Source organism: Phyllobates terribilis, unplaced genomic scaffold, assembly GCF_046119375.1.
Source record: "Phyllobates terribilis strain yellow unplaced genomic scaffold, ASM4611937v1 Scaffold_2__4_contigs__length_985480577, whole genome shotgun sequence".
NCBI lineage: Eukaryota > Metazoa > Chordata > Amphibia > Anura > Dendrobatidae > Phyllobates > Phyllobates terribilis.
In genome coordinates this window covers 797,106,683-797,395,040 of record NW_027362762.1, presented here as the reverse complement: position 1 = coordinate 797,395,040, position 288,358 = coordinate 797,106,683, and the positions used below count along the sequence as shown (strand labels likewise).

Sequence of the window (288,358 nt, the reverse complement as noted above, 5' to 3'; positions counted from 1 at the left end):
AGCAGCAGCTAGAGAAGATGGGGCACTGGTGACAGGTAATCAGGGTACAGGGGTACATGGGGTGCAGGCTGTATATGTGGGGGTGCAGGCTGTATATGAGGGTAAAGGCGGTATATGGGGGTGCAGCCGGCATATTGGAGGTACATGGGGTCCTGGCTGTATCTGGGGGGTGCAGGCTGTATATGGGGGTACATGGGGTGCAGGCTGTATATGTGGGGGTGCAGGTTGTATATGAGGGGTAAAGGCGGTATATGGGGATGCAGCCTGTATATTGGAGGTACATGGGGTCCTAGCTGTATCTGGGGGGTGCAGGCTGTATATGAAGGTACATGGTGTGCAGACTGTATATGGAGGGAAGTGCAAGCTGTATATGGATGGTGCAGGCTGTATATGGATGGTACAGGCTGTATATCAGCATACATGGAGTGCTGGCTGTATATTGGGGTACAGGCTGTATATGAAGGAGGGCGGGCTGTATATGGGGGTACATAGTTTTCAGGCTGTATATAGGGATGCAGGCTGTATAGGGGAGGCAGATATGGTGCTAGCTGTATATTGGAGGTACATGGAGTTCAGGCTGTACATGGATGGAGATGCAGGCTGTATATGGGGGGGTACATGGGGTGTGGTGGCGCGCGCCCTAAGCATGGTGCCCGGGAAGCTGCGCGCAGCAGCAGCATTGGAGCTTGAGGACGCCGGACTGGGACCGCGGCGGTGAGGGAAACGACGTCTCTGCCCGATAGGAGGCAGAGACGCCGACGCTACAGTACCCCCCCCCCCTTTACGCCCCCTCTTCTTTAGACCCGCAAGAAATTTTTCAAGAAGACGAGGGGCATGAATGTTCTCCCTGGGCTCCCAAGATCTCAACTCAGGACCAAACCCCTTCCATTCCACAAGAAAGAAAGTCTTTCCTCTTACCCTCTTGATGGCCAAAATGTTCTCTACCTCAAAGACGTCCTCAGCGGAGACTGGGGCTGGAGTGGTACCTGGATTTTCAAAGAAAGAATTAAGGACAAACGGTTTGAGGAGAGACACGTGAATGGAGTAGGGGATACGTAAGGAGGCCGGGAGTTTCAGCTTGTAAGCCACAGGATTTATTTGGCTCAAAATCTTGAACGGACCATTGAACCGCGGACCCAACTTGTATGATGGTATCTTGAGACGGACATATTTGGAGGAAAGCCAGACCTTGTTTCCCGGACGGAATTGAGGCGGATCCAGAGGTCTCTTATCAGCATGCTTCTTCATCTGCCCTCCTTCAGTCCTCCGAGCGGATCTAGTGTCTTCCCAAATCGCAGAAAATTCACTGACGAGAGACTCCGCAGCAGGATTGTCCACTGTAGAGACGGGAAACGGAATCCGGGGGTATTGACCGTAGACCACAAAAAACTGAGACTTAGCAGAAGACTCACTCACATGGTTGTTATAGGAAAACTCGGCCCAGGGCAGGAGCTCAACCCAATCGCTATGGTGAGCGTTGACAAAGTGCCGAAGAAAACTGGTAAGGATCTGATTGATACGTTTCACTTGACCATTGGACAGAGGATGATAGGCAGAAGAGAAATCCAAAGAGACATCCAGCAGCTTGCACGTGGCTTTTCAAAAGCGAGAAGTGAACTGAACTCCTTGGTCCGAGACAATGTGGAGGGGTAAGCCGTGGAGACGGAAGATGTGAGGGATGAAGTCCTTAGCCAGCACAGGTGCAGACAGAAGACCAGGCAGAGGGATGAAGTGAGCTATCTTGGAGAAGCGGTCAGCGACCACCCAAATGACAGTACAACCGGCCGATACAGGAAGATCTGTGATGAAATCCATTGCAATACGTTGCCACGGAGCGGAAGGCTCAGGAAGAGGAAGGAGACGACCGGCTGGAAGGTGCCTAGGTATCTTGTTTCGGGCACAAGTGGAACAAGCCGCGACAAAATCTGCAACATCCTTGTGCAGGGTGGGCCACCAATAGTGCCGGGCAATGAGCAGAAGTGTCTTCCTCTGGCCGGCATGGCCAGCCAGTTTGGCCTCAATGGCCTCAGAGTAAGACCCTCTTCCGATCCTGAGCCGCTACAAAGGCCTTACCAGGAGGTAGACGAGACAGGTCAAACGGAGCAACAGTCATTATTCTGGAGGGGTCAGTGATGTGTAGAGGCTCCTCCTCCAGGTCGGAATACAGAAAAGAGCGGGATAGAGCGTCGGCTTTAATGTTCTTGTCTGCCGGGTGGCAATGGAGATTGAAGCAGAATCGAGCAATGAACAAAGACCATGTGGCCTGACGCGGGTTTAGTCTTTGAGCGGTCTGCAAATACGCGAGGTTTTTATGATCAGTGTAGATGACCACCTTATGCAGAGCCCCCTCAAGCGAGTAGCGCCACTCCGCCAACGCTAATTTGATGGCCAGCAGTTCTCGATCTCCTATGGAGTAATTGCGCTCGGCTGGAGAGAAGAGTTTAGAGAAGAAGCCGCAGGTCACCATTCGCCCGGACGAGGATTTCTAGGTGATCACTGCTCCAGCTCCGGAGGAAGAGGCATCAACCTCCAGGAAGAACTGTTTATTGCCATCCGGATGGTGTAGCACAGGAGCGGAGGAGAAGATTTGCTTAAGAGAGATAAAGGCATTCTCTGCCTCGGGAGACCACTCCCTGGGATTTTCTCCCTTACGGGTAAGAGCAGAGATAGCAGCTGTCCGGGAGGAGAAATGAGGAATGAAGAGGCGTTAATAGTTAGCGAATCCCAGAAACCGCTGAATAGCCTTCAACCCCTCAGGTCGGGGCCACTTTAAGACGGCAGACACCTTCTCGGGATCCTTCCGCAGTCCAGTCTCCGAGATGATATATCCCAGAAATGGTAGGGAGGTCTGCTCAAGGAGGCATTTCTCGTACTTGGCGTACAGGCGATTCCTCCGGAGCCTCAGCAGATCCTGACGAACATCCATCCGGTGAGAGGGCAGATCAGGGCGGAACACCAAGATATCGTCCAGGTATACCACCACGCAGGAATACAGGAGATCTCGGAAGATGTCGTAAACTAATTCCTGGAAGACGGCCGGAGCATTACAGAGACCAAAGGGCATCACGCGGTATTCGTAGTAACCATCCCGAGTGTTGAATGCCATCTTCCACTCGTCTCCCTGGCGAATCTGGACCAAATTGTACGCCCCACGAAGATCGACCTTAGTGAAGATCTTAGCGCCTTTTAGTCGGTCAAACAGCTCCAAGATGAGAGGCAGGGGGTACTTATTTTTGATGGTGATCTGCTTTAGGCCCCTATAGTTGATACAAGGACGAAGAGAGCCGTCTTTCTTTTGGACAAAAAAGAATCCTGCTCCAGCCGGAGAGGTGGATTTCTGGATAAATCCCCTAGCAAGATTTTCTTCAATATATGCAGACATGGCACGCGTCTCGGCCAGCGACAAGGGGTAGATTCGCCCGCGAGGAGGTGAAGCACCAGGTATTAGGTCGATGGGGCAATTATACGGCCTATGAGGTGGTAGAGTTTCTGTCTCCTTTTTATCAAAGACGTCCGCATAGGACCAGTAGGGTGCCGGTAGGCCAGGTAGGGTAGCCGGAGTAGACGGGGGTCGAGCAGGATGAACCAGAACCAGACAGGTCTTATGGCATTCCTGACCCCAACGGAGCACCTCTCCCGAGCTCCAATTCAGGACAGGCTTGTGTCTCTGTAACCAAGGCAGGCCAAGCAAGATGGGATAAGAGAGACCGGACAGTACGTAAAAGGAGATTTTCTCCGAATGCAGCATTCCCATCTGAAGGGTTACCGGCTCAGTGTCCAACAAGATGGTTTCAGGGAGAAGCTTTCCATCCACAGAGGAAACCGCTAAAGGATCCGCCAGACGTATGGTAGGAATCTGAAAACGCTCCTCAACGGCCTGTTGGATGAGATTCCCAGTGGCTCCGGAATCCAGATGGGCAGTCTCGAAGAAGCGGGTCTGACCACTGGTAACGGAAACGGACAGAGTCAAGGGAGGAGAGCAAGAACTCTTGCCTAGGACGACCTCTCCAAGCTGTCCTAGACACTGGAGTTTCCTGGTCTCACCAGGCAAGAGCGGATCTGATGCTCTATATTGCCACAATAAAAGCAACTCCCCTCGGCGTGATGGGTCTCCTGGCGAGCGTGACCATCTTGACTTGGTCAATTTGCATCGGCACTGGAGAAGACACCCTGGGGAGTGCAGGTAGCGAGACTGTACTTTGGAGGATGGGAGCGAGGTGCGGAGGTTTCCTCTCACGGGTCATCTCCTTAGTGCGTTCCAGTAAACGGATGTCAATCCGGGTAGCTAATGACACCAGGTCATCCAGGGAGGGACGTATGTCACGACCGACTAGCTCATCCTGGATCCATCTGGAAAGGCCCTCCCAAAAGGTGGACACCAGGGCCTCATTGTTCCAGGCAAGTTCAGATGCGAGGGTTCGGAAACGTACAGCATACTGGCCCACAGTGAGACTCCCTTGGCGGAGTCGGAGAAGTGAGGAGGCAGTAGAAGATTTTCGTCCGGACTCATCGAACACCTTCCGGAAGGCCGCGAAGAAAGCCTGAAGATCGGAGATCAGAGGATCCTCTCTCTCCCACAGAGGGTTAAGCCACGTCAATGCCTCTCCGGTGAGGTGAGACAAGATGAACGCCACCCTGGCCCAGTCGGAGGTGAACTGGTGTGCCAGGAGTTCAAAGTGCAGCATGCACTGATTTATGAAGCCCCGACATAGGACAGGGTCACCACCAAAACGTGGAGGCGCAGAAAGCCGGGGTCCAAAGCCGGATGCCACAGTGCCACTGGGTTGAGGTGCCGCCGCTTGGTTGCTTGGTTAGAGGCGGACACAGTCGGGGTGGACAGCGCGTCCAAGCGGGAGTTGACTGTCCGCAGATAGGACAGGATAGTATCCTGTTGGGATCTCTCGCGAGAGACCTCTTGGTACAGGTCTGAGAGCGAAGGAGCCTGGGAGCCACTGGGTTTCATGGCCTGTGCAAACTGTTACGGATCCGGGTGGTGGAACCTCTGTGCTGGGATGCAAGGAGGGACCAGAGAGGCGTAACTAAGTGCCTACTTGGACCGACCCTGGTCACACGACGGCTTAGTCGACTCCTTGAACCAAGGAGGGACCGGGCATGTGAACCAGGTTCCACTCTGGGACCGACCTTGTGTAAGAGCAGGCGACTCCAACTGGTCAGATGGCTGAAGCTGACAGGTACAGCGGATGAACACGGCCAGTAGCCTGATGGGTGATTCGGGTAGGCAAGCAGGCGGGCACGGCAGGTAACCTGACAGGTGATCCGGGTAGACAGGCTGGCGGGCACGGCTGGTAGACAGGCTGGCCGGCACGGCTGGAAGACAGGCTGGCGGGCATGGCTGATAGACTGGCGGGCTCTGGATTCTGAGGGCTGAGGAGAGTGTTAGCACACAAACAACAACCTTGCACAGGCACCTCCATATTGGAGGAGGTGCTTTAAATAGGAGTGGTCCTCGAGCCACTGGCCGGGGACTCTTTAGGACAGCGCGCGGCCCCTTTAAGAGGGAGGGAGTGCGCGCGCGCCCTAAGCACAATGCCCGGGAAGGTGCGCACAGCAGCAGCCGGAGGACGCCGAACCGGGACCGCGGCAGTGATGGGAACGGCGTCTCGGCCCGGCTGAAGGCAGAGACGCCGACGCTACATTGGTTGGTGACACTTCTAGACCCACGCTACAAGGAGAACTTTCTGTCTCTTATTCCTGCGCAATACAGGCCTAATAAAATGGGGCAAAAATTCCCATCTGAAAACGCTGACGGCAGAGGTTGCAGTTCGTTGGACAACAAAGGACTACAGGTGAGAGAGACACAAATGCAATCCAACAGAGGCAGGGGGACACTGTCAAAGTTCTGGGACAGTTTTCTCAGACCCTCCCATCGCACAGGCCCTGAGGCATAGGGGACTCTCCCAAGGAGGGAAAAGTTTCAGAAAATGCTGAGGGAGTACCTTGCCGACCGTACCAATGTCCTCCGTGATTCCTCTGTGCCTTATAATTATTAGGTATAAAAGTTAGACACATAGCATGAACTGGCTCTCTATGCCTTGGAGGTCCTGGCCTGCCCTGCTGCTAGCGTTTTGTCAGAGCGGATTTTTAGTGCCGCTGGTGAAATTATAACCGATAGGCGCATCCGCCTGTCAACTGAAAATGCTGATAGGCACCGAATGATAGCAGCGTAACAAACTCAAATACAGTGTCTTTTTTTTGGGAGGTCTAACTCTATTCCCATGCACCTCTGTCTTCACACCCAGACATGGGTATATGCTTCCTGATTTTGTCTATTTGCTCTTGTCCCCCTCCTCCGCATCCTCATCCTCCACTACCATATCATCAACATATGTACCATATCACCATATCTACGTCTCTTGCAGGGAGTATTGGAGTTCCTCAAAATTTTTGGCCGCCATTGCTTCACTGCATAGGCAAGCAATATGGGAGACACACTTCCTAATAATGGGAACATTGTTTTTAGGAGGTCCTCCGACCTCTACGTCTCTTGCAAGGGGCATTGGAGTTCCTCAAAATTTTTGGCAGCCGTTGCTTCACTGCATAGACAAACAGTATGGGAGACCCTCTCCTTTTTAACGGGAACATGTCATACTCGTTACTGTGGCCCAGCTCTAAGTGTCTTTAAATTGTTAGTGGGGTTTTTCCTAAATTTTGGCAGCCGTTTGACTCACTGCATACCCTATAACTGTATAGCAGTCCCTCTCCTTTCTAATGGGAACATGTCGTTATTGAAAGCAATGCAAAAGTGCAAAAACGCATCAAAAACGCTACGTGTGAACATAGCCCAAGGTGTGGAGGAGCATTTTTGTTTTTGGTTATTTATTTTGCCTTATATACAAGTCATTACCCTGGAAAGGATGTTCCTTAACATATTTTCCAGGAAAATCCATTTTGGTTTCATTTTCGTATGTTTTATTGTGCGTCCGTAAAAGTGGCGTAATACCTCTGACAACATTGCTGAAAGCATTGATGTCAGAGTCAGAAATGCTTCCAGGGGTCTTCCCCATGCTGTTCCCATGTCAGTTGAGCACTGTTCCCATCTATCTGGGCAATTTTTAGGCCCTCTGCTGACCGCCGGGGGGAGCCGCCATAAAAATGCTCGAGTTTCCCATAGACTTACATTGGGCTCATTACTTGGACCGAGCACTTGAGTATTCCAATTTGCTCAACTCGAACAATGAGTACCCAAGCATTTTAGCACTCGCTCATCACTAGCCGTAAACCTTTGCTACGCGGTTAGTAATGGGGGCGCCTTTTAGACTCCTCTCCATTACTAACCTGGGCTTCACGTCAGCCGCCAATACAAGGTTGACGTGAACCCCAACCCTATTACCCCACTCGCCACCACTACACGGTGGTGGGAAGACCGAGGCTATGCGCCAGATTTGGCACATCTTATGAATGCGCCGTTTCTGGGTCTGCTGAGGGCTGATGTTATTAGCCTCGAAAGGGGCCAGGCTCCATGGCCCCTTCCCTGGCTATTAATATCAGCTCACAGCTGTCGATTTAGCTTTTGCTGGTTAGATTTCATAGGGGGACCCTACGTCAATTTTTTTCTGGGGTTCCCCTGTAATTTAGCCAGTAAAGGCTAAGCAAACAGCTGGATGCAACCATCCAGCCTGTCATCCTGCAGAGACACTGACGAGCGCAATCATGCTTATGCTCCTCAGTGACTCGCTGTGACGGCATTAAGATGACGGCACCTCATTGACATCAGCGCGAGTGTGGGAAAGTTCTCACAAAGGTGTTTTTAGCTGTCTGTTTTGGTTCATTATCCTATTGTAAGACCCAGGACCTGCGACTGAGACCAAGCTTTCTGACACTGGGCAGCACATTTCTCTCTAGAATCCCTTGATATTCTTGAGATTTCATTGTACCCTGCACAGATTCAAGACACCCTGTGCCAGATGCAGCAAAGCAGCCCCAGAACATAACAGAGCCTCCTCCATGTATCACAGTAGGGACAGTGTTCTTTTCTTGATATGCTTCATTTTCCCGTCTGTGAACATAGAGCTGATGTGCCTTGCCAAAAACTTCCATTTTTGTCTCATCTGTCCAAAGGACATTGTCCCAGAAGCTTTGTGGCTTGTCAACATGTAGCTTAGCACATTCCATTCTGGCTTTTTTATGACTTTTTTTCCAACACTGGTGTTCTCCTTGGTCGTCTCTCATGAAGTCCACTTTGGATCAAACAACGACGGATGGTGCGATCTGACACTGATGTTCCTTGAGCTTGAAGTTCACCTTTAATCTCTTTAGAAGCTATCCTGGGCTCTTTTGTTACCATTCGTATTATCCGTCTCTTTGATTTGTCATCAATATTCCTCCTGCGGCCATGTCCAGGGAGGTTGGCTACAGTCCCATGGATCTTAAATTTCTGAATAATATGTGCAACTGTAGTCACAGGAATATCAAGCTGCTTGGAGATGGTCTTATAACCTTTACCTTTAACATGCTTGTCTATAATTTTCTTTCTAATCTCCTGAGACGACTCTTTCCTTTGCTTCTTCTGGTCCATGTTGAGTGTGGTACACACCATGTCACCAAACGGCACAGTGAGTATCTGTAGCCCTATATACAAGCCCACTGACTGATTACAAGATTATAGACACCTGTGATGCTAATTAGTGGACACAACTTGATTTAATGTGTCACCCTGGCCTGGATACCACAATTATAATAAAGCTGTGTCTGAGAGCAGGGGGGAGGTTCTCTGGTCAGGGAAACATTAGCATGCAATACCTCCTGTCTCAGGCCAGTAGGGGGAGCAGGCTGCCCCTATAAAAGCTGGAGCTGGAGGCAGGGTTAGGGAGAACTGGACGACCTGTCTCAGGATTGAGAGGTGTCCCAGAACAGAGAGGGACAGTTGTATTGCACCCTAAGAGGACGTGTGGCAGTAGGAGAGCCACAAGCCAGGGACAAGAGGTGAAGAGCGCCTGTCCTGGCAGATAAAGAACCTAATTTACCAGACTTTGGTGTCTGAGGCTGTGAGGATTCCACGTCCTACAGCAGATAACCAGTCCGCAGGGGACTGTACGTTCCTTGGCCTAAGAAGCCCGGAGGCTCCGCCACAGCAGAAGGGACCAGCAGTGCCGTACCAGGCCGGGAGTAGAAAGAAACCCACATTGCAAACCATACGGGCGAGAGGACACGGTGAGCTCGGGACCGTGGGCTGTTACCCTACCAGGAGAAGATAGCCAAAAGGAGCGCAGAGAGCACGGTAGGCCTACACCCTCATCCTGACCAGGGCCAATTTCCCAATTGATCTCAGACATCCAGGTCCCCTCCTAGCCGGGACCGTTTGTGGGTCAGTTCACCTGTTCTAGTAAAGACCCTGGACTGCAACCTGTTGTCTGTGTGCTCCTTGCTCCTCCAGCACTAACGGTACTGGGACGCCCTACACCATCACCCCCATCTTCCATTATACTGCCCTGGGGCCGCACTCTTCCCGTGGGGAGTCACACTATCCCAGCTGCATACATCATCAGCCCCAGCGGTCTACCTGGCAGCGGCGGTCCGCACTGACCGCAATCCACGGGTGGCGTAGTCGGACACACCAACAGCGCGTCGCAGACTCCCACTGGTCTGACCAACCTGAGCCACGGAACCGGGTAGCCACTACTACCCCCATCGTTCCCCTATTGCCCGGATCCGAGTGCCCCACGGCCCAGGGGGCGAGTCATTAACATGTTCCTTTTGTCACATTATTTTCAGGGGTACCATCATTTCTGTCTAGTCCTATTTCATGAGTTTAATTTTATAGAAAAAAATCTGTGGAAACAGGGTTGAAAAGCAATGACTGACTTTCATTTGTTCATTTCCATATTTTTTTTAATTTATTATTACTTTTGTCAGATTCAAGTTTTCTGTGACCATTGTGGGTTTTTCTTTCATTAAACGAGGGGTACCAACAATTTTGACCACATGTGTATAAGGAATCAATTAAAGGGTTAACCTCCCCTGTCTTGAGTAAATATATTTTATTACCCCAGAACTGTGATAAGGGGCTGTTTAGTGACAAGAGAGCAGCACATCTTCAAAGTGCAGGACACCATAGGACCCAGGAAACTACAGAGGGATCTGTGTCAACAGCATTCTGGGAAAATTGTTTAACAGCATCATTAATAAAAGGATCACGACCTTCCCCACCCAACATGATATCTGTTATGTTCTGCTACCAGAGCTAAGGAAAGAGAGGAGATCTGTCCCTACGATAGAACTCAGCTGAATCCCTACGATGTAACAGGGAACCTGATCCTGCGATCAGACCTGCTAAAGTCCTAAGCTAGTCTGTACGGAGACCTATAGATGTGGGGAAGGAATCCCTACAAGTACTAAGGACTGGGAGGAAAATGGGACACCTCCTAACAGAAATAGTAGCAGACAGACGAACAAACAAAATATATAGAACATAGAGGTCCGTAGACCAAGCAAACTAACAGAGTTAGATACAGAGCACAGGCTAGCTAGAAAGTAGTTATACAATGAAGTCCAGCAAAGCCAGAAGGGCGGAGCAGGATTAAATAGGCCAACAAGGTCATGTGACCAGCAAAGGAAAAAACCTAAGAGCAAGGTTCTAACAATATCATCAGCAGAAGCCAAGCTGGGTTCATGCCGAACCACCGCACCACTGATCACATCTACACCCTGCAGAGCCTCATCAAGACCCATGTCCACAGCAAAAAAAACAAGGTAAAATATTTGCATGTTTTGTGGACTTCAAGAATGCCTTTGACTCAGTGTGGCATCCTGGCCTGTTTCTGCAACTCCTAGAGAGCGGAATAGGCGGCAGAACCCATGACTTCATCAAGAGCTCATACACTGAGAGCCATTGCAGCGTGAAGGTGAATGGGAAAAGGACAGCTTTCTTCAGACAGGGCCATGCTGTCTGCGCCCAATCCTATTCAACATCTACATAAATGGACTGGCTGCAGCTCTGGAATCCTCCTCTGCGCCAGGCCTCAGTCTGCACGACCAAAAGGTTAAGTTCTTGCTGTACGCAGATGACCTCCTGCTACCCCAACCGAGAGAGGCCTCCAAGATAGCCTGGCAGTGCTGGAAACATTCAGCACCACATGGGCGCTGCCCATCAACAAAAGAAGACCAAAGTCATGGTGTTTCAGAGAAGGAACCAGAACAAATCCCCCACTCCCTCCCTCACATTAAATGGCTTAACGCTGGAGAAGAGCAGCAGTTATACCTACCTCGGTCTGGAGCTAAGCCAAACCGGGAGCCTCAAGCAGGCAGCAGAAGCCCTGAAAAGAAAAGCGTGCAGAACCTTCTACGCCATCAGAAGACAACTATACCACCTTAAACCACCGGTGAGAGTCTGGCTCAAAATATTTGACAGCGTCATCACCTCTCTACTGCTGTACAGCAGCGAAGTATGGGGCCCAGAGACCTACCCAGACCAGACAAAGTGGGATCTCAGCCCAACTGAAGTCTTCCACCAGGAGTTCTGCAAATATATCCTCCAAGTCCATTGCAGCACCCGAAACATAGCCTGTAGGGCTGAGCTGGGCCGATTCCCCATTTGGCTCACTATACACAAGAGGGCGCTCTCACTCCAGATACAGAGCAGCAACCCCAGCTCCTACCATCATAAAGCCCTGCTGAGTCAGAGCCCAGATCAAACAAGGAACCCCGGCAGCCAGTCCAGCGAAAGTCAGCAACTCACCCTGACAAAAGGCCAAATAAAAGGCACCTCAGAGAGCTGCAAGAAGCTACACATAAAGGGATGTAAAAGTGAACTAGAGAAAGCCCAGAAACTCACCATCTACCGGGCACTGCAGAGGGAGTACACTTTGGTCCCATATCTGGAGAGGTTACACCACCCCAAAGACAGGCAGACCCTGAGTCTGTACAGACTGAGTGCCCACAGCCTAGAGGTGGAAGCAGGGCGGCACCGACAGACATACAAGCCGCGGGAGAACAGACTGCCAGCACGGGGCCCTGGAGGATGAGGGGCAATTCCTGCTGCACTGCAACAAATACTCAGCAGTAATGGTCTCCCATTTCCAGAGACTCTCCACTTACATCCCGGACTTCCCATTCATGGATGAGGAAAGGAAACTCTGCATCCTACTGGGGAAAGAGGAATCAACGGTGGAGATCGCCACCCAATATGTCACCACATGTCATAAACTGAGAGGAACATAAGACTCCCGAATGGTCTATTACTGCCCAAATTGAGCCCCCCCAACATCCCATCCCCACAAGCCCCCTCCCCTGTAACACTTATTTTTTCTTGCTTTGGCAACACTAATTGTATTTTGGTCCTGCCAATAAAGCCTATTTGTATGGTACTGTATATCCCCAAAGACAGAAAAAAAAAACTCAACTCACCGACCGGAATGTGGGAGGGTTGGGAGTCTGTATTCTTAGCAGACCAACACAAAAGTGGGAATTACTGCCTGGTCCTGAGTCCTTGGAAGCTGACAGTCTCAGCCGGCTGTTGCTGGGCTGGCTGTGCGCAGCTTGTTTTGATGCTAACTGACGGTGTCAGTGTGGCCACTGGTGTTTCCTTCCTCCTTCAGATCATGAATGTGAATAGGAGGAAAAGGAAGTTACATGGGGAATCGGGCGGAGGCAGGACACAGTGTTGGAGTTGATCCCTGTGCAGCAGCAGCGCAAAGATCTAAATAATAAATCATTGGATGGACTTGTGCAGTGCTTCTCTAGGGAGACTGAGCGGCCCACTGAAGGTACTGGCCCATCTGGCATTTGCCAGAATTGCCAGATGTATTGACTGTTTTGAACCCACAGCCTTTTGTGACATGCAGAAGTAGTACTTTTGCTTCAAAAGCATCCAGCAACTATTAGAAGTAACACAAGCACAGGAGACAGGAAGTGTTGTGCTCCAGAAGCATCCAGCAACTAGAGGGGTTAACACAGTCACAGGAGACAGGGAGTGTTTAGCAGAGCCCCGAGGGGATTGTGGGGGAAGTTGTTTTCTCTTCGGCATCAGCCAAACAGTAAGGTGATGTGTTATTTGTATCTGACAGAAGGTAACTGAACAGGATTCAGATCAGAAGAGAAACTAAACACAGGTCAGAAAAACTCCCTGAACTAACAGTGAAGAGTATTATCGGGCAGGAAGATGAGGACTGGAAGGAATTGTGTCACAGGGATCATCTTCATCAACCCCCCCCCCCCCTCCTCCATCTCCATGCAGGATAAAGAATTGCTGTGTACTATTGAGTCCTTGTTAAAGAAAAGCCTGTGGTTGTGTAAGCGTAGAAGTGTGCTGCTAAGAGATCTAATCTGTGCTGAATTATGCTACTGAAGAGAGTGACGTTACTGTGCCTGCTTTAATAGACTGTACTGTAATGAAGATTGTTGCTGTAATATTCCTGAATTATACTGGCTGTGCTTCAGATTAAATTCCACTGTTAAACTGTTGAAAAAGACTCTTGTCAGATGTGTCTGGTCAGCAATTGAATCTATTGTGTGCCTGAGAGAAGCTGCAGCCTATGGTCGCCCTGAGTAACGGTGCCCCCAGGTTTCCAAAGAATTCATGAAACCCGTCTCGCCCCTATCTAAACTTAGTCGGCGTGCGTGTAACATTGGTGGCCCATACGGGGAGTACTGAGCGGGAATTAGCGTGTAGAGGGAGAAGAGGAAAAGTGTCTGGAAAAACACAGCAGCATAGCACCTCAACTCAACTCTGCTACACCAGTTAAAGGGGACCAGCCCTAAAGAAAACTCACTTTCAACAATGAATGTGGAAATACAAATGGACAGAATTAGTGAGCTGTTTCTTCAGTTAACCTATGAAGAACTGAGAACTGTAGCAAAACATATAAAGATGTCAGAAGAACATATTTCGAAAGCACACAACCGCAGGCAACTGTTAGCTGTCATTAATGCAAAAATGGATGAGCTGGGGAAGAAAGAAGCTGAAGATGTCATGGGCACGTTCCTCCAGGAGCCAACACAGTTTCTAACCAGGTTGAAGTTGGAGGATGGAGGGGCGGCACCAATTACCAAAAGCGGGAATCTCCGTCCGCAGACAGAACTACAGGAATTGAAAGAACAATTCAAATACCTAACAACAGCCCTGCAGGAATCGACCAAAACCTCTGAACGGGTGACAGACTCAGACAGGACCTTTAACCTGCTCCGGTTAGATAAGTCAGGAAGACAGTCCTCTCTAACACCACAAATCACCATAAGGAAAGAATTCAAGATCCTGGGACAGATTTGAGAGTGTGAACAGAGAGAGAAACTGTCTTATATGAACTTGTTGCACCAGATCGATGCAGGCTTACAGAAAGGCTACCAGCCAGATGAGATCGTTGAGGGGGTGGTGAAAGCGATTAGCCCAAGACTGAACCCCCATAGTATGCTAGAAAGGAAGAGTCAATTGACCTTGCAACAGCTGAAGATAATTTTAAAAGGGCACTATAAAGAAGAGAGTACTTTGGAATTGTTCCACCGACTCATTAACCTCTCACAGAAAAATAATGAATCACCCCAAAGTTTCTTGTTCAGAGCAATTGAACTGAAGGATAGACTGTTTGCATCCAGAGATGTAGAAGCGGAGGAGAAGTTTGATGCTGTACTAGTCAAGAAGAAGTTCTTGAGATCATTGGGAACGGAGTTAATCAGCAAAGACATCAAGTTGCAGCTGAAACAGTACCTAGAAGATCCTGGCATTCTGGACAAAGTCCTAATTGAAAAAATTAATGAGGCAGCTAGTTTGGAGTCAGAGAGCGAACAAAAGTTAAAGAAAGGCTCTGCTGCTAAAATCACCAAAATTAGTCAGCTGAAGTTGGAGACCCCCAGTGGCCAGTCTGAAGATCATCATGGAGACCCTCCAGTGCCACCTCCAATAGGGAACCTTAAATCACCTACAAAGGAGAGGACTGCCAGGTCTGACTGGAAGGAAGTAATAGGAGAACTGCGAGCCGAGTTGATTGAGGTGAAAAAGTTGATTTGTTGCATGCCAGAACCTGTATCCCTCAGACCTAGGAATGGGTTCCAAAACAGAATACACCCGGCTTGTGAAGCGTGCCGTTCATCAAATCAGAGTACGGTGTGTGTCCACTGTCTAAGATGTGGTGAGGAAGGACATTATGCCAAGGAATGCCAATGGTCACGTTTGTTTGGTTTAAAAAACAGGAGGTTGTCAGTGCGGGGCAACTGGTAACCACGACACGGAGGAGGCCCCAGAAGCAAATCCAAATCTCACCAAACCCTAGAACGGCGCATGAGGTAAAACGGGTGCGTCAGTACTATCCCCAAGTGTGTTTCCGTCTACAACAGCTGCAAGAGAGACAAGGGAATTAGTTACTTAATGCCCAGTGTGGGTGTCAAACGCTGTACTCCTGGGAGGAGGATTCCTCGGTCAGTAAAGAGAGCCTCATCAGCCTAATCGATGAAAATGATGGACTCCTGGTAAAAGCACTGTGGGACACAGGAGCCCAAGCGAGCCTTTTAAATGAAGAATGGAGAAGGCGCTACCTGCCACATACCTGCCTTCGGTCGCTAAAAGAACTCTTAGGACCAGTGGAACTAAATGGTAAAGCAGTCAACCAGACTGAAATCCCTTTCATAGGCTGGGTGGAAGTGACTTTCCAACTGAGGGCTACGAAGAACAGCAACACCATTGAGCTTTTGGTACCTTCTCTCGTGACCAGAACGTGGCAGAGGATCCTATCCTGGGTTACAATGTAATCAGTGAGGTCATCACGAAACACAAGGCAGGGACGCTGGTGGTGGATGCAATTGCCACATCGCTTGCCATACCCAACGCCGTGGCGGAAAATGTGATTCATAGAGTAAAGAAAGCACAGAATACGATGGACCTAAAAGAAGTCAAGGTAGGCTGGCGCCCAACAATCATCTCTGCAAGCCAAATGGTGGGGGTGAGGTGTGGAGTCTGGGTAAAACCGGGAAGAAAAGTCCAGAAGAGACTGTTCGTACCAAAAGACTCCTCAGAACTTCGGAAGGCCTAGTTCAAGGTGAGACTGTGCTTGCAAATCCTACTGGTGAGTTTGCTCGAGTAACAGTACCGGTGATGAATACTACGAAAAATGAAATTAGACTGGATCCAAAGACTGTGTTAGGTCACATCGACACCGTTAAAACGGTATATCCAGCCGGCGTGAGACCCGCCCAAGGGTCTACCGTGAATTCAGTCTCCCAACCAAGGAACAGGAGTTACCCAGGGGAGTAAATTGCACGACCCACCTCAGGGTCCTGGAATCCCCCAGTACGCCTGGAACACTTGTGTGTTGAAGATCGAGCGGTAGCAAAACAGATGCTGAGAGAAGAGTGTCATGCATTCTCCTAAGATGACTTTGATATAGGCTGTATCCCGTCGTTGCAGTTGAAAATAAATTTGAAAGACAGAACCCCAGTAACCAGAAGTTACATGTCTGTACTGAAACCATTACACCGTGAAGTGAAAGAGTATTTACAAGATCTAAGAGGTTGGATCCAAAAGTCGAAGTTGTCTTATTCCTCTCCTATTGCTTGTGTTAGGAAGAAGAACGGTATGTTGAGACTCTGCTGTGATTACCGGGAACTAAACCGAAAGTCAGTACCTGATCGGCACCTGATACCAAAGATTGAAGATATGCTGGATAGCCTATCAGGAAGTACCTGTTTCTCTGTCCTCGATCAGGGTAAAGCATACCATCAAGGGTTTGTTGAAGAATCCAGTAGACCTTTGACAGCATTCGTCACACCGTGGGGGTTATATGAGTGGATCCGCATACCGTTTGGGCTCAGCTCCGCCCCAGCAGAATTCCAGAGGAGCATGGAGACATGTTTAGAAGGATTGAGGGAAGATATCTGCCTGCCGTACTTGGATGACAATGTGGTACACAGCAAAACCTTCCGGGCGCATGTTGAACACGTGAAGTCCGATTTCTAGGGAAAATTGTGTCCGGAGAAGGATATACTGCGGACCCAGCAGAAATCGCTCCAGTACTGGTCTTAAAAGACAAGCGGTCCTGTGCTGTCGGGGAGTTGAGGCAGATATTAGGATTCCTCTCCTACTATCGTACTTACGTTAGGATTGCCGCCCCCACTATACCTCCTCTTGGGGGGGACGACAGAGTTAACAACACCCACGGAGAAAAAGAAGAACGTGGATAGGACAGGGCTTAAAATAAACAACGCCTTTTCGTCCCAACAGCCCATTCTCTGGACAGCAGACCACCAGAAGGTATTGGAAGAACTAGTAGACTACCTGGTAAAAGCACCCATCTTGGGATATCCTGATTTCAACTTGCCGTTTGTTCTTCATTGTGACGCTTCTCAAGTTGGACTGGGAGCTGCCCTGTATCAGCATCAAGATGGAAAATTGAGAGTCATTGGTTACAGCTCTAGAACATTGACAGACGCCGAGAAGAATTACCATCTACATTCTGGAAAATTGGAGTTCCTGGCATTGAAATGGGCTATCTGTGAACGATTTAGAGATTATCTCTACTACAGCAAAGAGTTTGAGGTATACACTGACAACAACCCTTTGACCTATGTCCTCACTACAGCCAAACTGAATGCAATGGGTCAGAGGTGGGTCGCTGAATTAGCTGACTTCAATTGCAGCATCAAGTACAGGCCAGGAAAATGCAATGCGGATGCTGATGGATTGTCGAGAATGCCACTAGAGCCTGTGGAGTTCATGCAAGAATTCTCGGAGGAAGTCAGTCTGGAAGCAATTGAGAGCACTAACCAAGAAGTACAAGCTTATCAAGAGGAAGACACATCATTGTGGTGTCCGTTGACAGAAGAAACCACCATAAAAGCAAGAGAACAAGATCACCCCCGGTCCATTTAACAACTACCAAAATGAAAAATCCGTAGAGCACAACAGGAAGATCAGATAATTGTTAGAATACTACTTTATGTGGACCAAAATCGGTTTCCAAGTAAACGGGAGAGAGACAATGAGTCACCAGCAGTATCTGTTTTAGTTAAAGAATGGATGAAGCTCTACCTCGGTGAAGATGGTATCCTGTATCGTAAAGGAGGACAAAACCGGCAGTTGATACTACCCAGAGTATTCCGTAGGTTGGTCTTCAAAGAACTCCATGAAAACATGGGACACCTGGGAGTGGAAAGGACAACAAATTTGATCCGTGAACGTTTCTTCTGGCCGTAAATGCAGAGAGATATTAAGAGGTACGTGACCAGGGAGTGTGGGTGTCTGAAAGAAAAACGTCCCAACACATAAACCCGGGCACCTATGGTCTCAATAGACCTTCTACATCTCAAGACATGCAAGGGTGGTTACGAATACATCTTGGTGGTGATGGATCATTTTACTCGATTTGCTCAAGCATATGCCACCACCAATAAAGCGGGTCAAACAGTGGCAGAGAAGATTTTCAATGATTTTGCTTTGAGGTTTGGGTTCCCTACAAGGTTACACCATGACCAAGGAAGAGAATTTGAGAACCAGCTCTTTGCCAAGCTAGGAAAGTACTGTAGAATTCAGAGATCCCACACCACGCCCTATCACCCAGAGGGTAATGGACAAGTGGAACGTTTTAACCGGGCATTATTGACGATGTTGCGCACTTTAACAGCTGATGAGAAGCAAGACTGGAAGAGTTCTCTGTTAAAAGTGGTACATGCCTATAACTGTACATAGAACGATGCAACGGGTTACTCACCCTTCTTCCTATTGAATGGACGATCGCCTAGACTGCCAGTCGACATCATGTTCGATACTCCAGTGCCAGAGACTTACAGAACGTATCCGGAGTACGTTCAAAATGGAAGGAATGGATGGCAGAGGCATACAACATAGCGTCCAAAGTGGTTAGGCAAGGACAAGGAGTACTATGATCGAAAATGCTATGGAGCAGAATTGGCACCGGGAAGCCAGGTGCTAGTCAAGAATGTACATGAGAAAGGCGGTCCAGGAAAACTTTGTTCGTACTGGGAAGACAAGGTATATGTGGTTGTAAGGAGGAAAGCCGATAACAGCCCAGTGTATGAAATCCGATTGGAAACGGAAGATAAGAAAACCAGAATAGTCCATCGGAATTTACTACTACCCTGTGATTATCTCCCACCACAACAAGACTTCCCAGAAGTAGACCGACATCGTCCGAGACCGACTAAGGGACCACCACAGACTGAAGCTCCGGAGGTGGATAGTGACCTTGAAAGTTCCGATGAAGAACACACCGTTGTATTTCCCGGACCGGCAAGGAGAGGGATGTACCATCCGCAGGAGAGTGAACTAAGTCCCGAGGCTCCAGAGTTTGTACCGAGGAGTTCAAATGAAGTCCAATTCAGATCTGATGATCGAACACCGATCCCTGAAGAGACCGATCGACACTCAGGAGGAGCGGAATTACCAGACCGTGCAGAAACAGGCGATTCAGGAGAAGTACAGGAACTTACAGAGGCAGCTCCAAGAGCATCTGAGGAAGCACGGGAAATGAGTGCGGCGGAAGAAACTCCTGTAATCGAAGAACCCGTGGTATCTGAGGAACAACCAACCAGGAGGATGTCGACTTGAGAAGTGAGGAGGCCCGTGATGCTGACGTATGAGACACTTGGTGAACCGAGTCAAGTGCCAAGGACTGTCGACTGGAAACAGGTATCAGCCTATGGACCAGGTAAGCCCACTGGAGTGGTATTCACCACCGAGAGGTAGTATGGAAGATGTTGCCTGGTGGAAAGACTTGTTTTCATGCTTTGATCTTCCTTAAAAGACTTTGTAGAAACAAAGCCTAGTGAGAGAGAGCTGGTTGAAGACTTACGAAAAGCTCCAGCTGGAGAGATGCTGATTGTTTTAATTGTGTTAACTGTTTATTTCTTACAGGCATCCCACAAGAAAAAGGTCGTAAAAATAGTTTATCAGTGTTTATGAACGTTATACCAATTTGGCAATGCCAATTTGTATATAAAGTTATTCAACTTTCACCACTGTCTCAGAATTGGTCAGATTGACCAATTAAGACGAATATCGAGGACGACATTCAAAAAGGAGGGAAGAGTGTGACATGCAGAAGTAGTACTGTTGCTTCAAAAGCATCCAGCAACTATTAGAAGTAACATAAGCACAGGAGACAGGAAGTGGTGTGCTTCAGAAGCATCCATCAACTAGAGGGGTTAACACAGTCACAAGAGACGGGGAGCACCAGGGGGATTGTGGAAAAGTTGTTTACTGTCTGGCTGAAGCCGAAGAGAAAGGTGGTGTGTTATTTGTATCTGACAGAAGGCAACTGAACAGGATTCAAATCAGGAGAGAAACTAAACACAGGTCAGATAAACTCCCTGAACTAACAGTGCAGAGTATTATCGGGCAGGAAGATGACGACTGCAAGGAATTGTGTCACAGGGATCATCTTCATCAAACCCTCCCCCCGTCCATCTCCATGCAGGATAAAGAATGCTGTGTACTATTGAGTCCTTGTTAAAGAAAAGCCCGTGGTTGTGTAAGCAAAGAAGTGTGCTGCTAAGAGATCTAATCGGTGAAGAATTATGCTACTGAAGAGACTGACATTACTGTGCCTGCTTTAATAGACTGTACTGTAATGAAGATTGTTACTGTAATATCCTTGAATTACACTGGCTGTGCTTCAGATTAAATTCCACTGTTAAACTGTTGAAAAAGACTCTTGTCAGATGTGTCTGGTCAGCAATTGAATCTATCATGTGCCTGAGAGAAGCTGAAGCCTATGGTCGCCCTGAGTAACGGTACACCCAGGATTCCAAAGAATTCATAAAACACGTCTCGCCACTGTCTAAACTTAGTCGGCGTGCGTGTAACATTTTTCAAAGTATTTTTTAACATTAGACTTTGAAAATAAAAAAATCCATTGTGTTCTAATAGAATGGTTGATTTAGCCACAATTTTCATTTTCACAAGGGGTAATAGGAGACATTGCATAACAAATTATGTGGTACTATTTTCCTGAGTATGGCAATACCCCATATGTGGTTGTAGACTATTGTTTGGGCACACAGCGTGGCTAAGAAGGGAAGGAGCGCTATTTGGCTTTTGAAGTGCAGAATTTGCTGGGCTGGTTTGTAGTCACCATATAGCATTTATGCAGCTTCTGAGGTATTATTGCAGCTGAAGTCTCCAAAATTACCTCTTCTTGGAAAATACAATCCTCAAAACATTTATCTAATGGTATAGTGGTATTTTCCACAAATTATTGGACATGGATTGGATATTTCAGTGATAAATGCAATTTTCTCCATAAATATGCTATTTCTGAGCTCAATATGTTCTGCCCAGGTTGTCCCACTGTGTAAGGACAGTTAGCGAATTATAATGCTCTGTTAGGCCCCCTTCACACGTCCGCTTAAATATATGTACGCATGAGACCGTCTGTTTTTACTATCCTTTTGGTTTTCTGTTGGCCATTCTTGTGTACGTGTGTATCATCTGTGTGCTATCCATGTGTACTATCCGTGTGCCGTCCATGTGACATGTACTGGAATAAAATGCATTTAAGAAATTACTGATTTTTATGTGTTAAACATGTGCCAAAGTAATTGATAGATAAATAGATAACAAGACAGATATATAGGAGATATATAATTTTTGTCTTGCAAGTGGAGCTTATTGTACAGCTTTATATTAACCTAATATGTAAATTAATAAATCAAATGACTTGGTATCCTCCCCATTTTTGGTAACCAGCAAAGGTAAAGCAGAAAGCTGTGCGAAGATATTATTAGGTTGGGAAGATCCATAGTTTTGTGCCCTTCCCAGCCTAAAAATATCAGCCAGCAGCCAGCCAAGAAGTGGAACCTCACATGAGATGCTCCAATTCTGGCGCTTCGTCTTGGCTCTTCCTGTTGCCCTGGTGCTTTGGCAATCGGTGTAATGGTGTTTGGGGTTGATGTCCGCTGTGAAGTGTCCAGAAACACAGCTGACATCAAGCCCTGGTGTTAGTAATGGAGAGGTGTCTATCAGACACCCCCATTACTAACCCAGGAAAGAAAGGAAAAACACAAAAAAATACTTTATTGAAATAAACACTCCCCGACACTTTCCCTGGTTCACCACTTTGTTAAAAAAAAAAAAAATCCCACGCAGGTCCAGCGTAGTCCACTGAATCCAGTAGAGTCTGCTATGAAAGCAGAAAGGTGGCACTCACCATAAGCTTGCAAAAATGACAATCTTTATTTGGATAAAGACATTGGAGAGCGGCGGTGAGCAGAGGAGTGTGGGGTAGTACGAGGCTGCACTACAGCCGTTTCGCGCTGGAATGCGCTTTTACACATGTGGACCCGTAGAAGCGCATTCCAATGTGGAATGGACATAGTCCAGCTTCATATTTCCCCGCACTCCTCTGCTCACCGCCGCTCCCTGATGTCTTTATCCAAATAAAGATTGTCGTTTTTGCAAGCCTATGGGGAGTGCCACCTTTCTTCTATTTTCTTATTGCATAGTATTGAACTCTTTGGTGTAGCACCGTGGACCACTTGGAGCAGCAGTGGAACGAGGAGAAGAGGTGAGTATTGTGTTTATTTATTTTTTTGCTGGGAGGGGGTGGGCAGTATACTACATACTCTGCCTATTTCGGGGGGGGGGGGGGACACGTACTACAGACTCTGCCTATGGTGGAGGACGGGGGGAGCATTATACTATACACTCTGCCTATGCTGGGGATGGGGGAGGGCATTATACTACATACTCTGCCTTTTGGGTGGGGGGGGGACACATCATACTGCAGACTCTGCCTATAGGGAGGACGGGGGGAGCATTATACTACATTCTCTGCCTATTGGGGGGGGCACATCATACTGCAGACTCTGCCTATGAGTGGGCATTATAGTGCAGACTCTGCCTATGGGGGGGGGAGACATTATACTACATACTCTGCCTATTGGGGGGAGACATTATACTACCGACTCTGCCTATGAGGGGGGACACATTATACTACATACTCTGCCTATGGGGGGGAGACATTATATTGTGGACCCTGCCTATGGGGGGGAGACATTGTACTACATACTCTGCCTATGGAGGGGAGACATTATATTGCGGACTCTGCCTATGGGGGGTAGACATTATACTACGGACCCTGCTTATTAAGGGGGGGGGGAGACATTATACTACATACTCTGTCTATGAGGGGGGAGACATTATACTACATACTCTGCCTATGAGGGGGCTGACATTATACTACAGACTCTGCCTATGGGGGGGGGACATTATACTACATACTCTGCCTATGAGGGGGGGCATTATACTACAGACTCTGCCTATGAGGGGGGGAGACATTATACTACAGACTCTGCCTATGAGGGGAGGGGTACATTATACTACAGACTCTACCTATGAGGGGAAGGGTACATTATACTACAGACTCTGCCTATGAGGGGGGAGGGCATTATACTACGGACCCTGCCTATGAGGGGGGGAGACATTATACTCCATACTCTGCCTATGAAGGGGCTGAGACATTATACTACATACTCTGCCTATGAGGAGGCAGACATTATACTAGAGACTCTGCCTATGGGGGGAGACATTATACTACATACTCTGTCTATGAGGGGGGGGCATTTTACTACAGACTGTGCCTGTGGGGGGGAGAGACATTATACTACAAACTCTGCCTATGAGGGGGGAGACATTATACTACAGACTCTGCCTATGAGGGGAGGGGTACATTATACTACGGACCCTGCCTATGAGGGGGGGGGGGACATTATACTCCATACTCTGCCTATGAGGGGGGGAAACATTATACTGCATGCTCTGCCTATGAAGGGGGAGAGACATTATACTGCATGCTCTGCCTATGAAGGGGGAGAGACATTATACTACATACTCTGCCTATGAAGGGGGAGAGACATTATACTACATACTCTGCCTATGAGGAGGAAGCGGACATTATACTACAGACTCTGCCTATGGGGGAGGGGTACATTATACTACAGACTCTGCCTATGAGGGGAGGGGTACATTATACTACAGACTCTGCCTATGAGGGGAGGGGTACATTATACTACAGACTCTGCCTACGAGGGGAGGCGTACATTATACTACAGACTCTGCCTATGAGGGGGGGGGGACATTATACTACAGACTCTGCCTATGAGGGGAGGGGTACATTATACTACAGACTCTGCCTACGAGGGGAGGCGTACATTATACTACAGACTCTGCCTATGAGGGGAGGGGTACATTATACTACAGACTCTGCCTATGAGGGGAGGGGTACATTATACTACAGACTCTGCCTATGAGGGGAGGGGTACATTATACTACAGACTCTGCCTACGAGGGGAGGCGTACATTATACTACAGACTCTGCCTATGAGGGGGGGGGGACATTATACTACAGACTCTGCCTATGGGAAGGAGGAACATTATACTACAGACTCTGCCTATGGGAAGAGGGGAGCATTATACTACATACTATGCCCATGGGGGGGGACATTATACTACAGTTTCTGCCTATGGGGGGAGACATTATACTATATGTAGGCTATTTATACAGTGTGGGGATTACAGTTAGGGTTATACAGTGTGTGAGATAATGTGGGGTCTTTGTATGATGGCCCTCACACTGTACAAAGACCCCACATTATCTCCCACATTGTATGATGGCCCCCACACTATATAAAGACCACGCATTATCTCCCACACTGTATGATGGCCCCCACACTGTACCAAGACCCCACATTATCTCCCACACTGTATGATGGCCCTCACACTGTACAGTGTGGGAGATAATGTGGGGTCTTTGTAAAGTGTGAGGGCCATCATACAGTGTGGGAGATAATGTGGGGTATTTGCACAATGTGGGGGCCATCATACAGTGTGGGAGATAATGTGGGATCTTTGCACAGTGTGGAGGCCATCATATAATGTGGGAGATAATGTGGGGTCTTTGCACAGTGGGGGGACCATCATACAGTGTTGGAGCCATCAGTTTGGAGGCTACTAAGAGGTCAGCATACTGTGTGGGGGGTACTATACAGTGAGGGAGCATCATACTGTGTATAGGTGAGCTGTACATGTTGGGAGGGAGGGGGGGAGACTCAGGATGTTATTAAACCTTAATTGGGCACTTATCGTTATAGGGGAACTCAGGTTATTGTGACTGTCAGAGGGGCACACAGAGGGCACTATTACTTTCTAGGGAGCAAAATGTGGTCACTGTGTTCTAGGACACTTGCACACGGCATTACTATGTTCTAGAGGTTTGTTTTACCATCTAGAGGGCGCACAGCAAGTGCAGTAATAGGGACACATACAGCAACAGAGGCTCAGTATTGGGGTATCAGCAGGATGAGGAGTTTGTGCAGGTTGGGAATAGATGGGGACGGTGCCTGAAATGTAAGGAGTCAAATGTGTCTTTGTTGTGATCTCTACAGACCTGAGACTGAGTCCTGGCTGCAGACGTTGTTGTGTCGGTCTGGGCCAGATGGAAAAGACGGGAAAAGTGAACAATTTAATCAGAAAGAACATCAGTTGTAAGGTACTATATATAACTGTGCTGTGATCTCTTATATCTTCTGCAGGACTGGCATCTATCAATATATGTCACCATATGATGGTAATATCAGTGCTGGTCTTTGTATAGAGATTATTTTCAGTAACAACGCTGTCATCTGCTGAGGTTCTCCTACATCCACTATCTGGGTGCGCCACCATAGCTATACTTAGGGTTACCTGGCTAGGGGCCCACTCAGAAGTTTCGCCCCCCCACCCTGAACCAAAACCCTACCTACGCCTCTGTACCTTTGTGAACCCTGTTATGCGCTTCGCAGAAGCCTGTAAGACCAGCACCAAACCAGCAAAGGCGCAGCCACAGACGCTCTTGGCACAAGCTGTCCAGCTAGGCGAGCCCTTGAGGGCCAGGAATTCTCTTCTCCCAGTAAATGTAAGGGGGACTTTGGCAGAGCCCTTCCCAGGCCCACTGTTGCCGGACAGCTGGCGTCTGGTGACACAGCTGGTGCCTAGTCAAGGATCAGGTGAGTACCTCTGCAAGAACCCCAGGAAGTTAAACCAGAAGAGAAAATTAGAAAACCCCTGAAAAGATAGCAAAACCTAATGCTATCACCACTCACCACCAAGCACATAGGGAACTGCAAACTGCAATAGACAGCAAAGGACAGAGCGCGCAGCACAACAGCGTCCCGTTCTCTCACACATCCTACATCACCAGGACGCAATGCTTCATAAGATTGGAACGGTTTCCCTGCACGCGTAGTAGCTCTGCCTCCTGGGTCAGGTCAATGGCGGCGCCTGCTACCAGAGTAGCATAACACCGGACCTGCTCCATTCCCAAGTGGAAGCACAGAGCCACGATTCGTAACAAACTCGACCTTCCTTGTATAGAAAAACAATCCAGCTTCTCTTACCCACTGAACACTAAAAATAAACAGCATGTTGATAACACCTGCTTACTGTCCATTTTTTTTCATGTCATATTGGCCTAAATGGGTGATTTTGATCCACAAATCAGATCAAAATCTGGGGGCAGGTCCAAACCGTAGAGATGTGCCAAAGGCAGCAGGTGTCAGCTGTAACATACCGCTGACATGTTGCAATGGCTGGGATCACTAATACCAACTATTTAACCCCATTCCTATATACTGCAGTCAATAGCGATTTTGACATCTCGGTGATTGATAGGGAGTGGGCTCCCATCTATACCCTTTCGGCAACCTTGCTGATTATATGTATGTAATTTACTTTTGAATATGTCATTATTTGTTCAGGGTACTCTTTTTTTTTTTTTATTTGGTTTGTCGGCACACCTACAATGCAATCGTGGATGCAGATGGTTGCCACCTACGGAAGCCTGTTGGAACCTATTAGTGATTTAAGAAACAGAAACACTGCGGATTCCTGTTGAGAAATCTGCGTGTAAAAACCCCACCAAATACAGTTAGGTCCATATATATTTGGACAGAGACAACATTTTTCTAATTTTGGTTCTAGACATTACCACAATGAATTTTAAACAAAACAATTCAGATGCAGTTGAAGTTCAGACTTTCAGCTTTCATTTGAGGGTATCCACATTAAAATTGGATGAAGGGTTTAGGAGTTTCAACTCCTTAACATGTGCCACCCTGTTTTTAAAGGGACCAAAAGTAATTGGACAGATGAAATAATTGTAAATAAAATGTTCATTTCTAGTACTTGGTTGAAAACCCTTTGTTGGTAATGACTGCCTGAAGTCTTGAACTCATGGACATCACCAGACGCTGTGTTTCCTCCTTTTTGATGCTCTGCAAGGCCTTCACTGTGGTGATTTTCAGTTGCTGTTTGTTTGTGGGCCTTTCTGTCTGAAGTTTAGTCTTTAACAAGTGAAATGCATGCTCAATTGGGTTGAGATCAGGTGACTGACTTGGCCATTCAAGAATATTCCACTTCTTTGCTTTAATAAACTCCTGGGTTGCTTTGGCCTTATGTTTTGGGTCATTGTCCATCTGTAGTATGAAACGACGACCAATCAGTTTGGCTGCATTTGGCTGGATCTGAGCACACAGTATGGCTCTGAATACATCAGAATTCATTCGGCTGCTTCTTTTCTGTGTCACATCATCAATAAACACTAGTGACCCAGTGCCACTGGCAGCCATGCATGGCCAAGCCATCACACTGCCTCCGCCATGTGTTACAGATGATGTGGTATGCTTTGGATCATGAGCTATACCATGCCTTCGCCATACTTTTCTCTTTCCATCATTCTGGTAGAGGTTGATCTTGGTTTCATCTGTCCAAAGAATGTTCTTCCAGAACTGTGCTGGCTTTTTTAGATGTTTTTTTAGCAAAGTCCAGTCTAGCCTTTTTATTCTTGATGCTTATGAGTGGCTTGCACCGTGCAGTGAACCCTCTGTATTTACTTTCATGCAGTCTTCTCTTTATGGTAGATTTGGATATTGATACACCTACCTCCTGGAGAGTGTTGTTCACTTGGTTGGCTGTTGTGAAGGGGTTTCTCTTCACCATGGAGATTATTCTGCGATCATCCACCACTGTTGTCTTCCGTGGGCGCCCAGGTCTTTTTGCATTGATGAGTTCACCAGTGCTTTCTTTCTTTCTCAGGATTTACCAAACTGTAGATTTTGCCACTCCTAATATTGTAGCAATTTCTCGGATGGGTTTTTTCTATTTTTGCAGCTTAAGGATGGCTTGTTTCACCTGCATGGAGAGCTCCTTTGACCGCATGTTTACTTCACACCAAAACCTTCCAAATGCAAGCACCACGCCTCAAATCAACTCCAGGCCTTTATCTGCTTAATTGAGAATGACATAACGAAGGGATTGCCCACACCTGTCCATGAAATAGCCTTGGAGTCAATTGTCCAATTACTTTTGGTCCCTTTAAAAACAGGGTGGCACATGTTAAGGAGCTGAAACTCCTAAACCCTTCATCCAATTTTAATGTGGTTACCCTCAAATGAAAGCTGAAAGTCTGAACTTCAAAGGCATCTGAATTGTTTTGTTTAAAATTCATTGTGGTAATGTCTAGAACCAAAATTAGAAAAATGTTGTCTCTGTCCAAATATATATGGACCTAACTGTATATGGCTTGTGAACCTAGCCTAAATGTGCAAATCACGTAGTGGGACTACTTAAAAAAAATGTTTGCACCTTTTTCCTTTTAAAGACCTTTATTGTAAAAAAAATAAATAAATAAATCTAAGTACATATTTGGTAGTGCCCCGTTTGTAACAACCTGAACTACAAAAGTATGTCATTTATCTTAGTGACACTGAAATCGTAGTGACATATTGCAATACTGGATTTAATGATTTGCTGCGTTGTGAACTGCGATACAGAGTTGCAAATGTTTTCAAATATGTTGGACTTTCTGTGGTGGCTCACAAGTCGTTCGTGACACACTAGCCATAGTTTTCTATTACAAGACAAACACAACATGCAACTTGTCAGTGACTTGTCTGCAACTTGGCTGTTTTATTTACTGCAAATTCAGAGCTCTAAAATAGTCGCAATAGCATATCACAGACAAGTTGCACAGATATTTTTGTTGGGCAACTCTTATGAGCATTCCGCCCATGTAGCCCTAACCTAAAATGAATATGCTACTTTGTAAAGTGTTTTTATTGTGCAAACATAATAACTCATAAATAAAACTATATAGATTGGCCATTTGACTGACCACAGAATAAAGTTAATATGTCGCTTATACCACATAAGTAACGCTGTAAAAAAGCATTGACCCTAGTTTGAGAAAAATTTGAATTTTCACTTTTTGGTTTAAGGCCATGCTAAATGGTCACTACACTACTTGATACAAGCATTCAAATGTGTAGTCTCCAAAATGGTATGTCCAGCCAAAAGATTAGAGGCACATACAGTGGGGAAAATAAGTATTTGATACACTGCTGATTTTGCAAGTTTTCCTACCTACAAAGAATGGAGAGGTCTGTCATTTTTATCATAGGGACACTTCACCTGTGAAAGACACAAATCTTAAAAAAAAATCCAGAAAATCACATTATATGATTTTTAAATATTTAAATTGCATTTTATTGCATGAAATAAGTATTTGATCACCTAACAACCAGCAAGAATTCTGGCTCTCACAGATCTGTTAGTTTTTTCCTTAAGAAGCCCTCCTTTTCTGTACTCATTACCTGTATTAATTGCACCTGTTTGAACTTTTTACCTGTATAAAAGACACTTGTCCACACGCTCAATCAATCACACGCTAACCTCCCCACCATGGCCAAGACCAAAGAGCTGTCTAAGGACATCAGGTACAAAATTGTAGATCTGCACAAGGCTGGGATGGACTACAGGAAAATAGGCAAGCGGCTTGGTGAGATGGCAACAACCGTTGGCGCAATTCTTAGAAATTGGAAGAAACACAAGATGACTGTCAATCTTCCTCGGTCTGGGGCTCCATGCAAAATCTCGCCTCGTGGGGTAAGGATGATTCTGACAAAGGTCATGAATGAGCCCAGAACTACACGGGAGGACCTGGTTCATGACATGAAGAGAGCTGGGACCACAGTCTCAAACATTACCGTTAGTAACACACTACGCTGTCATGGATTATAATCCTGCAGGGCACGCAATGTCCCTCTGCTCATGCCAGCACATGCCCAGGCCCGTTTGAAGTTCACCAATTACCATCTGGATGATCCAGAGGAGGCATGGGAGAAGATCATGTGGTCAGATAAGACCAAAATAGAACTTTTTGGTATCAATCCAACTCGCCGTGTTTGGAGGAAGAAGAAGTATGACTACATCCCCAGGAACACCTTCCCAACCGTGAAGCATGGTGGGGGAAACATCATACTTGGGGGGTGCTTTTCTGCAAAGGGAACAAAATAACTTCACCATATTGGAGGGAGGATGGGTGGGGTCATGTATCGCAAGATTTTGGCCAACAACCTCCTTCCATTAGTAAGAGCATTGAAAATGGGTCGTGGCTGGGTTTTTCAGCATGACAATGAACCAAAACACACAGCCAGGGCAACTAAGGAGTGGCTCTGTAAGAAGTATTTCAAGGTGCTGGAGTGGCCTAGCCAGTCTCCAGACCTGTACCCAATAGAAAATCTTCAGAGGGAGCTGAAACTCAATGTTGCCCAGCGACAGCCCCGAAACCTGAAAGATCTAGAGATCTGTATGGAGGAGTGGGCCAAAATCCCTGCTGCAATGTGTGCAAACTTGGTCAAGAACTACAGGAAACATCTGACCTCTGTAACTGCAAATAAAGGTTTCTGTACAAAATATTAAGTTCTGTTTTTCTATTGTATCAAATACTTATTTCATGCAATAAAATGCAAATTAATTATGTAAAAATCATACAATGTGATTTTCTGGATTTGTTTTTAAGATTCTGTCTTGCACAGTTGAACTGTACCTACGATAAAAATTACAGACCTCTCCATTCTTTGTAGGTGGGAAAACTTGCAAAATCGGCAGTGTAACAAATATTTATTTTCTCCACTGTATAGTGAGTTTCTAAAACTTATAAGGCTTCCTTCACATGTACGTGTTTCCAGTACGTGTAGCATCCGCTGTCAAATGTACCGGAGACATGTATCCACACGTACCTAATGAATCCTATGGTGATCTTCACATGTCCGTGTTTTCACACAAACAGACTGAACCCACAGTGGTACACCCCTATGACTAGAATTCGAACACTGCTGAGGGGGAATAAAGTTAATTTCGTCCCAGCAGTGGGGATTTAAGTGCAGGCGTCGGGCAGGTTCACACACTATTACCTGCAGATGAATCCCATATCTGCAGGTTAATAGTGTTTTTCAGGTGGCAGGTTCCCTTTAATACTTTCTATGGGACAATATTATTTCATTTTTTGGAGAAGACTGTAATCATAGGAATAAGGTTGTGAATAGGTGGGGCCGATGCTGGAAATGTGAGAAATCAGATGTGACTTTCTTATAAACACTGCAGATACAAGTCGTGACTGGAAGATGTCGTCATCTCAGCCTGGACCAGATGGGAAAAACAAGAAAAGTGACCGATCTCAATCAGAAAGAACAGCTGTAAGTGACTACATTTTATATACATGGACAGTAATCACTGATGTGTTCTGTAGAACTGGTATCTACCACTATATGGTGGTAATATCAGTCTTTTTAATAGCGTTTTTTTTTCCCCTTATTTAAAAGTTTAATGTATTTCAGTCATTACACAATAATCAAAGGTCTGTGTGGAGAAAAAAAGGCACAGAATTTCAAGAAAAGAATATCTCGCCAACCATTAACCCCTTTACCCCCCAAGCCTGTTTTCACCTTCATGACAAGGCCAAATTTTATAATTCTGACCACTGTCACTTTATGAGGTAATAACTCTGGAACATTTCAACGGATCCCCCTGATTCTGAGATTGTTTTTTTGTGACATATTGTACTTCATGATAGTGGTAAAATTTCTTTGCTATAACTTGCATTTATTTGTGAAAAAAAACACGAAAATTTGGAGAAAATTTGGAAAAGTTTTATGCCCTTAAATCAGAGTTATGTCACACAAAAAAGTTCATAAATAACATGTCCTACATGACTACTTTACATCACTGCAAATTTTTGAAACATCATTTTTTTTTAGGAAGTTATAACAGTTAGGCTGAGTGCACATGACGCGGTTCTAATGTGTTTCTGCGGCGGTTTTTCCGCCGCGGAAACGCATTAAAACTGCTTCTTAAAAGGTCTGCCATGTATAGCAATGACAATCCGCATGTGCTGTGCACATGATGCGGAAATTTCCGCTCCTAATTATCATTGCGGCAAAAACCGCAGCATAACCAATTCACACGCGATTCCGCGGCAAATTTGCGCCCATTGACTTGCATTGAATCGCAGCAAACCCACATGTATAATATCTATACATTCGGATTTGCTGTGTTTCAATGAAAATCAATAGGCAAAATCGCGCCTGAATCGCACTGCGGCTGGTACCCGGGTTGGGAGAGGAGGCTGCTACTCCTGTCATCCGACCGCTGCTCTGGCTGATAACAGCGAGAGCAGCATGGATGGGAGGAGCAGCAGTCTGCTCTTCCCAGCCCGCGTCCCTGCTTTAGTAAAAAAAAAAGAATAAAAAAGTAAAAAGAAAAAACCTTCATACTCACCTGTCCAGTGGCCCAGGGTGTCCTCCTGGTCCCCGGCGGCGATCCTCTCTTGTCGGCGGCTAGCGGTACACTGCAGGGTGCGGGCTCGCGCCCCGTAGTTTACTGCCAGGACCTGCGGTGAAGTCACTGATCACCTGATGTTCACGTGACCATCAGGTGATCGGTGACGTCAGCAGTCAGCCATCGGTGACCATCAGCGGATTGCTGACGGCGGTAATCAGCTGGTCAGGTCTCAAGAATGTTCCCATGGTGTCTATCTCACCAGCTAATCTTAAGCTGATGGACCCCAGTGACCTCCTGCAGCCTGTATACTGACAGGGGGAAATCAGTGATTTCTGATGTCACAGCTGTAGAATTAACCCTGATCGTTGTGGGACACGTGGCGTTACGTGGACTGCGTCGTTGACAGCGGACAGGCGAGGGATACGGTTGTTTGTTATTTTACTATTTTTTCAGGAGATCGAGGGCTTCGTGGAGGCATGCAATGCAAAAATTAAAAAACATGTGTTTTTTATTTCATTAAAATACAGGGTGGGCCATTTATATGGATGCACCTAAATAAAATGGGAATGGTTGGTGATATCAACTTCCTGTTTGTGGCACATTAGTATATGGGAGGGGGAAAACTTTTCCAGATGGGTGGTGACCATGGCGGCCATTTTGAAGTCGGCCATTTTGGATCCAACTTAATTTTTTTCAATGGGAAGAGGGACACATCAAACTTATTGAGAATTTCATAAGAAAAACAATGGTGTGCTTGGTTTTAATGTAACTTTATTCTTTCATGAGTTATTTACAAGTTTATAACCACTTATAAAATGTGTTCAAAGTGCTGCCCATTGTGTTGGATTGTCAATGCAACCCTCTTCTCCCACTCTTGACACACTGATAGCAACACTGCAGAAGAAATGCTAGCACAGTCTTCCAGTATCTGTGGTTTCAGATGCTGCACATCCATTCCCATTTTATTTAGGTGTATCCATATAAATGGCCCACCCTGTATATACGTACATATACACAGGTCCTTTACAGGTACTTTATTCTGGCCGTGTATCCATATAAATGGCCCACCCTGTATATACGTACATATACACAGGTCCTTTACAGGTACTTTATTCTGGCCTTGTTTTTATTAAAAAAGCGCCGACCATTTTACTACGCGGTTAGTAATGGGGGCATCTTATAGACGCCCTCCATTACTAACCTGGGCTTCATGTCAGCCGCCAATACAAGGTTGACGTGAACCCCAACCCCATTACTCCACTCGCCACCGCTACAGGGCAGTGGGAAGAGCAGAGGCTAAGCGCCAGATTTGGCGCATCTTATGGATGCGCCATTTCTGGGTCTGCTGAGGAGTGATATTAATAGCCGCAGAGGGGGCTAGAATCCATGGCCCCTTCCCTGGCTATTAATATCAGCCCGCAGCTGTCTAGTTAAGCCTTTGCTGGTTAGATTTTATAGGGGGACCCCACATCAATTTTTTTTTCTGGGGTCCCCCTGTAATCTAGCCAGTAAAGACTAAACAAACAGCTGTGGGCTGATATCAATAGCCAGGGAACATTGTTGGATAATGGCCCCTTCTGCAGCTACTAATATCAGCCCCCAGCGGTCGGCTTTCCCTCTGCTGGTTATAAAATGACGTGGGAGCCCACACCATTTTTTTTTAAATTTTAGGCTCTGTGCCCATAATTCAGACGTAGCACCGCTTTGGACGCTAATTTTTGCTGCTTCCAAAACGTTGCGTTCTATTGAACACAGGGAAATCCACATGTGTTCACTGAACCATGCGTATTTACCGCATTCAATACATTCTAGTGGTCAAATTTCTGTTGCTGAGACTAGTGACTCCACCAGAGAAATTGACATGCTGCGGTCCTGAAAGACGTGCCACGTGTCAGTGTCCACAGGTGATTCGCAGCCTCTGATGCACGCATAGTGGACATGGTATTTCTAGAGATCCCATCCATTATGCTGTAACATCTGGATGCTGTGGTTTTGACGCTGTATAAACACGTAGCGTCAAACCTGCAGCGGCACCTGACCGTGGCCACGCACCCAAACTCACCCGCAGTGTATCAATTTCTGTAGCGGACACGCCAGTCTCCACTGCAGATTTTGACCGATTGAAGTGTCATTATATGCGGTGGATTCACTTGTACCGACAACAAAAGTGCGGCATTAGAACACCGCGTTTTGGATGCAAGATAAATACACGCAGTGCATGACCAAAATATCTTCTGCATCTGCAGTGCTGACAGCCTGTATAGCACAGGGATGGTGCTGCATTCCTGTGCTATACAGGCGATCAGAATAAAATAAAGTGAAAGTCCCATAGTGGGACAAAGAATAAAAGTAAAAAAAAGTGTCAGACAGTGAAAAAATAAAATAAAAAATAAATTGTAAAAATATTTAAAAAAAATTATCCACCAAAAATAAAAATATAATTTACCCATCAACAAATATTATTATGAAAAAAGAAACAAAAAAAAACAAAAGTACACATATTTGGTATTGCCACGTCCGGAACGACCTGACCTATAAAACTGTCCCACTAGTTAACCCCTTTAGTGAACACGGTAAAAAAAAAAAAAAAAAAAGCACAAAACAATGCTTTATCATCATACCGCCAAACAAAAAATGGAATAACACGCGATCAAAAAGACAAATATAAATAAAAATGTTACCGCTGAAAACGTCATCTTGTCCTGCGAAAAACAAGCCACCATACAGCTCCATCAGCCGAAAAATAAAAAAGTTATAGCTCTCAGAATAAAGCGATGCAAAAAATATTTTTTTCCATAAAATAGCTTTTATTGTGTAAAAGCGCCAAAACATAGAAAAACAATATAAATGTGGTACTGCTGTAAACGTACTGACCCGAAGAATAAAGCTACCTTATAAATTTTACCACACGTGGAACAGCATAAAATTTTTAAAAAAAAAAACAATTCCTGAATTCAGGAATTGTTTGTTTTTGTTTATTCTGCCTCCCAAAAATCGAAATAGAAAGCGATCAAAAAATGTCACGTGCCTGAAAATGGCACCAATAAAAACGTGAATTCATCCCGCAAAAAACAAGCCGTCACATGACTCTGTTGGCCAAAATCTGGAAAAATGATAGCTCTGGCGATGCAAAAACTAGATTTTACAAAAAAAAATGCGTCTTTTAGTGTGTGACAGCTGTCAATTATAAAAACCCGATATGATTCTGGTATCGCTGTAATTGCACCGACCCGAAGAATAAAGTTGTCTAATCACTTATACCACATGAGGAACGGCGTAAAAAATAAACTCTCGGGTTAGGGTTGTGCAAGGGTTAGGGTTGGAATTAGGGTTAGGGTTGGGCTAGGGATAGGTTTGGGGTTAGGGTTGGGCTAGGGTTAGGGCTGGGGTTAGGCTAGGGCTAGGGTTAGGGTTGGGATTTTTTTCAAAAGTAAAAAAAAAAAAGATGACGATATGGCAACTAGTGTTGAGCGCAAGTGCTCGCTATTTGAGTATGCATCGGGTGCTCGCGTATGCACTGAGTATCGCGGGTGCTCGAGTGACATGCTCGAGTCTCCGACCCATATGCTTCACGGCCAAAAAAACCTTGCGGGGATTGCCTGCCATGCACGAGCGATCCCCGCATGTTTTTTTTGGGTGTCTAATAACCGTGAAACATGCGGGCAGGGTCTCGAGCAAGTCACTCGAGCACCCACGATACATGGTGCATACCTGAGTACCCGATGCAAACTCAAGTAGCGAGCACTTGCGCTCAAGACTAATCACAACTTATTCAATATGATGACCTAATGTTATCAAATTCTGTGTTGTACCTCCGGGTTCAAAATGTTCACTATACCCCTTGATAAAATCTTTGAGGGGTGTAATTTCCAAAATGGGGTCACTTGTGGGGGGTTTACACTATTTAGGCACATCAGGGGCTCTCCAAACGCGACATGGCGCCCGCTCTTGATTCCAGCCAATTTTGCTTTCAATTGCTAAATTTTCAAAATTTTTGCCAAATTTCCGTTTTGTTCACAAATAAACGCAAATGATATCGAAGAAATTTTACCGCAATCATGAATTACAATATGTCACGAAAAAAACAGTCTCAGAATCAGGGGGATCCGTTGAAGCGTTCCAGAGTAATTACCTCATAAAGTGACACGCCAGAATTGTAAAAATTGGCCTGGTCATTAACGTGCAAACCACCTTGGGTTGTGAAGAGGTTAATGACCAGGGACCATGTTTACCTAATGGCACCTTCCCAGGCTAAAAAAAAAACAGCTCACAGCAGTCGCATAAATTACATGAATAGAAATGCTAATGAAGATTGGGTGAATGGGACTAGCTGACACCATGTGCTTTTGTTTGGTGATTTCAAGGTGTCAATCAGACCTTTTCATGACCAAACTAAGTAAAGAAAAACACAGACACAGTGTAAACACTTTATTTGAAATACAACAGACCCATTCTTTAATCATTTAAATGAACCAATATACTCACCCCAGTTCTTATGGTAATTCATTAAGCACATTAAGCAGTGTCCCACCAAATAACTTTATTTAGCTCCAAAAAGCATTCATTGATGCTCAAAAACGCTTCAAAAAATGCATGTAAATCTGCCTGCTTTTTTTGCCAGGGAGAGGCAAAAACACTCAGGAAATTTCTGCTTCAAATCCTGAACTTGTGCACATACCCTTAAAATTTGACCATCAAATTCTCATTTTTCTAACAAAATTTACAAATCTATTTTTTTTAGGGCCCACATCACATTTCAAGTGACTTTGAGGGGTTTATATAGCAGAATATACCCAGAAGTGACAACATTCTAAAAACTGCACCCCTCAAGGTGCTGAAAACCAGATTCAAGAGGATTATTAACCCTTCAGGTGCATCACAGGAATTAATGGAATGTGTAAGGAAAAAAATAAACATTTAATTTTTTTTTACAAAATGTTACTTTAGACCCATTTTTTTTTACTTTCGCAAGGTTAACAGGAGAAAATGGACCCCGAAATTTGTTATGCAATTTCTCCTGAGCACGCCAATACCCAATATGTGGGGGAAAACCTCTGGGAAAGAGCTCCATTTGACTTTTTGAATGTAAAATTTGCTAGAATAATTAGCGTGCACCATGTCACCTAGGTGGTCACCTTGCTACACTCATCAGGAGAGCTTTAACCACTTCGCGCCAGAGCCTGTTTTTGCCTTCGTGACAGGGCCAATTTTTTCAATTTTGACCACTGTCACTTTATGAAGTAATTACTCTGGAACGCTTCAACGGATTTCCCTGTTTCTGAGATTGTTTTTTCGTGACATATCATACTTCATGATAGTGATAAAATTTCTTCGATATCACTTGCGTTTATTTGTGAAAAAATCGGAAATTTGGCGAAAATTTTGAAAATTTTGCAATTTTCAAACTTTGAAATGTCATGCCCTTAAATCAGAGAGATATATCACACAAAATAGTTAATAAATAACATTTTCCACATGTCTCCTTTACATCAGCACAATTTTGGAACCAAAATTTTTTTTTGTTAGGAAGCTATAAGGGTTAAAAGTTGACCAGCGATTTCTCATTTTTCCAACAAAATTTACAAAAAAAATTTTTTTAGGGACCACATCTTATTTGAAGTGACTTTGTGTGGCCTTTATGACAGAAAATACCCCAAAGTGACACAATTCTAAAAACTGCACCCCTCAAGGTGCTCAAAACCACATTCAAGAAGTTTATTAATCCTTCAGGTGTTTCACGGGAATTTTTGGAATGTGGAAGAAAACAATGAACATTTAACTTTTTTCACAAAAATGTTACTTTAGACCCATTTTTTTATTTTCACAAGGGTAACAGGAAAAAATGGAATATACAATTTGTAGTGCAATTTCTCATGAGTGCGCTGATACCCCATATGTGAGGGAAAACCACTGTTTGGGCGCACTGCAAGGTTCGGAAGGGAAGGAGCGCCATTAGACTTTTTGAATGTAAAATTTGTTTGAATAATTAGCAGACGCCATGTTGCGTTTGGAGAGCTCCTAATGTGCCTAAACAGTGGAACCCCCCCACAAGTGACACCATTTTGGAAACTAGACCCCTTAGGGAACTTATCTAGATGTGTGGTGAGCATCTTGAACCCCAAGGTGCTTCACAGAAGTTTATAATATTGAGCAGTAAAAATTAAATTTTCACATTTTTCTCACAAAAACGTTTTTCATCCCTTAATTTTGCATTATCATAAGGGTAATAGGATAAATTGCACCATGAAATTTGTTGTGCAATTTCTCCTGAACACGCCGATACCCCATATGTGGAGGCAAACCACTGTTTGGGCGCACGGCAGGGTTTGGAAGGGAAGGAGCGCCATTTGACTTTTTGAATGTAAAATTTGCTTGAATAATTAGCGGACGCCATGTTGCATTTGGGGAGCCCCTGATGTGCCTAAACAGTGGAAACCCCCCACAAGTGACACCATTTTTGAAACTAGACCCCTTAGGGAACTTATCTAGATGTGTGGTGAGCACCTTGCACCCCCAGGTGCTTCACAGAAGTTTATAATATTGAGCCGTAAAAATAAAATTTTCACATTTTTCCCACAAAAAATGTTTTTCCTCCACTAATTTTGCATTATCATAAGGGTAACAGGAGAAATTGCACCATGAAATTTTCTGTGCAATTTCTCCTGAGTATGCCGATACCCCATATGTGGGGGAAAACAACTATTTGGGTACACTGCAGGGTTTGGAAGGGAAGGAGCGCCATTTGACTTTTTGAATGTAAAATTTGTTTGAATAATTAGCAGACGCCATGTTGCATTTGGGGAGCCCCTAATGTGCCTAAACAGTGGAAACCCCCCACAAGTGACACCATTTTGGAAACTAGACCCCTTAGGGAACTTATCTAGATGTGTGGTGAGCACCTTGTATCCCCAGGTGCTTCACAGAAGTTTATAATATTGAGCCGTAAAAATAAAATTTTCACATTTTTCCCACAAAAACGTTTTTTCAGCCCCTAATTTTGCATTATCATAAGGATAACAGGAGAAATTGCACCATGAAATTTGTTGTGCAATTTCTCCTGAGTACGCCGATACCCCATATGTGGGGGAAAACTACTGATTTGGTGTACGGCAGGGTTCGGAAGAGAAAGGAGCGCTATGTTGGCTGGGATAGGTTGCAGACACCATGTCACATTTGAAGAGTCGCTGACATGCAGAAACCCCCACAAGTGACCCCATTTTGTAAACTAAACCTCTCAAGGAATTCATCTAGGGAAGTAGTGAGTATTTTTTAATTTTTAAATTTATACCATTGGGCAGTGAAAAAAACATAATTATATTTTTACCACAAAAAAATGTTTTACCCTCAGATTTTACATTTTCACACAGGGCAATGGGTAAAAATGGTGCCGAAATGTGTCACACAATTTCTTCTAAAAGTGGCAATACCCCATATGTGGCTGTATCGTATCGCTTAGCCATACGGCGAGCTCGGGGAGGGATGGAGCGCTGTTTGACAATTGGAGAACAAATTATTGTAGAATAGGCATTTGGATTTGGGAGCACAAAATTTTCTGAATTTCTTTTGGGGGGCAAGGGCCATTTCGCTTTTCCAGAGCCTTTATGCTACCAGTAACTTGGAATATTTTTAACAGATGACGGACCGGAGTGGGGACCTGAGTGGGGACTAGCTTTTTTTGAGGACTGAGTTGAAGCTTTTATTGGGAACATTTTACGTAACATTTATCTGGAGCTCTAGGCTGAGCACTTACATCGGGGTTTCCATCTAAATTTCCAAGTGATGTAATTCAGATGAAACCCCTGCGGGATCCATTCACTGTAATGAGGCAGCAGAGTTACTCTGTACTCCGTCTAGCCTCTGTTTAGCGGTGTCCTTTTTTTCAGAAGTGCACAAAACTGTGGCCAACCGCACTTTTATGCACGCCTATAAAAACTGACACCGTGGGATCACAGTCCAGATGGCATCCACAGTGGCCTATATCTGCCTCATTACAGGGAATCTTCCGTCATGGGTTCCGTCTGAATCACGTATTTCAGAGATTTACACGGAAACTCTGGTGTAAGTGCTCAGCGCAGAGCGCAGGATAAATGTGAGCAGAGCCTTACTGCGATCTTTGGGAGACATAATAAACAAATCAGTAGCAGGTGAAGAATTGGTTTTATTTATTTTTTACGCCGTTCCTCGTGCGGTATAAGTGATGAGATTACTTTATTCTTCGGGTCGGTGCGATTACAGTGATACCAGATTTATATCGGGTTTTTATGACTGACAGCTGTCACACACTAAGAGATGCTTTTTTTTGCAAAATCTAGCTTTTGCATCGCCATATTTTGAGAGCTATAATTTTTCCAGATTTCGGCCGACAGAGTCATGTGACGGCTTGTTTTTTGCGGGATGAGTTGACATTTTTATTGCTACCATTTTTGGGTACGTGACATTTTTTTGATCGCTTTCTATTCTGTTTTTTGGGAGGTAAAATTAACAAAAACCAACAATTCAGGAATTGTTTTTTGAGTTTTTTTTATATGCCGTTCTGCGTGTGGTTAAAGTGATAAGGCAGCATTATTCTTCGGGTCAGTACTTTTACAGCGATACTACACTTATTGTATATTTTTTTTATGTTTTGGCGCTTTTACACAATAAAACAATTTTATAGAAAAAATATTTTTTTTGCATCGCTTTATTCTGAGAGCTATAACTTTTTTTTTTTCGGCTGATGGAGCTGTATGGCGGCTTTTTTTTTGCAGAACAAGATGACGTTTTCAGTGGTACCATTTTTCTTTCCATTTTGCTTTTTGATCGCATTTTTTTCCACTTTGTGTTTGGCGATATGATGAAAAAGCATAGTTTTTGCTCCGTTTTTTATTTATTTTTATTACGGTGTGCACAGAAGGAGCTAATTAGTGTGACAGTTTTATAGATCGGATTGTTTTGGACGTGGCGATACCAAATATGTGTATTTTTTTTTGTTTTTGCATAAATATACGGATTTATTGGTTTAATATTTTATTTATTTTTATTTATTTTGTGATTTATTTTTAACAGTTTGAAAACATTTTTTAGACTTTTTTTTAACATTTTTACTTAGTCCCTGTATGGGACATTAATTTTTATTTTTCTAATCACTGATCTCATGCAATGTAATAGACATGTATTACATTGGATGAGATCTTTGCTTGTCTCCTGTTGGACTCAGCTGCAGGCAGAACTCAGCAGGAGACCATATATGGCAGATCTGGAGGCGGTCATGTGACCTCAAGCTGCCATAACAACAGCAGGTCCTGGAAGATATCAGGGGGCCGTCGAAGAGGTAAGTGGACGACCCCCTCTCCTCTCACTATCTTCTATATGCCGCGATCACTATAGATCGCGGCATATAGAAGATAGCAAAGGGTTAACATCATTGGGACCTGATCCAATCAGGTCCCGATGATGTCCCCTGTCAGAGCTATCGCTCTGCACTGGAACCGCAGCGCTTGCAGGACCCTGGGGGTGCTGAGCGCTGCGGGACCACCCACCTTTTTTAAACATCGGCGCTGCACAGAGCCCAGGCAGCGCCGACGTTTATGTACAGTGGGCGGTCCTGAACCGGTTAAACTAGCACATTATGGGAAGGGAAGTAAACGGCCAGGGAATGCCATACGGTGAACAAATAATGTTGAGAGCTATTAGAAGTGGAAAGGAAGAAAAAAAGACAATAAAAATCTGAAAAATAAAAATATTGAAGAACGAGAAACCGATCACAAATGAGGATGTTTCTATACAAATGCACAGAGCATGGGCAACAAACGAGAATTGGAGCTACTAACGCAGGAAAAAAAATATAATGTCATTGACATCACTGAAACTTGGTGGGACAATACACATGATTGGAATATAAGACTAGAAGGATACAACTTATTTGCAAGAAACAGACTTAATAAGGGGTGAGGAGGTGTCACATTGTATGTCAGAAAAGCATATATCTCCACAGAGAATGAAGCTTAAGAGACTGGGAGTTCTGTGGAAACTGTTTGGGTAAGAATACAAGGAGAGAACAACGGAAAGGACACCATTATAGGCATTTACTATAGGCCACCTGGGTAAGCTGAAGACATGGATGAACTCTTTATGCATCAGATGGCCAAGTTATCAAAAAAACATGATGTAGTGATCATGGGAGATTTCAACTATCCAGACATTTGTTGAGAATCTCTCTCAGGCGAAAGTAACAGGTCCCGCAAATTCTTATCCTCTCTTGCTGACAACTTTATCTTCCAAAAGGTAGAAGAGAGAACAAGGGGATCTGCTACCTTGGATCTAATCCTCCTAAACAGGGAGGAAATGGTTGAGGTTAAGGGTGGCTGGTACCCTAGGAGGCAGCAATCATGCTATCATTGAATTTTGGATAACTAGAGGAGGAAGACCTGTGAAGAGTCAGACTTTAAGGTTGGACCATAGAAAGGCAGATTTTAAGGGACTCAGAAAGAGGATGGGAGGGATCCAATGGCTGGATGTCCTTAAGGACAAAAATGTCCAGGAAGGATGGGAAATTTTTGAAAAATTAGATTCTCAAAGCACAATCGTTAACAATCCCTAAAAGAGGGAAGAATAGGAAGCATTTAAGGAAACCAGGATGGATGAACACTGAACTAAAAAGGAAGAAATTAATGTTTATCAAATGGAAAGAGGGAGGCATATCTAAAGAAGAACATAATGCTGTCTACAGAACCTGTAGGGCACATATCAGATTAGCTAAAGCTGATAATGAATTAAGGCTTGCAAGACATGTCAAAAGCAATAAGAAAGGATTTTAGGGGTATGTCAAAAGTAAAAGAAAAAACAAAGATGCTATAAGATTTTTACAGGATGAAAATGGTAAAAAATGATGCTACGAAGACCGAAGTTTTAAATTTCTATTTTGCATCTATTTTCTCTCAGAAAGTAAATGTAACATCAATTGATCTTTACTGTACTACTGAAGGAATAGAATAATCCACACTTTCTATAATCAGAAAGATAGTGGGGGAATACTTAGCTAACATAAATAAATTCAAGTCTCCAGGTCCAGATGAATTACATCCTAGGCTACTGAAGGAGATAGCAGAGGAAATTATTGATCCACTCTCCATAATCTTTGAAAATTCTTGAAGAACAGAAGTCCCAGAAAACTGGAGAAGAGCGAATGTTGTCCCCATCTTCAAAAAAGTGGAAGAAGGTGGACCCGGGGAACTATAGGCCTGTGAGCCAACATGTACGAAAGTACCTTTATGAGAATGAAGTGATTAACCAGAGTCAATATGGGTTTGTAACAAATAAGTCATGTCAGACTAACTTAATTTCCTTCTATGACAGAATCACAGACTGGGTGGATTAGGGAAACGCAGTAGATATAGTAAATCTGTCACGGGTGTGTCAGATGTGACAGACAATCGCTCTGCAGCAGGCTGCAGAAGGTCACTTTGTTTGGCATTGCAGATGCCTTCTTAAATCCTCACTTTAGGACCCAGCGGCTACCTCCCTCCTGCTCTGATTGACAACCTGGTCTAGGTGTTTAAATACTGTTTGCTGCAGGGAGGCGCTGGTGATATTCACTTATTCCCTTGTGAAGGCTTGGAGCTATAGCAGTCGGCTTATTTCCTCTCTGGTGCTTTGGAGGATGTTTGGTGTAATCTCTCTGGAGTCTGCTCAAGCTAGGTTTCTCCCCCTGTGTTTCTATCTTTATCTTTAGTTTATAGTGGGGACTGACCAGTGCTCATCCCCTCCCTTTCCCTATCCAGGGCCTAGCTCTAGGGATTTACAGGGCTTAGGTTTCCTGTTCAGCGATTGGTGTGGAACCAATATAGAGACGGTATGGGAGGCAGGGTGATATTAGATCAGCCTAGGGGTCTTTCCCTAGTGTCTGGGCTACCTGCCCCTCATCCCTTAGTGTTGCAGTTAGTCTTTCCTACACTGTGCATGACATTATCACAGGCCGTGCATATTTAGAGAAAAAAAACGTGGTTTTGTGGGGATGTGGTTGAACACGTATCTGCTTGTAGTATTTGCAAAAGTTCTAAAGTATCGCATACCCGTCCGTCTGGTACACTTCTTCCGCTGCCTATTCCTAGCAAGCCATGGACACACTTGTCCATGGATTTTATTACTGACCTACCGGTATCTGCAGACAAAACTGAGGTTTTGGTGGTTGTTCAGTAACATGGTTCACTTCGTCGCATTACCGGCACTTCCAAATGCCAAGACTCTTGCCCAGGTGTTTATAAATGAGGTTGTGAAGCTTCACGGGGTTCCCTCCAATGTGGTGTCAGATCAGGGGACCCAGTTTGTTTCCAAATTCTGGAAAGCATTCTGTTCTCGACTGGGGGTGCAGCTGTTCTTTTCTTCTGCCTTTCATCCTCAGTCAAATGGACAGACTGAGCGCGTTAATTAGAATTTGGAGACTTACCTCAGGTGTTTTGTCTCCGAAAATCAGGAGCATTGGGCATCCTACCTACCGCTGGCAGAATTTGCTATTAATAATCATCGTGAAGAATCTACTGGCAGGTCACCGTTCTTTGGTGCATACGGTTACCATCCACAGTTTGGTACTTTTAATGGGGGAGGGGCTTCAGGAGTTCCTGAGGAGGAACATTTTGCTTTGTCGCTCTCCTCTGTGTGGCAGGGGGTTCTGAGTAATTTGAAGATCATGGGAGACAGGTAAAAACGTATTGCTGGCAGAAAATGCTTGCCAGATCTGAACCTGAATGTGAATGACTTTGTGTGGTTGTCTACCAGGAATATGAAGTTGAAAGTCCCTCTTGGAAGCTGGGACCTACATTTATTGGTCCCTATAAAATAACCGCCATCATAAACCCAACAGCGCTTTGTCTTGAACTACTTCAGGCCCTTAAGATCCACAATGTCTTTCACAGGTCTATACTCAAGAAATGTGTGGAGCCTCGAGTCCTCACCCCTACCGCCGCCCCCAAAAATAGTTTATAGAAATCTGGAGTTTCAGATTTTGAGGATTATAGATTGTCGTCTCCTACGTCGTTCCCTACAATACTTGGTGCACTGGAAGGGTTATAGTCTAGAGGAGAGGATGTGGGTTTCAGCATCAGAGGTGAATGCTCCAAGGCTGGTTCGTTCATTCCACACCTGTTATCCTGAGAAACCTGGTCCTGAGTGTCTGGAGGCTACTCGTAGAAGGGGAGGGGTACTGTCATGGGTGTGTCAGATGTGACAGACCGTCGATCTGCAGCTGGCTGCAGAACGTCACTTTGTTTGGCATTGCAGATGGCTTCTTAAATCCGTCTCACTTTAGGACCAAGCGACTACCTCCCTCCTGCCCTAATTGACACCCTGGTCTTGGTGTTTAAATACTTTCAGTTTGCTGCAGGGAGGCACCGGTGATATTCACTTATTCCCTTGTGAAGGCTTGGAGCTATAGCAGTCGGCTTACTTCTTCTCTGGTGCTTTGGAGCACGTTTGGTGTAATCTCTCTGGAATCTGCTCAAGCTAAGTTTCTCCTCCAGTGTTTATCTCCCTTGTTGTCTAGTTTATAGTGGGGACTGACCAATGCTCATCCCCTCCCTTTCCCTATTCAGGGCCTAGCTCTAAGGATTTACAGGGCTTAGGTTTCCTGTTCGGCGATTGGTGTGGAACTAATATTGGGACGGTAAGTGAGGCAGAGTGATATTAGATCAGCCTAGGGGTCTCCACTCCCCCTTTAGCTAGTGTCTGGGCTCCCTTCCCATCATCCCTTTGTGTTGCACTTATTCTTTCCTACACTGTGCCTGACAATATCTTGACTTCAGCAAAACATTTGACAAAGTATCTCATACCATCCTTATTGAAAATATGACCAACTATGGAATGGACAAGGCAACTGTTAGGTGGATCCATAACTGGCTTTGTGATTGGACCCAAAGAGTGGTCATAAATGGTTGCACATCCAGTTGGAAGAATGTCTCAAGTGGGGTACCACAAGGCTCTGTCTTGGGCCCTGTGTTGTTCAACATCATCATCATCAACATTATCACTGATTTAGATGAACGAGTTGAAGGTAAACAAATTAAATTTGCTGATGACACAAAGCTAGGAGGGATAGCTAATACTAAAGAAGAGAACAGAGAGGATTCAAAAAGATCTAAACAAGCTGGAACTGTGGCCAGCAACTAACAGAATGGTTTTTAACAGGGAGAAATTCAAAGTCCTACAACTGGGCAAGAAAAATGTAAAAAGCATATACAGAATGGGATGAATAGGGCTAAGCAACAGCACCTGTGAAAAAGACAGCAAAAAAAAAAGCCAATACAATTCTGGGTTCAATTAACAGAAGCATAGAGTCTAGATCCTGTGAAGTAAATATCCCCCTCTACTCCTCTTTGGTCAGGCTTCATCTGGAATACAGTTCTTGGCACCACATTTTAAAAAAGACATGAAGAAACTGGAGCAAGTTCAGGGAAAAGTGACCACAATGGTGACCAGTCTACCAACAATGTCCTATCAGGAACAGTTAGAAGATTTGGAAATGTTTAGTTTGCAAAAGAGAAGACAGAGGAGACTTAATAGCTGTTTACAAATATCTCAAGGGCTGTCAGACTGGAGAGGGATCAGCTTTATTCTCATTTGTACAAAGAAAGACTATAAGCAATGGGATGAAACTGAATGGGAGAAGATACAGATTAGATATTAGAAAAAACTTTTTGACAGTGCGGATGATTAATGAGTGGAACAGGCGGCCACGAGAGGTGGTGAGTTCTCCTTCAATGGAATTGTTCACACAGAGGCTGGACAGACATCTGTCTGAGATGATTTAGTGAATCCTGCATTGAGCAGGGGGTTGGACCAGGTGACCTTGGAGGTCCCTTCCAACTCTACCTTTCTATGATTCTATGTCGCGTTTGGAGAGCCCCTGATGTGCCTCATGGAATGGAAAAACCCCAGAAGGGACCCCATTTTGGAAACTAGACCCCTCAATGAATTTATCTAGATACGTAGTGAGCACCTTGAACCCACAGGTACTTCATAGAATTTTACAATATTGATCTGTGAAAATGAAAAAATATTTTTCCAACAAAAAGTTGTTTTATTCCCAAATGTTTTCATGAGGATAGCAGAAGAAAATGGACTCCAAAATTTGTTGGCAATTTCCCCTGACTACACCGATACTCCATATGTGCTCGAAAACTACTTTTGAGGCATAGTGCACAGCTCTGAAGGGAAGAAGGGCCATATTGGAGTTCAGATTTTGGACTGGTTTGAGGGTGCCATGTCACATTGGCAGAGCCCGTAAGGTGCTAGAACAGAAGAATCCCCCATAAGAGACCACATTTTACAAACTACACCTCTCAATGCATTCATCTAGAGGTGCAGTGGTCATATTGACACCACAGTTGTGTCACAAAATTTTGTACCATTGATCAGTGAAGAAAAAAATAACTACATTTTTACCACCAAAATTTTGTTTTGGCCCCAGATTTTACATTTTCACACTGGGAAATTGGTAAAAATGGCACCAAAATTTGTTACACAATTTCTGCTGAATGTAGAAATACCCTATATGTGGCTGTACAGTACTGATTAGCCACACGATGAGACTCGGGAGGGACAGAACGCTATTTGCCTTCTGGAGCGCAGATTTTTCTAGAATAGTTTGCAGGCTCCACAAACAGAGCCCCTAAGTGTTAGAAGAGCAGAATCCCACCTCAAGTGACCCCATTTTGGAAACTTTCACGCCTTTGGGAATTTATCTACAGGTGTAGTGACGATTTTGACTCCTTGGGTGTTTTCCAGAAACAAGCAGCAGCGAATGTTGCTGAGTGAAAATTGCCGTTGTAGTGACCAGTACGTTGTGCCCAGCTCATGCTTCTGGAGACATGCACCTGTAAATTAGGTGGGCTCTCATCGCTACAGAACTGCCAAACATGTGGACGCTAACTGAGGTTTAGACACTCTGGGGATCAGAAGGGAGGTGGGCATTTGGATTTGGGAGCGCAGAATTTGCTGGATTTCTTTTGAGGGACGAAGGAGCCATTTAGCTTTTCCAGAGCCTTTGTGCTACCAGTAACGTGGAAGGCCCTATATTTCCCATAACAAATGATGGACCTGAGTGGGGGCTTTTATGGTGGATTAAGCTGAAGCTTTTACTGGGAACATTTTACATAACATTTTGGATTACCGTATATACTCGAGTATAAGCCGACCCGAATATAAGCCGAGGCACCTAATTTTACCACAAAAAATGGGAAAACTTATTGACTCGGGTATAAGCCTGGTATGCATGGCTGCCTCATCCCCAATCCTGGTATGCATGGCCCCTTCATCCCCAATCCTGGTATTCATGGCACCCTCATCCCCAATCCTGGTATGCATGACCCCCCCCATCCCCAATCCTGGTATGCATGCCCCCTCATCTCCAATCCTGGTATGCATGGCCCCCTCATCCCCAATCCTGGTATGCATTGCCCCCTCATCCCCAATCCTGGTATGCATGGCCCCCATCACTGCACACATGAAAAAAATAAATACTTATACTCCCCTTCCTTCCCACTGCTACAGCACTGCGTCCTGTTCTGCCAGCAGCAGCTCACCCCAGCATCTGAGCAGTACTCTTTGGTCTTGCCCATGTTGTAGAGGTTAGAGTCTGACTGATTAATTGAGTCTGTGGACAGGAGTCTGTTATACAGATGACTATGTAAGACTGCTGTCTTTAATACAGGTAATGAGTTGATTAGGAGCGTCTAACTGGTCTGTAGGGGATCAAATACTTATTTCTCACTGCAAAATGCAAATAAATTTAGAATTTATACAATTTCTTGATTTTTGGGGGGGGGGGGGATATTCTATCTCTCAATGTTAAAATTAACCTACCCTTAAAATTATAGACTGTTCATGTTTTTGTCAGTGGGCAAACTTACAAAAACAGCAAGGGATCAAATAATTATTTCCTTCACTATATATGGTACATTTATCCTGCTCTCTACGCTTGGCACTTATATCGGGGTTTCCATCTAAACCTCCAAGTGACATGATTCAGATGAGATCCCCAAGGGATCCATTCACTATAATGAGGCAGCAGAGTTACTCTGGACTCCGTCTGGCCTCTGTTCAGCGGCGTTCTTTTTTTTCCATAGGTGCACAAAACTGTGGCCAACGTATTTCAGAGATTTACACATAAACCTTGGTGTAAGCGCTCAGCGCAGAATAAATGTGAGCCGAGCCTTACTGCGATCTTTGGGAGGCAGAATGAACAAATCAACAGCAGTAGTAGAATTGTTTTTTTTTATTTTTGACGCCATTCCTCCTGCAGTATAAGTGATTAGATGACTTTATTATTCAGGTTGGTGCCATTACAGCGGTACCAGATTTAAATCGGGTTTTTATGTTTGGCTGCTGTCACACTAAAAGACGCTTTTTTTTTGAGAGTTATAATTTTGGCTGACAGAGTCATGTGAGGGCTTGTTTTTTTGTGGGGCAAGTTGACTATTTTATTGGTACCACTGTTGGGCACATGATATTTTTTTATCACTTTCTATTCCGATTTTTGGGAGGCAGAATGAACAAAAACAAGCAATTCAGGAATTGTTTATTTTGTTTTTATGTCGGTCTGCGTTTGGTAAAATTGATAAGCAGCTTTATTCTTCGGGTCAGTACGATTACAGATGTACAACACATATCTTTTTTTATGTTTTGGCGCTTTTAATAGAAAAAATAATTATTTTTGCATCGCTTTATTCTGAGAGCTATAACTTTTTTTTTTCCGCTGATGGAACTGTATCGCGGCTTGTTTTTTGACGGACAAGATGGCGTTTTCAGCTGTACCAATTTTATTTACATTAGTCATCTTGATTGTCTTTTATTCTACTTTTTGTTCGGCGGTTTGATTATAAAAAACGTGGCTAAAACGATGCTTTATTTATTTTTTATGGTGTCCACTAAAGGGGTTAACTAGGGGAACAGTTTTATAGGTTGGGTTGTTCGGGACTCGGCGATACCAAATATGTGTACTTTTTTTATTTTTCTCATAAAAATATTTATTTATGGGTAATATATATATAATATATGTGTGTGTGTGTGTATATATATATAAATGCACTGCTCAAAAAAGTAAAGGGAACACTCAAATAAATAACACGTCCTATATCTGAATGAATTAAATATTCTCATTGAATACTTTGTTCTGTACAAAGTTGAATGTGCTGACAACAAAATCACACAAAAATCATCAATGGAAATAAAATTTATTAACCAATGGAGGCCTGGATTTGGAGTCACCCCCAAAATTAAAGTGGAAAACACACTACAGGCTGATCCAACTTTGATGTAATGTCCTTAAAACAAGTCAAAATGAGGCTCAGTATTGTGTGTGGCCTCCACGTGCCTGTATGACCTCCCTACAACACCTGGGCATGCTCCTGATGAGATTGCGGATGGTCTCCTGTGGGATCTCCTCCCAGACCTGGATTAAAGCATTCGTCCTACTCCTGGACAGTCTGTGGTGCAACGTTGGTGGATGGAGCGAGACCTGATGTCCCAGATGTGCTCAATCGGATTCAGGTCTGGGGAACGGGTGGGCCAGTCCATAGCTTCAATGCCTACATCTTGCAGGAACTGCTGACACACTCCAGCCACATGAGGTCTGGCATTGTCCTGTATTAGGAGGAACCCAGGGCCAACCGCACCAGCATATGGTCTCACAAGGGGTCTGAGGATCTCATCTCGGTACCTAATGGCAGTCAGGCTACCTCTGGCGAGCACATGGAGGGTGTGCCTCTGTCACGTCTGTCACATGTGCTCAGTGTGAACCTCCTTTCATCTGTCAAGAGCACAGGGCGCCAGTGGCGACTTTGCCAATCCTGGTGTTCTGTGGCAAATGTCAAGCGTCCTGCACAGTGTTGGGCTGTGAGCACAACCCGCAACTGTGGAGGTGGGGCCCTCATACCACCCTCATGGAGTCAGTTTCTAACCGTTTGTGCAGACACATGCACATTTGTGGCCTGCTGGAGGTCATTTTGTAGGGCTCTGGCAGTGCTCCTACTGTTCCTCCTTGCACAAAGGCGGAGGTCGCGGTCCTGCTGCTCGGTTGTTGCCCTCCTACGGCCCCCTCCACATCTCCTGGTGTACTGGCCTTATCTCCTGGTAGTGCCTCCAGCCTCTGGACACTACACTGACAGACACAGCAAGCCTTCTTGCCACAGCTCGCATTGATGTGCCATCCTGGATGAGCTGTACTACCCGAGCAACTTCTTTGGGTTGTAGAGTCCGTCTCATGCTACCACGAGTGTGAAAGCACAACCAACATTCAAAAGTGACCAAAACATCAGCCAGAAAGCATTGGTACTGAGATGTGGTCTGTGGTCCCCACCTGCAGAACCTCCTTTATTGAGGGTGTCTTGATAATTGCCAATAATTTCCATCTATTGTCTAATCCATTTGCACAACAGCATGTGAAATTGATTGTCAATCAGCGTGGCTTCCTAAGTGGACAGTTTGATTTCATAGAAGTTTGATTTACTTGGAGTTATATTCTGTTGTTTAAGGGTTCCCTTTATTTTTTTGAGCAGTGAATGTTTGTGTATACATATGTATATATATGTGTGTGTGTATATATATATATATATATATATATATATATATATATATATATATATATATATATACACTGTGTGGATATGTATGTATATATATACAGTCATATGAAAAAGTTTGGGCACCCCTATTAATCTTAAGCTTAATATTCTATAAAAATTGGTGTTTTTGCAACAGCTATTTCAGTTTGATATATGTAATAACTGTTGGATACAGTAATGTTTCTGCCTTGAAATGAGGTTCATTGTACTAACAGAAAATGTGCAATCTGCATTCAAACAAAATTTGACAGGTGCATAAGTATGGGCACCTCACCAGAAAAGTGACATTGATAGTCAGTAGATCCTCCTTTTGCAAAAATAACAGCCTCTAGTCGCTTCCTGTAGCTTTTAATGAGTTCCTGGATCCTGGATGAAGGGATTATTGACCATTCCTCTTTACAAAACAATTCCAGTTCAGTTAAGTTTGATGGTCGCCGAGCATGGACAGCCCTCTTCAAATGATCCCACAGATGTTCAATGATATTCAGGTCTGGGGACTGGGATGGCCATTCCAGAACATTGTAGTTGTTCCTCTGCATGAATGCCTGAGTAGATTTGGAGCGGTGTTTTGGATCATTGTCTTGCTGAAAGATCCATCCACTTTGTAACTTCAACTTTATCACTGATTCTTGAACACTATTGTCAAGAATCTGCTGATACTGAGTGGAATCCATGCGTCCCTCAACTTTAACAAGATTCCCAGTGCCAGCATTGACCACACAGCCCCAAAGCATGATGGAACATCCACCAAATTTTACTGTGGGTAGCAAGTGTTTTTCTTGGAATGCTGTGTTTTTTTGCCACCATGCATAACGCCTTTTTGTATGACCAAATAACTCAATCTTGATTTCATCAGTCCACAGGACCTTCTTCCAAAAAGAAATTGGCTTCTCCAAATGTGCTTTTGCATACCTCAGCCAACTCTGTTTGTGGCGTGCTTGCAGAAACGGCTTCTTTCGCATCACTCTCCCATACAGCTTCTCCTTGTGCAAAGTGCCTTGTATAGTTGACCGATGCACAGTGACACCATCTGCAGCAAGTTGATGCTGCAGCTCTCTGGAGGTGGTCTGAGGATTGTCCTTGACTGATCTCACCATTCTTCTTCTCTGCCTTTCTGATGTTTTTCTAGGCCTGCCACTTCTGGCCTTAACAAGAACTGTCCCTGTGTTCTTCCATTTCCTTACTATGTTCCTCACAGTGGAAACTGACAGGTTAAATCTCTGAGACAGCTTTTTGTATGCTTCCCCTGAACAACTATGTTGAATAATCTTTGTTTTCAGATCATTTGACAGTTGTTTTGAGGAGCACATGATGCCACTCTTCAGAGGAGATTCAAACAGGAGAACAACTTGCAAGTGGCCACTTTAAGTAGCTTTTCTCATGATTGCATACACCTGGCTATAAAGTTCAAAGCTCCATGAGGTTACAAAACCAAAAAAAGTGCTTTAGTAAGTCAGTAAAAAGTAGGTAGGAGTATTTAAAACAAGAAAATGATAAGGGTGCCCATACTTATGCACCTTTCAAATTTTGTTTGAATGCAGATTGCACATTTTCTGTTAGTACAATAAACCTCATTTCAAGGCAGAAACATTACTGTGTCCAACAGTTATTACATATATCAAACTGAAATAGCTGTTGCAAAAACACCAATTTTTATAAAACATTAAGCTTAAGATTAATAGGGGTGCCCAAACTTTTTCATATGACTGTATGTATATATATATGTATGTATATATATGTGTATATATATATGTGTATATGTACAGTACAGACCACCTCTTGAAGCTCATCAAGAGAATGCCAAGAGTGTGAGAAGCAGTCATCAAAGCAAAAGGTGGCTACTTTGAAGAACCTAGAATATAAGACATATTTTCAGTTGTTTCACACTTTTTTGTTAAGTATATAATTCCACATGTGTTAATTCATAGTTTTGAAGTTTTGATGCCTTCAGTGTGAATGTACAATTTTCATAGTCATGAAAATACAGAAAAATCTTTAAATGAGAAGGTGTGTCCAAACTTTTGGTCTGTACTGTATGTTAAAGAACAGCAGCAGAACGGGGGACAGATATACCAGGATGAGCCCAGATGGGAGACATATTCAGTACAGACCAAAAGTTTGGACACACCTTCTCATTTAAAGATTTTTCTGTATTTTCATGACTATGAAAATTGTACATTCACACTGAAGGCATCAAAACTATGAATTAACACATGTGGAATTATATACTTAACAAAAAAGTGTAAAACAACTGAAAATATGTCTTATATTCTAGGTTCTTCAAAGTAGCCACCTTTTGCTTTGATGACTGCTTTGCACACTCTTGGCATTCTCTTGATGAGCTTCAAGAGGTAGTCACCGGAAATGGTTTTCACTTCACAGGTGTGCCCTGTCAGGTTTAATAAGTGGGATTTCTTGCCTTATAAATGGGGTTGGGACCATCAGTTGTGTTGTGCAGAAGTCAGATGGATACACAGCTGATAGTCCTACTGAATATACTGTTAGAATTTGTATTATGGCAAGAAAAAAGCAGCTAAGTAAAGAAAAACGAGTGGCCATCATTACTTTAAAAAATGAAGGTCAGTCAGTCCGAAAAATTGGGCAAACTTTGAAAGTGTCCCCAAATGCAGTTGCAAAAACCATCAAGCGCTACAAAGAAACTAGCTCACATGAGGACCGCCCCAGGAAAGGAAACCAAGAGTCACCTCTGCTTCTGAGGATAAGTTTATCCGAGTCACCAGCCTCAGAAATCGCAGGTTAACAGCAGCTCAGATTAGAGACCAGGTCAATGCCACACAGAGTTCTAGCAGCAGACACATCTCTTCAACAACTGTTAAGAGGAGACTTTGTGCAGCAGGCCTTCATGGTAAAATAGCTGCTAGGAAACCACTGCTAAGGACAGGCAACAAGCAGAAGAGACAAGTTTGGGCTAAAGAATACAAGGAATGGACATTAGACCAGTGAAAATCTGTGTTTTGGTCTGATGAGTCCAAATTTGAGATCTTTGGTTCCAACCACCGTGTCTTTGTGCGACGCAGAAAAGGTGAACGGATGGACTCTACATGCCTGGTTCCCACCGTGAAGCATGGAGGAGGAGGTGTGATGGTGTGGGGGTGCCTTGCTGGTGACACTGTTGGGGATTTATTCAAAATTGAAGGCATACTGAACCAGCATGGCTACCACAGCATCTTGCAGCGGCATGCTATTCCATCCGGTTTGCGTTTAGTTGGACCATCATTTATTTTTCAACAGGGCAATGACCCCAAACACACCTCCAGGCTGTGTAAGGGCTATTTGACCAAGAAGGAAAGTGATGGGGTGCTACGCCAGATGACCTGGCCTCCACAGTCACCAGACCTGAACCCAATCGAGATGGTTTGGGGTGACCTGGACCGCAGAGTGAAGGCAAAAGGGCCAACAAGTGCTAAGCATCTCTGGGAACTCCTTCAAGATTGTTGGAAGACCATTTCCGGTGACTACCTCTTGAAGCTCATCAAGAGAATGCCAAGAGTGTGCAAAGCAGTCATCAAAGTAAAAGGTGGCTACTTTGAAGAACCTAGAATATAAGACATATTTTCAGTTGTTTCACACTTTTTTGTTAAGTATATAATTCCACATGTGTTAATTCATAGTTTTGATGCCTTCAGTGTGAATGTACAATTTTCATAGTCATGAAAATACAGAAAAATCTTTAAATGAGAAGGTGTGTCCAAACTTTTGGTCTGTACTGTATACCAGGATGTGCCCAGAATGGGGCATATATATACCAGGATGGGGTACATACAGTGGCTTGTGAAAGTGTTCACTCCCTCCTTGGCTTTTTACCCATTTTGTTACATTACAACCTGTGTTTAAATATTTTTGTAATCCGATTTCTGTGTGATGCATCAGCACTAAAAATTCTAAGTTGGTGAAGTCTAAGTTGGTCAAGTGAGAAAAATATAGGCATAAATTAAATGTATGTGATCAAATAACTAAAAATTGGCATGTGCATATGTATTCACCACTTTTGCTATGAAGCCCCTAAAAATTTCTGGAAGCAATTACCTTCATAAGTCACGTGCTTAATGAAAGGAAGTCCACCTGTGTGCCATCTAAGTGTCCCATGGTCTGTCAGTATATGCACACCTTTTCTGAAAGCCCACAGAGGTTGCAACACCATTAAGCAAGAGGCACCACTAACCAAACAACACCATGAAGACCAAGGAGATCTCCAAACAAGTCAGGGACAAAGTTATTGAGAAGTACAAGTCAGGGTTTGGTTATAAAAAAAAAATATATATCCCAATCAAATCCATTATCATCAAATAGAAAGATCATGGTACCACAACAAACCGGCCAAGAGGGGGTCGCACACCAAAACTCTCAGTCCGGGCAAGGAGGGCATTAATCAGAGAGGCAGAACAGAGACCAAAGGTAACCCTGAAGGAGCTACACAATTGCCAAGCAGAGACTGAAGTATCTGTCCTTACAACCGCAATAAGCCATAAACTCCATAGAGTTGGCCTTAATAGAAGAGTGGGCAGAAAAAAAGTCTTTACTTACACACAAATTGTAAGGCTCTTTTTGAGTTTGCCAAAAGACCTGTGGGGGACTACCCAAATGTATGTAGGAAGGTGATGCGGTCAGATGAGACCAAAATGGTACTTTTTTCACCATCACAGTAAATGATACGTATAGCGCCAAACCAACACAGCTCATCACTCCAAGTACACCATCCCCACAGTGAAACATGGTGGTGGTAGTATCATGGTGTGGGGATGTTTTTCAGCAACAGGGACAATAGTGAGAGTTGAGGGGAAGATGCATGGGGTGAAATACAGAAATATTCTTGAGCCACACCTGTTTCAGTTTGTCAGTGATTTGAGACGGGGATGGAGGTTCACCTTCCAACAAGACAATGATCCAAACCATACTGCTAAAGCAACACTCGAGTGGTTTATGAGGAAATGTGTAAATGTTTTGGCGTGGCCTAGTCAAAGCTCAGACCTTAATCCAATTGAGAATCTGTCGCCAGACTTGAAGATTGCCGCTCACTAGAGGAAACCTTCTAACTTGAAGTAGCTGGGGCAGTTTTACCTTGAGGAATGGGCAAAAATCCCAGTGGCAAGATGTGGAAAGCTCATAGAGAATTATCCAAAGCGACTTGCAGCTGTATTTGCCACAAAAGGAGGCTCTACAAAGTACTGACTTTATGGGGGTGAACAGTTATGCACACTGAAGTTTTCAGTTATTTTGTCATATTTGCAGTTTGCTTCACAATAAAAAGAAAACCAAATGTTCACCGTTGTAGGCATGTTCTTTACAAGAACTGATGCAAACCCTCAAAAACACCAGTGAAATTCCAGGTTGTGAAGTAGCAAAACACATAAAAAAAATGCTAAGGGGGATGAATACTGTCGTAAACCACTGTAAGGCAGTAGCCAAAAGTGTTGGACCCCTTGAAATTGTTCCAGAAAATGAAGTATTTCTCCCAGAAAATTATCGCAATTACACATGTTTTGTTATATACATGTTTATTTTGTTCGTGAGTATTGGATCAACACAAAAAAAACTGAAAAAAAAGGCAAATTGGACATAATCTTGCACAAACCCCCCAAAATGGGTCGGACAAAATTGTTGGCACTCTTGACCTAATATTTGGTTGCACACCCATTGGAATAAATAACTGCAGTCAATCACTTCCTATAACCATCAACAAGCTTCTTACACCTCTCCACTGGAATTTTGGACCACTCTTCTTTTGCTCCAAGTTTTGCAGCAATTTTAAGATCTCTCCACAGGTGTTCAATGGGATTTATATCCGGACTCATTGATGGCCACTTCATAACTCTCCAGCACTTTTTCAGACCATTTCTGGGTGCTTCTTGAAGTATGTTTGGGGTCATTGTCCTGCTGGAAGACCCATGACTCAAACCCAGATTCCTGACACTGGGCACTACATTGTGACCCAAAATCCTTAGGGAATATTCACATTTCATGATGCCTTGCACACAGTCAAGGCACCCAGTGCTAGAGGCAGCAAAACAACCCCAAAACATCTTTGAACCTCTACCATATTTGACTGTAGGTATTGTGTTATTTTCTTTGTCGGCCTCATTCGGTTTTTGGTAAACAGTAGAATGATGTGCTTTACTAAAAAGCTCTACCTTGGTCTCATCTTTCAACAAGACGCTTTACCAGAAGGATTTTGGAAAACTGCAGTCTAGCTTTTTATGTCTGTGTCAGCAGTGGGGTCCTCCTGGGTCTCCTCCTATAGCGTTTCATTTAATTCAAATGTCCAAGGATAGTTTGCGATAACACTGATGGACTCTAAGCCTGCAGGCAGGGCTGTGGAGTCTCTAAGCCAAATCTCCGACTCCTCAATTCCCATGACACCGACTCCACAACTCAGACTCCCTCATACATGGCTCATGTTTAAGTGATAAATTTACTGTAGCACAGATTATTCTCAGCTAAAAGTCTAGACCCTTAGATCAGGAATAGGACAGACATTTATAGGATATTTCATAACTTTCCCAAGTTCTTTTGAAAAAACATTCCCCACAAACTGCATTGAATTACTGTACCCAATTTATTATATACTTTAGGAGTTGGTCCATTTTATACCGATTCCGACTCCACCAAAATGGGCTCTGACTCCATGACTCTGACCCCACATCCCTGACTGCAGGACAGCTTGAATTTCCTTGGAACTTGATTGGGTCTGCTTATCCACCATCTGGACCAGTGGCGTACCGCCAATGGCGGCAGGCCACACGACTGCTATGGAGCCCGTGAGCCGGGGGGCCCCATAGCAATCGCCTGCACCGTGTACCTGAATCGGGGTTCCCGCCACCCTTGCATCGGGCCCCCCTGCTCCTGCCCCCCTGATCCGCCGACGCTGCAGGCTGCAACTAGATTGCCGGGACTTCCTCAGACATAGCTGGGCGCTATGCGGCTGTGTATGGTAGTAATGACACGCAGGGGCGACACTGCACCTTTAATTGTGCTTGTATGTCGCCCCTGTCGCGTCATTACTAGCAGACACAGCCACACACAGCGCGGCTATGTCTGGGGAAGTGCCGGCAGACAAGCTGCAGCGCCGGAGTGAGGTCCTGGCTGTACAGATGCTGGGGGAACGGCCCGGACCCAGACGGTGAGGGGACCCCCCTCATGGTCCAGGGGACCCGGCGGTGAGGAGGCCCCCCTGATGGTCCAGAGCCCCGACAGCGAACGAGCCCCCCTGATGGTCCAGGCCCTTTGTCTGTGATGGCCATCAGACATGCCGGCGGCCCTGCACAGCTGAACGGGAGACAAGCCGGGGGCCGGTAAGTGAGGCTTGTCGCCAGATTCCCCAATCCCCATTTTAAATATATTTATAATGTGTCTTGTGTGTGTGCATGACTGTGTATATATATTTATGTCTGTTTTATGTGTTTTTAAGAATGTGTTCAAATATGTATGTCTGTATGTGTACATATTTGTGTATGTGTTTGTGTGTGTGCATGTCTGCGTACTGTGTGTGCACGTGCATATCTGCATACTGTGTGTATGATCGCATGTCTGTGTACTGTGTATGTGATTGCATGTCTGTGTACCGTGTGTGTGTGATCGCATGTCCGCATACCGTGTGTGATCGCATGTCTGCATATTGCGTGTGTGTGATAGCATGTCTGCGTACCGTTTGTGTGTGATCACGTCTGCCTACCGTGTGTGATCACATGTCTGCGTAGCGTGTGTGTGATGGCATGTCTGCATACCGTGTGTGTGTGATCGCATGTCTGCGTACCGTGTGTGATCACATGTCTGTGTACCATGTGTGATCGCATGTCTGCATACTGTCTGTGTGATCGCATGTCTCCGTACTGTGTGTGTGATCGCATGTCTGCATAGCGTGTGTGTGTGCCTGTCTGCGTACTGTGTGTGATCGCATGTCTGCGTACTGTGTGATCGCATGTCTGCGTGCTGTGTGTGATCGCATGTCTGCGTACCGTGTGTGATCGCATGTCTGCGTACCGTGTGTGTGTGATCGCACATCTGAGTACCGTGTGTGCGCATGTCTGCATACTGTGTGCGCGCGTATGTCTGCATACTGTGTGTGCGTGCATGTCTGCATACTTTGTGTGTGCGTGCATATCTTCATACGGTGTGTGTGCATGTGCATGTCTGCGTACTGTGTGTGTGCACGCGCATGTCTGCGTATTGTGTGTGTGTGCGTGCATGTCTGCGTACTGTGTGTGCATGTTTGCATATGTGAAGGACGAGGGGACAGCCTGGGCCCTGTGTACTATACAAATATTTCTCTGCCGTATCTGTGCATCATGAATGGTGGTATGTGCTAACGGGTCCCACTGAGACTTTCGCCCGGGGCCCACGAAAACCTGCAGCCAGCCCTGGTTGAAATCAATGATGGAGGAGGGAGCATCATGTGACACTCCCTTTCCCATCATTTCTCCTCTGTGTCTGATGCAGTGGCATGATGATGCACCACGCTGTGTCAGACAGTGGAGCTGGGAGCTGCTGAGGTGATGAGAGAGACACGCTGCAGACACTGAAGCAGCGGGGAACGAGGAGCGGTAAGTATGTATTTAATTATTTTTTAAATCAGTGAGTACTGATAATACTGGAGGACTGGGGCTTCATTTTACCCTATGGTGGGGGCCGCATTTTACCCTATGGGGGGCTGCATTATACTGCGTACAGGACCATGGGATGCATTATACTGTGTTGCGGACCATGGGGAGTGCATTATGATGTGTGGAGGACCATGGGGAGTGAATTAAACTGCGTGGAGGACCATGGGGAGTGTATTATACTATGTGGAGGACCATGGGGAGTGCATTATACTGTGTGGAGGACTATGGGGGGTGCATTATACTGTGTGGAGGACCATGACGAGTGCAGTATACTATGTGGAGGACCATAGGGAGTGCATTATACTGTGTGGAGGACCATAGGGAGGTCATTATACTGCATGGAGGACCATGGGGAGTGCATTATACTGTGTGGAGGACCATGGGGAGTGTCTTATACTGTGTGGAGGACCATGGCGAGTGTCTTATACTGTGTGGAGGACCATGGCGAGTGTCTTATACTGTGTGGAGGACCATGGCGAGTGTCTTATACTGTGTGGTAGACCATGGCGAGTGTCTTATACTGTGTGGAGGACCATGGCGAGTGTCTTATACTGTGTGGTGGACCATGGCGTGTTCATTATACTGTGTGGAGGACCATGGCGAGTGTCTTATACTGTGTGGAGGACCATGTTGAGTGTCTTATACTGTGTGGAAGACCGTGGCGAGTGTCTTATACTGTGTGGAGGACCATGGCGAGTGCATTATACTCTGTGGAGTGTGGAAAGGTGTGGGGCCCTTATACTGTATGTAGGGCCATTATACTGTATGGAGGGCTGTGTGGGGGTCACAGTTGGGGGATTATACTATGTTGGGGTCACGATACTTTGCCTTGGGAGTTGAGGTGAGGTAAAGTACGGTCATTATACTGAGCATGTGGAGGAATTCACCATGGGGATATTATACTGTGTTTGGGGGGGCACTTTTGTTGGCATCATACTTTATGGGGGCAATGAAAAAGGAATCTAGGACTTAGCAGGAGGAAAATTACTATGTAAAGGCTGGAAAGTTGTAAGATATGCTCTTCTGTGACCCCGACAATTATTCACATTTTTTTTTTTTTGGGGGGGGGGGGGCGAATTAGAACTTCTGCTATGGGGCCCCATGATTCCTATATATGCCCCTGATCCGGACTCTCCTGCGTTGCAACCTTTCAGCAATTTTTCTCTGCTGTCCACGTCTGGGGCGGTTAGCTACAGTGCCATGGGTTGTAAACTTCTTGATTATGTTGTGCACCGTGGACAAACAAACATCAAAATCTCTGGAGATGCACTTGTAACCTTGAGATTGTTGATAAAATATACATGCTCAATAGTGAGTGTTGTGGAGTCCGGAAGTCAGGGAAATTGAGGAGTCGGAGGTTTGGTTTAACGACTCCACAGCCCTGCATGGCACTGTAGCTAATCTGTGGACATTTGAATTAAATGCTATGGCAGGAGAGCCAGGAGGACCCCACTGCTGACACAGATACATAAATAGGCTAGATTGCAGTTTGCCAAAATGCACTTGAGGAAGCCAAAATCCTTCTGGTAAAGAGTCTTGTGGACAGATGAGACCAAGGTAGAGCTTTTTGGTAAAGCACATCATTTTACTATTTACCAAAAACTAAATAAGACCAACAAAGAAAAGAACACAGTACCTACAGTCAAATATGGCGGAGGTTCAAAGATGTTTTTGGGTTGTTTTGCTGCCTCTGGCACTGGGTGCCTTGACTGTCTGCAAGGCATCATGAAATCTGAAGATTACCACAGGATTTTGGGTGGCAAAGTAGTGCTCAGTGTCAGATCAGAAGGCTAGGTTTGCATAGTTCTGAAGTGGCCAGCAATGAGTCCGGAGAAGGCAAGCTTCAAATATGAGAGACCTAGAGCACTTTGCTAAAGAAGAGTGGTCCAAAATTCCAGTTGAGAGGTGTAAGAAGCTTGTTGATGGTTATAGGAAGTGATTGATTGCGGTTATTTATTCCAAAGCATGTGCAACCAAATGTTAAGTTGAGAGTGCCAACAATTTTGTTCGGCCCATTTTTGGGGTTTTGTGTGAAATGATATCCAATTTGCCTTTTTTTTTCTCTTTTTTTTGTGTTGTTCCAATACACACAAAGGAAATAAACATGTATCACAAAACAAGTGTAAGGCTATGTGCCCACAATGCAGAAATGCTCCGGATTTTTTCCTGAGCGTTTCTGCATCTCCCTGGTAGAAAAAACGCATGTGGATTGTACATGCGGATTGTACATGCGGATTGTACATGCGTTTTTCCTGCCAGGGACAAGCGGAAATGAAGCGTTTTTGCACGCATTTCCACATGCGGGTTGTCAAGCGATTTTAGCATCACTTGGAAAGTGCTTGATAACTTGGTCACACTATATAAATCCATGCAACCGGCATGGATTTATATAGTGTGACCATAAAAGAATGGCAAAAAATAAATATTATACTTACCTTTTGATGGCCCCCGGTATCCTTATCCGATGCGCCTTGGCTTGCCGGCAGCTCGCGGTGGACTAAAAGGACCTGCCATGATGTCACATGACTAAATGACGTCATGGCAGGCTCTTTTTAGACCATGGCGAGCTGCCGGCAATCCAGGACGCATCGCTAAGGACACCGGGAGCCATAAGAAGGTGAGTATAATGTATATATTTTTTTAATTCTTTTTTTTTTTTTACAGGTACCATGGTACCCGGGTCCGGAGGAGAGTCTCCTCTTCTCCAAACCCGGGTACCATCCGCAAATTGAAACGCATGGTATCCGCATCTGCAGATGCAGTGATGCAGATTCCATGCAGTCCAATGCAAGTCAATGGTGGCGAAAACGCCGCGATTCCGCAAAATAATTCGTAGTGCTGCGGATTATTCCGCAGTGATAATCCGCAGCGGAAATTTCCGCAGCATGTGCACAGCACATGTGGATTATCATTGGGGAACATGGCAGACCTTCTACCAAGCGTTTTTTAAGCGTTTCTGCAGCGGAATTGCCGCTGCGGAAACGCTTAAAAAACGCATAGTGGGCACGCAGCCTAATTGCAATAATTTTCTGGAACAATTTCAAGGGTGCCCCAACACTTTCTGTATATCACGATGGGTTGAAATGGGAGACATATATACCAGGAAGGGGCCCAGGATAAGTGTCAGGATGTATCAGGATGGGGGTCATATATACCAGGAAGAGGCCCAGCTATATCTTTATGGGCGACATATTTGCCAGCAGGGCTGTAGAGTCTGAGTCGGTGTCCATTTTGTTGGAGTCGGTATAAAATGGACCGACTCCAACTCCTAAAATATATAATAAATTGGGTACAGTAGTTCAATGCAGTTTGTGGGGAATATTTTTTCAGAAGAATTTGGGAAAGTTATGAAATATCCCATAAATGTCTGTCCTATTCCTGATCTAAGGGTCTAGACTTTTAGCTGAGATGAATCTGTGGTACAGTAAATTTATCACTTAAACATGAGCCATGTATGAGGGAGTCGGAGTCATGCAGTCGGAGTTGGTGTCATGGAAATTGAGGAGTTGGAGGTTTGGCTTACTGACACCACAGCCCTGTAATAATACCAGGCAGGGGCCCAGGATGGGGGACATTAGTATGTAATAGGGAGGGGTGGGGGCAGCACGTATGTCCTTATAGGATTTAGAATGCTACAAAGTCCCATACACCTGACCAATATGTAGGGGTGGGGGCCCAGGTCCAAATTTTGCAGCAGAGCCCATCAGACCCTAGCTACATCACTGGCAATGTCCCTGATGTGCATTTATCTTAATATATTGCAGATCTTCTGCTTAGACGGTCCACAAAGAATTGTTACATGTGGGCATATGACTAAGAAGCACATACCTACCAGCAGTGTAAGGCTGTGTGCCCACGATGCGGATTTAATGCATTTCCGCTGCGGAAACGGATTAAAATCGCTTTTTAAGAGGTCTGGGATGTATCCCAATGATAATCCTCATGCACTGTGCACATGCTGCGGAAATTTCAGCTGTGGATTATCATTGTGGAAAAATCCACAGCACAACCAATTTGGGCGCGATTTTGCGGCGAAATCGTGCCCATTGACTTGCACTGAATCGCATAATATCCGCATGAGTACATGTACACATGCGGATGTTATGCGATTCAATGCACGGATGTACCCGGGTCTGGAGAAGAGGAGACGCTCATCTGACCCAGGTACCATAGTACCTGTAAGTAAAAAGAGAATTATAAAGTGAAAAATTATTCATACTCCCCTCTCCAGTGGCCCCGGTCTCCTCCCGGCCGCGTCCCACGGTGTACTGGCAGGACCTGCGGTGACTTAATTTAGTCAGCCATCACCTGACGTCAGCGGTCGCATGAACATTAGCTGACTAAATGACGTCACCGCGGGTCCTGCCAGTACACCACGGGCCACCGAGGAGAGAGGACACGGCCAGGAGACCGGGGGGCTGCCGGAGAGGTGACTGAATATTTTTTTTATTTTTAACTTTATAATTATTTTTTTTTAGGCTATGTGCCCACGATGCAGAAATGAAGCAGAAAATTTCTGCAGCGTTTCTGCATCTCCCTTGCCAGAAAAAACGCATGCAGATTGTGCATGTGTTTTTCCTGCAGAATACATGCGGATTCACATGTGTTAACACATGTGGACTGACCAGCACTTTCCAGGCGATAGCATCACTTGGAAAGTGCATGACAACTAGGTCACACTGTATAAATCCATGCAAACGGCATATATAGTGTGACCGTAAGAATAAAAAAATAAAGCTATACTTACTCCTGATCCCCCGCCGCGTGCTGTCGCGCTCGTCCTGGCTTCTTCCTGGTTGCCGGGCTCTCGCGAGACAGCCTGCGGTCACATGACCGTGACGTCATCTCAGGTCCTGGAAGGTAAGCGCTGCAGGGGCCGCCGGACAGGTGAATATAAACTTTATTTATTATTTTATTCTTTTTTTTACAGGTACAATGGTACCCAGGTCTGGATGAGAGTCTTCTCTCCTCCAGAACTGGGTACCATCCGCACATTGAAACGCATATAATCCGCGTGTACAAATGTACAGACACGCATTCTATGCGTCTCAATGCAAGTCAATGGCGGCAATTCCGCTGCGCTTCCGCAAAATTAATGAACATGCTGCGGATTTATGAGCGCTGCTGAAACGCTGCGGAAAAATCCACAGCATGTGCATTGACATTGCGGAATGCCATTGGGGACCATGGGGGACGGATTACCAAGCGTTTTTTATGCGTTTCCTCTGAGGAAATGCATGAAAAATGCATCGTGGGCACGCAGCCTTACTTTAGGTACAGCATTTAATAGTAGAAATTTCCTCTAAGTTGGTCACACAATATAAATCCATGCCAGTTGCTTGTCAAGCCCTTTTCCAAGTGATGCTCAAAATCGCTTGGAAAAACGCGGAAAAAAGTTTTTTTCTGCCAAGGAGATGCAGAAATGCTCAGGAAATTTCTGCTTCATTTCTGCATGTGGGCATATAGCCTAAAGCAGGGGTCTCAAACACGCGGCCCCTCCGGCTGCTTCTTGCGGCCCGCAGGCACAGACCCCGTAACGATCGCGGCTGCTGGAGAGAGCCGCGATCGTTACGGGGTCTGTGCCTGCGGGCCACAGGTGCAGAAAGGACGCCAAGGGAACGGAGGACAGGTGAGAATTTTTTTTTTCTCTGTCATGTGAAATACAGAACAGGGGATCTGTGCTCAATATGGTGGAGGGGGACTGTGCGCAGTATGGGAGGACAGGGACCCTGAGGGCAGTATGGGGGGACAGCGACCCTGAGCGCAGTATGGGGGAACGAGGACCCTGAGCGCAGTATGGGGGAACGAGGACCCTGAGCGCAGTATGGGGGGACGAGGACCCTGAGCGCAGTATGGGGGGGGACGAGGACCCTGTACGCAGTATGGGGGGACGAGGACCCTGTGCGCAGTATGGGGGGACGAGGACCCTGTGCGCAGTATGGGGGGACGAGGACCCTGTGCGCAGTATGGGGGGACGGGGACCCTGTGCGCAGTATGGGGGGGGACGGGGACCCTGTGTGCAGTATGGGGGGGGACCGGGACCCTGTGTGCAGTATGGGGGGACCGGGACCCTGTGCGCAGTATGGGGGGGGGGCGGGGATCCTGTGCGCAGTATGGGGGGGGACGGACCCTGTGCGCAGTATGGGGGGGGACCCTGTGCGCAGTATGGGGGGGGGACCCTGTGCGCAGTATGGGGGGGGGGACCCTGTGCGCAGTATGGGGGGGGACATGTCAGCAAAATAAGGACCGGGATGGGGGACCATGTCTGCAATATGGGGGACCTGGATGGGAGACCATGTCTGCAATATGGGGGACCATGTCTGCAATATGGGGGGACCTGGATGGGGGACCATGTCTGCAATATGGGGGGACCTGGATGGGAGACCATGTCTGCAATATGGGGGACCTGGATGGGAGACTATGTCTGAAATATGGGGGACCTGGATGGGAGACCATGTCTGCAATATGGGGGACCATGTCTGCAATATGGGGGACCTGGATGGGAGACCATGTCTGCAATACGGGGGACCTGGATGGGAGACCATGTCTGCAATATGGCGAATCTGGATGAGAGACCATGTCTGCAAGATGAGGACTAGTTCAAAAGGTGTATAGAAAATAAAATGGTATCACTAAAAATGTCACTTTGTTATGCAAATAATGCGGGACCCTGTGGGCAGTATGGGGGGGACGGGGACCCTGTGCGCAGTATGGGGTGGGGACCCTGTGCGCAGTATGGGGGGGACATGTCAGCAAAATAAGGACCGGGATGGTGGACCATGTCTGCAATATGGGGGACCTGGATGGGAGACCATGTCTGCAATATGGGGACCATGTCTGTAATATGGGGGGACCTGGATGGGAGACCATGTCTGCAATATGGGGGACCTGGATGGGAGACCATGTCTGAAATATGGGGGACCTGACCTGGATACCATGTCTGCAATATGGGGGACCTGGATGGGAGACCATGTCTGCAATATGGCGAATCTGGATGGGAGACCATGTCTGCAATATGGCGAATCTGGATGGGAGACCATGTCTGCAATATGGGGGACCTGGATGGGAGACCATGTCTGCAATATGAAGGCCCTGGATGGGAGACCATGTCTGCAATATGAAGGCCCTGGATGGGAGACCATGTCTGCAATATGGCGAATCTGGATGAGAGACCATGTCTGCAAGATGAGGACCAGTTCAAAAGGTGTATAGAAAATAAAATGGTATCACTAAAAATGTCACTTTGCCATGCAAATAATGTGGCCCCCCAAATTAAATGTTTTTCCGTGTGCGGCCTATATGCCCAGCTGAGTTTGAGACCCCTGGCCTAAAGCATGAGGGGCAGACTAGCACCTGCTCCCATGAGACAGTGCAGCTGAGATGAAGTCTCCAGGCACGGGTAGCGGTATAATGAGCTGGACATGGTGTGCAGAGCATAGGTAGCACATGCCAGCACACAGCCAGTGCGGTGATGGAGTAGGTGGCACACAGCGGTGCGGTGCATGCAGAGTGCCGGCCAGGCAGCAGCGTGAGGATGAGTGCGGGGCTGAGCTCAGCTTCCACTTCCGGGGGAGGACACCACAGCCGGAGCCGTAGTACTGTAGCAGCAGCAGCAGCGGATCGCATGGGGTGAAGGGAAGGAGACCGCGTCCTGTGTGTACAGCCCGGGCCGCGCTGCAGCCGCTTCTCCGCTCCGGTAAGTCTCATTGTCACACGTGGGGCGGGGGGGTGTACGTGTGTCATCACTGTGTACTTTATAGCAGGCGGATGACTTATCTGTGGGATCCCCCTCCCCGGGCAGCGATGTCACATGCGGCCACATTCCCTGCAGGTCCCGCTGCAGCAGATGGCAATGGTGGCGGCTGGAGGTGCGGAGCCTCCAGGCCCCTTGTTATTCCCCCTGTAATCCTCTCCTCGTGCTGCTCTGTTATTCCGTCCTTTGTAATCCCCTCCTCCGCTGGGGGGCGCTTTTCTGCTCATTGCTGGGGAGGCCATTCTGTTTGGAATAATACAATGCAGTGGCCTGTAGGACAGTGCTCTCCTATGGTTACACAACTACTCCTCTCAGCGTGTCTGGGGCGTGCTGGGAGTAGTAGTCCCTTAGACCTGATTGAAGACCACTGCAGTGCTGAGTATTGATTAGAGTGTTTGGGTGTCAGATGTGAATGGGATTCATTGCTTTTGCAGGAAAAGTCCATGTTTGGTGTCATGACATTTAATGACATTTTGCGGTGTCCTTGCTTCCTCCATGTGATCAGGTTTCTCCTTCCATCTGGCTGATGTTTATTTTCTCTGTCGGTGACTTGACGTAAATTTCTGACGTATTTCAGCTCATGTCATTCTGTTTAAAGGGGAACTCAATCCTTTGGTTTATATTCCCTGGATCGAAGAATAAATGGCTGGTCATTCAGCACCAGTTTCCATTAGTTTGGCTCATCCTTCGCCTATGGCCAAAACGTCAGAGCTCCAGTATCCGAACTCTGCGTCGTATCAAAGGGCTCTCCTCTACCAATCAGTGCCCAGCGCAGACGACCGTATAGTTTCTCATCCGAGAGAATCGGGCCGATTATGCAAATTACAATCTGATCAGACCGTGATCCCATTCTCTCAAATGAGGAGAAGATGTTGACAGAAATTTTTCCATTGCGTCAGTCAATAGAAATCGAACTGCACTCAGATGTCATCCAAGTGCAGTCTGATGTTTTCCATGGCGGAGTGCGATCTGAATATCTGCTCAAACTCAGACATGCTGCAATTTTTTTTTTCTTGGACCAGCTCTGTCCCAGAAAATAATCCCCCCCATAGCATAACATTGATCCAACAAAACGAGGGATAGCACTCTTCAGAGTATTTTCACGGTCATTTGCACAAGCCCTAAGAATTAGGTGATCAAATGATGAATGATGGGAAAACATCTGGAAACCCTAAATCCTGCCCACCAGGGCGAACTGAAAAGAAAGTAAAACAGACGAACACACAGAAAATTGACTTTAGAGAACGTACAAATAAAAAGATGTATATGGCGCAAGAGAAGACAAAAGGTGTGGAGGCAATGGTGGGTGGTGTCTCTGTGTTCAGCACATGCAGCAAACTCTAGAGAGCCCCTTCCTCATAGTTCGGGCTTTGCATGCTCCACAGCTTTTCTCATAACTTGCTCACCAAGCGTGTATGTAGTGAGCAATGAGCTGGGGAGCAGGATGGACACATGGCCACAGCCAGGCACAAGGATCCATCTAGGAACTCTACAAGATTGTGTAATGGGACACGGCAGACGTCAGCCTCATTTACATTTCAAAAATGTATATTTTAGCATATTCCCTATTGGGATCGGACCTGTGACCCACATTAGAGAGCTGCTGCTGATGGGGAAATACAGCACAAGGCTACGTTCCCACCTGAAACTCTGGGTGAGTTCTTGACTGCAGGTTTTCTGCTCCTATTATTTAAATTAGGTTACTTGCGTTTTTTCATTGCATTTTTGATGCTTCGTTTTGTCTTTTTGGTGTGTAATGCTTTAAATAAAGCTGCTTTGTTTTTGGCTTTGACAAAACTCTGATATACTTAGGTGTAGATTATATTTGTTTTTGGTGCATTTCCACCGTGGAAATACACTAACAACGCACGTGCATTTTTTTTTTACCTGCGGATTTTCCTCATTTAATGCAAGTCTATGGGAAAACTCCGCACATAAAACTCAGCTCATCCGCAAGAGAAATTGACATGTTGGAGATTTGAAACAAACAAACACTGCAGGTCAGTTTACGCTGAGTGAAAGAAGCACAGTGGATATGAGATATATATAAGGCCTCTTTCACAAGTCAGTATCTCCAGTACGAATGGTGACAGTTTCCACATGTACCGGAGACACTGACATGCAGACCTATTCAAATGAATGGGTCTGTGTATATCTCAATGTGTTTTTGCCGACCCCGTGCCCGTGTGCTCCACACGGAGACAAGTCAGTTTTTTTGCGAACACACGGTCCACAAAACGTCATCCTTGTGTCATTCGTGTGACATGTACCGGCGCCTGGGAATCGCACTGTTCCCAAGTGCCGGTGCTGAACACTGCCCTCATCGTGGTTCCCTGCCTGCTCTGTGATCAGCACCAGCAGGGACCATGATAAGGGTAGTAGTAGTGTACTCTGTGAGCGGCTCATTCTCCCCGGCTTCTCTGCTGCAGCAGTCACATGGATGACAGCGGGGGACACCTAGGAGAGGTGAGTATAAGGATTTTATTATTTTATTCTTCATTTTAGAGGTGGAGACACTGAGGGTACACTTTTAGTACCCTCATCATTGTCCCTGCTGGTGCTGATCACAGCGCCGGCAGGGAACCATGATGTGGGCAGTGTTCAGCACCGGTGCCTGGGAACAGCGCTACCTGTAGCGCTGATTCCCAGGCGCCCGTCCGTGTGATCCAGATGCAGCACACGGATGCCACACATAACGGACACACAGGGCACGGATTTCTCCGGTGTATAGTTTTTTCCGGTACTGGAAATATCAAGACGTGTGAAACCGGCCTAAATCCCATCCAGTTTGCTGGAACTGTAAGACACTGCAGCAAAAAAAACGCATCAAAAGCTCATTGTGAGAATGTAGCCTTACATAGCAGCCCTTCAAATGTAATATACATTGTATGGAAATACAGGGATTTCCTTGACAAAAATCAACTTTCCTGGGAGCCATACCTAGCCAATCGTATCTGCAGTTGCCCTCTAAAAGGGGTTGTCTCTAATTAGACATCCCATTAAAGGAACCTGTCATTTGACTAATTACGGGCAGCATGAATCCGAGCCAGGCACGACTGCAGCCGGGTATGTTTTACTCTGAAACGCCACAGCATAGTTTGAAACGCCGGGGACATCATCGGACTAGTCAGGTCTCTTCATTTTGTCCTCGGCCAACTTCAGTTGATTTATCTCTTGCTACCAGTCTCATTACATCCTAGTCAAGTTTCTTGATTCTCATTCCATCATGACCGTCATGACGGATTGTGACTGTCTGTCCAGAAAATGAAATAATTTACAGGAAAGCAACGTTTCAGTATATGCTTTTAATTAGAAAAAATATAATTGCTACATCACCTTAAGTCCAGATTTAAAGTTTGTATCCACTTTTTTGCATTGTGGAAAGCCAGAAAGTGTTTGGGTTTATCCGCTTTTTAATTAATGTATTACTCCATAGGCTTATGTGTAAAGTTACCAGTCAGCCTTACTTACGGACCACTGCTCCAGGGCCGCCTCTCTTCCTATGCACAACATATGACTGCTGCAGCCAGTCACTGGGGCTCAGCGCTGATGCCAAGGCAGACTGCACCAGACTGCTGAGCAGAATGATTGGCTGCAGCAGTCATGTTCTGTAGTCGTGATGTCAACAAAAACCTGTCAGTCATGTTAAGAAAGAGCGAGCTGGAGCGGCAGTAAGAGAGTAAGGCTGAATTTCTTCTTTTTTAAGAGAGCAAGCATGAGAAGTATTGACATTTATCAGTGGACAACCCCTTGAAGGTAAGTTACATGAGCTGAAACCACATGACTCGCTAGATTAAGTCCGCAGCACTTATTATGAGGCATCGGTGAGTAAGCTGCAGGGCGCTGTAGTCTTGTGGCATTGGATAGGATCTACAAAAGCTGCAATTTAAAGCTATAAAGCGGACTATGCCTGCCATACCTCTGTGGTCACACTTATCATTTGGCGAGGAATTGTCATCCACAGTGACGTCTTGTGCCTCATACAACGCTAAGCACTGCTGGAGACAATGATGTTTATCCAAAGTGGCGTCATGGTCTTCTGTGGTCAAAAACTAATATGCACACCTTCCAAAATGTAAATCCTGGTGGGTGGCTTAAACCTATCTTCTTCTACCCTGGAACACTTCCAAAAACGTCTTGGGGTCCATGCCCACGATGCGTTTTTCAAGCATTTTTGCACCGTAAACGCTTGGTAAGCCTTCTCCCATGGTCCCCTATGTAATTCCGCAATTGCAATGCTCATGCTGCGGAATTTTCCGCAGCGTTTTTGATGTGCGGAAAATTCCGCAGCATGTCCATTATTTGTGCATTTACGCATTCGGAATTGCCATCTACAGTGCATTGGAAAAACGCAAGGCAATTCCGCATGTGAAAAACGCGCGAAAAACACATGTCAAATTCCGCACGCGTTTTTCCGGGCAACGACATGCAGAAATGAAGCGGAAATCTTCCGCTTCATTTCTGCATCGTGGGCACATAGCCTTAGGGATGCTCACATTCGCACATGCCCCTCTCCTGGTGAGGTCAGTTTCGAGGGGTGGTTACAGGGTATGATTATGGGCAGCACATCTTTTGTTTTTTTTCTCTTCTACAAGAAGTCCTATAAACCACTTGGCAATAAGGATGAAAGAAACCCTGTAGTTCCTTTATACTGGAAATAGCATCATAAGTTCATGCAGTGAATGTGAGTGACAGTACAAGATCTCTACAAGGGTGTGTGGACTCTTTCACCCAGTTGAAGCATGTTTTGGATAATCAATGACACAAGTATTTTGGGCGGTTACTTTGCAAATATTGTGGCCATAAAGTGATTCGGCATTTCACTGGTTTAACACATTTGGAATCTGAACAGCCAAACAGATGTTAGCTTGAATTTTCTACTATATATACAGTACAGACCAAAAGTTTGGACACACCTTCTCATTTAAAGATTTTTCTGTATTTTCATGACTATGAAAATTGTACATTCACACTGAAGGCATCAAAACTATGAATTACCAAATGTGGAATTATATACTTAACAAAAAAGTGTGAAACAACTGAAAATATGTCTTCTATTCTAGGTTCTTCAAAGTAGCCACCTTTTGCTTTGATGACTGCTTTGCACACTCTTGGCATTCTCTTCATGAGCTTCAAGAGGTAGTCACCGGAAATGGTTTTCACTTTACAGGTGTGCCCTGTCAGGTTTAATAAGTGGGATTTCTTGCCTTATAAATGGGGTTGGGACCATCAGTTGTGTTGTGCAGAAGTCTGGTGGATACACAGCTGATAGTCCTACTGAATAGACTGTTAGAATTTGTATTATGGCAAGAAAAAAGCAGCTAAGTAAAGAAAAACGAGTGGCCATCATTACTTTAAGAAATGAAGGTCAGTCAGTGTGAAAAATCATGGTAAAATAGCTGCTAAGGACAGGCAACAAGCAGAAGAGACTTGTTTGGGCTGAAGAACACAAGGAATGGACATTGGACATTAGATCAGTGGAAATCTGTGCTTTGGTCTGATGAGACCAAATTTGAGATCTTTGGTTCCAACCACCGTGTCTTTGTGCGACGCAGAAAAGGTGAACGGATGGACTCTGCATACCTGGTTCCCACCGTGAAGCATGGTGGAGCAGGTGTGATGGTGTGGGGGTGCTTTGCTGGTGACACTGTTGGGGATTTATTCAAAATTGAAGGCATACTGAACCAGCATGGCTACCACAGCATCTTGCAGCGGCATGCAATTCCATCCGGTTTGCGTTTAGTTGGACCATCATTTAGTTTTCAAAAGGACAATGACCCCAAACACACCTCCAGGCTGTGTAAGGGCTATTTGACCAAGAATGAGAGTGATGGGGTGCTACGCCAGATGACCTGGCCTCCACAGTCACCAGACCTGAACCCAATCGAGATGGTTTGGGGTGAGCTGGACCGCAGAGTGAAGGCAAAAGGGCCAACAAGTGCTAAGCTACTCTGGGAACTCCTTCAAGATTGTTGGAAGGCCATTTCCGGTGACTTCCTCTTGAAGCTCATCAAGAGAATGCCAAGAGTGTGCAAAGCAGTCATCAAAGCAAAAGGTGGCTACTCTGAAGAACCTAGAATATAAGACATATTTTCAGTTGTTTCACACTTTTTTGTTAAGTATATAGTTCCACATGTGTTAATTCATAGTTTTGATGCCTTCAGTGTGAATGTACAATTTTCATAGTCATGAAAATACAGAAAAATCTTTAAATGAGAAGGTGTGTCCAAACTTTTGAATTAAAGTGGAAAAACACACTACAGGCTGATCCAACTTTGATGTAATGTCCTTAAAACAAGTCAAAATGAGGCTCAGTATTGTGTGTGGCCTCCCCGTGCCTGTATGAACTCCCTACAATGCCTGGGCATGCTCCTGATGAGGTTGCGGATGGTCTCCTGTGGGATCTCCTCCCAGACCTGGACTAAAACACCCACCAACTCCTGGACAGTCTGTGGTGCAACGTGACGTTGGTGGATGGAGCGAGACATGTCCCAGATGTGCTCAATCGGATTCAGGTCTGGGGAACGGGCGGACCAGTCCATAGCTTCAATGCCTTCATCTTGCAGGAACTGCTGACACACTCCAGCCACATGAGGTCTGACATTGTCCTGCATTAGGAGGTACCCAGGGCCAACTGCACCAGCATATGGTCTCACAAGGGGTCTGAGGATCTCATCTCGGTACCTAATGGCAGTCAGGCTACCTTTGGCGAGCACATGGAGGGCTGTGCGGCCCTCCAAAGATATTCCACCCACACCATTACTAACCCTCTGCCAAACCGGTCATGCTGAAGGATGTTGCAGGCAGCAGATCGCTCTCCACGGCGTCTCCAGACTCTGTCACGTCTGTCACATGTGCTCAGTGTGAACCTGCTTTCATCTGTGAAGAGCACAGGGCGCCAGTGGCGACTTTGTCAATCCTGGTGTTCTGTGGCAAATGCCAAGTGTCCTGCACTGTGTTGGGCTGTGAGCACAACCTCCATCTGTAGACGTCGGGCCCTCATACCACCCTCATGGAGTCGGTTTCTAACCGTTTGTGCAGACACATGCTCATTTGTGGCCTACTGGATGTCATTCTGCAGGGCTCTGGCAGTGCTCCTCCTTTTCCTCCTTGCACAAAGGCGGAGGTAGCGGTCCTGCTGCTGGGTTGTTGCCCTCCTACAGCACCCTCCACGTCTCCTGGTGTACTGGCCTGTCTCCTGGTAGCGCCTCCAGCCTCTGGACACTACGCTGACAGACACCGCAAACCTTCTTGCCACAGCTCGCATTGATGTGCCATCCTGGATGAGCTGCACTACCTGAGAAACTTCTGTGGTTTCTAGAGTCCGTCTCATGCTACTACGAGTGTGAAAGCACTACCAAAACATCAGCCAGAAACCATTGGTACTGAGATGTGGTCTGTGGTCCCCTCCTTTATTGAGTGTGTCTTGATAATTGCCAATAATTTCCATCTATTGTCTATTCCATTTGCACAGCAGCATGTGAAATTGATTGTCAATCAGTGTTGCTTCCTAAGTGGACAGTTTGATTTCACAGAAGTTTGATTCAGGGTATGTGCCCACGATGCTTTTTTTCAAGCGTTTTTGCTGCGGAAATTTCCGCAGCGTAAACTTTTGGGAAACGCATGGTAAGCCTTCTGCCATGGTCCCCTTTGCAATTCCGCACTTTCAATGCCGATGCTGCGGATTTTTCCGCAGCGTTTATGCTGCGCTCAAAAATCTGCAGCATGTCCATTAATTTTGCGGAAGCGCTGCGTTTTTGCCGCCATTGACTTGCATTAGAACGCGCCAATTCCGCAAGACTGCATCTGTACTTGCGTAATTGGTGCGTTCTAATGTGCGGATGGTACCCGAGTGTGGAAAAGAGAAGACTCTCCTCCACACCCAGGTACCATAGAAACTGTAAAAAAAAAGAATAAAATAAAAAATAAAGATTATATTCACCTTCCAACGGCCCCTGGTCTCCTTCCCTGTGCTTGCCAGCAGACTGAAGGACCTGCGCTGACGTCACAGTCATGTGACGGCAGGTCTTTCAGTGCAGTGTCCCGCGATCAGCTAGCAACCAGGAAGGAGCGCAGCAACACACGCCGGGCCATCGGAAGGTAAGTATCAAGGTTTATTTTTTTATTTTTAACCATTTTAAAGGTCACACTATATAAATCCATGCTGTTTGCGCATGTATTACGCAGGAAAAACAAATGTACAATCTGCATGCGTTTTTTCTGCCAGGGAGATGCAGAAATTTTCTGCTTCATTTCTGCATCGTGGGCACATAGCCTTACTTGGAGTTATATTCTGTTGTTTAAGTGTTCCCTTTATTTTTTTGAGCAGTGTATATATTTTTCTGGTTAGCCAATAAAAGTATCACTCTGAGAATACTTTTGTCATTTTTGGGCATAAAAGTATTTACAGTCAAGTATCAAGAAACTTTTCTGTTTGAAAGCTGCAGTTTGGGTGTCATTTACGTTCCAATGGGATAATGATCCCAAGCATACTTAATAGTCCCAACAAAGTTTGGTTTCAGAAGAATTTCTGGAAGATTCTGTAGGGACCATCACAGTCGCCTGACTTGAACCTTATAGAAAATCTTTAAGGTGAATTTTAAGAAGGCAGTTGCTGCATGCAGTCCAGAGAAAATGTGTGAGTTGGAGGAAATTGACCATGTGGAACGGGCTAAGCGTCCTGTCTGGCTATGCATCATGTTTACAGCAGATTATAGCAACCAATAGTGTTTTTCTAAGTACTAAAGACGCTTATCATGAAGGAGTTGAATAATTCTGCGACTACAGTAGTTATTTAAAGTGCAATTTTGTGTTGAATTGGGAGAAACCACTTGTTATATTAGTTGGGTTGAGCATTAGAATTTGTTCTTGTTTGATTGTTTTATTGCAAACATAAGAAAGTTTATACATTTTATTAGTAAACCTAATTGGTAAAGGGAGTTGGATAATTCTAATTGCAACTGTAAATATTAAACCTATGTTCATGTTTGTGATGTACGGTACATTTATTGTGCACATTGTGAAAGTTACCAAAGTAAATGTTAAACCGGTTCGCAAAGGCCAAAATAATGTCCTCTATGTTGGCATACCACTAAAAAAATAAGACGTATTGAGTAGCATAGTAGTGGAACTTTTCCTGTGCTTTCACCCCTCTTTCCCAAACGCAGCCAATCACAGCTCTGCATCTGATCTATCAGTCCCAGACTCTTCTGAGCTGTGATTGGCAGCAAAGTGAGTGAGAATCCTGAAGTCTCATGCCCACATTGCTTATTTGTGACTTGCAGATTTAAATCTACAGAAGGTCAATTCTTTCAGCGTTTTTGCTGCAAATTTCACCCATACTAATGAGTGGGGAAAAATTTGCACCAAAAAACACAAGTAAGGCTAAGTGCCCACGATGCAGAAATGTTGCTGATTTTTTTCTGCATCTCCCTGGCATGAAAAATGCATGCGGATTTTACATGCGTTTTTCCCGCCAGGTAGAAGCGTTTGTCAAGCGTTTTTGCATGCAGGTTATCAAGTGCTTTTCCAAGCGATTTTAGCATCACTTGGAAAAGTGCTTGACAACTTGGTCGCACTATATAAATCCATGCAACCGGCATGGATTTATATAGTGTGACCAAGTAATAGTTAAAAAAAGAATGCAAATGGTAAAATTTAAAATAAAAAATATACATTATACTCACCTTCTGATGGCCCCCAGTCTTCTCTCTGGTGCTTCTGGTGTCTTGGGCGGCTCGTGGTGGTGTAAAAGGACCTTCCATGAAATAATTTAGTCATGTGACAGGTCACGCGACCGCCGACGTCAGCGGGCACGTGACCTGACACATGACTAAATGACATCACTGCAGGTCCTTTTACGCCATCGAGGAGCCAGGACGCACCAGAGAGAAGACTGGGGGCCATCAGAAGGTAAGTATAATGTATATTTTTTATTTAAATTTTTTTTTTTTAACAGGTACTATGGTACCCGGCTCTGGATGAGAGTCTCCTCTTCTCCAGACCCGGGTACCATCCGCACATTGAATCGCAGAATATCCGCATGTGCACATGTAGTCATGCGGATATTAAGCGATTCAATGGCGGCAATTACGCCGCGTTTCCGCAAAAATAATGGACATGCTGCGGAATTTTCCTCAGCGGTAATTTCCGCAGCATGTGCACAGCACATGAGGATTATCATTGGGGACCATGGGGCACGTATTACCAAGCTTTTTTTAAGCGTTTTCTCTGCGGAAATTCCGCAGCAGAAATGCTTGAAAAATGCATAGTAGGCATGCAGCCTAAAAAACACAGCAAAAATGCGCTTTTTCGCCGCTGCATTCTTCCTGCCAAGAGATGCGTAAATTCCTGCACCAAATACTTAACGTGTGCACATGCCCTAAAAATCAGCGTGTAATGAAAGTTATACTAGGTTGTAAATATCCTTATTGTGAGTTTATAACATTATGCTACAATCACAGTTATTCCAACCAGTCTCAACAACAAACTGATTTTGTTTGGCAGGGAGAACAGATCCTATCTATATGCAATGGAATGCTACAGAAACCACAATATGCATACTTATACTAGAAGTTTGCCTGGAGGTTTAACTTCTGATTTAGGCTACTCTGCCATGAAACGGCTCTAACTTCCATTATGTCACCTTCAATGGCTACGCACCATGCCGTTCTCTTTTTGCCATTGAAATGGTGGAAATTTTGATGGACCCCACTGGGTCATTGGGCTCCATCTGGCAATGTATGTATCTGTTACATGATGTGTCCTACATCATTGATTTGGTTATTACTGGAAATTATGATGCAACTGGGCACCTATCGTTACTAATTTAGGGACCTATTAAGTTATAGATAATGTTAGGTTTCTTTACTTGTTTCATACTATGCAACATTTGTGGTCCTCAGAGATGAAACCAAACAATCTTGTAAATCCTTTGAACGCTGCATTTCTGCCTGACTGCTGGCGTTGCAGTACTGTGCAGTATTTTGGTACATGATGAAGAAATAATTTCCTAAATCCTGTAGTACTGAGGAGGCGCAGATTTTCCTGCCCTCCTCAGGGTGGGTTTACACTAACCTATGCTGACTGTTAAAGAATCGCTGAGTAGTAGTCATATATTAGCCAGTTTAGGCACACCGACTACACTTCCAATGTGCACAGAACGATCGGTAATTGTACTGTGCACATTGACCGTCATTGAATCACATCACCTGTTTATACAAGACAATGTGCTGACGAGAGCAATGCTTGTTAGGCAAGCTTTAAAAATCATTTCATCCAATCAATGAGCGTTTTGCTCCTTCATCAGGTTATTGGCAGCCTTTTTACACTGCTCGATTTATCTGGAAACAAGTTTTTGTACGAATGCGAATTAACAATAATTTGCCAATATAAATGGTAAAAAGAAATTCTGCATCCTGATTATTCCAAAATGTGTATTAAAATATTACCCGTGACAGGTTTGGTGTCTATTTGGTGAAGAGGTTTTCCTCTACTAGGCTATTGAGGATCAATGGGGGTCTGACATCCGCTAAACTTTGTACGGAATTGAACGCCACTGCTTTAACACCGTGTTCAGGATAGGATTTGCAGTAGCGAGAACTAAAAAGTGTGATGGATCGGTGGTGTTTTTTTCTGTAAGCAGTGTACATCCAACCTATGCTATAGATATAAAGAGCTGATCATTCGGAGTGCCAGGTGTCGGACACTGACTGATCCAATATTGATGACTTATATGAAGCATAGTTCCTTAATATCCTAGTAGTGGAAAACTCCTTTAAAGTTGTTACAAATTTTCAAATTGTTACAAAGCAGGAAATGTGATAAATTATCAAAATGGCTTATAATCTCCTGGTAAGACGGCTGGGGCATCAGTGGCGCCATTTCAGTGGTCAGACCAGTCTGTAAAGCCCCCGTCTCACATAGCGAGATCGCTGCTGAGTCACGGTTTTGGTGACGCAACAGCGACCTCACCAGCGATGTCGCTATGTGTGACACTTTGCAACGATCAGGCCCCTGCTGTGAGGTCGCTGATCGCTGCAAAGTGTCCTGGACCATTTTTTGGTCGTTGCTCTCCCTAGCAGAGTGGTAACCATGATAAACAACGGGTTACTAGGAGCGCGTGTGCCCCTAGTAACCCGCTGTTTATCATGGTTACCAGCCTGCTCCTGCTTCAGCAGGCTTGTAACCAGGAGCAGGACATCATGGAAAGCTTCTTTCCACGATGTCGCTGCTCCCCTGATCGTTGGTGAGCCTGCCTGTTTGACAGCTCACCAGCGACCACATAGCGACGCAGCAACGATCCCTGACAGGTCGCATCGTTGTCGGGATCGTTGCAGCGTCGCTAAGTGTGACGGGGCCTTTAGCTGTCTTTCGGTAATGTTCTGCCAACTGTGCCAACACTAGTCTAGTTTCAGCAGTTTTGTGCTGTACACGCAGCCACCTCTGCATTTGCAGCTCCCTTACTTGCCATGTGAACATCCCCTTATATTTAGGCATTGTGCACAGACTGTATACGGTGAAGCACTGTGTTGCTTCCGTTGTGTATAACGTACTAATAGTGATGTTGCGGTCTGGTGCCTTCATCAACATCAGGGCTATGGAGTCCGTGTCCATTTTGGTGGAGTCGTAATTGGAGTCGGTATAAAATGGACCGACTCCAACTCCTAAAATATATAATAAATTGGATACAGTAGTTCAGTGCAGTTTGTGGGGAATACTTTTTTCATAAAAATTTGGGAAATTTATGAAATGTCCTATTCCTGATCTAAGGGTCTAGACTTTTAGCTGCGATTAATCTGTGCTACAGTAAATTTATCACTTAAACATGAGCCATGTATGAGGGAGTCTGAGTTGGAGTCGGTGTCATGAAAATTGAGGAGTTGGAGTCTGAGTCGGAGGTTTGGCTTACCGACTCCACAGCTCTGAAACATGGGACAAAATTAAACTAAGCGATAGGGTAGGACACTCAAGCTGCATTTACATTGAAAGAGGAGCTTTCTCAAGATAATCTTTCAGTGTAAACAGACTGCTGAAATTATCTTTTGTCCATCGCTCTCATTCTCAGTGGTGCATTTTCTGTGTAACCAGGACTCGCACTGCCTTGAACTATGGCAGCCTATGTGGACTGAGCGGTCTATTACAGATCGCTCCGTGCACATCGGCCTGTCGGCCTGTCTGTGTAAACAGGTTACCGATGTTTGTACCGATGTTTACCAATCAATGATCATTTGGTGCCATTGTAAATGGACCTTCAGGTGTTGGAAAAGATCAGTAGTTTGTCCTGACCTGAATACGCAGTATGCCCGATGCTGAGGTTTTACACGTGACCAAATTCACAAGTGTTTCCAAGATGCGTACAGAGATCTATAATCTTCATGGGTGTAGAGATTATATAATTTGGATTATTTTCTTGAAATTATTTTTGTTTGGGTTTTTTTGGTGTTCTTTTCATAGAGGTAACTAATACTATGCATTGCATAATGTTTCTTCTCACATCAGAGTCACTTTAATTTTGCCTCTTCACTTAAAAGTTTTCTTAATCTCTAAATTGTGGGAACGGCTTTGATTTCTTAATGTAACATGATTTTTTTTAGTTATTTTAGGTGAAGTTAGTACAAAGGTCACTTGGTAAGTTTTTAGAAGGTGGGAGCACAGCACACTCTTTATGATGCACGGACGCCCTGCTCTGTTTCTTAACATAGTAAACAATAAAATCTAATGGGAATGTTAATTAGTTTGTTTTGCTGGCGTCCATGTCTTGTTCTGAATTACTTCTGAGGACTGCGCTAGCTTTCTCAGTGTTGTAGACTGAATGGTGCTGGAGCGTGCCTGCTCTACCTACTGCTGCATTCAACTTACAGTAGACAGCCAGGGTAGATCTCCCCATACTGGTGATATGTGGATGACACAATACTCACATCTATCTGTTATCACTTGTCCAGTGGACTACCCCTTTAAAAACAAAATTCTAGAAAACTACATCTTGTTACAATATGAAATGCACAAGAAAACGTGTACATGTGGTATTAATTGCTTTTGTACTTTTCTCCATTGAAGTCTAAGGGAAGAACACAACAAGATGGGAATGGCAATCTGGGTTTATTTAAAGTGGTTGTGCAGGTTTTCACGAAAGTCTGCAGACACTCCACGTCACTGCAGACTTGTGAATCTTTACAGCACCCACATTGCACGCTGTCAGAATTCTCCAGCATCAGTCATGTAACCCCAAGTATGCGATATGCATTCTCCGGCCACATTCCAACTAGACATTCGTGGGCTCGCTCAATACCAGTGTATTGAGCAGGGTCGCACATGTCTAGTTGGAATGTGGCCAGAAGTATGGATATTTGATACTTGCAGTCACGTCACAGCCGGGTCTTGCCGCTGGCAGCAGAGAATCCTGACCACGCAATGTACGCGCTGTAAGGATTCACAAGCTTGCAGTCATATAGAGTGACTGCAGACTTTCGTACCAAACTTGGATAATCCCTTTAAGATAGCTAACATTATTGTGACATCATTGAGGTATTGTTAAATTCCTATCAATTCAGTGCACAAAAGTGACAAACAACATTAATGACGCTTGAGTGTCTAGAAAACGTCTGAGCTGCTATTTGCTAGCTGTAAAATGCCGGTCAGTGATCAGTTTCTTTTCTTCTTTGTTTGTCCTCCACCTTTATTTCACTTGTGCACGTGGCACTCTTCCAAGATCCTCCATAGTGTATGAATCTTAAAGGTGGATGATGCTTCTGGTAAATGTAGCTCAGTAGTCACTCTTACATTTTTTGGCATTTTTTGGGGGTTGGATGATTTAGCAGGAATTATTTCATCATAAAGTAATACTGGAAAATGTGCGCCCCACCCCCATTATTGCACATTTTTCCACATTATTATGAAATGTCGGTTTTGGAAAAATATGTTTCACTTACTAAATGTTTTCTTGATAGAACTAGAACATGTACTGTATGTCACATGGCCTGACTGTAAGAAGTCATGAAACACGTTGACTTCACATGTCGTACATGGACAATAACGCTAATGCAAGTGGCCTTAATTAAAAATACATGCTTGATTTCTGATTTTTTTTTGCATAAAAATTGGGGGGAAAAACCCCAAACCTTATTAAACATTTGTTAACCGGTTCATGACCGGGCCATTTTTCCCCCTTCCTGGCCAGGCACATTTTTTTTGTTTTATCTTGCATGCGCATATTCTGATATTGGGAGGCTATGTAAAGAAAAAAAAGAAATATTTGTCTATTTTTCTTTTTAACAACCACAAAGGATCATGTCAAGATTATCCCAATATCATAGCCCGGAAAGGTTACTCAGAACCACTTGTTGTGATCTTTGGAGCGAACAGCTCTCTGCTGCTCCCTATTGTCCGGACAATTACACAATTGGCTGACGATCAACGGAGGAGGCCACAGGCTGTTCGCACTAACAGGCCTGTTATCGGAAAACTAACAGTGAGCGTATGGTATACACAGCTAGATGAAAAACAAATTAGTGGGAAGGTGCACTTAAATGTTTGGCCCCCGCTGTGATGCACTGTGTGCCGGTACATGATTTCAACAGTCATTGATACGACCACAAAGTAGTTCTGACTAGTGTTGAGCGAATTTATTCTTCATTTCAAATTCGTGTTCGGGGTTCCGACTTGTTCGCACCAATAAATCGGCTCCGCCCATGAACATCCATGATTTGCCACACTGTCACTTTAACTGTTATGAGCTGCTGGAAACGTGATGCATAGCCAGACACCAGCATCTGGCAATCTTAAAGGGGTTGTCCACTACAAGGACAATCCTTCTTAATTTGAATGTTTTGTTAAAATATAAACACTTATACTCACCTCACGTGCTGGCTCTGTTCCAGCCGTGTCGGCACTCGTGTTCCCGGAGGTCTCGTGCTGTTTTATGGCACGTGAGCCCTTCGTCCAATCAGCGCTAGCATCATTCTCCCCCGCCTTCGGACGTATTGAACATCAACAGGAAGCATAGGCAGCTGCTGCTCTCTGGCCTCCTCTTGATGTTCAATTTGTCCAAAGGCGGGGACAGTGACGCCAGCGCTGATTGGGCGCAGGGTTCACGTATCATAACAGCGTCATGTGAACCCTGGGAACTCTAGTGCTGACATCGCTGGAATGGTGCCAGCGCGGGAGGTAAGTGTATTTAATCGCGGCAAATATTCAGATCGAGAAGAGATTGTCCTCGTAGTGTACAACCCCTTTAACCCATTTCTTATGTTTAATCAATGGCCTTCAGTTCACTAATATATTCTTGGATTTGCGTACTGCAACTACCTTCTTCAAATCCCACTGAAGCTATTTGAAGATAAATAGAGACATATCAAATCAGAAAAACTATGCTATATTTCTATTTGGAGGTATTTGCTAATATTATTTATTATTATTATTACACTTACTACATATTTTACTACATATTGGAATAGGATTTTGGAAATGGGAATACCCCTTTAAGCTACATTCCCACGATGAGTTTTTGTCAAAAACACAGAGTCTTACACTTCCAGCAAAGTGGATGGGATTTATAGATATCTCCTGCCCACTGGGCTTCTTGCTTTACTGAGCGTTAACTGACCTGTGGTTCGTGTTTCATATCCGCAACAAGTCAATCTCTCGTTGAGTTTTCTGTGCAGATTTCCCCATAGACTTGCATTAGATGTGGAAATTCCGCAGGTAAAAAACGCACATGCATTTTTAGTGCGTTTCTGCTGCGAAAACACATCAAAATCTCATGTAATCATCAGCTACGTAAATCAATAAAATTTTGTCAAAGCTAAATACCAGGAAGTATCAAAACATAGCAGCTTTATTTAAAGCATGACATATCAAAAACAGACAAAAATACCCCGCAATGATAAAAACGCATTGCAAAAAAATGGACTAAAAAACACAATGAAAAAATACATGTAACCTAATTTACATAATTGGTGCAGAAATTCTGCAACATCAAAAACTCCCCAAAAGCTCATTGTGGGAAAGTAGCCTTACTGTGCAAACTGAAACCTCAGTGCCAGCTGCTAGAACATCTTTTGCAGTCACTAAAGGATTTTTGACCACCTGTCTCCTGAGGACCCGGTGGCAGGCAGCGGTAGATTCCTGTTTTTCCATGTCTGGCTGTAGTCAGTGCTCCTTTTAGCTTTGAACTTTCAAACTATGTATCCAACTGTATCTCCAGGAACAGTCAGTGTCTTTATCTTCTTGTCTCCTTTTCCTTGTTTGTTCAAGGCAATGATTTCTTCTCTTAACCTTTTGGACCACTCCCTTGACAACCCAATGATATTAGTGGACTGGTGACCATTGCCCATGATGAGCAGGTGAGATTTCTCAGGATTAGTGATGAGTGAGTGTGCTCATTTTAACCCTTTCACCGAGCACGCTGTGGTGCTTCCCGAGTATCTTCAGCATGCTCGTATATTATGTTCGAGTCCCTTCGTCTGCATGATTTATGGCTGTTACACAGCCTAAATACATGTGAGGATTCCCTAATAAACAGGCTATCCCGGAATGTGTTTAGGATGTGTAACAGCCATAAATCATGCAGACACAGGGACTTAAACATAATATAGAGCACGCCGAAGATACTCAGGAAGCACCCAAGCGTGCTCGGTGAAAGGGTTAAACGAGCACACTTGCTCATCACTACTAAGGATCACTTCCAGAAGATGGTGTCTGGCTATGCATCACGCTTACAGCAGGTTATACCGCCAAAAGTGTTCTACTAAGTTCTAGAGAAACTTCACAAGATGGGGTTGAATAATTCTGAGACTGCAGTGATCATTAAAAGTGAAATTGTGTGTTGAATTTGTAGAAACAACTTGTTCTGTTAGTGGGGTTGATCTATATAAATTGTTCTTGTTTCATTGGTTTTTTGCAAACTGGAGAAAAATTTTACATTTTGCTAATTAACCTTAAGTGCAATGGGGTTTGAATCATTTTATTTGCAACTGGTTGCACCTTCTATTTGCAGCACTTTGGAATGTGTTAGTGATATGTCAGTTATGAGGCATAAATATTTCATTCTCAGGAAGGATAATGAACAAAGTTACTATGAATCAGTTGCGTTTTCATCTTAATCACACAACCTTTCTTGCTCTTTTTAAGGCGTTGAGTCGTGGGAAATAAATGTCAGAAAATGGCAATTACATGTACTCTTGTAATAACATACCTGTCATTACTACTTGTCTAACAGGTGCACACTTGTACGTTCCACACAATGAAAGTTCATTCCGAAAATATTTTTCTGCAGCAACAAGTCATCATTCATGACTTTATATGTTTGTCTACTTTTTCTCCCTCACCAGTTCTTTCTCTTGGCAGTCCAGTAAAAAAGTGGCTTTTTAAGAATTAAACTTCTTCATAAAGTGCTTTAAAGAAGCACTCCTCCAACCAAAATATTTAACCTCTTAACATATTGCAATCATCATATTATATCTCAGTATATATTATATAAGTGTACTTACAATTGCGCATTTTGCCTTTCTACCCAGATAATTCTTCTCTTTTCCATTAGGTCTATGACATCATGTGATTAAAAACTGAGTAGCTGAATCTTTCTAAGCTCTATATAGAAACATGAGGTCAATTTTCCCTGTATGACTCATAAGTCACTGCAAAAGTCCCTGGCGGGGAGGGGAGGCAGCGACTGGGTCAGGAGTTGAAGAGCGGAATGATTTCTGCAGGGACAAGAGACTTCCTGTTTCTACATAGAGCAGAGAAAACAAGAATTAGCTGCGTAGAAAGGCAAAATGAGCAATTGTAAGTACACCGTGCTGTATAATGTGATGACTGCAATATATTAAGAGGGTAAAAACTTTGATGGGAGGAGTGCTTCTTTCATTTGGAATTTTGGGGCATTTTCATCAATACTGTCTAATTCTCAGTACAAACGTAGTGCCTGATTCATCAAGTCTGTTGTTGTTCACACCAGTCTTGAAGAGATGTGCTGGAGTCAGACAATTCTGATTCATGAAGATTCATGTGCCTTTTTATTTATCTGGAGCTTCTGACAAGTGGCATACACCTCACTAAAAATCCTACTTCAGTTCCTGCTGGAGCTAGATTTGCGCCGTAGCAAACATTGCTGCTTGTCATAAATTAGATGGGCAGTGGTTACCACTCCCCCAACCCAACACCGCCTATTTTGTTGGAGCTTGGAAAAAATGGCATAGAATGCCAAAAGTTTCAAAATGTTAGTGTAGCCTCAAGTTGTGTAAAAATTAGGTAACTTTCAAAGCTCTTTACACAAGAATACTTTTGTAAAAGCTTTGATGAAGTGGGTCCTTAGATTAGACAATCTAAATCTATGCCAGTTAATTTGGTAGACAAGGCACAGAAAGTTTGTAAAACTCATCATAAATATGGTCTAAGGGGCAACGTTTCTCCTTAGACCTCAGTCCAGAGCCTCCCATCTAGCCAAATCAGTTCTCATACTTTGCACTGACGAGGGCCAACAGCCCGAAACACTGTGTCTGCAAATTGAGATTCTGATTTGGTTATTATCCTAAGTCATATTGCACGACTCTTTAAAGGGTTGATTGTGACTTGTAGGATTGCTGCTTCCAATAGGTGGCGCTATAGAGTTCAAGTCCTCTTTTTCTCTGAAGAGGCAATTTGCACATAAATATGGTGAAAGTCATAAATGACAGTTTCTTTATGTAAATTTCAATAAAAAAACTTGCTTGTGTAGATGACTGCTAATCAAAAAGCTTCTAAAACCTCACTGATACAAATCACGCCTGTTTATAATGAGCCTCTAGGCTGAGGCTACTTGGGCAACTCTGCCTAATAAATGCTACTTATCCAGCAGGATTGATGGCTTGAGTAGCTTGTATAGCAGGCGTGGACCTAATAGGGAAGAATTTATGAGCATGTTAGTCAAATCTAAAGGGAAGATTGAAGTTTTGTAGTATAATGAAACTTATTACAGTATTTAATTAAAGTAGTATTAATGAAAAAAATAAAATATTTGGGTGCCATAGGAAAATTTCAAGACCCATTGGCCACCTTAGCTTGATTTGTTTTGTCTCTGGTGTAAAATTAGTAGGTTGCATCATCCAGATGTTACTATCATGACATATGTGCACCTACTAACCTTGGAGTTGATATGCACCTTGTGTCAGCTCTAATATATAGAAAAAACAGAACACTTTTCTTGAACCAGTATAAGGGACCAGTCCTCCTTTACAAAGCCTCAGGGTTCCCTGCCATTCTCTACTCATCCTTGATGTCCTGACATAATGACATGTACCTGCTGCTGCCAACCACTGGAGCAAGAGTGGCAAAGGATCCGCCAGATATTGTTTTTATTGTTTTGTTAAATTCATTCTGAGCCCTTGTTTAAAGAAAAAAATAATTACATGCCAGATAAAGCTTTTGAGTAAAATTTTTGTTTAAGGTTGACCTAAATGGCACCGAGCATTTCCTACAATGACCCTGTTGCGTGGTCTCATAGCTACAGATTTGCCCAAGGCCAGTGGTAAAAGGAGGAGTGAGTTGGCATGCATATCTATGACACACCAGACACACAACATTATAGCAAATCATAAAACCTTTTTCAGACAGAAGACATCTCCAACATTGTTATTAATTATCCAGTAAACCTGATTGTGAATTGCAAAAAAAACTCCCAACAAATTGCAGAGTTGCCAATTTCTGTGTCCTAGCTTCCAGGATATCTGATTATATGGGAGCGCGGAATGATTTAGGATTTCCTGGATACTTTTTCTGACACCAGTTTGTTGCCAGATTTCAGAGTAACTGCTAGGCTGGAGTAACAAATGCAATTTTAATAGAAAAGGATAAAACTTTTAAAGGGAGTTTTACTTTATTATATAGTGCAGGCATTTTGCTACGATATGCCCTCAGTTTTTTGATCGGTGGGATATTTAGGTGCTTAATCTCATGTCTGTTGGGGCTGACTTTTTATTTGGGCTAACACACACTGTTAGACATGGAGTATTGGTCTTCTAGATTTACTTGTGCATCTGGACAGTCTTTGTAAAGCTGTAATGTACTTTATACGTGATTATTGGTTATAAATGAGTAATTCCAGTGTTGAGCATTCACTCTGGCGTTACTCTACTTTACTTGTAAAAATATCAAAAATTCTGCCTTCTTAGGTCCAGCAATCCTTCTCTGTTGCTGTTCCTGATCTTTGTTGACAAGCTGCAGCGGTGACGTCATAACTACAGTGCACTTCACAGCTGCTGCAAAATTTGGTGTTTAGCGGTCTTGTGTCAACCACATTGACTTGACACAGTTCTTGGTTGCAGAAGTCATGTCTGTTGTAGTCATGACGTCACCACTGCAGCCTGTCAACAAAGACTGGAGGCACTGACGGATAGGCAGCACTGGATCTACAAAGGACGAGTTAACATTTTGTGTTATTTAGTACTAGCAGCCCAAGTTCCGAAACAAATACGTTTCAGAAGGTAGAAAAGCGTGCTCTACATAATAAAAACTAACTCAAATTACCCATGTCTATTCACTTTCAGCCTTTTTACACGATAAACAACAAAGTTGTCATAATTAATCCATTAGTAAATGGCATCACAGAAAACAAAAATAAAATTTAGAAGATTACAGAGACGTTTGCCAATTCAAAAAGTGAATTGCCCAGGGCAGATCGCGTGGAAATCTCTCTGTATGCCTTATCACCTTTAGCTGATCCTGTTAAAATCTCTGTCTCAAGAACATTTCTATTCAATGATGTTACAACTAACCGTGTTCCATTGCAGAGTCCTCGTTTTGTATTCAAATTTCTCAACAACATAATAATGCTGCCCACCTTAAAAGTAAGGCAATGACTTGGCATGTCTGATGGGGTTAAGCTATGTAAAAATTTAATAGGAAAATGTTCCCTTTCATCGTTGTCCTCTACAACAGCAGTCATCGCTACAACGTCAGCTGATGTTTTTCTTGGACTCACCTCAACATTAAGCTCTTTATGTAGTAAGATTAGTGAAGCTGGTAAAAAATAAAACAAAACTCCTATTAATAGTTTATTCCAATCCCGACATGCCTGAATAAACTGTGGTCGCAAGACCTGCCCCTATCTTTTATTATTTTCTTGCACCCCTTTCTTTTTTCATCAGGTCATAACTCTAACACCCGCCATTCATTAGACTGTAAAAAAAAAAAAAAACTTATCCAATTCTGTATTTTAAGAGCAGCACAGGGTCTTTCTCTGCGTGAAGAGTTGCTTCTATGTCAGTTTGTTCATGTTTAGAAACAGACAGACATGCAAGCTGACATTTCAAAAGGCCTTAAAAAATGACTGCTGCTTCTACCATGAATAACTATAAATGTCTTTAAAGGCTTATTGCCCACCCCTTCCCTACCCCCTCCAAAAAATAAAGAACAAGTTATCCCCTATCCAGGGAACAGGGCATAAATTGGACCGCCAGCGTGCTCGAGATCAGGGCTTTAGAACCCAGACAATGGGGCTCTTCAGTCCTCTCTTGATTGGAGTGGAGGTCACCATGCTTGGCCTCTGCTCCATTTATTGTCTTTGGGACTAACCGCTCATGCGCACCTCCTTTCAGGCCAGTGCTGCAGACTTCTGTTATTAATGCCCCAATCTCTGAATCACTGGGGACCCCGACTGTTGGACCCCCAGTGATTAGCTCTTCATTCTCTTTAAGTGTCATGCATAGTGTAAGAAAGACAAAGTGTGACACAAAGGAATGAGGGGAAGGGAGCCCAGACACTAGGTAAAGGGGGAAGTAGAGACCTCCTAGACTGTATCTGCAATCACCCTGTCTACCCCTACTGTCCCTATATTGGTTCCTCACTAATCGCCGCACAGGAACTTATCCCTGTATTAGCCTTAGCGCTTAGCCCTAGATAGGGAGGGTGGGATGAGCTCTAGTTGATCCCCACTGACAACTAAAGACAGCAAGGGGAGACAGACACGGGGGAAGTAGCTTAGCTTGAGTCGACTTCAGTGAGATGGCACACATGACCTCTTAGCACCAGAGCGGAAGAATTGCACTTGCTCCAAGCCTTCACAAGGGGTCATGTGAATATCGCCGGCGTCTCCCTATTGCAAAGTGAAAGTATTTATACACCCAGGGTAGGGTGTTAATTAGCAAGAGGAAGGTGGACGCTGGGTCCTAGACTGAGACAGATCTAAGAAAGTGTCTGTAATGCCAAACGAAGAGATCTTCTGCAACCAACTGCAGGGCGACTGTCTGTTACATCTGACTCACCCATGACATTAAGGGAACAACCCTATGAGAGCCTTTTGCTGAAGGTGATTAAGGAGCGCAAGATTGTTAGATTAAGCTAAGGGTCACAGTTATTCAATTTAAAGCAAACAATCACTGATAAAATATAATTTGTTGTTGGCATCTTTTGTAATGACTCAGAAATTGTTTGTTGGCTGTACTAAACGAGCATCTGTAGTTACTTGAAACAGGAGTAATAGTGAAAAGACAAGCGATGGTGCACGATTCCAGTTACAAAGAAAGAATGAATATAAATGTTGTGACATATAAATGTACTAGATGGTGGCCCGATTCGAACGCATCGGGTATTCTAGAATAGGTATGCGGCCGACGGGGCGTAATTAGCAGAGCGGTATTTAAATTTGGCGCCCAAATCGCTGATTGGTCGTGTTCGGCAACCGCGACCAATCAGCAAAGCGGTGTTTAAATTTGGCGGCAATATCGGTGATTGGTCGCGGGCGGCGGCCGCGACCAATCTGCGAACCGTGTTAGTGAGGACTGGAGAGCGTGTTTAAATTTGGCACCAAAATCGCTGATTAGTCGCGGATGGCGGCCTCGACCAATCAGCAGAGCGGTGTTTAAATTTGCCACCAAAATCGCTGATTGGTCGCGGCTGGCGGTCGCGACCAATCAACAGAGCGGGGTTTAAATTTGGCGCCAAAATCGCTGATTAGTCGCGGCCGCCGACCACGACCAATCAGCAGAGCGATGCAGAGCGGGGTTTAAATTTGGCCCCAAAGTCGCTGATTAGTCGCCTCTGACGGCCGCGACTAATCAGCGATTTTGGCGCCAAATTTAAACAGCGCTCTGCATCGCTCTGCTAATTGGTCGCTGTCGCGACTAATCAGCGATTTTGGTGCCAAATTTAAACACGCTCTCCATTCCTCACTAACACGGTTCGCTGATTGGTCGCGGCCGCTGCCCGCGACCAATCAGCGAGATTGGCGCCAAATTTAAACAACGCTCTGCTGATTGGTCGAGGCCAGCGACCGCGACCAATCAGCAGAGCGTTGTTTAAATTTGGCGCCAATCTCGCTGATTAGTCGCGACCGCGACCAATTAGCAGAGCGCTGTTTAAATTTGGCGCCAAAATCGCTGATTGGTCGCGGTCGCTGGCCGAGATCAATCAGCAGAGCGGTGTTTAACTTTAGCGCCAAGATCACTGATTGGTCGCATGCGGAGAGCGCGACCAATCAGCGAATCGTATTGGTGAGGAGCGGGGAGCGGAATCGTATTAGTGAGGACCGGGGAGCGCCGCTGCCTGTGCGGCTACTTCCGCTGCGAGAACCCGGGACATGAGTGACTGCTCGCAGCAGAAGTATCCCGACCCGCAGCGCCACTCCCCGGTCCTCCCTTCACACCCTAGCCGCTGATGTCCCCACAGTATCCGCATGGTGTTACAAAGGTCCGGACATTTGTGTTAAAAATCGCTGATTGGTCGCTGGCGCTGCCCGCGACCAATAACCGATTTTGGCGCCACATTTAAATATCGTCCGCGACCAATCACCGATATTTAAATTTGGCGCCCAAATCGGTGATTGGTCGCGGCCAGCGACCAATCAGCGATTTTTAACACAAATGTCCGGACCTTTGTAACACCATGCGGATACTGTGGGGACATCAGCGGCTAGGGTGTGAAGGGAGGACCGGGGAGCGGCGCTGCGGGTCGGGATACTTCTGCTGCGAGCAGTCGCTCATCTCCAGGCTTCTCGCAGTGGAAGTATCCGCACAGGCAGCGGCGCTCCCCAGTCCTCACTAATACGATTCCGCTCCCCGCTCCTCACCAATACGATTCGCTGATTGGTCGCGCTCTCCGCACGAGACCAATCAGTGATCTTGGCACTAAAGTTAAACACCGTTCTGCCGATTGGTCGCGGCCGCTGCCCGCGATCAATCACCGATTTGGGCGCCAAATTTAAATATCGGTCGCGACCAGTCAATACAGCGGTGTTTAAATGTGGAGCCAAGATCGGTGATTGGTCGCGGCCGATATTTAAATTTGGCGCCCAAATCGGTGATTGGTCGCTGGTCGCCGACGCTGCCCATCAGCACAGCGGTGTTTAACTTTTGCGCTAAGATCAGTGATTGGTCGCGGTCTTCGGACCCGCCCAATCATCGAATCGTCTTGGTGAGGACCGGGAAGCGGTGCTGCCTGTGCGGGTACTTCCGCTGCGAGAACCCGGGACATGAGCGGGCGCTCGCAGGAGAAGTATCCCGACCTGCAGCGCCGCTCCCCGGTCCTCCCTTCCGCATGGAGGTCAGCGACGCCGGCGGTCCTTCCGCTGCTACCGGCTGGGAGATGAGCGCCTTGCGCCGCTCATCTCCCGGCTGCATCTCCGTCCTGCAGATGGGTCCGGCGGTCGGGTTCCTTCTGCTGTTGCCGGCCGGGAGATGAGCACCTCGCGGCGCTCATCTCCCAGCTGCATCGCCGCTGACCTCCGTCCGGCAGATGAGCTGCTAACGGCCGCCATCTTTTTTCAGAAATCCCCCGGTGCTGATTGGCTGCTGCCGGACCAATGAGCGACGCGGGATTTCCTGGACAGACAGACACACAGACCGACAGACAGACTGGATAAAATGATTATATATATAGATTCTGCACTTTAAAGGGAATGTGTCCTCAGAATATGAGCCATTGCTTATATCTGTTTTTATTTATTTTTTTACATCTTAATGTGAAAGTTTAGTTGTTTTTTTTCTAAGTCTACTATTGGACTCCGACTTCCTATTAGGAACATGGATGTTGGCAAGAATAGACTGACTCAGAGTCTACTGAATTGTGCTGTTGTGAATGGTGGATCCTGTGTTATCTGCTGTGCATAGGTGTGTTACCTTTCATTATCATTTTGTCTGTGTGATAATGCCTGCTGAAAAGACTTCTGTGCAGAACAGGAACTTTGAGTCTAGTATATAGCAGAGTAGCCTGTGAAAATTGCAAGATTTCTGTTTTATATTTTTTTCTGTAATTTGTTTTGGAAATTGAACCCCGCCACAAAAAAACAACAACATAAACTACTTTTGGTGAATTCACCTTTTTTTCTGATGACACATTCACTTTAGTAGCTTGTTTTTATCAATTATCAGCTCTCGTTTTACCTGTCTATTTTCCTATATAAGCAGACCCTTTGAAAGGTGCTAGAAAGATAGATAAATGATGGCGAGCCTTTCCAGTCATTCTTTAATCGGGGCAGCGAGATGGATGACTAAGGCTGCCAGAAGAGGTGCGGCGTCATTGCCTGTGACGCGCTGATTGGTCTGACATCACCTCTGTTCTTTATATTTTACACTCTTAGCCACGCCTCCTGACGAAGCCACGCAGGCGAAACGCGCGTTGAGGCGCGCTATCGTCTCCCTCTCAGCAGTGCATGCATACCACACACACTATGTTTCAAGGTAATATCTTATTTTTATATATGTGAGCTGCACTAGTTGTATTATGGATGCAGTCCTTACACTAATAATGTGTTAGATGCAGTTCACATCCTGGATGTCTGTATAGGGATTTTTTATTATACATTGGACCAGTAGACTATGTGTCTGTTTACCTACGGGCTCCGCCGTAACCACCGGTAAATCCCCTACAAGTGTTGCCCCGGAGGATTGACTATTATATCTGTTTGACACTATATAGTTGATCTGTTATGAACTAGATGTGCTATTATATTATATATACGGGAATCTGTCAGTATGGTCAACCCTACTTCTTTTACACGAGTTACCAGTGTGAGACATGTAGATCAGGAGAGATGAATGTCAGTCAATACATGTCTCACCCCTGTAACTCCTCATTTCATTTAACATAAGCAGATTTTCAGGGAGATCAGTGTCCGGATTATAGAACTTAACAGCTGTAGTGCCGGCGTCCCTGCCCTCTGCTAGGCAGGGACGCTGTTCCCCTCACCGCTCTGCTCCGTGCCCGGCGTCCCTATCCCGCTCTGCTGGCAGCGCGCGCTCCTTCCCGGCCACTGTGCTTAGGGTGCGCGCGCGCCCTCCCTCCCTCTTAAAGGGGCCGCGCGCGCCGTCCTAAGGAGTCCCCGGCCAATGGCCGGAGGACTTTACCATATATAAGGCACCTCCTCCAAAATGGAGGTGCCCGAGCAATGTTGTTGCACCGTTCTACTCTGCTTCAGCCCTCAGGTCCCGTTGCCAGTTACCTGCCAGATTCCTGCCAGATTCCTGCCAGCTTGCTGTCCTAATCCTGCCTGATTTCCTGTTACCTGCCTGCCTGCCTGAGGTCCGACGGTCTGCCTTACAACTCCGGTCAGTCTGTCTAAGGACCAACTTGCCCGCTCACCTGGGAGCGCACATCAGCTACCTGCCTGCTTGCCTGAGGTCCGACGGTCTGCCTTACAACTCCGGTCAGTCTGTCTATGGACCAGCTTGCCCGCTCACCTGGGAGCGTTTCTCCGCTACCTGCCTGCTTGCCTGCCCGGAGGCTCCGCTGTCACGTGCTGTGACCACCAGCTATTCCAGACTCTTGCCCGCTCACCTGGGAGCGCTTCTCCGCTACCTGCCTGCTTGCCTACCTGAAGGCTCCGCCGTCACGTGCTGTGACCACCTGCTATTCCAGAGACTCTCGCTTGCTCACCTGGGAGCACACATCCTCCATCTGCCTTGCTAGCCTACCTGGAGGTTCAGCCATCACAGGTCGTACCTACCCCTTACCTAGAGACTGCCCCGGTCACTTGCCGTGACCTCCAGCCCGTTCTTCCAGAGACTGCCCCGGTCACTTGCCGTGACCTCCAGCCCGTTCTTCCAGAGACTGCCCCGGTCACTTGCCGTGACCCCCAGCCCGTTCTTCCAGAGACTGCCCTGATCACTTGCCGTGACCTCCTGCCCGTACACCCAGAGACTGTCCCGGTCACCTGCTGTGACTGCCTGCCTGGTCGCCACCCGCTCCCTTACAAGGACCGCTCCCTTGTATAGTAGCCCAGAGGTTCCGCCTCCCAGACCCGTTACAACAGCTCATTTACATATAAGAAAAACTTGGATTTCTCTGGAATAAGACATCAGATCGCAGATATCAAGGTATCATATTATTCAGGTTTCTGTGACCTAGATGCCCTTATAGACGGCTTAGGATCCTACTGACAGATTATTACCTTTTAAACGTGACTTGTCCCAGAGGCCATATTATATGTAGAGTTTGGCTCTCCAATCTCTCTTGGGGATTTAGCATATACCGTATATTCCGGCGTATAAGACGACTTTTGAAGACTGAAAAATCTTCTGTCTAGTCTGGGGTCGTCTTATACGCCGGTAATGCTTTTGAACTTTCAGAAATTGACATGCGGGGATACTCTGGGGGTGTTAATAAGCTGCCGTGGCCGTATCCCTGCCATGTCGGAGTTAATATAAGGTGGAGGGAGTTAAAATACGGCGGCGGTAGGTCCAGACAGTCAGCGCTTCTGTGCTGAAACGGACACATCGCTGCGTATTCCCAGCTCCGGACACAGCGCAGGGCTTCTGTGCCGACAGCTTTCACTTGTCACAGAAGCGCTGCGCTGTGTCCGGAGCTGGGAAGTTCGCATCGCTTCTGTGACAATATATGAAAAGCCGGCAATTCAGCAGCGGCATAAGCCGGCACCCAACAATTTAGAATAGAAAGAATAGAGCTTCACACATAGATTAGATAGATAGAAACATGTCAGTCACATATATATGAAGTACAGTGACAGTATTGCTTACTGTACTTGTCATTTAGTGTAAAGGATTTATTAAAACAAATAATAGTGTTTTCATGCACTGTCTCTTTAAAAAAGCCGGCCGGCAATTCAGCATCTGAACCCGACAATTTATAACAGACAGAATAGAGCTTCACACATAGATTAGATAGATAGAAACATGTCAGTCACATATATATGAAGTACAGTGATAGTGTTGGTTACTGTACTTGTCATTTAGTGTTAAAATAAAGGATTTATTTAAAAAAAAATTGGCGTGGGGTTCCCCTTAATTTTAGGCTCTAGCGGAGGTTAAGCAGACAGCTGGGGCAGATGTTTGAAGCCTGGGAAGGGGGTAATACCCACGGAGCTTCCCAGGCTACTAATATCAGCCCCCAGCTGAATACCTAGCCTTTACTAGCTATTAAAATGGGGGACCCCCCAAAAAAAAATGACGTGGGGTCCCCCCTAATTTAATAGCTAGCAAAGGCTAGGCAGACAGCTGGGGGCTGATATTAATAGCCCAGGAAGGGAGCCATGAATATTGGCCCCCTCCCAGGCTAGAAACACCAGCCGTCAGCCGCCCCAGAAATGGCGCATCCATAGGATGCGCCAATTCTGGCACTTAGCCTCGCTCTTCCCACTGCCCTGTAGCGGTGGCAGGGGGTAATAGGGTTGGGGTTGATGTCAGCTTATAATGCCAGCTGACATCAAGCCCAGGTTAGTAATGGAGAGGCGTCTATAAGACACCCCCATTACTAACCCCATAGTCAAAGTTAAAAAAAACACAAACACCCAGAATAAAGTCCTTTAATTGAAATAAAGACACAATTCTTTATTGTTCTAAATTAAACCATACTTACCATCACGCCCATTCCAGCTGAAGCCAACGATCTCCTGCAATAAAAGAAAAATAATAAACCAACCTCATCCTTACCTTTCCATGGTTCCCAGGACAGCTTCAGCTCTGCTACATCGAGATGACAGGCTGGACCGCAGCAGAACGCTGCCATCCAGCCTGTCATCCCGCAGACACTGAGAAGCGCAGGCATGCTTGCGCTCTGCAGTGTCTGGCTGTGACGGCATCCAGATGAGCCGACAATGAACTCAGCTCACCTCCTGGACGTCCGTCACTGACAGCGTGGGAAACTTCTACTGCGCATGCGGGGAGCAGGAGAATTTTCCCACGCTGTCAGTGACGTGCATGAGGTGAGCCGAGTTCATTGGACATGATCTCGGCTCATCTGGATGCCGTCACAGTCAGACGCTGAGGAGCACAAGCATGCCTGCGCTTCTCAGTGTCTGCCGCATGGCAAGCTGAACGGCAGCGTTCTGCTGCGGTCCAGCCTGTCATGTGAATGTAGCAGAGCTGGACCGGTCCTGGGAACCATGGAGAGGTAAGGATGAGGTTGCTTTATTATTTTACTTTTATTGCAGGAGATCGTTGGCTTCAGCTGGAATGGGCGTGATGGTAAGTATGGTTTAATTTAGAACATTAAAAAATTGTGTCTTTATTTCAATTAAAGGACTTTATTCTGGGTGTTGTATTTTTTTTAATTACTTTACTAGAAATTCATGGTGGTCATGTCTAATATTGGCGTGACCCCATGAATTTCGGGCTTAGGGCCAGCTGATAATGCCAAGCTGGCCCTAACCCCTTTATTACCCAGTGAGCCACCGCACCAGGGCCCTGGATGAGTTGGGTACAGCGCCAGAAGATGGCGCTTCTATGAACGCGCCATTTTCCGGGGTGGCTGCGGACTGCAATTTGCAGCGGGGGGGGGCCCAGAAAGCTTGGGTCTCCCTGCGCTGCAGATTCCAGCCCCCAGCTGCCTAGTTGTACCTGGCTGGACACAAAAATAGGGCGAAGCCCCACGTCTTTTTTTTTAAATTATTTCATGAAATACTTAAAAAAAAAAGGGCTTCCCTATATTGTTGTGTCCGGCCAGGTACAAATAGGCAGCTGGTGGTTGGGGGCAGCCCGTTCCTGCCTGCTGTACCTGGCTGGACACAAAAATATGGCGAAGCCCACGTCAACATTTTTGGGAAAAATTAATTACAAAATTAATAATAATTTAGGGACTGCATCTTTATTAACCCCTCAATTGTCATTTAGTGTTAAAATAAAGGATTTTTTAAAAAGAAAATTGGCGTGGGATCCACCATCATTATAGTCTCTAGCGGAGGTTAAGCAGACGGCTGGGGCAGATGTTTGAAGTCTGGGAAGGGGGTAATACCCACGGAGCTTCCCAGGCTACTAATATCAGCCCCCAGCTGAATACCTAGCCTTTACTAGCTATTAGAATGGGGGACCCCCCCAAAAAATGACGTGGGGTCCCCCCTATTTTAATATGTTTATGAGTGACAGTTTTCCTGCTATATACCTGCATGTCATAAGAATTTAAATTAAAAAAGGACCATGTTAAATTCAAATCTGTTTTTTTTTAATTTTTACCGGTGTTTGGTATGCGTTGGAAAAGGGGTAGTCTTATACGGTGAATATATCCTAAACTCTATATTTTAACAGGAAAGTAGGGGGGTCGTCTTATACACCAGGTCGTCTTATACGCCGGAATATACGGTAAGTGGTAACATACAAAATACCTTTTGTGCCGTCATTTGAGTAGAATTGTTTTTTCATGCTCTGCTGACTAAAGACTTACATTATATGACCCCACCTTCTACGATGCCAGAATTGGTTTGATAATACATTTGACCTCTGCAGAAACACAATGAGCTTGTGTGTACTCAGCGACTTTTTTTTCCAGTCTCTCTTTTTGTTGATTGCGAATAAATTCCCGGACATACATTTCTGAAGTGTCCTTGAAGTGCTAATGCGAAGTGATATTTAAAGCCAGTTCTCCTGGCAGCTGCGTGTGATTTCACTGTCCCATTACCATAATCCTTTTTTATGTTTTTACATCTTTCCTAAAACTTTAATTGCTCAATTTTGCCAACTTTTTTTGAAGTGACCTCTCCCTTCTGTGTCAGATAATTGTGCAGCACTTAAAGTGACGTCTGAATTTATGGTCTCATTTCAAAATATTGCAACTTTTTCATTCACATTTTGTATATCTCCTATAGTAAATGTATAGAAATGTAAGTGATGTGGGTGATTGCATCCAAAATATTAACCCTTGACTTGATACAGCAAGAGCAAAGAAATATGGGCTAACTACCAGAAATATTTGTATTAAATTTTTCTTTTGATTTTTAAACTATGTCCACAGCGACATAATCCTCTGCCGCTGTTATTGCCAGGAAAGCTGCTTCTAGCTATACATATTTCTGTTTTATGATGATCATTCAAATGTAATCCATGGAAATGATGTGTCCATCATGGTAGTCACTATGTCACCCTTATTACCTTATGGAACAAAAGATCAAAAATTATCGCAAAACATGTTTAGATAATCGAGTTCCATAGACGTAAAATGTCTTTCTATTTGAAAACAAGTACCGTGCTCTCCAATTAAAAAAAGTTACTCCAGTTATAAATTGCAGTATATTTCTAGCTTAACGGGATTGTCTGGTACTTTAACAATGATGGCCTGTCCTTAGGATACAGTGGTGGCCAAAAGTATTGGCACCCCTGCAATTCTGTCAGATAATACTCAGTTTCTTCTTGAAAATGATTGCAATCACAAATTCTTTGGTATTATTATCTTCATTTAATTTGTCTTCAATGAAAAAACACAAAAAGAATTGTCCTAAAGCCAAATTGGATACAATTCCACACCAAACCTAAAAAAGGGGGTGGACAAAAGTATTGGCACTGTTTGAAAAATCATGTGATGCTTCTCTAATTCATGTAATTAACAGCACCTGTAACTTACCTGTGGCACCTAACTGGTGTTGGCAATAACTAAATCACACTTGCTGCCAGTTAACATGGATTAAAGTTGACTCAACCTCTGTCCTGTGTCCTTGTGTGTACCACATTGAGCATGGAGAAAAGAAAGAAGACCAAAGAACTGTCTGAGGACTTGAGAAACCAAATTGTGAGGAAGCATGAGCAATCTCAAGGCTACAAGTCCATCTCCAAAGACCTGAATGTTCCTGTGTCACTGTGTGCAGTGTCATCAAGAAGTTTAAAGCCCATGGCACTGTGGCTAACCTCCCTAGATGAGGACGGAAAAGAAAAATTGACGAGAGATTTCAACGCAAGATTGTGCGGATGGTGGATAAAGAACCTCGACTAACATCCAAACAAGTTCAAGCTGCCCTGCAGTCCGAGGGTACAACAGTGTCAACCCGTACTATCCGTCGGCATCTGAATGAAAAGGGACTGTATGGTAGGATACCCAGGAAGACCCCACTTCTTACCCCGAGACATAAAAAAGCCCGGCTGGAGTTTGCCAAAACTTACCTGAGAAAGCCTAAAACGTTTCTGGTTCTCTGGTCAGATGAGAAAAAAGTAGTGCTTTTTGGGAAAAAGCATCAACATAGAGTGTACAGGAAAAAAAAAAAGGCATTCAAAGAAAAGAACACGGTCCCTACAGTCAAACATGGCGGAGGTTCCCTGATGTTTTGGGGTTGCTTTGCTGCCTCTGGCACTGGACTGCTTGACCGTGTGCATGGCATTATGAAGTCTGAAGACTACCAACAAATTTTGCAGCATAATGTAGGGCCCAGTGTGAGAAAGCTGTGTCTCCCTCAGAGGTCACGGGTCTTCCAGCAGGGCAATGACCCAAAACACACTTCCAAAACACTATAAAATGGTTTGAGAGAAAGCACTGGAGACTTCTAAGGTGGCCAGCAATGAGTCCAGACCTGAATCCCATAGAACACCTGTGGAGAGATCTCAAAATGGCAGTTTGGAGAAGGCACCCTTCAAATAACAGGGACCTGGAGCAGTTTGCCAAAGAAGAATTGTCTACAATTCCAGCAGAGCATTGTAAGAAACTCATTGATGGTTACCGGAAGCGGTTGTTCGCAGTTATTTTGGCTAAAGGTTGTGCAATCAAGTATTAGGCTGAGGGTGCCAATACTTTTGTCTGGCCCATTTTTGGAGTTTTGTGTGAAATGATCAATGATTTGATTTTTGCTTCATTCTCTTTTGTGGTTTTTCCTTGCAAATGAAATGAAGATAATAATACCAAAGAATTTGTGATTGCAATCATTTTCAGGAAGAAACTGAGTATTATCTGACAGAATTGCAGGGGTGCCAATACTTTTGGCCACCACTGTAGGTCATCAATGTCTTATCAGTGGGAATGGGACACCCAGCACCCCCGCCGATCAGCTGTTCCCGGTGTCTGCCTTTACTGCATAGTTACAGAGTTGCACAGCATGGCTCCTTTGACGGAATAGTGGCCGCGGCCGGGTTCTGCACATATGCCCCATATTGATTTGAGTAGGTGGTGAATTTGCAGAACACGGCCGCAGCCACAATACAGTTATCAGAGCCGTGCAGCTCTGTAAATGAGCATTTCCGGCCCACATCAGGGGTAACATTTCTCCTTGTGGAGAGTGACACACCAGCTCTGGCATGTCAAGGTAAGGAGGCGTATTCGCCTTGCAATGCTCCTCTGGGAAATTTAATATGCAAATTGCCTCTTCAGAGATAAAGAGGACTTGAACTCTATAGCGCAACCCATTGCCATTGGAAGCAGCAATCCTACGAGTCGTGCAATATGACTTAGGATAAAAGCCAAGTCAGAATCTCAATTTGCAGACATGGTATTTCGGGCTGTTGGCCCTCATCAGTGCAAAGTATGAGAACTGATTTGGCTTCATGAGGCTCTCCCAGAGGAGCATTGCACGGCGAATAAGCCTCCTTTCCTTGAAATGCCAGAGCCGGTATGTTACTCTCCATAAGGAGAAACGTTACCCCTTAGGCCTCAGTCCAGAGCCTCTCGTGCAGCCAAATCAGTTCTCACACTTTGCACTGACGAGGGCCAATAGCCCGAAACAGCGTGTCTGCAAATTGAGATTATGATTTGGCTTTTATCCTATTGTGACTTGTATTATTGCTGCTTCCAATAGGTGGCGCTATAGAGTTCAAGTCCTCTTTTTCTCTGAAGAGGTAATTTGCATATTAAATGGCCCACATCAGGAACAGCTGATCGGCCGGTACAGTACAGACCACAAGTTTGGACACACCTCATTTAAAGATTTTTCTGTATTTTCATGACTATGAAAATTGTACATTCACACTGAAGGCATCAAAACTATGAATTAACACATGTGGAATTATATACGTAATAGTGATGAGCAAGTATGTTCGGTTAACCCTTTCGCCGAGTATACTCGGCCGAGCACCGAGTATTTATAGAATGCTCGGGCTTTAAGTTTCCGTTGCTCCGTGAACATGATTTGCAACTGTTTGACAGATTTAATACATGTGAGGAATGCTGGAAAAACAGGCATTCCTCACATGTATTAAATCTGTCAAACAGTTGCAAATCATGTTCACGGAGCAACGGAAACTTAAAGCCCGAGCATTCTATAAATACTCGGTGAAAGGGTTAACCGAACATACTTGCTCATCACTAATACTTAACAAAAAAGTGTGAAGCAACTGAAAATATGTCTTATATTTTAGGTTCTTCAAAGTAGCCACCTTTTGCTTTGATGACTGCTTTGCACACTCTTGGCATTCTCTTGATGAGCTTCAAGAGGTAGTCACCGGAAATGGTTTTCACTTCACAGGTGTGCCCTGTCAGGTTTAATAAGTGGGATTTGTTGCCTTATAAATGGGGTTGGGACCATCAGTTGTGTTGTGCAGAAGTCTGGTGGATACACAGCTGATAGTCCTACTGAATAGGCTGTTAGCTGCTTTTTTCATGCCATAATACAAATTCTAAGTAAAGAAAAACGAGTGGCCATCATTACTTTAAGAAATGAAGGTCAGTCAGTCCGAAAAATTGGGCAAACTTTGAAAGTGTCCCCAAGTGCAGTTGCAAAAACCATCATGCTCTACAAAGAAACTGGCTCACATGAGGACCGCCCCAGGAAAGGAAGACCAAGAGTCACCTCTGCTTCTGAGGATAAGTTTATCCGAGTCACCAGTCTCAGAAATCGCAGGTTAACAGCAGCTCAGATTAGAAACCAGGTCAATGCCACACAGAGTTCTAGCAGCAGACACATCTCTTCAACAACTGTTAAGAGGAGACTGTGCAGCAGGCCTTCATGGTAAAATAGCTGCTATGAAACCACTGCTAAGGACAGGCAACAAGCAGAAGAGACTTGTTTGGGCTAAAGAATACAAGGAATGGACATTAGACCAGTGGAAATCTGTGCTTTGGTCTGATGAGTCCAAATTTGAGATCTTTGGTTCCAACCACCGTGTCTTTGTGCGACGCAGAAAAGGTGAACGGATGGACTCTACATGCCTGGTTCCCACTCATCAGACTTTGATGACCTATCCTAAGGTTAGGCCATCATTATTAAAGTTCTGGACAACCCCTTTAATTTACGCCACTAAAGCGATGTAAATATTGAAGAAATTGCCAGGCCGGCTTCACCATAATTCATTCTGCCCCAGCTCTGCCCATTTCAGCGCAGCTGGCCAGAACTAGCGTATGTAAAACTTTGAGTTATGCAAAAATGTTGTGACATTTGAAGGTATGCCAGAATCCTGGTGAAAACACCATCATAAATTGGGCCTTTAGTCCTTATTTTTAGTATTGAAGCATCTAATGAGCCAGTGCACAGGTCATTTTCAAAGGAGGAGGAGCAGGGTCAGCTGTGACATCACCTATTGTGAATCCTTTGTTTTCAGCTGTGTACCTGTCATTGTAATCCTGCCTCAGATGATAAGGATCCTTAACAGGATGAGTCTAAAAAGTCCCAGTCGTCAGTGTGAAAAGATCACTAATTTTGTTTTTAATAAAGATTGGAGACACCCTCACAATATGACAGATCTGGACGAAGGAAGAGTGGGCAAAAATTGTTGATGGACCCCTACCCAACAAGACCGAAAGCTTTTGTCTTGTCTGGCTTTGAGCAACAGAGCAAAGTCAAACTAGTGCTTTTTCTAAAAAAAATAAAATAAATATATATACGAGTAAATTCATATACACATTTGACTATAAAATGTTACATTTTTAAATTTCATAACTACAGTCAGACCAAGGCTAATAGCTTTGAGATTTAAACAAAAAAGATGAACTGGGATATATGTTGGTATTCATACAAAATATACGAGCATCTTCACATTGGCCATTAAACAGACAAAACCTGATAGAAACAAAATGAACATATACCTTGCTATAAGCAAATAAGTAAAAGCAGTAGGGCATATAAATAACACAGGGTACTTAGTAAACATTGTTTTTCATAAAAAAAAAAGTGTAAAAGCCTTCCCACCTGCGTCAGTGTACCCAAATCAGGATGGTCCTAACCTCTCTTATTAAAACCTTACCATGTGTTAAACTGACGTAATTGTTAATAAGGGTCAAGCAGGACCATATTCGGGACCCAGACCTGCTCGGCCCTTATTCACATTGACGTCACTTTGACACATGGTAAAGTTTTAATACCAGAGGTTAGGACGATCTCGATTTGGGTACACCTTAATGCTGGTGGGATGTCTTTTACGCTTTTTTTTAAAGTAAACGTTTGTTTAATATGTACCCTATGTTATTTATATGCATTATTGCTTATTTACTTACAGCAGAGTAGATGTTCTTAGGTTTAATAGCTTGGAGACTGCCTCTGCTTAGGTAGAAAAGTACCATAGCTACACGGAAAAGTAGTCCACAAATTTCCATCAACTAAACAAACTACGGTATGTATAACTAAACGAAAACTAGACAGCAATAAACAATCCTGGAATTAGGAAACTAATCTTTTAAGGTGTGCCAGCATATGTCAGTCTTGGCAGTGTCATTACTCAACTTGTAGTGAGGCAAAGATTAGTGTGTGACTTCCGCAAACAGAACTGTTCAGATCTTTGACCTTGTGGATCGTCAGTTTGCTTTTTCTTTATTGCCCAATATACTTTGGCTCTTGTGACTTAGTGGTGATCCCTGAAAATTACAATTTCTCCATTTGTAAATTACAGAGGAAATGTAAGTGATTATAGGCAGTACCTAGTAATACATCAGTATATCCTTCTGGCCTTGGCCCCACTATCAGTATTTGATCAGTATTTTACCTCAGTATGTGTAATCCAAATCCAGGAGTGGGTGATAAATGTAGAAGTGGTGACATATTTCTATAATACATTTTCTCTTATTGTTCCAATCCTCACCTGATTTGGGCTTACAAATACTGAGGAAAAATACTAACCAAATACTGATGGTGGGCCGTAGCCTAAGGCCATGTTGAGTATTTGATCAGTATTTTAGATCAGTACTTGTAATCCAAAAGCAGGAGAGGGTGATAAATGCAGAAGTGGTGACATATTTCTATAATACATTTTCTCTTCTTGTTCCTCTCCTGGTTTTGGCTTACAAATACTGAGGTAAAAAACTCACCAAATACTGAACGTGTGAACGTGGCCTAACTCTCCTGTCCTTCCTACACTGAGGAAATATTCTCCAGGTTTACTAAAATTGTAAAGTGCCCCTGGCAGAAAGACATCTTCCACCTGTGATCCGTTTCTGGTCCAGAGACCCTTAGACTGTGTTCACATGTAGTGTAATTACTCTGTTTTTTTTTCTGCTGCAGTTTTTTTGTTTTGTAGAAAAACTGTGTTTAACTGTCCAAGCAAAGTGGTGAATTCTTATGCCCACTATGCGTTTAAAGACACTGGTTTCTATCGCGCTAGTCTTAATGAATTTGGGCCATTGTTTTTACCAGTGAAACTCCTCTATTTTACATTCTTCAGCAGTAAAGAATGTGTGGCTGAAAATTGCACCAAGTTGTGGTAAAACCGCTTATAGTTTTTGATAGTTACCTAATCCAGTATTTGTTTCCCCTAGACCTTTTTCAGAAGGCCATATTGAAAATCGGGCCACACACTGCCTTTACATTGCATGAATTATTCTTCTCTGTAAAACGGATCCAAATAACGCATGCTGCAATTTTTTTCCCAAGCAGACAGACGGTTCGTGTGAAAAATCAGTAATGTGAGCTGGCACACTGGCTATAATGTCAGTCCGTGGTGCACATGGACCCATTATACACTCGTCTAAACGAGCCTTTAGGCCAGGTCAATGAGCTTCTGGAGAATCGTCTGATTTTCATCCAGAAAACTAGGACAATTGTCTGCTCTTTACATCCGTATAAAGGAAGCGCTTCTCCCTCCTCCCCTGTCCCAAATCTTATCAGTAGCAGCTGTCATCTCCTATCTCAGTAATGGGAAAATCGGTTTTACCCTTGAATTGAGACTTTTGAGAATGAATGCTCAGGCCTGGCTGAGAAAGAAGCAGATTTCCCTGATAATATATATGATACATAATATATCTATATACAATATGTGTATTACTGACTTCTGTAATGAAAATTAAACCGATAGTTTCTCGCTAAGCATTGCAATGTACGTGTAAAAATCAGATGCAGTAAGGACGATCTGTATAGGATATGTTTTTTTTTTTTTTTTTTTTTGTGCACCCATAAACATGAATGGGCGAGTCTCATCTGATATACGGAAGAGAATAGTGCACACCGCGATTTATTTTTATTTTTCTGAACAGTCCATCCATGTGCAAAAACTGTCATCTGAAAATTCCAATTTAATAACATTGGTCAGTGTGCTATTTTAAAGCACCACTCCAGCATGTTACAACTTACATTAGTGCCACCACTCCAGCACTGAAATAAAGAGAAAAACGCTGAAGTGGTGCTTTAACTCAGACAGCACACATCCGTATAATACGCTTGTCTGAACGAGCCCTGATTCTGTGAAGCACCAAGTGGGTTCCAGAAGTAGTGAGCATTTTTCTTGTCGTTTGACCCCTCTTGTCTGGGAAGGCTTAAGGCCCCGTCACACTAAGCGACGCTACAGCGATCCCGACAACGATACAACCTGTCAGGGATCGTTGCTTCGTCACTATGTGGTCGCTGGTGAGATGTCAAACAGTCAGATCTTCCCAACGACGCTGCAACGATGCGGCGACCCGCAACGATCTGTATAACGATGCACGCCTATGTGTTTCTGTGTCTGAGTCGTCAACAAGGTCGTTGGTAACGTGTGAAACACACCGATACATGCTACCCAGCGGGACCGCAACGATCAAAGAAATGTTCAGACCATTCCGACGCGACCAGCGATCTCACAGAAGGGGCCTGGTCGCTGCTAAGTGTCAAACGTAGCGAGATCGCTACTGAGGTCGCTGTTGCGTCACAAAACTTGTGACTCAGCAACGATCTCGCTAGCGATCTCGCTTAGTGTGACGGGGGCTTTACACAAAAAAAGACTCCTGTGTATCATTTTTGGTCCTTCATTGCTAAGCACATGTGACCGAGCCATATGTTCACACTTCATATACTGTCCACCATGTCCAGGCGCCACTAACCAGAGGATGGATCCCAGCTGTGATAAAACTTTGTGCATATTTCTTTTTGGTGTAGCTGAGCTAGGTTTCCATGGCTAAGCCTTGAATTGATGCTGATTTGTCTCCGTCAAGGGCATCTTCTGCTTAGCTCTGTTAATTGGAGGGACAGAATATAGTAAGCTGTCATGAGTACAGCCCGGTACCATCTGTGCTAGGTTGCATCACCCATTTAATATTCTTGTGCTTTTCTAATAGGGATATTTCAAGACTTTTTTTTTTCTGTGTGATAGAATATCTAGCCTGCCTTTCTCGGGGAAGAAGGAAGGGAGGCAGCAAGAAAAGATTGAATATGAGAGTTTAATAGTCCTTTTTTGTGTTATGCACACGCCCGGGCTAAGCGGCGTGTGCGTGTGATTGGTAGTGATTCCACTGGACCGTGCCGGAGAGTGAATGCCTGGAGGGGCGTGACTAAGTATTCACCCGATCCGACCAGGGTCGCACGACGCCAGTGCACCAAGGAGGAACCGAGCAGAGGGACCAGGTGCTACTCCAGGACAGACCCCGGACACGGCTGTTGACCCACACAGGGGAATACAGGAACAGGCTGGTAGGCTGGCACACAGACTGGAGGGTATAGGCAGGCACGACTGGTATGCAGGCAGGCGGGTATGCAGGCAGGGGGGTAAAGGCAAGCACAGCTAGAGTGCAGACAGGGAGGCACTAGCAGGTAGGAACACAGGCGGGATAGGACCCAGTACACACCGGGACTCAGGAACAATACAGGCAGAGGGTTACAGGCAAGCACAGCTAGAGTGCAGACAAGGCTGAGCAGGGAGGACAGGGCTCTGTTCACACGGAACAGACAGGAAGGGAAAGACAGAGCCAGATACTCACACAGTACTTGCAGAGACAACAAGCAGGAGTTAGGTACGAGTTCAGACTCTGCAGAAAAAGGAAGGGAACGGACATAGAGGCAAAACAGGTAAAGGACAGGAGAGAGTTCAGACTGGAACTGAGTGTACGGAGGAGACCGACACTGCAGAGGGATACAGGAGCGGGTCTGGGAATACGGCCCCCAGAGAGGCGGAACGAACAGGCAAGGAGCGTGTTCAGACAGGACAGACCAGATGCAGGAGCGGGTCTAGGAAATCGGCCACTAGAAGGCGGAACGAACAGGCAAGGAGCGTGTTCAGACAGGACAGACCAGACGCAGGAGCGGGTCTAGGAAATCGGCCACTAGAAGGCGGAACGAACAGGCAAGGAGCGTGTTCAGACAGGACAGACCAGACGCAGGAGCGGGTCTAGCAAATCGGCCACTAGAAGGCGAGAGGAACAGGCTAGGAGCGTGTTCAGACAGGACAGACAAGAGAACACAGAAAGGAGTCAGTTCAGACACGGGAGCTGATACCGCAAAGCAGGAGACATACAGGACTCAGTTCAGACACGGGAGCTGATACCGCAAAGCAGGAGACATACAGGACACAGTTCAGACACGGGAGCGGATACCGCAAAGCAGGAGACATACAGGACACAGTTCAGACACGGGAGCTGATACCGCAAAGCAGGAGACATACAGGACTCAGTTCAGACACGGGAACTGATACAAAAAGCAGGAGACAAGAGACGGGACCTGGCACCTTCAGAGTGCAAGCACACACTGAAGGAAACACTATGCTCAGGCAGGGATAGAAGGGAGCTGCTGAGCTATATACCAAGTGACAGACAGCAATAGGCTGAGGACGCACAAGGGGTGTGACCCACAGCAGGTACAAAAGGCAGGAAGTGATCGGGCGCCGCCCTTAAGCAGCAGAAACAGACACAAACAGACAGCATGGAGGGAAGCCAGAGAGACATTCTGGACAGGAGATCAAGTGCGCCCTCTTGCACAGTGGGAGATGGACCACCATGCAAGGACGCCGCCAGGTATGTTACATTTTGTATGTTAGATAGTTAATTTTTAATAAATTACTAATTTGAAAAAAATATAAAGCCAATCTCTACAAAGGCATATTGTTTACATGTGGTATACAGGACTAAATCTATAGAAAATTCCAAAATTTGCTCAGTTTTCAACTGTTTGACTTTTAAAATCTTCCCTAAATTGTGTTCCCTTGGAGAACACATCCACTTGCATCATCTGCAGTTTTCCAGGTGCATTACGCTATAGAAGCGGATCTATAAACATGAATTCATTAATGCTGCCCTTGAAACAAAACCAAAATTAATCCCTCAGTGACAGAGCCAATTTTTAACCTTAAAGGGGTTGTCCGGTCCAAAATGATAAGTCTGGACTGCATAAAGCATATATACGGCTCAGAAGCAGGCGAATCCCCGCAGCGCACAAGTCTGCAGTCACACAGAGTGACTGCAGACTTCTCTGTTTGGAGCGGACAACCCCTTTGATGACCGCCTCATTTTTCAAATCTGACCAGAATCACTGTATGTGATGATAACTCTGGAACGCTTCTATATATCCTGGTGATTCTGATTGTTTGTTTTTTTTGTTACACATTGTACTTTGTATTAGCAGTAAATTTAAGTCCATACATTTTTACCTTTTTGTGAAAATATCTGAAATTTGATAAAAATTTGGAAAAATTATCCATTTTCAAACTTTGAATGCTTTTACCCTTAAACCAGATAGTATAGTCATACCACACAAAATGGTTAATAAATAACATTTTCCATATGTCTACTTTATGTCAGCATCATTTTTCAAACATTGTTTTATTTCGTTACTGCGTTATAAGGTAGTGTCAGACTGGCCCATGGGGGTACTGGAGAATCCTCCGGTGGGCCCTGGCAGCCACTGCATTCCGGCAGTTCACTTACTGTTAACTGCTCACCGTTCTCTGGACAACCCAGGACAGCAGTGATGCAGTTATACATCCTGAACCACTCCAGCTCACTTCAGACTGAGCAGATCACTGCCTGCTCTGGTCACTTGATTGCTGTCACCGCTCTTTCCCAGGTTGTAAAACCTGCAGAGTTATGCTCCCGTCATTCAGCCTGACACAGGCTACAAATCAGCCAACCAGGCTCAGGGTTGTATTTCCTCTCTGACTCCACCCTCTCAGGTCTGGAGCTGTGCGGTTATTGGTGGACCGCTGACCTAGGGAGAAACAAGAAGCCGCCTGCTGCCGCATTGCATTGTCGGTAAGTATAATGTTAGGCAAGCTCAGGTGCCAGTATTTCCCCGGGTCCCCTAAACTCCACAGCTTCGTTGTTGAGGTGTTCGGAGCAAAGTCATTTAGGGGTTATATGAGTGGTGTTGAAGAGGGACCATGTTCAGTTAGGGGAGACTGAGGACCTCTCCTACACTGCCAATATCACCACTAAAGGAATGAGGGCACATCACCCACACACTTACTGGCAGTGGATAGTTTTGGGAGGATGGCCGAATACAAACATAAGGGAAGGGGCAGCTTCTCATGAGCCCAGCAAGAGAGGGGGCTCATGTTGGCCCATAGTACAGGGCAATATAGCTAAAGCACGGTGCAAATATGTTGGCAGTCATTACATGAGGGGGTGGGGCTTAACTGGTGAATGGGTGGAGCCTGATATAGAAGGAGCGTGGCTTAGTTGAGCAGTGTATGCTGCTCATGTCTAGTATGTGAATGGCATGTACAAGTGCTTCTCACTAAGTTAGAATATTATCAAAAAATTAATTGATTTTGGTTCTTCAATACAAAAAGTGAAACTCATATATTATATAGAGTCATTACAAACAGAGTGATCTATTGCAAGTGTTTATTTCTGTTAATGTTGATGATTATGGCTTACAGCCAATGAAAACACAAGTCATTATCTCAGTAAATTAGAATAATTAACAAAAAACACCTGCAAAGGCTTCCTAAGCGTTTAAAAAGGTCCCTTCGTCTGTTTCAGTAGGCTCCACAATCATGGGGAAGACTGCTGACTTGACAGAAGTCCAGAAGGTTGTAATTGACACACTCCACAAGGAGGGTAAGCCACAAAAGGTCATTGCTAAAGAAGCTGGCTGTTCACAGAGTGCCGTATCCAAGCATATTAATGGAAAGTTGAGTGGAAGGAAAAAGTGTGGTAGAAAAAGGTGCACAAGCAACCGGAATAACCGCAGCCTTGAAAGGATTGTTAAGAAAAGGCCATTAAAAAATTTTGGGGGAGATTCACAAGGAGTGGACTGCTGCTGGAGTCATTGCTTCAAGAGCCACCACACACAGACGTATCCAGGACATGGGCTACAAGTGTCGCATTCCTTGTATCAAGCCACTCATGACCAATAGACAACACCAGAAGCGTCTTACCTGGGCCAAGGAGAAAAAGACCTGAACTGTTGCTCAGTGGTCCAAGGTGTTTTCAGATGAAAGTAAATTTTGCATTTCATTTGGAAATCAAGGTCCTAGAGTCTGGAGGGAGAGTGGAGAGGCCACAATCCAAGCTGCTTGAGGTCTAGTGTGAAGTTTCCACAATCAGTGATGGTTTGGGGAGCCATGTCATCTGCTGGTGTAGGTCCACTGTGTTTTATCAAGACCAAAGTCAGCGCAGCCGTCTACCAGGAAATTTTAGAGCACTTCATGCCTCCCTCTGCTTTTTGGAGATGGAAATGTCATTCTCCAGCAGGACTTGGCACCTGTCCACACTGCCAAAAGTACCAATACCTGGTTTAAAAACAATAGTATCACTGTGCTTGATTGGCAGCAAACTCGCCTGACCTTAACCCCATAGAGAATCTATTATAGAGGTATTGTCAAGAGGAAGATGAGAGACACCAGACCCAACAATGCAGACAAGCTGAAGGCTGCTATCGACACAACCTGGTCTTCCATAACACCTCAGCAGTGCCACAGGCTGATCGCCTCCATGCCACGCTGCATTGATGCAGTAATTGATGCAAAAGGAGCCCGACCAAGTATTGTGTGCATTTACTGAACATACATTTCAGTAGGTCAATATTTCGGATTTTAAACTCATTTTTCAAGCTGGTGTTATATAGTATTCTACTTTACTGAGATAATGACTTTTGTGTTTTCATTGGCTGTAAGCCATAATCATCAACATTAACAGAAATAAACACTTTGAAATAGATCACTCTGTTTTTAATGACTCTATATAATATGAGTGTCACTTTTTGTATTGAAGAACTGAAATAAATTAACTTTTTGATGATATTCAAATTTAGTGAGAAGCACCTGTATGTGGCACGTGTATAGTGTGTGACTGGTGTGTATGTGTCATGTGTGACAGGCTTGTATGCGGCACTTGTGTAGTGTGTGACTGGCATGTATGTGATGTGGCACGTGACTGTACAACACATGAAGTTAATCTGTATAATATAGTAGTGGGTGATAAATACAGTAGTGGTGAACGTGGTCTTAAGGGTGAAATCTGTGGATTTTCAACAAAGATATATTCTGTGATACAGTAAGGCTGTGTGCCCACGATGCATTTTTCAAGCGTTTATGCTGCAGAATTTCCACAGCGTAAACTCTTGGGAAACGCTTGGTAAACCTTCCCCCATGGTCTCCAATGCAATTCCGCACTTTCAATGCCCATGCTGCGGATTTTTCCACAGCGTTTATGCTGCGCTCAAAAATCCGCAGCATGTCCATTAATTTTGCGGAAGCGCTGCGTTTTCGCCGCCATTGACTTGCATTAGAACGTGCTAATTCCGCAAGACTGCATCTGTATTTGCGTAATTGTCGCGTTCTAATGTGCGGATGGTACCCGGGTGTGGAGGACAGGAGACTCTCCTCCACACCCAGGTACCATTAAAAAAGCTGTAAAAAAAAGAATAAAATAAAAAATAAATATATAATTACCTTCTGGCGGCCCCCGATGCGCTCCTCCTTGCTTCCCGGCACTTCGCGATGGAATGAAGGACCTGCGCTGACGTCAGAGTCATGTGACGCGTCACGCGACGCTGACGTCGGCAGGTCCTTCAGTCTACCGCTGCCGGCAGTCGGGACCGAGCGAAGCAAGACAGCGCGGGCCATCGGAGGGTAAGTATATATTTATTTTTTTATTTTTTGACATTCTCAAGGGTCACACTATATACAGTGCTGGCCAAAAGTATTGGCACCCCTGCAATTCTGTCAGATAATACTCAGTTTCTTCCTGAAAATGATTGCAATCACAAATTCTTTGGTATTATTCTCTTCATTTAATTTGCTTGCAAGGAAAAAACACAAAAGAGAATGAATCAAAAATCAAATCATTGATCATTTCACACAAAACTCTAAATAAGGGCCGGACAAAAGTATTGGCACCCTCAGCCTAATACTTGGTTGCACAACCTTTAGCCAAAATAACTGCGGACAACCGCTTCCAGTAACCATCAATGAGTTTCTTACAATGCTCTGCTGGAATTGTAGACCATTCTTCTTTGGCAAACTGCTCCAGGTCCCTGATATTTGAAGGGTGCCTGCTCCAAACTGCCATTTTGAGATCTCTCCACAGGTGTTCTATGGGATTCAGGTCTGGACTCATTGCTGGCCACCTTAGAAGTCTCCAGTGCTTTCTCTCAAACCATTTTATAGTGCTTTTGGAAGTGTGTTTTGGGTCATTGTCCTGCTGGAAGACCCGTGACCTCTGAGGGAGACACAGCTTTCTCACACTGGGCCCTACATTATGCTGAAAAATTTGTTGGTAGTCTTCAGACTTCATAATGCCATGCACACGGTCAAGCAGCCCAGTGCCAAGGGCAGCAAAGCAACCCCAAAACATCAGGGAACCTCCGCCATGTTTGACTGTAGGGACCGTATTCTTTTCTTTGAATGCCTCTTTTTTTTTTCCTGTACACTCTATGTTGATGCTTTTTCCCAAAAAGCTCTACTTTTGTCTCATCTGACCAGAGAACATTCTTCCAAAACGTTTTAGGCTTTCTCAGGTAAGTTTTGGCAAACTCCAGCCTGGCTTTTTTATGTCTCGGGGTAAGAAGTGGGGTCTTCCTGGGTATCCTACCATACAGTCCATTTTCATTCAGACGTCGACGGATAGTACGGGTTGACAATGTTGTACCCTCGGACTGCAGGGCAGCTTGAACTTGTTTGGATGTTAGTCAAGGTTCTTTATCCACCATCCGCACAATCTTGCGTTGAAATCTCTCGTCAATTTTTCTTTTCCGGCCACATCTAGGGAGGTTAGCCACAGTGCCATGGGCTTTAAACTTCTTGATGACACTGCGCACGGAAGACACAGGAACATTCAGGTCTTTGGAGATGGACTTGTAGCCTTGAGATTGCTCATGCTTCTTCACAATTTGGTTTCTCAAGTCCTCAGACAGTTCTTTGGTCTTCTTTCTTTTCTCCATACTCAATGTGGTACACACAAGGACACAGGACAGAGGTTGAGTCAACTTTAATCCATGTTAACTGGCTGCAAGTGTGATTTAGTTATTGCCAACATCTGTTAGGTGCCACAGGTAAGTTACAGGTGCTGTTAATTACACGAATTAGAGAAGCATCACATGATTTTTCAAAGGGTGCCAATACTTTTGTCCACCCCCTCTTTTAGGTTTGGTGTGGAATTATATCCAATTTGGCTTTAGGACAATTCTTTTTGTGTTTTTATCATTGAAGACAAATTAAATGAAGAGAATAATACCAAAGAATTTGTGATTGCTATCGTTTTCAGGAAGAAACTGAGTATTATCTGACAGAATTGCAGGTGTGCCAATACTTTTGGCCAGCACTGTAAATCCATGCCGTTTTCATGGATTTATATAGTGTGACCAAGTTGACAAGCACTTTCCAAGTGATGCTAAAATCGCTTGGAAAGCGCTTGTCAACCCGCATGCGGAAATGCAAGTGAAGAACGCTTCACTTCGCATGTCCCTGGCAGGAAAAAGCATGTACAATCCGCATGTACAATCCACATGCGTTTTTTTCTGCCAGGGAGATGCAGAAACGCTCAGGAAAAAATCCTGAGCATTTCTGCATCGTGGGCACATAGCCTTATACTGTATTATGCTGCAGGTTCCCTGTGTGCAAATCTATGTGGAAATACAGAATGTGTGAAGATACCCAGAGGTTTGTAGGGAAGGGTGTCCTCAAAATGTTATGGATGCTATGGAGAGCTTTCTTAATAAGTATGGGTGAGGTCACATAATGGGACATTTAGATGTGCAGATTACAGGCATTATACGACATCCGTGTCAGACTGGGGTGCAAAGGGCTCCCCCGGATTCACTCCAGGTCCCCACTTTTTACCTACATCAAAATGTGACATTATCTTCCTATTATCACAAATTTATATAACAATGAACTGGGTAGATTGTTAAATGAATAAGATGCTGCCTTTGTCTGTACATAGTGATTCAAGTGTATAGTGATAAGTACTGTTCACATGAGAGGGTGGTGTCCCACTCCTGCACAGGAGCCCACCGGAGGATTCTCCTGGTCTCCTGTGGGCCAGTCCTAAGCCGTACAACATGCAAGCCAATCGGCATCCGTTTAATACCCAGTATAGACACCCCCAATATAGTTCTATGTGCACAGAATGATCGTTAATACGATCTTTCTTTCCACATAGAATATAATTGTTCTCAGCAACACTTATCTAGTTTACACAAAATTATTTGCTGCTGGGAACTATGATATTAAAGCAAGTTTAAAAATCATTGCACCCGACAAATGAGCATTTTGCTGGTTTGTCAGGTGATTACCGGACTGTTTGGGCGAGTTGATAGTTGGGAACAAGCATTCCTATGAATGTGAAAATGGACCCCATAGTTTGTTACGCAATTTCTCCCAAACGCGATGATACTTGATAAGTGGTCAAAAACTGCTGTTTGTGCACATGGCAGGGCTCGGAAGGGAAAGAGCGCTATTTGATTTTTGGAGCGTAAGTTTGGCCGGGATAGTTTGTGAACGCCATGTCACAATTGCTGACCCTCTGACATGCCAAAACAGCAGAAACCCCCAAGTGACCCCATTTTGGAAACTAGACCCCTCAAGGAATTCATCTAATGGTATAGTGAGCATTTTTAGCCTACAGGCGATTCACAAAATGTTATGACATTTAGGCTGTGTGCCCACGATGCAGATTTAATGCGTTTCCGCGGCAGCATTTCCGGCGCGAAAACACCTTAAAAACGCTTGTTAAGTTGTCTGCCATGTTTCCCAATGATAATCCGCATCTGCTGTGCACATGCTGCGGAAATTTCCACTGCGTATTATCATTGTGTAAAAATCTGCGGCACAACCATTTGTTGTGCGAAATCGCCGCCATTGACTTGCATTGAACCGCATAGCATCCGCATGTATACATGCGGATGTTATACGGTTCAATGCGCGGATGGTACCCGGGTCTGGAGAAGAGGAGACTCTCATCCGACCCGGGTACCATTAGTAAAATTAAAGAATTAAAAAATAAAAGAAAAACATTATACTTACCTCTCCGGTGGCGTCCTCTGTCCTCGGCGGTCGCTGCAGGTCCTTTTCAGAACACCGCGGGACGCCGAGGACAGAAGATGCCGCCGGAGAGGTAAGTATAATGTTTTTTATTTTTTACGTTTTAATTCTTTTTTTTTTTTTTTTTTATACTATTGATGCTGCATTTAAGGCTATGTGCCCACGATGCAGAAATGCTCAGGATTTTTCCTGAGCGTTTCTGCATCTCCCTGGCAGAAAAAAAAACGCATGCCGATTGTACATGCGTTTTCCTGCCAGGGACATGCATTTCCGCATGCGGGTTATCAAGCACTTTTTCAAGCAATTTTAGCATCACTTGGAAAGTGCTTGACAACTCGGTCAAACTATATAAATCCATGCAAATGGCATGGATTTATATAGTGTTACCCGAGAGAATGTCAAAAAATAAAAAATAAATCTATACTTGCCTTCCGATGGCCCCTGCAGTCTTGCTGCGCTTCTGTGCTGGCTGCCGGCAGATCTCAGTGCCCTGTACTGAAGGACCTGCCGTCACATGACTGTGACGTCACCGCAGGTCCTTCAGTCCTGCGCGATCTGCAGGCAAGCACAGGGAAGGAGTCCGGGGGCCTTCGGAAGGTGAATATAATCTTTATTTTTTATTTTATTCTTTTTTTTACAGCTTTTAATGGTACCTGGGTGTGGAGGAGAGTCTCCTGTCCTCCACACCCGGGTACCATCCGCACATTAGAACGCACCAATTACGCAAGTACAGATGCAGTCTTGCGGAATTGGCGCGTTCTAATGCAAGTCAATGGCAGCGAAAACGCTTTGCTTCCGCAAAATAATTGGTAGTGCTGCGTTTTTTTCCGCAATGATAATTCGCAGTGGAAATTTCCGCAGCATGTGCACAGCACAAGCAGATTATCATTGCGGACCATAGCAGGCCTTCTACCATGTGTTTTTTAAGCGTTTCTGCAGCGTTTTTGCCGCTGTGGAAACGCTTAAAAAACGCATCGTGGGCACACAGCCTAAAGCATCTAAGTTGGTCACACCATATAAATCCGTGCCAGTTGCATGGATTTATATAGTGTGACCAACTTGTCAAGCACTTTTCCAAGTGATGCTCAAAATCACTTGGAAAAGCGCTTGAAAAAACGCATGCAAAAATGTTTAAAAAACGCTTCTCCCTGCCAGAAAAAACGCATTTAAAATACGCATGCGTTTTTTCTGCCAGGGAGAGGCAGAAACGCTCAGGAAAAATCCGCATCAATTTAGCATCGTGGGCACATAACCTTAGATGTGAAATCAGAAAATTGCACTAAAGTACTGTTTTAGCACCAAATTTATAATTTACATGAGCAATAGTAGATAATGGAACCTATCGTTTGTTATGCAATTTCTCGTGAACATAGTGATGCTTTATGTGGTCAAAAACTAATGTTCGGCCACATGGGAAAACTCTGAAAGCAAACAGCGCTATTTAATTTTTGGAGCTTAAATTTGGACACTGTGTTGCATTTGCAGAGATACAGAGGTGCCAAAAAAGCAGAAACACCCACCAGTGACTCCATTTAGCAAGCCAAACTCCATAGGGAATTCATCTATTGGTGAAATGAGCATTTTTAACTCACAAACTACATCACAGAATTGTCTAACATTGGGTCGTGAAATCGAAAAACTTAGGGTTTCCGCTAAAATTTTACTTTAGCCTCAAAGTTTTAATTCAAACAAGGTGTAATAGGAGAAAATGTGGGCAGCACAGTGGCTCAGTGGTTAGCACCGCAGCCTTGCAGAGCTTGCAGAACTCCTGAAATGATAGGACGCCACTGGAGCAAAAACCAGACGGAGTCCAAAGTGACAACATCTGCCTCATTATATAGTGTGGGGTTCTGTCGGGAGTTTTGTCTGAATCACTGTTCTTTGGGATTTACATGGAAACTCCGATGTAAGCGTTCAGCGGAGAGCACAGGATAAATGTGAACTGCACCTGTTTTTGGAGGCCAAATAAACGCAGTACGAGAATTGTTCCTATTTTTACACCATTTTTCATGCGGTATTAGTGATAAGAAGGCTTCATTCTTTGGGTTGGTGCAATTACAGCAATGCCAGTTTGTTTTGTTTTATTTTATGTTTTGTTGCTATCACACACTAAAATTATTATTTTTATTTTTTTTATGAAAAATAGTTATTTCATCGCGATATTCAGAGAGCTGTAACCTTTTTTTTATTTGGCGAACATAGATGCATGAGGGCTTACTTTTTGGCCAACGAGTTGAAGATTTTTTGGTAATCTTTGAGTATATAACACTTTTTGATTTCTTTTTATACAGTTAGGTCCATATATATTTGGACAGAGACAACATTTTTCTAATTTTGGTTCTAGACATTACCACAATGAATTTTAAACAAAACAATTCAGATGCAGTTGAAGTTCAGACTTTCAGCTTTCATTTGAGGGTATCCACATTAAAATTGGATGAAGGGTTTAGGAGTTTCAGCTCCTTAACATGTGCCACCCTGTTTTTAAAGGGACCAAAAGTAATTGGACAAATTAAATAATTGTAAATAAAATGTTTACTTCAACTGCATCTGAATTGTTTTGTTTAAAATTCCTTGTGGTAATGTCTAGAACCAAAATTAGAAAAATGTTGTCTCTGTCCAAATATATATGGACCTAACTGTATAAAAAGAAATCAAAAAGTGTTATATACTTTATATATATATATATATATATATATATATATATATATATATATATATATATATATATATATATATATATATATATATATATGTGTGTGTATATATATGTATATATATATGTGTATATATATATGTGTGTGTGTGTGTGTGTATATATATGTATGTATGTATGTATATATATATATATATGAACCTAACTGTACACATTTTTTCAGACGCAGGATGAACAAAAACTAGCAGTTCAGTTATTGTATTCATGTTTTTTTTTGCGTCGTTCATTGTGCGATAAAAGTGATAAGACTGTTTTATTCTTCGGATCAGTATGATTACAGCAATACCAGATTTACCGTATATAGTGTTTTGTTATGCTTTGCTACTTTTGCACACTAAAAACAATATTTTACAAAAATGTATTTGTTTTTGCAGTCATATTCTGGGAGCTGTAACTTTGTTTTTGCCTAATGAGCTATACTAGAGCTAGTTTTTTGCAGGACGATATAGTGTTTTCATTTCTACTTTTTTTTTTAAACATATGACTTTGGATCGTTTTTTATGTAATGAGCGATTTAATAAGCGATATTTTTGGTATGTTTTTTGTTAATTTTTTTTTTTTAGTTCGGTGTACGGAATAAATAACAGTTTTTGGAATAAATTACAGTTTTATAGATCGGTTGTTCCAGACGAAGCGATACCTACTATGTGTACTTATTTTTGTTGTAACGCAAACACTGCTTTTTTAGTGCCAAAACGGGATTTTGTGATTTTTCTGTCTGGGTTTTTTTTTACATATTTTTTTCGCTTTTTTATTTACTTTTTCATTTAGTCCCACTGTGGTACATGAATATTTTTTCTTTAGATCACTGGTCACATACATTGCAGTTTCTCAAGTACTGAAGTGCCGGAGACCTGTCAGTTTCTCACTGACAGTGCCAGTTAGACCCTGCTTATAGGGGGATCTAACAGGCCACCAAACCATGAGGTCATCAGATGACCTTATGATGCCATGGCAATCATCGGCCCACGCAGTTATGGGGTGTTTAAAACCAGTCGAAGCTGATGCCGCAGGTTGTCAGCTGTCATATACAGCTGTCAACCACGGGATTTTCATCCACTGGGGGGGGGCGCTATACACTTAATCCTCAGCGGCGTGAAAAAGCGACTCTTGAGGTTTAGTTCCGTTTAAAGGCATATTGGCTGTCATTAAGGGGTTAAAGGGATCTTGTCATGTCCCAAAATGCTATTAATCTGAAGTTAAGAGCATTCCAAAAGTGCCCAGTTACTGGCTTTCAGTCATAGAGGTGAGACTGGCCCGGCTACAGTCATCACTCAGTACAAAGTGATGGGCGGCTGTAAGCACACCCTGCCTTTGACTGACAGCTGGCTCAGCAGTACATCAGTACGGAATACTGTAAACCTACAAATTAACCCCATATGTACAGGTTAATAGAATTTTGGGGTATGACAGGTTACCTTTTAAAGGGGTGGTCCGAAGTGAAAGTAAATTTCATTTTAAATCCCTATCTATTTAATGTCATAATCTAAACTAATTTCTAATATGTGTGCATGAAAAATTCCCCATTGTTCCCCTAAACACACTATCTAACTGCTATTCTTTTATTCACTCTCTGCGTAATGATGCTTCGTTTGATAGTCACAGTGCTTGCTGGGATACTCAAATTAAGTGACTTCATCAGTGACACTCGTTTTAGGTAGGAGGCTAGTCCCTTATGTGTCCCTGTGAACTGTGCAATAAGCCTTGGCAAGTGACGTCACTTGTCTCCTGCAGGCTGAGTATCGTGACACCGCTCTTGCCGACTAGTTACTACTACTGAGTTCAGCCGACAACAGAGCGCGCGTAGGGGCACAGCAGGGACTAGCCCAGCCTCTGACAGGAGCGTCACCGATGATGCTTCATTTCTGGGAGGTGGCAGGAGCTGCAGCAGTGACTACAGCCTATGCCCCCTGATGACACTTTATTTCATTATCCCAGCATGCACTGTGCTTATAAAACAAAGTGAACAAAAACAAATACAGTAGCAGATAGTGTAGTTAGGGAATTTTTTAATGCAAGTATATTAAAAAATAGCTTAGATTTCAGCACTAAATAGATAGGGATTTAGGATTTAAATTTACTTTGACTTCCGTCCACCCCTTTAAGTGTCGTGCGCCTCTTAATAAAGTTGTCTCATCTTATTCTTGCACGACCCTCATTAATATTGATGTATGAAATGCCAGTTTTATTGAATTGTGGGCAAAGACTTTATACAACCGATCTAGCATATGGTGGCCTATGTATGGAAATATTCTTATTTATTTTTTTCCCTGGATACAAGTTGTTAGTTTAGGTAGAGGGAGGAAGTTGTACATGAAAGCTGTATAATGGTTGTGTGTAGGTATGGCTTTCATGACTTTCATTTCATGACTTCATCTTTTGCCTGTCAGTTGCTAAGTGCAGCTGTCCGGTAACCAAAATCGAGTTGTGGCTTCGGCCTAACGTCAATTGGCTGCTTCAGTAATCACTTGGGCATAACATGGCAGAGGAGGTAAGTGGCTGAGCATTCATATGTGTCATGTAGTTGGAAGTTTGATTTTCACAATGGTATTTTATCGTTTTTCTGTGTTGATCAGTAAGAGGCGTATATTTCTGTAGATCTTGTGGCAGTAGCGTGCCCGACATGTTCACACATTTCTACTATAGCTATATCCAGCCAGTGCATAGACTCCATAATAGCAAAGATTACGTGACAATAGAGAAATTGCGTAAAAATGACCCCCAAAAATGTTGTAATATCAGGATCATGCACAATTGGGAAGGGGGCACAATGGTAATAGACTTTGCCTCTAATTTTAGCTAAAAGCGACAATTTCACAGCTGTATGTAGCAGATTATTATGTAGCAGACATTATGATGTCCGTGTAATTCCAGATATTACAAGTACAGTTTCAGATGTATTACAACATATCCATCTCATCAGGGTTACTTTTATAGTAATTTCTATGTATCTGAAGAATGAAAAGACTAAGGCCCTGATTCATCAAAGCTTTTACGCCAGAATTCTGTTGTAAAAAAAAAATCTGAGAGTCGCCAAATTGTGGCTTCATGTGTGGGGTTGCCCTTCATCCAAGGGAGTGGGCTCGCTGACAATTTTGCCTAACCACTACCATGAATAAAGTATCTAAACGTCCTCCAAGAGCAACTTCTCCCAATGATCCAGGAGCAATTTGGTGATGAACTATACTTTTTCCAACATTATGGAGCACCATGCCAAAAGGCAAAAGTGATAACTAAGTGGCATTGTTAATAAAGCATTGAAATTTTGCGTCCATGGCCAGGAAACTCCCATTATCTCAATTCCATTGAGAACTTGTGGTCAATCCTCAAAAAGCGGGTGGACAAAACCAAACCACAGAATTTATGAATGGGTTGTACGTCAGCATTTGGCTCAAAAGCTGATATCTAGCATGCCAGGGTGAACTATAGAAGTCTTGAAAAATAATGGTCAACGCTGGAAATATTGAGTCTATATGAACTTGATGTAAAAGTTGAAAAAAATTATAAAATGCTTATAAAGAGTAAAAGATCTAAAAACAATGAAGGAACAGCTTCACATGTAGTTTTTGGACTGGGGATTTCCACTTAAATCCACATAAAAATGCTTTAAATCTGCCTGGAGCAAGCTTTCCTGTTCAAGTGCATGAAAAATGCACTTGTAGTGCACGTAATGGTTTTTTTTTTATATGCCGCTTTTAATACATCTAAAATAAACAACGCCACATGTCAACTGTCACACATTTTCCGCTTGTAAATCATACAAAACATGCATGTTTTTTTGCTCAGTTCTTGGAGAGGTTTTTGCAGCAAAAACCCACACTTTATTGTTATACCCCATATTAGAATTAAAGACTCAAAAAAAAAATTGCCCAAAAAAAGTATCTTTACGAAACTATACCAAATGAAGCACTTTTTTTTAAGTAGGTTTTACATGTGGGTTTTTCTTGCTCAAAAATCTACATTAAAAAAAAATCTGTGTGAACACACCTTATTAGTCCATTTCAGATTCTCAGTACAATCTTGGTGTGTCTGAGACCACGTTCACACATTCAGTGTTTGGTCCGTATTTCTCATCAGTATTTGTAAGCCAAAAAAACAATCAGAGGAAAAGTATAATAGAAACACGTCACCACTTCTGTATTTATCACCCACTCCTGGTTTTGGCTTACAAATACTGATCTAAAATACTAAACGTGTGAACGTGGCCTAAGAGTCAGTAGGACAAATGCCTGACTACTAGGTACCACGATACATTAGCCGATTGATGGCGATTCTAATATATAGTTGCCACAAATTGACTACAAGCTTAATGCAAGTGTAGGATTTACTTTTTGAAAAAAGATAATTTTATTTTTATCTTTTCAGATCTTATTGAAAAAAATATGTCCCATGTGAATTGTCTTTCTAAACAACTGACTACTTTAATGTGAAGGATGAACACACTACCTTTGGATCAAAGACCTTGAAAAATTTAAATACATTTTGACCACCCTGAGAGTCGCACATAAGTGGCAAGAAGAGGTAAGAGAATCAAAATAATTTAAGTAATATATAGCAAAGAAGAGGTCTGTTTTTAGCAGATACTTACATCTTTCTAAGAAGGTAACACTGCTGCTCCTCTGGGTTCTGGACAGCTGAATTTTGCCATTCTCACTATTCACCAGGACATTTACTCCCAAAAAATATAGACAATATTTTATTAAGAATATTTTGTCAGTAGTCTGAAAGCCACATTTAGCATTACAGGACCAGAAGCATCTATTGAAATATATAGTGTCCTCACTCCTCAGTTGATAACTTAGACAGCTAACTTAAAAGATGAAGACAAATGGCAAGCTTTAAAAGTGTTTTTCAGTCACACCCTATTGATGACCTTTGCTTAGATTTTTACCATATACTGAATGTCTCATTCAAAGCTACAACGTCTGAAAAAAACAAGCCCTTACACTGTACGGCTATGTCAATTCAAAAATGAAAAGTTATGGCTCTTGGAAAAGGGGAGACAAAAAAAACTATAGTGCAAAAACGAATATTGACTGCAGAGAAAACATTACTTGGCTCTTTTCAACAGGCTTCATTTAACACAATATCTGGAGTCATATATATTTATACACAAGTGGATCTTAAGGATAGTACAGTGAATAAGACAAGCACCCTTGAGTATTAGGCTGTGTTCACACGATGCGTATTTCATGCGTTTCCGCGGCGTTTTTGCAGTTGCGTAAACGCCGCGGAAACGCATGAAAAACGCATGGTAGAAGGGAAGCAATGTTCCCCAATGGAAATCCGCATGTGCTGTGCCCATGATGCGGATTTTTCCGCAGCGTTAACGCTGCGGTCAAAAATCCGCAGCATGTCAATTAATTTTGCGGAAACGCGGCGATTTCGCCGCCATTGACTTGCATTAGAACGCGCCAATTCCGCAAGACAGCATTTGTACTTGCGTAATTGGTGCGTTCTAATGTGCGGATGGTACCCGGGTGTGGAGGAGAGGAGAGTCTCATCCACACCCAGGTACCATTAAAAAAGCTGTAAAAGAAGAATAAAATAAAAAAATAAATGTATTCTTACCATCTGTCGGCCCGCACAGCGCTCCCGCTTGGTTCCCGGCACTTGCAGTGAGTTGTAGGACCTGCGGTGACGTCAGAGTCATGTGACGGGTCACGTGACGCTGACGTCGGCAGGTCTTTCAATTCAAAGTTGCCGGCGAGGGAGAACAGATTGAGCAGGACAGCGCGGGCCATCGGAGGTAAGTATATACACTCTCTCGGTTCACACTGTATAAATCCATGCTGTTTGCATGGATTTATATAGTGTGACCTAGTTATCAAGCACTTTCCAGGTGATGCTAACATCGCCTGGAAAGCGCTTGTCAATCTGCATGCGGAAACGCATGTGAATCTGCATGTGGATCCACATGTATTCTGCAGGAAAAACGCATGCACAATCTGCATGCGTTTTTTCTGCCAGGGAGATGCAGAAATGATGCAGAAATTTTCTGCTTCATTTCTGCATCGTGTGCACATACCCTTAGTGTACCCTTAGGGTATGTGCACACGATGCAGAAATGAAGCAGAAAATTTCTGCATCATTTCTGCATCTCCCTGGCAGAAAAAACGCATGCAGATTGTGCATGCGTTTTTCCTGCAGAATACATGCGGATCCACATGCAGATTCACATGCGTTTCCGCATGCAGATTGACAAGCGCTTTCCAGGCGATTTTAGCATCACCTGGAAAGTGCTTGACAACTAGGTCACACTATATAAATCCATGCAAACAGCATGGATTTATATAGTGTGACCCGAGAGAGTGTATATACTTACCTCCGATGGCCCGCGCTGTCCTGCTCACTCCGTTCTCCCGGCTGCCGGCAACTTTGAATTGAAAGACCTGCCGACGTCAGCGTCACGTGACCCGTCACATGACTCTGACGTCACCGCAGGTCCTACAACTCACTGCAAGTGCCGGGAACCAAGCGGGAGCGCTGCGCGGGCCGACAGAAGGTAAGAATACATTTATTTTTTATTTTATTCTTTTTTTTTTAATGGTACCTGGGTGTGGATGAGACTCTCCTCTCCTCCACACCCGGGTACCATCCGCATATTAGAACGCGCCAATAACGCAAGTACAAATGCTGTCTTGCGGAATTGGCGCGTTCTAATGCAAGTCAATGGCGGCGAAATCGCCGCGTTTCCGCAAAATTAATTGACATGCTGCGGATTTTTGACCGCAGCGTTAACGCTGCGGAAAAATCCGCATCATGGGCACAGCACATGCGGATTTCCATTGGGGAACATTGCTTCCCTTCTACCATGCGTTTTTCATGCGTTTCCGCGGCGTTTACGCAACTGCAAAAACGCCGCGGAAACGCATGAAATACGCATCGTGTGAACTCAGCCTAAGTGCAGGAATAAAGTGTTGTGCTGTAAATCATTGTGTGAGTTCATAAATAAGTAGTGTGACATTTTTATAGTCCTCTGATTGAGAACTTGTGATGTCCCCTCGAACTCTAAGCGGCACAATCCTTATTGTAGAATGACCTAAATCCATCTGTAACGGCATAAGGGGACTTATAGGCCATGCAGTGCTCCTCTGGGAATTGAAATATGATAATTTTGTATTCAGAGAGGAAGCGGGTTATAACTCTAGTACCACCTATTGGATGTGGCAATCTTAAAAGTCAATACTGACATGTTAAATGATCCTTGCCACATGAATTAGAATTAAAGCCAAACCAGACACTATTTGCAGGCACATGTTTTGGGGTGTTTGTTCCTCATCATTGCAAAGCAAGATGTTTGATTTGGCTGGATGAGAGGCCTCTGACACGAGTCTAAGGGGTAACATCTCAAAATATAACACTTTCATTCCTGCTCTGAGTGTGTCAAAGGTTGCCATGAGTTTGTATTTCCCGTACCTGTTGTTTCACTGAGCTTTGAAATTTCCTGTTAATTAGACCTTCTACGATGTTGAAATCTCCAATCGCAACAGGAACTCACTGTAAGCAATGTAAAACCTGGCCATATGTAATGATCAATTACCAATTTATACCCTAGATATGCTTTTTATTTCAGTGCACATCTAGTATTATTCCATTTGAGGGGAAACAAACGTGGCAGTTTTCCCACTAATAACTACTGATTGTCAGGGATGCCAGCAATGGCACCGCTCCATGATCATTTCACTTATAGTGGTGTATAATTTTGTTCACTTTTTATTTGCTTTTACTACACTTTAAATCTGAATTATGTGCAAAAACTGTTTAGGAAAAGCTCTATCTTAAAATGATCTCAAATGGAACCTGTCAGGTCCTAGAAGTCTCGAAAACCTCAATACAACAAACAGTACGATTGTGAACCTGAATCCAGCTTCTCAATAATGTCTCTGATACCTGAGACAATTGATGTTATTTTTGAAAAATAATCGTTTAATACCGTCCTTGGCATGCAATAATATTTCTGACTAGTCAGGGAGGAGCAAGGGGGTACTTTTCTTCACTGCGGGCTTTACCCACGGTAATTATGTCCACCTGGACGTGATTGCCATCCTCCTGATACGTTGTGTCGTTTCTTCTGTGGCAAAAAAGCAAAGGCATCATGGACTTCAACCACTAAATGGTAGAAGCAGCAAATCAATATGATGTCAACATGTGTAGTGTGGTATGATTACTACGCGCAAAGCCGGACTGGTCTCTGTGAAGAAGCACCGCTCCCTGGACTTGTCAGGTCTTTTTTGCATACACCTTACATGGCATTAAGAGTGCACTTTCCGACAATAACAGCAATTGTCTCAGGCATCGAAGACATTATTGGGACGCTGGCTTCACATTATAAATTGTACTGAAGGTGGTTTCTGAGGCTTCAGGAACTTGACAGATTTCTTTAACGCTTCCTCTGGATGCAAATATGGATTATAATAATTTCTTACTTTCTTACTTTTAAGGCCACCATATAAAGTATGCCAAAGTCACGCTCACGGTCACCCAGGTGGAAATCAAGGTTAGTATATAATTTAACTTCTAGTCCTAACGTGCCTTGTGAAAATTTACCATGGGCCAGTATGAATTTGTGGATTTTTATTAAGATTAATCACTCGTGGAACACCAGAAATTTGACCTTTAGGCGGTGAGCTTTATACAGTGGGGGAAATAATTATTTGATCCCTTGCTGTTTTTGTAAGTTTGCCCACTGACAAAGACATGAACAGTCTATAATTTTAAGTGTAGGTTTATTTTAACATTGAGAGATAGAATATCCCCAAAAAAAAAAAAAAAAAAAAGAAAATCACATTGTATAAATTAGATATATATTTTTTTTTTTTGCATTTTGCTGTGAGAAATAAGTATTTGATCCCTTTGGCAATCAACACTTAATACTTGGCGGCAAAACCCTTGTTGGAAAGCACAGCAGTCAGACGTTTTTTGTAGTTGATGATGAGGTTTGCACACATGTCAGGAGGAATTTTGGTCCACTCCTCTTTGCAGATAATCTCTAAATCATTAAGATTTTGAGGCTGTTGCTTAGCAACTCGAAGCTTCAACTCCCTCCATAAGTTTTCTATGGGATTAAGGTCTGGAGACTGGCTAGGCCACTCCATGACCTTACTGTGCTTCTTTTTAAGCCACTCCTTTGTTGCCTTGGCTGTATGTTTTGGGTCATTGTCTTGCTGGAAGACCCAGCCATTACCCATCTTCAGTGCTCTTATTGAGGGAAGGAGGTTGTTGGCCAAAATCTCGCGATACATGACCCCATCCATGTTCCCTTCCGTACGGTGCATTCGTCATGTCCCCTTTGCAGAAAAGCACCCCTAAAGTATAATGTTTCCCCCACCATGTTTCACAGTTGGGACAGTGTTCTAAGGGTTGTATTCATCCTTCTTCTTCCTCCAAACACGGAGAGTTGAGTTAATGCCAAAGAGCTCAATTTTTGTCTCATCTCACAGCACCTTCTCCAAATAACTCACAGAATCATCAAGGTGTTCATTGGCAAACTTCAGACGGGCCTGCACATGTGCTTTCTTGAGCAGGAGGACCTCGCGGGCACTGCAGGATTTTAAACCTTTAAGGCGTAATGTGTTACCAATGGTTTTCTTGGTGACTGTGATCCCAGCTGCCTTGAGATCATTAACAAGGTCCCCCTGTGTAGTTTTAGGCTGATCTCTCACCTTCCTCATGATCAAGGATACCCCACAAGTTGAGATTTTGCATGGTGCCCCAGATCAATGTCGATTGACAGTCATATAGTATTCCATTTTCTTACTATTGCACCAACAGTTGTCTCCTTCTCACCCAGCATCTTACTTATGGGTTTGTAGCCCATTCCAGCTTTGTGCAGGTCTATGATCTTGTCCCTGACATTCTTAGAAAGCTCTTTGGTCTTGCCCATGTTGTAGAGGTTAGAGTATGACTGATTAATTGAGTCTGTGGACAGGAGTCTTTTATACAGGTGACTATGTAAGACAGCTGTCTTTAATGCAGGTAATGAGTTGATTAGGAGCGTCTAACTGGTGTGTAGGAGCCAGAACTGATAATGGTTTGTAGGGCATCAAATACTTATTTCTCACTGCAAAATGCAAGAAAAAATTATCTAATTTATACAATGTGATTTTCTTGGGGGATATTCTATCTATCAATGTTAAAATTAACCTACCCTTAAAATTATAGACTGTTCATGTCTTTGTCAGTGGGCAAACTTACAAAAACAGCAAGGGATCAAATACTTATTTCCCCCACTGTACATGGTAAATGTTGTAGGCAGTGGATAGCTGAAAATCATCAAAGACTCCTCTGAAAAACTGCTTTCTAATCAGATTCTGCTGTGGATTTCATTCCAAAATCCATAATAATAATCTGGCACTAGCAATTTGGGAATTTGAAAATTATGCAGTGTACCCTAAAATCTGTACAGATTTTTTTTCCAGCAGTGTAGATGGGGTTTTGTAAAAGCCACTGGTCTCCATACTTTTGCTCAGTTCAGATAGACATGTGGCCACTGCAGGCAATCACTTAGTGATGATTTGCTCACCATTGTGGGCAGCGATTGCCTTCAGCAGTCAATTACCCATCTGGACCGAACTGGAAGTGTAGAGACCGATGGCGGACACAGACAGGATTTGAAGAAGGGGATTGGTTATGTGAGTATATATTTTTTTGTTTTATTATTTTACAGTATTCTGAATGGTTTTGAGGAAAAAAAAAATCAGTTTAAGATTAAGGTACCTTGTGCATGATATCAAACCACATATCTTATGGTACTTTATTGTGTTTATGTAGACCTCACCCATACAGAAGTCCAGAGCACAATAGACACAGACACGTTCAAGAGCATTACCAAGATGGTGAAGGGTTCCATAGAGACTCCAGAAGACCCATACACTGGGAAGAAGAAAGGCATGGACAAAGCCATTCTAGGATGACTCCGTATAAACGCTTTAATGATAAAAACTATGAGCCAGATTCGTTCTCTACAGACTTAAGGAAATCTCCCTTTGAATCATCCAATCGTCTTAAAAGAGTACATTCTCCAGATAGACGAGGAGATGGCAATAGGAGATTTCCAGCAAAATATCCTGAGGATCATAATAGGCATGTCCCCCGAGAACACCGAGATTATCACCAGAGAAACCAAGAACTGAATGCACATCCTGAAACAAACGGGTTTAAACCTTCAAGACGAGAAGACACTTCTCACAGGTCTCACCACAGACAACCTGAGTGGGATTGGCATGGCCATAACGATCAATGGAATCAAGATCATTCAGATTCTTATTTACCACCACCCAGCAGGAGATCTGAAGAATTTATGGGTCGAAATTCGTTTCACAAGAGGTAGGGACTATTTAGGTCTACCCTCATTGATTTCCCATCATATGCAACTGTATAGTCATAGGGCCCATGTAAAATCTCTGATTAGGACTGTCTAATGGCCTCTTAATAAAAGTAGAGGCATACTGAATCTTCTTCCCAAAACTAGAGCCTTCTGCTCTAAAGCATGCTGCTCGCATATTAGACAAATATGTTCATTGTGTCAAGTTCCCTTTAAATTGAATTTGATGCAACATTTCTTAATATAAACTGCACACATTATTAAATGGATTTGCTAGACCTGATGAGACTGGTGTACTTTTTTTTAAAATCTTTGTCAAACTGTATAATTCTGAAATTTAAAATGAGCATTTTATGAGTCCAGCTAGAGTCTTTTTAGGCAAGGGAACCTTCAAAAAGGATTATACAGAGTCAGACATAGCTTTTCAAAGTAAGTACATCAGTCTCATCAGTTCTGAGATATATTTAATTATATAGTTTGTATCCTGATATCTGATGACAGATTTGCTTTAAGGAATCTGCTCATATGTTGGATTTCTGATCTGCTTTAATTTCCACTCGTTAAGATAATAATTATTTATGTCAACAGGCATCCTGAGAATCATGATTACATAGAACATGAGCCATTTTCCAAGAGAACTAGAGATCCAGATAGGCATGATTATCGGCCGCCACCTCGACATTCTCACTGGAATGATGATCATGCGTCACGGCCATATCATCAAAAGAATTGGTCAAAAGACCTAGATCTCCGAGATCCCAGCCCTGTTGTATACCAGACAAATTCGGGAGAACTTACCAAGATAGAATATGACTATAGTCACAGGTCTCCATCATATGTACACGCTGAGTTACAGTTTTCAAATGACCGTGCTGAGAGACGCAACCGTTATGAAGACAAGAAGAACTCTCCCACCAGAACTTCTCAACACAACAGATCAAATACGAGTAACCTGGAAAGGGAGAAATTCTCTGAAAGACCACCAGAACCGTCTACTAAATACAGTGAAAGAAAGGCTCCCGATAGGGACATGTTCAAAACAGATAACAAACACCCAAATCATAAACACAAGGAAACTGGAAGGAAAGCCGACTACAGGACGGAATCAAGTACTAAACGCCACTTGGATAACCATAATCCAAAATCTTCTGAGCCAACCATAATACCGAAGATAAGTTCTGAAAAGGAATCCATCATGGTTAATTTCGATTTGAAGAAATCGGTGGATAAGTATAGGTATTATTTTTAATTAATCTGCTAATTAATTTTTTTTTTTCCTGGGTTTTCTGTGAGGGCGAGGTAAAAGTTCATGCTTCTTTCATCTGTGGAAACAAGAGGATGACACATCTAGAAGTTCGCTTGAAAGATCCTGAAATTTTCATGCGTGAATGGAAAAAAATATCTGGGGTGGAATTGCAGAAGAAACTTAATCAACTAGTAAGCACTCTTCAATTATAGAAGAAAGCTCATAAGACTAGAAGACTACAACAAATGAAAAAAAAAATAAAGAGCAAAAGATCTAGAAAACAGGAACAGCAAAATATTTTCTTAAAAGGTCACGCTCCCTTCATACATGACATTCATGCGGATCATATCAACACTATCCTTCCAAGTCTAATATTTTTCGCAGCGTGGCTTTTGCTCTGTGACTTCACTCACCAATTAATCTTTGGAAACGAGTTGGAACATTTGATGATTGAATAAATGTTGATTTAATTCCCTAAAGAAAGCGGGGGGGACAAATTTACGAAAGTTTCCATGGGACCAACTTTACTGGAAAGAAAATTGTAGCCTCTGTCAATCACAATAATCTGTATGTTATGTGAAACTTCGGGAGACATTATTAAAACAACAAACAAGCTGCAGACTCCAAAATAGTCAAATCTAACCTAATTAAGTGATTTTTTTTTTTTTTCTTGGCGGTGTCCATCGACTGACATTCTGCGTAATGGGTGCTAACTACGTTATGAGGAAATTCATGTTTTATGCTTTGATCATCCTTATATACAGGATTTAGGTCTTGAATATGAAGAGTGATGACCATCACAGAACACAGCTGAAAAAGAGCCATCAAATATGTGGAAACGTATATGTTGAATGTGTATGGACAGAATACTTGCTTATCCATTTTTTTTCCCATACAGTTAATTGGCAAAATGAGATGAAACGATTGTCCTACATTTTAATGATCCATTTTCATACCGAATCTGGAGCAAATCCTAACCATGTGGACTTTGTTCTCCGGCATATCTTTTAATCGTGTTAGTGTCGTCTCGAAAAACGTGAAATATGAAAGAAATTTGCAATGAAAATACCAAGAATTCTCAAACCTGAGGTCCACCTCGCCATAATATTCTTGTCATTGAAGTCAGCTACTACTAAAAACACATTAATATGTAAAGTCGCATGAAATTTTTCTCGCCTCACAAATCTATGATAGCACAGGATAATATAATATGCAAATGACTCCACTGGCGAAATGTGTAATTCAAGGAAATCAGAGTTTATATAGTGTTTGATGATTGGGTGGCATCATATATTGCTATGTAGATTTACAACAACAAATGTGGATCCTGTTTATGACCTGAAAGAGCAAGAATTATTGAACAGGTAAGGGGATAGTTCTGTCTTGCATCAAAATATTTATTGTGTTCTTGAAATTAAGGTTATATTATCATAGCAAGGGGGTGTTGGCAGAAGTAAAAGCTATCCTTTAATCATTGTATGAGGGATTACTTACTCCCAGTAGGGATGAGTTTGACCCTTGGAAGTTCTGATTCTGGTACCAGACACTTACTTTATTCCAAAGTTTCTTTCGGGGACCAGAACTGTACCCAGACTTCAACCAGAACCCAAGCCCCTTTGAAAACATTGGGGACCCAAACTATTGATATGGAAAATTCTGTCTCTGACTCTCCAAATCCCTTTTCTTATGATCACTGGGAGTCTAATTAGTCAGACCCCCAGCAATCAGTAAGTTAACCCTTATCCTAACTTTCAATTCTGGAAATACCCCTGTTATTTTTAATTATTTTACATAATCTATATTTTTATTGTAAATTTTATAGCATTTTCTTGTAATGACTTAATTACTAACTATTCAGTCGCAAAGTTCTTGCCACCTACTCTGAGAGCAGCATAATGTAGACATCGAGACCCTGATGACAGCTATGTGTCACTTACTGGGCTGCTTTAGTTTTATCAGCTGGAGATTATCACTAGATGACTAGTAAACCTGCTGCCAGGTAGTCCTACATATTCATGAGCTCTGTATAACTTCTCCCCCACCACTGATGGGCAGCTTGCTGCCTATGCACAGTGTACACAGAAAGCTTCCAATCAGTGGTGTGGGTGGGGTTATATAGAGCTCAGCATTCAGGGCACTGGTAGATCTGCAGTGATTTTATCAAAACTGCAAACAGCCCAGTTAGTGACACATAGCTGGAATCCGCATTTTTGCCACTACATTATGCTGCTCTTAATGGGGTAGAAAAAGCCTGGTGACAGATTTCTTTTAAGTATTGTAAAGATACATAAGACCTTCACAACTCTCACCCCTACTCACCACAACTTACCCAGTCCATGCTTAAAACATGCTATGCTTTATGTAAGCTTTATGTAAGCTAAGTGATTTATTTCTGCATATATGAGTATGAATGAGGTAACTCCATAAATTGTTCTTATCTAGACAACCCAATGAACACTGGAATATCTCCAAGGATATTCAACCAAAGTCTCACATACCCAAAGGGAAGAATTACGAACAAAAGAGATCAGAAAATGATGTTCAAAAAAGGTGCTCTTTTAAACTTTAAAATTGTGTTGGAGCCCGTAAAATGTATATTTTTTTTATTTTTTATTTGTGGGAAAGGGCACATGGAGGTTACATAACTGAGACCAATGGCAGATACCTGGCAAACTCAGTGGGTTAATGCGTTTGGTTTGGCACTGTTGGTGGCTGTTGTGTGATACATATAAGCACAGGTGTGAATATAGCCTACATTGTTACATAGTTCTGTAGTTACATAGGTTGAAAAAAGACCTAGCTCCATCAAGTTCAACCTTTCTCCACCAATTATACATTTTGTCACTAAATTATAAACTATAACCCATAATTTTATTTGTACTGAAGAAATCATGCAGCCCTCTTTTGAACGCTGTTATAATGTCATCCGTGCTACCTCTTGTGATCGGCATTCCACAGGCTGACTTCTCTAACTGTAAAAACCCTTTCCTGTAAAAAACACGAAAAATCAGGACTGACTGAGGCTCGCCAATGTAAAAAAAATAATTATTACCGTAGAATTTTTCTAGCAAGGACTTCTTATCAGATGCGATTGATCAAAGTATCAATATCACGATATTCTTATAAAAAAAAGTATTGATTTATTCTTGAATTGTCCATTAAAAAGAATGATTGCAGAAGTTAAATTAAATAGTTAGAATGATTGTCCATTTGTCCATAATTAGCTTAATAGTTGAGATTCACCCATCTTTTCCTGGGATCCTGGATGGCAGGTTGCATCTGTCTGTGTCCAGCACGTGTGTCAGGATGACACCATGTGTCCTGGTAAAGGACGTGTCTCCTTGGGCCTACATCAGCAGCTGTTTCACACACAGATCCTTGTTCAGTGTCCTGTGAAATGGCAAGAGCGAACCCCTGTCTCTAACATGGGCTTATATAGGCCGATCATATAGCACCTGTTCTTCTGCATATAGCACTGAACTAAAAATACACAAATAGCGCATGTCATCTAGAAACCCTAGCACGATGCAATCTTACAATCTTATGCAATGTATGGTACAGAATTCAGAATTAAGAATAAAATGAATATCCGTAATTAATTTTTAACAACGGGTGAACTCCGCAACCCAAAAATCACTTACTTAATATCCGTACCTCCTACACACCTCTTTTTGACTGAGTTAAAGCATAGAAAGTCACCAAGCAGCAAAACAAAATAACAGGATACAGGTGAGAGAAAAAGGAAGAAAAAATACAAGACCTGATTTGCAATGGTCTTTTTAAAGAGCAATGCTAAGTCTTTTGGGTTTTCATTTTAGGGGCCAGGGCCGGCTCCAGGGTTTTGTGTGCCCCTGGCAAAAGAATCTCAGTGGGCCCCTTTAACACATACCACGATTCATGATGCACAGATACAGCGGAGAAATATAGGTATACAACACACTGCCCAGGCTGTCCCCTCATCCTTCACATATGCACACATATACAGTAATCAGACATGCATGCACATACAGTACGCAGCCATGCGTGCGTCTGTGTCTGCCAGTAATGTCACGGCAGGGGCGACACACAAGCACAATTAAAGGTGCAATGCCTACTCTGCCGTGTCATTACTACCAGACACAGCCGCACTGCGCACGGCCATGTCTGGTAAAGTGACAGCAACCAAGCAGCGCCAGCGGTCTTGCACAGCTGCTGCGGGAGCGGCCCGGGCCCCGACAGTGAGTTTGTCCCCCCTGATGGTCCAGGGCCCGGCACTTGCCCTGGTGCGCCTGGTGCTGACGCTGACCCTGTTAGGGGCTATTCCAATTGTTTGCTTTAGTTACACCTCTCTCTGTATGCAGAGTCTGCGTTCTGTGAAGGTAGCCCCAGACATAAAGGATTAAGGCCAGAGAAAAAGGAACAGACCCTGTGCATGCAGTTGAAAAGATCTGGTCATTGAAAACCATTCAGCAAAAATGACAACAACTTCATGGATTTTTTGGGGTATTTTTTTAATCTTTGGTAGATATACAAAGTAACACTGCTTTAACCATTGCAGGAACAATACCACTTCCAATGAGAGACAGATGTCTGAAGACCTGGTAGCTGTACGGGGAAAGGACACTTTTCACCCTGTGTTTGACCATTTAAGTTCTTCAAAGCATGGAGGAAATGATGCTCCAAAGTCTGAATTTACTCAGGAAATCATAACCATCATCCATGAAGTGAAAGGTGAGATAAAATAGTAAAATATTGGTATATAAGGTAATATTATTCTTTGCCTATTGAAATGGAGTGGTCTGGGCAGTGTTGCCTTTAGTGTGGCCCTAATGCGTATTAATCCGAAATGGGAAATTATTCTTAAAGGGGTTGTCCAATATTAGGACAACCCCTTCTCATGCAGATAACATCTGCTTGACAGCGTGGCAAATCAGGGATGTTCATGGGCGGAGCCGATTTTTTTTAGCGCCACCAAGCCGGAACCCCGGATACGAACCCTAATTTGAAATGCCAAAGAAATTCGCTCAACACTAGTCATGAGACTGCTAAGGCCATTGATAGGTGACATGCAGGTTTTACAGGCCATGACGCAGCACCCGATCAGTGGGGGTTGAAATGGATGAGTATATATAATTTACCTATTTTAATATATTGCTTCCTGTTGTGGCTTTTAATTAATTTGTACAACCACATACAAGAGATTTTCTTATGTTCCTGTATTCAGGAGCCGACCTGAATACAGGCTTCCTTCTCGGCAGAGGTCACTTTGCTGAAGATTGACAGCTTGTGTCAGCGGCATGGCTGCGCTGCTGGCCCGCACTGTGTGCTCTGGTGCTGCTGGCCCGCTCTGGTGCTGCTGGCCCGCTCTGGCGCGCTCTGGTGCTGCTGGCCCGCTCTGGCGCGCTCTGGTGCTGCTGGCCCGCTCTGGTGCTGCTGGCCCGCTCTGGTGCTGCTGGCCCGCACTGGTGCTGCTGGCCCGCTCTGTGCGCTCTGGTGCTGCTGGCCCGCTCTGTGCGCTCTGGTGCTGCTGGCCCGCTCTGGTGCTGCTGGCCCGCTCTGTGCGCTCTGGTGCTGCTGGCCCGCTCTGGTGCTGATGGCCCGCTCTGGTGCGCTCTGGTGTTGATGGCCCGCTCTGGTGCGCTCTGGTGCTGCTGGCCCGCTCTGGTGCGCTCTGGTGCTGCTGGCCCGCTCTGGTGCTGCTGGCCCGCTCTGGTGCTGCTGGCCTGCTCTGGTGCGCTCTGGTGCTGCTGGCCCGCTCTGGTGCTGCTGGCCCGCTCTGGTGCTGCTGGCCCGCTCTGTGCGCTCTGGTGCTGCTGGCCCGCTCTGTGCTGCTGGCCCGCTCTGGTGCTGCTGGCCCACTCTGTGCGCTCTGGTGCTGCTGGCCCGCTCTGTGCTCTCTGGTGCTGCTGGCCCGCTCTGTGCTCTCTGGTGCTGCTGGCCCGCTCTGTGCTCTCTGGTGCTGCTGGCCCGCTCTGTGCTCTCTGGTGCTGCTGGCCCGCTCTGTGCTCTCTGGTGCTGCTGGCCCGCTCTGGTGCTGCTGACCCGCTCTGTGCGCTCTGGTGCTGCTGACCCGCTCTGTGCGCTCTGGTGCTGCTGGCCCGCTCTGTGCGCTCTGGTGCTGCTGGCCCGCTCTGTGCGCTCTGGTGCTGCTGGCCCGCTCTGTGCGCTCTGGTGCTGCTGGCCCGCTCTGTGCGCTCTGGTGCTGCTGGCCCGCTCTGGTGCTGCTGACCCGCTCTGTGCGCTCTGGTGCTGCTGGCCCGCTCTGTGCGCTCTGGTGCTGCTGGCCCGCTCTGTGCGCTCTGGTGCTGCTGGCCTTCTCTGTGCGCTCTGGTGCTGCTGGCCCGCTCTGTGCGCTCTGGTGCTGCTGGCCCGCTCTGTGCGCTCTGGTGCTGCTGGCCCGCTCTGTGCGCTCTGGTGCTGCTGGCCCGCTCTGTGCGCTCTGGTGCTGCTGGCCCGCTCTGTGCGCTCTGGTGCTGCTGGCCCGCTCTGTGCGCTCTGGTGCTGCTGGCCCGCTCTGGTGCTGCTGGCCCGCTCTGGTGCTGCTGGCCCGCTCTGTGCTCTCTGGTGCTGCTGGCCCGCTCTGTGCTCTCTGGTGCTGCTGGCCCGCTCTGGTGCTGCTGACCCGCTCTGTGCGCTCTGGTGCTGCTGGCCCGCTCTGTGCGCTCTGGTGCTGCTGGCCCGCTCTGTGCGCTCTGGTGCTGCTGGCCTTCTCTGTGCGCTCTGGTGCTGCTGGCCCGCTCTGTGCGCTCTGGTGCTGCTGGCCCGCTCTGTGCGCTCTGGTGCTGCTGGCCCGCTCTGTGCGCTCTGGTGCTGCTGGCTCGCTCTGTGCGCTCTGGTGCTGCTGGCCCGCTCTGGTGCTGCTGGCCCGCTCTGTGCGCTCTGGTGCTGCTGGCCCGCTCTGTGCGCTCTGGTGCTGCTGGCCCGCTCTGTGCGCTCTGGTGCTGCTGGCCCGCTCTGTGCGCTCTGGTGCTGCTGGCCCGCTCTGTGCGCTCTGGTGCTGCTGGCCCGCTCTGTGCGCTCTGGTGCTGCTGGCCCGCTCTGGTGCGCTCTGGTGCTGCTGGCCCGCTCTGGTGCTGCTGGCCCGCTCTGGTGCTGCTGGCCCGCTCTGTGCGCTCTGGTGCTGCTGGCCCGCTCTGTGCGCTCTGGTGCTGCTGGCCCGCTCTGGTGCTGCTGGCCCGCTCTGTGCGCTCTGGTGCTGCTGGCCCGCTCTGGTGCTGCTGGCCCGCTCTGGTGCTGATGGCCCGCTCTGGTGCGCTCTGGTGTTGATGGCCCGCTCTGGTGCGCTCTGGTGCTGCTGGCCCGCTCTGGTGCGCTCTGGTGCTGCTGGCCTGCTCTGGTGCGCTCTGGTGCTGCTGGCCCGCTCTGGTGCTGCTGGCCCGCTCTGGTGCGCTCTGGTGCTGCTGGCCCGCTCTGGTGCTGCTGGCCCGCTCTGTGCGCTCTGGTGCTGCTGGCCCGCTCTGTGCGCTCTGGTGCTGCTGGCCCGCTCTGTGCGCTCTGGTGCTGCTGGCCCGCTCTGTGCGCTCTGGTGCTGCTGGCCCGCTCTGGTGCTGCTGGCCCGCTCTGGTGCTGCTGGCCCACTCTGTGCGCTCTGGTGCTGCTGGCCCGCTCTGTGCGCTCTGGTGCTGCTGGCCCGCTCTGTGCGCTCTGGTGCTGCTGGCCCGCTCTGTGCGCTCTGGTGCTGCTGGCCCGCTCTGTGCGCTCTGGTGCTGCTGGCCCGCTCTGTGCGCTCTGGTGCTGCTGGCCCGCTCTGGTGCTGCTGGCCCGCTCTGGTGCTGCTGGCCCGCTCTGGTGCTGCTGGCCCGCTCTGTGCGCTCTGCTGCTGCTGGCCCGCTCTGTGCTCTCTGGTGATGCTGGCCCGCTCTGTGCTCTCTGGTGCTGCTGGCCCGCTCTGTGCGCTCTGGTGCTGCTGGCCCGCTCTGTGCTCTCTGGTGCTGCTGGCCCACTCTGTGTTCTCTGGTGCTGCTGGCCCGCTCTGTGCTCTCTGGTGCTGCTGGCCCGCTCTGTGCTCTCTGGTGCTGCTGGCCCGCTCTGGTGCTGCTGACCCGCTCTGTGCGCTCTGGTGCTGCTGACCCGCTCTGTGCGCTCTGGTGCTGCTGGCCCGCTCTGTGCGCTCTGGTGCTGCTGGCCCGCTCTGTGCGCTCTGCTGCTGCTGGCCCGCTCTGTGCGCTCTGCTGCTGCTGGCCCGCTCTGTGCGCTCTGCTGCTGCTGGCCCGCTCTGTGCGCTCTGCTGCTGCTGGCCCGCTCTGTGCGCTCTGCTGCTGCTGGCCCGCTCTGTGCGCTCTGCTGCTGCTGGCCCGCTCTGCTGCTGCTGGCCCGCTCTGTGCTCTCTGGTGCTGCTGGACCGCTCTGTGCGCTCTGGTGCTGCTGGCCCGCTCTGTGCTCTCTGGTGCTGCTGGCCCGCTCTGTGCTCTCTGGTGCTGCTGGCCCGCTCTGTGTTCTCTGGTGCTGCTGGCCCGCTCTGTGCTCTCTGGTGCTGCTGGCCCGCTCTGTGCTCTCTGGTGCTGCTGGCCCGCTCTGTGCTCTCTGGTGCTGCTGGCCCGCTCTGTGCTCTCTGGTGCTGCTGGCCCGCTCTGTGCTCTCTGGTGCTGCTGGCCCGCTCTGTGCTCTCTGGTGCTGCTGGCCCGCTCTGGTGCTGCTGACCCTCTCTGTGCGCTCTGGTGCTGCTGGCCCGCTCTGTGCGCTCTGGTGCTGCTGGCCCGCTCTGTGCGCTCTGGTGCTGCTGGCCCGCTCTGTGCGCTCTGGTGCTGCTGGCCCGCTCTGTGCGCTCTGGTGCTGCTGGCCCGCTCTGTGCGCTCTGGTGCTGCTGGCCCGCTCTGTGCGCTCTGGTGCTGCTGGCCATCTCTGTGCTCTCTGGTGCTGCTGGCCATCTCTGTGCTCTCTGGTGCTGCTGGCCATCTCTGTGCTCTCTGGTGCTGCTGGCCATCTCTGTGCTCTCTGGTGCTGCTGGCCATCTCTGTGTGCTCTGGTGCTGCTGGCCCGCTCTGTGCGCTCTGGTGCTGCTGGCCCGCTCTGCGCTCTGCTGCTGCTGGCCCGCTCTGGTGCTGCTGGCCCGCTCTGTGCGCTCTGGTGCTGCTGGCCCGCTCTGTGCGCTCTGGTGCTGCTGGCCCGCTCTGTGCTCTCTGGTGCTGCTGGCCCGCTCTGTGCTCTCTGGTGCTGCTGGCCCGCTCTGTGTTCTCTGGTGCTGCTGGCCCGCTCTGTGCGCTCTGGTGCTGCTGGCCCGCTCTGTGCTCTCTGGTGCTGCTGGCCCGCTCTGGTGCTGCTGACCCGCTCTGTGCGCTCTGGTGCTGCTGGCCCGCTCTGTGCGCTCTGGTGCTGCTGGCCCGCTCTGTGCGCTCTGGTGCTGCTGGCCTTCTCTGTGCGCTCTGGTGCTGCTGGCCCGCTCTGTGCGCTCTGGTGCTGCTGGCCCGCTCTGTGCGCTCTGGTGCTGCTGGCCCGCTCTGTGCTCTCTGGTGCTGCTGGCCCGCTCTGTGCTCTCTGGTGCTGCTGGCCCGCTCTGTGTTCTCTGGTGCTGCTGGCCCGCTCTGTGCGCTCTGGTGCTGCTGGCCCGCTCTGTGCTCTCTGGTGCTGCTGGCCCGCTCTGGTGCTGCTGACCCGCTCTGTGCGCTCTGGTGCTGCTGGCCCGCTCTGTGCGCTCTGGTGCTGCTGGCCCGCTCTGTGCGCTCTGGTGCTGCTGGCCTTCTCTGTGCGCTCTGGTGCTGCTGGCCCGCTCTGTGCGCTCTGGTGCTGCTGGCCCGCTCTGTGCGCTCTGGTGCTGCTGGCCCGCTCTGTGCGCTCTGGTGCTGCTGGCCCGCTCTGTGCGCTCTGGTGCTGCTGGCCCGCTCTGTGCGCTCTGGTGCTGCTGGCCCGCTCTGTGCGCTCTGGTGCTGCTGGCCCGCTCTGTGCGCTCTGGTGCTGCTGGCCCGCTCTGGTGCTGCTGGCCCGCTCTGTGCTCTCTGGTGCTGCTGGCCCGCTCTGTGCTCTCTGGTGCTGCTGGCCCGCTCTGTGCGCTCTGGTGCTGCTGGCCCGCTCTGTGCGCTCTGGTGCTGCTGGCCCGCTCTGTGCGCTCTGGTGCTGCTGGCCTTCTCTGTGCGCTCTGGTGCTGCTGGCCCGCTCTGTGCGCTCTGCTGCTGCTGGCCCGCTCTGTGCGCTCTGGTGCTGCTGGCCCGCTCTGTGCGCTCTGGTGCTGCTGGCCCGCTCTGTGCGCTCTGGTGCTGCTGGCCATCTCTGTGCTCTCTGGTGCTGCTGGCCATCTCTGTGCGCTGTGTTCTTGATAATGGAGGACATATTTAATATGAGGTAAATTGCAGTGTTTGTTTTTACAAGCACTTTCCAATTTTACCCATTTATTAAAGGTAATCTGTCACCAGGTTTTTACTACCTCACCTGAGAGCAGCATAATGTAGAGAAAGAAACCCTCACTCCAGCGATGTGTCACTTAGTTTACTGGGTGCCGCAGTTGTAATGTAGCAGAGCTCAGAAAGCTAACCCCACCCACACCACAGCTCTATTTGTACATTGTCTATTGACATTAAGCTGCTAATCAGTGCTGGGGGTGTGGTTGGAACAGGATGCACACAAGCACCTAGTCCGGCCGTCATAATGTCCTGCTGATAAAACACTCATTGTTTTGAAACAACAGTACACAGCCTAATAAGTGACACATCCCTGAAATCAGTCCAAATCGTATGCTGCCCTCCCATTACATAGCAAAAGGCTGCTGAGTGATTCCCTTTAAAATGAGACAACCACTTTAACACCTTGTCAGTCAGTATTAGTTCAGTATTTTGCTTGCACTTGTTTGCATACATTGACATTATTTATTATTTATGTGTCTTTTACTTTATCAACCTGATCCCGTATCATTTATGGAAGGAAAAGGAAATTTCTTTCAGTATTATTGGTATTCAGTCCTGCAGGACAATTCCATAAAATAAACCTTTATTGGAGTCCATGCTGTAGTTAGATGGCTGCCTATACCCTGTCGTCTGTTTTTACTGTCTGTTATACAAATTGATTTGGATGTCTTGTACTTTATTTGCAGCGAACCATTTCAAGTCTCCTGAAATGTCGCTCCATGAACGTTTCTCCAAGCTGAAAGCAGAAAGCAATAAGGAAGAGATGAACCTTAAGAAACCTACAGCACAGCCCAATCCAGAGATTCACAGGTAAACTGATGTGACTGCACTTTTGTCCTGATGTCAGGCAGCAGCATGTTAATGCGAGGCTGAGATATTTCATGACTTCACAGCCTCGGTCTGCCTTCATTATCTATATATACAGTTTTGGCTGAACTTAACATTTGTTTTGCTGTAAAAATTGGATCAGACATTAGTGATTTTTTTTTTAGCTACTTAGGACTGTGGACTGTGTATTAGCCTTGAACAAGGTTTTTATTCAAGTTGCTTTGTGCGTACTGTAGAAATGACATTCAGTGTAAGGGGGGTGGAGAGAGGATGTTTTAACCTTTCATGCACAGTGGGGAAAATTATCGTTTAATACGGTGCTGAGTTTGCAAGCTTTCCCACCTACAAAGAATGGAGAGGTCTGTAATTTTTATCGTAGGTACACATCACCTGTGAGAGACAGAATCTTAAAAAAAAAAAATCACATCGTATGATTTTTACATAATTAAATTGTATTTTATTGTATGAAATAAGTATTTGATCATCTACCAACCAGCAAGAATGCTGTCTCTCACAGACCTGTTAGTTTTTCTTTAAGAAGCCTTCCTACTCTGCACTCATTACCTGTATTAATTGCACTTGTTTGACTCATTACCTGTATAAAAGACACCGGTGCACACACTCAATCACACTCTAGCCTCTCCACCATGGCCAAGACCAAACAGCTGTCTAAGGACACTAGGGACAAAATTGTAGACCTGCACAAGGCTGGGATGGGCTACAGGACAATAGGCAAGCAGCTTGGTGAAAATGGAAGAAACACAGGATGACTGTCAATCTTCCTCGATCTGGGGCACCATGCTAGATCTGGCCTCATGGGGTAAGGATGATTCTGAGAAAGGTCAGGAATCAGCCCAGAACTACACAGGAGGACCTGGTCAATGACCTGAAGAGAGTTGGGACCAAAGTCTCAAACATTTCCGTTAGTAACACACAACGCCGTCATGGATTAAAATCCTGCAGGACACTCAAGGTCCAACTGCTCACGCAAGCCATTGTCCGTGCCCGTTTCAAGTTCGCCAATGACCATCTGGATGATCCAGAAGAGGCATGGGAGAAGGTTATGTGGTCAGATGAGACCAAAAAATAATTTATTTATCAACTCCACATGCCGTGTTTGGAGGAACTGTGAAGCATAGTGGGGGAAACATCTTACTTTGGGGGTGCTTTTCTGTAAAGGGGACAGGACGACTGCACCGTATTGAAGGGAGGATGGCTGTGGGGTCATGTATCGTGAGATTTTGGCCAACAACCTCTTTCCCTCAGTAAGGGCATTGAAGATGGGTCAGGGCTTGGTCTTCCAGCATGAAAATTTCCCAAAGCACACAGCCAGGGCAACTAAGGAGTGGCTCTGTAAGAAGCAATTCAAGGTCCTTGTGTGGCCTAGCCAGTCTCCAGATCTGAACCCAATAGAAAATCTTTGGAGGGAGCTGAAACTCATTGTTGCCCAGCGACAGCCCAGAAACCTGAAAGATCTGGAGAAGATCTGTATGGAGGAGTGGGCCAAAATCCCTGCTGCAGCGTGTGCAAACTTGGTCAAGAACTACAGGAAACATCTGACCTCTGTAATTGCAAACAAAGGTTTCTGGACCAAATATTAAGTTCTGTTTTTCTATTGTATCAAATACTTATTTCATGCAATAAAATGCAAATGAATTATGTAAAAATCATACAATGTGATTTTCTGGTTTTTATTTTTAGTTTCTGTCTCTCACAATTGAAGTGTAAGTGCAATAAAAATTGCAGACCTCTCCATTCTTTGTAGGTGGGAAAACTTGCAAAATCGGCAATGTATCTGATATTTATTTCCCCCACTGTATATCATCATCGCTTAGAGATTAGGGGATAGAGGTCCTCAAGATAATGAAGTTCAAATGCTTTATTTCGTGTCAGCATTCAACTGAAAAGGACTCATGGAAGAAGCATTTTGGGAATAAACTACTTCCAGTCAATCATCATTACTGACCGTTCTAATCGTGAAGCTGATTGGCTGGCTTATTCAGCAGCTCCTCCCACATGTCCTTTTTAGTTGGATGCAGGCACAGTATGCAATCTCTTAAAGATTAAGTATAGTTTAACTGGAGAAAATTTACAGATTATATGTTTAAAGCTCGTTTTTTTTTCTTTCTTGTAATCCTTTGACTTGGCAGGAGAATTGACATCTCTCTGGAAGATCTCCAGAACAAGGCTCTCCACAAAACAGAAGTTACACTGGTAAATATTAGTCCGCTCCTTGTATAGACTTGTGTGTACTTGTGTGTATGTACATGATGATCTGCTGAGAAAGAGGAAAAAAGAGCCTTAAAATTCACTCAACTGGAACATGTACCTAACTTCATCTTGTACTTGTTGGCAAAGCGGTGTTAGTACTTAGCTATGTCATTTCTTATCCTAGGGGATCGGTTTTTATATTATACCTACAGTTGTCCGTGTAACAGCCTATCCCCACATTGTTCTTCTAATTTCAGTAATATACATGTTTCTCCTGTTCTCCGCCAGTAACCAAGACTAAAACCGATCTGTTCTCTAGATTAGTGGTGATCTGACTTGAGACGCACCAACCCCCTTCCCCCCCACCAATCGTTTTCACATTGATGTGTCATAAGACTCTTGGGGTATGTGCGCACTTTAAGTATTTCAGCAGGAATTTCTGTACCATTTCTGCATCTTTTGGCAGGAAAAACTCTGCAGAAAATACATGGGTTTTTGATATGTGTTTTTGTTGCAGATTTCTCCCCTCTCATTAGTATGGGTCACATCTGCAGCAAAAACGCTGAAAGAATTGACAATCTGCTGCAAATCTGCAGGCAAAAAATATGTAACCTGTGCATGAGACTTCAGGAATCTCATTCACTTTACCGGAGCTAGGAAATCCTTGAGGTTTTATGACAAATCTGCTCAAAAAGCAACAAACTGCAACGAGTGCACAGTCCCTTATGGGGAAATAATTTTTGATATGTACATACATACACAGCGGTGCGACCATTCCCCTGGAATAAACTGTCAATCTTTAGGAGCGCATCACCCCTGGCAAAGTAGGAAGCCGGGAGCGGTGCACTTTGGAAGATTCATCTTGAGATGACCCCTTTAAAGGATACAGGATTCTCACATTCTCCTTAGACTTTGCACGCCAATTAAAAGGGATTTACCCACTAAATACATTTATCACCTACTGTAAACTCCTGTGGAATACGTTGATGATATATGGTATAAAAAAATTTATTGTATATATCCACAGATTATGTGATAAATGTATGATTGCTTGGGGTCTGACCGCTGAGTCTCCTACCAATCACAAGAATAAGGGTACCGAAGTTACCTGAGAGTAGTGGTGGTGTGCATCCTCGACCACTGCTCCAATAGAAATAGCCTATTCATAAGTCTCATGAATATGGTTCTCCCGTACTTGTGATGGGATCTCATGTGTCAAAGAGTTGGTTAAATCACTTGGCGTAATGGGAAAGACAATTAGACTTGTACAGAACCCCTGTGGTTAAAAGGGAAAAAACACAACACAAGAAATACTTGTGATGAAGTGAATAGGATTCTCTCTAGACTGTAAAGGAAATCTGTCAGTGGGATCAACCCTCCTAAGCCATCTATATGGGCATGTAGGTCATAGGAAGCTGAATACAATGACACCTTGATAGCTGCATTCTGATGACTTAGTCCAGAGAAATCCATGTTTTTCTTAATATGTAAAAGAGCTATTAAGATCTATGGGCCGAAAACAGGTCTCCTTGATACTCTGTCTCCACAGCTTACCATTTTATTCATCTTTCTATGACCTATATGCCCATATAGATGGCTTAGTAGGGTTGATCCTACTGACAGATTCCCTTAAATGTGAAATAACTTGACATTCAATAAAAAAAAGTCTTGTCACATTCATGCAGGAATAAAGACAGGTTTATGTAGAATTTTAATGCACGAATAGTTAATGACCTTAAGTTCTTTGTTTTCCAGGCAAGCCACAGAGTAATTGAAGATCCTAATGATTTGCGTCACGATATAGAGCGGAGAAGAAGGCAGAGACTGCACAGTGAGGAGGACAGCAATGCCAGTGTTGGCTTGTGTGACAGGTTACCCTTTTCTCCTTTTGTACTTACACATACCGTGACTGAGAGATGTTGAATCTTATGTTTTTGAAGCCATTGAAAATTACAAAACAATCAGGTTACTAATCTTACCTGTAATGTGTGTGGGTGGCATGGGTTGGCATTTACCAAGGTGTTTTACTTGCGGTGGCTGGCCAAGAATCATTAGCAGTGCCCAAACCACATTATATTGTATCACTTTTGGCCACACTCACATTTTTGTTAAAGGGAATCTGTCACCAGGTTTTTGCTACCCCGTCTGAGAGCAGCAAAATGTGGAGACAGTCACTGATTCCAGCGATTTGTCACTTACTGGGCTGCTTTCTGCCGTTTTAATAAAATCCCTGTTTTCTCTGCTGCAGATCTAGCAGTTCTCTGAATGCTGAGCTCTGGGTAACCCCACCCACACCACCGATTGGCAGCTTTCTGCCTATGCACAGTGCACACAGAAACCTGCCAATCAGTGGTGGGGGCGGGGTTATACAGAGCTTATGATGTAATGTACCCTGATATATAGATCAGGACTAGATTTTGGGACTGTTGTGACTTGAATAACCACATAAATAATTTTTCTAGTAGTAAATTGTATCATATTTTTAGTTCTTATGTGTAATTTATATTTAAAAGGGCATTCCCATTTGAGTCATATAATAAGGGTACAATTCTAGAATAGGTTATATATGACTGATTTCTGTGGTCCCAGAGTCGAACCCCCAGTGATCATTACAGGGTATTTCCAATGCGGGGAAAGCTCTGCTAGCCCGTTTGAGCGGTCATCACTTGCCTCTAGTATGCCATTTGCATACTCACGATCACATGCAGAGTAGCTTCTTATCTGCTTCTCTCAGTAGAAACCAGTGTGCAGATCGCGTACTTGCTGTCACATGACGACCGGCAAGGAAAGCCGTATCTGGCAAACTGCTCTTCTCCTCTTTTCTTCAGCCTGTGGAAACCCTTTAATGATCACTGGGGGGGTCCAACCTTTGGGTTCCCCACCACAGAGATCATTTTTGTATAGTGAAATGTACTGAATAATAATATATTTTTTTACTATTTTAAAGTGAAGTTCCAAACAGCTATTACAAGCCGCATAATAATGAAACGGGAGAATATGAAAAGATGTCAAGAGGGGGCAGAGCATCTTTCCGAAGGTCAAACGGCCGGCCTCCGGTGAGTGTGATTTTCTGTTTTCTCTGTAACTATTCTACTTTGAATTTTTGTCTGGATCATAATATTTTTCCTTCTGTACAAATAGAATTAACATCCTTGAGAAGTTGAGTCAGTTTGTAAATTTATTGCATGATCTACCTCTTATTGATCCTAAATTACAGCCTGTATTATGGTTCAGAGCAGCACTCACAACTCTACCACATTCAGAGCTGGAATCGCCCTGCATTTGCTGACCCATTGTCTGCACGAACGATGCTGCAGCCGATCATTCGGCCGGCAGCCATCGCATCCAACCCCCATACACAGGAGCGCTCGTTCAGCCAATCGTTCGGCCGGCAGCCATCTAAGCCGACTCCCTTGCTCAGATCGTTCTCTAGCGTTCAGCCGAGGGCTCCTGTGTTCTCTGAGAAAGTCGCCGACTCAGATGTTGGCCGGTGGGCTATCTTTGGGGAAACCATGCAATCGAGAGTCTGAATTTAAATATGCGTGATCGACATCTCTCCCGACCATCAGTCGGCAGGCGCCACCATACACATTAGACCGTTGGGCGAATAGAGATCACCTAATCACCAGAGGGGTTGTCCACATGGGACATCTATGGCGAGCAATGTACATGCAAGTCCCCCCTCACCCTTTACTGCTCCTTAAGGTTTCCACCCTAATGTGATAGGCACTGCCATGTACCCCACTAATAACGTGCCTGGTCTCTGGACACCATGGTTGCATCAGACCTAACCCGCCCTTGTGGCATAGCGGTAGAAAGCTGTGTTCTCTGAGCTGGCCTCCAGTGTCAGCTTATTTGCCAGTAAACCTTGTTTTCCTCTGCGTTTATGTCATCTTTGTCTGCCCACGGAGGACTGCATTAGATCACCTATGTTCTTTTACACTTTATGTAATGTTTATAGCCTAAAACAAGTGAGTTCATTGTTTATAAATCGGGTTAATGAAGGATTGCTAATTAATGCCGGAAATTTTCATTTCACTCTTCAGGTCTCAGCACGTTGACTTTGGATGTGATCTTAACTAGATCTGATTGTTTAATAACTACACCCAGATACATTTTGCATTCAGCATTCAGCATAAATGACTTAAGAAGCCCTCACTGACACCAAACCAACTCACACTTTCCTATATTGTGTCGATTTTTTTACGATGGAGAAATTAATCACTGGTTTTAGTCTGCAGGAGAAATAAAATTAACTGCCACCCGCCTTCATGAGTCACAGCAGGTTTTTTTGTCTTTATTTTTAACACTTCAAGGGGTTGTCTGGGACTTGAATATTGATAACCTACACTTAGTATAGGTCAGGGGTGTTAACTCAAACACACAGAGGGCAAAAATGAAAAACTAGGATAAAGTCTCGGGCCAACCAGTATACAGTATAACGGGCCCCACAAAGTCCTCCATACAGAGTAATGGGCCCCACAGAGTCCTCCATACAGAGTAATGGGCCCCACAAAGTCCTCCATACAGAGTAATGGGCCCCACAAAGTCCTCCATACAGAGTAATGGGCCCCACAGAGTCCTCCATACAGAGTAATGGGCCCCACAGAGTCCTCCATACAGAGTAATGGGCCCCACAGAGTCCTCCATACAGAGTAATGGGCCCCACAGAGTCCTCCATACAGAGTAATGGGCCCCACAGAGTCCTCCATACAGAGTAATGGGCCCCACAGAGTCCTCCATACAGAGTAATGGGCCCCACAGAGTCCTCCATACAGAGTAATGGGCCCCACAGAGTCCTCCATGCAGAGTAATGGGCCCCACATAGTCCTCCATGCAGAGTAATGGGCCCCACATAGTCCTCCATGCAGAGTAATGGGCCCCACATAGTCCTCCATGCAGAGTAATGGGCCCCACATAGTCCTCCATGCAGAGTAATGGGCCCCACATAGTCCTCCATGCAGAGTAATGGGCCCCACATAGTCCTCCATGCAGAGTAATGGGCCCCACAGAGTCCTCCATGCAGAGTAATGGGCCCCACAGAGTCCTCCATGCAGAGTAATGGGCCCCACAGAGTCCTCCATGCAGAGTAATGGGCCCCACAGAGTCCTCCATACAGAGTAATGGGCCCCACAGAGTCCTCCATACAGAGTAATGGGCCCCACAGAGTCCTCCATACAGAGTAATGGGCCCCACATAGGGGTGGTCGTTCTGGTGTCGCAGGCCAAATAAAAGTACCTTGTGAGCCAGAGTTTGACATGTATGGTATAGGTAATAAAAATCACATCAGTGAGGGGTCCAACACCCCAATCACTCAAGTGATGACTGCTCCTGCTGCAACAAGATGTAAGCAATATACGGAGCAGAACACCGCAGCTTCATACACTGCTTGGTGGCTGCTGCGGAGTATTATGGTTCATCTTCCTTTCACTGCTCCAGTGGTGGCAGATTTACACCATTTCATCCGATGCTTGGCATTGTCCTTGGTGATGTAAGGTTTACATGCAGCTGCTTAGTCATTAATACCCGTGCTTCTGGTGCACAGTTTATGCTAAAAATACCATAGGAGGATTGGACTCTGCAGTTATTGAGTGGTTACAGAACGTTGGTGTCCTCTCTTTCCACTATGTTCTTAGCGTTTGGCGACCCTCTATATAATTTCACGTGGTCTCCAGTTTGTGGATAAGTTGTGGTTCCTCCACTTTCCGACAATACCACTCAGTTGATTGTGGGATATTTAGGAGAGAAGAAATGTTATGATTTGTCTTGTCACACCAGTGATGTCCTGTCACAGGGCCATGCTCTCATTCAGGGAGCACTTTACAATGAGCCATTCTTTCACAAATGTTTGGAATGGGAGACACCTTTTAATCACTGAATTTAGGTTTTTCACACATTATATATATATATATATATATATATATATATATATATATATATATATATATATATATATATATATATATATATATATATATATATATATATATATATATATATATATATATATATAAACACATACACTACCATTCAAAAGTTTGGGATCACCCAGACAATTGTTTCCATGAAAACTCATACTTTTATTTATCAAATGAGTTGCGAAATGATTAGAAAATATAGTCCAGACATTGACAAGGTTAGAAATAATTATTCTTTCTAATAAAAATCATTTTCTCCTTCAAACTTTTCTTTCGTCAAAGAATGCTCCCTTTGCAGCAATTACAGCATTGCCGACCTTTGGCATTCTAGCTGTTAATTTGCTGAGGTAATCTTGAGAAATTTCCCCCCCATGCTTCCTGAAGCCCCTCCCACAAGTTGGATTGGCTTGATGGGCACTTTTTGCGTACCATACAGTCAAGCTGCTCCCACAACAGCTGAATGGGGTTGAGATCTGGTGACTGCTCTGGCCACTCCATTACAGATAGAATACCAGCTGTCTGCTTCTTCCCTAAATAGTTCATGCTTAATTTGGAGGTGTGCTTTGGGTCATTGTCCTGTTGTAGGATGAAATTGGTTCCAATCAAGCGCTGTCCACAGGGTATGGCATGGCGTTGCAAAGTGGAGTGATAGCCTTCCTTATTCAAAATCACATTTACCTTGTACAAATCTCCCACTTTGCCAGCACCAAAGCAACCCCAGATCATCACATTACTTCCACCATGCTTGACAGATGGCGTCAGGCACTCTTCCAGCATCTTTTCAGTTGTTCTGCATCTCACAAATGTTCTTCTGTGTGATCCAAACACCTCAAACTTCGTCTGTCCATAAAACTTTTTTCCAAGCTTCCTCTGTCCAATGTCTGTGTTCTTTTGCCCATATTAATCTTTCAGCAGCAGATGGAAGGAAGGGAGACACAGTCATTACTAGTGGGTAGGCGGAGCCCACATAGGATAGAACACCTCAGATTAAAAAAAAGTGTTGTCCGGCCCCTCCAGCTTGGGCTCCTCCTACTCCAGCTCTCCAGTCTAAAATTTGAGGTCACAGAGGATGGTCGCTGCTGGAAGCAGCTCCTCAGAAAATTTTTTTTATTTTTATCGGACAGAGACTTGGACCCCCGTGGTCTTGAGGTCTCAGGGGTCTCAGCGCTGCTGGACCCCCACCCCTCCCTTGGCGGATCTGCATTACCCTTTGAGAGAGGTCCCTGCAGAACCCTGCCGGCCCCGGGGGATGAGGGATGCTTCCCTGGCGGGGACGCAAACCGCGCATCTGGGGTCACTGCGTTCTCCGCCCTGGGAGGAAGCTTGGGCACAGCGCCACAAATCCCTGGGGGTCCCTGTGGCGCTCAGCTGGGTGAGTACTCAGCATGTTAATGTGTTTTGAGTGCTTCAGCGGCTGCTGCGGCAGCCGCTGCTACATGTATTCATGTGGTGACTTGTGTTTTTTTGTCCGCAGGTGGATGCCTGCAGGACATGGAAGCGGGGCAGGAGCGGAGAGCGGAGGAGTCGCGCGCGTTTTTTTTTTTTTTAAGCCGGCGGGGGGCGTGGCTTCGCGCCTTCCCGGTCTTTCGCGGGCAGGAAGCGCTCTGAGCGCGCGCTTTCTCCTACTCCTCTTCCGGCTTCTCTCTCCTCACAGCGCGGCGGCCATTACTGAACGGCTTCCATCGGGCTCCTCACTCTCCTCTCCTCCCGACAGACCGAAGGAACACTGCACCGCGGCCAGCTGGGTGAGTCGCTTCTGCCTGTCAGGGCAGAAGCTTAACCCCTCACCCCCTCAGCGCAGGGCACCTTTCTGAGGCACAATAAGGTGGCAGACTGTGCTGTCCTGCAGCTATTACCTCATATAGAGGTTCCTTTTTTTGTCTGGGGCTCGCACATCCTTTTCATTTCACAGAGGTTGTGGGGAGTCTGCGACATTAACCCCTTATTAAGCGGTTATCCCTTAATTGGGGGTCAGCTGGGGTAGCTCTCTCTTTAAGAGCTTTAACCCTTCAGCTTTCTTTTAAGAAACCACACTGTCCTACTTACTGACAGGTTTAACCTGCCATATACTGTGTGAGGGCATGTCAGATCAGGGTCCAGGAGGTGCGGACCGTCTCCCAGGTCCGCTACAGGATCAGTCTCGCGTGTCTGACACGCAGGAGTCCTCGACGGCGTCAAGCGCAGCGGTCGGGGGTTTCGGTGATGGGGCAGTGGTCAAAATGGAGGCCCTCACTCGTTCTATTGATGGCCTGTCTGACCTTCTAGGTTATTGGGTGTCAGCTAGATCCTCTCATGGCAGGAAGCGCCACAGGCCGGTACTGCCCTCCCCGCGCAGCGACTCGGAGATCTCTGTTATGGAGGGTTCCCCTTCAAGCTCAGATGGGGAGATGTCCGATTCGGATAAGGAGGATCGGCAGGGGCACTCTGCCTCTTTTTTGGGCCGTGCAGAGGCTTTTATTGGAGCCATGAGGGAGGCGTTACAGTTTCCGGAGGAGGTAACTAGACGTCCTGGTAAGTCGGCCCGGATGTTTCAGGAGTCGCATAGGTCGCGCTTGGCATTACCATCTCTGGATGAGCTTAATGGGGCAGTGGAGAAGGAACGCCTGTGTCCAGATAAACGTTTTCAGGGGACACGGTTTTTTGAGGCACTGTATCCGTGTTCCACGGAGTTGATTGATAATTGGATTCCTTCTCCTGAAGTGGATGTCCCTTTATCCCAGCTTAGCAAATCCTCATTACTGCCTGTTAAAGGGAAGGCGAGTCTGCAGGATCCGCTGGACAGAAAAATGGAGATGGCGGCGAAATCCATCTACGAGGCCGCGGGTCATGGATTCAGAGCGGTGCTAGGATCCATGTGTGCTTGTAAAACTTCCCTAAGCTGTTTGGACCGTCTACGGACGGCGTGGCAGGATGGATCCCCGCTATCCGAGGTAGATGGGCTTTTCAAGTTGTTGGAGGATGCGGCCCGATATGGCAGTGATGCAGGTTTGGATACCGCGTCACTGCTGTCCAGGGCGCAATCCTCGGCGGTCACAGTCAGAAGAGCACTGTGGCTCAGACAGTGGACCGGGGACGCGGTTTCCAAGCAAGGTTTGCTATCTTTAGCTTACAAGGGTGGTCAGTTATTTGGATCTGACCTCACGGAGCTGATTGTCAAGGCAAAGGCAAAAGAAGCGGCCTTACCACAGCGAAGAACTGTGGCTTCTGCGTCGGGCAGGCCTAGTGCCGGTAGTAGTCGGCGGCCCTTTCGGTCCAGGGGACGGTCCGGTCAGCCCTCTTGGGGATCGGGTCGTCCCTCTTTTTCAGGAAAAAAGGCTTCTCAGAAATCCCGCACTCCCTGGAAACAGAGCTTCCGTCAAGACAAGCGGGAAGCTGACAAAAAGCCCGCTAAGGCGGACTGACGCCAGGTTTTCTCTCGAGTGGGGGGTCGCCTGCTCCAATTCGAATCGACTTGGGCGTCCCGCGTTTCGGACGCCTGGGTGACGCGGGTTGTGTCAGCAGGCTACTTCATAGAGTTTCTTTCTCGACCCCCGGACAGGTTTTGCCGATCTCGCATTCCGTCAGAGCCCGAGCTAGTTGCCGCTCTACGGCAGGAGGTCGATTCCCTTCTGCAGAAGGGTGTGGTGGTACCGGTTCCGCCGGAGGACCGGGGAAGAGGGTTTTATTCAAACCTCTTTGTGGTCCCCAAAAAGGAGGACAAATTTCGCCCCATTCTGGATCTCAAAAGATTGAATCGGCATGTCCGCACCCGGAAATTCCGCATGGAGTCGCTTCGCTCGGTTGTGGCGGCCCTGTCGCAGAACGACTTTTTGGTGTCAATCGACATTCGCGACGCTTATTTGCATGTTCCCGTCGGAAGGGCCCACCAACGCTTCCTTCGTTTTGCCATAGGTCAGGACCATTTCCAGTTTGTGGCCCTACCATTCGGGTTGGCCTCGGCGCCCAGAGTTTTTACAAAAATTCTGGCACCTCTCATGGCGATCCTTCGAAGACAGGGGGTTACGGTTCTTCCCTACCTGGACGACCTTTTGATTGTGGCGTCCTCAAAGGAGGAGGCGGTGACGGCTCGCAATCTATCCCTTCAGCTCCTGGAGGACTTCGGGTGGCTGGTCAATTGGAAGAAGTCGTCTCTGGAACCGTCGCAGTCAATCCTGTTTTTGGGGATGCATTTCGACACGGTACGAGCAGTGGTGTCCCTGCCTCCAGACAAGCAAGCAAGTCTTCTTCGACATGTACAGGTTATGAAGTCTTCGACAGCAATGTCCCTTCGAAGGTGTATGCGCCTTTTGGGTTTGATGGTGGCGTCAATGGAGGCACTTCCGTTTGCCCAATTTCATTCCAGGACTCTCCAAATGCTCATTCTGAACCGTTGGGATCGATCACAGGCTTCGCTGGATCACAGTGTCATCATCTCCCACAGGGTGCGAGAGTCTCTAGAATGGTGGTTACGTCCGGAAGCGTTATCCCTGGGGAAGTCCTTCCTCCTTCCGAGGTGGTCGGTCATAACCACCGATGCCAGCCTGTCAGGCTGGGGGGTGTCTGAAACGATCTCTGGATTCAGGGAGTATGGTCGTCGGAAGAGTCTGTCCTGCCGATCAACATCCTGGAATTGAGGGCGATTTTCCTTTGCCTCCAACACTGGACGGTCCCTTTAAACGGTCTGCCAGTCCGAGTGCAGACAGACAACGCGACGGCGGTCGCGTATATCAACCATCAAGGTGGAACGAGGAGCTCCAGGCTCATGATGGAAGTGTCTCGGATCCTGGTATGGGCCGAGGCCAAGGTGCCAGCCATCTCTGCGATTTACATTCCGGGAGTTCAGAATATCACGGCGGACTTCCTCAGTCGCGAGAAGGTGGATCCCGGAGAATGGAGTCTTCACCCAGAAATTTTTGCACAACTGTGCTCCCGTTGGGGAACTCCTCAAGTGGATTTGATGGCATCAAGGTTCAACACCAAGTTACCAACGTTCATGTCCAGGTACAAGGACCCGAAGGCTGTGGCGGTGGATGCTCTGGTGGCTCCGGGGGACCAATTCGAGCTAATCTATGTGTTCCCGCCGATATCCTTACTTCCTCTGGTGTTGCGTCGGATCAGACTGGAAAGAGTCCCGGCTATGTTAGTAGCCCCAGACTGGCCAAGGAGGACGTGGTTCTCGATGCTGGTGTCGCTTCTGGCTGCGCCTCCACTTCCTCTCCCTCTTCGCCCGGACCTGTTAACCCAAGGGCCCGTTCGTCATCCGGACCTGAAGTCTCTGCGTTTGACGGCGTGGCTCTTGAGACCGAAATCTTGACTCGTCAAGGTTTTTCAGCCGAAGTCATTGCCACTCTGCGAGCTGCCAGGGGTCCTGCCACTACTAGGATCTATCACAAGACTTGGGAGGCCTTCTTTTCATGGTGTTCGGGTTCTTCAAGGAACCCGAGGATTTTTTCCATTCCCAATTTGTTGGCCTTTTTGCAGTATGGCCTGGACAAGGGTTTGGCAGTTAGCACTCTGAGGGGTCAGGTTTCTGCTTTGTCCTTGCTGTTTCGGAAGGCTATCGCCTCGCGTAGGGACGTTCGTTCCTTTTTTCGCGGGGTAACCCGTCAGTTTCCGCCGCGGAAGGCGCTTGTGTCCCCTTGGCGGCTCAATCTGGTCTTGGAGGCTCTTCAACATGGGCCTTTTGAGCCTATGGACTCCGTTAGCCTTTCTTTGCTTTCTTGGAAGGTTGCCTTTTTAGTGGCAGTCACCTCTTTGAGAAGGGTTTCTGAACTGGCGGCTCTTTGTTGCTCGCCTCCTTTTCTGGAGTTTCTCCCGGATCGCGTGGTGCTTCGCACACGGGGCGACTTTCTACCTAAGGTGGTGTCACAATTTCATGTTAACCAGGATATTGTGTTGCCCTCGCTCTGTCCGGAACCGAGGAATGCGAAGGAACGGGCCTTGCACTCATTGGATTTAGTGCGGGCTTTGAAGTTCTATTTGTCTATTACTCAAGGTTTTCGGAAATCGGACTCTCTGTTTGTGATTCCAGCAGGTCGTCGGCGTGGTCAACGAGCTTCCAAGGACACTATAGCTCGATTGGATTCGGTCGGCCATTTTAGAGGCTTACCGACTCAAGGGCGAATCTTGTCCAATTAAGATTCGAGCTCACTCCACGAGAGCTGTGGGTTCATCGTGGGCTTTTCATCAAGGGGCCTCGGCAGCTCAACTCTGCCGGGCGGCTACCTGGCGCTCCGTCCACACTTTTACAAAGTTTTATAAGGTGGACGTCAGTGCTTCCGCTGATGCAGCCTTAGGACGTAGGGTCCTGCAGGCGGCTGTAGTTTAAGTTATCGTTAACTTGTATTTAGCGCTAGTTGCGCATTTTTCTAGGTTGTTGGGATTCTGCCTCTGTTGGTTTTTTCCCACCCTTAATTTTTGGACTGCTTTGGGACGTCCCACTAGTAATGACTGTGTCTCCCTTCCTTCCATCTGCTGCTGAAAGACGGATTTTGGTAAGACCTTACCTGTAAAATCCTTTTCAGCGAGGGAAGGAAGGGAGACACAGCTCCCTCCCATGGCAGAAGTGTGTTGTTGTGTTTTCAGATGCAGCGTGACCCTTCTCTGATAGCGATTATCTGGGCTGAGGTCGGCGCGCTAAGGCTCTGTTCCAGCATTGCCAGCTCATCGCAGTGGTCAGGTCCAGTGAGTAGTACCTGGGACTGTGTGGTTTTTCTGTTATATGCATAACCTGTCTCTTGTTTTTTCTCTGAAGTTCTTCAGAAGGGGTTATGTTGCTCCGCTGGTGATATTTGCTCTTCCTTAGCTTGTGTACGGACTGGAGAGCTGGAGTAGGAGGAGCCCAAGCTGGAGGGGCCGGACAACACTCTTTTTTAATCTGAGGTGTTCTATCCTAAGTGGACTCCGCCTACCCACTAGTAATGACTGTGTCTCCCTTCCTTTCCTCGCTGAAAAGGATTTTACAGGTAAGGTCTTACCAAAATCCGTCTTTTCCTTTTATTAGCCAGTCTCAGATATGGCTTTTTCTTTGTCACTTTGCCCTGAAGGCCAGCATCCCGGAGTCACCTCTTCACTGTAGACATTGACACTGGAGTTTTGCGTGTACTATTTAATGAAGCTGCCAGTTGAGGAGCTGTGAGGTGTCGATTTCTCAAACTAGAGACTCTAATGTACTTATCTTGTTGCTCAGTTGTGCAGCGGGGCCTCCCACTTCTCTTTCTACTCTGGTTAGAGCCTGTTTGTGCTCTCCTCTGAAGGGAGTAGTACACACCGTTGTAGGAAATCTTCAGTTTCTTGGCAATTTCTCACATGGAATAGCCTTCATTTCTAAGAACAAGAATAGACTGTTGACTTTCACATGAAAGTTCTCTTTTTCTGGCCATTTTGAGAGTTTCATAGAACAAACAAATGTAATGCCCCAGATTCTCAACTAGCTTAAAGGAAGGTCAATTTTATAGCTTCTCAAATCAGCCAAACCGTTTTCAGCTGGGACAACCTACTTGTGCAACAGTTTTCTAGGGTTTTCTAAACATCCATTAGCCTTACACAATTAGCAAACACAATGTACCATTAAAACACTTCAGTGGTGGTTGTTGGAAATGGGCCTCTATACACCTATGTAGATATTGCAATAAAAACAAGATGTTTGCATCTAGAATAGTCATTTACCACATCAACAATGTATAGAGTGTATTTCTGATTCATTTAATGTTAGCTTCATTGAAAAAACATGTGCTTTTCTTTCAAAAATAATGAAATTTCCAAATGACCCCAAACTTTTGATTGGTAGTGTATATATATAGTTTATGGTTTTTTTAGTATGTTGTCGCTCTTGCAAATCATGTCACTCATGGCCATAGGTGCGTGCTTACACAGTGAGAGGAAGAATTAGTCTGCAGAAATCAGAGAAAAAGTGAAAGGTTGCAATCCGGCACCAAAATATAATCAACAAGTTCAAATAATTAAAATTCTATGAGTGAAGACATAACTGTCGGAAACATGTAAGGTGTCGCATGTTCTGGAACTCCTGTTTTTACGCCTTGTATCTTTAATGAAACTAAAATAAAAGTTTGAATATTTTAATAGTTTTTGGTGCCAGATTGCAACTTTTTCATTGTTCACTCTTAGATACCGGCCTCGAAGATCCGAGCATCGATCCATTATCGGAATTCATATATATTTGCTATGGCATTGTGGTGAGCTGATGGTGGCTTTTTTTTTCTGCAGAAATCAACACACCTCTGACTAGTCACCCACTGACTTACACAACGCAAGCGCAGAGTTTAAATTGAATTACACATTTATTTAGCAATCACTAAGCCACAATCAGGGGCTTCTTAGAATATAGGAAAACTAGCTATTGAATCCGTTATACGCCCGGGTGGCGAGCATTTTTATTGGTATATGGTCTCCCATGCTGGTATGTGCTGCCCCCCTCCTGGTATTTGTGCTGCCCCCATCTTGTCCCCACCATCCTATCCTGGTATGCATGGCACCCCTCATCCCTTTCCTGGTATGCATGGCACCCCTTATCCCTATCCTGGTATGCATGGCACCCCTTATCCCTATCCTGGTATGCATGGCACCCCTCATCCCTAGCCTGGTATGCATGGCACCCCTCATCCCCATCCTGGTATGCATGGCACCCCTCATCCCTATCCTGGTATGCATGGCACCCCTCATCCCTATCCTGGTGTGCATGACACCCCTCATCCCTATCCTGGTATGCATGGCACCCCTCACGCCCAATCCCGGTATGCATGGCACCCCTCACGCCCAATCCCGGTATGCATGGCACCCCTCACGCCCAATCCCGGTATGCATGGCACCCCTCATGCCCAATCCCGGTATGCATGGCACCCCTCATGCCCAATCCCGGTATGCATGGCACCTCTCATGCCCAATCCCGGTATGCATGGCACCCCTCATACCCAATCCCGGTATGCATGGTTCCCTGACTCCCCAATCCTGGTATGCATGGTCCCCTCACCCCCCAATCCTGGTATGTGTGGTACCCCTCACCCCCAATCATGGTATGTGTGGTAGCCCTCAGCCCCCCCAGTCCCGGTATGCGTGGTACCCCTCACCCCCCCCCCAGTCCGTCCTGGTATGCGTTATACCCCTCACCCCCCCAGTCCATCCTGGTATGCGTGGTACCCCTCACACCCCAATCCTGGTATGTGTGGTACCCCTCATCCTGGTATGCATGATCCCCTCACCACACAATCCTGGTACATGCGTGGTTCCCTCACCCCACCATCCTGGTATATGCATGGTCCCCTCACCCCCCCATCCTGGTATATGCGTGGTCCCCCTCACCCCCCAATCCTGGTATGCGTGGTCCCCTCACCCCCCAATCCTGGTATGCGTGGTCCCCTCACCCCCCCAATCCTGGTATGCGTGGTCCCCTCACCCCCCAATCCTGGTATGTGTGGTACCCCTCACCCCCCAATCCTGGTATGTGTGGTACCCCTCACCCCCCAATCCTGGTATGTGTGGTACCCCTCACCCCCCAATCCTGGTATGTGTGGTACCCCTCACCCCCCAATCCTGGTATGTGTGGTACCCCTCACCCCCCAATCCTGGTATATGTGGTACCCCTCAGCCCCCCCAGTCCCGGTATGCGTGGTACCCCTCACACACCCCCCCCCCCCCCCAGTACGTCCTGGTATGCGTGGTACCCCTCACCCCCCCCCAGTCTGTCCTGGTATGCGTGGTACCCCTCACCCCCCCAGTCCGTCCTGGTGTGCGTGGTACCCCTCACACCCCAATCCTGGTATGTGTGGTACCCCTCATCCTGGTATGCATGATCCCCTCACCCCACAATCCTGGTATATGCGTGGTTCCCTCACCCCACCATCCTGGTATATGCATGGTCCCCTCACCCCCCCATCCTGGTATGCGTGGTACCCCTCACCCCCCCCCAGTCCTGGTATGCGTCGTACCCCTCACCCCCCCCCCCAGTCCTAGTATGTGTCGTACCCCTCACGCCCCCCCAGTCCGTCCTGGTATGCGTGGTACCCCTCACCCCCCACAGTCCTGGTATGCGTGGTCCCCTCACCCCCTAATCCTGGTATGTGTGGTCCCCTCACCCCCAAATCCTGGTATGTGTGGTACCCCTCACCCCCCAATCCTGGTATGTGTGGTACCCCTCATCCTGGTATGCATGATCTCCTCACCCCACAATCCTGGTATATGCATGGTCCCCTCACCCCACAATCCTGGTATAGGTGTGGCCCCCTTACCCCACAATCCTGGTATGTGTGGCCTCCTCATCCCTTTCACACTGTACACACATACAAAAAAAATAAACATTTATACTCACCTTTCTTCTCTGTGCTCTAGCGCTGGTGCGTCCTGTTCTGCCAGAGGCCTGGGGAGGAGTGCGGCGCCGGAGCACCGTGCTGTCCGGCGCCATTTTGCTGAAGACACACTGTAAATGTGTCTTCAGTAAAATGGCACCGGATAGCGCTATGCGCACGCGCCGATCCGACGCCTCACTCTTGCCCCGGTCTCCGGCGAAGAGAGGCGCCGCGGCAACTCTCCTCACGGTCAGGTAAGTATATAAGCATGTCGCCGGAGATCGCGGTATGTGTTCAGTGACTACGCATACCGCAGTCTCCGGCGCCGTACACTCCTCTTACCTGTAACGGCTGGATGCATGATTCTGTCTGGAGCCAGACTGCGCGTCACGCATGCGCAGTCTATCGAGGCTTCAGACTGAGACACGCATTCCCGGTTATATTATAGATGGTGCAATATACACTTGCTGGCAGTTTACGTTATTGTAGCTCTGCATGAAGAGCTATTCTTTCTGTCAGAGTTGGTGAAATTTCTCATTTCGGGTGTATTTCTGGATAAATACAGCCACAGCAAATTACAAATTTCCTTTTTTGACCATAGTTCCCATAAATAAACATAACCAATATATATATATATATGCTTAAAATGGACTTGCAGAATGACTGGAGAATATCTTCATTATGGTTGTGGATCAGTAATGTTATCCTGTGCGTTAACCTATGCATACATCTATGTCCTTGGATTATTGCAGGGTTCAAGCTACAGAGGAAGCTCAAACCAGTTCTTCTCTTCAAGGAGCCATTTTGAACATTCAGATGAGGTCAGAAACCCTTACAAGGTACAATCTATATTTTTTAAGGCGCTTGACGCTAATATTAATCGCAGATATATGGCCTAGTCTATCCTTGGCAATGTGTAATTAGTCCTCTCAGCCTGATTTTGTTTCTCAAACCTCATTATAATTTCGGATGAAAAAGCAATGAAGAGATTCTTATTCCATGATGTCTTTCCAATGGGGATTAGGTTTGTAGATGCAGCCAGAATTTTCATACCGGGTGGGGAGCTGTCACGGTTATTATTTTCAATGGGATTTCTAAGTAGTGGACAATCCCTTTAAATGACGGCTGCATCTAAATAATCTGGTCCTATTCGCATTACACTAATAAAACAGCTGATCTGGAAGGAGCACAGCCAGCTGCTGCTAACAAATAGAGGGATTTTTGGTACTCACCTTAAAATCTCTTTCTTGGAGCCTTCATTGGGGGACACAGGACCATGACCATGGGTGTATGCTGCTGTCGCAAGGAGGTTGACACTGTGCAAAAAAAGGAAAATAGCTCCTCCTCCGCAGTATGCACCCGCCTACAGGCACCAAGCTCACCAGTTAGTGGCTAGAGCAGTAGGAGAAGCACAAAATAACCAACTATGTAATGCCCAACGGGGCATTACCGTGAAAAACTAAATGAGATGCCCAACAGGGCCAACAGGACATATGTCCAAAAACAGGGAGGGTGCTGTGTCCCCCAATGAAGGCTCCAAGAAAGAGATTTTACGGTGAGTACCAAAAATCCCTCTTTCTTTATCGCTTCTTTGGGGGACACAGGACCATGGGACGTCCCAAAGCAGTCCCTTGGGTGGGAGAAAAGAAAATAGTCACAGACTAGGTCAGACTTCGGCAACTGCCGCCTGCAGGACCTTCCTTCCAAGACTTGCATCAGCCGAAGAATAAGTGTGGACCTTGAAAAGGTGTGAAGAGAAGACCACGTTGCGGCCTTGCAGATTTGAGAGGCCGAAGCCTGATGGCGAACCGCCCAAGAGGCCCCCACCGCCCTGGTGGAGTGAGCCCTTACTCCGGGAGGGGGAAGTTTGCCCGAGATGCGATGTGCCTCCAAGATGGTCGAACGTATCCATCGGGCGATGGTTGACTTGAAAGCAGGGAGACCCTTGCGATGCCCCTCAGGGATGACGAAAAGGGCATCCAAGCGCCGAAGGGAGGCCGTTCTGGAAAGGTACACATGTAGAGCTCTGACCAGGTCCTGTTTGTGCAGGGACTTCTCCCGTGGATGCACTGGAGCAGGGCAAAAGGAAGGCAAAACCATGTCCTCATTAATGTGAAAAGCGGAAACCACCTTTGGCAAAAAGGAAGGCACTGGCCTGAGCACTACTTTGTCTTGATGGAATACAAGAGAGGGCTGCGAGTTCTGCGACCCTTCTAATAGAGGTAACAGCCACCAGAAAAGCCACCTTCCAGGAAAGGAGAGAGGCTGGAATGTCCTGAATGGGTTCAAATGGAGGCTGTTGTAGGACGCTTAGGACCATAATAAGGTCCCATGGTTCCACTGGAGGGCGATCGGGGGGCGCCGGGTGGGCCACCCCTTGAAGAAACGTCCTGACCTGAGGACGGCTAGCTAAGTTACGTTGGAATAGAATGGACAAGGCCGAAACTTGGCCCTTGAGAGTGCTGAGAGATAGTCCCGCCTCTAGGCCAGACTGAAGAAAAGCCAAAATGACTGGCAAAGAAAAGGACATAGGAGTCAGCTGATCCTGTTCACAGTGACAAAAAAAGGCTCTCCAAGTTCTGTGGTATATGCGCGAGGTAGCGCGTTTTCTGGCGTTAATTAGGGTCTGAATGACATTGTCAGTAAAGCCCGCCGTCTTCAACACCACGGCCTCAACGGCCATACCATTGAATTCAGAGAACGAGAACTCTGATGAAGAATAGGACCCTGAGAGAGGAGGTCCGGACGGTCTGGTAGTCTCCAGGGGGAGTCGACAAGCAGATTTACCAGATCTGCGTACCAGACGCGTCTGGGCCAATCTGAGGCTACTAGGAGAACAGATACTCCCTCTGTCTTGACCTTTTTGATGACTCGAGGGATCAAGGGTAGAGGTGGAAAGAGATAGGGCAGTTGGAACTGAGACCATGATATGACTAGCGCGTCCTGCGCGATTGCTAGCGGATCGTGGGACCGAGCTACAAAGGACGGAACCTTGTGGTTTAACCGGGACGCCATGAGGTAGACGTCCGGCGTGCCCCACCGTAAGCAGATTTGGTGAAACACCTCGGGATGGAGAGACCATTCTCCTGAGGCGAGGCCCTGCCGACTGAGAAAGTCGACCGCCCAGTTGTCGACCCCTGGAATGTGGACTGCTGAGATTGCCAGGACCGTCTTCTCGGCCCAAAGTAGCACTTTTGCCACCTCTTTTAAGGCGGGCTTGCTGCGCGTTTCTCCCTGATGGTTTATGTATGCCACGGCATTGTCCGATTGTACACGGACTGGGAACCCTGCCAGGATCTTCTGCCAGTGACGCAATGCCAGGTAAATTGCCCTTATCTCCAGAATGTTGATGGGGAGGGAGGCTTCGTGGGGACTCCACCGGCCCTGGACCGTGTGATGTAGAAAAACTGCCCCCCAACCGATGAGACTGGCATCGGTCGTGACCACCTGCCAGTGAAGCGGAAGGAATGATCTCCCGGGTCTGAAGGAAGATGGGCGGGACCACCAGGTTAGCGACCGTCTTACTTGACGAGGTAACTTGATGCGTCGATCTAGAGATGACGGACTCTTGTCCCAAGCTGAGAGAAGGGCTAGTTGAAGAGACCGGGTATGGAACTGGGCAAACGGAACTGCCTCCATGGCTGCTACCATCTTTCCTAGGACAATCATGCATAGGCGAAGAGAGTGTGGACTTGGGTTGGAGAGGATGTGGATTCCTTGTCGTAGGGAGTTTATCTTTTCCCTTGGAAGGAGGACCTGGGCACGGGTCGTGTCGAACTGCATCCCTAGGAAGGTTAAGCGTTGGGATGAGACCAGGGAGGATTTGTCCGTGTTGATCAGCCAGCCTAACCGGGAGAGCGTGTTCAAGGTGATCTGGAGACTGTGGAGACAGTCCCTGAACATGGGGCCTTTGATTAACAGGTCGTCGAGGTAGGGGATGATTACAGTTCCCCTTGTTCGAAGAATGGCCATAACTGTCGCCATCACCTTCGTGAAAACCCTCGGGGCTGTGGCGAGGCCGAAGGGGAGGGCAGTGAACTGGTAATGCGCGTTCTTGAAGGAAAAGCGTAGGAACTTCTGATGTGACTCGCAGATTGGGATGTGAAGGTATGCATCCTGAATGTCCACTGAATATAGATATTCCCCGGCCTCCATCGAGGCGATTACCGACCTGAGGGACTCCATCCTGAACTGTCGGATGCGTACATGTCGGTTTAGCTGTTTGAGGTCCAGAATCGGACGCAGTGAGCTGTCCTTTTTTGGAACGACGAAGAGATTTGAGTAAAAACCGGAAAACCTTTCCTGAATGGGAACCGGGACTATGACTCCTGAGCGCAGAAGAGAAGTGAGGAAACCGGGAAGCAGAGATGGTTGTGGGGGGCGGGACCTGAGAAAACGTGATCGTGGGCTGGAATCGAACTCGATTTTGTAGCCGGAAGTCACAATTTCTTTGACCCAGGCATCCTCTATTGCCGGGAGCCAAGAATCTGTGAACAGAAGGAGGCGTCCGACCACCCTGGGAGAAGTCCCAGGTGGGAGTGACCCATCATGTTGAGGAAAACCTGTTGGATCGTGATCGTGATCCAGAGGACTTGGAGGAGCGACTCTTTGGGCGCCAGTTAGGCGTGGGCCTAAAGGAGGGTTTATGACTGTCCCGATGTGCTGGAGTACGGTCCTGTTGAGAGGAGGGGTTCGGTTGAGCGAACTGACGAAAGGACCAGAACTGAAGGGGGCGTCTCCTAGGAAAAGGGCGTTTGGGACTGGGCTGGGAGAGAGAGGTGCTCTTACCCCCAGTAGCATCAGAGATGATCTGATCTAGCTTGGATCCAAACAGCCTGGAACCCTGAAAAGGAAGATTAGTTAGAGATCTTTTGGAAGCCGGGTCGGCGTTCCAGGCTTTAAGCCAAAGAATTCTACGTAAGGCAACGAGATTACTGGAAACCCGGGCTGAGCATGCAGCGGAGCCGAGGGACGCCGTAAGTAGATATTTTCCGGCATGGCCGATTTGATCAGCTAAGTCGGCCAGATCGTCCGGGGAGGCCCCTGCTAGGATGTCCTGTCTGAGCTGTTTGGCCCATGCGGACACCGCCTTTGATCTTTGATACCCAAATTGAGGCGAAGGAAGGGCAAAGAGAGGTGCCCGCAGCCTCAAAGGCTGACTTAGAGAGGGCCTCAACCTGTCTCTCCGTGGTATCCTTAAGGGAGGAACCATCCGGAAGAGACAGTACCGTCTTGGCGGAGAGACGGGAGGATCCACAGATGGGGACTCCGTCCATTTGCTGACAAGGTCATGGTTAAAGGGGTATAGGACGTTTAACTGTTTCTTCCCTGTAAAGCGCTTTTCTGGATGCTCCAACTGCTTTTGAAAAACGCTGTCAAATTCTGCATGGTTAGAAAAAGTGCGTGCAGGACGCTTAATCTTTTTGAAGGAAACGGAGTAGTCCCGGGAAGGGCTCTCGTCTTCTGTAACATGCAGAGTCTGATAGACAGCCTTATAACGGCTGTCAATCATGTCCTGGACCTTGGAATACTGGTCTGAGTCAGAACCAGAGTCTGAATCTGAAGCAGAGTTAGATCCCGGGGCGACCTCCGGGGAAGAGGTGTGAGACGCAGGGAGCATCTTGGAGTCTGGAGAGCTGGAGGATGAGCTTGCGTGAGTCCGTTTCGGAGAATGTGCCGTCAGTCTGCCCCTATGAGGAGGGGGCAGGGGTGCCTGCGAATCGTCTGTGGGGACGTTCGGAGCGCTGGTGGCTGTGGATAACATAGGCAAACGTTGTGGCAAGCGTTCTAAGACCTGCACCAGAGATTGAGAAACCTTGGTGAGGTCAGAGACAGACTGTGACATAGCAACAGCCCACTCCGGAGGGGAGGAGGTTACCACGTCCTGAGCGGCGGGGGGATCTTAGGGTGCCAGCATGGCGGGAGGTTTGCAGGTTGAGCAGAAGGCCGTAGTGAGACCCGCGGGCCACTTAGTACCGCAAAGAGCACAGGTGTAGTATGTGACAATGTGAGAGGGACGGACTGAGGGCTCCCTGGGTTTGGGCATATGTGCCTGACCAGGGATACTGCAGAGGGGAGCGCTGTGAGCAGGGAGGGGTGGGGGTCGTGTGTAGGACAGAGCCTACCCGATCCTGCAGAGAAGCGGTCCCGTGTCCCCCTGAAGGCTCCGAAGGTGAGGCTGGAGCGGGTCACAATAGGTGCTGACGGAGTAGTGAGCTGTGTGCGGCGGGGTGATGGCGTCGGAGCAGAGGACGCAGTGTTGATGATGGAGCGCTCGAGGCTCCAATAGGCAGATGGAAAGGGGGGCGGGCTTGAGAGGCCCCCCGATGATAGGTCCGCGGAAGGCACAAGGGCGTGACGGAAGCGTCACTATGCTCCTCGGCCCTGGTTGGACAAATAGGAGGGGGCGTATAGTTGTCTGAGCGGGACCGCCCACCGGACACGCCCCCCCCCCCCCGACGGAGAAAAGCGCTGCAGATTTGCCGCGCATTATGAAGAAGGAGGAAATGGCCCAGGGAAGCGCTGTTAAGCGCCATGTTTGGTGAGAGGGGGAGGCGGGTAACGCCAGGGGGCTGGGACCTGCAGCTGAAAGGCAGGGAGTACCTGTCTTAGCGGGTCCGGGAATCGTCCCTTCCTCTCTCCTTCTGAGGATGGTCTCAGGATGCCTTCCTGGATAGGGGGGGGATCCTGGCTTTTCCTCCTCCCCGTACTGTCCGGTCCTGTACAGTGCAGGAGACTGTGTCAACCCCAGAAAACTGGGGGAAGGTCACCCGCAGGGACCACGGTCTCCCTCCCAGGCCGCTCCGAGGAGGGGGCTGGGTTGGGGAACAGGCTAGGACTGGCCACCGAAATCACCCTGAGACACCCTAAGGTGACAGGGGATAGGTCCTGCCCAGCGGGTCCGAGAGTGGGCGATGTGGGGGTAGCCACATTGCTCTCTCGGTCGCTAGTGGGTTAACAGGGGACGCAGTGTGCCCTGTTAGCCTGAAGAGCTGTCTCTGAAAGAGAAAAAACATGGATTAATAAACACAACAAGGTTGGATCAGTAGGATCCAGGTCTACCTCCTACAGGCACTAAGCTTAAACTGGTGAGCTTGGTGCCTGTAGGCGGGTGCATACTGCGGAGGAGGAGCTATTTTCCTTTTTTTGCATAGTGTCAACCTCCTAGCGACAGCAGCATACACCCATGGTCATGGTCCTGTGTCCCCCAATGAAGCGATAAAGAAATAGTATTAAATGGCTGCCATTCATTTGATATCTGTGTAATATAAGGATGGTCTGAGTTTGCCAGGAGAAAAGCCGCTAGTAGATCTCTATCTAGCGATCTAGCTAGTACATCTATTTAGAGATCTATCTAGTAGATCTCTTAACAGATCTCTATTCTAGACCAGAGACCACCAAACACATCTTACAGGGAGGTGAGAAATATTCTTCTCTTTTATTTTACACGTCTTGGCATTCCATTAGCACATTTGGTTTTTTGGGTTTTCGTTGGGAATACTCTCCACACCCAGTGGTAACCACACAGACATTACGTTCACCTGCTTTAGACTGCTTTCAAGCTTACTTTAACCTCACTTTAATGTGGTAAGGATACAACCATCTACTTCTTATTTTTTTTTATTAGCTGTTAGCTGTCCACAATAAGTCTGGCATTACATGTAGGGGGTGATTCATGGACCTCTCTCAAGGCCACGGGCTGTTATTGCTGTCATAACCTTAGCCAGGAAGAGAAGGAAAAGCCCGTGTTAGTCTCTTAACATTTATAATGAGTTAACATTAAACTCATAAATGACTTCTAATCCCAAGTAATGGATATATAAAAGAAGCATAGATAAACATAGACAGACTGAAAACTACCCATCTCAACGTTCTATTCATACTTTACGGATTTTCCTGTCCCAGTTATGTATTTTTCGGATTTTGATGACATTTTGGTTACATTACATAAAAGCTAATTTGGGAAAAAATCTGTATTGCTTTTCTATGTCTTCTTCTATAAACCTTTTGCAGAAAAATGTCTTGCTCTTTAGCTTTACTCTTTTCAATTAATATGTACAAGGGTAACTTCTCATGAGATCCATAATAAATCATGTAGAATTATAATGTGAATTACCCCTCAACATCACGCCAATGCCTTCACTTTACAAAGAAGGACATATACCCATTTTCACACTTGACAAGCGCAACTATAAGTTGATTTAAAAAATAAAAGTGTACATCCTAAGTAATGAAAGTTTTTGATGTTCAGAGTTCATGCATGCCACTACTGTCTGCTTATGGTAACAAATCTGCATATATTCAACATAGCAAAAAAGAAGCAAGACAAAAATATATCTCATACCCTACCATAATTATATATAAATGTAAAGCAAAATTGCATAATAAATATAGGGTACTTAGTGAACTATTTTTGATCAAAAAAAGTATACAAGCCGTCCCACCAGCGGCAAGGTGACCCTAAATTGGGACGGTACCTATACTGCCTATATTAAAAACCTTACTGTATATCAAAGTTGAAGTAATGCATATAAAAGGGTAGACAAATAGGACCGGGTCCCAACTCCAGACCACCCAGGCCCGTGGTAAGCTACATATATACCAATCAGCTCAACAAAGGGCATGCCACACCCTTAAATTGCACAGAATGCAAACAAGTCAAAAAACCAGACAATGTGAACTGAGGTCTAAGATGGCAGACATACAAGAAACAGAGGCATGTTCACACTAGCAAAAAAGAAGCAAGACAAAAATATATCTCATACCCTACCATAATTATATATAAATGTAAAGCAAAATTGCATAATAAATATAGGGTACTTAGTGAACTATTTTTGATCAAAAAAAGTATACAAGCCGTCCCACCAGCGGCAAGGTGACCCTAAATTGGGACGGTACCTATACTGCCTATATTAAAAACCTTACTGTATATCAAAGTTGAAGTAATGCATATAAAAGGGTAGACAAATAGGACCGGGTCCCAACTCCAGACCACCCAGGCCCGTGGTAAGCTACATATATACCAATCAGCTCAACAAAGGGCATGCCACACCCTTAAATTGCACAGAATGCAAACAAGTCAAAAAACCAGACAATGTGAACTGAGGTCTAAGATGGCAGACATACAAGAAACAGAGGCATGTTCACACTAGCAAAAAAGAAGCAAGACAAAAATATATCTCATACCCTACCATAATTATATATAAATGTAAAGCAAAATTGCATAATAAATATAGGGTACTTAGTGAACTATTTTTGATCAAAAAAAGTATACAAGCCGTCCCACCAGCGGCAAGGTGACCCTAAATTGGGACGGTACCTATACTGCCTATATTAAAAACCTTACTGTATATCAAAGTTGAAGTAATGCATATAAAAGGGTAGACAAATAGGACCGGGTCCCAACTCCAGACCACCCAGGCCCGTGGTAAGCTACATATATACCAATCAGCTCAACAAAGGGCATGCCACACCCTTAAATTGCACAGAATGCAAACAAGTCAAAAAACCAGACAATGTGAACTGAGGTCTAAGATGGCAGACATACAAGAAACAGAGGCATGTTCACACTAGCAAAAAAGAAGCAAGACAAAAATATATCTAATAGACATACAAAATGAGATCAGGCACAAGTAAACTCCCGAGTCAGAGTAGACAAATTGCTTTATAGGAGAGTCCTTTGGCCCCTTTATTAAACATAAACAGAAGCCCCAGAGGGCAGATCTACTTCCTGACCAGTAGGACCAACGATAACATGAAGAATAGTTCCAATACTCCCTTGGAGACGGTACAGGGGCAAAGATGTCCGTAACAGGCCACGATCTTCCTACCTGGAAAAAAAAACAAACACCAGATTGGTTGGTTGATTTTGAGAAATTCGTTGGTGGACTGTAATAAACATAAAAATAATGACTAGAAAATAATACAACTTCTCAATCATAATAAGTTTGACTGATAATAATTAGATATCGTCTGATCAGAGTTAAAATATGTTGAGGTTTTGGTATTTTTGACAGCAAGAATAGCCCCCAAATAGCTAGAAAGATTGAGCAAAGCCACATGTAACTTTGAAGAGAAAGTGGATACAAAGCTGTAATACTTGGCAAAAGATGAAGTAATTCATTAAAGGGAATCTGTCAGCAAGATCAAACCCACCCCCCCACCCAACCTCCAAATTGCATATATGGGCATGCAGGTCTTAGACTATGTTAATGTGTCAATGGATTTGCCTTTCAATCTGTTGCTGAATTCCACAGTAATTACAATTTTAATTTGAATGAAAATTAGTTCTTAAGGGCTCTGGGCATGACAGAGTACTTAAAGGGGTTGTCCACTACTCGGACAACCCATTCTCAAATCCATGTTTCCCCATTATAAAATAATAGCACTTATACTCCCCTCCGTTGCTGGCACATTTTCAGTGGTGTTAGCACTTACTCTCCTGGGGATCACGTAACATTGTTATTTCACAAGATAAATGCGGCCAATCAGTGGCCGCTTTACTCCCACCACCTTCGGACGTATCACATACATCCTGAGGAAGTGAGAGGGCAGCAGCTTTCAATTCCTACGAATGTATGTGATTTGTGCAAAGTCGGGGAGAGTGAAGCCAACTTTGATAGGCCACAGTGCTTGCGTGACATAACCATGTCACATAATCTTCGGGAGAGCCAGTGCCAACACCACTGGAATGGCGCTGGAACCGAAATGAGTTTGAGGTCATGTTCAGTATTTGGTTGGTATTTGTAATCTAAAATCAGGAGTAGAACAATCAGAGGAAAAGTATGATAGAAACACGCCACCACGTCTGTATTTATCACCCACTCCTGGTTTTGGCTTACAAATACTGACTAAATACTGAACGTGTGAATGTGGCTTAAATGTTATTTTACTGGAGAGACACATACGGATTGAGAAGGGGTTGTCCGAGTAGCAGAGAAGCCCTTTAGGAGAACTGCTGTCAATCAAGCTAAAGAGGCTGGCTCTTTGCAGGGAAACAAACTGGGGATGAAGTTTTTCCCTTAACAAAAAGTTAATTTTAATCAATAGATCTTGGAATAATAATAAGTTCAACAATTGGATGTGTTTTTAATAAAATGTTCCTGTGCTGAGATAATCTTATAAATGTGCCCCTGCTGTGTACTGTGTAATGACTGTGTCTGACCATACAGGAACATGGTCTGATCATACCACAGCTCCTGGGCAGAGGGGGAGAAAAAAAAGTATACAGACTTTACAGCATGGGATCGCAAATTATTCTTTTTTTGAAGTGAAACATTGTTTAAAAACAGGCTGGGTAATGTTTTACCTGTGTGCTTGGGGTCATTGTCTTGTTGGAAGGTGAACCTTCGGCCAAGTCTGAGGTCCAGAGCACTCTGGAAGAGGTTTTCATCCAGGATATCTCTGTACTTGGCCGCATTCATGTTTCCTTCAATTGCAACCAGTCGCCCAGTCCCTGCAGCTGAAAAACACCCCCATAGCATGATGCTGCCGCCACCATGTTTCACTGTTGGGATTGTATTGGGCAGGTGATGAGCAGGGACTGGTTTTCTCCACATATACGGCTAAGAGTTATCACCAAAAAGTTCTATCTTCGTCTCATCAGACCAGAGAATCTTATTTCTCATAGTCTGGGAGTCCTTCATGTGTTTTGAGCAAACTCTATGTGGGCTTTCATATGTCTTGCGCTGAGGAGAGGCTTCCGTCAGGCCACTCTGCCATAAAGGCCCGGCTGGTGGAGGGCTGCAGTGATAGTTGACTTTGTGGAACTTTCTCCCATCTCCCTACTGCATCTCTGGAGCTCAGCCACAGTGATCTTGGGGTTCTTTTTTACCTCTCTCACCAAGGCTCTTCTCCCACGATTACTCACTATGGCTGGACGGCCAGGTCTAGGAAGACTTCTGGTGGTCCCATACTTATTCCATTTAAGGATTATGAAGGCCACTGTGCTCTTAGGAACCTTGAGTAATGCAGAAATTCTTTTATAACCTTGGCCAGATCTGTGCCTTGCCACAATTCTGTCTCTGAGCTCCTTGGGCAGTTACTTTGAGCTCATGATTCTCATTTGGTCTGCGCTGAAAGGTGCCTTTCTAAATCAAGTCCTATCAGTATAATTAAACACAGCTGGACTCCAATGAAGGAGTCGAACCATCTCAAGGAGGATCACAAGGAAATAGACAGCATGTGACTTAAATATGAGTGTCTGAGCAAATACTTATGACCATGTGATAGTTCAGTTTTTCTTTTTTAATAAATTGGCTAACATTTCTGCATCTCTTTTTTCTCAGTCAAGATGGGGGGCAGAGTGTACTTTAATGAGAAAAAAAATGAACTTTTTAGAATTTACCAAATGGCTGCAATGATACAAAGAGTGAAAAATTTAAAGGGGTCTGAATACTTTCCGTACCCACTGTATATGTGATTTGGGGGATTTGACCTTGCTGACAGATCCTTTTAAAAGCAATGTACCCAAGACACTAGCTTAAGTATTAACCCCTTAATAACATCTGACGTACTAATACGCGTCTGTGCCCTGGGACTTAAGAGCCAGACCCGTATTAGTACGTCATGGCGATCGCGCGCGCACACAGGCTGTGCGGGCGCGATCGCCGCCGGGTGTCAGCTGATTGTCACAGCTGACACCCGGTACTATGTGCAGGGAGCGGTCACGCACCGCTCCCAGCACATTAACCCCCGCGATGCTGCGATCGAAGTCGATCGAAGTCGATCGCGGCATTGCGGGGGCAAGGGGAGGTGATCGCCGATACTCACCTCCTCTTCCGGCTTCCAGCGCAGTCTGCAAAGGCTTCCCGGGTGTTGCCATGACGACCCGATGTCGTCATGACAACATCCGGGTCACCAGAGAGCAGGAAGATTGCTTGGACATGCGCAGTGCATCTCCAAGCAATCTTCACACTGTGCACTTCTGACAGCCTTCATGGCATAGGGATGGTGCTCCATTCCTGTGCCATGCAGGCGATCAGAAAAAAAAAAGTGAAAGTCCCAGAGTGGGACAAAGTAATAAAGTGTATAAACTGTGTGAAAGTGGAAAAAAAAAAAAAAAAAAATGTGCAAAAATATTATAAAAAAATAAAAAAAATAATACACCAAAAATAAAAATATAATGTACCCATCAATAAATATTATTATAAAAAAAATAAAAAAAAAACAATAAAAGTACACATATTTGGTATCGCCGCGTCCGGAACAACCTGACCTATAAAACTGTCCCACTAGTTAACCCCTTCAGTGAACACGGTAAAAAAAAAAAAAAAAAACCAAGCAAAAAACAATGCTTTATCACCATACCGCCAAACAAAAAGTGGAATAACACGCGATCAAAAAGACGCATATAAATAAAAATGATACCGCTGAAAACGTCATCTCGTCCCGCAAAAAACAAGCCGCCATATAGCTCCATCAGCCGAAAAATAAAAAAGTTATAGCTCTCAGAATAAAGCGATACTAAAAAATATTTTTTTCTATAAAATAGCTTTTATTGTGTATAAGCGCCAAAACATAGAAAAATTATACAAATGTGGTACCGCTGTAAACGTACTGACCCGAAGAGTAAAGCTGCCTCATCAATTTTACCACACGCGGAACAGAATAAAAAAAAAAAAAAAAAAAAACAATTCCTGAATTGTTGGTTTTTGTTTATTCTGCCTCCCAAAAATCGGAATAGAAAGCGATCAAAAAATGTCACGTGCCTGAAAATGGCACCAATAACAACGTCAAGTCATCCCGCAAAAAACGAGCCGTCACATGACTGTCTGCCAAAATTTGGAAAAATTATAGCTCTCAAAATATGGCGATGCAAAAACTAGATTTTACAAAAAATGCGTCTTTTAGTGTGTGACAGCTGTCAGTCATAAAAACCCCATATGATTCTGGCATTGCTGTAATCACACCGACCCGAAGAATAAAGTCGTCTAATCACTTATACCGCACAAGGAACGGCGTCAAAAATAAACTCTTGAGTTAGGATTGGGCTAGGGTTAGGGCTGGGTTTGGGGCTAGGGTTGTGCTGGGGCTAGGGTTGTGCTGGGGCTAGGGTTGTGCTGGGGCTAGGGTTGTGCTGGGGCTAGGGTTGTGCTAGGGTTAGGGCTGGGGTTGGGATTTTTTTCAAAAGTAAGAAAAAAAGATGACGATATGGCGACTAGTGTTGAGAGCAAGTGCTCGCTACTTGAGTTTGCATCGGGTGCTCTGGTATGCATTTAGTATCGTGGGTATTTGAGTGACATGCTCGAGTCTCTGCCCCATATGCTTCGCGGCCAAAAAACTTTACGGGGATTGCCTGCCATGCACGAGCGATCCCCGCATGTTTTTTTTTGGGTGTCTAATAACCGTGAAACATGCGGAGCAGGGACTCGAGCATGTCACTCGAGCACACGCTGTACATGGTGCATACCTGAGTACCCGATGCAAACTCAAGTAGCGAGCACTTGCGCTCAAGAATAATGAAAACTTATTCAATATGATGACCTAATGTAAACAAATAATGTGCCGTACCTCTGGGTTCAAAATGTTCACTATACACCTTAATAAAATCTTTGAGGGGTATAGTTTCCAAAATGGGGACACTTGTGGGGGAGCTCCACTGTTTAGGCACATCACGGGCTCTCCAAACGCGACATGGTGTCCGCTAACAAATTGAATGGAAAATCGGCTCAAATTGTTAGCGGACGCCATGTTGCGTTTGGAGAGCCCCTGTGTGTCCAAACATTGGAGCTCCCCCACAAGTGACCCCATTTTGGAAACTAGACCCCCCAAGGCACCTATCTAGATGCATAGTGAGCACTTAGAACCCCCAGGTGCTTCACAAATTGATTCGTAAAAATGAAAAAGTGAAAATAAAACACTTTTTCATTTTTATGAATCAATTTGTGAAGCACCTGGGGTTCCAAGTGCTCACTATGAATCTAGATAGGTGCCTTGGGGGGTCTAGTTTCCAAAATGGGGTCACTTGTGGGGGAGCTCCTATGTTTGGGCACACAGGGACTCTCTAAATGCAACATGGTATCCGCTAACAAATTGAATGGAAAATCGGCTCAAATTGTTAGCGGACACCACATTGCGTTTGGAGAGCCCCTCTGTGCCCAAACTTTGGAGCTCCCCCACAAGTGACCCCATTTTGGAAACTAGACCCCCCAAGGCACCTTTCTAGATGCATAGTGAGCACTTGGAACCTGCAGGTGCTTCACAAATTGATTCGTAAAAATGAAAAAGTGAAAAAAAAAACACTTTTTCATTTTTATGAATCAATTTGTGAAGCACCTGGGGTTCCAAGTGCTCACTATGAATCTAGATAGGTGCCTTGGGGGGTCTAGTTTCCAAAATGGGGTCACTTGTGGGGGAGCTCCAATGTTTGGGCACACAGGGACTCTCTAAATGCAACATGGTATCCGCTAACAAATTAAATGGAAAATCGGCTCAAATTGTTAGCGGACACCACATTGCGTTTGGAGAGCCCCTCTGTGCCCAAACTTTGGAGCTCCCCCACAAGTGACCCCATTTTGGAAACTAGACCCCCCAAGGCACCTTTCTAGATGCATAGTGAGCACTTGGAACCTGCAGGTGCTTCACAAATTGATTCGTAAAAATGAAAAAGTGAAAAAAAAAACACTTTTTCATTTTTATGAATCAATTTGTGAAGCACCTGGGGTTCCAAGTGCTCACTATGAATCTAGATAGGTGCCTTGGGGGGTCTAGTTTCCAAAATGGGGTCACTTGTGGGGGAGCTCCAATGTTTGGGCACACAGGGACTCTCTAAATGCAACATGGTATCCGCTAACAAATTAAATGGAAAATCGGCTCAAATTGTTAGCGGACACCACATTGCGTTTGGAGAGCCCCTCTGTGCCCAAACTTTGGAGCTCCCCCACAAGTGACCCCATTTTGGAAACTAGACCCCCCAAGGCACCTTTCTAGATGCATAGTGAGCACTTGGAACCCCCAGGTGCTTCACAAATTGATTCGTAAAAATGAAAAAGTGAAAAAAAAAACACTTTTTCATTTTTATGAATCAATTTGTGAAGCACCTGGGGTTCCAAGTGCTCACTATGAATCTAGATAGGTGCCTTGGGGGGTCTAGTTTCCAAAATGGGGTCACTTGTGGGGGAGCTCCAATGTTTGGGCACACAGGGACTCTCCAAATGCAACATGATATCCGCTAACAAATTGTCGGCTCAAATTGTTAGCGGATATCATGTTGCATTTGGAGAGTCCCTGTGTGCCCAAACATTGGAGCTCCTCCACAAGTGACCCCATTTTGGAAACTAGACCCCCCAAGGCACCTATCTAGATGCATAGTGAGCACTTGGAACCCCTAGGTGCTTCACAAATTAATTCGTAAAAATGAAAAAGTGTTTTTTTTTTCACTTTTTCATTATTACGAATCAATTTGTGAAGCACCTGGGGGTTCCAAGTGCTCACTATGCATCTAGAAAGGTGCCTTGGGGGGTCTAGTTTCCAAAATGGGGTCACTTGTGGGGGAGCTCCAAAGTTTGGGCACAGAGGGGCTCTCCAAACGCAATGTGGCGTCCGCTAACAATTTGAGCCGATTTTCCATTCAATTTGTTAGCGGATACCATGTTGCATTTAGAGAGTCCCTGTGTGCCCAAACATTGGAGCTCCCCCACAAGTGACCCCATTTTGGAAACTAGACCCCCCAAGGCACCTATCTAGATGCATAGTGAGCACTTGGAACCCCTAGGTGCTTCACAAATTGATTCGTAAAAATGAAAAAGTGTTTTTTTTTTCACTTTTTCATTATTACGAATCAATTTGTGAAGCACCTGGGGGTTCCAAGTGCTCACTATGCATCTAGAAAGGTGTCTTGGGGGGTCTAGTTTCCAAAATGGGGTCACTTGTGGGGGAGCTCCAATGTTTGGGCACACAGCAGCTCTCCAAACGCAACATGGTGTCGCTAACAATTTGAGCCAATTTTGCGTTAAATTTGTTAGCGGACACCATGTTGCATTTAGAGAGCCGCTGTGTGCCCAAATATTGGAGCTCCCCCACAAGTGACCCCATTTTGGAAACTAGACCACCCAAGGCACCTATCTAGATGCATAGTGAGCACTTGGAACCCTCAGGTGCTTCACAAATTGATTCATACAAATGAAAAAGTGTTTTTTTTTCCACTTTTTCATTGTTACGAATCAATTTGTGAAGCACCTGGGGGTTCCAAGTGCTCACTATGCATCTAGATAGGTGCCTTGGGGGGTCTAGTTTCCAAAATGGGGTCACTTGTGGGGGAGCTCCAATGTTTGGGCACACAGGGACTCTCTAAATGCAACATGGTGTCCTCTAACAAATTTAACGGAAAATCGGCTCAAATTGTTAGCGACACCATGTTGCGTTTGGAGAGCCGCTGTGTGCCCAAACATTGGAGCTCCCCCACAAGTGACCCCATTTTGGAAACTAGACCCCCCAAGGCACCTATCTAGATGCATTGTGAGCACTTGGAACACTCAGGTGCTTCACAAATTGATTCATAAAAATGAAAAAGTGTTTTTTTTTTTCACTTTTTCATTGTTACGAATCAATTTGTGAAGCACCTGGGGGTTCCAAGTGCTCACTATGCATCTAGAAAGGTGCCTTGGGGGGTCTAGTTTCCAAAATGGGGTCACTTGTGGGGGAGCTCCAAAGTTTGGGCACACATGGGCTCTCCAAACACAACATGGCGTCCGCTAATTATTCAAGCAAATTTTACAATCAAAAAGTCAAATAGCGCTCCTTCCCTTCCGAGCCCTGCCGTGCGCCCAAACAGTATTTTTTCCCCAAATATTGGGTATCTGCGTGCCCAGGGGAAATTGCACAACAAATTTTGGGGTCCATTTTTTCTTGTTACCCCTGTGAAAATAAAAAAAATTGGGTCTAAATTAACATTTTTGTGAAAAAAGTTAAATGTTCATTTTTTTCTTCCACATTCAAAAAATTCCTGTGAAGCACCTGAAGGGTTAATAAAGTTCTTGAATGTGGTTTTGAGCACCTTGAGGGGTGCAGTTTTTAGAATGGTGTCACTTTTGGGTATTTTCTGTCATAAAGACCTCTCAAAGTGACTTCAAATGTGATGTGGTCCCTAAAAAAATGGTTTTGTAAATTTTGTTGGAAAAATGAGAAATCGCTGGTCAACTTTTAACCCTTATAGCTCCCTAACAAAAAAAAATGTTGGTTCCAAAATTGTGCTGATGTAAAGTAGACATGTGGGAAATGTTATTTATTAACTCTTTTGTGTGACATATCGCTCTGATTTCAGGGCTTAAAAATTCAAATTTTGAAAATTGCAAAATTTTCAAAATTTTCGCCAAATTTCCGTTTTTTTCACAAATAAACGCAAGTGATATCGAAGAAATTTTTCCACAATCATGAAGTACAATATGTCACGAAAAAACAATCTCAGAATAAGGGGGATCCGTTGAAGCGTTCGAGAGTAATTACCTCATAAAGTGACAGTGGTCAGAATTGTAAAAATTGGCCCGGTCATTAACGTGCAAACCACCCGCGGGGCTTAAGGGGTTAAAATAACTATTTCTGTATAAGTAAACCAAACTCTAGATGGGGTGTAAAGAGGTGGTCTTCATTCATACACATCATTTTTTTGTCTGATCTTTGCAGAAATTTGTCATATTTAAGACCAGTTTTATCCTTCCCTAAATCACAGTAACACTGCCAAATTATTTTCCAGTAGCAGTCACTTATGTAGGTACACCAAGAATAGAAGTCCGCTATAGCAAAACTCAACATCTATCACCCACACCACTGCAGCCTGTCTGTGGCAACTTACCACCATCTCATTCCTGTAAGAAAAGGGTGTCCGGACCCGCAGACTGGTCCATTCCATTCCTTTTCTGTTAATGTTGCAGTTTCATCACTACTTCTTATGGGGGGTGGGAGAGTTGATGAAAAACTGGAGTTCTTTAGTGATGAGCGAGCATGCTCGCTACTGCTAGGAACTCGCCCGAGCATCTCACTGCTCGAGATGCTCAGCACTCGCCGAGTATTTCTGGGTTGCTCGGGCAGAAACTCGGGTCCCCTCCCTGTATGTTTGGCGCTCTTTAGAGAGCCAATGAACATGCAGGGATTGCCTGCCATGCACTGTAATGCCGTAGCCATGTTGGTTGTGGGAATTACAGTGATTGGCTGGCCGCACAGCGTCATCAGGTCTATATCAGACCTGGCGCCGCCATGCTCGTCACAGTCACTTCGGATCAGACAGTGTAGGGAGAGCTGCTACTGTGTCAGGGAGAGATTTGATCGTGTATTAGGTAGTGTAGGGAGAAAAACCGTACATTACACACATCCATCTTAACAAACAGTCCTTCTGAGGACTAATCCATCTGCAGAGATATCAGGCAGGCAGGGTGTATAGGCAGGCAGTGTATATAGCAGACTGCAGTGCATATAGCACAAGAGACTCCATTCCAATTCTGCCATCTGCTGCTGTTAGATATTTCTATACAAAGGCCCAGGTCTCAGGGGCCAGGAATACTTTGGATCTTAATCCTCATTATTTGCTTAAAAAGCAATCCAGAGAACACCATTTTTTTCTGCACCATTTGCTTGTTGGCACTGCAGAATACAGCCAGGTCCTTTCCATATTAGAGTGCTAGAAATCCAGCTATTTAAAACTGTGTTTTCTCCGTCAAACGGATCACATATTCGTTGTCAGAAAATACTGCCATTTCTGGCCTCCATTAAAAATTTCCTTTTAGTGTGTCATTGAAGCAATTCACCGCAGTTTGCTGTTCAAACTACCTACCTACAGGCCAGGTATTTCAAACTCTGTTTTCTCTATCACACGGATCACATATAAGTTCGCTCCAAACTCAGTCATTTGTAGTGAGCGTGGAAGATACTGTCCTCCATTTAAAATGGGCAAGGCACGTGGCATGGGGCAGGGAACTGGACGTGATGGTAATGGTGCATGCAGAGGCCGAGGACAAGGCCGTAGGCAAGCCGAAATTGTGCCACAACAAACACCCACATCTTCTCGCCTGACCTTCCTGTCCCAATTTCTAGGGAACCACAGCACACCACTATAGAACCCAGAGCAGTGTCAAAAGGTTGTTGGTTGGATAGCGGATAATGCTTCCAGTCACTTAGCCACCACCATCACCCTGTCTTCCACACGGTCAAATCTCAGTAGCCGTGAGTCTGGACCGCGTATTCCTCACCCTGATCCTCCTTCCTTCCACCATGCCGAGTACCCAGAGACAACTGATCCCACACTTGGACACTCTGAAGAGCTGTTCACTTTTCCATTTATAAATTCGGGCCTCTCGCCCGGTCCACTTGAAGCCGGGCAAGAGGAGATTGCGTGTAGCGATGCCCAAATATTTAAGCAGCCACGGTCACACGAATGCGACGGTTGGAAAGTGTCACAAGAGGTGGTCGATGATGAGACACAATTGCCAGAAAGTCAGGAGGAGGACCAGGGTGCGGAAGTGGAAGACGAGGTGGTGGATGATATAGTAACTGACCCAACCTGGCAGGAGGACATGCAGAGCGAGGACAGCAGCACACAATGGGAGGGAAGCAGAGCACCCCAACAGGCAGGAAGAAGCAGTGTGGTGGCCGCTGATAGAAGGCAGGCAACCGTTCCCCGTAACACCAACACGAAGGAAGTTGCCAGTACAACTGTTAGGTCTTCCCGAGTCTGGTTGTTTTTTAAAGACTCTGCCGACAACCCCAAAAAGGCCATTTGCACCACCTGCCAGGCCAGCATCAGCAGAGGTGGCAAAACAACCAGCCTGACCACCACCAGCATGATCAGGCACATGGCAGCAAAGCACCCGACTTTGTGGGCCGAACCCCAGGGTCCAGGAACAGTGTCTGCGGGTGGCACCATTGCTTCATCCGCTGTTGTGCATGCAAGCCAATCCCCTGTCCATGGTGCATGCGAAGACGCCTCCTGCCCTGCACCTGTCGTTGCACACTCTCAAGGAGCAGCATCAGGAAGCACGTCCATGTCCTTGTCCCAGCGTAGCGTTCAGTTGTCCATACCCCCCAGTCCTTGGAACGCAAGCGCAAATATGCAGCCAACGCCCCACAGGCCACACTACTAAATTCTCACATTTCACGACTGCTTGCGCTCGAAATGTTGCCTTTTAGGCTCGTGGAGACCGAAGCATTCCGCAACCTGATGGCGGCGGCCATCCCTCGGTACTCTGTCCCCAGCCGCCACTATTTATCCCGGTGTGCCGTCCCCGCATTACACAAGCACGTGTCCCAAAACATTAGCCGTGCTCTCAACAACGCAGTTACCTTTAAAGTCCACCTAACCACGGACACGTGGACAAGTGCTTTGGGCAGGGACGGTACATCTCGCTGATCGCACACTGGGTTAACATAATGGAAGCCAAGGCCCAGTCGGACCTTGGGACCGAACATGTCCTCACGACTCCAAGGATTGCGGGCCCTAGGTCAATCTGGGTTGCCCCCACCGTCTACAGCTCCTGCACCTCATCCTCCTCAGCCTCCTCCTCCTCTTCAGCCTCCATCTCCGAAATGACCACATCAGTCACAAGCTGGAATCACTGCAGCACTGCCTCGGCCAAGCGGCAACAGGCTGTGCTGAAGTTAATATGCTTAGGTAAAAAAAACGCACAATACTGAAGAGTTGTGCACAGCTCTGAAAGAGCAGGCAGATCTGTGGCTCACACCGCTTTACCTACAGCCAGCCATGGTCGTGTGTGACAATGGCTGGAACCTGGTGGCGGCTCTGAGGCGAGGCAAGCTCACACAACTACCAGGCCTGGCCCATGTGCTTAACTTCGTGGTTCAGCGGTTTCTCAAATCCTACCCGGAGCTGCCGGATCTGCTTGTTAAAGTACGCCGCTTGTGTGCCCATTTTAGAAAGTCAGCTAGAGCTTCCGCCGCCCTTACAGTTTTTCAGCAGCGTTTGCAGCTTCCGGCTCACAGACTGGTGTGTGATGTCCCCACGCTTTGGAACTCTACACTGCAGATGTTGGGAAGGATTTGTGAGCAGAAGAAGGCAGTTGTTGAGTACTAGCATCAACAAGGCCGTCTGTATTCAGTTCAGACTCCACATATAAGACCTCAGGAGTGGACATGGATGTCAGACATATGTACCATCCTCCAAAACTTTGAGGACTCCACCAAGATGGTGAGCGGCGATGATGCCATAATTAGTGTCACCATCCTGCTTCTCGGCCTTCTGAAACGCTCTCTGCTCACAATCAAAGAGGATGCATTGCAGGCGGAGCACGATGAGATGGAACAAGGAACCATACAGGGTGATTACACACAGCCAAGCCTCATCTCATCCCAATGTGGATTGGGTGACAATGAGGAAGAGGAGGAGGAGGAGGAGGAGGAAGGATCGGAGCTAGTTTCATGCACTATAGACGGTACTACCTGCACAGCTGTCATACCGTCTGTTCATCGTGGATGGCCAGAGGACAGAGAGGAGGAGAGCATGGTCAGTCATCCTCTTGGTGAGGACACGGAAGTCTTGCCTGTTAGTAGTCTGGCACGCATGGCTAGGTTTATGTTACGCTGCCTTTCCCATGACCCTCGCGTTCTCAAAATTTTGGGTGACAGTCATTACTGGTTGGTGACACTTCTAGACCCACGCTACAAGGAGAACTTTATATCTCTTATTCCTGAGGCGGACAGGTCTGCAAAAATGGGGCAGTACCAGAAGGCCCTTGTTGCGGAACTATTAAAAAAAATTCCCATCTGAAAACACTGGCGGCAGAGGGCACACTTCGTTGGACAACCAAGGAGTACAGGCGAGAGAGACACAACTTCAATGCAGCAGAGGCAGGGGAACACTGTCAAAGTTCTGGGAGAGTTTTCTCAGACCCTCCCATCGCACAGGCCTTGAGGCGCGGGGTACTCTCACAAGGAGTGCAAAGTTTGGGAAGATGCTGAGGGAGTACCTTGCTGACCATACCAACGTCCTCCGTGATTCCTCTGTGCCTTATAATTATTGGGTATCCAAGCTGGATACGTGGAATGAACTGGCTTTTTATGCCTTGGAGGTTCTGGCGTGCCCTGCCGCCAGCGTTTTATCAGAGCGGGTTTTTAGTGCCGCTGGTGGAATTATAACTGATAAGCGCATCCGCCTGTCAACTGAAAATGCTGACAGGCTGACTCTTATAAAAATGAACAAGGGCTGGATTGGGCCAGACTTCTCAACACCACTGAATGATAGCAGCGTAACATAAACTCAAATCCAGTGTCTTTTCTTGGGAGGTGTATTCCCATGCACCTTTTCACATCCACACATGGGTATACACTTCCTGATTTTGTCTATTTGCTCTTGTCCTCCTCCTTCTCCTCATCCTCCACCACCATATCACCAGGGTGACCGTGGTCTGTGATGCAACACCCACATAATTTTTTTAAAGGGTGTTTATGATGCCCGTAAAAAAAATTTTTTGATACAGTATGTTCATGTATACCCCCCAGGGGTAAATGTTTGTCAGCCAATACACTTAGTGCATGGGCATTACAAGTATAGGAGGCCCGCTCCTTTCTAATGGGAACATTTTTTTATGAGGCCCTCCTCCACGTCTCTTCCAAGGGGCATTGAAGTGCCTCCAAATTTTTGGCAGCCCTTGCATTCACTGCATAGGCCAACACTATGGGAGACTCTCTCCTTTCTAATGGGAATTTGTTGTTACTGTGGCCCTGCTATGTGTGTCTTTAAATTCTTAGTGGGGTTTTTCCCAAATTTTGGCAGCCCTTGCAGTCACAGCATGGGCATTACCACTATAGGAGACCCGCTCCTTTATAATGGGAACATTTTTTTTTACTGAGACCCTCCTCTATGTCTCTTCAAAGGGCTGGCTGCATACTTGCACTTGCATTCCAAGTAACAGAAAACTAAGCAGATGGTGGCCTCTATCATCATCATGGCCTCACCTCGGCACTATGAACTCTCCTGAAGGAGAAGCCAGGGCCCGCCGGAGTAGTCTCCGGTTCTCTTTTGAGCCCGTCCAACCCTGCTGAAAAGCAGCCCTGGCTAAGAAAAGTATGGGGGAAGGTTCCCGGACACTCTATGGCTGCTTTTTTAATGTGGATCGGCCATGCTTATGCATGTTATTTCTCAAAACGCATTACAGATCAGGCCATTGTCCAACTCTGTATTCTAGAAATTAAATGCGCAAAGAAAGATGTGTGTGTGTCAAAGCACCACCAACAAGGGCGAGTTGATGTTGGACGGGCTGCCATTGCTTCTGCAACAAGCTCAATTCCAGGACTTCCTGGGAGAAATGACATGCAGGGTAGATGGGGTTTCCCTCTATGCCAGTCCTTTCACCGAGCTAAATACAACTGTCAGTAAAAAAAGTTGTGGACTGGCTCCGTACCGTCCCTGGCCACATTCATCTGTCCACGTGTTTGTGGTTAGGCGGTCCTTCCCAGTAAGTGCACTGGGGAGGGCAACGGGTAATGTTGTGGGACCCGTGCTTGTGGAAGGCGGAGGCGATACCGGGAAATATAGTGGCGGCTGGGGACAGAGTATGGACACCCGGCCGCCGGCATGAGGTTGTGAAAAGCTTCCGCCTCCACGAGCCTAAAAGGCCACATTTCAAGTGCAAGCAGCTGTCAAAAATTTGGCAGTATAGTATTGCAGCCTGTGGGTGGGTGGGTGGCTGCCTGCATACTTGCGCTTGCATTCCAAGGAATGGGGTAGGGACAACTGAACGCTGCAGTGGGACAAGGACGTGGACGGTGATTGTTGCAAGTCTGCAACGACAGGTGCATGGCGGGAGGCATCTTCGCATGCGCCAAGGATCACTTATGATGGGCACACTTTTAGGCAGTGAGCCGGGAGTCAGAGATGCTTCCAGAGGTCTTCCCCATGCTATTCCCATGTCTTTTCAGCACTGTATGCATGTGTCTAATGATGTGTCACACACCACATGGCCACATAAGGTTGTAAAATGTTAAAATGACATTTCCTGGTGAGTGCATTTGTCTTGGTTGAAAGCAATTTAAAAGTGCAAAAACGCTACGTGTGAACATAGCCCAAGTTGTGGAGGAGTATTTTTGTTTTTGGTTATTTATTTTGCCTTATATACAAGTCATTACCTGGAAAGGATGTTCCTTAACATATTGCCCAGGAAAATCCATTTTGGTTTAGTTTTTGTATGTTTTATTGTGAGTCCGTAAAAGTGGTGTAATACTCTGACCACGTTGCTGACAGCAGTGATCTGGGAGTCAGAGATGCTTCCAGGGGTCTTCTCCATGCTGCTCCCATGTCATTGAGAACTGTTCCCATTGATTTGGGCTATTCTTAGGCCCTCTGCAGACTGCCGGGGGGAGCCGCCTGAAAAATGGTTGAGTTTCCCATAGACTTACTTTGGGCTCGTTGCTCGGGTCGAGCACCCGAGTATTCCAATTTGCTTGACCCGAGCAACGAGCACCCGAGCATTTTAGTGCTCGCTCATCACTAGAGTTCTTCTAATTGGTTTAAAAAAGTATATTGTGAAAAAACCCTGTACATTAGAGTAACCATGGCCTATACTGGGGGAGTTTCAGCAACACCATATAATGCAAATTTTTCCTGTGTAACTCAGTCCTGCTGTGCTTTTATTTATAATGCCAAATTTATAGTACAAAAAGTACCCAGTCTTGACAGTAGATGGCGTTCTGCCCAATATTATACTGTGGTGGAAAGGTCCAAAATGAATTGTCATTGTAAAATGAAGAATAAATCAAGTACTAGCAGATAAGTAATGAAGATAAAGCAAGTTGTTATAATGGTCAGACATGGCTGCTGGAAGCTGTGATCACATTCTGTGTAGAGGACAGAAGCTTCTTCAGGGTCCTGTTGAGTACACCGTGTACCAGCTCCTCCTGGTGCAGCTAGATAACGCAGCGTACACTTCATTCTATCTTGTACTGTAGACAGGCGCAGATAGACAGCCAATCAGTTCTGTAATGCTGCTGTTTTATGTGTGAAATATCCATTTTGTTCTGATGGGTCTTAGTCAATCCCACTTGTATATAGACATTGTATATGGCATTGTTTGATGAATGTTGCTTTAAATGACCAGGAAATAGCAATGCATGTTGTATATGTATAACCTGAGGTCATTTTTAAAGAGGACCTGTTACTGGGTTAAAAAGGGCAATTTTTACTCCTATTTTATTCCCACTGCTTCCTTGAATATTTGTGGGGGGAGGGGGGGGTTTAAGTATGCAACAGGATGCCAGATAAATTCTTAGTGCACCCTATATGCAAATTTTTATTACCTTTACTAAGGGGGCGGTGCTTACTGGATTTTCTAGGGGCATGTCTTTAAGCCGCTCTGCATAATGGACCTTTAAGCAACACGCCCTTGGTAAACGCCTATAAAAATTAACATATTGCGCACACTAAAGACCCATAACGCTGGAACCATATGGCAGATTTAAAGCAAGTCTGTTGCCCCAAATTTACACTTTGAGAACGTGTAATGGCTAGGTGAGGAAGAAAGAGTATACACACAGGACAGCACAGGATCACAGCTGATTCCTTCTGTGAGGTAAAACATTTCCCTGCTTGTTTTTAAACAATGTTTTACCTCAGAGAAAGAATCAGCCCTGAGTTCCCGCAGTATCGTCTGTATCCTCTCTTTTGTTTCCTCCCGTGCCCAGGAGATGTGGTATGATCAGACCATGTTCCTGCATAGTCAGACACAGACATTACACATTTATAAGATTATATCCGCGCAGGAACATTTTTTTTTAACATCCTGTTGTGGAACTCATTATTCCAAAATCTATTGATTAAAATGTACTTTGTTCGTTGGACAACCCCTTTTAAAGCTAACCACATAGCCTTGTAGGAGATGGAGCAACAAAAATAATCATTCTTTTAGTTTTTAAATCTGTTCCTCTGTTACCACACAAAAGAACTTTATAGTAATATACAAATAAAGGAACTCTGTGCACCCTTGGTGTAGCTAAATTCCTCTGTGCACCATTCCACCCACTTATTACAGTACTGCCACTCCTTCTATGCAGATTGTCAGCGCTGCATGAAGACAATATGTGCACTGTCCCTGTAAAGAACAGAGCACACAAATCACACTCTCCTCACTTCTGACATCGCTCAGGTGCATAATTATAAAGCAGTGTCCGCTGCGAGGAGAGAGTGATTTTTGTGCTCTTTTGCACTGAAGTGATAGCAAAGGAGACAAACAGTGTTAGCTGCGAGGAGAGAGTGATTTGTGTTCTCACTCCTCCTCTCTTCTGCACAGGGACAGTGATCACAAATTGTAGGTTTACCTTTCGACAGCACTGTCAATCAACATATAAACAGTGGCTATAATCTAGGTAAGTGGGTAAAACGGTGCATCTAGGCATTTGACCACGCCATGGGTGCACTGGGCAACTTGATTTGCATAGATTTTGTGACAAGGAAGGAAAAGATTTAAAAACACAAAAATAATGATTTTTATTGTTGCTTCATCTCCTACGAGACTGTCTGTAGTTTGAAGTGTAAATTTGGGGAGACAGACTCCTTTTGAAAAGAGAAAAAAGACTAAATATTTAGGGGAGCTGCAGGAAAACAATAAGAACAAAAACATGCCACTTTTGATGTGGTAACATGTCATCTTTAAGTTAGGGGATCATTGTAAATAATTCCCAATTAGTTATCAAGGTACCATATAATATATGGAATTTTCTGTAAAATTTTCCCCACTGGGCATTCATATGTATACCTACCAATAATCAAAAATGTAAAGTTATATGATTGATTTTAATAATTGAACTGTACTGAGGGTTTTTTAACCTTATATTCTGATATTTCTCTATTTTCTCTACAGGGATGGAAGAACCCAACCTCAAGGATGTAACCTTCTTCAGTGAGCTTCAGGAAGACGCTCACCTAGATCTTCTACTAGTAGATACTTGACTTTCCAGGGCTTCATTAAAAGCATCGGCACTAAAAAAAAAAAATGAATAAATAAAAATAAAAGAGAAGAAATAGTCTTGTTAAAAAAAAAAGATACTATTTTCTCAATAGTGGATTGCTGCACAACTTTTGTAATCTTTTCACAGTTTTTTATTGCCCATGTTCAAATGAAAAATTGCTAATTTCTCATTACCATTTTTGCAAGGATACAATGCAAGGCTGAAAAAAATAAAAGCAAAATCTCCCATAGAAGGGGGGTGTCATATTTATTACACATTTTCCTTAGCAAGAGCATGTTTTCTTTTAGTTTTGGTTTCTGTTCAGTTTTTTTTTTCTTTTAGTTTTATGTTAAGACATTTGTGTATTAATGTAATAAAGTGCCTGAATTGTTTTATGTCTCTTCTGGTTTTATATTATTTATAAAGTAATTCAGTATTCCCCCATTGTTTTTACCTTGGGGCACAACTGGCAACAAAATAATTACCTTGGCGGAACCCAAATCAAATAAGATTTGGCAAATTACAAAAACTACCTAAAAACGCAATAACTATAAATCACTGTTATTGTCAACATTTTACATTAAAATAATAAAAAAATACATTTTAGCTTACAGCAGGGCTCACTGCTTCTTGCACAAGACTTGACTCTCTGACCAGATTTTTGAAAGACGAATTGTAATTTTTTCTACAGAAAGCTCCTGAATGGGATCCATTAATCAAAGATAAACCTTCCGTATCTATGTTTCTTCATAGCAGTCAAAGATCTAAAAGTCACTTATTAGCAAATCACCATATTTAAAATTCATAAAAAAATCCTGAGGGTGGCAATTACACTGTGTGCCAAATTATTAGGCAAATGAGTATTTTGATCACATGATACTTTTTATACATGTTGTCCTACTCCAAGCTGCATAGGCTTGAGAACCAACTACCAATTAAGTAAATCTGGTGATGTGCATTCTGTAATGAGGAGGGGTGTTGACTAATGACATCAACACCCTATATAAGGTGGGCTTAATTATTAGGCAACTTCCTTTCCTTTGGCAAAATGGGTCAGAAGAGAGATTTGACAGGATCTGAAAAGTCCAAAATTGTGAGATGTCTTGCAGAGGGATGCTGCAGTCTTGAAATTTCCAAACTTTTGAAGCGTGATCACCAAACAATCAAGCGTTTCATGGCAAATAGCCAACAGGGTCGCAAGAAGCATGTTGGCCAAAAAAGGCGCAAAATAACTGCCCATGAATTGAGGAAAATCAAGCGTGAAGCTGCCAAGATGCCATTCGCCACCAGTTTTGCCATATTTCAGAGCTGCAACGTTACTGGAGTATCAGTATCGGGGACATGGCCAAGGTAAGGAAGGCTGAAAAACGACCACCTTTGAACAAGAAACATAAGATTAAACATCAAGAATGGGCCAAGAAATATCTTAAGACTGATTTTTCAAAGGTTTTATGGACTGATGAAATGAGAGTGACTCTTGATGGGCCAGATGGATGGGCCAGAGGCTGGATCAGTAAAGGGCAGAGAGCTCCACTCCGACTCAGATGCCAGCAAGGTGGAGGTGGGGTACTGGTATGGGCTGGTATCATCAAAGATGAACTTGTGGGACCTTTTCGGGTTGAGGATGGAGTGAAGCTCAACTCCCAGACCTACTGCCATTTTCTGGAAGACAACTTCTTCAAGCAGTTGTACAGGAAGAAGTCGGTATCGTTCAAGAAAAACATGATTTTCATGCAGGACAATGTTCCATCATATGCATCCAACTACTCCACAGCGTGGCTGGCCAGTAAAGGTCTAAAAGAAGAAAAAATAATGACATGGCCCCCTTGTTCACCTGATCTGAACCCCATAGAGAACCTGTGGTCCATCATAAAATGTGAGATCTACAGGGAGAGAAAACAGTACACCTCTCGGAACAGTGTCTGGGAGACTGTGGTGGCTGCTGCACGCAATGTTGATCGAAACAGATCAAGCAACTGACAGAATCTATGGATTAAGGCTGTTGAGTTTCATCATAAAGAAAGGTGGCTATATTGATCACTATTTTTTTGGTTTTGGTTTTTGCATGTCAGAAATGTTTGTTTCTAAATTTTGTGCACTGATATTGGTTTACCTGGTGAAAATAAACAAGTGTGATGGGATTATATTTGTTTTTTATTAAGTTGCCTAATAATTTGGCTCAGTAATAGTTACCTGCACAAACAGATATCCTCCTAAGATAGCCAAATCTAAAAAAAAAACACTCCAACTTCCAAAAATATTAAGCTTGGATATTTATGAGTCTTTTGGGTTGATTGAGAACATAGTTGTTGATCAAGAATAAAAATAATCCTCTAAAATACAACTTGCCTAATAATTCTGCACACAGTGTAGAATGGAAGGAGGTGTCAAATGTTTCCAATTTTAGGCACTTCCCTTTGGGATTTCCATGGCTCCTCGGTACTTACTAAACTTCTAGCCAAATTGTGTGTTCACGTCAGGGAAAAAAAAGAACATGTGCCCCGATTCATCAAAGCTTTTACATCCAAAAAGTGTCATAAAAGCTTTTTTCGTAATGCATAATTTTGACATAAATTGGAGATGCGACACAATTTTGTAACTTTTGCCATTTTCAGGCCAGTTTCTCCCAGCTCTGCCAAAATGGATGTAACTGGGGCATGAGGCAATTGCTCATCTAATTCATGACGAACTGTGACGTTCCCTATGCCAGACATCTCACTCCAGTCCCTGACTGGAGTAAGATTTCTGGTGTGATGGACTGAGGCACATGCCATTCGTCAGGCGCTCTAGATTCATGAAGAGGCATGTATCTCTTCATTAATCAAGAGTGTTTGACTCCACCACGCCACCTCATGAAGTCTGGCGAGAAAATCGCTGGTCTTGATTAATTAGGGCCATTGTTTTTACTTCTTATCTTCTGGTGGTAGAAAAGTCAAGTCTAGACTTGGTAGACAAAATAGATTTGGTCATGTCCATTCGTTCTCCGGTTGAATTATCACCTTAATAAAGTCAAAAATCCTGGAAAAGTTTCAGACCTTTGGGGGCATTATATTGTACTCTTGAGTTCTAAAATATCTTTTTCCAAATAGAAAAATGGAAAAAGTATTTTGACTTTATTTCTAATCCACAAATTTCTTTAAGGATGCCATGTCTATTCTAGGTACCTTGATGTCTTGCATTCCAGTTGTTCCATGTATTCAATTCCTGACCTCTTCAGTTTTTTCTCAGTTGCAAGGATTTCCAACTGGACTATGTATCTAAAGTCTAAAAAATATATATTTCAAGACTCTTCAGGCTCTCTATTGGTGGTTAGAAGAGGAGAGCCTGTCCAAGGGGGATTCCCTGGAAAAATCCCTATCCATTGGAAATAACAGCTGAAAATCTCCAAGGCTTATGTGCACATATTAGTGGACCTATTAGTTCAGGGGACCTGGCATGTGTCAATGTTATCGGGTTCCTCAAATCTTGAGTAGTAAGATATGCAATCAGAAATACTTCCCGTCATCAAAAGATTTCAAGGAAAAATTCTGTAGGACAACAGGACCATGGTCTTTCACACAAATCACCAAGAGGGAACAAAGTCAAAACTTCTGGCAGAGATAGAGAAAAAAAAATTCTTTGCAGAAGAAAATCTCTTACTGCACTTCATATAAAGGAAACAGAGAATGAGAAAGTGGATGTTCAAAGTTATTTCTAACTGAAGCAAGGGAATATACACTGAATCAGCTAGTGCTCTATCAAATGTTATGGGGGTTACCAGAGATATTTGGGGCCCATTATACTACTATATGGAGGACTGTTAGGTCATTATACTGTATGTAGGACTATGTGAGGCCAATATTCTGTATGGAGGACTATGTGAGGCCATTACACTGTATAGAGGAATATGTGGGTCCATTATACTGAATGGAAGTCAATGCAGAGCCCATTATACTGCATAGAGTACTGTGTGGGCCTATTATACTATATGGAAGGCAATGTGGGGCTCGTACTGTATGGAAGGCAGTGTGGGGTCCCTTATACTGTATTAAGAACTATGTAGGGTCCATTATACTGTATGGAGGACTATGTGGGCCCATTATACTGAATGGAAGTCAATGCAGAGCTCATTATACGGTATAGAGTACTGTTTGGGGCCCATTATACTATATGGAAGGCAGTGTGGGGTCCCTTATACTGTATGAAGAACTATGTGGGGTCCCTTATACTGTATGAAGAACTATGTGGGGTCCATTATACTGTATGGAGAAATATGTGGGGCCCATTATACTGTATGGGGGTCACAGTTGGGGCATCATACTGTGTTGGGATCACCATACTTTGCTGGGGGAGAGTTGAGGGGGGCTTCAGTAGGGTCATCATACTGTGCGTGTGGAGGAATTCACTTTTGTTGGCATCTTATTTTATTATCTGTATTTATTAATTCAAGGATTTTTATTCTTAGATATTACATATTTAAATTAGGTCATTGAGCCATATGCTTTTTACTGCTCTTACATAACATATATTATTCCAGTATGCCCCATTTGTGTTTGCGTTTATTTTATTCTAAGATATATTAAAATGTACGTTGTTCCTGGGACAACCCTTTTAAGTTTGTTTCCATATGAAAAGGTTAATCATAATATATGATAAGGAAAAACTTGCTCAATTATAGACCTTTTTTAATAACTACCAAGGTCCAAGTTTTTAATTTTGGCCATCTGTGTATTTAAGTTTGACATCAATGCTGTGGGGTAAGTATGGTAAGGCTGTGTGCCCACGATGCGTTTTTTAAGCGTTTCCGCAGCGGCAATTCCGCTGCAGAAACGTTGGTAGAAGGTCTGCAATGTTCCCCAATGATAATCCGCATGTGCTGTGCACATGCTGTGGAAATTTCCGCTGCGGATTATCATTGCGGAAAAAAAACGCAGCACTACCAATTATTTTGCGGAAGCGCTGCGTTTTCGCCACCATTGACTTGCATTGGAACGCATGGAATCCGCATCACTGGATCTGTACATGCGGATTCCATGCGTTTCAATGTGCGGATGGTACCCAGGTCTATAGGACAGGAGACTCTCCTCTGGACCCGGGTACCATAGAACTTGTAAAAAAAAGAATAAAATAAAAAATAAATATTATACTTACCTTCTGATGGCCTGCGGTGTGCTTATCTTGGCTTGCCGGCAGATCGCGGTGGACTCAAGGACCTGCGCTGACGTCATTTAGTCATGTGACGGGTCACGCGACGCTGACGTCGGCAGGTCCTTCAGTGTACCGCGAGCTGCCGGCAAGCCGAGACGCATCGAATAAAGACTCCGGGGGCCATCAGAAGGTAAGTATATTTTTATTTTTTAACATTCTTTCGGTCACACTATATAAATCCATGCCGGTTGCATGGATTTATATAGTGTGACCAAGTTGACAAGCACTTTCCAAGTGATGCTAAAAGCGCTTGACAACCCGCATTCGGAAATGCATGTGAAGAACGCTTCACATCCGCATATCCCTGGCAGGAAAAACGCATGTACAATCCGCATGCGTTTTTTCTGCCAGGGAGATGCAGAAACGGTCAGGAAAAATCCGGAGCATTTCTGCATCGTGGGCACATAGCCTAAGTGTGACAAACATCCAGAAGAATAAGAAATCAGGAAGGGGGCAAATACTTTTTCACACCACTGTATATATCAAATCTATTCAGTGACCTAAGAAGGATTGCAAGACTTCCAGTGCTACTCTAGATAGGTTTATAAGATTATCCATTGCTTTAGACTGGTCAGTCTATCCCAGTAGGCTGAAAGTCTCATTCTACTAGACCAATTGTTACTTCATGGGCTGAACAAACAAGTGTTTCTATTGAACAGATGAGTAAAGATCCAACCTAGTCCTCACCATGTAGCTTATAAGCATTACTAGTTCGACTTGGGTTCTTGTTCTGACCTTTCCTCCTGGAGTTTGATAAGCAGCGGTCAATCCCCTAGGGATAGAAAAAAATCTATTATTCTCGATTTGTTGCTGTCATCGGTGAAGAAAAAGCATGATAATTATGACAATAATAATTAGACTTACAGGTAATTAAATTTTTCAAAACTCGAGATTTTATATTCCTTCCCTTTTTGATGGTGTTTTTTTCTTCTCTTATGTTTCCTCATGTGGTGTCCCAAAAAGAAAAAAAAGATTTGGTTTACAGTTTGTTGACTTCCAGAAATTAAAGTGGTTCTTTTTGTGTTATCTAAATTGATAATAGTGGATAGGTACACTCTACTGCATAAGTTCGTGCTCAGAAGAAAGACAATAGTCCTTAAAGGGGATATCGGGGACTTTGTAAAAAAACAAAAAATGTGCCTAAGCACTAATAGGCAGGTACTTACTACCTGCCTGCCCGTAGTGACCGGCGCTGTTCTTCCCTGGTACAGAGCGGTCACAGACTGCTGCCGGAAATTCAGCTGCCACTGGTAACGTCATGTCGACAGAGCAGTGAATTCTTTTCCGCTCTGTTCTGTTGACAGGGCAGGACTTCCGACTTCATACTTATTCACAGCTGGATCCCCGCTGCCTAACTGGGGGAGCTGATTGTCAATCAGAAGTCACGTCCCGTCGACAGAGCAGAGTGGTGACTGCACCATCGCTAGCTGAAACGTTAATTGTTCTACATAATTTTGGATTCTATGAATAAATAATCCTTCATATCACTGCATACCTCGGAGTGCCCAGTCTTTCAAATATTTATTAAGTCTAAAAGTCGCGAAAGCAGTTCAAGACAGGAAAAAAACTTTTTAGAACTTTGTGCCAAATTCATTAATCAAGTGCACAATTTTGAGGAATTTCGCGCTAAAAATGGTAACTAATACCACAAGATAAAAAGGGAAAATGACTTTAAAAATGATAAATCGGGGAGGAGATTTTTAATCTCTTCATGGTTTTTGGAAACGTCATGCTCCAAAAGCTCAATAGAAAAACTCAAGTGTGCACATATCCTTAAGGTGTCCTCATGTTCTGAAATCCACCAATGTGTTGGAGAAGCTCCACCTTTTTATTCATACATTTGCTGTCATTGGGGGCAAATCCTCTTTCTCTGGTTCTATACCCTAAAATACAAAACAAATAAGGGTCTATTAATGAACGGGGCTGTTAGAGTAGGATGTGCTGAATTCACTAAGAGGTGTATGTCACTTAATAAATTATTTATTTATATGGCGTCATTGATTCCATGGTGCTGTACATAAGGAGTTACATACCAAATACAGATATCTCTTACAGTAACAATGGTAGGCTGGTACAAAGGGAGGATGACCCTGCCCTTGCAGGCTTACATTCTACAGGAATGGGGAAGGAGACAGTAGGTTGGGTGCATCTTACAACTGGTATGTGCCACCTGACTAGAGTAACCTTTCTGGTGAAATTTACACCACTAGTGGGGTGAAATATTGATGAATTAGACGGGCAGGCTTACACACGCCTTGTTTTCGCCATGTTCCTGGCCTAAAAACACTTGGGCTATGTGCACATGTTGAGTATTGGGTGAGGTTTTTTTTTTTACCTCAGTATTGGTAAGCCAAAACCAGGAGAGGAACAATCAGAGGAAAAGTATAATAGAAACACGTCACCACTTCCGTATTTATCACCCACTCCTGGTTTTGGCTTACGAATACTGAGGTAAAAACCTCACCAAATATTCAACGTGTGCACATAGCTCAAAAATGTTTGCGAAATAGGAGTTTGTTATAGGACAGAAAACTGGAGAAAATACTTTCATGAATCAGGCCCTAAGAGCTTATTACAGAGCTGCCGACTTCCACCAACTCACATTTCGAGCAAGAAAACACAACTTTGATACAAATTTTCATTACTTCGTACTACAATTGCTGTTCTCCGCTCACTTCAACCCCCTTGGGTATATCCACATGGGATCCTGTTACACCTCCAAGTTCAAAAGCATAAATGGGAGAGCATTGGCCACCACCTTGCAATTCAACATTAGTTTATTTTTCTTTTTAGTAAAGAGTTTGATTATCTCTAGTGTTGTCAGGGGTTCTGGAAAATCCGATTACTGGTAAATGTAATCACCATCTATTTGACCCAATACCAAGCTGCTTTGAAGTAGGATTCTAAATTGAAGTTTACAAAAAGAGGGAAAACCTTTTTAAGAGGTTCATTCATGGTGAAAATGTTTTGAATTACTAATTTATGCAATACAGTGCTCAGCATCAATGAGTACACTCCCTCTGAAAATTAATATTTTAATCAATATCTCACTGAATACAAGAACAATTTTCAATGAACAAGTTGGTGACATATTGCAACATCTCTCTTTTTCCATTTCCAATTAATTACAAGGAAAGTAGTTAAAACTTAATCTTTAATCAAATAGGATAAAAACAATTGGAAGAATATGCACAGATTAAAAAAATGATTAAGGTTTGTTTGTTTTTTTACCCAAAATGCATAAGCATTACCAGTTTGTGCACAATCTGCCAATTGTTGTATCCCAAATGATTAAAGGCTAAGTTTTAACTACTTTCCTTTGGTACTGGAGAACATCCCCTTTTGGACCATTAAGGACCATTAAGAGTATGTGCCCACGATCAGGAGCTGCTGCGGGTTTGACACTGTGTTTATGCAGCGTCAAACCCTCTGCGTCCAGATGTTACAGCATAATGGATAGGATTGCTAGAGCTATGTTGATGGTAGAGGGACAGGAGTGCAGAGTGTACTAACTATGCCCACAAAGAACCACCTGATGCGGATACCTCCTGATAGCAGTTCCGCACCGCTCCCGGAACATTAATCCCCGAAATGCTGCGATCAAAGTCAATGACAAAATTGCAGGAGCAGGCAGAGATAAGAGAACCCCTTGGTTGGATCGGAAACCCCGCGATGTGTGCGTGGGGTCCTGATCGTTGCCATGGCGACCCGATGTTGTCATGGCGATATCCGGGTCACCAGGCGTCAGGAAGTTAGATAGATCGTGCGCTGGGCACAATCTATCTAACTTGTGCCAGTGCAGAGCTGACAGCCTGCATAGCATAAGGATGCTGCTACATCTCTATGCTATACAAGCGATCAGCCTGCAAAAAATGAAAATCCCATAGTGGGACAAAGTATAAAAGTGAAAGAAAGTGTCAGAAAAAAAAAGTTAAAAAAATAAAATAATATTTATTTATGGGTACAGTATATTTTTATTATGAAAAAAACAAAACAATAAAAGTACACATGTGGTATCACTGAGTCCGGAACGACCTGACCTATAAAACTGTCAGACTAGTTAACCCCTTTAGCGAACACGGTAAAAAAAAAAAATGATGCTTTATCATCATATCGCCAAACAAAAAATGGAATTAAACACGATCAAAAAGACAAATGTAAATAAAAAGGATACCGCTGAAAATGTCATCTTGTCCCGCAAAAAACAGTTTCCACTGTTTAGGCGCATCATGGTCTCTCCAAACGCGACCTGGCATCCGCTCTCAATTACAGCCAATTTTGCGTTCAAAAAGTCACACAGTGCTCATTCCCTTCTGAACCCTGCCATGCACCCAAATAGTGGATTTTCCCCACATATGGGGTATCGGCGTACTCAGGAAAAATTGCACAACAGTTTTTGGGGTCCATTTTCTCCTCTTACCCTTGTGAAAATAAAAAATTGGGGCTAAAAGATCATTTTTGTGGAAGCACCTGGGCATTCATGGCGCTCAGCATACATCTAGAGAAGTTCCTTGAGGGGTCTAGTTTCCAAAATGGGGTCATTTGTGGACGGTTTCCACTGTTTAGGCACATCAGGGGCTCTCCAAACACGACATGGCGTCCGCTAATTATTCAAGCAAATTTTACATTCAAAAAGTCAAATGGCACTCTTTCCCTTCCGAACTCTGCCATGCGCCCAAACAGTGATTTTTCCCCACATATGGGGTGTCGGCTTACTCATAAGAAACAGCACAACAAACTGCATGGTGCAATTTCTCCTGTTACCCTTCTGAAAATGCAAAATTGGGGGCTGAAAAACTTTTTTGTGGAAAAAATGTGAACATTTTATTTTTACGGCTCATTGTTATAAACTTCTGTGAAGCACCTGGGGGTACAAGGTGCTCACCACACATCTAGATAAGTTCCCTGAGGGGTCTAGATTTCAAAATTGTGTCACCTGTGGGGGATTTCTACTGTTTAGGCACATCAGGGGCTCTCCAAATGCAACATGGCATCCGTCAATTATTCAAGCTAATTTTACATTCAAAAAGTCAAATGGCGCTCCTTCCCTTCCGAACCCTGCCGTGCGCCCAAACAGTGGTTTTTCCCCACGTATGAGGTATCGGCGAAATCAGAGAAATTGCACAACAAATTTTGTGGTCCATTTTTTCCTGTTACACTTGCGAAAATAAAAAAAATTGGGTCTAAAGTAACATTTCAGCAGCAGAAGGGAAGGAAGGGAGACACAGATTCTCGACTTCGTGGGTAGGCGGAGCCCCATAGGATAGTCACCTCAGATTGGAAAAAGACGACCGGCCCCTCCAGTATATAGGCTCCTCCTACTCCCATGTTCATCAGTCTTTTTATCTGAGGTCTCAGAGGATAGTCGCTGCTTCGGCAGCTCCTCAGAAGAGTTGTTATTTTATATCCAGCGAGTCCTGGACCCCCCGTGGTCTAGAGGTCTCTAGGGGTCTCGGCACTGCTGAGACCTCTGACCCTCCCCTGGCAGCTCTGTGTACCCCTTGAGGAGGTTCCCACTTATGCCTGCCGGCCCCGGGGGATACAGGGCACTCCCTGGCGGAGGTGCACACCACACATCTGAGAGGGTCCCTGCGTGCTCCGCCATAGGGGGGAGCAAAGGGCCATGGCGCCACACATCCCTGAGGATCCCTGTGGCGTTCAGCCGGGTAAGTGCTCTTTGGTCTAAAGAGTATCTTTGACGGCTACGGCAAGTGTACTGCCTGTGTGTTTCTTGTCTATTTCAGACGCTGCCTTGACTTGGGAGCAGAGACGGAGGCCAGTAATTTTTATTTTTTATTTGCGCATGCTTTTTTGTTTTTGCTTCCTGCCTTCATTGAGGCAGGAAGCTCCCTATATTGGCGCGCGTTTTCTTGCTTTTATTGACTTGCTTCCTGCCTTCATAGAGGTAGGAAGTTTTCTGCCCTCATTTTTGCTGTTTGAATAAGGCGGGGGGCGTGGCCTAGCGGGGGCGTGGCTTAGCATCTCCTGGCTTCCTGCCGTCATTACTTAGGCAGGAAGCGCTTGGTTGAGCGTGCGCTGGCGGTCCCTGCTTCTCCCTCCGGCGTCCAGCGGCGCCTCCTGCTCTCTGCTCCCCGTCCGTCCACACACTTAGGAGGAGCGGTCGCCGCAGTACCGGTGAGTCCCCTCTGCCTCCGGCAGGGGTTCTTTGTCAGTGCTGTCTCTCCAGGCTACCTATTAGGAGTCCTCAGGAGCACTGCCGCTTTCTCTCCTAAAGCTATTTACTTCACTGACCTTTTAGGCTGTGTAGTATTATAGTTGCTGTGATGTTAACCACTTCTGAAAAAGTGGAACTTTAGGGGAAACACATGGTGTTTAAGGGAGTTTCCCCCTATTGATTTTTTGCTCGGCATTTCTGGGGTAGCTCTTTTCTAAGGGTGAGCTTTAACCCTTCAGAGCCTGTCGCATATATAAAAAAATAAATAAATAATAAAAAAAAAAGTGAGTTTTGAAAACAGGCTGTGCAGCTTTCACACTTTTTTGCCATCCTAGTTGTACATCCTGGCATCTGGTGTGGGTGGCATGTCGGATCAGGGGCCTGGGAGTGCGGATCGGTCTCCTGATCCGTTTCAGGTTCAGTCGCACGCCTCTGATACACTCAGGCCTTCTACTACATCAAGTTCAACGCTCAGTGATGTTAAGGTGGAGGCGCTCACTCGCTCCATTGATAGTCTCTCTAGTCTCCTGGGACAGTGGGTGTCAGCTAGATCACACCGAATGCCACGAGGTAAAAAGCGCCGCAAGACTATGGTGGCGTTGTCTCTCTAGCAGAGCGCATCAGAGGCTTCGGATTCACCAACAGATTCGGTTGATGAAATTTCTGAGTCCGAAGAGGAGGATCAACAGGATCGCTCTGTTTCTCTTTCTGGTCGCGTAGATGGGCTTATTAAGGACATACGGGAAGTATTAGAGCTGTCTGAAGAGCCGACAAGACCGTCTAGGTCGGGCCGTCTGTATCAGAAGATGCGCCGTGTTCGTTCTACATTACCTGCGCATGAGGAACTTAACGAAGTGGTGGAGAAGGAGCGTCAGTGTCCGGATAAACGCTTCCGAGGAACGCGTTATTTTGATGCCCTATATCCCTGTGCCAAGGAGATGGTTACTAATTGGGTTCCCTCTCCTGAGGTGGATATATCTCTGTCTCAGCTGACCAAGTCTTCCCTGCTTCCTGTTAAAGGGAGAGCCAATCTTCAGGATCCTTTGGACAGAAGATCGGAGTCAGCGGCGAAATCCATCTATGAAGCCGCGGGTCATGGTTTCCGAGCGGCCTTGGGGGCCATGTGGGCCGGTGAGGCTTCTCTGCGGTGGTTGGATCAGCTGCGTGCGGCGTGGCAGGATGGGACTTCGCGTTCAGAAGTGGAAAAGCTTTTTCAGCGAATGGAAGAAGCTATGTGTTATGGCAGAGATGCAGTACTGGACACTGCTTCAATTCTGTCCAGGGCTCAGGCTTCGGCAGTCACGATTAGAAGAGCTCTGTGGCTTAAACAGTGGACCGGGGATGCAGTATCCAAACAGGGATTGCTTAGTCTGGCATATAAGGGCGGTCAGCTCTTTGGTTCAGATCTTTCGGAACTAATTGCCAAAGCTAAAGCTAAGGATGTTACTCTGCCTGGGAAAAAGGCAGTGACATCCACAGCCAGCAGGACAGGGCCCGGCAGAGGTCTTCGGTCCTTTCGGGCCAGGGGACGATTCAGTCAGCCTTCTTGGAGATTGGGTCGTCCCTCATCCTCCGGCAGATCCGCCCAGAAATCTTGTACTCCTTGGAAGCAACGGTCCCGTCAGGACAGACGGGAGGTTGATAAGTCCGCTAAGGCTGACTGACGCCAGGGATCCCCCCGAGGGCTCTCGGGTGGGAGGTCGTCTGCTACAATTTGGGTCGATCTGGGCATCCCACATAGCAGACGCCTGGGTGACACGGGTTATGTCGGCAGGCTATTTCATAGAGTTTCATTCGCTGCCTCCAGACAGGTTTCGTCTGACGGGCATTCCGTCCGTGCCAAGACTGGCTGCCGCACTGTTTCAGGAGGTAGACTCTCTCCTACAGCAGGGTGTGGTGGTTCAGGTTCCTCCGGAAGACCAGGGAAAGGGTTTTTATTCCAACCTTTTTGTGGTCCCCAAAAAGGAGGACAAGTTTCGTCCGGTGCTGGATCTCAGGGATTTGAATATTTACGTCCAGACACGGAAGTTCCGCATGGAGTCTCTCCGATCGGTGATAGCGACCCTGTCGCAGTACGATTTCTTGGTGTCCATAGACATCCGCGACGCCTATTTGCATATCCCTATCGGCAGGGCTCACCAGCTTTTCTTGCGTTTCGCTATAGGTCAAACCCATTACCAGTTTGTGGCCCTGCCTTTCGGGTTGGCCTCAGCTCCCAGGGTTTTTACAAAAATTCTGGCTCCTCTCATGGCGCTTCTTCGAAGACAGGGGGTTACAATCCTCCCCTACCTGGACAACCTGTTCATAGTGTCACCCACAGCGGAGGAGGCAATAGCGGCTTTCGATCTCTCCCTTCAGTACCTGATGGACTTCGGGTGGCTGATCAATTGGAAGAAATCGTCATTGGAGCCAGCACAGTCCATTCTTTTCCTGGGGATGCAGTTCGATACTGTTCGGGCAGTTGTGTCCCTGCCTCCTGTCAAACAGACGAACCTTCGTCTTCTGGTCCAGGCTATGAGGTCGGCGCTGTCAATGTCCCTTCGGGAATGCATGCGCCTTCTGGGTCAAATGGTGGCAACTATGGAAGCAGTACCATTTGCACAATTTCATTACCTGGATCTCCAGAGCCTTATTCTGACCCATTGGGATCGATCGCTAACTTCTCTAGATCGCTCGGTCATTATCTCCCGCAGGGTGCGAGAATCTCTTGGATGGTGGTTACGTCCGGAGACTCTATCCGTGGGGAAATCCTTCCTTCCTCCGAGATGGTCGGTGGTGACAACCGATGCCAGCCGGACAGGCTGGGGGGGAGTTTGGAACAACCTCTGGATTCAGGGAGTCTGGTCGCCAAAGGAGTCGTCTCTCCCGATCAACATTTTGGAGTTGAGAGCAATATTTCTCTGCCTCCAACATTGGGCGGTCTTATTGAGCGGTCTACCGGTCCGGATCCAGTCGGACAACGCTACGGCTGTCGCGTACATCAACCACCAAGGCGGGACGAGGAGTTCCAGTCTCATGTCGGAGGTCTCTCGGATCCTGGTCTGGGCCGAGTCCAAAGTACCAGCAATCTCTGCAATTCACATTCCAGGGGTGTTGAATATCTCGGCGGACTTCCTCAATCGCGAGCAAGTGGACCCTGGGGAATGGAGTCTCCATCCAGAAGTGTTTTCTCTGCTGTGTTCCTGTTGGGGGACTCCTCAGGTGGACTTGATGGCATCCAGGCTGAACGCCAGGATTCCGACGTTCATGTCCAGGTACAGGGACCCGGAGGCGGTGGCGGTGGATGCTCTAGTGGCCCCGTGGGGTCAGTTCAAGCTGATCTATGCGTTTCCGCCGATATCCTTACTACCTCTGGTGATCCGACGGATCAAGCTCGAAAGGGTATCAATAATTCTGATAGCACCAGACTGGCCGCGGAGGACATGGTATTCGACGCTGGTGTCTCTTCAGGCGGCACCTCCGTTTCCGCTGCCCCTTCACCCGGACTTGCTCACTCAGGGGCCCATTCGTCATCCGGACCTGAGGTCCCTTCGTTTGACGGTGTGGCTCTTGAGACCGAGATCTTGACCCGTCGCGGTTTTTCACCCGAGGTCATTGCTACCTTGCGGGCGGCCCGGAGTCCAGCTACGTCCAGGATTTATCACAGAACTTGGGAGTCTTTCTATTCATGGTGTTCTGGATCCTCAAGAAACCTGAGGGTTTTTCCATCCCCAACTTCTTGGCCTTTCTGCAATCTAGTCTGGCCAGGGGTTTGGCAGTTAGTACGGTGCGGGGACAGGTATCTGCTCTTTCCGCACTTTTTAGGAAGGCTATTGCCTCTCGTAGGGATGTGCGCTCTTTTTTTCGCGGAGTCGCACGTCAGTTTCCGCCACGGAGGGCAGTTGTGGCTCCATGGCGGCTTAATCTAGTCCTGGAAGCCCTTCAGCATAGGCCTTTTGAGCCTATGGATTCTGCTAAAATTTCACTACTTTCTTGGAAGGTGGCCTTCTTGGTGGCAGTCACCTCTTTGAGAAGGGTATCGGAATTGGCAGCACTTTCTTGCTCACCTCCTTTTCTGGAATTTTTTCCGGATCGCGTGGTGCTTCGTACTCGTGAAGATTTTTTGCCTAAGGTAGTGTCACAATTCCACATTAATCAGGACATTGTGTTGCCTTCTCTTTGTCCAGGACCTAAGAATCCAAGGGAGCGGGCCTTGCACTCGTTGGACTTAGTGCGGGCATTGAAGTTCTATCTTACGATCACCCAAGGTTTTCGGAAGTCGGACTCTCTTTTTATAATTCCGGCAGGTCGTCGGCGTGGTCAACGTGCTTCCAAAGACACGATAGCTCGGTGGATCCGTTCAGCTATCCTGGAAGCGTACCGGCTCAAGGGCGAGCCTTGTCCGGTTACAGTTAAAGCTCATTCCACGAGAGCCATTGGCTCATCGTGGGCTTTTCGTCAGGGGGCCTCGGCAGCGCAGCTCTGCCGGGCGGCCACCTGGCGCTCCGTTCACACCTTTACTAAGTTTTATAAGGTGGACGTAAGTGCTTCAGCCGATGCGGCCCTGGGACGCAGGGTCCTGCAGGTGGCGGTAATTTAAGTTATCCCTTTACTTAGTTTTCCGTTATTTTAGCGCGGTTTGCGCTCTTGCCTAAGTTTTGGGGTATGGAAGCCTAAGTAGGTACTGCTTTAGGACGTCCCACGAAGTAGAGAATCTGTGTCTCCCTTCCTTCCCTTCTGCTGCTGAAAGATGGATTTTGGTAAGAACTTACCTGTAAAATCCTTTTCAGCGAAGGAAGGAAGGGAGACACAGCACCCTCCCAGGGCAGAAGTGTTTTTTTGTGTTTCTAGATGCAGCGCGTCTCCTTCCTGATGTCGATCTTCTGGACTGGGTTTAGCGCTCTACGGCTCTCCTTCCAGTTTCGCCAGCTCTACACAGTTGTCAGGTCCAATGGGGTATGCCTAACACTGTGTGTTTCTATTACATAGCCTGTTTTCTCTCATTTCTGAAATTTCAGAAGGGGATATGTTGTTCTGCTGGTTGGTCTGCTCTTCCTTAGCTTGTGTTGGTCTGCTCTTCCTTAGCTTGTGTACGGACTGATGAACATGGGAGTAGGAGGAGCCTATATACTGGAGGGGCCGGTCGTCTTTTTCCAATCTGAGGTGACTATCCTATGGGGCTCCGCCTACCCACGAAGTAGAGAATCTGTGTCTCCCTTCCTTCCTTCGCTGAAAAGGATTTTACAGGTAAGTTCTTACCAAAATCCGGCTTTCTATGAAAAAAAAGTTAAAGGTTCATTGTTTTCTTCTACATTCCAAAAATTTCTGTGAAGCACCTGAAGGATTAATAACCTTCTGGAATGTGGTTTTGAGCACCTTAAGGGGTGCAGTTTTTAGAATGGTGTTACTTTGGGGTATTTTCTGTCATAAAGGCTCCTCAAAGTCTCTTCAAATGTGATGTGGACCGTAAAAAAATGGTTTTGTAAATTTTGTTGGAAAAATGAGAAATCGCTGGTCAACTTTTAACCCTTATAACTTCCTAACAAAAAAACATTTTGGTTCCAAAATTGTGCTGATGTAAAGTAGACATGTGGGAAATGTTATTTATTAACTATTTTGTGTGACATATCTCTCTGATTTAAGGGCATAAAAATTCAAAGTTTGAACATTGCTAAATGTGCCACAAATTTCCGATTTTTTCACAAAGTAACGCAAGTCGTATCAAAGAAATTTTATCACTATTTTATCACTATCATGAAGTGCAATATGTCACAAAAAAAATCAATGTCAGAATCAGTGGGAGCCGTTGAAGCGTTCCAGAGTTATTACCTCATAAAGTGACATTGGTCAGAATTGTAAAAATTGGTCTAGTCATTAAGCTCTTTCCAACGACGTCTGTAATAGTACGTATCTGTGCCCTGGGACTAATAGACCAGCTACGTACTATTATGCATAATGCGATTGCGCCCAAACAAGCAGTGCGGGGCGATAGCACCGCTCACTGCACATTAACCCCCGCAATGCTGCGATTGAAGTCTATCTCAACAATGCGGGGGCAAGGGGCGAGGTAAGTGCGATACTAACCTCCTCTTCGGCCTTCAGCGATGTCTGAGGCGGCTCCCGGATGTTGCCATGATGACCCGATGTCATCATGACAACATCCAGGTCACCGGGAGGCACGATGTTACATTGGTCATGCACAGTGCATGACCAAAGTAATGTCTCCCTATGTGCAGCGCTGACAGGCTGCATAGCATGGGGAGCTGCTGCAAAAAGTGAAAGTCCCATAGGGGGACAATGTGTAAAAGTAAAAAAAAGTGTAGTAAAGTGAAAAAAATATATATATATATATATATATATATTTAAGAAAAAAACAATCCCCAAAAAATAAAAATCTATTGTACTCATAATATTTATTTATTATGAAAAAAAACAAAAAAACAATAAAAGTACACATATTTGCTATCGCCGCGTCCGGAACGACCTGACCTATAAAACTGTCCCACTAGTTAACCCCTTTAGTGAACATGGTAAAAAATAAAAATAAAAAACTAAGCAAAAAAACAATGCTTTATCATCATACAGCCAAACAAAAAATGGAATAACACGAGATTAAAAAGACAAATGTAAATAAAAATGGTACCACTGAAAACATCATCTTGTCCTGCAAAAAACAAGCCACCATACAGCTCCATCATCCGAAAAATAAAAAAGTTATAGGTCTCAGAATAAAGCGATACAAAAAATTATTTTTTCTAGAAAATAGTTTTTATTGTGTAAAAGCGCCAAAACATAAAAAAAAACAATATAAATGTGATACCGCTGTAAACATACTGACCCGAAGAATAAAGCTGCCTTATCAATTTTACCACTCGCGGAGCGGCATAAAAAAAAAAAAAAAAAAAAACAATTCCGGAATTGCTGTTTTTTGTTTATTCTGCCTCCCAAAAATCGGAATAGAATGCGATCAAAAAATGTCACATACCTAAAAATGGTACCAATAAAAACGTCAAATTGTCCCGCAAAAATCAAGCCATCATATGACTGTCGGCCAAAATATGGAAAAATTATAGTTCTCAAAATATGGCGATGGAAAAAACTAGTCTTTGCAAAAAAAAAAAAAGCGTCTTTTAGTGTGTGACAGCTGTAAATCATAAAAACCCCATATGAATCTGGTATCCCTGTAATCACACAGACCCGAAGAATAAAGTCGTCTAATCACTTATACCACACGAGGAACGGTGTAAAAAAATAAACGCTAGGGTTAGGATTTTTTCAGAAGTAAAGAAAAAAAAAATGATGACGATATGGCGACCAGTGTTGAGCGCAAGTGCTCGCTTCTTGAGTTTGCATCAGGTGCTTGGGTATGCACTGAGTATCGCGGGGGATTGAGTGACATGCTCGAGTCTCTGCCCAATATGCTTCGCGGCCAAAAAAAAATGTTGCTGGGATCACTTGCCATGCACGAGCGATCCTCGCATGTTTTTTTTGGGTGTCTAACAACTGTGAAACATGCGGTGCGGGGACTCGAACATGTCACTCGAGCACCCGTGATACATGGTGCATACCCGAGTACCCAATGCAAACCCAAGTAGCGAGCACTTGCGCTCAAGACTAATGACAACTTATTCAATATGATGACCTAATGTTAACAAATTCTGTTGTATCTCTTGGTTCAAAATGCACACTAGACCCCTTGATAAAATCCTTGAGGGGGTCTAGTTTCCAAAAGGAGTCAATTGTGGGGGGTTTCTACTATTTAGGCACGTCAGGGGCTCCCGAAATGTGACATGGCGTTCGCTCTTGATTCCAGCCAATTTTGCGTTCAAAAAGTCACACAGTGCTCCTTCTCTTCTGAACCCTGACGTGCGCCCAAACAGTGTATTTTCCCACATATGGGGTATTGGCGTACGCAGAAGAGATTGCGCAACATTTTTTAGGTTCCATTTTCTCCTCTTACCCTTGTGGAAATAAAAAATTTGGGGCTAAAAGATCATTTTTGTGGAAAAAGTTTGATTTTTTTATTTTCACGGCTCCATGTTCTAAGCTTCTGTGAAGCACCTGGGGATTAAGGGTGCTCGCCACACATCTAGATAAGTTACCTGAGGGGTCTAGTTTCCAAAATGGTGTCACTTGTGGGGGTTTTCCACTGTTTAGGCACATCAGGGGCACATCTGTTAATTATTCAAGCAAATTTTACATTCAACAAGTCAAATGGTGCTCCTTCCCTTCCAAACCCTGCAGTGCGCCCAAGCAGTGGTTTTCCCTTACATATGGGGCTTACTCAGGAGAGATTGCACAATGCAACTTGTTGTGCAATTTCTCCTGTTACACTTATGAAAATGCAAAACTAGGGGCTGAAAAAAAAATTTTTTTAGGGACCACATCATATTTGAAGTCACTTTGAGGGGTCTTTATGACAGAAAATACCCAGAAGTGACACCATTCTAAAAATTGCACCCCTCAAGGTGCTCAATACCACATTCAAGAAGATTATTGACCCTTCAGGTGCTTCACAGGATTTTTTGGAATGGGGAAGAAATAATGAACATTTAACTTTTTTCACAAAAATGTTACTCTAGACCCAATTTTTTTTATTTTTGCAGGGGTAACAGGAAAAATGGACCCCAAAATTTGAGTGCAATTTCCCCTGTGCCCGCAGATACCCCATACGTGGGGAAAAAACACTGTTTGGACGCACGGCAGGGCTCAGAAGGGAAGGAGCGCCATTTGACTTTTTGAATGTAAAATTTGCTTGAATAATTAGCGGACGCCATGTTGCGTTTAGAGAGCCCCTGATGTGTATAAACAGTGGAAACCCCCCATAAGTGATGCCATTTTGAAAACTAGACCCCTCAGGAAACTTATCTAGATGTGTGGTAAGCACCTTGAACCCCCAGGTGCTTCACAGAAGTTTATAACATGGAGCCGTGAAATAAAATTTTCGCATTTTTACCACAAAAATGCTTTTCAGCCCCCAGTTTTGCATTTTTATAAGGGTAACAGGAGAAATGGCAAATTTTGTTGTAAAAATGAGAAATCGCTGGTCAAATTTTAACTCTTATAGCTCCCTAATAAAAAAAAATTTTGGTTCCAAATTTGTGCTGATGTAAAGTAGACATGTGGGAAATGTTATTTATTAACTATTTTGTGTGATATATCTCTCTAATTTAAGGGCATAAAATTTCAAATTTTGAAAATTGCAAAGTTTTCAAAATTTTTGCCAAATTTCTGATTTTTTCACAAATAAACGCAAGTGATATTGAAGAAACTTTACCACTATCATGAAGTATTTCACGAAAAAACAAACTCAGAATCAGCGGGATCCATTGAAGGGTCCCAGAGTGATTACCTCATAAAGTGACAGCGGTCAGATTTGTAAAAATTGGCCCGGTTATTAACGTGCAAACCACCCTCAGGGGTAAAGGGGTTAATGTGCAAACCACCCCTGGGGGGTTTAGAGGTTAAACTAAAGAGTTATGTCAAACTAAATAGTTAATAAATGACATTTCTCATGTGTCTACTTTACATCGGAATCATTTTTGAAACATAACTTTTTATTTTTAGGAATTTAGAAGGCTTAAAAGTTGATCAGCAATTTCTAATTTTTCCAACAAAATTTACAAAACCATTTTTTCAGGGACCACATCACATTTGAAGTGACTTTGGGGGGAGTACCATTTAACTGTTTGAATACAAAAATTGGCTGGAATTGAGAGTGGACACATGTCGCGTTTGGAGAGCCCCTGATATGCCTAAACTGTGGAAACCACCCACAAGTGACTCCATTTAGAAAACTAGACTTGAACCCCCAGGTACTACACAGAATTTTACCACGTTGAACTGTGAAAATGATAAAATATATATATTTTTCCGATAAAAATGTTGATTAGCCCCAAATTATTTAATTTTCACAATGATAGCAGGAGAAAATGGCCCCCAAAATTGTTTGTGCAATTTCTCCTGAGTACACCGATATATATGTGTATATGTATATGTGGTCAAAACTACTTTTGAGGCACAGTGCAAAGCTCAGAGGGGAAGAAGCGTCCTAATGGAGTTTAGATTTTAGAACGGTTTGAGTGTGCAATGTCACATTGGCAGAGCCTGTGAGGTGCCATAACAGCAGAACCCACCATAAGTGACCTCATTTTACAAACTACACCAACCAATGAATTCATCTAGGGGTGCAGTGAGCATGTTGACCCCACATGTGCCTCACAGAATTTTATACCAGTGGATGGTGAAGAAAGAATAATTAAATTTTTACCACTAAAATGTTGCTTTAGCTCCAAGTTTTTAATATTTATAAGCGCAAATAGGAAAATATGGACCTCTCAGTTTGTTGTGCAATTTCTTCTGAGTACACCAATACCCTACAGAAGGGAAGAAGCGCCATATTATAGTGCAGATTTTATTGTTCTGGCTTGCGCGTGCCCATGACCCACTGGAAGAGTCTCAGAAGTGCCAGAACAGAAATGACGCCATTTTACACCTCTCAATGAATTAATTCAAGGGAGCAGTGATCATATTGACACCACGGGTATGTTGCAGAATTTTATACCATTGGGCAATGAAGAAAAAAATAATTACATTTTTACCACAAATATTTTGTTTTAGCCCCAGATTGTACATTTTTACACAGAGAAATTGGTAAAAATGGCACCAAAATTTGTCACACAATTGCTGCTGAACGTAGATTTACCCCATATGTGGCTTTACAGTACTGCTTAGCCACAGAGCGAGACTCGGGAGGGACGGAGCGCTATTTGGCTCCTATTTGCCTCCTAGAGCACAGATTTTCGTTGAATAGTTTGTGGACTCCATATACAGAGCCCCTGAGTGCCATAAGAGCAGAATACCCCCCTCAAGTGACCCCATTTTAGAAATTATACCTCTTTGGGAATTTATCTTCAGGTGTAGTAATGATTTGACGCTATGTATGTTTTCCAGAAACAAGCAGCAGTGGATGTTGCTGAGTGAAAATTGCAAATCTGCTATTGTAGTGTCCATACATTGTAGTGCCCAGTACATTATGCCCAGGTCATGCTTCTGGAGACATGCACCCATAAATTAGGCTGGCTCTCATCGCTACAGAAATGCCAATCATGTGGACGCTAAATGTGTTTTCGGCACACTGGGGCTCAGAAGGGAGCATTTGGATTTGAGAGCACAGAATTTCCTGAATTTCTTTTGAGGGGTCAGGGGCCATAGTGCTTTCCAGAGCCTTTGTGCTACCAGCAACATGGAAGCCCCCTATATTTCCATCGACACATGATGGACCTGAGTGGGGACTTGCTTTTTTTGTGGATTGATTTGAAGCTTTTGTTGGGAACATTTTACATAACATTTAGAATCATGTTTATCCTGTGCTCTATTTTGAGCACTTACATCGGGGTTTCCATCTAAATCTCTGAGTGGCGTGATTCAGAGGAAACCCACGATGGATCCATTCACTGTAATGAGGCAGAAGAGTTACTCTGGACTCTGTCTGGCCTCTGTTCAGCGTTGTCCTTTTCAGAAGTGCACAAATCTGTGGCCGACGGCACTTTTATGCACGCTTAAAAAGACATACTGCTGGATCATTGGCTAGACAGCGTCCACAGTGTCTCCATCTGCCTCATTATAGGGAATTAGCTATTGAGCCCGTTCTACGCCCAGGTGGCGAACATTTTTATTGGTATATGGTCTCCCATGCTGGTATGTGCTGCCCCCATCCTGGTATTTGTGCTGCCCCCATCCTGCTCCCCCATCCTGTTATGTGCTGATCTCATCCCTATCTTGGTACGCATGGCAACCCTCACCCTCAATCCTGGTACACAGGGCACCCCTCACCCCCAATCCTGGTACACAGGGCACCCCTCACCCCCTATTCTGGTATGCATGGCACCCCTCATCCTTATCCTGGTATGCATGGCACCCCTCACCCCCAATCCTGGTATGCATGGCACCCCTCATCCCTATCCTGGTATGCATGGCACCCCCCCTCACCTCCAATCCTGGTATGCATGGCACCCCTCACCTCCAATCCTGGTATGCATGGCACCCCTCACCTCCAATCCTGTTATGCATGGCACCCCTCACCTCCAATCCTGGTATGCATGGCACCCCTCACCTCCAATCCTGGTATGCATGGCACCCCTCACCTCCAATCCTGGTATGCATGGCACCCCTCACCTCCAATCCTGGTATGCATGGCACCCCTCACTCACAATCCTGGCATGCATGGCACCCCTCATTTCCAATCCTGGCATGCATGGCACCCCTCATCCCCAATACTGGCATGCATGACGCCCCTCATCCCCAATACTGGCATGCATGGCGCCCCTCATCCTGGTATGCATGGCCCCTCACCCGAATCCTGCTATGCATGCCCCCCCAGATCCCTATCCTGGTATGCATGGTACCCCTCACCTCCAATCCTGGAATGCATGGCACCCCCCCCTCACCTCCAATTCTGGTATGCATGGTACCCCCCCTCACCTCCAATCCTGGTATGCATGGCACCCCTCATCCCCCAATCCTGGTATGCATGGTACCCCTCATCCCCCAATCCTGGTATGCATTGTACCCCTCATCCTCCAATCTTGGTATGCATGGTACCCCTCATCCCCCAATCCTGGTATGTATGGTACCCCTCATCCCCCAATCCTGGTATGTATGGTACCCCTCATCCCCCAATCCTGGTATGTATGGTACCCCTCATCCCCCAATCCTGCAAATGTGTCTTCCGTAAAATGGTGCCAGATAGCGCTATGCGCATGCGCCGATTCCAACGTCTTCACTCCGCCCCCAGTCTTCGGCCAGAAGAGAGGCGCCGCGGCAACATTCCTCTTGGTCAGGTAAGTATGTAAGTATGGCGCTGGAGATCGCGGTATGCGTTCAGTGTCTACGCATACCGCAATCTCCGGTGCCATACACTCCTCTTACCTGTAACGGCTCCAAGCGTTCTTCTGTCTGGAGCCAGACTGCACGTCGCGCAGACGCAGTCTATAGAGGCTTCAGACAGAGGGACGCTTGGCCAGTTATAGATCTCCTGCCGGGTGTTCCGTCTGAACCACGTATTTCAGAAGTTTATACAGAAGCCCCGGTGTAAGCACTCAGAGTAGAGAGCAGGATAAATGAAAGTTGAGCCTTACTGCGATTTTTGGGAGACTACCTATTGACCAAGAAGGAGAGTGATGGGGTGCTACGCCAGATGACCTGGCCTCCACAGTCACCAGACCTGAACCATATCGAGATGGTTTGGGGTGAGCTGGACCGCAGAGTGAAGGCAAAAGGGCCAACAAGTGCTAAGCATCTCTGGGAACTCCTTCAAGATTCTTGGAAGACCATTTTCAGTGACTACCTCTTGAAGCTCATCAAGAGAATGCCAAGAGTGTGCAAAGCAGTCATCAAAGCAAAAGGTGGCTACTTTAAAGAACCTAGAATATAAGACATATTTTCAGTTGTTTCACACTTTTTTGTTAACTATATAATTCCACATGTGTTAATTCAAAGTTTTGATGCCTTCAGTGTGAATGTACAATTTTCATAGTCATGAAAATACAGAAAAAAAATCTTTACATGAGAAGGTGTGTCCAAACTTTTGGTCTGTACTGTATATATATTTTTTACAGTTATTTTAAACAGTCAGTTTTTAGCAGTCTGGTCGCTAGTATAAAGCATTGCAATACTTTATACTTTATGAGCATGGTCTAACAGGCTTTCCAAAGCCTGGTGACCCTGTGTCATTATGACGACATCATGGCAATGATCGGGCCCTCGCAATGATGTTGTGGGGGCACTGATAGTGGGGGAGAGGGAACCCCCTCCCTCTCTCTGCCTTCTAAATGCTGCTATCAATATCGATCACAGCATTTAAGGGGTTCAACAACCGGAGGCATAATGTGAGCTGAGTTTCAGCTTTCATGTTAGCTGAACAAACTGCGGTGATCGCACATGCACAGCCCCTGTGCTCGCGCTATCGCCAGGACATATCCATACGTTCATGGTAAGGAACCCCTTCCCAGCCAGGATGTATGGATACGTCTAAGATTGTGAAGGGGTTAATCCATCCTTGTGAGCACTGTAGCGGTGTTCATTATGAACGATCGCTGCATGAGTGCAAAAATTTGATTTCCGGAGAAGAAATTAATGCAAATCTCAATACTGGAAAGCTTGTAATTGCTCAGAAAATATACATGGGGTAGAGGAGAGAAGCAGAGAGAAGCCTCCTTACCATAATAGTTTACACATTACGAGAGAGAGAGTAAGAAGATCTTGCTGACTATAAGAGTTTATCTCTACAAGAGAGAGAGGACCCTGCTTACCATAAGAGCTTACACTCTACAGAAGAAGATACTTACCCAGTGACTCTGGAGATGGAAAAAAAACTTTTCTCCACTGGAAACTGCTGGTCTATGATGGTCCAAGGAGTGACCAGCACGCTACAAGGTATGAGAATCCATAAAATGAGATATCTGCAGGGCATTATGGGAAGTCTATGTGAAAGAAAATGACATTATCTTGCTCTCTGGTGCTTCAGCAGTGTGGGAAATGGTGCTTGCCAAAAAATTTTTGTGAACTGTGAATTGAATCTGAAAAAGTTTGAATTTGCATGAAACCAGGAATTTGAGGAAATTCGACTCGTACTCAGTCCTCTGCGGATCTGCTTATCTCTAATTAATTACCTCTATTCCGATACATTACTTTGTAGGTTTCTTACCTTCTTTACTTGTATGTAGGTATTCATGTATAGATTTGTTTTTATTGTTCCACAACAACAGTGAGAAACTTGTGATCAATTTTCTTTTATAAACCTTTGAATACATTTCTAGTTAGTAGGTTGCAATTCCTGTCTTGCTCACTAGATGTCCTTTAGGCTCAATATATACCCAATTTTAACTGTGTTTCTTAAGTTTCCAGGTGAGTGCTAACATTTCAATGTACCTCTTACATCAATTAGAGAAATATGTTTTTGCATTAAAAGATTTGTCTACTACTTTGATATTGATGACATAGTATTGCTTATCAATAACAGATTGGTGGAGGTCTGACACCTGGGACACCCCACCGATCAGCTGTTATCAGTTCTGGCAGTGGCTGCATACATACAGTGTACTGACCACAATTCAATTCTGTACAGTAACGTTAGCTGCTTAAAAGTAATCATTGACCTGGTCCTCTGCTTCATCTCTCAGGTTCTCAGCAACTCATAAGATGGCCAGACACATTGGATGAATGTCAACTGAACCTGCAGATTTTGGCTTGATGTGTGCACAGGTGTCTCAACTATCCCCATTTTTTTGGGTATGAAGGGTGGAGCATGGTTAATTTCAACATGCCCAATAATTTTGTTGTAAATGTAGATAAACCACCACCAATGATGTCTAGCACTGTTCCAATAGTGCATGTGTTTAGATTGTAGGGTCACGAGAAATAGCTGTGGACAGATATCTAAAGTACTGAAGATGACAGTCTTTTGTCCTGCAGCCTCCTCCTTGGCATCATTTTGAAATTATGTCCCAAAACACAGCCCCATTACAGTATTTCCTTCGTGCCTACTTTCACCAATATCCACAGTGGCATAGCTAGAGTCTGATGGGCCCCAATGGAAAATTTGGACCTGGGTCCCCACCTGCATGTACATCAGATCTACGGGCCCTAGCAGTGTTTTAGATCCTGTGAAGACATTCGTGTTCGAACTCTCATGTAACAATGATCCCCATCCTGTAATCATGTCCTCGATCCTGGCCCCTTAATGCAATAATGTCCCCCCATCCTGTGCTCCTTACCTGTAATAATGTCCCGCATCCTGAGCATCTTCCAGGTATAATGTCCCCCATCCTGGGCCCTTTCCAGTAATAATGTCCCCCATCCTGGTATAATATCTGCATCCTGAGCCCCTTTTGGAATAATGTCTCCCTTTCCTGGTGTAATGTCTCCCTTTCCAGGTATAATGTCCCTCATCCTGGCACCCTTCCAGTAATATATAGTATGTCCCTCATCCTGATATAATGCCACCCATCCTGGGCCCCTTCCAGTAATATATGCCCCCCATCCTGGTATAATGCCACCCATCCTGGGCCCTTTCTAGTAACATATGTCCCTCTTCCTGGTATATTGTGCCCCATCATGAGCTTCATCTATTAATAATGCCCCTCTTCTCCAACAAAGATAAAAAAGTACACAATTCTATTCTCCTTCCCCAGCTCTTATGAATCCCGGCATCCTCTTCAATAGACTGTGCAGAAGCCGGCAGCTGACTTCTGAAGCGCATAACGTCACTGCCATGCTCCGCCAGTGACTTGCACGCCAACGTCAGTTGCCAGCCTGTGATTGGCTGGCAGCGTGTACGGCAGTGCAGGGACCCAGGCGGTCTTTGCGCCAAAATACAGTACAGACCAAAAGTTTGGACACACCTTCTCATTTAAAGATTTTTCTGTATTTTCATGACTATGAAAATTGTACATTCACACTGAAGGCATCAAAACTATGAATTAACACATGTGGAATTATATACTTAACAAAAAAGTGTGAAACAACTGAAAATATGTCTTATATTCTAGGTTCTTCAAAGTAGCCACCTTTTGCTTTGATGACTGCTTTGCACACTCTTGGCATTCTCTTGATGAGCTTCAAGAGGTAGTCACCGGAAATGATCTTCCAACAATCTTGAAGGAGTTCCCAGAGATGCTTAGCACTTGTTGGCCCTTTTGCCTTCACTCTGCGGTTCAGCTCATCCCAAACCATCTTGATTGGGTTCAGGTCTGGTGACTGTGGAGACCAGGTCATCTGGCGTAGCACCCCATCACTCTCCTTCTTGGTCAAATAGCCCTTACACAACCTGGAGGTGTGTTTGGGGTCATTGTCCTGTTGAAAAATAAATGATGGTCCAACTAAACGCAAACCAGATGGAATAGCATGCCGCTGCAAGATGCTGTGGTAGCCATGCTGGTTCAGTATGCCTTCAATTTTGAATAAATCCCCAACAGTGTCACCAGCAAAGCACCCCCACACCATCACACCTCCTCCTCCATGCTTCACGGTGGGAACCAGGCATGTAGAGTCCATCCGTTCACCTTTTCTGTGTCGCACAAAGACACGGTGGTTGGAACCAAAGATCTCAAATTTGGACTCATCAGACCAAAGCACAGATTTCCACTGGTCTAATGTCCATTCCTTGTGTTCTTTAGCCCAAACAAGTCTCTTCTGCTTGTTGCCTGTCCTTAGCAGTGGTTTCCTAGCAGCTATTTTACCATGAAGGCCTGCTGCACAAAGTCTCCTCTTAACAGTTGTTGTGGAGATGTGTCTGCTGCTAGAACTCTGTGTGGCATTGACCTGGTCTCTAATCTGAGCTGCTGTTAACCTGCGATTTCTGAGGCTGGTGACTCTGATAAATTTATCCTCAGAAGCAGAGGTGACTCTTGGCCTTCCTTTCCTGGGGCTGTCCTCATGTGAGCCAGTTTCTTTGTAGCGCTTGATGGTTTTTGCAACTGCACTTGGGGACACTTTCAAAGTTTGCCCAATTTTTCGGACTGACTGATCTTCAGTTCTTAAAGTAATGATGGCCACTCGTTTTTCTTTACTTAGCTGCTTTTTTTTTGCCATAATACAAATTCTAACAATCAATTCAGTAGGACTATCAGCTGTGTATCCATCTGACTTCTGCACAACACAACTGATGGTCCCAACCCCATTTATAAGGCAAGAAATCCCACTTATTAAACCTGACAGGGCACACCTGTGAAGTGAAAACCATTTCCGGTGACTACCTCTTGAAGCTCATCAAGAGAATGTCAAGAGTGTGCAAAGCAGTCATCAAAGGAAAAGGTGGCTACTTTGAAGAACCAAGAATTGAAGACATATTTTCAGTTGTTTAATACTTTTTTGTTAAGTATATAATTCCACATGTGTTAATTCATAGTTTTGATGCCTTCAGTGTGAATGTACAATTTTCAAAGTCATGAAAATGCAGAAAAATCTTTAAATGAGAAGGTGTGTCCAAACTTTTGGTCTGTACTGTACATTTCAGTTGATTGCGCATCCTGAAATGGCTGCTGGCGTTGGTGGGCCCTCCTCCTGCACAGGCCCGATCACACCCTCTATTACCGCAAATGTTACTCCCCTGCCTCTCCAAATCACAAAGTTACTGATAAACTTGTGAACACCTGCAGTATATTTCTGCTGATTTAATCTGCCAGTCTTTTCATAGGTCCCTTGTGCCAAAGCAGATATTTTCAGTAGAAAAAAAGTTCTAGGAATGCTTCATTTAACCCTTTCACCGCCTGGCATTTCACTACATTTTGCGCATCTTGTATCCAAAATAATTTTCGCACTTTTGACGTTAACAAATAAAATCTAAATTACAAAATAAAAAATGTATATGAAACCCCCAAACCTACAGTATATATTTTCTGAAATTAGACACCCAGCACATTATCAACACGCCACCTGGCACTTTATACATGCAGGTACCTTCATGTAATTTTTCCTCAAAGTGATTTATAAAAAAAACGTTAAAATTAATATTAGTGGCTAAAAGTGTAACCCGAACAGAAACAGTAGATACACCACACCTCCATAAAATAAAAGTATAATATGTGCAGAGTCCACACATACCATCTAGGCATATGTGTACATTTTGTATATCTTTATAAAACCATCATAACTGTAGAGACCAATAACCTGGCATGTGTCATTCCATGTAAATGCCTTTATGTAAACCCATGGTTCTGAGACTGTTTTTTCACGACACATTGTACTTTATATTAGTAGTATATTTAGATCAATATATTTTTTTATTAATCAAGCAAAAAAGTGAAATTTACAAAAAATGTGACTTTTTGGATTAACGTGTATGCCCTCAAAATAGTTAGTTATACCACACAACATACGGTAGTTAATAATTGACAATTCCTGTGTCTACTTTAAGTTGCAGTTGGTTAAAAGTCCATTTCTGGGGTGGAATTTTAGATGGGTTATACAGTACAGACCAAAAGTTTGGACACACCTTCTCATTTAAAGATTTTTCTGTATTTTCATGACTATGAAAATTGTACATTCACACTGAAGGCATCAAAACTATGAATTAACACATGTGGAATTATATACTTAACAAAAAAGTGTGAAACAACTGAAAATATGTCATATTCTAGGTTCTTCAAAGTAGCCGCCTTTTGCTTTGATGACTGCTTTGCACACTCTTGGCATTCTCTTGATGAGATTCAAGAGGTGTTAATTCATAGTTTTGATGCCTTCAGTGTGAATGTACAATTTTCATAGTCATGAAAATACAGAAAAATCTTTAAATGAGAAGGTGTGTCCAAACTTTTGGTCTGTATTGTACATTTATCATACATTTTTTACATTTTCAAGGAACTTTCAGAAATCGATTTTTAAGAGGCCAATTGAGTTCTCAGGTGCTACTTCTTCCCTGCCAGTTGCCACACTCCCGAATTAAGCTCCTCTTCTTTCTCCTTTGACAAAACACAAGTGCTGTATTCGCTGTCATTAATAAAATAAATCGCTCCTGGTTGTAAATGGAGCCTGAAAAGATCAGACCCTGGAGCTACTTTTACTCATTGCTGGATTACCAGGTATTCTAGATTTCCTGCATGTGTAATCACTATATCAGCTCTTCATATCTTTCATAATTGGCTCTTCTCCTATATACCATCATGAGTTCATCCTGTAATATCACAATAGACTGACGGAGTCTTTAGGGGTGCAGTGTTACTTGGTGTCAGCATCCAGGGCAGATATTTGAAAGCTGTCTTAGACAGGTGAGTGGAGAATATAGACTCCCTCAACGCTCTCCAGACATTTCCCCCCACTAGAGACTCCAAAAGCTCCAATGACACTGCACTGACCTCATATTACTTTCTGATAAGCCTTTATTATTCCAGACATTGATTCAATACTTTAAATTTTTTTTTCACCTGCGACTACCTCCACATGACAGAAAAGTCCCAGGAAAGTCCAGAGGAAGCATCTTATCAATGTGTTTCCCTTCCCCATGGCTCATATTAAATGGTCACTGTAGTTTCAATAAGCTTATCTCCACTTGACAATCAGTGTGTTATGCACACGCCCGGGCTGACTGGCGTGTGCGTGATTTAGTGATTCCACTGTGCCATAAACCAGAGAGTGCCTGGAGGGGCGTAACTAAGTATCAACCCGATCCGACCAAGGTCGCACGACGGCTATGACGCCGTGCACCAGGGAGGAACCGAGCAGAGGGACCAGGTGCTACTCCAGGCCAGACCCCGGACATGGCAGTTGACCCACACCGGGGAATACAGGAACAGGCAGGTTAGGCTGGCACACAGACAGGTGGGTATTGGCAGGCACGGCTGGCATGCAGACTGGTGGGCACTGGTAGGCACGGCTAGAGTGCAGACAGGAGGATGCTGGCATGCACGGCTGGTATGCAGACAGGGGGGTACTGACAAGTACGGCTGGCGTGCAGACGGGGAGGTACTAGCAGGTTGGAGCACAGGCTGGATAGGGTCCAGTACAGATTGGGATTCAGGAACAGAACTGCAGATGCGGTAGACAAGCAGAGCAGAGAGGAAGCGCCGGAGCGTTGGGAAAGGCGGAGCAGAGAGGAACCGCCGGAGCGGTGAGCAAGACAGAGCAGGCAGGAACCGCCGGACCGGTGAGCAAGGCAGAGCAGGCCAGAACCGCCGGAGCGGTGAGCTAGGCAGAGCAGGCTAGAACCGCCGGAGCGGTGAGCAAGGCAGAGCAGGCCAGAACCGCCGGAGCAGTGAGCAAGGCAGAGCAGGCAAGAACCGCTGGAGCGGTGAGCAAGGCAGAGCAGGCAAGAACCGCCGGAGCGGTGAGCAAGGTAGAGCAGGCAAGAACCGCCAGAGCGGTGAGCAAGGCAGAGCAGGCCAGAACCGCCGGAGCGGTGAGCAAGGCAGAGCAGGCAAGAACCGCCGGAGCGGTGAGCAAGGCAGAGCAGGCAAGAACCGCCGGAGCGGTGAGCAAGGCAGAGCAGGCAAGAACCGCCGGAGCGGTGAGCAAGGCAGAGCAGGCAAGAACCGCCAGAGCGGTGAGCAAGGCAGAGCAGGCCAGAACCGCCGGAGCGGTGAGCAAGGCAGAGCAGGCAAGAACCGCCGGAGCGGTGAGCAAGGCAGAGCAGGCCAGAACCGCCGGAGCGGTGAGCAAGGCAGAGCAGGCAAGAACCGCCGGAGCGGTGTGCAAGGCAGAGCAGGCAAGAACCGCCGGAGCGGTGAGCAAGGCAGAGCGGGCAGAAACCGCCGGAGAGGTGAGCAATGCAGAGCGGGCAGGAACTGCCAGAGCGGTGAGCAAAGGCAGAACAGAGGGGACAGGGCTCTGTTCACACTGAACAGACAGGAAGGGAAAGGCAGAACCAATACACACAAGATACTTGCAATGAAGTAGCGAGTGGACTCTAAACCCACAAACGGAAGTACAGCGACAACGAGTAGGAGTTAGGTGCAGGTTCAGACTCTGCAGAAAAAGGGAAGGTACGGACATAGAGAAAGACAGGTAACAGGCTAGGAGAGTGTTCAGACAGGAACTGAGTGTTCAGACAGGAACTGACACTGCAGCGAGATACAGGAGCGAGTCTGGGTATGCGGCCCCCAGAAAAGGTGGAACGAACAGGCTAGGAGCGTGTTCAGACTGGCCTAGAAATACAGCCTCCAGGAAGGCGGACAGACAGGCAAGAAAACACAGATAACAGATCAGGTATGCGGCCCCTAGAAGGCGGGACGAACAGGCTAGGAGCGTGTTCAGACTGGTCTGGAAATACAGCCTCCAGGAAGGCAGACAGACAGGCAAGAAAACACAGATAATAGATCTAGGTATGCGGCCCCTAGAAGGCAGGACGAACAGGCTAGGGTACAGTTCAGACAGGAACTGCTACTGAAAGAGATACAGGAGCCAGTCTGGGAATATAGCCCCCAGAGTGGCAGAAACAGACAAGAACAGAACAGGACCTGGCACATTGCGCATCAAGGAGCACACTGAATGATAGAGTTGCTCAGGCATCAGCTTCCAGGTGAAGCTGGTTTAAATATCCAGTGACAGACAGCAATAGGCTGAGGACGCATTAAGGGTGTGCCCACAGCAGCTACAAGAACCAGGAAGTAACCGGGCCGCCGCCCTAAGCAGTCAGAACTGAGACAAACAGACAGCATGAATTAGAAGCCAGGCTAGCAGACTGGACTGAAGATCAAGTTTGCGATCTTGCATAGTGAGAGATGGTGCACTATGTAAGCCCGCCACCAGGTATGTTACACAGTGGACTAAGATTTTCTCAATGGAAAATAAAAACCTCTTTTACTCACTTCCCATATCGGCGCTATTCCAGTGATGTTGATACTGGGTCTCCCAGAGCTTTCGTGACATTGTTAGCCACTTGAGCCCTGTAACCAATCTGTGGCCACTTATGTTCTGATCAAGACTGGTGTGACGTTTTCTCATAAAGGCCTCATCATGGCATTGCCTAGGTGCCCATTGACCTCACACCACTGATTTCAAAGGCTATCATGGTGCAGAGTAAGACTCCAATAGAGGGTGGAATGGTCTATCCTCTTCAGTGATGAATTCCACTTATGACGTGAGCTTTGTCATCAACATGGCTTCATGACGAAACATCACACCGGCCTACTGGGATTATGATGTGGGGTGGCATAATGTACCGCAGCTGGACTCCTCTAGTCTTTATTTCAGTTACACTAACAGCGCAGTGTTACATTGATTTGATTGTGGAACCAGTGGTATGGCTATTTTTCCAAAGTGTCCCAGGAGACATTTTTTAACACGATTATGTCGGGCCCCATGTTGCTTATACTACTGTAACCAACCTGCATTGCTTAAGTGTGCTACCATGGACTGCAGCATTTTCAGACTTGTTTCACATTGAGCACATTTGGGAAGCCATTGATTGCAATTGCAAAGGGAGCAGCCTGCAGCAGTTCTTGATGATATGCGTGCCAAGTGCATTCAGAGTCTGGGCTGGGACGAGGGGTAGGGAGCTATCTCTTGTCTCCCTGGGTGAGGGTGAGTGGGCAGCGCAGTTTTAAAAAAAAAAATCACTGGTAGTGCTGTGACCATCCTCTGGCTGCCAGCATTCAGCACACTGACTGCTGTGGCGTAAGTACAAGTGAGCAGTGTAAAGAAGTCACCGCACCCCGGCCATTGTTCCCTCCCTGCACTCAAGTGTATTCACGTCTTTAAAACGCAAATACTGTACAATTGATGTGAGCGCTGGAACAGGAGCAGGAGAACACTAATCAGCTCTCTACTCCACCAGTAACTCCAGCAATATGAAGGTTTCTTCCAACCTGCGCCCTGTTCAACAATGGCAGCGGTGAGATGATATTACTGCATTGAGTCACCCAGTGCTCACGGCTAATCAAGATACAAGAGGAGACAGAGGCTACGGTGGACAGGGAGCCTGGATTAGGTGAGTATAATTTTTTTTTCCTTACATTATTTGGCCATTATTTGGGGGGCTGTGGGGGACATTATACATGTGGGTTAATCATGTTATATGGGAGGTTTGTGGGGGATATTTTACTGGGGCCTGTGGGAACATCATATTTTAATGGAGAATGTGGGGACATTATACATGGGCTGTGGAGACATCATATTATATAGGGGGCTGTGTTGGACAATATGCTGGGGGATGTGGGGACATCATATACGTGGTGCCATTGTACTGCATATGGGGGACTGATGTAGACATCATACTGTGTAAGGGGCTGCACAAATAGTCCACCAAAAATAAGTAATTCCTATATCAAACTGTGAAATTGCTCTTCTTGATAAGCCTCACCTCTAAAGTACACAACTATTTATGCTTTTGCTGATATCATTTGGTGAAAAAGGAAGTGGTCATCAAAGCTTGTTACCTGACATACAGATGCATCTCATTAAATTACAATATCATCAAAAAGTTAATATATTTCAGTTCTTCAATGCAAAAAGTGAAACTCATATATTATACTAGATAGAGGTCCGATGCTATCGCATCGGGAGGGCGGTAATCTCACGATGGGGGAAGACTTTGCAGCATTGAGAATCTCTCCCCCTATGTGCTCACCCACCTATCCACTCTCTCTTTCCCCCATGTGCTGACTTCTCCCGTCTGTGCTCTCTTCTTTGACCTGTCTACCCCATGTGCTATCCCCCTTGTCTGCTGTCTCTCTCCTTCCTGTGCTGTGTTCTCCCCTCATGTGCTGTCCCGTTTGAGCTGTCTCCCCCTGTGCTCTCTCTCCCCCATCTGCTGTCTTCTCCTCTCATGGGATCTCTTCTTTGACCTGTGTACCCCATGTGCTCTTCCCCTTGTCTACTCTCTCCACCAATGTGCTGTCTTCTTCCTTCATGTGTTCTCTCGTTTGAGCAGTCTCCCCCCTGTGTGTCCTCTCTTTCCTATGTGCACTCACCCCTCTCCCTGTGTTAAGCGCGGAATTCGCACAGGCACAGTAAATCATCTTTGTGCAGGCAGATAGCGGCGGTCACATTAAAACTGCGCATGCGCTCCTCCTGTACAAAGATGGCGGCGGTCAGTGAATCATTCGGCTGATCCCGGTGGCAGCGTGTACGGCATGTTTGCGACGGTATTCCACTGGTGGTATCACGCAAGAGGCTGGTACCACCAGCGGTTTCCATATTGAGACACCCATCACTCAATAGAGTTTAGCTTCTTTGTATTTAGCGTACATTAATAACTATATTATTTTGGATTTCCTGATTCACTTCTTTTCTTTTGGGAACTTGATTTTCTTTCCCAGATTATGGTGATATAATTATTATGGGAGGGCACAGTGGTGGGCTTTATTATGTGGGGCAGTAAAAGGAGCATTGTTATTGTGCTAAACCACAAGTGCAAGGGACTCATACGGCAGCAGCGGCTAAGAAGTAGGATGACAGCAGGATGAGGAGTTTGTGCAGGTTGGTAATAGATGGGGACGGTGCTGGAAATGTAAGAAGTCAAATGCGTCTTTGTTGTAACCTCTTTAGACGAGTCGTGGCTGGAGACGTTGTCATGTCGGACTGGGCCAGATGGAAATGTGAACGACTTTATCAGAAAGAACGTCATCTGTGTCCTATAACTGTACTGCGATCTCTTATATGTTCTACCACTATATTGTCACCAGTAGGGAGGCATTATATTACAGACTCTGCCTATGAGGGGGGGACATTATACTAAAGACTCTGCCTATGATGGGGCAACATAATACTACAGACTCTGCCTATGGGAAGGGGGGAGCATTATACTACAGTCTCTGACTATGAGGGGGGGAGCATTATACTACGGACTCTGCCTATCAGGGGGGGAGCATTATACTACAGACTCTGCCTATGAGGGGGGAGCATTATATTACAGACTCTGCCTATGAGGGGGGGAGCATTATACTACAGACTCTGCCTATGAGGGGGGGAGCATTATACTACAGGCTCTGCCTATGAGGGGGGGGCATTATACTACAGACTCTGCCTATGGGGGGAGGGCATTATACTACAGACTCTGCCTATGAGGGGGGGAGCATTATACTACAGGCTCTGCCTATGAGGGGGGGGGCATTATACTACAGACTCTGCCTATGAGGGGGGGGGCATTATACTACAGACTCTGCCTATGAGGGGGGGGGGAGCATTATACTACAGACTCTGCCTATGAGGGGGGGGGGAGCATTATACTACAGACTCTGCCTATGAGGGGGGGAGCATTATACTACAGACTCTGCCTATGAGGGGGAGAGCATTATACTACAGACTCGGCCTATGAGGGGGGGAGCATTATACTACAGACTCTGCCTATGAGGGGGGGAATTATACTACAGACTCTGCCTATGGGGGGGCATTATATTACAGGCTCTAACTATGGGGGGAGCATTATACTACAGACTGTGCCTATGGGGGGGGGACATTATACTTCAGACATTGCCTATGAGGGAGGGGGTAAATTATACTACAGACTCTGCCTATGGGGGGGCATTATACTACAGACTCTGCCTATGGGGGTGGGACATTATGCTACAGACTCTGCCTATGGGGGGGACATTATACTACAGACTCTGCCTATGGGGGGGACATTATACTACAGACTCTGCCTATGGGGGGACGACATTATACTTCAGACTCTGCCTATGGAGGGCCGACATTATACTACAGACTCTGCCTATGGGGGGGGCGACATTATACTACAGAATCTGCCTATGGGGGGGCGACATTATACTACAGACTCTGCCTATGGGGGGGGCATTATACTACAGACTCTGCCTATGGGGGGAGCATTATACTACAGACTGTGCCTATGGGGGGGGGGACATTATACTACAGACTCTGCCTATGAGGGAGGGCATTATACTGCAGACTGCCTATGGGGGGACATTATACTACAGACTATACCTATGGGAGAGGACGCGGGGGCATTATACTACAGGCTCTGCCTATGGGGGGGCATTATACTACAGACTCTGCCTATGGGGGGGCGACATTATACTTCAGACTCTGCCTATGGAGGGCCAACATTATACTACAGACTCTGCCTATGGGGGGTTGATATTATACTACAGAATCTGCCTATGGGGGGGCGACATTATACTACAGACTCTGCCTATGGGGGGGGCATTATACTACAGACTCTGCCTATGGGGGGAGCACTATACTACAGACTGTGCCTATGGGGGGGGGACATTATACTTCAGACTCTGCCTATGAGGGAGGGGGTAAATTATACTACAGACTCTGCCTGTGGGGGGGATAATTGCACAACAGACTCTGCCTATGGGTGGTGACATTATACTTCAGACTCTGTCTATGCGGGGGGCAACATTATACTACAGACTCTGCCTATGGAGGGGGCATTATACTACAGACTCTGCCTATTGGGGGGGCATTATACTACAGACTCTGCCTATGGGGGGAGCATTATACTACAGACTGTGCCTATGGGGGGGGGACATTATACTTCAGACATTGCCTATGAGGGAGGGGGTAAATTATACTACAGACTCTGCCTATGGGGGGGATAAATACACAATAGGCTCTGCCTATGGGGGGGACATTATACTACAGACTCTGCCTATGGGGGGGCATTATACTACAGACTATGCCTATGGGGGGAGCATTATACTACAGACTGTGCCTATGGGGGGGGACATTATACTTCAGACTCTGCCTATGAGGGAGGGGGTAAATTATACTACAGACTCTGCCTATGGGGGGATAATTGCACAACAGAGTCTGCCTATGGGGGGGTGACATTATACTACAGACTCTGCCTATGCGGGGGGCAACATTATACTACAGACTCTGCCTATGGAGGGGGCATTATACTACAGACTCTGCCTATGGGGGGGGCATTATACTACAGACTCTGCCTATGGGGGGAGCATTATACTACAGACTGTGCCTATGGGGGGGGACATTATACTTCAGACATTGCCTATGAGGGAGGGGGTAAATTATACTACAGACTCTGCCTATGGGGGGGATAATTACACAATAGACTCTGCCTATGGGGGGGACATTATACTACAGACTCTGCCTATGGGGGGGGCATTATACTACAGACTATGCCTATGGGGGGAGCATTATACTACAGACTGTGCCTATGGGGGGGGACATTATACTTCAGACTCTGCCTATGAGGGAGGGGGTAAATTATACTACAGACTCTGCCTATGGGGGGATAATTGCACAACAGAGTCTGCCTATGGGGGGGTGACATTATACTACAGACTCTGCCTATGCGGGGGGCAACATTATACTACAGACTCTGCCTATGGGGGGGGGCATTATACTACAGACTCTGCCTATGGGGGGGGGCATTATACTACAGACTCTGCCTATGGGGGGAGCATTATACTACAGACTGTGCCTATGGGGGGGACATTATACTTCAGACTCTGCCTATGAGGGAAGGGGTAAATTATACTACAGACTCTGCCTATGGGGGGGATAATTACACAACAGACTCTGCCTATGGGGGGGACATTATACTACAGACTCTGCCTATGGGGGGGGGCATTATACTACAGACTGCCTATGAGGGGGGAGCATTATATTACAGACTCTGCCTATGAGGGGGGAGCATTATACTACAGACTCTGCCTATGAGGGGGGGAGCATTATACTACAGGCTCTGCCTATGAAGGGGGGGGCATTATACTACAGACTCTGCCTATGACGGGGGGAGCATTATACTACAGACTCTGCCTATGAGGGGGGGAGCATTATACAACAGACTCTGCCTATGAGGGGGGGAGCATTATACTACAGAATCTGCCTATGGGAAGGGGGGAGCATTATACTACATACTCTGCCTATGGGAAGGGGGGAGCATTATACTACAGACTCTGCCTATGGGGGGGCATTATACTACAAACTTTGCCTATGGGGGGAGCATTATACTACAGACTCTGCCTATGGGGGGGACATTATACTACAGACTCTGCCTATGGGGGGGACATTATACTACAGACTCTGCCTATGGGGGGATGACATTATACTTCAGACTCTGCCTATGGAGGGCCGACATTATACTACAGACTCTGCCTATGGGGGGGCGACATTATACTACAGAATCTGCCTATGGGGGGGCGACATTATACTACAGACTCTGCCTATGGGGGGGGCATTATACTACAGACTCTGCCTATGGGGGGAGCATTATACTACAGACTGTGCCTATGGGGGGGGACATTATACTACGGACTCTGCCTATGAGGGAGGGCATTATACTGCAGACTGCCTATGGGGGGACATTATACTACAGACTATACCTATGGGAGAGGACGGGGGGGCATTATACTACAGGCTCTGCCTATGGGGGGGCATTACACTACAGACTCTGCCTATGGGGGGGATATTATACTACAGACTCTGCCTATGGGGGGGACTTTATACTACAGACTCTGCCTATGGGGGGGCGACATTATACTTCAGACTCTGCCTATGGAGGGCCAACATTATACAACAGACTCTTGGGGGGGTTGATATTATACTACAGAATCTGCCTATGGGGGGGCGACATTATACTACAGACTCTGCCTATGGGGGGGCATTATACTACAGACTCTGCCTATGGGGGGAGCACTATACTACAGACTGTGCCTATGGGGGGGGGACATTATACTTCAGACTCTGCCTCTGAGGGAGGGGGTAAATTATACTACAGACTCTGCCTGTGGGGGGGATAATTGCACAACAGACTCTGCCTATGGGTGGTGACATTATACTACAGACTCTGCCTATGCGGGGGGCAACATTATACTACAGACTCTGCCTATGGAGGGGGCATTATACTACAGACTCTGACTATGGGGGGGGCATTATACTACAGACTCTGCCTATGGGGGGAGCATTATACTACAGACTGTGCCTATGGGGGTGGGGACATTATACTTCAGACACTGCCTATGAGGGAGGGGGTAAATTATACTACAGACTCTGCCTATGGGGGGGATAATTACACAATAGACTCTGCCTATGGAGGGGACATTATACTACAGACTCTGCCTATGGGGGGGCATTATACTACAGACTATGCCTATGGGGGGAGCATTATACTACAGACTTTGCCTATGGGGGGGGGCATTATACTTCAGACTCTGCCTATGAGGGAGGGGGTAAATTATACTACAGACTCTGCCTATTGGGGGATAATTGCACAACAGAGTCTGCCTATGGGGGGGGTGACATTATACTACAGACTCTGCCTATGCGGGGGGCAACATTATACTACAGACTCTGCCTATGGGGGGGGCATTATACTACAGACTCTGCCTATGGGGTGGGCATTATACTACAGACTCTGCCTATGGGGGGAGCATTATACTACAGACTGTGCCTATGGGGGGGACATTATACTTCAGACTCTGCCTATGAGGGAAGGGGTAAATTATACTACAGACTCTGCCTATGGGGGGGATAATTACACAACAGACTCTGCCTATGGGGGGGACATTATACTACAGACTCTGCCTATGGGGGGGCATTATACTACAGACTGCCTATGAGGGGGGAGCATTATATTACAGACTCTGCCTATGAGGGGGGGAGCATTATACTACAGACTCTGCCTATGAGGGGGGGAGCATTATACTACAGGCTCTGCCTATGAGGGGGGGGGGCATTATACTACAGACTCTGCCTATGACGGGGGGAGTATTATACTACAGACTCTGCCTATGAGGGGGAGAGCATTATACTACAGACTCTGCCTATGAGGGGGGGGAGCATTATGCTACAGACTCTGCCTATGAGGGGGGGAGCATTATACTACAGAATCTGCCTATGGGAAGGGGGGAGCATTATACTACATACTCTGCCTATGGGAAGGGGGGAGCATTATACTACAGACTCTGCCTATGGGGGGGCATTATACTACAAACTTTGCCTATGGGGGGAGCATTATACTACAGACTCTGCCTATGGGGGGGGCGACATGATACTACAGACTCTGCCTATTGGGGGGGGCGACATTATACTACAGACTCTGCCTATGGGGGGGAGTATTATACTACAGACTCTGCCTATGAGGGGGGGAGCATTATACTTCAGATTCTGCCTATGAGGGAGGGCATTATACTACAGACTCTGCCTATGAGGGAGGGCATTATACTACAGACTCTGCCTATGAGGGGGGGAGCATTATACTACAGGCTCTGCCTATGAGGGGGGGGGGCATTATACTACAGACTCTGCCTATGGGGGGACGAAATTATACTTCAGACTCTGCCTATGGAGGGCCAACATTATACTACAGACTCTGCCTATGGGGGGGTTGATATTATACTACAGAATCTGCCTATGGGGGGGCGACATTATACTACAGACTCTGCCTATGGGGGGGGGCATTATACTACAGACTCTGCCTATGGGTGGAGCATTATACTACAGACTGTGCCTATGGGGGGGACATTATACTACAGACTCTGCCTATGAGGGAGGGCATTATACTGCAGACTGCCTATGGGGGGACATTATACTACAGACTATACCTATGGGAGAGGACGGGGGGGCATTATACTACAGACTCTGCCTATGGGGGGGACATTATACTACAGACTCTGCCTATGGGGGGGCGACATTATACTTCAGACTCTGCCTATGGAGGGCCAACATTATACTACAGACTCTGCCTATGGGGGGTTGATATTATACTACAGAATCTGCCTATGGGGGGGCGACATTATACTACAGACTCTGCCTATGGGGGGGGGGCATTATACTACAGACTCTGCCTATGGGGGGAGCACTATACTACAGACTGTGCCTATGGGGGGGGGAATTATACTTCAGACTCTGCCTATGGGGGGGATAATTACACAATAGACTCTGCCTATGGGGGGGACATTATACTACAGACTCTGCCTATGGGGGGGCATTATACTACAGACTATGCCTATGGGGGGAGCATTATACTACAGACTGTGCCTATGGGGGGGGACATTATACTTCAGACTCTGCCTATGAGGGAGGGGGTAAATTATACTACAGACTCTGCCTATGGGGGGATAATTGCACAACAGAGTCTGCCTATGGGGGGGTGACATTATACTACAGACTCTGCCTATGCGGGGGACAACATTATACTACAGACTCTGCCTATGGGGGGGGCATTATACTACAGACTCTGCCTATGGGGGGGGCATTATACTACAGACTCTGCCTATGGGGGGAGCATTATACTACAGACTGTGCCTATCGGGGGGGACATTATACTTCAGACTCTGCCTATGAGGGAAGGGGTAAATTATACTACAGACTCTGCCTATGGGGGGGATAATTACACAACAGACTCTGCCTATGGGGGGGGACATTATACTACAGACTCTGCCTATGGGGGGGGGCATTATACTACAGACTGCCTATGAGGGGGGAGCATTATATTACAGACTCTGCCTATGAGGGGGGGAGCATTATACTACAGACTCTGCCTATGAGGGGGGGAGCATTATACTACAGGCTCTGCGTATGAGGGGGGGGGCATTATACTACAGACTCTGCCTATGACGGGGGGAGCATTATACTACAGACTCTGCCTATGAGGGGGAGAGCATTATACTACAGACTCTGCCTATGAGGGGGGGAGCATTATACTACAGACTCTGCCTGTGAGGGGGGGAGCATTATACTACAGAATCTGCCTATGGGAAGGGGGGAGCATTATACTACATACTCTGCCTATGGGAAGGGGGGAGCATTATACTACAGACTCTGCCTATGGGGGGGCATTATACTACAAACTTTGCCTATGGGGGGAGCATTATACTACAAACTCTGCCTATGGGGGGGCGACATGATACTACAGACTCTGCCTATTGGGGGGGCGACATTATACTACAGACTCTGCCTATGGGGGGGAGTATTATACTACAGACTCTGCCTATGAGGGGGGGAGCATTATACTTCAGATTCTGCCTATGAGGGAGGGCATTATACTACAGATTCTGCCTATGAGGGAGGGCATTATACTACAGACTCTGCCTATGAGGGGGGGAGCATTATACTACAGGCTCTGTCTATGAGGGGGGGGCATTATACTACAGACTCTGCCTATGGGGGGAGGGCATTATACTACAGACTCTGCCTATGAGAGGGGGGAGCATTATACTACAGGCTCTGCCTATGAGGGGGGGCATTATACTACAGACTCTGCCTATGAGGGGGGGGCATTATACTACAGACTCTGCCTATGAGGGGGAGAGCATTATACTACAGACTCGGCCTATGAGGGGGGGAGCATTATACTACAGACTCTGCCTATGAGGGGGCGAATTATACTACAGACTCTGCCTATGGGGGGGCATTATATTACAGACTCTGCCTATGGGGGGAGCATTATACTACAGACTGTGCCTATGGGGGGGGGACATTATACTTCAGACATTGCCTATGAGGGAGGGGGTAAATTATACTACAGACTCTGCCTATGGGGGGGATAATTACACAATAGACTCTGCCTATGGGGGGGACATTATACTACAGACTCTGCCTATGGGGGGGCATTATACTACAAACTCTGCCTATGGGGGTGGGACATTATGCTACAGACTCTGCCTATGGGGGGGACATTATACTACAGACTCTGCCTATGGGGGGGACATTATACTACAGACTCTGCCTATGGGGGGACGACATTATACTTCAGACTCTGCCTATGGAGGGCCGACATTATACTACAGACTCTGCCTATGGGGGGGCGACATTATACTACAGAATGTGCCTATGGGGGGGCGACATTATACTACAGACTCTGCCTATGGGGGGGGCATTATACTACAGACTCTGCCTATGGGGGGAGCATTATACTACAGACTGTGCCTATGGGGGGGGACATTATACTACAGACTCTGCCTATGAGGGAGGGCATTATACTGCAGACTGCCTATGGGGGGACATTATACTACAGACTATACCTATGGGAGAGGACGGGGGGGCATTATACTACAGGCTCTGCCTATGGGGGGGCATTATACTACAGACTCTGCCTATGGGGGGGACATTATACTACAGACTCTGCCTATGGGGGGGACTTTATACTACAGACTCTGCCTATGGGGGGGGCGACATTATACTTCAGACTCTGCCTATGGAGGGCCAACATTATACTACAGACTCTGCCTATGGGGGGGTTGATATTATACTACAGAATCTGCCTATGGGGGGGCGACATTATACTACAGACTCTGCCTATGGGGGGGGCATTATACTACAGACTCTGCCTATGGGGGGAGCATTATACTACAGACTGTGCCTATGGGGGGGGGACATTATACTACAGACTCTGCCTATGAGGGAGGGCATTATACTGCAGACTGCCTATGGGGGGACATTATACTACAGACTATACCTATGGGAGAGGACGGGGGGGCATTATACTACAGGCTCTGCCTATGGGGGGGCATTACACTACAGACTCTGCCTATGGGGGGGACATTATACTACAGACTCTGCCTATGGGGGGGACTTTATACTACAGATTCTGCCTATGGGGGGGCGACATTATACTTCAGACTCTGCCTATGGAGGGCCAAAATTATACTACAGACTCTGCCTATGGGGGGGTTGATATTATACTACAGAATCTGCCTATGGGGGGGCGACATTATACTACAGACTCTGCCTATGGGGGGGGCATTATACTACAGACTCTGCCTATGGGGGGAGCACTATACTACAGACTGTGCCTATGGGGTGGGGACATTATACTTCAGACTCTGCCTATGAGGGAGGGGGTAAATTATACTACAGACTCCGCCTATGGGGGGGATAATTGCACAACAGACTCTGCCTATGGGTGGTGACATTATACTACAGACTCTGCCGAAGCGGGGGGCAACATTATACTACAGACTCTGCCTACGGAGGGGGCATTATACTACAGACTCTGCCTATGGGGGGGGCATTATACTACAGACTCTGCCTATGGGGGGAGCATTATACTATAGACTGTGCCTATGGGGGGGGGACATTATACTTCAGACATTGCCTATGAGGGAGGGGGTAAATTATACTACAGACTCTGCCTATGGGGGGGATAATTACACAATAGACTCTGCCTATGGGGGGACATTATACTACAGACTCTGCCTATGGGGGGGCATTATACTACAGACTCTGCCTATGGGGGGAGCATTATACTACAGACTGTGCCTATGGGGGGGGACATTATACTTCAGACTCTGTCTATGAGGGACGGGGTAAATTATACTACAGACTCTGCCTATGGGGGGATAATTGCACAACAGAGTCTGCCTGTAGCGTCGGCGTCCCTGCCCTCTGCTAGGCAGGGACGCTGTTCCCCTCACCTCTCTGCTCCGAGCCCGACGTCCTCCTCCCGCTCTGCTGGCAGCGCGCGCTCCTTTCCGGCCACGGTGCTTAGGGCACGCGCGCGCGCGCTCCCCCCCTCTTAAAGGGGCCGCGCGCGCCGTCCTAAGGAGTCCCCGGCCAATGGCCGGAGGACTTCACCATATATAAGGCACCTCCTCCAAAATGGAGGTGCCCGAGCAATGTTGTTGCACTGTTCACTGCTCTGCTTCAGCCCTCAGGTCCCGTTTCCAGTTACCTGCCAGTTACCTGCCAGTTTCCTGCCAGATTGCTGTCCGATTCCTGCCTGTTATCCGCTTACCTGCTTGCTAGCCTGAGGTCCGACAGTCTGCCTTCCGACACCTGTCAGTCTGTCTATGGACCAGGTTGCCCGCTCACCTGGGAGCGCCCATCTGCTACCTGTCTGCTAGCCTACCTGGAGGCTCCGCCGTCACGTGCTGTGACCACCTGCCAGTCCAGAGACTCTTGCCCGCTCACCTGGGAGAGCTCATCTGCTACCTGTCTGCTAGCCTACCTGGAGGCTCCGCCGTCACGTGCTGTGACCACCTGCCAGTCCAGAGACTCTTGCCTGCTCACCTGGGAGCGCTCATCTGCTACCTGCCTGTTAGCCTACCTGGAGGCTCCGCCGTCACATGCTGTGACCACCTGCTTATCCAGAGACTCTCGCCTGCTCACCTGGGAGCACACATCTGCCATCTGCCTGCTAGCCTACCTGGAGGCTCAGCCGTCACAGGTCGTACCTACCCTTTACTCAGAGACTGTCCCGGTCACTTGCCGTGACCTCCTGCCCGTTCACCCAGAGACTGTCCCGGTAACTTGCCGTGACCTCCTGCCCGTTCACCCACAGACTGCCCGGTCACTTGCTGCGACCTCCTGCCCGTTTACCCAGAGACTGTCCCGGTCACCTGCTGTGACTACCTGCCTGTCTTCCCTGGTCGCCACCCGCTTCCTTACAAGGACCGCCCCCTTGTATAAGTTGCTCAGAGGTTCCGCCTCCCAGACCCGTTACACTGCCTATGGGGGGGTGACATTATACTACAGACTCTGCCTATGCGGGGGGCAACATTATACTACAGACTCTGCCCATGGGGGGGGCATTATACTACAGACTCTGCCTATGGGGGGGGCATTATACTACAGACTCTGCCTATGGGGGGAGCATTATACTACAGACTGTGCCTATGGGGGGGACATTATACTTCAGACGCTGCCTATGAGGGAAGGGGTAAATTATACTACAGACTCTGCCTATGGGGGGGATAATTACACAACAGACTCTGCCTATGGGGGGGACATTATACTACAGACTCTGCTATGGGGGCGGGCATTATACTACAGACTGCCTATGAGGGGGGAGCATTATATTGCAGACTCTGCCTATGAGGGGGGGAGCATTATACTACAGACTCTACCTATGAGGGGGGGAGCATTATACTACAGGCTCTGCCTATGAGGGGGGGGCATTATACTACAGACTCTGCCTATGACGGGGGGAGCATTATACTACAGACTCTGCCTATGAGGGGGAGAGCATTATACTACAGACTCTGCCTATGAGGGGGGGAGCATTATACTACAGACTCTGCCTATGAAGGGGGGAGCATTATACTACAGAATCTGACTATGGGAAGGGGGGAGCATTATACTACATACTCTGCCTATGGGAAGGGGGGAGCATTATACTACAGACTCTGCCTATGGGGGGGCATTATACTACAAACTTTGCCTATGAGGGGAGCATTATACTACAGACTCTGCCTATGGGGGGGGCGACATGATACTACAGACTCTGCCTATTGGGGGGGGGCGACATTATACTACAGACTCTGCCTATGGGGGGGAGTATTATACTACAGACTCTGCCTATGAGGGGGGGAGCATTATACTTCAGATTCTGCCTATGAGGGAGGGCATTATACTACAGACTCTGCCTATGAGGGAGGGCATTATACTACAGACTGCCTATGGGGGGACATTATACTACAGACTATACTTATGGGGGAGGACGGGGGTGCATTATACTACAGGCTCTGCCTATGGGGGGGGCATTATACTACAGACTCTGCCTATGGGGGGGACATTATACTACAGACTCTGCCTATGGGGGGGGACATTATACTACAGACTCTGCCTATGGGGGGGACATTATACTACAGACTCTGCCTATGGAGGGCCGACATTATACTACAGACTCTGCCTATGGGGGGGATTATACTACAGACTCTGCCTATGGGGGGAGCATTATACTACAGACTGTGCCTATGGGGGGGGCATTATACTACAGACTCTGCCTATGGGGGGAGCATTATACTACAGACTGTGCCTATGGGGGGGGACATTATACTTCAGACTCTGCCTATGAGGGAGGGGGTAAATTATACTACAGACTCTGCCTATGGGGGGGATAATTGCACAACAGACTCTGCCTATGGGGGGTGACATTATATTACAGACTCTGCCTATGCGGGGGGCAACATTATACTACAGACTCTGCCTATGGAGGGGGCATTATACTACAGACTCTGCCTATGGGGGGTGCATTATACTACAGACTCTGCCTATGGGGGGAGCATTATACTACAGACTGTGCCTATGGGGGGGGACATTATACTTCAGACATTGCCTATGAGGGAGGGGGTAAATTATACTACAGACTCTGCCTATGGGGGGGATAATTACACAATAGACTCTGCCTATGGGGGGCACATTATACTACAGACTCTGCCTATGGGGGGGCATTATACTACAGACTCTGCCTATGGGCAGAGCATTATACTACAGACTGTGCCTGTGGGGGGGATATTATACTTCAGACTCTGCCTATGAGGGAGGGGGTAAATTATACTACAGACTCTGCCTATGGGGGGATAATTACACAACAGAGTCTGCCTATGGGGGGGTGACATTATACTAAAGACTCTGCCTATGCGGGGGGCAACATTATACTACAGACTCTGCCTATGGGGGGGCATTATACTACAGACTCTGCCTATGGGGGAGGCATTATACTACAGACTCTGCCTATGGGCAGAGCATTATACTACAGACTGTGCCTATGGGGGGGATATTATACTTCAGACTCTGCCTATGAGGGAGGGGGTAAATTATACTACAGACTCTGCCTATGGGGGCATAATTACACAACAGAGTCTGCCTATGGGGGGGTGACATTATACTAAAGACTCTGCCTATGCGGGGGGCAACATTATACTACAGACTCTGCCTATGGGGGGGCATTATACTACAGACTCTGCCTATGGGGGAGGCATTATACTACAGACTCTGCCTATGGGGGGAGCATTATACTACAGACTGTGCCTATGGGGGGGGACATTATACTTCAGACTCTGCCTATGAGGGAGGGGGTAAATTATACTACAGACTCTGCCTATGGGGGGGATAATTACACAACAGACTCTGCCTATGGGGGGGACATTATACTACAGACTCTGCCTATGGGGGGGGGGACATTATACTACAGACTCTGCCTATGGGGGGGAACATTATACTACAGACTCTGCCTATGGGGGGCACATTATACTACAGACTCTGCCTATGGGGGACATTATACTACAGACTCTGCCTATGGAAAGGGGGAAGCATTATACTACAGACTTAGCCTATGTGGGGGCATTATGGGTCATACAGTGTGGGAGATAATGTGGGGTCTTTGCACAGTGTGAGGGCCATCATACAGTGTGGGAGGTAATGTGGGGTCTTTGTATAGTGTGGGGGCCATCATACAATGTGGGAAATAATGTGGGGTCTTTGTATAGTGTGGGGGCCATCATACAGTGTGGGAGATAATGTGGGGTCTTTGCACAATGTGGGGGCCATCATACCGTGTGGGAAGTAATGTGTGGGGTCTTTTCACAGTGTGGGGAACATCATACAGTGTGGGAGCCATCAGTTTGGAGGCTACAAAGGGGTGAGTATACTGTGTGGGGGTACTATATAGTGAGGGGGCATTATACTGTGTATAAGAGAGCATCATACTGTGTAGAGGGGAGCTGTACATGGGGAGAGACTCAGGACATTATTAAATCTTAAGTGGGCACTTATCGTTATAGGGGAACTCAGGTTATTGTGACTGTCAGAGGGGCACACAGAGGGCACTATTACTTTCTAGGGGGCAAAATGTGCGCACTGTTTTCTAGGACACTTGCACACGGCATTATTATATTCTAGAGGTTTGTTTTACCATCTGGAGAACAAATAGCAGGTGCAGAAATAGGAACACATACAGCAACAAAGGCTCAGTATTGGGGTATCAGCAGGATGAGGCGTTTGTGCAGGTTGGGAATATATGGGGACGGTGCCTGAAATGTAAGGAGTCAAATATGTCTTTGCTGTGATCTCTACAGACCTTAGACTCTGAGTCCTGGATGGAGAAGTTGTTGTGTCGGTCTGGGCCAGATGGAAAAGACGGGAAAAGTGAACAATTTAATCAGAAAGAACATCAGCTGTAAGTTACTATAAATAACTGTGCTATGATCTCTTGTATGTTCTGCAGGACTGGTATCTATCAATGTATTTCACCACATGGCGGTAATAGCAGTGCTGGTTTTTGTATAGAAATTATTTTCAGTCTCAGCGCGGTCATCTGCTGAGGTTCTCCTACATCCACTATCTGGGTGCGCCACCATAGCTGTAATCAGGGTTACCTGGTTAGGGGCCCACTCAGAAGTTTAGCCCCCCCCTGAACCAAAACCCTAGCTACACCTCTGATTGTCACCATATGACAGTATTATCAGTGTTGGTCTTTCTATAGTGAGTTATTTTCAATAACAGCATTATCATCTGCTGAAATTCCCTTCTACCCCACAGTTAGGGTGCACCACTATTTGTTATCGGGATTACCGGGTGGGGGACTCACTAAGATGTTTCCTCCCCCCTCCCCACCTCGAGCTGAACCCCTAGCTACGCCTCTGTCTCTGACACATTCCTTTGCTTAGGGGTGGGGGGTGCCATTGTCCTCATCTGCCTAAGTCACCAAAATATCTTGTCCCGGCCCTCCTCATTTCTACATAGTGTCGTAAGGTAACCTTGAACATGAATGTAAATTATCACGCTCATAGATTATCCTGCTTTTAAGGTACTATTTATTTTCTTTAGATTCCTTTCCTGTTGAACACATATGCAAAAGCTGCTGAGGAAGGAATTTTCTGAGACCAACATGCAGCAGTCAGGTTTAATGTCTTCGCTGTATACATATGTTTTTTTTAGAATTTTTTAAAACTGAAAGTTACTCTACTTCACAAAGAAAGGGTTTACTAACATACCATTTACATAAGTAAAAATACTGTGTTTTTAGAATGGCAGAAACGTTTTGTAGGTGATGATGATGGCATACCACAATTGCATTGATTATACCTGTACAAACTTTGGCCCTTGGGCAACGTCCAGCCCGTGGACTAGATTTTAATGGTAGGAAGCTGTCGGCCATCATTCAGAGTTTGCGTCTGAGTCTCAGAGCAGTAGGCATCATGGCATCACTAGATTGTGTCTGCTGGGCAGAGCCTCAGTATACACACAGCAGAAACAGGAGCAGTGCATGATTGAAATGGGGCTAGGTAAGTAATATTTTTTTTATTGCAAGTCAGTACTTGTGGGGATAACTTGTGGAGGCTGTTATGTCCCATAAATGGGAAATTTATGGACTATGTTTGGACTTCTTGCAGTTTCCATTTATTACTGGTTATTGCATTTCTGTAAGGTTCTCCTTCCTTAAGTTTGTCCCTTCTCTCTCCCTGTCTCCCTCTCATGTGACTGTGTTGTAGCTAACCCCTCCCTTCTTTTTCCTGTATTTCCTCATTCACCATCTTGGCACCATTAGAAGCTCATGTGCTCACAGCCTGTCTGAGGAAAAGTTTCTTTTTACCTGCTTTTGATGTTTGAACTCTCACAGGATTTAGTAAGAAAATAAAGCCTCTTCTGAATTATACACAATGTGTCTGTTTGCAGCCAAGTTAAAGCTATCTGCGACCATCACCATTGTAAGTAAGGTGAAGAGACAGCGTCTCACAGAGCCATATACAGTGCTCAAAAAAATAGAGGGAACACTCAAATAACACATCCTAGATCTTAATGAATGAAATATTCTCATTGAATACTTTGTTCTGTACAAAGTTGAATGTGCTGACAACAAAATCACACAAAAATCATCAATGGAAATAAAATTTATTAACCAATGGAGGCCTGGATTTGGAGTCACCTCCAAAATTAAAGTGGAAAAACACACTACAGGCTGATCCAACTTTGATGTAATGTCCTTAAAACAAGTCAAAATGAGGGTCAGTATTGTGTGTGGCCTCCACGTGCCTGTATCACCTCCCTACAATGCCTGGGCATGCTCCTGATGAGGTTGCGGATGGTCTCCTATGGAATCTCCTCCCAGACCTGGACTAAAGCATCCGCCAACTCCTGGACAGTCTGTGGTGCAACGTGACGTTGGTGGATGGAGCGAGACATGATTTCCCAGATGTGTTCAATCGGATTCAGGTCTGGGGAACGGGCGGGCCAGCCCATAGCTTCAATGCCTTCATCTTGCAGGAATTGCTGACACACTCCAGCCACATGAGGTCTGGCATTGGCCTGCATTAGGAGGAACCCAAGGCCAAACGTACCAGCATATGGTCTCACAAGGGGTCTGAGGATCTCATCTTGGTACCTAATGGCAGTCAGGCTACCTGTGGCGAGCACATGGAGGGCTGTGTGGCCCTCCAAAGAAATGCCACCCCACACCATTACTGACCCACTGCCAAACCAGTCATGCTGAAGGATGTTGCAGGCATCAGATCGCTCTCCACGGCGTCTCCAGACTCTGTCACGTCTGTCACATGTGCTCAATGTGAACCTGCTTTCATCTGTGAAGAGCACAGGGCGCCAGTGGCGACTTTGCCAATCCAGGTGTTCTATGGCAAATGCCAAGTGTCCTGCACGGTGTTGGGCTGTGAGCACAACCCCCATCTGTGGACGTCGCCCTCATACCACCCTCATGGAGTCGGTTTCTAACCGTTTGTGCAGACACATGCACATTTGTGGCCTGCTGGAGGTCATTTTGCAGGGCTCTGGCAGTGCTCCTCCTGTTCCTCCTTGCACAAAGGCAGAGGTAGCGGTCCTGCTGCTGGGTTGTTGCCCTCCTACGGCCCCCTCCACGTCTCCTGGTGTACTGGCCTGTCTCCTGGTAGCGCCTCTAGCCTCTGGACACTACGCTGACAGACACAGCAAACCTTCTTGCCACAGCTCGCATTGATGTGCCATCCTAGATGAGCTGCACTACCTGAGCAACTTCTGTGGGTTGTAGAGTCCGTCTCATGCTACCACGAGTGTGAATGCACAACCAACATTCAAAAGTGACCAAAACATCAGCCAGAACGCATTGGTACTGAGATGTGGTCCCCACCTGCAGAACCACTCCTTTATTGAGGGTGTCTTGATAATTGCCAATAATTTCCATCTATTGTCTATTCCATTTGCACAACAACATGTGAAATTGATTGTCAATCAGTGTTGCTTCCTAAGTGGACAGTTTGATTTCACAGAAGTTTGATTTACTTGGAGTTATATTCTGTTGTTTAATTGTTCCCTTTATTTTTTTGAGCAGTGTATTTACAGCACAGCCATGGGGACAGAATAGTGAAAAGAAACTTCCCAGATTCATCTGTAAAGCCAGCCACAGCTTCTATAAAGCTACAAAACATTCAGCAGAGCATCTGCTCTCAGCATATAAGAGACCATACAGTGTTCCTTCTCCCTGTGAATTAAGATGGCTGAGGGAATGACTACACAGTCTCTGCCAGACCCAGTGTCAGATGAAGAATGCATAGAACTTGATCTACCATCTAGTGAGAAGGCTAAGCGCCCCACAAAACCTACATGGAAGGTTAGAGAGAACCTTGAAACCAGTAAACATGAACTTTGCTATGTTATAGCAGACTTATGTCAAAAAATGCTGAGTCACATGGACAGCCTATCTCAGCCTGCTTCTCTCAAACTACCACCACAGGGGGCCCTTGCACAACTGTGTTCAGATTATCAACTCTATGTAGAAACAACAGATGAATATGTCACTGTTTTACAAAAACTTAACCCTTCTGTTTCCTGTAAAGAGCTGCAAGCTTTCCAACAACTAAACTCTGAGAGAGAATGCATAGCGTGTGATATTAAAGCCAAGACAGAAGCAAGAATTGCACTAATGGCCAAGATGTCATCTTGCATTTCTGGCTCAGCCAGGCAGTCAAAGTGATTGTCTAAGTCACGCTCTTCAAAATGTTCAACCCTCAGCAAACAGCTTATAAGAGCATGTGCAGAAGCTGAGGTCACTAAGGTACAAGCTACCTTTGCTCAAAAGAAAAGTGAGATGGAAGTAGAGGCAGCCGAAGCAGTGCGCAGAAAGGCGGAAATAAAGGCAGAAATAGAAGCCAATGCAGCACGCCAAAAGGCAAAAATAGAAGCCAATGCAGCATGCCAAAAGGCAGAAATAGAAGCCAACGCAGCATGTCAAAAGGCAGAAATAGAAGCCAACGCAGCATGTTAAAAGGCAGAAATAGAAGCCAACGCAGCACTCCAAAAGGCAGAAATGGAAGCCAACGCAGCAGCCGAAGCAGCACGCAAAAAGGCAGAAATAGAGGCCTTAGAGGGGGAATGTGAACACGCCACAGCCATGGCAAGGTTAAAGCTCCTGGAACAAGCTATCAATGGGAGCAAAAGCGACAGCATCAGTTTAAGTGAATTTGATACTGAAGACCCCCTTAAGCGTACAAGAGACTATGTACAAAGCCAAAATAGTGCAGCCCTGATTGCAACAATCATTTCTGATAGCACAGACATTCCTCAAAAGCATCATGGCGCAGAACATGTATCAGCATCCTGCAGTCAAGGTCAGTACAACACGCTGCCAACCCTTCATCCTGATCCTCCTCCGTGCACCGGAATGTACCAGACCCCTGCACCTCACCAAACCCTATACACAGAAGCACATGTGCAGGCCAATATGCAGCCAACTCATCACATTCTGGTCAGCCACACAGTTCCAGTCCCATGTGTGGCAGAAACTAAGCACATTAAGCCAGTTACTGGGCTGAATGCCTATGCTGCACCATACTTTCCTGCATTTCCAGGTCAAAACACCACAGACTGCATGAACAATGCTACCCAACCAGCAACTGTCTTTCTAAAATCAGAGAATACTGACATGTCTGCCTTTGCAAGGTACATGATTCACCATGATCTAGCTAAAACCAGTCTTACAAAGTTTGATGATCAACCTGAAAACTACAGAGGTTGGAAATGTACCTTTAGAACCACAATTAGCGACCTCGGCATCACCGCTGCTGAAGAGCTAGACCTGCTGATCAGGTGGCTTGGGTCACAATCCACAGAACGGGTCAAGAGACTTAAATCTGTCCACATCAGTAATCCAATGGCTGGTCTCGCTGCTGCATGGGAGAGACTAGAACTAAGCTATGGTAGTCCTGAGGCCATAGAAAATGCCCTGCTAAAGCGTCTAAATGACTTTCCAAAAATATCCAGTAAGGATAGTCTAAAATTCCAAGAGCTCAGTGACCTCCTGTTAGAGCTTCAGCTGACCCAAGCAGACCCACACCTGCCTGGCCATAGCGACATGGACACTGCTCGTGGGGTAATCCCAATAGCTTCTAAGCTACCATTCAACGTGCAAGATAGGTGGGCCATGCTTGGATCAAAATACAAAAAGGGAAAACCAAGTCTCCTTTCCTCCATTTTTTTACTTCTGTAAGTTTATCAAAAATATTGCAGAGTGTAAGACTGACCCAAGCTTTTTCCATGAAGAATCTAGTTGCCCTGGTTCATTCCCTCCCAAGTATGAATGTCCACGTTCAAGCAACAGAAACCGCAGCAGTCCAGTGTCAGCAAAGAAGACTGATGTTCTTCCCACACCTTCACCAGCTTCAGACAAGAGTGAGGTATGTGAAAAGATCAAAAATCCTAATCGTATGTGTCCCGTTCATGAGATGCCACATCCACTAAAGAAGTGCATTGGCTTCAGAAAGAAACTCCTCCAGGCACACAAGGAGCTTCTAAAGAAGTTTGGGGTATGTTACAGATGTTGTGCGTCAACGGAACACTTTGCTAAAGACTGTAAAATCTCTATTAAGTGTTTTGAGTGTGACAGCGAGGACCACGTACAAGCGCTCCATCCATCTCAACCTAACTCTGCACCGCTTGCGCCTTCCCCCACCACAAGGCATGGCGGGGAGAATGGAGAACAATCAGCAAGTCCTACCGCAATATCTTCTTCAAGTACAGAAGTCAGCACAGAAGACCTGCATGACAAGTCCTGTGCGAAGATATGTCTGGTGAACGTGCATCCTAAGGGCCAGAGAAAACCACAAAGATGTATGCCGTTCTGGATGATCAGAGCAATCGATCCCTTGCAAGGTCAGAACTCTTTGATCTATTTGACTTAAAGGGAAATGCTCACCCCTACACTCTGGGCACCTGTAGTGGTGTTACAGAGGTCTCTGGTAGAAGAGCCAATGGACTTATAGTATCTTCTCTTGAGAACAATGTAAAGATTCCCCTACCCACTTTCGTCTAGTGCAACCAAATACCATCCAACTGAGAGGAGATCCCAACTGCAGAGGCTGCTCTTTGTCACCCCCATCTAAAGACTATAGCCAACAAGATTCCAGCTCTTGACAACAGCGCAAACATCCTGATTCTGCTTGGCAGACACATTCTGTGGCTACACAAGGTACGTCGGCAAATTAATGGGCCACATGATGCTCCATTTGCTCAACGCTTTGATCTAGGCTGGGTTATCATAGGTGATGTCTGTGTGGAAAGGATGAAGAGACCTACAAGGATCTTCTCATTTAAGACTCATGTCTCGCCAAATGGTTGCAGCACCCACTTTCTGCAATGCCCGCATCATTACTGGGTGAAAGAGAAGCTGAGTAACAGTGAGTGGCAGAGAGAAATCCCTTGGGTCAACGGCGTTCAACTCTACAAGAGAAGACAGTGGAAACCACCTCAGGTTCCTACAATGACGTCCACGACGAGGTCATAGACTACCGGACGAAGGTACATCTCTTCGGGAACAGCCCCTCACCTGCTGCAGCAATCTGTGGACCGAGATGGGAATAATATAATAAATGGTACTGACCAGGAAGATTAAAACAAGTGAATAATTATAAAACTTCCCCTAATAAAATTATTTGCTTCTTTTAATCTTCCTGGTCAGTACCATTTATTATATTATTCCCATTATTTTATCTCACACTTTCTAGCCTTATTCTTCCAGCACGAGTTTTATTTTTAAGCTAGTATTATTAAGTGACCATTCAGATGAATATCCTTCCATGTAATTCATAAATTGCTCAACTCTACCTCAGTGATGTAATAGAAGAGGGTCTTGAATATAGGACCACCTTCTATGATGGCCATATGCCCTTTTATAGTAAACACACAGGGGCAATCCTGGTTTCAATGATGATGACATTTAAGCTGTAGTTTTCTATTGTACTGTAAGTATGATAGTATCCTACACATAGCTCCACTTTTCTTCTAGAGCTTATTAACGTGTCTCATGAGACTTTTTTTTCTAGTATTTTTGTCAAAAACAGAAGCCCTAGAAGCTTGTAATGATGTTATTGGAAGAATTGGTTCAGAGATGCATTAAAAATGGTCTTGGTTCAACAGTATTCTGAATGGCGGATTTGTATTCTTTAATTAAAAGATATATTCACATTTGAACACGTTTAATATGTTATATCGTATATAGAAAAAAATCTAAATTTCAGCCGAACAAGTGCTCCTGTGTATGGAAGAGTTGGCTGAGATGGCAGTTTGAGGGATCGTTAGGCCGACAGCCATCTAATATGTATGGGGGTCTTTAAAGCTTATTTTAATCCAACAACTGCATTCACAATTCTGCTGCATAAATCACTTTATGGTAATCTTATATTGGAATGTCACTAAATAAACCAATATAAATTATACACAACTTCAACTTTTTTTAGACTGGAGATCTAATTCACATTCACAAATATGGCTCTGTTCACAGTGATATCGCAAGCTCTATTTGGATCCTCCACTGAAAATCTTGGAAGATTTGACATTAAGAATAGTGCTGCATGTATGCTATTATGTCTAGCAAAATGAGGGAAACTTAAATGGAATCTGATGGACCCTGTGTCAATGTAGTCCATCAATGAACATGGAAGAGCACAGCATGAAAAGCACCTAGTGGTTTAGTGAGGATATTCCAATAAAGGTGGGGGGATTAGCCTCTCACCTGAAACGGTTGTGCACCCCTGCACAACCTTGGTAACGGACATGTCCGTGCACTCCTGCTGTGTTGCTCCGGGACCACTCCTGTGCTATGCTTCTTGGTCTGGTCACATGGGCCCAAGATACGGGCACGTGATGTCACCTCACAGGATGTGACGTCACTTCAGGTCCTGATGCCTGGAGATACTCTCTAGAGCCCCAAGTTGCTCCAGCCGCAATCCCTCAAGGGGAATATCAATGTTTTTTGGAAAAATATTTGTGGTCAATTAAATGAGCGCTATGGCTAGAGAGCACACTGTGATAGATTGGTGGTGAACAAACCTTTTATTAAACTACGCGTTTCGGCAGCAAACCACTACCTTCCTCAGGTGGATTTACAAGCAATGGAGGAAGTGACACATTAAATAAGGGTAGTGACCAATAAGATGGAAGCATTCGATAATATCAATTAACCCTTTGTATATCTGCGGCCAGCTATCAGAAATGCAACAATTAAAGCCAAAAATGTAAAAAATACTCAAAAAGTGATATGAAATATAAAATATACATATACTGTATATGTATAAATGTAAAAAATATAAAAAACTATGAAATCTAACAATATAATAATAAAATATAAGTCCTAAAGATAATTATATTTCAAACTGATTCAATCACCTACAAAATGTTTTTTTGCTAAATATTTATCATACACAATCTAAAAATGCTGAAAAAAAACAAAAAAACTATTTTGTTTTTTATTTAAAAAAAAAAACAACTATGAGGACACAAAGAAAATATAAAAAATCCCTTTCATCCTTTCTTTATTTATATCACAACCTGGGGTATTCAGTCAGTCTCCCATGCTGGTCCTAGCCCAGCCTCAACCTGCTTAACATCTACAATTGACATTATCGAATGCTTCCATCTTATTGGTCACTACTGCTATTTAATGTGTCACTTCCTCCATTGTTTGTAAGTCTACCTGAGGAAGGTAGCGGTCCGCTGCCGAAACGCGTAGTGGTTTAATAACAGGTTTGTTCACCACCAATCTATCACAGTGTGCTCTCTAGCCATAGCACTCCTTTAATTGACCACAAATATTTTTCCAACAATGTAGTCCATCAGGCACCAGTTGGTTCATTGTATACTGCACCAGGCATAGTACTGTAGGTTTTATTATAACTCTAGTGTGAACACAGTCTAAATCATACAGAATGGCAGCCTCCTATACACAATGGGCCCAAATCATTAAAGCTGGCATTTTGACGTAATGAATGTAGCACTGGAATAAGATGCACGACTCTTAAAGAGGACCATCCACTAGTTTGAGAATGTTAAACTGGCCACAACATGCAATATTGGCTGTACAGCTGAATAAAATGTCTGTTTCATTTTTTAATTTCTCTTCTCCATTGCAGGGATTTTAGCTTGTAAAGTTTAGGTTATAATTCATGATAAACCCAACTGGACGTTACCAGAGATTCTTCTCTGGGGGCGTATGCTTCTTCCCCTGCATGAGGTTGAACGCAACATACAGGGGAAAAGAAAAAAAAGAGCATACCTCTACAATAGCTTAGAACAGGTTTCTGAGTGTGAGACATGTAATGACAGACAGTCTACTGTCACTGATCTAATTGCAGAGTTACATGTGATTACAAAGTGCCAGAAGTACAGCAGAGATGAGTGTGGCTACATACACACTTCAGCTTTCATCTCAAGACGGTCAGTGTAGGGGGGGGGGGATACAGCAGAGTAGAGCTTTGTCTCATTACAAACAACCCTGCAGCTACAGCTCTCCCCTTACAATGCCGTCAGCTCTGCCCCTCCCCCCACCACTGACTACCATGAGATGAAAACTAAAAGGTGTTTGTAATCATACTCATTTCACCTCTACTTTGTAATCACACACAGCACTGTAGTGAGATTAATGAGCAGATCAGACTGTCGTTACAAATCTCACAAAGGAGAAAGCCTGTTCTAAGCTATTGTTGGGGTGTGTTCTTTTTTTTATGTATGTTGCTGCTTGCTTATGATTGGTAAAATTTGTGCAGGAAAAGAAGTAGAAGAAGCCTCTGAAGATACATCTTGGGTAACACTCAGTGGAAAGTAACATAAGTTATAACCTAAACTTTATAAGTTAATATCTTGGAAATGAGAAATTAAAAAATGAATTAAAAAAATTAATTCCGCTCTACAGCCAATATTCTATGAGTTGGCCAGTTTCTTATGCTTAAAGGAAATCTGTCAGTAGGATCATCTCTCCTAAGCCGTCTATATGGGCATACAGGACATAGGAAGCTGAATTAAAGTGATACCTTGATAGCTGTGATCTGATGTCTTACTCCAGAGAAATCAATGGTTTTCTTACATGCAAATGAGCTGTTAAGATCTATGGGTCGGACATAAGGGCCTCCACAGCCTATTTTAAATGAAAGAATGAGTTAGCAGTGGTGAAAGATCCCCTTTAATGAATTAGGTGCCTATTACAACTGCCGTGAGCATCTGCCAAAAATGTTATGCCAGGCAGGGACTCAGGGTCTCGCGTACACCTCGTTCCAAATAAACTCCACTCACTTTGGCAGAGCTGGCTGAGACTGGCACAAACATTCCAAAATATCAAAGTGTTTTACCGAAAACAGGCAAAGACACCTTGATAAATTGGGCCCAATTTGTCTGTATATCATACATATATACAAGTCTTCACATTGCTGTGGAAAACTGCATGTTTTCATTTACAACAAAAAAACATTTAGGTACATAAGGGCCAAAATAATAGTTTACTTGACCCTTACAATGAATTCATGCAGGAGTCATTGACCAATTGAATGAGTCAGCTTGGAGAGCCCTGAGAGCTTGTAGGATTAATCATAAAGTGAACCTTAACACTATCTTATATGTACTGTATTCTGAAGAATTGCTAATAATTACTAAAGAGCAGTAATGCTCATATAATCAATACCATAAATTTCAGTAACCTTACATGAACCATGCTCGTAAGGATTCTGTGCCAACTAATGCATTAAGAAGTAGAAACTCCGAATGCATATTAAATTTCACAATTTATGTCTCTATTGTTATTTTTTCTAAGTTTTACACGCAATTCTTCCTCTGCAGATCTGAATAAGTAAGTACTCTATCATTTACATGGCTGTGCTTTAGACGGAGTCAGATTTTGCTGGCTGCTCAATTTAAAGGGTGAGATCAGCTCTCTAGAAGGCAGGATTCATGAAAGTACCCCTCCATCTTGTAGTACTTATCAGACCCCATAACTACCATAAATGTCCTGATCTAGAACACAATAATGGCCCCCCACATCTCCTACCTTTTGCCCTGCTTAGTACAGAACAGATTTGTTTTTGGATGAAGAGCAATGTTAAAGGGATGTTCCAGTTTCAGACACGGGGGTGGCACGGGTTCAGTCACTGCTCTGTGTATAGAGAGTGGCGGCTGTAACTGCGACCCCGGTACTGACTGACAGCAGCTCAGCATTAGGTTACAGCCGCCACTCTCTTTACACAGAGCAGTGACTGAACCGAGCCGGCGCCACTTCAGTAACTGAAACCAGAACAGTGCTGGGGAGAATAAAGTTCATTTGTTTATGGCAGCGTGGGTCTAAGTGCCGGTGCCGGGCAGGTTATTAACACCATATCTGCAGGTTAATAGCGTATTTCAGGTGACAGGTTCCCTTTAAGAATAAGGAGGCTATCTAAATTACATCTAGAATTACTGCTATAAGGGGATTGCCTTGGCCCAAGAACAAAGCAATATAAAAGCCAATATACTGTACATCCAGACATGGCCGGTTTTAGGAAAAGTGGGACCCTAGGCAAAAGTTTAATGTCTGGCCCTAAATGCTGACATTCTGCACCATCACACAGAAACATTTTGGTTGTATTTACATGCACTGAGTTCAGGCCGTTTAATGAGTGTGTGGTGTCCCTGAGGGTTCGACCGCCACAGGAATGCTGCACTTCTTTAATGGAGTGTGGTGTTCCTCCTCTGAGGTAAGGCCGATGCGATGGTAGTGACCTAGCCTTTTGCATCCAACACCACATTCCACCAGAGGGAGCTAGTATGCACTAGTGCTGCTCCCCTGGTTACAGGGAGACTGGGGAACACAAAGTGGTAGGAACCAGTTAGTGGGTGTGGGTGGAGGAACACTAGTAAGTTACACTTCAAATTTCATATTTAATAGAATGCCATCTTTGATCTTGGTCTGTTCTCTGGTCTCTGACAGTGTGTCTGTCAAGTGGTCCTACTGTGCTGTCAAAATACTGTGTGTAATGTGACTTCCCTCCGGGAGCACAGATCCTGTGTGGGCCTGCACCGGTATGGGACACAGCCCTCGTACCCCGATCTATGGGACGAGAGGAAGGTTGCAGACCCCAAGGACCAGGATCAAGAAGGCCCGGGAGCTTTAGAGTGTGGCTCCCTAGCAAATGGGTCCCGGGGAGGATGCAGACGGAGCGGAGCACGTCACCTGTCCTCGCCTACCTGATCTATTCAGAGGGATTCCGGCTGCGAGAGGGGTACCGGCCCCCGACACCCGACCTCGCACTCTATGTCCAGGACGGGAAAGCCCGGTTAGGCCCTGAGGATCCCGCCGGGCCTCGGATGGAGAGGAATTGCCACCCGAGCCCTACACCTGAGAGGAGCTCAGAGGGAGACCCGGCCTATCTACACACGCACAGACGGGAAAGGGTAAAGTCTGTAGAGGAGGAACACTCTGGTGTAGGGATGCTACCTCACACTGGACTTCTTCGGAGGTAGTCGCACCCCCGTCCCTGGTGGCCGCAGGACTCCACGAGGAGCAGGGAGAAGCCTTGCGCTGCTTGAGAGAGAACTGTGAGTAAAGCCTTGGAAGTTCATCCCTATGGCCTCCGGACTGTTCATTACGCGCCATACCACACGACGCGGTCCCCTTACTCCCCGCACTACTAACCCTCCTCTATCCTGCCTTGCCTGCCCTGAGGCCACGCTCCGCCTGTGGGGAGCAGTGAGAACTCTAGCCGCCATGACACCGGGCCTCAGCGGACTGTAGCGGCGCTGGTGGCGCATTACCAGACACCACAGGTGGCGTAGTCGACAATTACCACTCAACCCGGAAAGCCCTAACATCATTTTTAATGTGACGGCCCTGGGCACGGAACGGGTCTAGGCCATGGCTGCATCCCCCTGCAACATCTGACCCGGCTCCGAGTATCCCCCATCTTCCCAGGGCAGGGCTTGTGAGCGTCACAAGTGCGATCGACAATATTGAAGTCGTTCGACGCTTGTTTCCCGGGCCTCTTTGCACCGGTTGAGGAAGAATGATGGGCACACTGTCGGGATTTCTAAATGTGGATCACGCACGTGTGGCACCCCAGGGGTCTGGTTTCCACAGTAATGTAATGTTATGTCTGAGAGCAGGTGGGAGGTCCTTTGGTCAGGGATACTGTGCATGCCACACCTCCTGCCCAGTCTTGGGAGGGGAAGAACTTCCCCTATATAAACCCGGGGCTGAAGCAGGGTTAGGAGTCTAGGAGAGTAGAGACAAGAAACAGTCATAGGAAGAAACAGCAGAAGCTCAGTGGGAGCAATACTACTACAAGTCAGGGGCTGGCAGCTGCAGAGCTCGCCCTGACTGAGAAGCTTTCTTACCGGACCCGGCGTCCGAGGCTGTGGGGACTAACTCTTACCCAGCAGCAGAAGCCGACCGGCAGGGGATTTCAGGTCCTCAGGCCCAGAAACCCGAAGGCACGGTCACACGCGTGGGACCAGCACCGCCATCGTGGAGCGGAAGCCATTAGAAGGCCCCGAGTCACCGGCCATACGGGTGAGCACCACACGGTACACTCAGGGACGTGGGCTACTTATATCCGCTTCTAGCAAGGTAGCCAGAAAAGTACAGCCAGTTTGGGAGGCCTACAACTCCGCCTGGCCAGGGAAGATCCCATCTGCTCAAGGACTGACCAGGCCCCGTTCGCTAGCAAGTACTCCGGGAGGGTCTATCGTTGTTACCAGTAAAGACCCTGAATTACACCGCACCGTCTCTGAGTGGTTCCTGCTACCCTCATTTTCCACGTCGGCTGCCCTGAGGCCATACCCCTCCCGTTGGGGGTTATACTATCACGCTGCACAATTCTACACCGGCCTCAGCGGCCTGCTCTGCAGCGGCAGCTCCATAGCTGCAAATCAACGGGTGGCGTAGTCGACACTCAAATAACATCTATCAAGACTGCCACACACTGAGTTTGACTCCCTGGGCACGGACCGGGTCCCCGCCACTCGGAGACTACAACCCTCATCTGATCCGGTTCCGGGTAAGCCCCCGTGCGCGAGACGCTGCGCGACACAGCAGGCCCAGGGGCGCGTCAACTTTGGCGTAGTCGGCAGGATTTCGTGCCCGCAACCACCGGGTACTGCGTGCCTGAAAAAGAGACTTTTCAAACTTACCTGTGGTGAAGATTCCCGCCATCCGGCGCCATCTTCAGCCTTCTTCCCGCCATCGGTGAAGTTTCCCGCCATCCGGCGCCATCTTCTGCCTTCTTCCCGCCATCCGTGGAGTTTTCCCGCCATTGGACGCCATCTTGAGGACGCCGCGCGGGAAGAAGAGGGGCGTGGACTCCGAAAGCGCGCGAGAACTGAAGCCCCGCCTCACGTCCGGACGTTGCGTAAGGTCCTGGAAGGAGCCCAGCAGACGCCGACGTCACAGGAGCGCGACGGAAGGTCCTCAACCATCCACTGCGGAGCCGCGGCCTACGGAAGAGGATCATCGCAAGGTAGGCCACGGTCCACTAGGGGGGAGGAAGATGTCGGATACGGAGGAGAGCTTCACTGCCTCAACCCCCGCCAGCGCTACCGCTGCTGCAGTTATGCCCTTCACCATGCCCTATATCCCGGGAGCAGCCTGGCTACCCCAGTACTCAGGGGAGTCACATACCCTGCATGACTTTAGAGAAAAGCTGGATAGCCTCTTCCAGGTGTACCCCCTCACAGAAGAGCAAAAAGTGAGCATCCTGGTGGCCCAACTAACCGGGGCAGCCAAAAGGGAAGTAAAATCCTGGCCACCTGGGAGGAAGACTGTCGCAGGGATACTAACCCGGCTGAAGGACACCTTTGATACCCGCACCTCAGCCGAGATTAAGCTTAGATTCTATGGGTGCAAGCAGCGAGCGCATGAGAGTATAAGGGACTATGCACTAAACCTACAAGAGGCCCTGAGGGCCATTAAGCAGACCGACCCTGATGGAGTGGGAAACGAGGACAGGCTGTTGACCGAACAGTTTATAGAGGGACTATATTGTAATACCCACCGAACCCAGTTGCGGGCAATGGCCTTACAGGATCCCCATCTGGGCTTTGCACAGTTCAAGGACAGAGCCATCCGGGTGCTCCGAGAACCGGCACCGGGTGGCGTTGTGACCTACAGGCGCCCTGCTATCACTTACCACCAGGAGGCGGCGCCTTTGTCGGCAGGGCCTGTGGGAGCTGATGCGCAGGCTTTGGACAATGACCCGGCTCCAGACCTACATCATCAGGTCCAAGAGCTAGCTAAGAGCGTTGCTGCGCTAACCCGAACTGTGCAGTCTTTACAGGCTTCCACCCCAGGGAAGATCCAGCTGGCATCCGGACCGGAGGACATCCCATGGCGTCGACCAAGGAGGACCCCACCGGCCAGAGGAAGACCCAGTGACCGATACAGCGAGGACGGACGACCCATCTGCCGCCGCTGCAATCAACCCGGACATATGGCAAGGTACTGTTCTTTAAACGGGCACAACCTGGGGTAGAGGGCCAACCCCCAGGAAAAAGATCACCAGGCCCATCGAACTGGCGCGACAGATATGTGGGAGGACGTCCAGTCTTGCCTGTGGTACTGGATGGCATTCCCATGAGTGCCCTACTGGACACCGGGTCACAGGTCACCACTATCCCGTACGTGCTCTTTAAGCAGTACTGGAATGACTCGGATATTACCCGCTACCCTGACGACGACTTGAGTATCATCGCCAGCAATGGCCAGCCCGTGCCACAGATCGGATTTAAAGAGGTGACCATCAAAATCGGTAGAGTCGAACTGGCAGCACAGGGACTGATCATTGTAGATATTGACAAACATGAGAGTCACCCAAAAATAACTCTAGGAACTAATGTAATTGAAAATTGTCTTGCAGAGGTGATTTTCCTTTTACAGCAGGTTGCCAAGAACGCCAGCTCCGGCGAGCAGCGGGTGCTCCAGAAAGAGATCCGGGCGCTGATGCGACGGCAACAGGTGGAACTCTCCGGCGGTGAGATTGGTAGCGTAAGAATGTGTGACCCTTTTCCTATTGCCATGCCCCCAAAAAGTGAAATGATGATTTGGTGCCGGGCAGCTATTGGTCTGAGAGGTAGGGATTACCAGGCAATGGTAGAACCAGTTTACTCGGACAGTAGGCCCACCATTTTGACAGCACGGGGGGTGGTTGATGTACGCCATGGGAGGGTGCCCGTTCGCATAATAAATATCGGGGAGAGGGAAGTGTACCTGCCCCGGTATGCCACGCTAGCCAAATTATATACCATTAACCAAAATTCTATACAATATGTGGAACCCTTGCCTCCATCTCACCCGGAGGAAGGTAACGGCTCTAAGAAAAACATGGAGGACTGGTGTCAGCAACTACATCTGGGTACTGACTCCACTCCCGCACACCAGAAACAAGGAGTCTATCGGGTGGTTCAAGAGTACGAGAGAGTGTTCAGTAAACACCCGTTAGACTTCGGGCGAGTCAAGGGGGTAGAACACCACATCCCCACGGGAGACCATCCTCCTATAAAAGAGAGGTATCGACCCGTACCCCCTGCCCACTACCAACACGCCAAGGGGATGCTTAGAGACATGAAGGAGGCTGGGGTGATCAGGGATAGCTGTAGCCCCTGGGCAGCTCCACTAGTCTTAGTCAGAAAAAAAGACAACACCATGAGAATGTGTGTAGATTACCGGAAAATCAACCATATCACACACAAGGATGCGTACCCCTTACCAAGGATAGAGGAGTCATTGGCTGCTTTAAGATCTGCTAACTTCTTCTCTACCTTGGATCTCACTAGCGGGTACTGGCAGGTTCCTGTAGCAGAGGCGGACCGGGAAAAGACCGCATTCACCACCCCGATGGGACTTAGCGAGTTCACCTGCATGCCGTTCGGACTCTGCAACGCACCAGGAACCTTCCAACGACTAATGGAGTGTTGTCTGGGCCACAGAAACTTCGAGACGGTCCTGTTGTACCTGGACGATGTCATCGTATATTCCAAGACGTATGAGGACCACCTGAAACACCTGGCGGAAGTGTTCGAAGCTCTGGCAAGCTACGGCCTAAAGGTGAAACCCTCCAAGTGTCACCTCCTGAAACCAAAGGTGCAGTACCTGGGACACGTGGTGAGCGCTGACGGAGTGGCTCCCGACCCTGATAAGATCACCGCAATTAAGGAATGGCCAAGCCCCTCCAGCGTAAAAGAAGTGCGGCAGTTCCTCGGGTTGGTAGGCTACTACCGAAGGTTTATTCCCGGTTTCACCAAAAAGGCAGCACCTATGCAGGACCTCCTGATAGGCCAGTCCCAGAAGGCCAAGAACCAGAAGCCGCCCTTCAAATGGGAGGAGCTGGAAGAAGAGTCCTTTCGCCAGCTGAAGATGGCCCTCACGGGGGACGAAATCCTGGCGTACCCGGATTATAGCCAGCCCTTTATCCTCTACACCGACGCCAGTAACATCGGGCTAGGAGCCGTACTGTCCCAGATCCAGCAGGGGAAGGAACGAGTAATCGCCTACGCCAGCCGAAAACTGCGACCCACCGAAAGGAACCCCGAGAATTACAGCTCATTTAAGCTAGAGTTCCTGGCCGTAGTATGGGCGGTCACCGAGCGCTTTAAGCATTACCTCGCTTCTTCCCGGTTCACCGTGTACACGGATAACAACCCGTTAACACACCTGGACACGGCAAGACTCGGTGCCCTGGAGCAGAGGTGGATGGCCCGTCTGTCCAACTACGAGTTCACAATCAAATACCGGGCCGGACGCTCCAATACCAACGCGGACGCCCTGTCCAGGATGCCCAACCTGCCGGACGAAGGAGAAGATCCGGAGGGACTGGAAGAAGTTGAACTCCCTGCATTCCACCGTCATGGGACTATCCAGTATTCCCACCGGGTAAGGAGTAAGCAGGCTGTTACGTTGAACCCCTTACCTCACTACAACTGGGCGGAAACGCAAGACAGCGACCCTGCCGTCCGACTGGTGAAGGAGATGCTGACTCGCCCGGAGGCTTGCCTTGAACCAGACGCTCCGGAGGAAGCCAAACAACTATGGGCAGAGAAGAGTCGACTGTTCCTTTACGAGGGGAAGTTGTGCCGCAGAATGGTTAACTCCTGGACGCATGAACTACTCTGGCAAGTAGTGGTGCCACGAAGAGACGCAGCCATGGTGATGGAGGCATACCACGACGGAGCTGGACACTTCGGGTGGAAGAAGCTGGAGTTCCTGCTGCGCGAGCGATTCCACTGGGTAGGCATGAGGGGAACCATTGAGAAGTGGTGCAGAGACTGTGGCCCGTGCAACCTGAGAAGGAAGGACCGTGCCAGCCAGAAGACACCCCTGCAGTCCATCGTCACCCGGCAACCGTTGGAACTGGTAGCCTTGGATCATGTAAAACTGACCCCAAGCAGAAGTGGCTACGTCTACGCGTTAACCATCGTGGATCATTACTCCCGGTTTTTGGTTGTCGTCCCCGTCAAGGACTTAACGGCTCAAACAGCAGCTAGAGCCTTCCAGCAGCACTTTTGCCGTCCACACGGGTACCCGGACCAAGTGCTGACGGACCAGGGACCTGCCTTTGAAGCGGAGGTCTTCCAGGAATTTTGCAATCTGTATGGCTGCCGGAAGATAAGGACGACACCCTACCATCCGCAAACTAATGGACTTTGTGAAAAAATGAACCAGGTGGTAATGGATCTTCTAAAAACGTTGCCCCTGGAAGAACGCAGTCTGTGGCCTGAGAAGTTGCCCGATCTGGTGGACCTATACAACCACATCCCGGTAGGTTCCACCAACTGTACCCCGACTTACCTAATGAGGGCAAGACCTGGTAAGTTACCTGTTGACCTGGAAATGGGAGTCCTGACACCCGAGGACACTTCACCAGAGACAGACTGGGACACAGAGAGGCAGCAGCAGTACCGGAGAGTACAGGAGAGCGTGGAGCGAAGTCTCTGTCAGGCTAGGGAAAGACAAGAGAAAATTTACAACCAGTATGCTCCCGCTGTTCCCCTGGTACCCGGAGAGCAGGTCTTGAAGAGGAAGAGACGGCTCCACAAGTTGGACGACCAGTGGGAGAAGGACCCGTACACCGTACTGCCCTCAAGCCACGAAAACCCAAAGGTTTGCACCATCAGTAAAGACGGAGGGGAAACCACAGCCATTGTATCCCGGGACCACCTGAAGAAGTGTCCCGAACAACTGAGGAACCCTGAAGAGGAACAAGAAGACCATCGACCCGTAGAGGAAAGGGAAGATATGGTTAGTACTGTGCTCGGGGACTTCCCTCGGTCTTGGACTCAAGTCAATGGTGCAGTTGTGGTACCCGTACTCACCTTCCTCCAACCAGCATCCCAAGCACCTACGGAGCAACAGGTAGAGCTGGAAGAACAGCCGGTCCAGGAGGCCGAAGACCCCACACCCGCAGACCAGGAGGATCAACCCTCTGCTTGCAGTGGGCCTGCCATATCCCTAGTGAGTCAAAGAGCCGGTAGACAGCTGCCCAGTTTACCCTTGACAGCTCCTACACCCTGTAGTTCAGGACTAGGCAGTCAGCTCCGTAGGTCCACTAGGGCCACTAGAGGCCAGTTACCCGCACGCTGGAGGATTTAAAGTGTATAAATTGTTTTATTTATGTTTACCTGTGTATTGTTGCTTGTGTATAATTTTGTGTTTCTAGTTATTTTTAGGAATCCTTGGTGGATCTACCGGGAATCCTTGTACAATTAGTTGGAGCGTAACCCAGGATGGACTAGAGACTGTTAAGGACAGACCCCTACCTGGTTACGTCTCCCTGTTTTGGTGAAATGGACACCTTGCTTCCCCTCAAAGACTGCACCCGGTTGCGGACACGCCGTGACCATTGTTATGTGTCTCTTTATTATAATGTTTTGGTTGTACTCTGTTATGTTTACAAAAATGTGTTTAGTCCCGGAGTACTAAATTTCACTAGGGGGGAATGTGGCACCCCAGGGGTCTGGTTTCCACAGTAATGTAATGTTATGTCTGAGAGCAGGTGGGAGGTCCTTTGGTCAGGGATCCTGTGCATGCCACACCTCCTGCCCAGTCTTGGGAGGGGAAGAACTTCCCCTATATAAACCCGGGGCTGAAGCAGGGTTAGGAGTCTAGGAGAGTAGAGACAAGAAACAGTCATAGGAAGAAACAGCAGAAGCTCAGTGGGAGCAATACTACTACAAGTCAGGGGCTGGCAGCTGCAGAGCTCGCCCTGACTGAGAAGCTTTCTTACCGGACCCGGCGTCCGAGGCTGTGGGGACTAACTCTTACCCAGCAGCAGAAGCCGACCGGCAGGGGATTTCAGGTCCTCAGGCCCAGAAACCCGAAGGCACGGTCACACGCGTGGGACCAGCACCGCCATCGTGGAGCGGAAGCCATTAGAAGGCCCCGAGTCACCGGCCATACGGGTGAGCACCACACGGTACACTCAGGGACGTGGGCTACTTATATCCGCTTCTAGCAAGGTAGCCAGAAGAGTACAGCCAGTTTGGGAGGCCTACAACTCCGCCTGGCCAGGGAAGATCCCATCTGCTCAAGGACTGACCAGGCCCCGTTCGCTAGCAAGTACTCCGGGAGGGTCTATCGTTGTTACCAGTAAAGACCCTGAATTACACCGCACCGTCTCTGAGTGGTTCCTGCTACCCTCATTTTCCACGTCGGCTGCCCTGAGGCCATACCCCTCCCGTTGGGGGTTATACTATCACGCTGCACAATTCTACACCGGCCTCAGCGGCCTGCTCTGCAGCGGCAGCTCCATAGCTGCAAATCAACGGGTGGCGTAGTCGACACTCAAATAACATCTATCAAGACTGCCACACACTGAGTTTGACTCCCTGGGCACGGACCGGGTCCCCGCCACTCGGAGACTACAACCCTCATCTGATCCGGTTCCGGGTAAGCCCCCGTGCGCGAGACGCTGCGCGACACAGCAGGCCCAGGGGCGCGTCACACGCACACGCATTGTGTGTCTGTACCCGACCATCTACATAGACTATTAACATATATACAAGTTAGAATAATGCAATAAAATATATAAAAATATACACCTGTATACACACATATACAAGGCACACATTTATACAAATGGTACACACATGTATACGGCACACACTTATACACAGAACACACATCACACACTTGTACATGGCCCACACATGCTGCACAACAAATGCTCAGTAGATACACACATTACACACAGCACATGTATGCAGGACAACAAAAAATCATATAAACGCATACAAATCTCTAACAGACAGCAAACACTACACACACCTCACATACACACACTGCACACACCTCACATACACACACTGCTTTATGCTGAAGGGAATGAAGATGTTCCACACTATGAGTTGCAGCTTCTCCTGCTCACAGCAGCATAGTCCCAGCAGACACCGCCCTGCTCTCTCCTCTGCTGGGAGCTGGCAGCAGCAGGAAGAGGCCAGCAGGAGCAAGGGGAGGCTGGCAGGAGGAGGCTGGCAGGAGCAGAAGTAGGCTGGCAGGAGGAGGCTTGCAGGAGGAGGCTGGCAGGAGCAGGCTGGCAGGAGTAGGCTGGCAGGAGGAGGCTGACAGGAGCAGGAGGAGACTGGCAGGAGCAGCAGAGCACACAAGTGGACACAGGAGAACTTATCTGGCAGCTCAGCTCCGTAGGTGCTGGGTGTCTGGCTCTCCCTCCCCTCAGGCTCTGTGCAGGAGGTCAGGAGCACCAGCCAGTGAGTGCTTCTATTACTCTGATAGAGTGGCCGATGCTCCTGTCCTTCACTGCAAGCTCATCTTTCAATGCAACACCTTCACCAAAGGTCCTGAACCTCTTCAGACTGCAAGGCCTGGTCACATGATGGTAATGTCAGTATAGGTCCTCAACCAGTCTCTACATCGGAAGCTTCACTGATAATTAATCGCACGTTGCACTCCCGCGGCCGGCGGCCCGGAACTTTTGACCCATTGAGATAATGATCATGATACAAAATTTAAATTATATGTGATACATTTACTGGCTTCCAATATTTATTCTAGAATTATGTATTACAACTATAATCACTGTTATAAATGGTTGTTATCATTAAGCTGTAAATATATGTAATTCATATATGTAATCTATGTAACCCTGTTTCTGGAATATATGAACTGAACTCTTGTATCATGTTCACCATTTAAATTTGATGATATAATCATGATACCAATTAATACTTTAATCTAGAACCATACTGCCCAAGTCTTTTAAACGGGGTCTTTTTTTAGGGGCTATTTTATACAAGGGTTTTGTCTGTTGGTTGTGTAATTATATTCTTTGATGCAATAAACTTTCAAATTTTGATAGCACAAGAATTACTATTTTTTTTTTTTATTCTAATGAGGTATGAGAATTAATATATGTAATATTGGCTACCCTCATTATCTTCTAAAATTGAATAATATATTCTAAATGAGTCTGATTATCCAATTATGTGTATTTATATTTGTCTTTTTGGTGGATACAGGCTCAGCAATGGACTTTTGTAGTCGTGATGCAAATTGGTCTACACAGCTTACGGATATATTTGGTAATGGGACTACAAGTGGAATAGAACTCCCCTCACAGCAATGTCACAAATTACAAAATAATCTTAAAAAACTTCTATATAAACGCACCAGAAGTTGGTGGAACAAGGCCTCACTGGAACAGTATCTGAGCAAGGAGATTATCCCTAGAGGACTTCGTGCACAGATATTTCCTTCCTTCCCCGTAGAGGACGCTAATTTTAAATTACGTTGGGAGGAAGCTAGTAAAAACTGTTCATGTACAATGCTTGAGCTCCTGATCGGTCTTGATAAAAAAAACGCTAGATAATCAAGAAATTGAAATAGATGAAATACAAAAAGAGCAGAAAAAATCATTATCTAAGGAGGCCTGGGACACTCTGGATAGAGAACTTATGAAAGATCTAGATAAATGGGAATCAGAAATAAAACAATACAAAATGAAGAAATACCATCGGGATGTGTACGATTATAAAAATGGGCGTGTCTATAAATGGCATCATAATCAACAACCAAATCAAAGATTTCGCTCACAGTCCAGACAGGACTCTATTTCTTCCAGTTACAGCTCCTCCGCGGTCCATTTTTTTGACAAGCGCCAAACTCCAGAGGACGATCCAGGCCCAAGACAGGGAGGAGGTATGGAAACTCGTTACACCACCTCCAACAATCTCAAGAAAAAGCCGGGATCGGCATGGAGAAAATGGTAGAGCAAGACGAACTAAAGGTAATAAACCTCTCTGATAGAGTCCTCACTAAAGAGCAACTAGAGGTGCTTGCTAGGGGATTGACATTTTCACCCGTAGCAAACTTCAATTGCTTTACGGCTATAAAAGATGTTCAACTATTTAGTCGTAAACTGCTCTTGAAAAGACACTTTTCAAGATCACAGGATGAATTCCTCCAAGGTGCTACACCAGAGGAAAGAGAGGCACTATCTGTGCTTGAATCTCTCCTTGCAGAGCAGGATGATTCATCAGACTTCCCATTACATATAAAGAGAAAATCCATGGCTCCCCCCCTCCTTGTCTGTCTGTCCTTCAATAGAACTATTCACCAAACTGGTGGTACAGGATTTGAGATCACTTCCGGGCCATAGATCTCATGATAATCTCAACCCTAAGCAAAGAATAGCATTAACAGAACTTAGAATAATGAAGGATATTATCATAAAAAGGGCGGACAAGGGGGGGTAACGTCGTGATATGAAAATATGAAAAAGAAGACTTTCGTCAATTATCAGACACATCCTGCTATCGGAGACTTGATAGTAATCCCACACTGAAGTTTAATAGGGAACTGATGAATATCCTGATAATTGCAGTGGAGAAAATTATTATTCCAAAATCTATCTTTGAGGGACTGATTACAAATAATCCCACTACACCTACGCTATACCTTCTCCTGAAGGTTCATAAAAGTATTATTGAACCTCCGGGGCGGCCAATAGTGTCAGGCAAGAACGGGCTATGCGAGCCAGTGTGTAAATTCCTTGATCATTATTTAAAGCCACTTGTACAAAATCTTCCGTTATACATCAAAGATTCAACAGACCTGTTGGTCAGACTCCAGGACATAACTTTCGAGCATGATATCATCATGGCAACTGTGGACATTGAGTCCTTATATACATCAATAAATCATGAGGACGGCCTAACAGCAGTCAAATTTTTCCTGAGTCTGACCAACATGGATCATCAGTTGATTGAATTACTTCTCCAGTTGCTGCGGTACATCCTCACGCATAATTTTTTCCTTTTCAAGGATAGAATATACCTCCAGGAGAGAGGCACAGCTATGGGGGCGTCTTGTGTGCCCTCATATGTGTGCCTCTTCCTGGGGTATTGAGAACATGGTATAAATTACCCGGATAGAGAGGATGGAGCGGTCCACATGTGGGTCCGCTTCATTGATGATCTTTTTTTTATATGTCAGGGGGAGATGCACCAACTGAAGAGTTTCCTAGACGAACTGAATAGGAATGAACGGAACATACGACTGACATATTCATCGAGCCCTGTGGAAATTGAATTTCTTGACTTAAAAATTAGGAAGGAGTTGCATGGTCAAATTTCAACTGACATATATAGAGAAAAAAAAGCAGTAAATTCACTGCTGAGTGCAAAATCTTCTCATCCTCCTCAAGTAATTAAATCTATTCCTACTGGTCAATTCCTCCGGGCTCGGCGAATATGTTCCTCTAGTGCCTTGTTTGAGAATTAAGCTGGCGAATTGAAAAAAACGCTTTAAAGCCCATAACTATAACAATGATGTTATCCAACAGGGCTATTGTAGAGCAGCGGCGACCCCAAGGGACCAACTACTGAGAAATAAACAAAAGAAAAAAGATGATCACGCACAATGGAGGGAGATGTCTGCAATATTTACAAGATACTGGTTAATACTAATGTCGGATCCCATCCTTAAAAACATTATATCTCCGAAACCCCTGGTAACCCCTAAAAGATCTCAGAATCTAAATGACATACTGGCAAGAAACCATTACATACCACCTTCAGTAGAAGGGGCATTTTTTGGTTCCTGTAGTCCAAAATGGGGTTGCTACCCTTGTGGTTCTTGTGGGGCATGTCCCCAGGTAGACAGAGCCTTTAACTTTCATGACTTCTCTAGCACTCGTAATTTTAAAATCCTTCATCGTATAACTTGTCGCTCAACTGATGTAATTTACTGGGCAATCTGTCCCTGTAAATTAATTTATGTAGGATTAACATCTAGAGAATTTCGTGTCAGAACCCTTGAGCACATACGGGACATTAAAAATGCGGCTAAAATCTCTGATCCAGAAGAAATAGCCAAATTAAAAAACATTCCTAAACATTTTCGGGAGTCCCATAATTGTAATTGGCGTCTCTTACGATTTCGAGGGATTGACTAAATCCATTTAGGTGCGAGAGGAGTAGATGTTAAGAAACTTTTATATAAAACGGAAGTAAAATGGATTACTATCCTGGATATTGTCAAACCTAACGGTTTGAACGATTTAGTGAGCTTTGCCCCATTCTTGGCGTGATCGTGACATTGCTGGGATCTCTATACTATCCACTCCCTTACCATTATATTACGTTGCTATGCCTGGGAAATGTACATTCTTTAATTACTAATAATTATTATCCTATGACTGTTTATGGGACTATATAAAAAATATGGGAACAATTGATGAACTAGTAATATATATTTGAGATAGATGATTCTATTGCTCTTACTATATTAATGATTGAGTATGATTTGAATTTATGGGTATTTGCAAATAATACTGCTATTTCTATTTTTAAGATCTTGAATCTTGACTATATGACGAATAGTGTTGAGCGATACCTTCCGATATCAGGAAATATCGTATCGGATTGGATCGGACCGATACTCAAAAAGTATCGGATATCGCCGATTCCGATACCGGAAACCAATGCAAGTCAATGGGACACTAATATCGGAATGAAAATAAACCCTTTCTTTCCTTGTAGGTTAATTCTACATGAAGTAAAACAACTAAGAATAATGTAGAATGTATTATGCGAAAAGCCGGCAATTCATCAGCGCATACACCGGTACCCGACAATTTACAACAGAAAGAATAGAGCTTCACACATAGATTAGATAGATAGAAACATGTCAGTCACATATATATGAAGTACAGTGACAGTGTTGCTTACTGTACTTGTCATTTAGTGTAAAGGATTTATTTAAAAAAATAATAGTGTTTTCATGCACCGTCTCTTTAAAAAAGCCGGCCGGCAATTCAGCATCTGTACCCGACAATTTAGAATAGAAGGAATAGAGAATCATACATAGATTAGATAGATAGAAACATGTCAGTCACATATATATGAAGTACAGTGACAGTGTTGGTTACTGTACTTGTCATTTAGTGTAAAGGATTTATTTAAAAAAATAATAGTGTTTTCATGCACAGTCTCTTTAAGAAAGCCGGCCGGCAATTCAGCATCGGTACCCGACAATTTATAACAGACAGAATAGAGCATCACACATAGATTAGATAGATAGAAACATGTCAGTCACATATATATGAAGTACAGTGACAGTGTTGATTACTGTACTTGTCATTTAATGTTAAAATAAAGGATTTGTTTTAAAAAAAATTGGCGTGGGGTTCCCCTTAATTTTAGTCTCTAGCGGAGGTTAAGCAGACAGCTGGGGCAGATGTTTGAAGCCTGGGAAGGGGGTAATACCCACGGAGCTTCCCAGACTACTAATATCAGCCCCCAGCTGAATACATAGCCTTTACTAGCTATTAAAATGGGGGACCCCCCCAAAAAAATGACGTGGGGTCCCCCCTAATTTAATAGCTAGCAAAGGCTAGGCAGACAGCTGGGGGCTGATATTAATAGCCCAGGAAGGGAGCCATGAATATTGGCCCCCTCCCCGGCTAGAAACACCAGCCGTCAGCCGCCTCAGAAAAGGCGCATCCATAGGATGCGCCAATTCTGGCACTTAGCCTCGCTCTTCCCACTGCCCTGTAGCGGTGGCAGTGGGGTAATAGGGCTGGGGTTGATGTCAGCTTATAATGCCAGCTGACATCAAGCCCAGGTTAGTAATGGAGAGGCGTCTATAAGGCACCCCCATTACTAACCCCATAGTCAAAGTTAAAAAAAAAAACACAAACACCCAGAATAAAGTCCTTTAATTGAAATAAACACACAATTCTTTATTGTTCTAAATTAAACCATACTTACCATCACGCCCATTCCAGCTGAAGCCAACGATCTCCTGCAATAAAAGAAAAATAATAAAGCAACCTCATCCTTACCTTTCCATGGCTCCAGCTCTGCTACATCGAGATGACAGGCTGGACCGCAGCAGAACGCGGCCATCCAGCCTGTCATCCCGCGGACACTGAGAAGCGCAGGCATGCTTGCGCTCCTCAGTGTCTCTCTGTGACGGCATCCAGATGAGCCGACAATGAACTCGGCTCACCTCATACATGTCACTGACAGCGTGGGAGAATTCTCCTGCACTCAGCGCTTCAGCGTGAGAATTTTCCCACGCTGTCAGTGACGTGCATGAGGTGAGGTCATGTCCAATGAACTCAGCTCACCTCATGCACGTCACTGACAGCGTGGGAGAATTCTCACGCTGAAGCGCTGAGTGCAGGAGAATTCTCCCACGCTGTCAGTGACGTGCATGAGGTGAGCTGAGTTCATTGGACATGACCTCGGCTCATCTGGATGCCGTCACAGAGAGACACTGAGGAGCGCAAGCATGCCTGCGCTTCTCAGTGTCTGCGGGATGACAGGCTGGATGGCAGCGTTCTGCTGTGGTCCAGCCTGTCATCTCGATGTAGCAGAGCTGAAGCTGTCGTGGGAACCATGGAAAGGTAAGGATGAGGTTGGTTTATTATTTTTCTTTTATTGCAGGAGATCGTTGGCTTCAGCTGGAATGGGCGTGATGGTAAGTATAGTTTAATTTAGAACAATAAAGAATTGTCCTTTATTTCAATTAAAGGACTTTATTCTGGGTGTTGTGTTTTTTTTAAATACTTTACTAGAAATTCATGGTGGTCATGTCTAATATTGGCGTGACCCCATGAATTTCGGGCTTAGGGCCAGCTGATAATGCCAAGCTGGCCTTAACCCCTTTATTACCCAGTGAGCCACCGCACCAGGGCCCTGGATGAGTTGGGTACAGCGCCAGAAGATGGCTCTTCTATGAACGCGCCATTTTCCGGGGCGGCTGCGGACTGCAATTTGCAGCGGGTGGGGCCCAGAAAGCTTGGGTCTCCCTGCGCTGCAGATTCCAGCCCCCAGCTGCCTAGTTGTACCTGGCTGGACACAAAAATAGGGCGAAGCTCCACGTATTTTTTTTTTAAATTATTTCATGAAATTCATGAAATAATTAAGAAAAAAAGGGCTTCCCTATATTGTTGTGTCCGGCCAGGTACAAATAGGCAGCTGGTGGTTGGGGGCAGCCCGTTCCTGCCTGCTGTACCTGGCTGGACCCAAATACAGTGCGAAGCTCCACGTCAATTTTTTTTAAATTATTTAATGAAATAATTCTTTTAAAAAAGGGCTTCCCTATATTGTTGTGTCCGGCCAGGTACAAATAGGCAGCTGGTGGTTGGGCGCAGCCCGTTCCTGCCTGCTGTACCTGGCTGGACACAAATATAGGGCGAAGCCCCACATCAATTTTTTTTTAATTATTTCATGAATTTCCTGAAATAATAAAAAAAAAATTGACGTGGGGCTTCGCACTATATTTGGGTCCAGCCAGGTACAGCAGGCAGGAACGGGCTGCCCCCAACCACCAGCTGCCTATTTGTACCTGGCCGGACACAACAATATAGGGAAGCCCTTTTTTTCTTAATTATTTCATGAATTTCATGAAATAATTTAAAAAAAAAATACGTGGAGCTTCGCCCTATTTGTGTGTCCAGCCAGGTACAACTAGGCAGCTGGGGGATGGAATCTGCAGCGCAGGGAGGCCCAAGCTTTCTGGGCCCCCCCCCGCTGCAAATTGCAGTCCGCAGCCACCCCAGAAAATGGCGCGTTCATAGAAGCTGGATGCTGTACCTGGCTGGCATACAAAAATATAGCAAAGCCCACATCAAAATTTTTGGGAAAAATTAATTAAAAAATAAATAATAATTTAGGGACTGCATCTTTATTAACTCCTCAAATGTCATTTAGTGTTAAAATAAAGGATTTATTTAAAAAAAAAATTGGCGTGGGATCCCCCATAATTTTAGTCTCTAACGGAGGTTAAGCAGACAGCTGGGGCAGATGTTTGAAGCCTGGGAAGGGGGTAATACCCACGGAGCTTCCCAGACTACTAATATCAGCCCCCAGCTGAATACCTAGCCTTTACTAGCTATTAAAATGGGGGACCCCCCCAAAAAAATGATGTGGGGTCCCCCCTATTTTAATAGCTAGCAAAGGCTAGGCAGACAGCTGGGGGCTGATATTAATAGCCCAGGAAGGGTGCCATGAATATTGGCCCCCTCCCAGGCTAGAAACACCAGCCGTCAGCCGCCCCAGAAATGGCGCATCCATAGGATGCGCCAAATCTGGCACTTAGCCTCGCTCTTCCACGCTGCCCTGGTGCGGTGGCAGGGGGTAATAGGGCTCGGGTTCATGTCAGCGCCAGCTGCCATGAAGTCCAGGTTAGTAATGATGGGCATCTATAAGACACCCCCATTACTAACCTACAAAGTGTTAAAAAGAAAAAACACACACTACACCCAGAAAAAAATAATTTATTTGAAATAAAACACACCATTTTATTTAATTCTTAGTTTACTAAAAAAAAAAAATAGTTACCTGTCCACGTTCCTGCGCTGATCTCCCATGCACAGCTGTCACATCTGGAGATGGTGACAGCTGTGCATGGCTGCTGTAAGCTCACGCTGCCGGGAACACGTCCGCTCCCGGCAGCGGGAGCCACTGACTGAGGTCACCGGAGTGCATTCAGTCAGCGCAGCTCCGGAGACCTCCTTTACGGCACTGCTGTACCGTGGGAATTTCTCACGATACAGCAGGGCCGTAAAGGAGCTGACCGGAGCAGCGCTGCCTGAACTCCAGTGAACCCGCTTATGCAATGACGGGGCTGCTTTACGGCCCCATCATTCTAGCGGTGGCAGCGGTTCAGAGTGGTCACATTCTATGTGGCTGCTCTAAACTGGAGATCATCGTGGGACACTCGTGGACTACTACGGAGGGGTAAGGATAAGGTTGTGGTTTATTATTTTATATTTTATTACAGGAGATCGATGGCTTCGGGGAATTAGGTGTCTAGGTGAGTATAGGTGTAGTTTTTTATTTTTTACTTTATTTTAGGTGGCGATCGGCGGGGACAGGTAATGTATAAACTAATTTATTGTAGGTAACCACTGGCCACCAATGACATGTATTTAAAATTTATTGGGGACACAGTAGGGCAATTTAAATAGCAGGATCAGGCTGATGGGAACTACTGCTCCCATCGAGCTGATCCTGCTGGCACGAGTGGACGGGGGACAGACACAGGCCGATGGGAGTAGTAGTGTCACATCGGCCTATGTCTGCCTGCACGCACACACCCGCACACATCGCACAGACACAGCGCTCACACGCACACACTCGCAGACATCGCACAGACACCGCGCACACCCGCAGACATCGCACAGACACCCACACACCCGCAGACATCGCACAGACACCCACACACACCAATCATGACGGGCTGATGGTCTGGGAGGTGAGGCTGACCTGTGTGGCCGTGGGAAAGTTCATGTGAGTTCATGCAATGCAGTCAAGCATGAACTCACGTGAACCCTCTGAGGGCACCGCGGCGACTTCAAATGAACAGCTGATCAGCATCACCTGATACCTCAGCTGTTCATTTGAAATAACCGGCGGGAAAGCGCAGCACAGAACAGGAAAGCCGGCGGTGAAGTCTTTTCACTGCCGGCTTCCCCGCCCGGGTCCTTTGCTCCCCGCTCCTTGGTGCTGCGCTCCCCGCCCGGTCCTAACTTACGATTGGGATTGGAGGTGGCGAGAGGAGCGGAGGATCGAGGTGGGAGGCTGCCGGGAAGCAGTATGGGGCTGTGTGATTGTTTAAAAGCCGGCGGCTTTTTACCGCCCGCCGGCTTTTAAACAATCAGGAGAATTCTCCCACGCTGGGATGGCATTCTGATGACAGGCTGGATCTCAGCTGAGCGCTGCCACCCAGCTTGTCATCCTTCAGAGACACTGCAGAGCGCAGGCATTATGGGAACTTCCGATTCCGGTATTCGATATTGTAAAAGTATCGGAATTAAGTATCGGAATTCCGATACCGCGAATATCGGCCGATACCCGATATTTCAGTATCGGAATGCTCAACACTAATGACGAATCATTATAAATTAAGAAAATACCCCTTGAAGCAACAAACGATACATGATATATATATACATGGGTCTCTTGTTATTTTTCTTGTATCTAATGTATGGTATGCAGTCATGAATGGGCACTGGGGTAACCTTGCCCCAACCTAAAATGGCACCTTGTAACTTCTCATGTGGTGCGCGTGTGCGCCGCGTCATCGTGACCTCGCCTCCATCACCCGGCGTCCAATAGGAACTCTGGCCTTGCGGACATGCGCAGCTGGACTTCCGGGACGCCAGCCACGGAAGTTAGACGTGCGATGGGGGGAATACACGCGCCCGTGATCATGGGATGTTCCAGGTGACCTGAATCTACTTACTAGATAAAAACTCAGGTCTGGCACTGCCTCAGTACCCCCCGACGAAGCAGAACGCAAAACGCGCGTTGGGGTACGAGGCAGTGTGGCTTTACAATAAGATGGCACATGGTCTGTATATCTACTGCTGACTAAATAGATTTTCATCAAGCTATGGGGGTCACAGCAACTACCCTTGCTCTTACTACCCTGATTTATCTCTGGGTGGCTTTTTTTATAATGAACTTTTGACCCATTGAGATAATGATCATGATACAAAATTTAAATTATATGTGATACATTTACTAGCTTCCAATATTTATTCTAGAATTATGTAATACAACTATAATCACTGTTATAAATGGTTGTTATCATAGAATCATAGAATCATAGAATGGTAGAGTTGGAAGGGACCTCCTGGGTCATCTGGTCCAACCCCCTGCTCAAAGCAGGATTCACTAAATCATCTCAGACAGATGTCTGTCCAGCCTCTGTTTGAAGACGTCCATTGAAGGGGAACTCACCACCTCTCGTGGCAGCCTGTTCCACTCATTAATCACCCTAACTGTCAAAAAGTTTTTTCTAATATCTAATCTGTGTCTCCTCCCATTTAGTTTCATCCCATTGCTTCTAGTCTTTCCTTGTGCAAATGAGAATAAAGATGATCCTTCTACAATGTGACAGCCCTTGACATATTTGTAGACAGCTATTAAGTCTCCTCTCAGTCTTCTTTTTTGCAAGCTAAACATTCCCAAATCCTGCAACCGTTCCTCATAGGACATGGTTTGCAGACCAGTCACCATTCTGGTCGCTCTTCTCTGAACTTGCTCCAGTTTGTCTATGTCTTTTTTAAAATGTGGTGCCCAAAACTGTACACAGTATTCCAGATGAGGTCTGACCAAAGAGGAGTAAAGACCGATAATGACTTCACGTGATCTAGACTGTATGCTTCTGTTAATACATCCCAGAATTGTATTTGCCTTTTTTGCTGCTGCATCACACTGTTGACTCATGTTCAGTCTATGATCTCTTAGTATACCTAAGTCTTTTTATCATTAAGCTGTAAATATATGTAATTCATAATATATGTTATCTATGTAACCCTGTTTCTGGAATATATGAACTGAACTCTTGTATCATGTTCACCATTTAAATTTGATGATATAATCATGATACCAATTAATACTTTAATCTAGAACCATACTGCCCAAGTCTTTTAAACGGGGTCTTTTTTTAGGGGCCATTTTATACAAGGGTTTTGTCTGTTGGTTGTGTAATTATATTTTTTGATGTAATAAACTTTCAAATTTTGATAGCACAAGAATGACTATTTTTTTTATTTATTCTAATGAGGTATGAGAATTAATAATCGCAGGACCTCAGGTATCCATGGTTACGTCCACTGATAAAGCGACAGTTAGTTAGCTAGCTGCTAGTGGTCGTAACCGTGGATACCAAAGGTCCTGCAATGCCTGCACATGAGGTAAGTGGCATAGCGAATCAAAAATACTATACTACATTTCTAATTGGAGGTATTTGCTAATATTATTATTATTACACCTGCTACATATTGGGATAGGATCTTGGAGATGGGAATACCCTTTTAAGGCTGATTAGGGAGCACAGACACACAGACTAAGATGTGGTTCATAGGGGTTTTAGAAATGCAGAACATTATACCTCTGTCTCCTTTCAGCTGATGAGAATTTTCTTGTAGAAAGGACTTTCAAGACGAGATTTTTTTCTGTGCATGTGAATGTTTAAATGGAAAAATGTGTAATTTAACCAACACCCCATCTATCTGGTCTGTGTTTAATATACCAGCTATTGTCTCTCAGCACCATAAAATTATTGTGCATGATATATTATTCCAGTTTAACTGACCGGTTATTGATTCTTTAAACACGGATTGTGGCATGTGGTTCCTATTTCTTATGAAACTAATTTTTAAATATTTTGGTTTCAAGTTTTGGCTGCAGAATTGAAAAATGTAAAAAAAAAAAAGCAAACAAACAAAACAAGACTACATTTTCCAAAAACTGGGGGTCGGAGCAGGAAAGCTACAATATACATGACAATGTAAAAAAGAAAGACCTAATCTCCAAATGTAGAATGTAACTTTTGCTTCTCATGGTATGTTGTTCCTCTTTTATTCTGTAGTTTCTCTAGTTATGACTTTGTGAGATGGTTTCCTTGCTCGGTGACATCCCCACAAGATTTCTAGTTTGTGAAAACAGAGCAGCTAGGCCACATGCTGTGTGCTTCATGTATTTCCCTCACATATCTCATGCACAACATCTTGCAGTATTCTCCACATCTGTTCTTGGCACACCACAAGCAAATGTTAAATCAGGAAATAGAGTATTCAACCAGAAAAATATTCATTTTCTCTCCGCTATTCCACTAGCTAGTCTTGTCAATATCATTTTCGGACCTCCGAGGTTCACTGCAGTGTTAAGGAAAAACTCTGCCTGAAATGTATACATGGACATTGGTTTCATGTTTATAGAGAGAGTCGTACTGTGGTGCCGGGGCCCACCAATAACACTGAATCTGGGGGCAGTGGTGTAGAGTCCAATGGGCCCTGGTGCAAAATTTGGACCTCCCTTCCCATGTTGGACAGAGGTATGGGCACATATGTGTTGCCCACCCTCCCCCATCCTGTACTAATGTCTCCCATTCTGGGTCCCTTCTTGGTATACATGTCCCCCATCCTTGGCTCCTTCCTGGTATATATGTCCCCCTTCATGGTATATATGTCCCCCATCTTGGGATCCTTCCGGTATTTTTGTCCCTCATCTTAGGCCACCCTGGTATATATGTCCCATTTCCTGGTATATATGTCCGCCATCCTGAGCCTATGCTGGTAGTACATATGTCCCTTATCGTGGACCCCATCTTGGTATATATGTCCCCCGTCCTGGGTCCATCCTGGTCTATATGTCCCCCATCCTGGGTCCATCCTGGTATGTATGTCCTCCATCCTGGGCCATCCACGTATATTTGTCTCCCATCCTGGGCCCATCCTGGTATATATGTCCCCCATTCTGCAGCATAAAAAAAAAGATTCTACTCACCCTCCTCCCACGCCGTGCGGCATCCTCTTCTATAGCCAACGCAGAAGCCGGCAGCTGACTTCAGCATGCAAGCGACGGGCAGCGCATGACGGCACTGGCCTCTGATTGTCCGGCTGCTCGTATTGCAGCGCAGGGAGCCGGCGGGTCTCTATGCCGCAATGCATTTCAGCTAAATGTGCATTTTTGGATGCACATCTAGCTGAAATATAAGCTGGCATCGGCGGGCCCCCCTCCTGCATAGGCCCGGTCGTGGTCGCACCCTCTGCGACCGCGATCATTATGCCCCTGTCTGGAGGTTCACTGTTCAGTTACATGCAAATATTACATTACTCTCATTGACAAATTTACCTATGGTTCTACATAATGATGTTGCCACTCTCCGTACATAAAGAATCAAGAATCAACATATTCCGCAGCGCTTTACAATTCAGAGGCTCATATACAAAAGTCAAAGGTAACATAGTTAAAGATAATACAATAATTAAATCAAAAATAATAACGACCCTGCTCGTAAGATCTTACAATCTACAATGAGGTGGGGGTGACATAAAGTGCAGGTATATATTTGCAATGATGGTCCAGCCATCTTGAGGGGATGGACATAGATGAAGGCTGTATGAGCTTGTCACCAGCCAATATTTGTAGTGCTTTTGGGTGCGGTGGAGTTTTGTGGAGAATTATGTTATTATGTTCAGAGAACTAGTGAATGGGCTATATATAAAAAGGACTTCAATTAGGGAACGTGATAGGTTGCCCTAAACAATTGTGTTTTTAGGGAGCGCTTAAAACTGTGCAAGTTGTGGTTCGTCCTAATTTCTTGGAGTAGAGCATTCCAAAGAATAGGTGTAACTCGGGTGAAGTCTTGGAGTCGGGAGTGTGAGGTACGGATTAGTGTGGATGTTAGTCGAAAGTCACTTGCGTAGCGTAGGGAATGGGTAGGCCGATAAACAGAAATGAGGGAGGAGATGTAGGGGGGTGCCGCACTGTGAAGAGCTTTGTGGGTGAGAACGATCAATTTAAATTGGATCCTATAATGTATGGGAAGCCAGTGCAATGATTGGCACAGAACGGAAGCGTCCGAGTAACAATTGTCCAGATAGATGACCCTGGCTGCTGCATTAACGATAAACTGAAGAGGGGAAATTTGAGTGAGGGGGAGGCCAATTAATAGAGAATTACAGTAGTCAAGGCGGGAGTGGATCAGGGCAACAGTGATGGTTTTTGTTGATTCCATGATGAGAAAGGGGCGGATTCTATAGATGTTCTCCAGGTGCAAACGACAAGAGTGGGCAAGAGATTGTATATAGGAGATGAAGGAAAGATTGGTGTCAAACAAACCACCCAGACAGTGAGCCTGCTGCCTAGGTGTTATTGTGGTGCCACACACAGAGAGGGAGATGTCAGATTTAGGGAGATAATTAGATGGCGGGAGCAGAAGAAGTTCAGTTTTGGAAAGGTTGAGTTTCAGATAGAGAGCAGACATGGTGTTGGAAACTGTGGACAGACAGTCACTGGGGTTCTGTAGTACAGTGGGAGTAAGGGCAGGGGATGAAGTGTATAGTTGTGTGTCATCAGCATAAAGATGGTACTGAAAGCAAAATTTGCTGATAGTCTGTCCAATTGTCACGGGTGTATCAGAGGTGACAGACAGTCGCCCTGCAGTTGGTTGCAGGAAATCTCTATGTTTGGCATTACAGACATCTTCTTGATGAGAGGCTGTCTCTAGGACCTGGCGGCTACCTCCCTCTGGTAATTAGATCCCTGGCCTGGGTGTATATACAGTACAGACCAAATGTTTGGACACACCTTCTCATTTAAAGATTTTTCTGTATTTTCATGACTATGAAAATTGTACATTCAAACTGAAGGCATCAAAACTATGAATTAACACATGTGTAATTATATACTTAACAAAAAAGTGTGAAACAACTGAAAATATGTCTTATATTCTAGGTTCTTCAAAGTAGCCACCTTTTGCTTTGATGACTGCTTTGCACACTCTTGGCATTCTCTTGATGAGCTTCAAGAGGTAGTCACCGGAAATGGTCTTCCAATAAACTTGAAGGAGTTCCCAGAGATGCTTAGCACTTGTTGGCCCTTTTGCCTTCACTCTGCGGTCCAGCTCACCCCAAACCATCTCGATTGGGTTCAGGTCTGGTGACTGTGGAGGCCAGGTCATCTGGCGTAGCACCCCATCACTCTCCTTCTTGGTCAAATAGCCCTTACACAGCCTGGAGGTGTGTTTGGGTCATTGTCCTGTAGAAAAATAAATGATGGTCCAACTAAACGCAATCCGGATGGAATAGCATGCCGCTGCAAGATGCTGTGGTAGCCATGCTGGTTCAGTATGCCTTCAATTTTGAATAAATCCCCAACAGTGTCACCAGAAAAGCACCCCCACACCATCACACCTCCTCCTCCATGCTTCACGGCGGGAACCAGGCATGTAGAGTCCATCTGTGGCACCCCAGGGTTCTGGTTACCACAGTAATAGCAATATTACGTCTGTGAGCAGGTGGGAAGTCTCCTGGTCAGGAATCCTAAGCATGCCACACCTCCTGCCCAGTCCTGGGAGGGGAAGAACTTCCCCTATATAAACTGGGGCTGAGGTGGGGTTAGGAGAACAAAGAACACAGACAGAGACAGAGACACAGTCTGGTCTGGTGTGGATCAGTTACAGGGAAAATAAGAACAGGAGCTCTGTGGGAGCAGTGATAAAAGGAGTCCGGGACTGGAAGCTGTAGAGCTCGTCCGGACTGAAGAGATCTCACCGGACACGGAGTCCGAGGCTGTGGGGACTGTTCCATACCCAGCAGCAGAAACCGACCGGCAGGGGATTTCAGGTCCTCTGGCCAAGAAACCCGAAGGCACGGTCACACGCAAGGGACCAGCACCGCCGTCGTGGAGCGGAGGCTACCAGAAGGCCCCGAGTCACCGGCCATACGGGTGAGCACCACACGGTACACTCAGGGACGTGGGCTACTTTTACCCGCTTCTAGCAAGGTAGCCAAGAAGAGTACAGTTAGTTGGGGAGGCCTACAACTCCGCCTGGCCAGAGGAGATCCTGTCTGCTCACGGACTGACCAGACCCCGACCGCTAGCCAGTACTCCCGGGAGGGTTTATCTTTGTCACCAGTAAAGACCCTGAACTACACCGCACCGTCTCTGAGTGGTTCCTGGTGCCTGCGTGCAATTCTACCATCCCCATCATCCACGTCCGCTGCCCTAAGGCCATTCCCCTCCCGTTGGGGGTTATACTACCCACGCTGCACAACTGTACCACCGGCCTCAGCGGTCTGCCCTGCAGCGGCGGTTTCGTAACCGCATTCAACGGGTGGCGTAGTCGAACAATATCACATCTGCCACTAAAAACATCGCCACTTAGTTTGACACCCTGGGCACGGACCGGGTCACCGCCACGAGGACTACCACCCCCAACAGATCCGGCTCCGGTATTCCCCAAACATGGCCCAGGGGGGCGCGTCAACTTTTGGCGTAGTCGGCAGGATTTCGTGCCCGCAACCACCGGGTACTGCGTGCCTGAAAAAGACTGTTAAACTTACCTGTGGTGAAGATTCCCGCCATCCGACGCCATCTTTTGCCTTCTTCCCGCCATCCGTGGAGTCTTCCCGCCATTGGACGCCATCTTGAGGACGCCGCGCGGGAAGAAGAGGGGCGTGGACTCCGAAAGCGCGCGAGAACTGAAGCCCCGCCTCACGTCCGGACGTTGCGTAAGGTCCTGGAAGGAGCCCAGCAGACGCCGACGTCACAGGAGCGCGACGGAAGGTCCTCAACCCTGACGATCCACTGCGGAGCCGCGGCCTACGGAAGAGGATCATCGCAAGGTAGGCCACGGTCCACTAGGGGGGAGGAGGATGTCGGATACGGAGGAGAGCTTCACTGCCACAGCCACCGCCAGCACCACCGCTGCTGCGGTCATGCCTTTCACCATGCCCTACATCCCGGGGGCAGCCTGGCTACCCCAGTACTCAGGGGAGTCACATACCCTAAATGACTTCAGAGAAAGGCTGGATAGCCTCTTCCAGGTGTACCCCCTCACAGAAGAGCAAAAAGTGAGCATCCTGGTGGCTCAATTAACAGGGGCAGCCCAAAGGGAGGTAAAGTCCTGGCCACTTGGGAGGAGGAGGACTGTCGCAGAGATACTAGCCCGGCTGAAGGACACCTTTGATACCCGTACCTCAGCCGAGATCAAGCTTAGATTCTACGGGTGCAAGCAGCGAGCACATGAGAATATAAGGGACTATGCGCTAAACCTACAAGAGGCCCTGAGAGCCATTAAGCAGGCAGACCCTGACAGCGTGGGAAATGAAGATAAGCTGTTGACTGAACAATTTATTGAGGGTCTACTGTGCAATGCCCACCGAACCCAGTTGCGGGCAATGGCCTTACAGGAGCCTGACCTGGACTTTGCACAGTTCAAGGACAGAGCCATCCGGGTGCTCCGAGAACCGGCACCAGGTGGCGCTGTGACCCACAGGCGCCCTGCTATCACTTACCACCAGGAGACGGCGCCCTTGTCGGCAGGGCCTGTGTGAGCTGATGCGCAGGCTTTAAACAATGACCCGGCTACAGACCTGCACCATCAGGTCCAAGAGCTAACTAAAAGCGTTGCCGCGCTAACCCGAACTGTGCAGTCTTTACAGGTTTCTACTCCAGGGAAGATCCAGCTGGCATCCGGACCGGAGGATATCCCGTGGCGCCGACCAAGGAGGACCCCACCGGCCAGAGGAAGACCCAGCGACCGATACAACGAGGACGGACAACCCATCTGCCGCCGCTGCAATCAACCCGGACATATGGCAAGGTACTGTCCTTTAAAACCGGCACAACCTGGGGTAGAGGGCCAACCCCTAGGAATAAGATCACCAGGCCCATCGAACTGGCGTGACAAATACGTGGGAGGACGTCCAGTCTTGCCTGTAGTACTGGATGGCATTCCTATGAGTGCCCTACTTGACACCGGGTCACAGGTCACCACCATCCCGTACGTGCTCTTCAAGCAGTACTGGAATGACTCGGATATAACCCGCTACCCAGACGACGACTTGAGTATCATCGCCAGCAATGGTCAGCCCGTGCCACAGATCGGATTTAAAGAGATGACCATTAAAATCGGTAAAGTCGAACTGGCAGCACAGGGACTGATCATTGTAGACATTGACAAGCGCGAGAGTCACCCAAAGATAACTCTGGGAACTAATGTGATTGAAAATTGTCTTGCAGAGGTGATTCTCATTTTACAGCAGGTTGCCAAGAACGCCAGCTCCGGTCAGCAGCGAGTGCTCCAAAAAGAGATCTGGGCACTGATGCGACGGCAACAAGTGGAACTCTCCGGTGGTGGGATAGGTAGCGTGAGAATGTGTGACCCGTTCCCTATTGCCATGCCCCCAAAAAGTGAGATGATGATTTGGTGCCGGGCAGCTATTGGTCTCAGAGGTAGAGACTACCAAGCAATGGTAGAACCAGTCTACTCAGATAGTAGGCCCACCATTTTGACGGCACGGGGGGTGGTTGATGTACGCCATGGGAGGGTGCCCGTTCGCATAATAAATATCGGGAAGAGGGAAGTGTACCTGCCCCGGTATGCTACGCTAGCCAAATTGTATACCATCAACCAAAATTCTGTACAGTCCGTGGAACCCTTGCCTCCATCTCATCCAGAGGAAGGTAACGGCTCTAAGCAACAAATGGAGGACTGGTGTCAGCAACTGCATTTGGGTACTGACTCCACTCCCTCACACCAGAAACAGGGAGTCTATCGGGTGGTTCGAGAGTACGAGAGAGTGTTTAGTAAACACCCGCTAGACTTCGGGCGAGTAAAGGGGGTAGAACACCACATCCCCACGGGAGACCATCCTCCCATAAAGGAGAGATACCGACCCGTACCCCCTGCACACTACCAACACGCCAAGGGGATGCTTAGAGACATGAAGGAGGCTGGGGTAATCAGGGATAGCTGTAGCCCCTGGGCAGCTCCACTAGTCTTGGTTAAAAAGAAAGACAACACTATGAGAATGTGTGTAGATTACCGGAAAATCAACCGTATCACACACAAGGATGCGTACCCCTTACAAAGGATAGAGGAGTCTTTGGCTGCTTTAAAATCTGCTAACTTCTTCTCCACTTTGGATCTCACTAGCGGGTACTGGCAGGTTCCTGTAGCAGAGGCGGACCGGGAGAAGAACGCATTCACCACCCCGATGGGACTTAGCGAGTTTACCTGCATGCCGTTCGGACTCTGCAACGCACCAGGAACCTTCCAACGATTGATGGAATGCTGTCTGGGACACCGGAACTTTGAGACGGTCCTGCTGTACCTGGACGATGTTATAGTTTATTCCAAAACCTACGAGGACCACCTGAAACACCTGGCGGAGGTGTTTGAAGCCCTGGCAAACTACGGTCTGAAGGTGAAACCGTCGAAGTGTCACCTGCTAAAACCAAAAGTGCAGTACCTGGGACACGTGGTGAGTGCTGACGGAGTGGCCCCCGACCCTGATAAGATCACCGCGATTAAGGAATGGCCAAGACCCTCCAGCGTAAAGGAAGTGCGGCAGTTCCTCGGGTTGGTAGGCTACTACCGAAGATTCATTCCCGGTTTCACCAAAAAGGCAGCTCCTATGCAGGACCTCCTGATAGGCCAGTCCAGGAAGGCCAAGAACCAGAAGCCGCCCTTCAGATGGGAGAAGCTGGAAGAAGAGTCCTTCCGCCAGCTGAAGATGGCCCTCACGGGGGATGAAATCCTGGCGTACCCTGATTACAGCCAGCCCTTTATCCTCTACACCGACGCAAGTAGCATCGGGCTGGGAGCTGTACTGTCCCAGATCCAGCAGGGGAGAGAACGGTAATTGCTTACGCCAGCCGAAAACTGCGACCCACCGAAAGAAACCCTGAGAATTACAGCTCTTTCAAGCTAGAGTTCCTGGCAGTGGTGTGGGCAGTCACCGAACGCTTTAAGCACTACCTCGCCTCTTCCCGGTTCATCGTGTACACGGATAACAACCCGTTGACACACCTGGACACTGCAAGACTCGGTGCCCTGGAGCAGAGATGGATGGCCCGCCTGTCCAACTATGAGTTCACGATTAAATACCGGGCAGGGCGCTCCAATACCAACGCGGATGCCTTGTCCAGAATGCCAAACCTACCGGACGTAGGGGAAGATCCATAGGAACTGGAAGAGGTTGAACTCCCCGCGTTCCACCGTCATGGGACTACCCAGTATTCCCACCGTGTAAGGGGTAAGCAATCCACTACGTTCAACCCCTTACCTCATTACAACTGGGCGGAAACGCAAGACAGTGACCCCGCCGTCCGACGGGTGAAGGAGATGCTGACTCAGCCAGATGCCCGCCTTGACCCAGACGCTCCGGAGGAGACCAAGCAACTGTGGGCTGAGAAGAGTCGACTGTTCCTTTACAAGGGGAAGTTGTGCCGCAGAATGGTTAACTCCCGGACGCATGAACTGATCTGGCAAGTAGTGGTGCCAAGAAGAGACGCGGCTATGGTACTGGAGGCATACCACGACGGAGCTGGGCACTTCGGATGGAAGAAGCTGGAGTTCCTGCTGCGCGGGCGGTTCCACTGGGTAGGCATGAGAGGAACCATCGAGAGGTGGTGCAGAGACTGTGGCCCATGCAACCTAAGAAGGAAGGACCGTGCCAGCCAGAAGACTCCCCTGCAGTCCATCGTCACCAGGCAGCCGTTGGAACTGGTAGCCTTGGACCATGTAAAACTGACCCCCAGCAGAAGTGGCTACGTCTATGCGTTGACCATCGTGGATCACTATTCCCGGTTCTTGGTTGTAGTCCCCGTCAAGGACTTAACGGCTCAAACAGCAGCTAGAGCCTTCCAGCAGCACTTCTGCCGTCCGCACAGATACCCAGAGCAGGTGCTGACGGACCAAGGACCTGCCTTTGAAGCGGAAGTCTTCCAGGAGTTCTGCACCCTGTATGGCTGCCGGAAGATAAGAACAACACCCTATCATCCGCAAACCAATGGACTCTGCGAGAAGATGAACCAGGTGGTGATAGACCTTCTGTAAACATTGCCACTGGAAGAACGCAGTCTGTGGCCTGAGAAACTGCCTGATCTGGTGGACCTATACAACCACATCCCTGTAGGTTCTACCAACTGTACCCCGGCTTACCTAATGAGAGCAAGACCTGGTAAGCTGCCTGTTGATCTGGATATGGGAGTCCTGACACCCGAGGACACTTCACCAGAAGCAGACTGGGACACAGAGAGGCAGCAGCAGTACCGGAAAGTACAGGAGAGCGTTGAGCGAAGTCTCCGTCAAGCAAGAGAAAGACAGGAGAAGACTTACAACCAGTATGCTCCCGCTGTTCCCCTGGTACCTGGAGAGCAGGTCTTGAAGAGGAAAAGACGGCTCCACAAGTTGGACGACCAGTGGGAGAAGGACCCGTACACCGTACTGCCATCAAGCCATGAAAACCCGAAAGTCTGCACAATCAGTAAGGATGGAGGAGAAACCACAGCCATTGTCTCCCGAGATCACCTGAAGAAGTGTCCCGAGCAGCTACGAAACCCTGAAGAAGATCAAGAAAACCCTCGACCCGCAGAGAAAAGGGAAGAGATGGTCAGTACTGTACTCGGAGACTTCCCTCGGTCTTGGACACAAGTAAATGGCGCTGTTGTGGTACCCGTCCTCACCTTCCTCCAGCCAGCATCCCAAGTGCCTACGGAAAAACAGGTAGAGCTGGAAGAGCAGCCGGTCCAGGAGGCAGAAGACCCCACACAAGCAGACCAGGAGAATCGACCCTCTGCTTATAGTGAGCCTGCCGTGCCCCTAGTGAGCCAAAGAGTCCGTAGACAGCTGCCCAGCTTACCTTTAACAGCTCCTACACCCTGTAGTGCAGGACCAGTTAGTGAGCTCCGTAGGTCCACTAGAGCCACTAGAGGCCAGTTGCCCGTACATTGGAGGATCTAAAGAGTTTAGACTGTTTTATTAATATTTACCTGTTTACTGTTGCTTGTAAATAATTATGTTTTTCCAGTTATTTTATAGGTATCTTTTGTGGATTTACTAGAACTCTATTGTATATATGTTTGGAGCGTAACCCAGGAACGGACTAAAGACTGTTAAAGACTCAGGGCAGAACAGACCCCTACCTGGTTACGGCTCCCTGTTCTTTGGTGAAATGGACACCCTTTTTGCTTCAAAAATTGCACCCGGTTGCGGACACGCCGTGACCACTTTAACATGTTTTTCCTTATTGTATTGTTCCTGTTTATACCCTGTTATGTTTTTCAAAAATATGTTTAGTCCCGGAGTACTAAATTTTACTAGGGGGGAATGTGGCACCCCAGAGTTCTGGTTACCACAGTAATAGCAATATTACGTCTGTGAGCAGGTGGGAAGTCTCCTGGTCAGGAATCCTAAGCATGCCACACCTCCTGCCCAGTCCTGGGAGGGGAAGAACTTCCCCTATATAAACTGGGGCTGAGGTGGGGTTAGGAGAACAAAGAACACAGACAGAGACAGAGACACAGTCTGGTCTGGTGTGGATCAGTTACAGGGAAAATAAGAACAGGAGCTCTGTGGGAGCAGTGATAAAAGGAGTCCGGGACTGGAAGCTGTAGAGCTCGTCCGGACTGAAGAGATCTCACCGGACACGGAGTCCGAGGCTGTGGGGACTGTTCCATACCCAGCAGCAGAAACCGACCGGCAGGGGATTTCAGGTCCTCTGGCCAAGAAACCCGAAGGCACGGTCACACGCAAGGGACCAGCACCGTGGAGCGGAGGCTACCAGAAGGCCCCGAGTCACCGGCCATACGGGTGAGCACCACACGGTACACTCAGGGACGTGGGCTACTTTTACCCGCTTCTAGCAAGGTAGCCAAGAAGAGTACAGTTAGTTGGGGAGGCCTACAACTCCGCCTGGCCAGGGGAGATCCTGTCTGCTCACGGACTGACCAGACCCCGACCGCTAGCCAGTACTCCCGGGAGGGTCTATCTTTGTCACCAGTAAAGACCCTGAACTACACCGCACCGTCTCTGAGTGGTTCCTGGTGCCTGCGTGCAATTCTACCATCCCCATCATCCACGTCCGCTGCCCTGAGGCCATACCCCTCCCGTTGGGGGTTATACTACCCACGCTGCACAACTGTACCACCGGCCTCTGCGGTCTGCCCTGCAGCGGCGGTTTCGTAACCGCATTCAACGGGTGGCGTAGTCGAACAATATCACATCTGCCACTAAAAACATCGCCACTTAGTTTGACACCCTGGGCACGGACCGGGTCACCGCCACGAGGACTAACACCCCCAACAGATCTGGCTCCGGGTATTCCCCAAACATGGCCCAGGGGGCGCGTCACATCCGTTCACCTTTTCTGTGTCGCACAAAGACACGGTGTTTGGAACCAAAGATCTCAAATTTGGATTCATCAGACCGAAGCACAGATTTCCAGATTTCCACTGGTCTAATGTCCATTCCTTGTGTTCTTTAGCCCAAACAAGTCTCTTCTGCTTGTTGCCTGTCCTTAGCAGTGGTTTCCTAGCAGCTATTTTACCATGAAGGCCTGCTGCACAAAGTCTCCTCTTAACAGTTGTTGAAGAGATGTGTCTGCTGCTAGAACTCTGTGTGGCATTGACCTGGTCTCTAATCTGAGCTGCTCTTAACCTGCGATTTCTGAGGCTGGTGACTAGTGTTGAGCCACCCCCGTAGTGTTCGAGTTCGGTTCGGTTCGTCGAACACCCGTGTGTTTGCCGAACTGTTCGTCGAACTGTTCGTCGAACACCTTCGAACACCGTTAAAACCAATGGCAGGCAAACAAAAACACATAGAAACACATAGAAAACACATTCAAAGGTGTCCAAAAGCTGACAAACTGCTCAGAAGACACAACTAACACATGGAAAAGTGACAAGTACATATAGTCATGCGAAAAGAAAAGAGGTGGAGGAGTAAAAGGAGGGGGAGACACAGATATAGGCATGTCATGCCCTTCTAAAATCCAAAAAGTGAGAAGCTGACACGGCCAGTCCGTTCCTGCCTGTGCCACCTCTGTGTCGCCGGGTTTGTGCCAGAGCCGCGGTGGACCCTGACGGCCAGCCCCCCTATCCCAATACTGGTGCCTGTCCGCCGGTGGGTCGAGGCCCCCCACGGTGGGGGGGGGGAGTAACATCTGCAGAAGAAAGACCATCTTCCAGCCAAACTAAGATGTCGACTTCTTTTCGTGGACAATGTGATACGATCCCATTCTTACGGACACGCCCATCGCTACAAATTCTAGATGAGGCACAAAAACAGCAGGTGCTTCAACGGATATCAAGTGCTCCTTCAAGTGGGCTCTCTATCACCTCAATTTCAACATCACAAATACTCCAGTCCTCAGAGGTGTCACCCCAATCGCACTTGCTTCCTCACAGCTCCCAAGTCTCCAGCTGCCCGTCTGAGTATGGGGTAACACAGATGGCTGAGTCTGCCCAGCTGTTTACTCATACTATAGCCTGGGAAACGGAGGTCTGCTCCAGAGCTTCTGTTAATCCAGATGAGGAAATGATCTGATCCGATGCCCAGAATCTTTATAAATTGGATCCAGGACCAGATGAAGAAGGTTCTGAGCATAATGTAGACCCTTGTTCCCAAACTGTAACTCCTGTTGGTGGAGACAATGATGAAGACGATGATGAGACTCAAATACCTGATTGGAGCGACAACTTGACTTTTCGGTCAGGGCAGGAAGAGGTTGGCTCTGAGGGCGACGGGTGTGATAACACACAGGGTGATGATGACGAGGTTGGAGATCCCACTTACTGTCAACCCACAGTCAGACAGTCGATGAGGTCAGCAGAGGAGGTGGAGGAGGATGTGACTAGCCCTGGGGATGGGGATGACTCGGTACCCGGGCATTTGCCTGGCCTTGGGGATGTCGCGGTGGTCGGCTCCCTGGCCCGTACCCTGGGGTCTCTCTTTAAAAGG

The 288,358-nt window shown here is 45.9% G+C and overlaps 1 protein-coding gene across 2 annotated transcripts; it reads left to right on the top strand.

The window, feature by feature from the left end:
* Nucleotides 1-68,225: 68,225 nt before the first annotated feature.
* BCLAF3 (BCLAF1 and THRAP3 family member 3) lies at nt 68,226-191,323 on the top strand. Of its 2 annotated transcripts, none has more exons than XM_073667469.1 (13): nt 68,226-68,457; nt 125,293-125,448; nt 129,372-129,427; nt 131,701-132,255; nt 132,842-133,489; nt 135,942-136,049; nt 138,037-138,209; nt 144,499-144,622; nt 146,791-146,854; nt 148,607-148,722; nt 149,799-149,907; nt 163,802-163,870; nt 190,844-191,323. In XM_073667469.1, the coding sequence occupies exons 3-13, from the start codon at nt 129,387-129,389 to the stop codon at nt 190,871-190,873; spliced, it is 2,037 nt and encodes a 678-aa protein (XP_073523570.1). In that variant the 5' UTR covers nt 68,226-68,457; nt 125,293-125,448; nt 129,372-129,386; the 3' UTR covers nt 190,874-191,323. The 2 variants fall into 2 exon arrangements, with proteins under 2 accessions (XP_073523570.1, XP_073523569.1); XM_073667468.1 differs by having other exon boundaries at nt 163,802-163,888.
* The last annotated feature ends 97,035 nt before the right edge of the window (nt 191,324-288,358 follow it).

What these genes read in the sequence shown, in the direction of transcription:
- BCLAF3 (XM_073667468.1), top strand. Translation starts at nt 129,387, where the DNA reads ATGCCAAAGTCACGCTCACGGTCACCCAGGTGGAAATCAAG. An exon ending in CGAAATTCGTTTCACAAGAG is followed by an intron (nt 132,256 to 132,841) that starts GTAGGGACTATT and finishes TTATGTCAACAG; the next exon opens with GCATCCTGAGAATCATGATT. An exon ending in ACAAAACAGAAGTTACACTG is followed by an intron (nt 146,855 to 148,606) that starts GTAAATATTAGT and finishes TTTGTTTTCCAG; the next exon opens with GCAAGCCACAGAGTAATTGA.